The following is a 288358-nucleotide window of genomic DNA, read 5'->3' as shown; positions in this document are numbered from 1 at the left end:
CCTGGCAAGCAGCCAGAAACTGCACTGGGGCAGAGGGAAAAGAGCAGACTGTACCCAGGCAGTTTTATTACTGAGCAGTCTACTAACTAGCCCAGGATAAATAGGGCTTTGCCTAGGGGGCTGATGTGGTAAAGTGGACATGCCATACCTGTCCTCCATAGGCTCAGGGGACAAAAGATTCTCTGGGGGACAAACCACACCCTCTCTATATGATTATGCATAAGTCAATTGTTTTCTAAGCTGTCCCATCCTCTACCATCTTATTAGTTCTCTATCACACCACACACACAGACACACACAGACACACACAAACATCTGTCCCAGCAGTAGTTCCAGTAAGTTATGTCTCTGTTGTCAAACTCCTGTGCTTTGAGTCTTCCTAAAGTTGGATGAACCCCAAAGCCCAAAGCAGGGTATTTATTCACAGAAGCTCAGTACCTTCTACAGAGGGATACTTACTCTCCAAAGTTCCTTTAACTTACTCAGTCCATTTCCTCAGTTGTTAATGAGAGTGTTAGATTAGATATTCTCTGAGGGTCCCTTCAGTTTAGAATTTATGAGCCTATGAACTCGCAATTGAATTCTAGCTCTCCCACTTACTAGATGTATGCCCTTGGGCAAAGTCACTTTCCCTTATATGGGGTTCAGTTTCTAAATCTCTTAAATAAAGGGGGTTCAGCTGAATGATGTCAAAAACATTTGTTGACTCAGGAACTCTATGATATTATGATTTTCCAGGACAGAGAAGCAAGGTGTATGTTGAAGTTTCAATAAATCCCACAAAAAGCTTCAACGCTACTCATTCCCAGTTAACAGAGAGGACAATACTCCAGTAGATACTACTGCCACCAGAATACCAGACCTGAGCAGACTGACTAATTTACATAACAGGTGGATCAGGTGGTATTGATCAGCTAACTACTGACCATATCCCACAATGACATTCCAAAGTGCCTTGAGGCAGATTAAAATGTAATTGGAAATATTGAACAAAATAAAGAAATAAAGATACATAAACAAAGATAACATTACATTTTAAACCTAAGGCAATATGCCAACTTCAGGGATTCTTATGTATGGATTAGTGGCACTCATTTCAATTGACCTCTCAAGGATAGACAATAGAGTAGAAAGAAAAGACTGCTAGACTTAGAATCAAGAGACTTCACAGTGTGATCTTGGTCACATTACTTCCCCTCTCTCAGACTCCATTTATATAATAATATTTATCTAGAATATGTAAGAGATGGATAATCTCTGAAGTCCTTTGGGGTTCTTGCATTCTATTTTTAAATATTCTATATTATAATCTTCCTGTGCTAAAATTCTATATTCTAAAGTTCACTCTAGTGCTGCTATTCTGTGTTCTATTTTATTCAAGTCAACTTGGAAATTACTTAGCACATGTCCACATCTTACAGATGACGAAACTAAGTTACACAGAGAGGAAAACACTTGCCCAAAGTCATGTAAGCATTCCATGGTAGAGCTAGAACCAAAGTTTCTTGATCAACTCTGCGTTCATGACTTTTTTTAGATTGTATGTCTCTCTCTCTCTCACCCATGCTGATAATGCAGGGGCCATGTACTCTGAACCCACTGCTGATTGGCACAGGAGCTTTGGCCTACTCCTAATACAACTTGAGCTGGTTCCCTCCCCCTTAAATAGTCTAATACCCCAACCCCCAATTAGATTTAGTGCAGACATTCGATTAGTTTTAGCTTTATTTTCACTCAAAATACAAGAACTCAAGGGATCCACAACCTTAACCTCCCCTGAAGCAGGTGATATAAACTTTCATCATCATACCCAGGGACTCTCTTCACTGCATCATATTCCTTATTACTCTTTCCAAAGGTCACATTGAAGCTACTCTTTCCTCTCCAAGTCTTTGCTATGCCTTTGGCCAAAATAAGAAAAAGTAACATTCTAACCTATGGGCTGCTCAATAAATAATAGATTGATTGATCGCTACCTGGAAGAGGTCCATGTACAATGTCACTCCAGGAGAAAGGATGTAAGGCAGAGGGAGAGGGTGTGTTGGCAAATATTTCTGAGTAGGTTGCTAATGACTGATGGTAGATGATACCACTCATAGGGTCTCATTAGGGCTGGGTCTTCCACCTTCCCTATCTGTGAAGTCCTTGTCCATACTCTCCCACAATTCCTCCACTGAAAATCTTCCCCATGTATTGGAGGCAATCTTTTATGCCTTTAGTTCTTGTGCATTCTAAAGCATTCTCTGTCTACCCATTCATCACCCTCACTACAAGTCATTGATGCCGTCTTTTATATCACTTCTCAAATGCAAGTCATTAATTGGAATATACTGTAACCAACTGACACAAGTCATGCAACTGTCTTTTGGTTCACCTCCAATAAACCTTGGTGTTCCAGTTAGCAAAAATGGTATTGGCATTAGGGTTTTAATTTCAGTGGCAGGGCTCACTGAAAGCTGCTCTATTTCTTAAATGTGATCCATATATTCTCTGCTTCTAATCAATTCTTACTTTGATTCATAGTCCATCTTCATGGTTTATTTGAGATATGCATCCTGATGAATGGGTTGCTCAACCAACAGCTTTCCATAATCTGGATTGACCAAAGGCATCATATATACATTTGTTTCTTTTCCAAGTAAATAGTTAAACCAGCCTCTATGAGGTGACTAAAGTTCATTGATATGAATTAATTTGCTCAACAATCAAAAAACATTAAATACTAAAAAAAAAAAAATTATGCTGAAGAACATTGTGCTTGAGGGCTGGGAACTTTATAGCCTAGTGCTTGATCCAGAACAACATCACATGAATATGTAAACAATGACCCTTCTTCGGTATCTTTGCCAAGAAAACCCCAAAGGCGTTGTCTCTTCTAACACTTACTTCAATATATTAATGGGTCCATATACAGGCATTTTCTCCACCTGCAAATTGCAACCTTTCCATGCCTTCCCATCTAATTTTAATTTCCTTCCATGAATCCTTCATTAAGGATCGACAATGAAAGGGAAGGGAAGGAAAAAGAAAGGAAAGGAAAGGAAAGGAAGGGAATCAACACTTATAGTGTAACTATTATGTGTCAGGCATAGTGTTAATCACTATACATATATTATCTCATTTCATTCTCACAGCAACCCTGCAAGGTCAATCCTGTCATTATCTTCATTTTATAGTTGAGGAAACTGAGGCAGATTGAGATTAAGTGGTTTACCCAGGATCAAATAGTTTGTAAGAATCTGAGACTGGGGTTTTTTTTTAGGTTTTTTTGCAAGACAATGGGGTTAAGTGGCTTGCCCAAGGCCACACAGGTTATTATTAAGTATGTGAGGTCAAATTTGAACTCAGGTACTCTTGACTCCAGGGCCAGTGCTCTAACCACTGTGCCACCTAGCCAACCCCTGAGACTGGGTTTTAACTCTGTTTTAACTCCCTGACTCCAAACTCAGTCGTCTTGCTACTGTACCTCTAATCTGTAGAGACAGAGAAGACTGTCCTGTAAAAGATCTTACCTATGCTTTATAGTTTCTTAAGCTGACAAAGCTCTTTTCACCATTCTAGGTTGCCTTTGAATTTCTATAGTGCTGTCTGTCTATATTATTCTGGTGGGGGGGGGGAGGAATTTGTGTATGTGTATTTCTAGTTTTGCATGTGTGTGTGTGTGTGTGTGTGTGTGTGTGTTTGTGTGTGTAGGGGAGGGAGTTAGATACATGATATCTATGATTTCATGAAAATAAGGTGCTCTCACTGAAAAAAGTCCTCTACCAATCCAGATCCACCCTTCTCTGCAATTCTTAGTCTTTGTCTAAGCCCTAAGAGAGTTACATTTCCAAAGTCACACAAGCATGATTCATCAGACCTACATACATTGGTGTAATAGATAATGAGCCTCTCCAACCTTAATGAGTCTGATCCTTGGATGACAGGTAAAAGATCCATCACTAAGACCATATTCAAAGCTTTTCTGGCTTGATGGTACCTTCCAGAGTTTTCACTGTGATAGCAAAACTCTAAAGAATCCAGGTCTACCTCCACAATCTTTCAATTACACCCTATGCTTCTTCCCCAAATCGTTCAAGGAAAACTTTAGTGCATGCCATGCTATCAATATTCTATGACACCAATGGATCACACTAAATCATCTCTGAGGTCATTTCTAGTAGTGAAACTTGTGTTCCTATGATCCTATAGGAACCCCAACATTTCCCTCCTTCCCTTGCCCAGGATCAGTTGAGCTCTGATTCATTCCTACATGGACTGCTCAACTCTCAGGGGTCACTGGGGGTCCAGCTGTGCCTAGTCAGTCAAACTGCATATCACTAAATTCATTTTTGTCTCATTCTTTTTCCCTCTCCATTAAATAGATGGTTGAATATGTGAAGGGGTGGGAACTAAAGCCAGCTATAAAAAAGTCAGCAATTGTAAGGCTCAAGAGTACAGCAGATAGGGAAGATGATGACCCACTCCAAGCTAAGTCATATCTCGAGCTCCAGAAGGGTTTCTTGGTAATGGGGAAGCAATATGATATAATGCAATTTTGAACATTGGATTGATTGTCAAGAGACTAGGCTCTGTCAAGAATTTATTGTGTTACTCTTCTTTTCTGGTCCTTAGTAGTTGGGGGTGGGTTTCAGTTGTCAGATAGAAGTACCAGACTCCCAGCACTTTAGAACTGTGAAGAGCTTACTATAGCATCATTATCAGATAGCCTACCAGTCTTAGTTTAGATATACTGTGTGTTAGAGAACTCAGTACCCAATAAATTTGACTCCCCCCACCCAACAATCGTATGGCTGAAATTTATGGAATAAAAAAAATTAGAGCTGTAAAGGACCTTAGAGTTCATCTAGTTCAATGCCCTCACTTTATAGAGAAGGGATTCAAGATCGGGGTGGGAGGGAGGATTGGTCAAGGACACAAACTCAGGTCTCCAGACTCCCAGCCCAGGACTCTCCCCACTGGAAAGCACCAATGCTGAGATTACAGACTGTCTGCTGGCAGGTCAGCAAGAAGATACCTTCTTTCAGGAGAATAGAAGAAAAAATAAAACAAAATACTGGGCTCAGGGTGGGAGCACAAAACCTCATTAAAGAGGAATCCACCGCAGACGGGCTATAAAAGCTGAACATTGTAATGCTATAAAAATTAATGGCGACAGGCAAGAGGCTGCCTAGGGAAGAAGGGACTGTAACTGAGGGCAGCCAGACATGAGGTAGAGGAATAGAAATTAAAGATTCAAATCATACCAGTTCTGAGTTAGAATGGCCCTGAGAACTTAGCTAGAATGGATCTTGAAATACAGAACAGTGTCCAAGATGGAAAGGATCTTAGAATATAGCATGTTAGAACTAAGAAGGCAAACACCTTCACTATAAAGGCAAGGAAACTGAAGCCAAAAGAAAAGGACAGCTTGCTCGTGGCCATACTGAGAACTGAGACATATAACAATCCCATATTTCTATATTTTTATAGTGTTGTATGGTCTATAAAGTATCTTTTTGCAACAGTTCCATGATAGAGCTAAAATAAACTCTCATAGCTATATTTTACAGATGAGGAAACTGAGTCTCAGAGAGAGAGAAAATGGTTTACATAGATAGCCAGCAGCACAGTAAAGATTTAAATCTAGGTATTCTGATTTCAAATGCAGGGTTTCTATAGGATCTCATCTTGAGTGCCCTTTATAATCAATCTGATGCTTCATCAGCTCCACTACAGGAGAGAGAAAGAAGAATGATGGAATCCAAGTAGTCTGAGAAATAGAACTCATGCACCATTAAGAAAAACATGCCTCTTTTCAAGAGACCTTTCCTGATTCCCTCAGTTATTAATATTCATACACACTGAAATAAATTTTTGCATATTCTATGTTCCCTTATCTATGAACAGGTCTTACAGTATATGTCTCCCTGTAAAATGTAATTTTTGAAGGGCAGGGAATATTGTATTTCTGTGTGTATATGTCTAGTGTTTCCCAATGTCTGGCAAATAGTAGACTCTTAATAAACATTTCCTAATTAACTGATTGATTATATATTACTTATGATAATATTCTGTATTCTGTATTTAGCCTGTAAATCCTTGGAGAAAGGGCAAATCCATGAGGGTTGCAATCAAGTAGATTTGCCCACATTGTACAGGATGGTAGGAAAACCACTGGTCACAGATTCTAGAGTTGTTCAGTCATTTTTCAGTCATGTCCCTTTGGGACTTTCTTGGTAAAGATACTGGAGTGTTTTGCCTTTTCCTTTTCTAGTTCATTTTACAAATGAAAAAACAGCTAACAGAAGTGACTTGCCCAGGGTCACATAACTAGTATCTGAAACCAGATTTGAACTCAGGGAGATGAGTACCTTCTGAATCCAGATATAGTACTGTATCCACTATGCCACATAGCTGCCCTATGTTTCTAGGGATCTGGATGCCAATCTTTATTCCAGCATGCTAAGTGATCTTTGGCAAGTCACTCTAATCCTCTGGACTTCAGTATACTCATCTTTGAAATAAGATGATGCCTGAGATGTCTTTGAGCTCTAGTAGCCTGTAATTCTGCTCTTCTTAGTTCCTCCACTCCTCTGTTGCTTCATTAAGACATAGAGATGATACTGGGAACTGCAAAGTTGTTCAGGTACCAGCTGTGGCATGTCCTAGAAAAATAGAAAGATTTCAAATATAGACACAAGCCTAGCTGTAACTAGAGGAAAATGACTGGATCTTAGAACTTGGGAAGAAGCATTTGAACTCAAAGGGGCATGCTTCTTCCTTTCCAGTGCACTTGACCACCAGTTTCTGGGTCTTTTCCTTCTCTACCATATTCACATCATTGTTCCCTGCATTTCTAAAAGCCCAACCACACTGGTCCTTTGTCTTTTCTTCGAGTATTGTACCTCCTCCCTGTCTCATTGGCATAAATCTCCCAGGTCTCACTATAAAACCTGTTGACCCACTCACCTCAAATCACTATTGAGGTACTCTTGTCAATCTAGGATCAATGAAGACAGCCACCTTCCCTCACCACCATTCCCCTGAATGTTGCTTCTAGTCTTTTTCTTCATCCAGGGTCCAAGTGTAAAGTTGTGTTATTTAGACAAACCAAGGATTCCTGTAAAAACCTCTCCACTCTATCCATGGCATTGGCTAAGGTGTGATTTCAAGACTTTTTTCCATCCCCTATACAGCCTGCCCTCTGCTATGCTGGCCTCCCCAGTGCTTGCTTCATGTTGGCTTAGGCTCTGGCAGTTTTCCAAAACCTCATACTTTTATGATTCTTGCCCCAGTTATATGAATTGCTAGTTTTACCTCTAAGCCTGGGAAGTCTATCAACAAGTTGGTCACAGCGAGATGAAGCTCTCAGACACAGTAATTAACTCTTATATAGCCATGTAGATCAGCAGAAGTATGAGCCACCCTGACAAAAATCACAAATTCTACAAGTTTGTAGAATAAAGGCAATATAATAAGAGTCAGAATGCCCTCTTCTGGAACCTAGATCTTCATCAGAACCTCTGGATCTAGCAAAGTCCTTCCTAATGTACATTATTGCTCCCATTGTTCTAGAATTTCAAGAGCAATTTTATGACTAAAATTCTGACTCCAAGATTCTATGCTGCTATTATCTTATATCTATAATTGATCCCATGACTCTAATAGTCCAAGATTCTATAATTCTGTCATTTTCCATCTCTTAGATTTAATGTTTTTAAGGCTCTGTGGCTTTAACATTCAATGATTCTAAGATTCTATAATTTTCAGTTAATTCCAGAACAGTATTTGGGAAAATGCTGTTTCAGAGAATTGACAAAGTAAAGAGATTGTCATCTCCCTTTGGGGGCATCTTAGGCTTATTTATGTAGTCCTCAGCCCACAAGGACCCAAGAGCATCTCTGCAAAAGGACAGTCAATTAATTAGAAGGAGAGGGGGAGGATCAGATCACTAGGGAAAGCCAGGTGGAGAGGAGAGATTGGACTGGAGGGAGGGAGGGAAGAAGACACATTTCCTGGTTGATTCTCCTCATTTCTTTCCCTTTCATATTTGATTTCCGTCTCAATTTGAGTAATTATTCCCCACTCAGTGTCATTTCTTTCCTTCATTCAAGTGGGGGGGGGGAATACACCCGCATCCTTTTTTTCTTCTATTTTTTGTTCTTTTTTTCAGGATTGGCACAGCTGCTCCCTGCAGGGGGCAGAGAAGGCTGGAATGGGGGGGGGGGGAGAATCAAAAGACAGAGAACTCTTGAAAGTTCCACCAAGTTTATTCTCCACTAGCTTTTTTCCCCAACCCCCATCCCTAACTACTGTGAGTATTCTGAACTGACAAAGGTCCCCTTACATCCATTCCTCTTAATCCTTTTCTAGGGGCTTTCATATTCAGTCTCCTTAGAAACTCACCTCAGCCCTGAGAAGGAGGTAGATATGGCATTGCAAAAGTTATCAGTCTCATTAGAAAGATGAGACCACTAAAACCCAGAGAGGAAAAATAGAGTTCATGACAGAACTAATACTTGACCTCAGATCTTCTGATCACTTTTTCCCACTGCGGTGATTTCTCCCACTCCATTCAGATACAAGTGGAGGTCAATCAAAGGTGTTCCATAAGGTTCCCCCCATCAATTTGATGAACTTTCAGGATATGGACCTTTGCCCAAACACATATGACAGGGCATACCTTCACAATTTGTGAAACCAACTCAAAGCTGCTCATAATATACTTTCCTTGTCTTTTCTCTTTTCCCTTAGAGTAAAGCAAAGTTGGCAGAAGGGAAGTAGAAGAGAGGGAGAAGGATTTCTATCTTTTCCTTCTCCTTTCTCTGTCTATGAACAGCTGAAGCACTTGGCAGGGGCAGGCTCATTTGTGTTTACTCAATCTGACCATGATGTTCATGAATCTCAAAGCTTAGAATCTGAACTTCCCATCAGAAAAGAAAGATTTCCTAGGCAATAACATCTGGGCATCTTTGGAAATCATCCCCAAAACCACCCTCCATTAGAAAAGGCTTCTCAATAGAAGATTGAAGATTAAAACTGAAGGATTACTGCCATGATCTGGGAATAATCAGAAGAGGAAGTCAGCCTCAGGATTTTTCTAACCCCACTTTTCAAGCCCATGGTATGGGGAATGTTTGTTGGACTGCCCTTAAGGTGTGGTGAATTCATTGGGCTGCTGAATTATTTTATGTATTTCTGCATATACTTATGGATTCCTGTGAACCTTTGTCATCTTATGCATTTTCTGTAAGTCTTAAAATTAAGAGTATTCCACTATCTGATGCCCATAGTATAGACTGATATTGTACACTTCTGGGAATGGTGAGCATCTCAAGGACAGACACACTTTTGCCTTTCTCTCTATCCTAGCATGATGCCAGAACAAACAAGTGAATTGGATTTGAGTGAGGAGGGCTGTGCTAAGTCATCAACCTCAGTTTCTCTTCTAGAGTAATTTGGGTCCAGTGGCCAGATATGGACCAGGATAACTGGGGATGGCTCTGGATGCAAGGTAGTCAGGGGTAAGTGACTTACTCAGGATCACACAGCTAGAAATTAAAGGTCAAGTGTCTGAGGTCACACTTGAATTCAAGACCTCCTGACACCAGGGTTAATAAATGTTTAGTGACTGACAGTGCTGATTTGAGAGTTGGCTAGTATAAAAACTCAATTGTAAAAATATAGACTAAGAAGTTTCATGAGCATGGTGTATTTAGAGGTTTTCCTGGAGTACCCCAAGTAGGGGCAATGAGTCAAAAAGAGAAAATCACCATCTTTAGCCCCTGGATATAACTTCAGCCACAGCCCTTTTGAGCCTGGAATTTTGGAGGGTTCTGGGTAACACAATGAACATTACCACCTGCAACATTCCAGGCTTTGTCTTATCCATACTGGAAGCAAGGGAGCATGAACACCTTGGACAATCACCCAAGCATAAACTCTGAGAAAAAGAATGACCCTAAGGGTTCACTTCATCCAAGCTGCCCCTGAACAATCTTCCCCTTGACAATATCCCCTCTGCTTACTATTTCTCAAAGCATCCACTTGTACAAGCAGCTCTAACAGTTAGGCAGTTTTTCCTTTTATTAAGCTTGTCTGTCTCTTTCCTTGCCTGATGTTCCTAGCTCTGGCCTCTTAGGGCCACATGGAATGAGATGAAGTCTTCTGGCTCATGAAAACTGTTCAAATACTAGGGAATAATTATAATTCTCCCTAATGCCAGGTCCTCCCTTCTCAAGGCTAGATATTATCAATTTCTTGAACAATTCCTCATATGATCTGATCTCCAGTCTCGCTGATCCAGTCCATCAATATACTGCTAGCATGTAGAAATAGGGACTAAAGCTGATCTCATTAATAGAGGGAGCTCCCAGTTGAAGACATTCTTTCTACCACTTTTCACTAATCAGATAGTCTTACTTAGCTACCTAGAGCAATAAGAGATTAGTGTATTGGCCAAGGTCACATAGCCCATGTCAGAAATTGCATGTGAACACAAATCTTCCTGCAGGTATCCGAGAATGATTCCCTAGCCATGATACTTGTAGTCAGATCTAGACAGACTACAGTAAATTTGTTATTCATGAAAAAAGGCGTACTCCCTTCCCTCAGGGAGCTCCCAATCTAGGAGGGCAGAGAAGACATGGATTTATTTATTCCTTTAAGATCATAAAAGAAGCAAAGACTTAAGACTGGAGATTCAGAAAATAAGCATGAGACTGGGGGATGGGTGGGAAAGAAGAGATCAAAGAGGGTTGGCAAGGCTTCCTGGTACTCATGCTCTATTCTTAAGCCTAGAAATGACTTGAGTTATTTTGGTTTTTCTTGCAAAGTGCTGGTGAGCATATCCTTGATGAATGTCAACTTGGATTTTTAAACCTTCATGTAACTCCCCAGCACACAGTGCCTCTGACATTCCTAGTGGAATATCCAGTGCACTAGCTCATTACAAATGAGCCCAGAGCATAGGGGGATCTTGCTAGCAAAATTAACTTCAAAAGTTTATGTCTCTGGGACTCAGTTTCCTCCTCTGTCATATGAGAATAATAATAATAATAACACCTGCCTCTTAGGACTATTGAGAGAATCAAAAATAAGATTATGTACAGAGTTTTATAAACCTTTAAGCACTGAATAAATGAGTTATTGTTAAATATTATTTTTAGTTTTACAGAGTTTTGTACTGTCTCATTTAATCCTCAAAAAATCCCTGTGATATAGATTCTGTTTTTTATACTTATTTTAATTCTTCCCACATAGTTTGTGATCATTGACAATGGCTTCCTTGTTGTTCCTCACATAGGATTCTATTTCCTAACTCCCTTCATCTTCACTTGGTATCTCCCATACTTTCCTGTCTTCTTTTGCGTCATAGCTAAAATTTGACCCTATGCAAAGAAACTTTCCCAGGCCCCCTTAATGCTTGTGCCTTTACTCTTAGGTTACCTACCATTTCTCCTGTATATAATTGTCTATACATGGTTGTTTTCATGTTGCTTCACCCATTAAACTATGAGTTTCTTGAAAGTAAGTATACTTTTGTTTTGCTCACTTTTCTTTGCAGGCATTTAGTAACTTAATCCATATATTATATTAATATAATATAATATAGTTAAATAACTTCTCTACTAGTTCATTAGTTAGCTTTCATTTATTCAAGTAGTTAATGTCACTGATGGAATTTGAAACTGGGTCTTTACTAATTCCAATTTTCTGTTCACTCTGTCAATCTAGTTCTATAAGGACCTATGTATGACCTCACTGGTAGGACTCCTTCTATCAGTGCAGGTGCCAGGCCCTCTAATACATGTGTGATGGGCTGCTCTGGTTGGAAAAAGTCCACCCTCTACCCCTTTGGTAGTAGATTTCTCTGTACTTGGCTAGGTTAGTCCTTGAGTGACAGATACACAATTCATTGCCAGACCCAACTTAAATCTTTCCTACTGGATGGAACCTATAATGGTTTGTATTCAGCCGGCCTAGCTTTGAAGTGTCCAAGTCACTCATCACCACACCATAATAAGATATTGGTGGTCTGGTATCAATACATTTTCATCATCATCTTCTTCCTTATCATAAACTACCAAACTGTAACCCACAATCACTAAGAGAAAAGCATTTAAGAATGCCATACCTAATACATGTATCCTAAAGTGTGGAATGAAAAACTTTCACTTAAAAGAGCTAAGTGGAGGAAATAAAACACATCTGGGAATAAGATGAGGTCCATATCATCCTGTCTACTTCTGAAGTTGTGCCAACCATATTCAATTTAAAACTCAATACTTTTGTTTAATTACCAAAAAATGCTATTTTATCTATTCTTCAATAGTAGAGACAGGGACTGTACATGGATTTAATTGGAATAGGGAACTTACAACTGAGGAAAACATCTTTGTCAATATAGGTTAGTATCATCTCTGCCAATCATAGTCTTAGAGGGTTGCTGAGGGCATTTAGTTAAGTGACTTTACCAGGGTCATACAGCCAAGATATGTCAGCATGATACATCCCAGAACTATTTCTGTGTAAACTCCATCAAACAAAATAAGAATTAGATAAAAATGGCAAAAATAATTGATATTTATATAATCCTATATATTTACACTTTGTATAGCAATTTCATTTGAAAATACCAGTAATCCTATGAAGTAAGAGCTACTGTTTCCATCTCCATTTTTCAAATAAAGAAATAGAAGTTTAAATATAGGGGGAGTGAGATGTAGAGGCACAATGCAGACAAGCATCCCTAGCTAGGATTTTTAACCCAAGATTTCTTGACTCTAAGATCATGTTCTATCCAATTATTACAAGAAATGATTAAGTTTCCTTATGATTCTCTAATGAACTTATATATTAATTCATCCTATATTTAATTACCCATGTTTAAACCTCATCACTTTACCAAGTTGCAAGTTCAAGAAGACAGGGACTATATAAATCCCCCAACAACTTTGTATATAGTAAACATTCAATGAATGTTTGTTAAATTAAATTCAATTGAATTGACAGGCAGAACATATGAGGGAGGGGAATAAAGATCAGTGTGAAGATGTTCTGGGAAGAGAAATATGTCAACAGATGTTTCCTCCCTGAAATTTCAGAATAACAGTTAGAAATATTCAAGAAGGCAACAAGTTTGTGGGATCATAGATTTGGAGCTGAAATCTACCTTGCCCAATCTCTTCATTTTGCAGGTAAGTAAACTGTGCACCAGAAAGAGTGACTTACTCAAGGAAGAATTAGGATGACATGGAGAATATGAGATGAGATGTTAGAATCCAATCTTGAAAGTTTGAGATGACTTTAAGGTGGTCATGAAGTATCATCCATAGACCTCCTATAGTACCTCCTATATAAAATAGAAACCATACTATCCTGATTCTACCATAATAGAATCACAGAGAGCTAATGCTAGTTAGAACCTTCAAACACAATGTATCAGAATAAAGAACAGATAATATTAGAGCTAGAAAGGAGATCTAGTAATCATCTAATCCAGCCCCCTTTGCCTTTCACTGAATGGCACATTGCAGATCTACAATACAATACATTTCCATTGTCACCGAAGGAAAATTTGATCCATATAACCTCCTAATCACTTAGCTGACTGAAAGTTAATTAAAGGCAAATTCATTCAGACAGATGGTCTGGGCTCCATCAAGGACTGAGACAATTTGTGGTAGGTCCAAGTTCCTTGCCTCCCTGATCTTTTAATCCAAATTCTACCTTGTTTCTCAGATGTGGAAGCAAAGAAAACAATGTTGAAGCTAGGTAAGAACACAGAACATGTTAGACGTGAAAGAAATCTGAAAAGATAAAATACAAAATATCAGAGGTGGAAAGGAGTTCAGAAACCATTAGTCCTACTCCTTAATTATATTCTATTTTAATAATATATTATTTTTTCCAATTATATGTCAAGATAATTTTTAACATTCATTTTTTACAAGATTTTGAATTCCAAATGTTTCTCCCTCCCCTCTTTCAAAAATAGTAGACATTTTGATATAGGTTATACATGTGCTATTATGTAAAACATATTTCCATATTAGTCACAGTTGTAAAAAAGAAGAAATAGATCAAAAGGAAAAGAATCACAAAAAAGGAGTAAAGTAAGTGAAAAAATTTTACTTTGATCTGGATTCAGAGTTCATCAATTCTTATCTGGATGTGGATGGCATTTTCCTTCATAGGCCCTTTGTACTTGTCTTGGATCATTGTGTTGCTGAGAAAAGCTGTCATTTATAGTTGATCATCATACATTGTTGCTGATACTGTGTACAATGTTGTTCTATTTCTGCTCATTTCACTTTGAATCTGTTTATACAAGTTTTTCCAGGTGTTTTTGAATTCTGCCTATTTTTCATTTCTTATTGCCCAATAGTATTTCATCATATTCATATACCACAACTTGTTCAACCATTCCCCAATTGATAGTCATCCCCTCAGTTTCTAATATTTTGCCACCATGAAAAGACTTATTATAAATATTTTTGCACATATGATCTTTTTGGAATCAGACCTAATAGTATATTACTGGATCAAAAGATATTCACAATTTGTCTGTCCTTTGGGTATAGTTCAAGTTTATCCTTTAGAGTAGTTAGATCAGTTTCTAGTTTCTATAAGGCAATAGGGTTAAATGACTTGCCCAAGGTCACATAGCTAAGTAATTATTAAGTGTCTGAATTCAAATTTGAACTCAGGTCCTCCTGATTCCAGGGCCGGTGCTCTATCCACTGCCTATCCAATTTTCCCACATTTGCTCTAATATTTATCTTTCCTTTTTTGTTTTCTTAGCAAATCTGATATGTATGAGGTGGTGCTTTAGAGATTTTATTCTTTTTCCTCTAATCAAAAGTGATTTAAAGAACTCCTTCATCTCCCTATAGGTAGCTTTGATTTCTTCATTTAAAAAATGCCTGTCATATCCTTTGACCATTTATCAATTTGGGGAATTACTTCAATTCTTATTAATTTGACTGCTTTCTGAATATTTGAGAAATGAGGTCTTTATAGGAGATAGTTGCTGTAAGGATTTTTTCTGAGGACAATCAGGTGATGCACCAGCCCTGGAATCAGGAGGACCTGAGTTCAAATCTAGTCTCAGATTCTTAATAATTACCTAGCTGTTTGACCTTAGGCAAATATTTAACCCCATTGCCTTGCAAAAAAAAAGATTGTTTCTAATTTCCTTCTAATTTTGGTTGCATTGGTTTTGTTTTTATAAAACTTTTTAATTTAATATAATTAAAATTATCTATTTTGTATATCTCTACATCTTCTTTGGTCATGAATTCTTCCCTTCCCCATTAATGTATTTTGTTACTTTTTCCCCAGCTCTCCCATTCATGCCCTGGAAGGGTCTTTGTGAGGAAAGGTGATGGGAGTAGAAAAGAGAGGAAAATCTTGTAACAAATATATGTAGCCAAGCAAAACAAATTCCCACATTGGTCATGTTCAAAAAAACACATGACATTCTCCACATTTAGTCCTTCCCCATTCTGTGAATAGATGGATTGCATTTTTCATCATTTCATCTGAGATCATACTTGATCCTTTATCTTGAGGTTCTCCACATAGTTCCATTTTTAATGTTGTTATTTTTACATAGACTGTTTTCTTGGTTCTTCTCACTTTACTCTGTATCAGTTCATATAAGTCTCCCCAGGTTTCTTTGAAATCATTACCATCATAGTTTCTTATATCTCAATAATATTTCATCACATTTTTATCATAATTTGTTTATCTATACCCCAATTGATGCTAACCCTTCATTTTATAGATAAGGGCACCAAAGCCAGGAGATAAGAAATGACTTATCCAATAAGTTTTTTTTTATTTTTAAAATATTTAAATAAATTTATCTTCCAACCATATTCAAAGAGAGTTTTTAAAATTCAATTTTATCAGGTTTTGAGTTCCACATTTTCTCCATCTCTCCTTTCCTTCACACTCCCCTTGACAGCAGGTAATATGATATAGTTTTATATATGTTTAACTATGTTAAACATATTTCCATATTAGTCATATTGCGAAAGAGCAATCAAAACAAAAGAAAAAACATGAGAGGGAAAAAATTCAGAAAACAAAACAAATTTTTAAAATTGAAAATAATTTGCTTTGGTTTGCATTCAGATTCCGTAATTCCTTCTCTGGAAATGGATGGTATCTTCTATCATGAGTCCTTTAGAATTGTCTTAGATCATTGTACTGCTGAGAAGAACAAGTCCATCATAGTTAATCTGCTCACAATGTTGCTGTTCTTCAGGTTCTGTTCACTTCACTTAGCAACAGTTCAGACAAGTCCTTCCAGGCTTTTCTAAATTCTGGCCCCTCATAATTTCTTACAGAACAATAGAACTCCATCACATTCATATGCCATAATCTGCCATTCCCCAAATGATGAACATCCCCTCAATTTCCAATTCATTGACACTACAAAAAGAGCTACTACAAATATTTTGTACTTGAGGGTTTTTCCCCATTTCTTATGATCTCTGGAATACAGACCAAGCATTGTTGGGGGAAAAGGGTATGTATACTTGTATTGCCCTTTGGGCATAGTTCTAAAATGTTTTCCAGAATACTTGGATCTGTTCACAACTCCATGCATTAGTGCCCCAGTTTTCCCACATCCCCTCCAACATTGGACATATTTCTTTTTTTCCATATTGATCGATCTGATAGGTGTTAGGTGGTACCTCCGATTTGTTTTAATTTGTATTTCTCTAATCAGTAATCAAGAAGATATTGGCTTGGGACAGCTAGGTGGCGCAGCGAATAGAGCACCGGCCTTGGAGTCAGGAGTACCTGGGTTCAAATCTGACCTCAGACACTTAATAATTACCTAGCTGTGTGGCCTTGGCCAAGCCACTTAGCCCCATTGCCTTGAAAAAAATCTAAAAAAATAAAAAGAAGAAGATATTGGCTTGTGCACTTTTCTTGTTACTTCTTGAATTGTGCTGTATTTCTCAACTAGATTGTTGTCACTAGATCTCTCCTAGACTCTCTTTTCTATTAGAGATATATATGTACGTATATATGTATATATTTTTAATATATACATCTATATATACAGATACAGATCTTCCCTGATTTGAGCATCTCTTCAGTTACCAAGGATTCAGTTATCACTGCTATACAGATGGTTCCCAGATCCAAATATCTAGCCTCAGTCTCTATCCTGATTTCTGGTCTTAGAACTGCCTAGTAGATATTGATAACCAGGATGCTATATGGGTGACTCAAAAAAAAAAATCCCAAGAAAAGCTCATAGCTATTTTCCAAAAATTCACCCCATTCCATGACTTCCTTATTTCTAACAAAATCACAGCTTCCCTTCCAAATTCTAGTTCATAATCTCAATATTTTATTCAATTCTTATTTTTTCTCATTTCAAATATTCTGTGCTAAATCCCACACTTTGTACATAGACATCACTTAAATACAATCCATTCTCTACTCACTCAAGCACTGTTCAAAACTACATCACCTACTACTTCATTAGACTCCTAATTGATCATTCTACCTCAAGCCTCAATCTTCAGTCCATTTTTACTTTGTTGCCAAAGAATTTTCTGAAAGTGCAAATCTGACTTTATCACTTCCTTGTATAAAACACTCAAGTGTCTTCATATTGCCTCTTGGATAACATACAAGCTCCCTGTTTGGTATCAATGCCATTTACCTTTTCAATCATTACATGACTCCACTTTATACATTACACATTATACATTAGTTTAACTGACCTAGTTCATCAAAAACATTTCATCTTCCTCTCTCCAATTCTGTCTCCCAGCCCTGGAATTCTCTCTCTCCTCATCTCTACCTCTTAGAATCTCTGCCTTCCTTCAAAATTCAGCTCAAGAACCACTTCCTCATGGACAACCTTCCAAAGCTCACCCCCTCTAACCATTAGCAACTGACCTTTTGTAATTATTTTGTAACTACTCTTAAATACATTTTGTATTTACATTTCCTATTGTTGTACATGTCACTTCCCCTAATGAGTATGTAAGTTCTTTGAGGGAAGTCACTGTTTAGGTTAGTTATATTACACAATACACTACTTGATATGATGTCTGATATAAAATAGCTCAGCATTTGTCATCAGATACATTAATTGAAAATGCTTGGTTTGGAGTCAAAGGAGCTAGATTCAAATCATGGTTCTGCCATTTGTTCCCTGTGTGACCTAAAGGAAGCCATTTTTCTCTGTCTGTTTCTCCATCTCTAAAATGATTATATAGGATTAAATGCTATAGGTAAGAGAGGAGAAGGTAAAGGAAAGAGGAGTGGAGAGAGGAGGAGAAGGGGGGAGGAAAAGGAATGGAAAGGGAAGTAAAACTTAGATCAAAACTTTGCTGAATCCTAGACCAAGATTCTTTTTACTACACTTTGTTGTATGAAGTGGTGACTCAACAAAACTACCACAGCACCATAGAGGAATCCAAAGGAAAAGGTAACTAGAAGTCAATATAGAATATGATGTATTTATTAGCAATTCGGGAGATAACTGTTGTCACAGTGGATAGAGTGTTGTACACTGAGTTCAAATACTGTCTCAAATACTACCTGTGAGGCAGCTACATGGTGCAGTGGATAGAGCATCTGCCCCTGGAGTCAGGAGGACTTGAATTTCAATCTGGCCTCAGATACTTGATACTTACTAGCTCAGACACTTAAGTAATTTGGGCAAATTAATTAATCTAAGGTAATCTTCAGTCGTCCTGTTGCATATTGGGTCACTGTACCAAATGATTCTGGAAAAGAGAGCAAGGTTGGTGACTTAGAACAGTACTCTCCTCATTCAAATCCAATTCATCAGCTTGTCCTGGCATCACCTCCCTGATGTCATGGTCTTCAAGAAAGAAGCACAAAAATCATCTGAATTCTCCTCCTATTCCCCATGTCTTCCTTAAATTTCTCATGTTTCTTTCCCTGATCTCTGCACTGAATTTATCTTTGCTTAAAAATCATATCAACCTTTATAATTCTTAAAAAGATGCCTGAATTCAGAAGAATCTAGTGACTTGCCCAAGGTTACATAGCTAATAAGTAAGTCTTCTTGACTTCAAATCAAGCTAGGCAATGACTTTACCTTTTTTTGGAGAGGAGAAAGGATGAAGGATGATAATATAAAGTACACATCATTTTGTGAATGTCAATTGAATTTTTAAAGCTTTATATAACTCTCCAGCTTACTGTGCCTCTGACACTCCTGGTGGCTATTTGGCATGCTCCCAGGGGAAGGGAGTAGGAAGAAAAGAGGAATCCAACTAATAAGATTACTTCAAGGATATTAATACCAGTCTATGATTCTGTGCCTCAGTTTCCTCCTAGAGATATAGGAATAGCAATAGGTGCTATTTCACTGAGACCAAGCCAGGTGTCAGGCTAACCATTCTCGCAGATCATTATTAGTGTTTGCATGTGATATATTAACCTATCAACTTGTAAGTTCCTTGAAAGCAGGACATATTATAAATAACTTGCAAGCTTTTAACTTTTAATGGCACTTACAAGCATTGTCTCATTTGATTCTCATAAAAACCCTGCAAGGTAGTTGCTATACCCATTTTATAGATGAGAAAACTGAAACTTAGATAAAGTGACTTGCCCAGTAAGTATCTGAGATGAGATTTGAACTTAATTATCTCTGGCTAAAAGTCCAATTCTCTATCCCAACTGTTTTATAAGCCCCAATGCTAAACACAAAAGGCCTAGTATAAAATCAATATTTTACAAATATTAAATTTGTCGAATTAAAGATAAACCCAGTCTCTTCCCTAATAATCTAGAAGCAGAACATGCCATTAACACATTTAACTATAGATTACAATGTGCCTGGAACATAGTAGTAGCTTTTTAGTTAGAGTTGCTTTATTATTCCATGACAAGTTTGAGCAAGGAAGATCATAGAAACTCTCAGAAGAGTTCATATTTGAGTTTGACTTTTTGAAGCAGGTAGCAAAGGCATTCCAGGGAGAGGAATTAGAAGGAGCAAAGGTACCATAGTGGAAAAGCCAAGAGTGACTTGGGTGGATGGAGGTGATTATTCCAGTTTGGCCAGAACATAGTATATATAAAGGGGAGTTCTGAAAAATAAAGCTAAGACAGTGCCAGATTATGGAGTCAATAGGTCTGTGCACGTGTCTTTCCAAACCAATTTTTATTACTATTATTATCAAACAGATTCAGGTTGGCCAAGGGGAATGGGGAGGGGGTGGCAGGAACAGGCTCATTCACTCAAGCAGATGTGACTGACTGCTGGAGACTGACCCTCCAAAACCACCCCCATTCAAATGGAATTGGAAATACTTCGCCAGGCTCCCAAACTGCTAATTGCTTGGGGCAAAGCTGCCAAAAATGTACATTTCTAATTAAAAGAGAAATTAATCCTCACCCAATGACTACCTGCTATCTCCAGCCTGTGGAGCCCCAGTTTTCCGCTGCTAATTAATGTTATCGGCGATTAGTTCTATTTACATAAGCAGATATAATTCAGGCTTCTCTGCTTGGGTTGATGGGGAACTTTTCTTTTTTTTAAGTCAAAAAAAAAATAATTACCCTGATCCTGTCTCCTGTATTCTAATCACAAGCTTGCAGGGTTCCCATGACCATGTTTCCTAAGTCTGTTGAAGGTATTTCCTTTGATGAACAGGGTGCTTCTTTGAAAGGGGGGGGTGAGGAGAGAGAAAGTTGAAAATTGCTTTTGAGTATCTCAGAAGAAAAAGAATTTAATAGTTCTTACATGAAAGTCTTGATGGATTAGATAATTATTTACCATGCCTGGCTTTGAATGTTTTTGTTACCCAGTTAAAGAGACGATAAATGCCGCATTAAGACCCTGAAAAAGTTCCCGGTGGATTAATAAATCATATTAAGTGTGTTGGCATTCAGCAGCCCAACTTCAAGGGATGAATATGTATGGTGATGTGGGGCACCTGAAAGTTGCTGCTCCCTGGGAAAATGTGACATTTTATTATAAGGTGTGGGGTGTGTGAAAGAGGAGGAGGAGATTTACTAAAGGAAACTAGAACAAAAGAGATTAAACATTGACTCTGCAAAATGTATAAGAATCTTTGCATCAAGATGAGCACCCTATATAAGGCAAAGAACTAGATAGAGGAGGTATTTACAAAGGAAAAACCTTGCAGAAACAAAAGGTCTATTTATGTAAATAGGAACCCAGAGAGATGTGTCCCATCAGTACTATTTGGGGGGAAGAGGGAGAGGGAGGCAGTTGATCATAGGTCTTGCCATTTACCAAGGCAGATGTGCAGATCATAGAGTATTTATAATTAACACTTTTAGAGAGTTACCTCAAGCTCAGAGTATCTAAGCTATTTGCCCCTGATCATATATCACAGAGAAATTCAGAGGAAAAAGGTCTGAACCTACATCTTCCTGATGCCATCTGGCACTATTCTAACATACTGCCTCCCTTGGGAGAGCCATGGGAACCCAAGTTGAGGAGATGGAAGAAATGAATGAATATGGAACATAGAATGTTAGCAGTTAATCCAACCTTAAGACAGAATGTTAGAATATAGAACATTAAAAATGGCAGAGCCTTGGGACAGCTAGGTGTCTCAGTGGATAGAGCATCAAATCGAAACTCAGACACTTAATAATTACCTAGCTGTGTGGCCTTGGGCAAGCCACTTAACCCCATTGCCTTGAAAAAAAAACAAAAAAATGGCAGAACTTCTATAGTCCTTTTTCTCTTAAATGTCATCTAGTCAAATGTTCTCATTTGAAGTATGAGGAAACTGAGGTCCAAAGAGAGAGTAAATATCAGAGCTGGGACTTGTGAATCTCAGTCAATTTTTCTCCCCATGATAGTTCCCTTCCTCTAGGCAAGAAGCTGGGACAAGACTTTAGGCAAGTCGGGGTTTTGTATAGAAACCAAATGGACCTGGGGAAAAGGCAGCAGAATTCAGAGCATTCAATCTGAAGTTGGAAGGCCAAAATTTGAGTCATGACTGCCATATTCTGAGTGATCTTGGGCAAATCCACTCTGGCTTCCTCATCTGTTAGATGGCATTGTCCCACCATCCCAGAAGTGCTCAAATTTTCTAGTTTCAAGGACCATTTATACTTTTCAAATTGTTAAGGAATGACCCCCCAAAAAAATACTTTGGTTTATGTAGATTCTATCTACTAATATTTATCTTTTTTCAAAATCATAATATTAATATGATAAGTTTTGCTTTGTAGATCTCCTAAAAGGTCTGTTCTGGAAATACACTTTGAAAACCACAAGATTAGATGTTTTGAGTCTCTTCCAAATATGAATTCAATGAGCCTATTAAGGAAACTTGGTACACTAGCATCAGAACTGGGCCAAGAACCAAGAAGATCTGAGTTCAAATTTTGCCTAGCTTTGTGACCATGGAAAAGTCAATGAACTTCTATCTACCCCAGTTTCCTCATATGTAAAAATAGGAGGGGATAATAGTACCTACCTCCCAAGGTGGTTATAAAGTATCAAATGAGAAACTACAAGTCAATTGCTTTGTAAAGCTTAAAGAGCTATATTAATAATAGCTCTTTATTATTGTGTTGTTGCTATTGCTGTTATTGTTGCTGATTGAGTAAGAAGTGAGAGCCCTAAGAAAATATAAATGCTAAAGATCCAGATGAGTCAAGCCTCAGACCAGACTTAGGGAGAACACAGGAATAAGTTGATAAAATAGAAAAGATTGTGAGGAACCAAGCAAGCAGAATGAAGAGCAGCAGTCACAAGCAGAACTAGAAACGAATGAAAATTTTGTCTACATCAGGAAGTCTCTTGTATACTTACATAGGCTAGTGCAGGAGTCAATCTATACAGGAAAATTTAACCCAGTAAACCAGAATGGGAGAGGGATGGTGGAGAGGGAACATAAATAATAACTTCCATTTTATAGCATTTTAAGGTCTATAAAAGTTCTTTTCTCATGAAAATCCAAGGGGGAGAGTTGCAAATATTATCAGTCTCAAGGAATAATTATCAGAGTCATTATTGCTCAGTTGTGTCCAGTACTTTGTGATCCCATGACCATAGAAGATCAGACCCTTCTATACTTCACATGGACCATACCAGACCCTTCTATACTCCACAGTTCCCTAAAGTCTGTCCAAGTTCATTTTCATTATTTTTCACTACATTTTAGAGCTACAATTAAGGAAAAGTGATAGGGGCTTTAATCCCAGGCTGATGAGCTCAGAAGATACTGTATTTGAAGGATGCAGTCCTTCAGCATCATGGTTTTGTACTTGTCATCACCTCATTCCCCTTTCAATCAGTTACAGATCTTGCCATTTCTATCTCCATATCTTTTAAATTTATCCCCTTCTCTCTATCCACACCATCACCATTCTATTTCAGACCCTCATCAGCTTTTGCCTGGACTATTGCAATAGCTTCCTAATTAGTCTCTCTTGCTCAAGTCTTCCCCACTCCAATCTATCCTTCCTTCAATATCAAAGTGGTTTTCTCAAAGCACATCAGACTAAATCATTCCCGTACTCAACAGTTTCCAATGATTCCCTATTGACTGTAGGTTCAAATAGTGACATCTTTGCCTCATTTTCTTCATTTCTATTTTGTTTAAGGTTTATGATGTATGTAAGAAATAGGAAAGTGGCTGTTGTTCAGTCATTTCTATCTCTTCGTGACCCCATTTGGGGTTTTCTTGACAGGGACACTAGAGTGATTTTACCCTTTCCTTCTTCATCTCAGTTTGAAGATGAGAAAACTGAGGCAAAATGGTAGAATGACTTGCCCAGGGCCACATAGCTATTAAATATCTGAGTCCAGATTTGCACTCACAAAGTTCCTGACATCAAATCTGGTGCTAAATCTACCCTGCCACCTAACTGCCTCAGGATTGCAGTGCATGTGTATAATTTATAAATAAATATATACATGTTTGGAAATGTGTTTTCATAAATATTTTACAATAGTAGTATTTAGAAAAGTTTGGAGATCAACAATTATACAACACTATCCTTAAGCTGAACTGGGCTGCAGTAGAGTGGAAACAGAGATAAGAGCAGAGTTTCCATTTCAACAAAGGGAATCTATAGTGAATAGACATTTTTAAAAAATAAAGAAATTCAGAGAAAGGACACATTTACAAAGGGAAAAGAAGCATTTCCAGAGGAAGGAATCAATTAATCAATCAAAATGTATTTAAGTGCCTGTCATGCGCCAGGTACTCTCCTAGGTGTTCACAATAGAAAGACAAAAGTGAGTCAATTGCTGTCCTCAAGTCACTTCCTCCAGGAATCCAGGAATCCACATTTACAAAAATAAAAATCTAAGGGAGAAAATAAAAATTAACACAGGAAGGAACTCAGAAGGGGAAATGCATTTAAAATGGAAGAAAATTCCGTCTCTCTTCCAATTCTTAAAGCAATCATCATTTCATACAATCTAAACTAACCTTCAGTTACATACATTCTTGCAACATTAGTTTTCATTTTATTCAGTAAGGTAGCATGATGAAAAGAGCAATATACCTGAAGGACACTATTTCAAATCTGACTGCCCTTGCTAATTGTGTGACCCTGGGCATTGATCCTCTCTCAATACAGAATAAGTAATTGATAATTTAGTAAATTATATATAAATTCTCCATTCACATTTTTTGTGGGGAGATTCCTGGATTAGAATCAGAGAATTTGTGTAGTTTCCTCAATTGCAAAATGAGGATAATTACAGCATCTACCTTTCAGAACAATTGCTACGATAAAATGAGATGATATTTATAAAGCACTTTTGAAACCTTAAAACATTATATAAATGCCAGTTATCATCATCATCATCATCATCATCATCATCATCATCATCTCATATACCCCTGAAATATGAGTTCCTTCATGGCAGAGATCATGTTTAAGAGAATCATAAAATTAAATGATCCCAGAGATCACCTTACCCAATTCATACCTAAATCTGCTCAGCAGAATCTCATTGTCACAAATGGCCATTCAGAATTTGCTTAAACATCTTTATCAATGTGAAGCTTATTATCTTTTAAGTCCATTCCATTTTTAAGACTTGATTGTTAGGAAATTGTTCTTTAAAGTTAGCTAAAATCAGTTTCCTCCTAACTTTGACCTCATTGCACCTGATTCTTCCATGATCAAGCAGAATAAATCTATTCCTCCTTCTCTATGCCAGTCCTATGCATCTGAAGACCATAATCATGTCACCCCAAACTTGGTTTCACCAGGCTTAACAAGTTCTATTTCTTAGACTGCTATTTGTATGGCATTTGCTCTAGTCAATCAATAAATCAATCTGTAATGCAAGCATTTACTAATATTTACAAATATTAGGTACTGTGCTAGGTCCTGGAGATACCCTTAAGGAGCATACAATCTGCAACAATATGTATGTATTATATAGAAAATGATTAAGATAATTTTGGAGCAGAGGCAACAGAAAAGATGATTAAAGGTTACATCTAGAAAGTGGTGTTTGGGCTGTACTTTATAGAAAACTATGGATTCAAGAAGAAGGAGGGTGGAATAGATTCCAGGGATAAGAGACAGCCAATGTAAAGACACAAAGAAGGAATACTGAGGACTGCATTTGGCAGTACAAGACAAAAAAAGAGCCCAAAACAGAAAGGAATAATGTAAAATAAAGTGCATAAATAGAATGGGGCTAGTTTATAAAGGACCAGAGTTTACATTTGATCCTTGAAATAATGGGGAAACACTAGAGTTGATTAAGTAGGGGAGAGATTTGGTCTGCCTATACATTAGGAAAATCACTTCAGCAGTGATTTGGATGGATTGAAAATAGGGAAGTTAGCTAAAGATAGGGAAGTTAGCAGGTTTTTGGACTAATCCAGGAAAATAGTGATAGAAGGTGGTGATTGTGGAAGTAGAGAAAATCAAGAAATGTTGTGGAGATAGAAATTATAAGATTTGGCTTCTGATGTGCGAAATGAAAGGGAGGAATTGAGAATGACTCCAAAGTCATAAACCTGGGTGACAGGAAGCATAGTAGTCTTAACAGAGAAAGGAAAGTTTGAACAAATCAGTTAGTTTAGAGAAAAATTAGTGAGTTCTGTTTTAGACATGCTAAGTTTTAGATGCCTGTGGAATAGGAAATTTGAAGATCCCAACAGGTAGTTCATCATTCATGTCTGGATCTCAGGAGAGAAATGGGCTGAATGATTTTTAAAATCATCAGCATAGAATCGTGTTACCATCCCAGTCACCTTTCACTGGAAATGCTTTTATCTTTTTAATATTCATCTTTAAAATATGATACCCCAAGCAGAACATATTACAACATCTGTGTTTTTACCAGGTCAAAACAGAGAGGCATTTTCATTCTCCAAATCTGGCTGCAAAATTGCATCCTGTTTATTTTCTTGATCCAGTGCAAAGGTTGCCAATGAGAAAATACAATGAAAGTGAGCAGAAAGAAACTAATATGGAAAGTAGAATACCTGGATCCTACTCTTGGGTCTATCATTTATTAGTCATGAGACCTTGGGCAGTGATAGCCCTTCCCTAGGCCTCAGTTTCCTCCTCTGTAAAATGAAGGCAGTGTGTTCCCTAATCTCTGAGGTCCCTAATAGGTTGATGTTGATGACTCCAAGGCTCTGTTCTAGTTCCCCTTCTCATTTTGTGCCAGGTTATTTCACTTGATGAGCTTATCCACAACCATGGGTCCAATTATCATATCTAAGGAGATGATTCTTATTACAACCAGCTCTGGTTTCTCTCCTGAACAATAATCACATGTCTCCAATTGCCTCTGGAACATCCCCAATTATATGACTTGTAGCATTGTATCCAAGAGAAATCTCATTTCCTCAAACCCTCCTTACTTCTAAACTTTCTTATTATTATGGAGGGTTATCACTTTCATCCTAGTCAGGAAGGCCTCTGGGTGTCATCTCCATCTCATTTTCCCTCACCCCACCTGTCCAATATGTTGCCAAATATTGTTGCTAAATCTTGTCATTTTCATCTTTATATCTTTCCCATCCACTCTCTTCTCTCCACTTACTCAGTCACAACCCTCACTCTGGCCCTTAAAGTCAACTCTACTGGAATACTGAAATATTCTGTCAAATGGCCTCCTTTCTTCAGTTGTTTCCCCTCTACCTTCCACACTCCACTCACTTGCCAAGATCATTTTCTAAAGAGTAGTTCTTGCCCCGACTTGATCAATATAATTCCATATTACTTTCAGGAATGAAGATCAAGTATTCTGTTTGACATTTTGAGTTCTTCATAACCTGTCCCTTTCTTACCTTTTTGTTTTCTTAATGCTTACTTCCTTCCATAAGCTCTAAGCAACAGCAACACTGATCTATTCTCTATTCCTTGCACGTGGTCCTTGATATTCTACCTCCAAACTTTTGCTCTATACATCCCCATGTTCAGAATTCTCTATCTTCAAGGGGAGGCCAGGTGGCGTAGTGGATAAAGCACCGGCCCTGGAGTCAGGAGTACCTGAGTTTAAATCCGGTCTCAGATGCTTACTAATTAACTAGCTGTGTGGCCTTAGGCAAGCCACTTAACCCCATTTGCCTTGCAAAAAAACATTAAAAAAAGAATTCTCTATCTTCTCATCTTCATCTCTTAATTTTCTTAGCTTTTTTCAAGGTTCAACTCAAAGAACCCTTTCTACAGAAGGTGTTTTCCCAGCTGCTAATGTCTCATTTGTTGCTGTAGTTCAGTTATTTCAGTCATGTCTAATTAGTCACCTTTTACTGGAAATGCTTTTATATTTTAATATTTATCTTTAAAATATGACACATCAAGAAAAACAGAGTACCATATCTGTGTTCTTACCAGGGCAAAGCAGAGTGGTATTTTTCCATTTCCTTCTCCAGTTCATTTTTCAAATGAGGAAACTGAGGCAAATGGGATTAACTGATTTGCTCAGAGGCACACATCTAATAAGTGTCTGAAGACAAATTGGCATTTAGGAAAGAGTCTTCCTGACTTCAGGTCCAACATTCTATCCATTACACCACTTAGTTGTCCAATACCTCCATTAGCCTTTTTTGAAATTAGCTTCTATACTGTATATCGGTTGTATCTACCTGGTTGCTTCATGACATTTGATCCTTTAGAATGTTTGATCCTCAAGAGCAAAGACTTTTTATATCAGCAGCTATTAGTCAGCATTGATTGTCTGCCTGATGTTCTAAATTCTAAGGTCCCAGCTGCTTTTTATATTCAGTGTTCCAAAGTCTCTTCTACATCTAAAATTCTACTCTTCCTTGTGATTCTCTTTCCTGATTATAGTTAAATCATGGTCAAGTTTTTTGGTGCCAAAGTAAGGAGGAGGTTACTAAGGTTTTGCTTTTTTTTGTTAATTCTAAACACCAAAGAAAATGTCCTTTTTACATTTCCTCCCCTACAAGAAAATAACCTTCAAATGAAATTAAAAAAGAAAAAATTATTCTGTCACTCACCCCTCCTAATCCGCTCACAATAATAAAGGAACAAAAAATAAAAAACCTCCTCATAATTATGCAGATGAAAGTAACTGTCGGTGTTTCTGAAGACTTCAGCTCCTCTATTAGTTGGATTTGGCTGCTTCTCTGCCCACAGATGGACTGGCAGTGGGGGGGGGGCTTCCTGGCTAACTGTTTTCCCAGAGAGAAAATTGTCTCCCAGATGCTTGATAACAAATCTTTAGCTTCCTGTTCTGAACTATTTGACATCAGTACTCTCCTTCCTCCCAAACACTGCTTTTTTTGGTATCATGTCAAAGCAGATATAAGAGCAGAAAAAGGGGAATAAGCATTTATAAAACTCCTACTTTGTGCCAGATTAAGCATTTGACAAATACTATCTCATTTGATTCGCACAACAAACCTGTGATGCAGAAGCTGCTATCGTCTGTATTTTACAACTGAGGAAACTGTGGCAAAAAACAACTAAGTAACTTTTCCCAGGACCACACAGTTACAAAATATCTGAGACCAAATTTGAAAGACTAAGTGAAAAGCAGACTCTCCTTACCATGGAACTTAACTTTGCCCTGGACCACTTGGCTATTTACATTGTTCCTGAGAAAAAGTGAGCCTATGTGGTCCAAAACTGAGCAGATTTACCTTTGACCCTTGGTCACCAATTGAGCCTTATTGCTGAACATAGATTGAACATTAATCCTGACTGCAGTTATAACTGAAACTCTGGTTACAGACTCATTTCTGCCATGCTCTGAGTTCCTGCACTGAAACCTAACCCTAGTCACAATGTCATCTATCCATCTATATTCCCCATATCATCCTGAGCACTAGTCTTGTTCATAGACTTATTAGTTTTAGACCAAGAATCAACTCTGGTGACAGAGTATATTCTTGCCTTATCAATTACTGTTCAGCTATTGAGGCATTCCCAATTAACCATGATCCCTTGAGCCTTTCTTGACAAAAAATATGGGTGGTTTATCTTTTCTTTCTCCAGCAAATTAAAGCAAACAGGGTTAAGTGACTTGCCCAGGATTACACATTTAAGTATTGGGTCACATTTGAACTTGGTTCTTCCAAGCTCCAGGTCTAGTTCTCTATCTGTTGAGCACCTAAATGCCTCATAGATTTGTGTTATAGGTCAAAATGGTGTTCAGTAAAAAAAGAGTAGATGCCTCAGTGCAAATCATCCTCTTTCCTCTCCAAAAGAAACACAGAGCAAAGCAAAAGACAGAGGTTCTTAACCTTTCTTGCATCATGGACCTCCTTTGGCAGTTTCCTTCTCAGAATCATATTTTCAAATGCATAAAAGAAAAATACATCAGAGTACGAAGAAAACCAATTATCCTGACATACAGTTATCAAAATAGAAAGAAGTCATTTCACTGACCTAAAATCTATCCTCAACCCTACTAAAATTAACAAACCCTGAGCTTGGATGTAAGGAACCTTGCCAGAATGGTGACCTTCCTAGGATACCTAACTCCAGGCCCTCTTCCCTGGCATCAAGTTTGTTTTGTCCTCCTAACAGGGAAGGATTCTTCCCTGGCATCAATGTATACTTCTATAAATGTCAATGTGGGATTCTCAGGTCCTCTGGACCCTACGGTACACTGGATGGGAGGAGGAGGGCTAATTGCTCCCATGCTTTCTAAAGCCATCCCTAGTCCCAGGAAATGAAGGTCAGTCCTCTGGAACCTCCTTCCCAATTTGCCAGGAGGCAATTAAGTAACCTTTTCTGGGAAGTGCCCTGAGATCTGGGTGGGTGCAACATAAATAATAATCTACCAATAATAAACACTGACACATCATTCTGGATAACAGTGTAATGACTGCGGGTATTAGCACGATTGTTGTCTTTATTGTTGTAATCTGTCACTTTCACTCGGCTGCTGTAATGAAAGGAACGAATTAATGAAAACATTATGCTAATTATATATTTTAAATGTCATGTTTATTAGTTTTACCCAAAGCTGCAGTAATAAGCACTATTAACTCTTTAATAGGCATTTACATTTACCAAAAGTTCTGCTAATTCAGCAGTGAATATGATGGGTAATCCCAGACTGTTAATCTGATAGGTCTAGAATGTCCCAGCTGGGATGGAGTTTAGAACATGGAACATTAAATGTTAGAGCAGGAAAGGAACATAGAATCTCAATTCAAAAATGTTAAAATGGGAAAGGACCTTCAAACATAAAGGCGATGAAGTATAATAGAGCAATTGGAAAGCCTGGGCTCTAAATCTGACTCTGACATTTACCAATTCTCTGGATCCTGAGAAAATCATTTAATCTGCAACATTCCCTCTTGGCTCACTCTCCCAAGCCCAACTTGCACAGAGAATAGCTGATTATTTAACCCTTCAAAGCTCTAGACATAATTCTATGTTTAACTGAAGTTTCTGGTACTGTCTCTCATAAGCCCCCATCTGTTGAGGTCCCCATTACCAATCTTCATTAACTTTTAGAAGGGGATTTTGTAAGAAAATATATCAAGAAGAATAGGTACAAAAGTTTGAGCTTCTGATTCCTCATCTGTAAAATGGCAACTAAAATAATTAGATTCTTAACACTAGAAAGGATCTCAGAGAACAAATCCCTCATTTTACAGATAAGATGGTTAAGAAAAGTAAAATAACTTCTCCATGGTAACACAATTTGTAAGTATATGAGGTAAGATTTGAACCTCAGTCTTCTTGGTTCTGAGTCTAGCGCTCCATTTACTATACCATGTTTTCTCTACTTACCCTACAAAATTTTTGTAAGGAGAATGTTTTCTAAAACTTCAAATGAATCTGTTCTTATTATTAATACAAAGAATTTCAGAGATGGAAAGAACCTCATTAAAAAGATCATGGAACACTAGAAAATGGAAAACATAAATATAAAATGCCACCATAGATGGAACTTTGATCCTAAAGTCAAGAAGTTGTTACTCAATCATTCAGTCATGCCTTTATGACTATAATTCCATTTAGGATTTGGGGGGGGGGGCAAAGATACTAGAGTGGTTTATCATTTCCTTCTGTGGCTCATTTTACAGATAAGAAAACTTGGACAAATGGAATTAAGTGACTTGCCCAGACTTACACAGCTAGTCGGTGTCTGAGATCAGATTGAACTCAGAAAAATGAGTCTTCCTGATTCAAGACCCAGTGCTCCATTCATTATGTCACAAGACCTGAGTTTGAATTCAGATTCTGTGCATCTGGAAGCAAGTCAATTTATCTCTGCCTCAATTTCCTTAATTCTAAAATGAATGTGATAATACGAATTCCCAAAGTTGTTGTAGAGACCAAATAAGACATATTCATGAAACTTTTAGCACAGTGTACATCGTGGGCACTATAGAAATATGCTAATAGTATTAATAGTAGGAGGAAGAGAGGAGGAGGAGTGGCATTAGTAGAAGTAGTAGTGGTAGTGGTAGTGGTGGTACTATTGGTAATGGTAATGGTAATAATAGTGGTGATAGTAATAGTGGTCACAGTAGTGGTAGAGGTAGTGATGGTAGTAGTAGTAGTAATGGTAGTAGTAGTAGTTATAGTAGTGGTGGTAGTAGTAGTTATAGTAGTAGTCATGGTAGTAGTACTAGTAGCAGTAGTAGTAGTAATAGTAGTGATAGTAGTAGTGGTAGTAGTAGTAGAAGTAGTAGTAGTAGTAGTAGTAGTAGTAGTAGTAGTAGTAGTAGTAGTAGTAATGGTAGTGGTAGTGGTAGCAGTGGTGATAGTGCTAGTAGTAAGTAGTAGTATGGAAGTTGTAAGGTATTGGATTCTATTCAATATAAGGAAGAACTTTTAGAATCAGAGCAATGACCTAAGTAAGAAAAGTCATAGATGCTATACCAGGATTCTTCCTTGGGCTAAGTGATTTCTTTAGATGACTTCTCTGAAGTCATTTCTAGTTCTAACATTCTACCATCCTAGGAGTCTATAAGCAACTCATATTTATACAGAATTTTAAAGTTTAAAACACTCTCTTCACAGCCATTCTGTGAAGAAGGAGAATAATGACATACTATATTCCAGTATCCCATTGGAACCATGATGTCATTTCATTGAAAGCATTTTTAAAAAATACAGTCTAACTTTGCTAAATTGTTCTGTGAGACTCTCATCCATGTCTTCCTATAAAATGAGTACAGAGCATTCCAACACCATTCAAGGAGACCTCTCTCTCTCTCTCTCTCTCTCTCTCTCTCTAAATTGCAAAGATTATCAAAGGTGTGTACTGGTTGGATTAGTTATCCATGATGGGATCAGTCCATCTATTTTCTTTTACAATCATACCTTTCTTTTTTGGAGCAATTTTTTTACCATTTTTCCACTCAAACAAAATATTGTTTGTATTATGTTAGCACCTGTTTGAGCCATCTTGATGGCATGATGAATAGAGAACTGGTCATAGAGCCAAGAAAATCTAAATTCAAATTTGACCTCAGACATTTACCAGGTGTGTGATTTACAAATAAGTCACTTCATCCTGTTAATCTCAGTTTCTTTACCTGTAAAATGAGGGGAGAAAGACATGGCAAGACCTTTAAGTGTCTTTACCAAGAAAATCCCAAATTCAGTCACAAAGAGTCAGATATGACTGAACAACAGGAACAATCTCTTCATTGTCATTCATTTTGGGTAATACTTGTGTTGTTCTATGCATCATAGGTATGTATCAACAGAAGAATATCTGTGATCAAGTGAGATAATATATGTAGAGTACTTTTTCAGCTTTGGAGAACTATGTAAATGATATTATTATTGGTTCTTATTGGTACTAAAAGATAAGGATTTTTGTTTCAGGGAAGAATAAATAGACCTTAAAAGAATTTTGCATTTCCTAAAGACAATACAGTCTGTTCTCATCCTTCTTGTCAATTCTAGGACCATAACATTGCCAGTTGGCATTTTCTATCCAAATTATATACTGATGAACATATTCTATATATTATGCAGACAATTAGATTTCATATTTCTGGACATTAGGTATTTTTCATTCATTTGTGTTTTTCTAGGGAGATAGAATGATCATAGATCTCAACTAGGAGGTGCTTCAGTAAACTGGGACTTGATGCAATAATTATAAAGTCATGATAAGCAGGAGTATTTGGGAAAAAAATATATATATAGATACAGATACATATATACATATATATATATGAATGGGATCTCATCCAAAACAATGGTAAACACTTTTTATCCCATCTATACCTTTTCTTGATAATAATCAGAATCATGGGACAAAGATATTTCTCTTATTGTATCTCATGAGGAAATTTGTCCAGTTTTGACATATGCACAGGAGACATATAATTGGAACTGAATGATGGTAAAGATGTGGTTTACTGTGGAATATTACTTTCAAAAGCCTAACTTTTCCCTTCTAATATTCTCAACAATGATGCTCTCAATGCATATGCAGTTATTCTAACCTTTTTATAGATGATAAAGCAAGCATATGGATTAGTAGTTACTGACATTCTCTTAGTCACTCCTATTTTAGTAAAAATTAAATCCAAAGTTTTATTGTAGACTTTTCATTTTCCATGCCTTAATGTGTTTGAGAATTGTTCTTTCATTGCCTTCAAAATTATATCACCATATACATATATATGTATATATATATATGTATTTATATATGTATGAATGTATATATATATATATGAACCTCCACTGCTTATATATAGTCTTTTCTCACAAAGTTTCTGTTTCTATAACACCATTTTTACTTCTACAAAAAAGCATATCAAAGATGGTGATATTGGTGTTCAAATGTGATGGTTCTTGATGATGAAAAGAGCATTATAAAAATCTTCATAGATCTTTTCCATTTTTATCTGTATATAGCCCTCTTTACATTATTATCCATACATGCCTTTGAGATGACTTTGCCTAATTATATCAAGATTTCCTTACACCTATTTTTTCTTCTACTTCTTGTTTTATTCATCAATATTGCTCATCATCTTCAGTCATTTTCTCTTTAAGAGGCTGCAAATGGATTTAGATTCTAAGCCCACCCTGCTCTTGGTTGCCAGTAACCTTGCTTGTCAAGACGAATAAGCATTTGCTAACTTAAGTAGCTTTTAAGTTCATTTGGGCTCCTTCTTACAGCATCTGATTTACATCAGTTGAATTTCTTTATGAAAATGCTATCACACTGTCAACTTCTATTTCTCCAGTTATTTCTCAATCTTTAGCATTAATAACTTTTTAAATAGGTCAAACTAAAGTTTTCAGTGTTGCATGCCATATATTTTGCTCATTTGTATTCTCTCTTCCAGAACTGCATTAATTTTGACCTTTGCTCTAACTAGTCAGTGGTCTAATTGTTCACAGAGACAGGTGATTCAGGAATAACTCCCTCATCAGGAAAAAGTCATTTGCCATATGTGAAAATGAAATGAGTTCATTTTTATGAAGGCATTTGGTGTTCATCATGTCCAGGACTTACCAATTCAAATACTGTTATTGCTAAATTAAGTGATTTGTCCTGGGATACAAAAATTATTAGAATTAAGACCTCACCATATACTAACATAAGGTCAAAATGGGAACAGGATTTAGACATAAAGAGCAACACTGCAGATAAATTAATAGACCAAGAAATACTCTACCTATCAGATCTATGGAAATGGAATAAATCTATGACCAAACAAGAATTAAAGCACATTATAATGTGCAAAATACTATATTAAATTTAAAAGGTTTTGCACTAATAAAATCAATGCTACCAAAATTAGAAGAAAAGAAGAAATCTGGGAAATAACCTTCACAACTAGGAGTTCTGATAAAGGTCTCATTTCTAAAATATGTAGAGAATTGCATCAAATTTATAAGGTCATAAGTCATTCCCTAATTGATAAATAGTCAAAGGATATGAATGGACAGTTTTCCAATGAATAAATTAAAGCTTTATATAATCATATGAAAAAAAATGTTCCAAATCTTTTTTTTTGCAAGGCAAATGGGGTTAAGTGGCTTGCCCACAGCTAGGTCATTATTAAGTGTCTGAGACCGTATTCGAACCCAGGTACTCCTGACTCTAAGGCCAGTGCTTTATCCACTATGCCACCTAGCCACCCCACCAAATCATTTTTGAATAGAGAAATGCAAATTAAAACAACAATGAGGAATTACCTCACACCTATCAGATTGACCAAAAGGGAAAATGATAAATGTTGGAGAGATTATGGGAGGATTAAGACATTGATGCATTACTGATTGAGTTGTGAACAGATCCAGCCTTCCTGGGGAGCAATATGGAACTATGCCCAAAGAGCAATAAAACTATTCATAACCTTTAACCCAGCAATTCCAATTCTAAGTCTATATCCAGAAAAAAATATAAAAAGGGGGGAGGGGAAATCCTACATGTTCCAAAATATTCACAGCAGCTTTTTTTGTAGTGGCAAAGAACTGGAAATTGAGGGGATGCCCATCAATTGGGGAAATGGATAAACAAGTTATTGTATACAAATATTATGGAATACTATTGTTCTATGAGAAACCATAAATGGTCAGACTCTAGAGAAGCTTTGGAATGACCTGCGGGATCTGATGCTAAGTGAAGTGAGTAGAACCAAGAGAATAAAGTACACATCAACAACAACACTGTGAGAAAATCAGCCTTGATCAACAGTTCAGAGAGCTAGGACAACTGTATTAAACTGGTTATGGACAATGTTAGCTCTATCCAGAGGAAGAAAAACAAAACAAAACAAAAAAAAGACCCTTCAGAATCTGAATACTTTATAAAAATTCTTTTATGTATCCCTTTTCCTTAATCCTAATTCTTCATACTAAAAATAACTAATCTATAAACATGTTTATCATAATATGCATGCACAATGCTAACCTGACTAAAGGGAGAGAGGTAGGAAGGGAGGGTGAAAAGAAATTTTGTAACTTAAAAATATAGATGTGAATATGGATGAAAATAAACAAACAGATAAATGAATAAATGAATGAATGAATAAATAAATAAATAAATAAATAGATAGATAGATAGATAGATAGATAAATAAATAAATAAAAAGAATTAATGCCTTATACCCAGATTTCCTGATTACCCAGTCTGGAAGCACTATGCCTATCACTCAATGGCTGCCTTTCCCCTTTGCTTCAGTGAGTTCATTCCAAACTTTGGGACACTTGATATAAGAAGAATTCCTAATACCTATAGACAGGGTAGCCTATAAGTCTCTGGTTCTCTTTACAGGCCATTACTGGCACATGGCTCTCTAAGTCCAGATAATAGTCCTGTGTTCTCTACAGATGAGAAAGAAAGCTTATAGATTAGCAGTTACTGACATTCAGTTACTCTTATTTTAGTAAAAATTAAATCCAAAGTTTTATTCCAGTCTTTTGTATTTTTCATCCCTTTGTGTACTTGAGAATTGACTCCCTTGTTACCTTCAAAATTGTATCACTTCCTGTATAAATATGGACCTCCACTACCTATATGTTGTCTATTCCCACAAATCTTTCTTTCACTGTTTTCTGACACTATTCCTATTTCTACAAAAAATTCATTAAAAACAGCTCCCAATTCTAGAGATGTAAAGCTAAGAAAGCATTTTACCCACTATAGCCCAATGAGATAGACAGTGTCTTTCCATTTTGCAAAAATGGAGAGTAAGGGTCAAACAAGTTAAATAACTTATAAAGTCACACAGGTAGTCAGTGTCAGAGTCAGGTTTAAATACCAAAGTCAATCCATACTAAGAGAAGTCTGAATTAGCCTGAGGCTTCAAGACTCATCAGTGTGTGGTCCTTCTGGAGAATTGCCCCTCAAAGAAAGGAAAAGACCCCTTAATGATGAACTAGAGATGAGCTCTCTAAATAAATAAATGAGATTATTAATATTTTTGTGTTTAAATGTCCTAGAAGAACCTAATGAGCCATGCAAAAGATGAAGAGCTATGAATTTGCATTCATATTAGTATTATTAATATTATTATTAATAATGATAATCAGTCTCATTTCCACAGATTCTAAAGCATTTACAAAGTGCCCTTTTTTCTCACAATGAGTGAACAAAGAAGTCAATACAAGTAATATCAGTAGCCTCATTATACAGATGAGGAAACTGAGGCACTAAGAAGTTAAATGACTTGCTAAAGGTAACAAAATTAGTTGTATTGCCTGAAATTAATTCTTTCTTTTGTAAACCTATCTCCCTTACCACTTATATATCCTAGAACAAGCAACTTCCACACCAAGTCACACATTTCTCAATTTCATGATGTAAGCACTTCTGGCTACACAAATACCAATTGAATTCAATTCAATAAACATTTATTAAGTGCCTACTATGTACCAGAAACTGTGAAATACCAGCTACTCCTTGGAGATGTTCCACAAGGAACAGACCTGGTCCCACTCAATCTCCCCTGTCTCATACTCTGCTACAAAAGACCCCTGGACCATTTCTGCTTCCAAAACTGGCTGCATTTGTTCCTTTAAAAATATTACCTAACACATTCACCTCATTCTGAATCTTATACAAGAAAAGGTGGATGGATATATGGGGGTATGTGTGTGGAGGGCTCATGGTTACAAAGGAAAGTTCAAGTAATGAGTTCATTGTGGAAAGAACAAATGCATATCTGGTAAAGATATATTAGTCCCAAATAATAGCCACATTAGAAAATTGCATTGTGATATAGGAGAAAGCTTAACAAAGTAGGAAATAGATCTGCTTATGGACCTCCCGGACTTTAAGTCTTAACTAAAATTCAATCGTCTATAGGACTCCTTTCCTAATTGCTTTTAATTCTAGGGCCTTGTCGCTTTTAATTCTTTTTTTATAACATAACTAGCTTGCTTTGTGTATATTTATTTGCATGTTGAATCCTTCACTAAACTGAAAGCTCCTTGAGTGGAGGGACAGTCTTTTGCCTCTTTTTGTATCCCCCCCAGTTCTTAGCACAGTAATAGAAAGCACATGGTAGGTACTCAATATTGATTGATTGACTGATGTGCTACACAAGACTTTTCTTAGTTACTACCAACCACTACCATTCTTTCCCTCTTGAAATTAATTGTGTTATACATATTTATTCAAGTACATGTTTTATCCCCCAATAGCATGTAAGTTCTATGAAGACAGGAGTTTTGTGCCAAGCAGAATTCTCCAGTTTCTTAATTATATTGAGTTAATACATTTAATCAGTCAGCCTAGAAAAGTGTGCTAATGGTCATGGGCTAATGGTCAATATCCCCCAAAAAAATAGGCCTTTTTTAACCAAGATCTTCTGGAGATAATATCCCAAGTCTCTACTATTTCAAGGGAAAAGACTCTAATTTGACGATTTCAGAAAAGAGAGGGTAAACATAAAAGTGTGTTCAATTGGAGCTGGGAGGAGAAGTATTGGAGAAAATTAGAAAGAGAACAGAACAGATCCCATGGAGCAGATACATTATCTAGTGCCCATCATATTCATGAACCAACATTTACTTCCCATTCCAAGATCACAGATCAACATATTTTAGAATAGAAAGAGGTCATAGAGGTCATTGCATTCAATTCCTTCATTCTATGAACCCTGAACCTCAGCTTCCCAACCCTGAAGGTCTTTATCTAGCCCACAAAAATCCCATTTTTGCCTCATATACTTGTTGGTTTTTCATAAATATATTTTCCTTGGTTTTGGGTTTTCATTTATTTTATAGATAAGAAAGTGAAGCTCAGGAAGATGATGTGATTTGTTCCAGGTCACAAAGGTAATTCAACTTAATAAGGATTTAAATCGTTCCTTCTACATGACAGCCACTAAGCTAGATGTGGGGATCCAGAGACAAAAAATGAGACTCTAAGCAGAGCCAGAACCCATGTTCAAATCCAAAATTCAAATAACTCCAAATCCAGTGTTCTTTCCATGTTTCTCACTGTCCCCTCCCAAAAAATCATAGAACTAGGGTGTCTGGACACTTCCTTCATACTCTAAGTTCCCCAGGGACAAGATTTCATTGGGTTGAGTTTACAGTTACCCTCCCTCTCTCCTTTGCAAATGCTAATCTGTGTGACTTTTTTTTGAGTCGTCATGGGAATCTTTTTAACAAAGCCCACATGCACAGGATAGAAAGTGATGGCTAAAAGGTCAAAGACATCCAGGGAAAGCAAAGATGGAGGAGATTAGGGATTAAGGAAATAGTAAAGGAGAAACTGCTTTTTGAACAGACTGAAACATAATGCAGAGAGACAGAAAGAAAGCCTAGAGAAGTAGGAAGGACAGGATAGAGAGGAAAGGGTGGATAAGGAGCATAAATGATTATATTGATTAAAAGGAGTGCAGGGTAGATGGTGAGAGAAGGAAGGATGGATGGATATATGGAGGCATATACGTGGAGGGCTCATGGTTACCTTGGAAAGTTCATTGAGGAAAGGACAAATGCAAATCTGGTAAAGAAATAGTAGCCCCAAATAATAGGCACACTAGGAAATTGCATTGTGATACAGGAGAAAGCTTAACAAAGTAGGAAGTAGGAGATCTGGATTCTTGCAACTCTACCAGTGATTTCTTGTATGACCTTGGGAAAATCATTCAAATCTCTAGGACTCAGCTTCCTTCTTTGTAAAACATAAAGATAAAGAGAGAGAAAGAGTCAAACTAGATGATGTTTTAAGGTCCCTTAGATTTTATAATTATGTGATTCTTCTATCTGTGATTCATCTCTAAGATTCTATGATTCTGTCATTCTATGATCCTCCTCAGGCCTCTTTGAGGCTGACTGAGAGCAAAGCAGAGATACTCACAGCCAGCATCCTAATGAGGTTTTTGAGCCGGAAGTCATTTAGGCGTATACACTGGATTGAATGCACTCCAACTTGTACAAAATTAACTGCTATCAGGGCAGAGGAAAAAGAAAGAAAGACAGTTCCTGGGTGTCATATGAGGAAAGGTTTTTTCCACCAAAAATCATCACTGACTTGCATTCTTAAGGACACTCAGAAACTTCAGAGATTGGAAGAATCTTTGTTCTCCTTCTCTGAACTCTCCTCTCCTTTCTCCTTTCTTTTTTCTTTCCCTTTCTGTTGCTTCTCCTCCTCTTACTTAGAACCTGTCTCCAAGTCTGAAGGACACAAGTGTATAAAACACTCACCTACCTCCCCACTTCCAAGCCCCTATAGTATAACCATTCATCTTTTGGGGATTTTCAGACAAATAATCCAAATGGATCATAGAGTTACAGAATATCAAAACTAAAAGGGAACTAAGAGGTCTCTTTAGGAAAATAGAAAAAGACTGGGATGGGGAATTTGGAGATCTGGGTTTGAATTTCAGTATCCCATTGATTCTATTTCATGGGAAAAGCACTTTCCTTCTTTAAGGACTCAGTTTCCATAGACTCTTTCTAAGATACCTTTCAATTTCTATGTTCTTTGTTCTAAGGCTCTTCTAATGCAAACTTCTATATTTGAAGATCCCTTCTAGACTCCATCATTCTTGAAAACTAATTGATAATGTGAGAAAATACAGTGGGTTCTTCACCATAGTTCTTCCAGTAACTGGTAGAAATTTAAAAAAACAATCTATATGTAGGAATAGATCTTATCTTCTTGGCCATTTTATGACTCAGCAACAGAGTTCAAGAAAAGATAAAAAACACTTATGCCCCAAACACATCCTACCATTAAGGAAAACATGTTCAATCCAAATAGTAATTTTTAGATCATCTAATATATTCCAGACTTTCCAAATTTGCCAATTTGGTCTTAATGTAACTCCTTCTCTGGAGATATGGCCATGAAAATTTATTAGAATAGCATTGTTAGGACCATGGGCTTCCCTGAGAATTCCCCAAGAACCAGGGCTTTTAATTTTGGTAAGGAGCTTCCTTCTTGGAGAAATCATTCAGTTGACCCAAAGAGAGACGTAGAAGGAGGTCTGTGAGTTGTACTAGTTGCACCAAGTTTTTTCATACCAAACTGAATGAAGTTCTAGAGAAAATAAATGACTTTTCCCAAGTAACAGAGTTAAAAGGGGAGCTGAACTTCAAACACCAAGGAAAAGCAAGCAGGATTTTAATCTCTAGAATATATGAAGGCAGTATGTGATATGATTAGGCAGACTGGCACAAGCATAGCCCATGCATACTAGAGAGCTGACTAGGAACCTGTAATTGCAGCAATTGGTGAAATGACTAAAAGCCAGTCTTTAGCATCTATCTTCCACTGATTTCACCAGGAGTGCTATCCAGGGAAATGATCTTCTCTTTGTCAACTACTTGTCTTTCCATTTACCTTCTGACCATTTAAGGGAAGAGAAAGGAAGAAGTAAAGATGTTTGATTGCCTGGTTGGTTGTCTAGCCATTAGAGCCTACAAATGAAAGTCTGAAACCTTGTTACTTTAATTTCTCATTTGTTCTCTTATGCTATTTCAAATTTCTATTAAAATATTCAGACACAACAATAATTTTTGCCCAAGCATGTGCCTATGAAATTTGGGGACCGAGAGTGAGGAAACTAACAAAAAAAGAGAGATTTTCCTCAAGTTAGACTGAGTTTGGGGGTAAACTGATCAGAGAGAGAAATTGCTATAATAATAGTAATTGCTACCCCACACTACTCAGAGCAAAAAGAGAGATTAGTGAGGAATTGAGAAAGTAGCAGTGAGAAGTGAAAATTAGTTTGGTTGTTCAGGTAAACATATACTGCATATAGCACCCAGACACATTTCCTCTAGATACACTAATATTAACTCTAGGAGGGAAAGATGATGAGAATTATTAATCCCATTTTGCAGAGGAAGACATTGAGACCTAGGGGAAGTGATCAGTTCAATATCATAGTATATATCTACAAAATCAGGACTAGAAACTCTCCTAATTCCCAGTCTAAGAGTCTCTGCCCACTGCATCTCTCATAGCTTTTTGTGAGTTTATTATCATGTCCCAAATCACTTCATGGTAGGAAACAATACAAAGACTACCTCTCATTTTACAGTGCTTGAAACACCTAGCAACTACATAAGGCAAGTAAAGCAAGTGTTATTACAATCATTTTACAGACAGGGAAGTTAAGACTAAGGCATTGTTAAGTGACTCAGACATTATAGTTGAGACTGGAAATCAAATCTCTTGACTGTGGGCATCTTCCACTCTTTCCATTAAATCATAATGCATAGATTCAGAAGCAGATGATAGGAAACTTCTTAAAGTCTATATTCTATTTGTCTCCTAGCAAGTGATTTAACTTATATAGTCAGGTCAGTCAATATTTTCTCAGCACTTATAGAATATATAGTACAGTACTAACATAATACTAGACATCTAGTTGACACAAAATTGTGGAAAAAACATTCATGTTGAGAAAACAAGAAAAATCTCAAGTCTGTGTTCCCTTGAGCAAATCAATTCCCATTCAAGATTTAGATCCCTTATCTCTAAGCTGAGAAATTTCCACTAATAGATGATTTCTACTAGTACATGACTAGTAATTGGAAGATCCTTTCTCTAAATCTCTAAACTCTAAATCTATGCTCCTTCCTTGGAGATTCTTCTCCCTATCCTTTTTTTTTGTCTCTATCTCTCTTACTCTCCCTTTCTCTTCTTTTCTTTTCAATCAGTATCTTTTTCCCTACTGCTTAACAACATGCCCAGAACTCCTCAATCTCTAAAAAAAACCTTCCATTGATCCTTCCAAATCCTTTACAGAGCTCATACAATATCTCTTCCTTACTTCACTACTAAATCCCTAGAGAAAATATTCTGTACTCTCTTGTCTCCATCTCCTCACTACCCACTCACTTCTCAACCCCTTTGCAATCTGGCTTCTGACTTGACCATCCTACTCAAAATGTTCTCTACAAAATTGCTAGTGGTAGCTTAATTCCCAAATCTGATGGTCATTTCTCGCATTATATTCTTCATGAACATTCTGTTGAATTCAATACTATTGACCACTTCCTCCCCCTAATTATCTTCTCCTTCCTTGACCTTTATTTTGATTTTTCTCTCCTAGTTTCTTCTCCATCAATAAGCATTTTTTAAGTTCTTATTCTGTGCCAGGTACTGTCGTAAGTCCCAGGGATACAAATAAGAAAAAGAAAATCAGTCCCAGTCCTCAAAGAGCTTGCAATCTAATGGAGGAAGATAATATATAAAAGAAAGCTAAAAAAGGGAGGGGGGAAGAGGTACCAAGTGCAGCATGATGGAGAAACCAAAGAAGTCTGAAATGAGGGTAAACAAGTCATAACTGAAGAGAACTGTTTCATCAATCCTTCTCTGTTTCCACTGATTATTCATCATCTACTAAGCATGGATATAGTTATGACAACATTTATGTTCATGCACTATACATGTATTACTAAGTATGAACTACTGTACTAGGTTCTAGGAATACAAGAGATGAACAAAATGGCCCTACCCTCATGAAGTTTACATTCTACTAGGGATAAAATGTGTATACACATAAAGTAACATAACATCTATTGGTATTTACAACAGGAGTGGGGGAAACTTCTCCACATTCTCACTTGGTAACCCCATTTTCAGTAATAAATTTTATGTAAAGTGATTACAAAATCTATATACCTACTCTAATTTTCTCCCCTGTGTAGTTCCCTACATCTCTAAATTCCTGTTGGTCACTCCCTGCCAGATGTCTCATTGGCACTAGAAACTCAGCATGTCCAAAAACTGAATTTACCATCTCTTGAAAAACTTGCCCCATGAACACACTCCTATTTCTGTTGATGACAGAAATATTCTTCTAACCACCCACATTCAAAACATCATCCCTCACATAAAATTAGTTGCCAAGGTGTATGCATTCTGAACTTGGCATGTCATCTTCTACCTGTGTACCTTTGTTTCAGAACATTTCCTATACCAGGCATGCACTCTTTCCTTATCTTTACTTCTGAAAATCCTATCTTCCTTCAAGCCCCATACTGGAAGCCACCTTCTCTGTGAAGCCTTCTATGATGCCTACAAGTGAAAGATTTTTTTTCTTCCTTCCTCTAATTTCCCTATACTTTGACTGTCTACCTTGCTCTCATCACTTCCTACCACAGAAGAAAAAAAGGAATAGTCTCGTCAACAGTTCAAAAACTTTTGTCTCTGCTCTACTTTTTTTCTGCTCTGATTGTCCAAGCTTGGTCAGTGGCAGAACTCCCCCCACCCCCTTCCACTCTGGCCCTAGGTCATAAAGAAGATGGGGCCAGTATAGATTTTTTTAACATGGATTTCACTTTATTTTTTCCAATGTCATACAAAGATAGTTTTCAATATTCATCCCTTTGCAAGTTTTTGAGTTCCATATTTTTCTACCACCCTCCCCATGGCAGTAAACAATTTGACATGGTTCTCCATATACAATCATGTTTAACATACTTCTATATTAGTCATGTTGTGAAAGGATTAGAATTAAGGGGGATGGGGGACCTTGAGAGAGAAAGAAACAGCCAGTAAAAATTTTTCTAAAGAGCATATTCATAGAATCAAAGCTCCAGAACTAGAAGTGACCTTAGAAGTCATACAGCCCAATCTACTTTACAGTTGAGGAGAGGAAAAGACTTGCCCATGGGTCACAGAGGCAGTGAGCATTAAAGGGTTTAATCCAGGTCCTCAGACTCCAAAGTCAGTATTTCTGGTTTATGAGGGGTTTGGAGGTAGGTTTTTTCAATTAGTTTTTTTTAATAATATGTAGATTTAATTAAAGTTTCTTCAGTCTGCAAATGAAGAAAGTAAAGACCAGAGAGGTTAAGGAACTAGTCCAAGGTCACACAGTGGCAGAGCAGAGACTTGAGCCCAGATGTCTTGGTTTCCATTCCAAAGTTCTTTCTGTACAGAGCCATGCTGCCTCCCTCTGTCTTTTCTGGAGAAGTATGGGGAAGGAGCCCAATTTGTTTCACCTCCTCCAATTCTCCCTCTTTTCAAGGCCCCCACCAGGCAGCAGGAGAAGATGTAATTAACAATCAGGTTTGTTAACATGAACACTCCGGACGTAATATTTAAAACATCGGAGCCGATTTAATTCGATACCAACGTGTGTTTCCTCGTTAAGCAGGAAATTTTTTTTCTGGCAGCAACACTGCAAATAGCTCTTATGAAAATGTTCAAAACACCATCTGGTCCTTAGCCAAAGTTCTGCAAATTCTTGCCTCCCACGTCTCCCCCCCACCCTTGAGAAGGTGCTGGTGACTCACCAGCATCTCAGGGGATCGGAAACTCCCGGGGAGGTGGCAGGATCGGATTTCCCAGACTGTGCCCCGATTACCCCTGGGTAGGATTTCCCAGGGGTGTCAGAAAGCAGAGGGGATATGATTACAGGTGAGGGATCCTAGACTTTGCCATCACATACAGTAAAAGGCTTCCAGAGAGTATCCAAATAGAATGACCATAGCCAGGTCAAGCCCTGCCATAAGTGAGGCAGTGACTATATTAGGGAAAGAGATATGTAAGTATGTCATAGACCATAAGCCAATTGTGGACAGGAATTGCATCAACTATAGAATGAATCTGAAAACAGGAGAGTTGCATCTAAATTCTACCATTGACCATTACTCCCTTCATGATCTTGGACAAACCACTTCACCTTTCTTATGAGGACTCCATTTCCTCAACAAGGCAAACCCCATGTCTATAACCCCAAGCTCTGGACTAAATGGAGAGCTGGAAGCCACTCAAAAAACATTTTTTTTTGTCTGCCTTGTTATTCGCCCTTCCTCCCAAAGCTTGCCCTGATCCATCTCAGAATATAGCTTGTGCCAGTTTCCACAGATGGTAAAACAGGATTCTCCAGTCCTCTACAAGCATCAAGGTAACAATGCAAATATTAAGTACATAACAGCCTTTATTCTGCCCCACAGAAAATTGAAGCAAACACAAAGGACTCATAGGAATCCATAAACAAAAGTGAAAAATACACAAAGGATTCACAATAGCCCATATACAATCAATACAATTCTCCTTCCTCTCTAGTGAGTTCTGATTTCCAAAACAGTCCTAAAATCCTCCATTCTCAGGAACATCTCATACTTTGGATTCCATTTGGATTGGGAAAGAATATGGAGCTTCTAATTAATCAGTGCTTCAGCATCCCAGGGAGACCTTCTACTCTATAGAAACCCATAGAGGCACCCAAACTTATAGTACTGTACTGAGGGTTTGAACTCTACCAGAAGAGAAATGGATTTGTGACTGCTAGGCCGGCAAACCTTCTTTCTTTTTTTCCCTTTCCATTTGAAAAACTCACTGTAATCTCAGAGTGAAAAGTCCAGGTCTCTCTCACGTTTTGTTTTGCTTTGTTTTGTTTTGTTGCTGCTGTTCCTTCTTACTTTTTCTCCCATTTTCTAGAGCAAGGTACATGATCTTCTCTCAGCAAGAGATAAGCAGTTCAAAAACTTTTACTTTTTTTAGGTAGAAATCAAGATTCCTGAATCAGGAGGATAAAAGTTCAAATCCAGCCTCAGACACTTGCCATATACACTAGTTGTATGACCTTGGGCAAATGACTTAATCCTAAATGCCTCACATCCAAGGCCTTCTCCAGTTGTCCTGATCCATATCTTGCCCCTGGGACTCAGATGATTCTGGAGGAGAAAGTGAGGTTGGTGACTTAGCATAGCGCTTATATCCAACTCATGTGCTTGTCATGGCATCACCTCTCCTGATGTCATGGTCTTCTTCAAGAATGGAGTGGGGAGGGGCAGCTAAGTGGTACAGTGGATAGAATACTGGCCCTGGAGTCAGGAGGACCTGAGTTCAAGTCTTGTCTCAGGCACTTAATAATTTACCTAGCTGTGTCACCTTGAGCAAGTTACCATTGCCTTGCAAAACAAAACAAAAACTAACAAAAAAATGAAAGACAAATATCAGAGGGAGGGTTACCAGGAACTGTCCCCTATATGTTGAGGGAGCACATGTCTGTCTGCTTCTGTCATGTGTCCCTGAAAGAACTTACTACATATATTTGTTGAGCTCAGAAAAGAGAAAAATTCAAAAAAGGAGTCAGGAATGAGGAGTATAGAAGTTTTTCTCTTGGGGCATAGAGATGAGCACCAGCAGATTATATTGGAATTTGCTACCAAACAAAATGGGTAGACATATTTTCTTCTGGGAGATGCTTTAAAAGATCCAGCAAATACATCAAGATGATCAGAGAACTCCACCCCTTACGTGTAAAATGAGGATAATATTATTAACTACAACGCAAGATTCATTTCAGGGGAGGGGGGGTATTTTGTTCATCTTAAACTGCTACTAAACTAAGCTTGAGTCTCTTATTAGAGAAAGACAATGTGGTATGGTAGAAAAGAATGCTGGATCTAGAACCAGAGGCTGAGTTCAAATCCTACTTGTTTACTTTAAGCAAGTCCCTTAACTTCTCATCTACAAATCTAAGGGTTTTGACTGGATGGCCTTGGAGATAACGCCAATTCTATTCTTTTATTATCTAATATTCATGTCTCCCCAAAGTCTAGCACAGGACTTTGAAACTTTTAGATATTTAATATTTTTATTTCTATTTATTTCTTTTAATACCAATATTCAAGCTTCTACCTACCTCAATATGGTTAGATAGACTTTTAGACCATTTGGGTACTAAGTTTATAAATAGAAGGCCTCTTACCAAAGGAATTCTACAAATTCCAGAGTTTAGGCTTAATCAAACTACTCATTATTGGCATATTTTTTTTAGTTAAGGGAAGTTTGCCTACTCTAAATTGATGCATCTATTAAAAAAAAAAACTCCAGCTCCTTGAGATAACATATATGTATAAAGCCACATAGATCCAAAGTATAACAGGATCTCTGTGAGCAGGGCAGTATCTATATAGCACTCACACACCGCCCACCCCACCCCCGGGAGTAGTTGTAGATGTTCATGAATTTTCCTGAGTTATAGATGAAAATAGAGAATGGCAGCACCATGGATAGAGTGCCCTACCTGAAATCAGGCAGGATCTTCAAAAGTTCAATTCTGTACTCATGTACTTATTAGCTGGATAATCTTGAGCAAGTCACTTAACCTATTTACCTCAATTTCCTCATCTGTAAAATGAGTTGGAGAAGGAAATGGCAAACTACTCCAGCATCTTTACTGAGAAAACCCCAAAAGGGGAAAAAAAACTGTTAAATATGAGTGATAACTAACCACCTGCATAGATGAAAATATGCAGTAAGTGGTGATAAGGTAGAATCAACATTTTTTGTATCCTACTTATGGGATAAATACTATCATTATCCCCAAGAGGAAACAGAGGATAAATGACTTTCCCGTGATTGCACAGCTAATAAGTAAATACCAAGGGAGATGTGAACCCAAGTCTTTCTGACTTTAGATACTATCCATGGTTCATTGATCCTATATTTGGTAGTAGTTTGTGCACTAATGAGAAGTTCTGCAATTAGATTAACTGATTGTTAAATTTAATTCCTGCTTCTCAAAATTTGGAATCTGAGGAATGCAATAAAATATTCCTTCCTCTAGCCCAGGTCTCAAGGGTCACACATGCATATTTGAATTACTGTGAGCAGAAAAAAATAATAAGCCATCCCCTAATGATCAGTTTTCCAGATTGGTCCCCCAAAGCAAAACAGATTAAGCAGTCTGTCTGTAGGCCCCTCAATAGAGGTTTGTAGTTTGATAGGACCTGAGCAAGGTTGTCCTATTATGGCCTTTGAAACATTCTCTAAAGCAGAGGAAAAGAACTTTTTTTTCTGCCAACGGCTATTTGGATATTTATAACATCATTCATTGGACATACAAAATTATCAACTTAAAAATTAGCCTTCCATATTTGGTCAAACATTTAATTAATTCATCCCTAAAAAACCTCTTCCCTGTGGTTGCCATGGCAGCACCAGACCTAATAATTTCACAGGCTCTAAAGAGTCTTATGAGGTGGAGTGGATCAGGGATCATTGTCTCTATTTTACAGATGAGGAAAGAGAGATCTAAAGATTTGATGACATTGACTTGCCAAAAAGTTAAAAAGTGACAGAACCAGCACAGAATGATGTCTTCTGCCTCCAAATCCAAGGTTTTAGTCATTGTTCCACTGAAAATGGTTTCCTAGGGGCAGCTAGGTGGCGCAGTGGATAGAGCACTGGCCCTGGAGTCAGGAACACCTGAGTTCAAATCCAGTCTCAGACACTTAATAATTACCTAGCTGTGTGGCCTTGGCCAAGCCACTTAACCCCAATTGCTTTACCAAAACCTAAAAAAAAATGGTTTCAATAGGAAAGCTGTAGATGCCTAGACGGGAAGGGGAAGTAGCAGAAGTTGGCAAGAGTGTAGGACAGAGCAGGAGATGTATGTAAGAAGAAAGAGCAGAAAGCCAACGGAATCTAGCAGGCGAAAGGCCAGGTAAGCAAGTGGGTCATCACTGTAATGGGACAAAGTTAGTAAGATACTCCAGAAGCTATGGCTAGAAGGAGAACGCTCAGTCCCTTGTAGGACACAAGGAAAGACCTCAGTCCAAAAGACTCTGGGACACTAAGCAAGAATACATGACAGAGACTTAGATTTAGAGAGACAGAAGCAAATGTATTCAAGAATTTCAATGTATACTTGCTGTTTGGCTATAATCTATGTCACTAATAGATTTTACACAATTTCATATGTATAATTGATGTTATATTGCTTTCACTTGCACTGGTTTGGGGAAGAACTAAAGGGAAAGATAGAATTGGGAACTCACAGTGTTTTAAAATTAATATTAAAATATTTTAAAAGAATTTGAATAATAATACTCTCTATCCCTGGCACAGAAACATAAGATTTAGAGCTTGAAGAGAACTTAAGAGATCATTAAGCCCAGACATCTTATTCTTCAACTTCCTCAAGGGTTCACCAGTAAGCCATAGAATTGGGAGTCAAACCTAGTTTCTCTGATTTTGTATCCACTCTCTTTCTTTAGAGGTCATTGGATCATAAATTTAAAGATGAAAAGGGCCCCAGGGGTTATCTTGTCTAATCTTTTAAGGATGAAGAAGTAAGAAGCCTGAAGAGGTTAAAGAAAATGCATTGGCATCTATCTATTTTATTGTTGGGCAGTGGATAGAGTGCTGGGTCTGGAGTCAGTAAGCTTCATCTTCCTTCCATGGTAACCCTGAGCAAGTCACTTTACTCTGTTTACCTCACTTTCCTCATCTTTAAAATAAGCTAAGAAAGGAAATGACAAAACTGCTCCAATATCTTTTTTGATAAAATCCCAGTGGGGTTGGACTTACCTAAACAACAACAAAATCTGTTACAGTTTCTTAGAGACCACCAGGCCCACCTCACTTGTGGCTGAAATCTCCTAGATATGCATCATTTCTCCCTGTAATATATAAAGTGAGCTCCTGGAAAACCAATTTTTTTCTTTTTGTACACAAAGGGATCAACCCATAAGAAGACCCTAAAAATGCTTTATATCATTCATTCATTCATTAAATGGCTTTCTCTCTAGGTCACACAGTTAATAAACAGCATAGCTCTTTGTCACTGTACTGATGCTCCCCCAAGCCCTTTACAAAGTACAGAATTCATTCACTGGGTCAAACCCAGTGACTTCTGAACTTGTTTCCAGTCCTGAGATCCCATGTCTCCAAGACCCCCATCAGCCTCGCCCCATCTTCTCAAGCACCCAGGATTTGGTGCAGTCACAGAGGAGAGCCACCCACCCTGGAGTCTGCTTACAGAGGGATGCTAAGAAGGATAACCCCCCTAGCAGGAGAATCTGCCAGAGCAGCAGGGCCCCGTCTGTGCTGGGGAGCCGGGATGCAGGAGTCTTCCCTGAGTGACTCCCGCTGAGGGGACCCTGGAGGGCTGTCTGGAAGTAGGGATTACATACATGCATGTGCTTTTCTTACAGTCTCTCTTAGCTCCTGCTCCGGGGGCGGGCGATGTTGCCAGGATACTCGATGAAATCACAATTCCCACACAGCTCAGCTTTTGACACGAGGCCTCCCACGCTTTGAGAAATTCATGAGATGCTCAGCTAAAATCAGATCCCAAACACAGCCGGCTTCCAGGCTCCCAAGGGAGCAAGCCCTGGCCATCTTGTTGCTCTTCATTGATCTTTTCCCACCCATCTCAATCCTTCCCTTTTCCCCCTTCTCTACTTTGCTCTTTATGAGAAAAAAATCAAATGATAAATAGGGTATTATTAGCAATTTCTAATCCAGAACTCATTTCACAGGGGAGAAAATAAAGCCCAGAAAAAGTGATTTGCCCAACATCACACAGGTTATAACAAAAACAGAATTTGAACACACACACACACACACACACACACACACACACACACACACACCTTCAGACTCCAAATCCAGACCTTCCCACTGTGCTTACATTTGTGGAATAGAAAGAATGCTCAACTAGAATGCCCTACCTCAATCCCAGTTTCTTGTCAATCACTTAAACATCTAACATCTGTTAAGTGAGAAAGTTAGATTAGTTGACAGTCACAATCCTTTTTGGCTTCTACACTCAATGATTCTTCCTCTCTGTGAGAGATCTGGACCCAGGAAGACCTCTGTTTCTTAAGGAATTGCTCATCTCTGTCTCAAAGTTCATGGCCAATTGAAGCTATATATTCTGTGACACTCTGATCACTAGAGCTGAAGTTCAGTCCTCTGAGAGGCACCCAGGATAAAGACTGCCCAGGTCTTGGAGCCTTGTTATCTATGAAAGAATTAGAAGCATGATCACAATATCAATTGCTACTATAATTGCATCCTCTACCTCTTTTCCATCCCCCTTTTTTCCACACACTCTCCAGATCTAAAATGGTCATCTTCTAAACGTTGCTCACAGAAGAAAAAAGAATATCCCAAGTCTGAGTCAGCTCATGACTTCTGGGGCTCCCTTTTGTGAATCCCCTCCATCAGCAATTCATCATTCTGGCAAGGCCTTCACCTCTATCATCTCCTCCTCTGATTGGGAACTCCCTTGGAGTTAATGAAATCTAAACCTTCTAACCTAAACTTTAACTATTTTTCATAGGCCCAGGCTGGTCCTCATAGGATTTGTAATTGAATAGAACTTTAAAGTTTCTAATCCAATTTCCTCATTACACAGATAACAAAACTGAGGTTCACAAAGGAGTCTTTCCCGAGTTCACCAGCTTGGGATGCTGAGGGAGAAAAGGGAGATATGTGTACACTTCATGGGAGAGGACTCCTTCCCCATCTGTCATCATATGGGGGCAGCTATAAGAGATAACAAATCTTTACAATTACCTGTCAGTATTTAGAAGGGGGGGAAATAACCATGCAACTGTGAGTAGGGTGGCATGAAAAGAGTCAATTATTGCAGCGACAGGCTGTTCTGGGTATGCATCCAGGCAAAATTAAATAATAAATTCATGAAAGATTAGAGAAGGAGAGTTAGGATGGGTGGTTTCAGAGAATCATAAAAATTTATTTTTGACTTGGCTGAAAATCAGAAGCAGTGGCCTGGGAATGAGTGTGAAATAGAGATTGGCTACTAGATGAATGACCTGGTCACTAGCACCAACTGGTCTCTAAAAAAGCTCAGTATGACATTACAGACTGAGTTATTTCAACCATTTTCTAGTTATTTCTGACTCTTCATGACCCCACTTGAGGTTTTCTCAACAAAGACATTGGAGTAGTTTGTTGTTTCCTTTTCTAGTTTATTTTCCAGATGAGGAAACTGAGGCAAACAGGATTAAGTGACTTGCCCAGGGTCACACAACTAGAGGTCAGATTTGAACACAGGAAGAAAATAAGTCTTCTGACTTCAGGCCTGAGATGATATGAAAGTTTATATGATGAACTTTAATCAGTGCATATGAATCATAGGCTTCTGAGTCCCTCTGTTTCAGGTAGAGATTAGCCTGGTCATAAGGGCTTGGAGAATGGTGGGGAAAGATAGGTAATGATCTTCATATATTACTAACACTTAACCAAGGGTTTACAGGCATCTGCTTCGCCAATCTCTCTTCCTCCAGTAGAGGTGAAGGGGAAAGAAATAAAATTAATATTTCAATTACTAATTGGCACTAAAAGGCATTATCATGATCTGTTCAATAACTGGAATCCCAAATGGAGTTGTCTGATGCTTGGTTTGATGATTAGGCACATGTATCCTGTGGATTGAAAGTTCCAAGTAAATACCAAGTTCTCTATGGTTTAGGCAAGGAGAACTCTCAACTCTCAGCTCCATTTCTTTCTATGGGAAGGATGCCAAGTCACTATTTATTGGGCACAGATTATTGTTAGTCAACAAGCATTTCTTAATCACTTGTGCCAAGCATGGCTATATTCTGGGGAGACAAAAAAAAGGCAAAATATACTCCCCTCCCTGAAGGAGCTTACAGTCTAATGGGAGGAAGAAAATAGGTAAATAGATACCTACATGATGTATATACAGTGCAAAAGGAAGGTCATCTCAGAAGGAAAGCACTGCCCTGGTTGGGGTGAAGGCAGGACTGGAAAAGACTTCCTGCAGAAGGGGTGTATTTGACCCTGCTCTTGAAGGAAGCCAGAGAAACTAAGGGACAATAGTAAAAAAGGAAAGAGAATCCCAGGCATGCAAGATAGTCAATGAAAATGTATGGGGATGGGAATTAGAGGGAGCAGCAGTATTCCAGGACCAATGCAGTAGAGAAAGCATAGAAAGGAAGGTCAATGAGAAAGAGTTAGGTTGGGAAGGACTTTAAGCACCAAATAGAAGGTTTTATATTTACTTAATTGTGGATATCACTGGAAGCCACTATATAGGCTGATATGGATAGGGCTGTTCATTAGAAAAAATCATTTTGGTAAATGGTGGAAAATAGATCAATGGGAAGAGATGAATTAGAAGGCTATAGCAATAGCGTAGATGAGAGGTAAAGAAGGCTTGCTCCAGGGTGATGACTATATGAATGGAGAGAAGAGATGAAAGGAATGTTGTCCAAGGTCATTCAGCTAGTAAATGTAGAAGTTCAAACCCAAGGACTCTGACTAAATCCTGGCCTCTTTTGAGTATACTAAGCTTCCACCAAAAAAAACCCATCTTTTCCTTCACTTTATTCCCAGAAATAAATGATTCTTGAGATAAACAGTCCCCCCTACTGCTTCCTCCATTAGTGTGTGAATAGGAATAACAATACTTAGAGAAGAAATTGTGTTCAGACCCAAGCAGCCTATGTTAGAAAATTGAATTGACAAATTGGAATGTATGAAAAATAGAACAAGTAGATGGTTGCCTAAGTGGAGGTTGGGAGGTGGTGGTAAGTTCTCCAACCCTGGTGGTCCTCAAGCAAAGATCAAATGACCATTTGACAAATGTTACTTTTGGCATTCCTATTCAATGCTGTTTTTCCTTCATTCTCAAAGACTGTGACAAATTCATGAATTGAATTTGAGTGAAGGGGTTGCTATGCTGTCACCAGCCTCATTTTCTCCTCCTGAGCCATCTGGGTCCAGTGGTCAGATATGGATCAGGATGACTGGAAATGGACCTGGGAAAGGAATCTAGGATTAAGTGACTTAATCAAAGTCACACAGCTAGCAAGTATCAAGTGTCTGAGGCTGGATTTGAGCTGAAGTCCTCTTGTCTCCAGGCTGGTGCTCTCTCCACTGTGCCACCCAACTGCCCAATAACTGACTAGATGGCATATGAAGTCTCATACAAGGCTGCAGTTTGAGAAGTTTGTTGTTTCATGATTCTGTACAACAATCTGCTCCCAGAGTCAGTGGATCCTGATGACCAGGTTGGGGGGATCTGGTAGAGGGGAATCCTTGTTCAGATATTGATTGAATTAGGTAGCTTGTGACTATAGTTTCCCAAGATAAGGAAGGGAAGAAGTAACCACACACCTCTGGGGGAAAAGGCCTATACAATTACTTGTTCAAAAAGTCTACCCTACACCTCATTCTCCCATCAGAATCCAATCCCCTTTGACATGATTCTCTGTGATTCTCCTGTTTTTAACTAGTCATTATGGATAGAATGGATAGAATATAAACAATACTGTCAGTCCCTGAAAACAATGACAAAAAGACAGGTGACATGTGTATCATGTGGCCTATCATGTAGCAAACACTGTGTTTAGCTAGCAAGAGTAGTCTTTATTCTCTAAAACCTTACTCCTTGGGGAAGACAATATATAAAGGGGAGCAAAGGGGTAGGGAAGGAGGTAGGTGAGGGAGCAAGAAGAGGTGACCAAGGAACTCACAAAGCAGCCTGTGGAACATTGGTGCAAACCCCAGAGTAAGCCTAAGGTGACATGAGAAGCATTACTAGGCCTTCTTAGGATCTGACAATCCCAGATAGGGACTCTGGAATCAGTGAAGTGGCTGTTGGGTAAATGAAGCAAATGTCTCTTCCAAAACCAACATCCCAACCTTACAAAGTGAAATGAAGGATGGGTGAGATGGTCAACATGACAGAAAAAGCACTGTCCTCAAATCCATAAGTTCTCAACATAGAGAGAGGCTTTAGACATCTCCTGGCCTGACTCCTTCTTCCTAGGTGATGACCAAGCGAATAGAGTATTGGGGCTGAAGTCAGGAAATCCTGAGGTCAAATCCAACCTCAGATCCTTCCAAGCTAGGTGACCCTGGGCAAGTCACTTAATCTCTGTTTTCCTTAGTTTCTACAATTGTAAAATGGGGATAATCCTCTCAGGGTTGCGGTGAGGATAAAATAACATCATATTTGTAAAGACCCTAAGACTATGCTAGCCACATCATAGGTGCCATAGAGATGTTTGCTTCCTTTCTTCATAAAGGAGGAAACTGAAGTCCAGAGGACAAGCATCCTTTGTAATATCATGCAGCTACTAAGCAGAAGAGCTGAGACTAGAATCCAGGATCAAGGTTCTTTCTACTATGTCACAACTCCCATAACAGCCCATTTTAGAGGGAAAATAATTTTCCATTGTCAAGACCTTGTACTCTCTGGTTCAAATAAGGGTGCTAATATTTGGGGGTTTTTTTCTGTAATTAAGATATTACTTTCAATTATAGGATTTTAAAATGGAAGGGATTCTTGGAAATTATTTAATCCAAGTGTCACATTTTACAGAAGAAGAAACCAAAGCCCAGGGGAAAGTGAAGACTTGAGAGCATATTGCTTTACAAAATATTTAATAATAAATGTTTGTAGAAAGAAGGAACTTGATATTTGTCCAAGGTCAAAAAGCTGGTAAATGTCAGAGACAAGACTGGAACTCAAGGCCACTGACTCTAAATCCTGGCCTCTTTTGAACATACCAGACTGAAGCAAAAAATAATTAGTCTTTTCTCTTTATTCTCAGGAATAAATGATTTTTGAGATAGAGTCCCCCTTTAGTGATTAACTGTGATTAATGTGAAAACTGAATTCAGAAGTGGAAGATATTCTGTTCACAAGAGGCTTAGACACAAGAGCATTTTTAGTTATTCGAAAAAAATATGCCTCCCATGGAAGAAGGTCTCATTGTTGACTAGGTACCTTTTCGGCCTGTAAATTGGTTTCTTAACAGTCAGCAATGCCTTCCCTCAGCAGGAGCGTGCTAATCTCTGGTTGGATGAATATGAAGTTGGCTGGAGAGTCCTGCTAGTTATAAATGGCACAGATCCCTCCTGACCTCAATGTTCAAGGGGGATGGCTCTCTCAAATACATTGCTTCTCCAGGTGGAAATGTCTCAGCACTAATGGAGGAAGCAATATGGTGCATTAAAGAGAATATAGAACTAAGGGCAAGTAAGCTTGAATTGGAGTCTCAACGCTTCCATTAACTCACTCTGAGACCTTAGGCAGGTTACTTACTAATTCTGAGACTCAGTTTCTTCCTCTGTCCAGTAAAGAGTTTTAAATGAGATGATTTGGAAATTCCTTTCCAGCTCAATTTTAAAAATCCTCTCAGAGCTCTTATACTCAATGCTATAATGTCCCCTCTAGATATGATATTCAATGTTCTAAAGACCCTCCTGACTCTGAGAGTCTGAACTGTATATTCTAATTATTATATTATGAAATTATATTAAATATGCTATTAAATTGTGATATATTAGAGGTATTGTCTGTTCTAAAGACTTTTCTATATCAGATATTCAATAGTCTAAATCCCAAGTCCCCTCTCAGTTCTGGCATTCTATGTTCTAACATTTTGTCCTCTCTGGTCCTTTTATGTGCCAATTCTGCATCTGGAGTCTGGAAGATCTGAGTTCAAATCAGACCTTAGACACTGGCTTAATTTATATCTGCAAGTTTACTTAATTTCTATTTGCCTCAGTTTTCTCAATTGTAAAATTTTGAGAATAACAGCACCTAGCTCCAAGAATTGTTTGGAGAATCTAATGAGAAAAATGTTTTAAAATGAGTATCACAGTGTCTGGCAGATTGTAGGTACTGATTCCTTTTCTTTCCTTTTCCCTTTCCCTTCCTTTTCAGTCTCCAATATTTATGTTCTATATTCTAAATTTCCTCTCTAATATTATGTTCTCAACTCTTAAAAAAAAACAAGACAAATAGGTTTATTACTCTTTCTTACTTATCAGCTTATTTAACAATTTATTTTAATTTTAAAATTTAAAAGTATTTAAATATTTTATGGTGAGAATGGGGACAGTAGGAGTGATGCTATGTTCCCATTTCCCTAAGTTTTGAAAAGCACTTTTTCTGGCAATTCTGATGTGAATAAGGTAATACAAAAACTATTGTTTCCACTTGCTATTTCAAAGGAATATCCCTGTTTGCCCATCTCTACCCCTTGCCTATCATCTGGGCCTTATTAATATTAGTAATAGTGACTTTTCTTAGGCCTTTTGGCCCTTAAATCCAATTCATTTGTATTTCATGGCATCACCTCCCAGATGTCCTGGTCCTCTTCAAGAATGAAAGGCAAACAACAGCAAGGACAATAATTCCTTCTTCAATGACTGGGTGGACCTAGGTTTCTTGTAGGGTTGGTAAACAGACAAGAGAACAATAGCTCCTGCCTTCCTCAGTGACTCAGTAAATTTTTCATGCCTTAAAGGAAAAGAGAATGGGATGAATGCTTTTTTCCAGGGCCCAGCCCAGTCATAGCTATAGATTTATGGTAGGACAAAGTAGGATATCTCCATTCTGAGATTTGATCCAAGCATGAAATCCACCAGTCAAGGTCTATACCCCTAAGGATTAAGGCAAGGGAAGTAGTTTCTAGGAGGAATTTAACATGGGACCTTACAAAGTGCACACTGGGGCATTCTCTGGGCTATACCATAAACAGAAATATTTATGAAGTGCTGAGGTTGCCCCCCCCTAAAAGTGAAGGAAGAACTGAAGATATTGCTAATATTGACTTTTAAAATTGAGCTGGAAAGGAATTTCAAAATCATCTCATTTAATCCTCTTTACTTGACAGAGGAAGAAACTGAGTCTCAGAATTAGTAATTAGGTTTCTCTTTCTCAAGTTTCTCCCAGCTCCAAACCATCCTTCACTCAGCTGTCAAAGTAATATTCCTAAAGCAAAGTTCTGACCATCTCATAGTTACAGGATCAAGTATAAAATCCTCTGACTTTTAAAGTCTCCATAACCAAACTCCTTCCTATTTTTCCTATCTTCTTGTTCCTAACTTCTCCCCCCAAGCAGAATCTGAACCCAAGACTTCCTGGCTAAGAATCCAGTTCTCTATCCATTATGTGTAGACTAGCTCACATTACTGCTACTAAAACAACAATAATAATGCATCTTGGATGTTTTACTGTTTATTTAGCATGTTCTTTAAAGCAACCAAATGTGATAGTGTTAAGTCCATTTTTATAGATAAGGAAACAGAACCAGAAAATTTATATTAATTAGTAAAAGTTACACATCTATTTTTGCAGAGTTGGAACTCAAACCCAGAACTCAAAGTCTAGTGAACTCTGAGTCAAAGGTCATCTTTGTCTTGTCTCTTATTTGGTGAGATTTCTATTATCCCTACAATTTTGGGGAGGCATCAGTTTTTCAAGACTCAAATACAATGGTCAAAAATGCCTCAGATGTATTGATAGGTTCTTTTATACTGTATCTTTGAAAGCACCTGAGCCCATCATTTAATCTGTTGGATATAGACATACCTCAGAGATATTACAAGCTTGGTTCCAGACCATCTCAATAAAGCAAATATCATAATAAAACTAGTCACACAAATTTTTTGATTTCCTAGTTCCTTATATTTACACTATATTGTAGCCTATTAATTGTGTAATGATATTATTTCTAAAAACAGTATATTTATCTTAATTAAAAATACTTTATTGCTAAACTTTTAGGGACTCATAATCTTTTTGCTGATGGAAGGAATTTTCTTGATGCTGATGGCTGCCAACCCATCAAGATTCTGAAGGTTGGGGTGGCTGTAGCAATTTTTAAAATAAGATAACAATGAAGTTTGCCTCATTAATTGACTCTTCCTTTCATCTGAACACCTCGAGGTCATTGTAGAATTATTAATTGACCTAATTTCAATATTGTAGTAAATACAACTGAAATGAGTGAACAACAAAAAAAGGAGACAGAGAGAGAAATAAAGGAACAGCCTGTCAATGGAGCAGTAAGAACACAAAAAACATTGATTAAGTTCATTGTCTTATATGGGCTTAGTTTGTGGCAACTCAAAGCAATTACAATAGTAACTTCAAAGATCACTGATCACAGATCTCCATTATAAATATAATAATAATGAAAGTTTGAAATGTTGTGAGAATTACCAAAATATGATACAGACATGATGTGAGTACATGCTGTTAGAAAAATGCTGCCAATAGATTTGCTTGACAAAGAGTTGCCACAAACCTTTAATTTGTAAAGAAAAAAAATATCTTCAAAGAATAATAAAGCAAAGCGCAATAAAATTAAGTATGCCTGTAATATGATTTTGTAATAAAGGGGTGGTTTATTGATTTACTCAATCCAGTCACCCCACTACACTTACATTAATTGATAAGATGCCCTGGTACCTTGACAATGTGAAAATAATCTATTTCATTCCTAGGCCTTTATTTCAATTAATCATAGATTTCAGACTAAATATGAAAATAATAGACTGAGGAAACCCTGTCGCATCCTAGGAGTCACCTCTAAATTATCAAGATAGTTTGGATCAAAGACATTTGAAGGGTTGAAGTTATTCTTGCAAAACCCCTGAGAAGGAGCCAATTTAGGAAAAAGGAGAAGCCTCTGTCTTTGCCTGTCTCCTTTCCTCTCTTCTCTTTTTTCCAGAGGAACATCTTGAAGGCTTTGAAGGGTCTAGAGGACAATGGATTTCCCACCTTCCTATTCATTTCCTAGTAGTTAATGATAATGCATGTCAAGAACAAATTGGAAGTAGATCAACAAGTCATCAAGGAACCCAATAAAGAAAATATATCACCCATAAGGGGTTCTGCCAGCACAATGTTTGCTACATGTGTTCTTAAGTTCCCAGCACATTTTCTCCTAGTTCTCTTATGTGCTTGTGGACAAGTTTATCAAAGACTTTTAGTAGGTTTGTACCTACTGTTTTGTACTATTTTGTACCAACTGTTCTTACCATACCACCTTAGTGGTAAATACTCCTTTTCTAAAATCCAGTTAAGACAGGATGATTAAAATGATTCTCAACTAACAATCTTGGGGACACAAATGAATGGCTTTAGAGAATCCCTTCCAACTATTCCAAGGAATGCCTACAATACTCGGGGGAGGCATGTCCTTGCTATGGGACCTGAAACTTGTCTGTCAGAGTGTAAGCTGAATTAAGCTTATAAGGCCTACATCAGATAGAATATATTATATAGAATAAGAGAAAATCTTAGATTTTGAACTAAAAGATACTTTATTTTTTTTTTAGATTTTTCAAGGCAATGGGGTTAAGTGGCTTGCCCAAGGCCACACGGCTAGGTAATTATTAAGTGTCTGGGGTCAGATTTGAACCCAGGTACTCCTGACTACAAAGACTCTATTCACTGCACCACCTAGCTGCCCCTAAAAGATACTTTAAAGATCGGATTAGATAATCCAAACCCTTCCTTGAATAGAGGAGGGAAACTGAGAGTCATGGAGCTGAAGTAACTTATTTGAGGTCACATATCTAATGAATGAAAAAGCAAAAGCTTCCCCCCAGGCCCTTTGATTCCAAAGCCTGGTTTCTTCCAAATAAATGATGCTTTGTTTAGTTCCAATGGAGTCCAGTAAGGTATCATTTAGAAATGGAAGAGTACAAAAAGTGAAAGGGTTAAATAATATGTTAAGGGACTCTGAAATCTTTCCAGGGTATAGTATTGAGAAGTAGATCCATAAATGAGTTGACTAATGCCTTAACAATAGCCCACAAGTGAACTGGACCAAAGTATCTCAGGGAGATAGACCAAAAAGTTAACAAGATCAATGAAACCAGAAATGTAGGGGGCCGAGCAGAAAAGAATGAACAAAACAGATGATGGGACTGAAAACCACAGCCTGATGGATGGATGTCCCTCAGTCAAAATCTACCCTCTCTATGTACTGAAGTCACTGTAATAAGAAAAAATCAAGTGGACACAAACTAACTCTCAAACACTCCCAAAGGATGGACTTCAGTATTCAAATCTCTGATGGTTAGCCAGTTTACCTGTTTGTCTCTGTCCTCAGGCAGACCAGGTACCCTGGTCAGTTTTTGGTTTATTTCATTTATTTGAAGGGGAAGAAAAGAAAAAGGACAAGAGGAAGAAGAGGAGAAAGAGGAAGAAACATTTCTATAACACCTTAAACTTGGTAAAGTACTATACAGAGGTTATTTCATTCTCATAATAACCCTGTCAGGTAGGAACTATTGTTATTCCCATTTTACAGATGAGAAAACTGAGGCAGGCAGAGATTAAGTGATTTACCAAGGATTACACACATATCAAATATCTCAGGCAAGATTTGAACTTAGATCTTCCAGCCCAATCCAATCTCTATTTAGTATCCACTTAGTTGCCTATATTTGACATCATTTGTAAAATGAACAGATGGACTGAATAAACTCTTTAGTCCCTAAAAATTCACAATCCAGGGCAATTTGGTGGTATAATGCAAAGAGTACCAGGTCTGAAGGCGAGAAGACTCATCTTCCTCAGTTCAAATCTGGCTTCAGATACTTAGAGGCCATGTGATCCTGGACAAGTCACTTAACTCTGCCTCATCTGTAAAATGAACTAGAGAAGGAAATGATAAATGACTCTAGTATCTCTGCCAAAAAAAGAACCTTAAATGGGGCCATGGAGGGTCAGACACAACTTAAAAATTACTTAACAAAATTTCATAATTCTGTTACAGAGAAATGGATTTTTACTTTCCATAAGGAAACAATGTGCCAATATTTAGAGCTGCCTTTCAAATACAATGGGTTAGCCAATAAAGTGAATTCTTTCTCACTAAAACTGTGCAAAAAGATAACCCCTGAGTTTCCTTCTAACTCTGAGACTCTATTCTCTTTTAAAGCAAGAACTGTCTTAAATTTATGTATTCCTTACCAACTAGGCCAGTGCTACTGTGAATCAAAAATTTTCAAAAGTTTAAAATATAGTTAAGCTTTTTATGCCCAAGAATCAATACTGTCAGAATAAGAAAAGTTATTGATTGGAAAAAAAACCTTTCCATCAGACATCTCTGATGAAAGTCTGATATTCAAAATCCATAAATTATTGACCCAAATATATTACTGAGTCGTTTCCCAGTGAACCAATGGTCAAAGCATATGAATAGGCAGTTTAAAAAGAAAAAGAATAAAAATTGTCACCAACTACATAAAAAAATTCCATGTTACTTAAAAAGAGAAAAATATAAATTAAAAAAACACAAGTGTGTTCACCTCATTCAGACAAAGATATGACAAAGCAGAAATGGTTGATGCTAATGGAACTGTGAGAAGACAAGCACACCTATCCCTATGCAATTAAATACCCTCAATCCAGAGACCTTGGAGGATATAGCTCTTTTATCTCTGGAATTTTCTTTCTGGAGCATCTATCATCCTGATTTGTGAGTGATATATGTGGCTGCTCCAATCATGCTTAAGTCTTTACTCTGGCTAACTTCTGACCAACTTCCTAGCTGTTGTTACAGAATTAAAATTGTATATCCAAAAGAAAACTATACTTAATGACTACAGTGCTGAAAATCAATCGATAAACTTTTATGTAATGTTCTAAGCATATACTGTCATTGTACAAAGCAGCAGTCAAAAAGAGAGAAAAGACAGTCCCTGCCCTCAATGAGAACAATAATAGAGATGTCAGCAACCAAATAAATATGTACATACAAGCTATAAATGTTGCTTTAATAGAAGGAATAAATAGAAAATAAGATAGAGAAGAATTGAGAGGTTGAAAAAGGCTTCCTATAAAGACTAAAACAAAGACAGCAGTAAATGAATAAAATTCAGGTTGAATACAACATCCAGGGAAGTGGCCAGATAAATGCTTGTTCAAGAATAATTCCTTTCTATTAAGAAATGATCATCCAAATGTTTCATTTCCTTTCAGTACTAATCATTGTCATAGAATATGATGCTTGACTATTATGTAAGGGAGAGTATTGATGAGGATGGTTGATATTTATTGATGAGTAGTTGTGTCTTAACAAAATATAGTTTTTATTTAAATCAATACAAAAGTTTCCATTTCAAGAAAATTAAGAATATATGATACACTAAAAGTCATAACTATATAAAAGCCTTATAATTTCAGTAATTATATGTACTAATGTCTTTCTGTTTATACTTCATAATCATCTTTTCTTTTCCTCTTTCATATTTTAACAACCTTGAGTGTCAAAATAAATTTTAAAGATAATAACAAATCTATACTAAAAGTTAATAATTTAAGAAAGGAGAGAGCATTAGCAACTGAAGGAATTACAGAAGGCTTCATGGAGTTGGTGATATCTGACAAGAGACTTGAAAAGAGAGGAGAATTCTGGGAGGTGGAGGAGAGAGTACATTCCTGGTAGGATGGGAAGGGGGTGGAGAAAAGGGAAAGGGGTACCTATTTTTCACTGTAGCAGACAATATTGCTCCAATTCTTCAAAAACCAAGCTGGAGGACACATTCATTTAGGAAGTGGCACATATTCCTTACAGAGAGAAAGCAATATGTATATTATATCTATTATGTGCTAGTCAATGTGATAAATACAAATATTATCTCATTTGATCAAAATGTCTTATATACATTAAGGAACAGATGTTAAGATATCTGTTAGGTTCAGATTTTCCCATAGTGTACATCTTATGAAAAAATAAAAAAGGCATAAATAAAATAATAACATCATGAACATAAGAGTCACTTAGATGTTGCTTAGATTATACTGGTTTCATAGCTGAACACCTTCTTGCACACATCAACAGCTGGACAATACCTTTCTGAACCCAAGGGTGTTTAGATTGAGGTAAAGGAGGGAATTTGAGAGGAGTTGAAATACATACTGGTTTCAAGGCTCAAAAAAAAGGCAGTTTTAATATAGTCACCTAAGCCAAACTAGTTTCCACACTGTCTTGTGCAAATATACAAAAGGTCATAATGAGAATGTAACTTGTGATCCAAAACTGGAGTTCTAATTGTTTACATGATCTGGGGGTCAATCTTGGAGGGAATTCTCACAGTTGCCTTTCTTTGACTCATGCCTCCATATAGGTTTTTTCCACAGGAATATTAGAATCATATGGCTTATTTTATATTGACTAATGATAGAAATCTTAAAATTTCTAAACTGGCACCATACAGACTCTTAATACATAAATGTGAATTGGATTGAATTGTTCTATATCTCCCTTCAGTCCGAAGTCTATGTATTTTCCTCCCATCTCCCCAAATGTGAGATGAGACTAAACACACAGGCACACACACACACACACACACACACACACACACACACACACACACACACAAAAACACACCCCATACACACAAGAGTGGGAGGAATGAGAGAGGGTGAAAGTGCAATATGGTAGAGAGTATAACAAGACATCAAGGGTTCAAATTCCATTTGTCATGACTGCCAACTGTGTCATTTAACTACATTGAAGCTCAGTTTCCTTATCTGAAAAATGGAGATGTAATACCCATGGTACTTACCTCCCAGAGTTGTGTGAGTATCAGATGAGATTGTATATATAAAACATTGTTCAATCTTTAAATTATTACTTATCAGTGAATGGTTTGTTGGATTGGTGGTAGGGGCAGAGGCATTGCATAGAATTGGAGGGTTGAAGCCAGAAAGACAGACATGATATTTCTCTTCCATGACTACCTTCATTGTGCAAAGCAGCAGTCAAAAAAGAGGGAAAAGTCCCATGGCCGTGATCTCAGGACTGCCCATTCTCCTATCTTCCCATCAACATTCAGATTTTCAATATCTTTTCGAGAATCTCCAACAAAAGAAAGCTCATGCCTAGTATCAGTTCCACATTTTAATTTAATTTCAAGGTTCATTACAGATTAGTAATTAAAGACCCAGAAGCTATTCAGCCTCATGAACATCAGTTCAGGTTTTTGAGTCTGAAAGTCATCCTTTGGTCTTCTATTTCCTGGTTTCTGGCTGCCCCACAGGAAAACATCAAAGAACCATGGAATATTACAACTCGAATAAGCCTGAGGACCTAAAACGTCAAAACTAGAAGAAGCCCAAGAAAACAAAAAGTCAGAAAAGGAAAAGTCCTAAAACTCTGTCTACATTTCAGCACTCTCTCATTGTTTGTTGTTCAGTCATTTCAGTTTTGTGACTCTTCATGACCCCTTTTGGAGTTTTCTTTGCAGAGATAACTGAAGTGGTTTGCTATTTCCTTTTCCAAATCATTTTACAGATAAGGAACTGACACAGAGTGAAGTGACTTGTCCCAGGTCACACACATAGTAAGTATCAGAGGTTGGATTTGAACTCAGGTCTTTTAGACTCCAGTCCTGGAACTCTCTCCACTGTGCAGTCTATAATACTGAAAGAATTGCTTACAAACATTTTCAAGAATAAAGTAATACTAGATAAAAGTTTCAAATAGAAAGGCAAAGTCTAAGTAGAAGGGTCACTGTGCCCATTTTTTTTAATTTAAAAACTAAGTAGAGGAAGTGGAGGAGGGTATAACTAAAGGACCTTTCCCTAGCTGCTTTTAGAACCCCATTTCATTGTTATTCAGTCATTTCAGTCATATTAGACTCTCTGTGATCCCATTTGTGGCTTTCTTAGCTGAGATACTGGAGTAGTTTGCTTTTCTTTCTCCAACTCATTATAAAGATGAGAAAACTGAGGCAAATGGTTAAATGACTTGCCCAAAGACACACAGTTGTAAGTGTCTGAGGCCAGATTTGAACCCAGATCTTCCTGACTCCAGACTCAGTATCCTATCCTCTGCTCCACCTAGGCTATTTTATAACAAAACTTGGCAAAGATTAAAATAGGGATGAATTAGAGGCTTACAGTACAATCATCCAACTGTGAGTTACTTGAAGGAAGGAATGATCTTTTGTATTACTAGCACTTAACACAAGTGGCTGAACAAGTTGTGGTATATGAATATCATATAATGCTATTTTTCTGTAAGAAATGATGAGCAGGTAGATTTCAGAAAAACCTTGGAAGACTTACGTGAACTAATGCTGAGTTGAGAAGGCAAAGCCAGGAGAGCAATGTGCACATTGGCAGTGACATTGTGTTATGGTTGACTGTGATGGACTTGATTCTTCTCTGAAGATCCAGTGGTCAGGAACAATTCTAAAGGACTTGTGATGGGGGTTGCTGTTCTCATTCAGAGAAAGAACTAAAAGTCTGAATACAAAATCAAAACATACTATTTTTACTTTTTATTTGTTTTTTTTTAGTTTTTTCTTTCTTGCAGTTTTCCCTTTTGTTCTGATTCTTCTTTCACAGAATTTTGAAAAATGTTTAACTTGATTGTGCATATATAAATCTATATCAGATTGTTTGCTGTCATGGAGTGGGAGCAGGGAAGGGAGGGAGAGGGAAAATTTCACAAATATGAATGGTAAAGCTATCTTTACTTTGTAATTGGAAAATTTTTTAACAAACATGATAGGCAAAAGAAAAAAGAATTAACTATTAATATTAAGATCTATCAAAGCTAGGAAGTTCCCAGAGCTTTCTCCTACCCAACTTTAAATGAAGTCTCTAAATAAAGTTACAGATCCCACAAAAACAAGAATGAAACAAGTTATCAAGATATCATGGAGGAACTTTATTAAAAGTCTGTCTCACATATGTAAAGGGGGAAGTATAACCCAACATAAATAGGAGAGCTCAAAAGCCAGGCTATTAGTCACAGAGCAGTTCAGGTACAGGCTAAGCAAGTCAGTGGTGCAGCAGGCCAGCAGTGAGGGTCCAAACCCCAACTCAGAAAACAGAGTGTGAGCCCCAGGTGGGTAACAGGTGGGACTAGATTGGATTGCTCTAAAACAAGGAACAAACTGATAGTAACCAAAACATAGGCAATGTCCTAGGTAAGCAGTAAAACAGAGATCAGACCCTGACTCCCAGAACAAAAAGCTTTGTGTTTTACCCACTGTGTCCAGGAGCAGAGACCAACTATCAAAATGTGCAAAAACAAACAAACAAAAGTGCTCAACATAAAAACCTACTATTCTTACTGGGATGATAAAAAACACCATCTCAAAAGAAGAAAGCAGTGACAAAATGTCTACAAGTGAAGCTTCAAAGGGGTTTAGAAATTAGATTAAAATCCAAAAAAAATCTCTTGGAAGAGCTCAAAAAGGATTTTTAAAATCAAAGAAAAAAGAAGGAAGAAAAATTGAGAAAAGAAATTAGAGTCATGCAGGAGAATTATGAAAATTTGACTGAATAAAAAGAAATCAACTTCTTTAAACTTAAAAATGGCTAGCTAGAAAAAAGAATATAACTCATCAAAAAGTAAATTTGACCAAATAGAAAAAGCATACAACTCATCAAAAAAGTAAAATTAACCAACTAGAAAGGTTAGTTACAATGTTAACTGAAGAAAATTAAACCCCAAAAAGTAGAACTGGACAAATGGAAACTAATAACTCCATGAGACACCAAGACTCCATCAAACAAAACCAAAAGACTGAAAAAAAAAACAGAAGAAAATATAAAGTAACTCTTAGGAAAAATGATTGATCTGGAGAATAGATTCAGAAGAGATAATTTATGAAGTATTAGTCTACCTAAGAATCACAATCAAAAAAAGAGCCTGGACAATATCTTTCAGGAAATTGCCCTGATATCCTAGAACAAGAAAACAAAATAGTCATTAAAGGAATCCATCTATCACCCCCCCAAAAAAGAGATCCCCAAATAAAAACTCCAAGAATATTGTAGCCAAATTTCAGAATTCTCAGCTAAAGGAGAAAATATAGCAAGCAGGCAAAAAAGAGGATATTTAAATACCAGGAAGTCACAGTCAGGATTACTCAGGTCCTTTCAACTTCAACATTAAAGGATCAAAGGGCCTGGAATGTGATATTCCAGAGGACAAAGGAACTTGGATTACAAGCAAGAATCAGCTAACATGCAAAATTCAGCAGATTCTTTCAGGGGAAAAGATCAATTTTCAACAAAACAGAGAGCTTTCAAACTTATCTGATAGGACTAGAAATAAACAAAAAAAAATAATCTTCAAATACAAAACTCAAGAGATATGTAAAAAGATAAATGGAAAGGGAAAACATGTTAGTTAATAAGACTAAATTGTATACTTCCCTACATGGGAAGACAATACTTTTAACTCTTGAGAACAATATTTCTCTTAGGATAGTGGAAAGGAGCATAATTAGACAGAAGGTGTAAATAGAAATAGACTGTAAATATAATCAAACTTTTAACTCTTGACAATTGTATTTCTAATGGGACAGATAAAAGAAGAGTACAAAGGAAAACGGTGTAGTGAAATAATTCGATGATGCTTATGAGTCCTGAGAATCATATTTCTAATGGGATAGTTATGTGATGAAGCTTATAATCAATCAACCAGCCCTTGAAAATTGGACTTCTATCAAGACAGATAAAATATTTGACAGAGGGTGTGAGTACAAGAGAGGTATAAAACAATTAAGACATTAAAAAGAGGATTATACTGAGAGAAGAAGTCATTAAAGCTTGAATAACACCTCATGATGAGGTACAAAGGACCCATTATAGTAAAGGGAAAGAAGAACACTGAGTAAGATTTGGCTCAAAGAGGGAATTCTCAATTGAGTTTAGAAATTCATACTACTCTACAATGAAGTAGGAAGGGAAGAGGAAAAAGAGGAAGGTAAGGTTGATAAAAGGGAATAGGAAAATAAAAGAAGATAAAGTTAAAATAAAAGTTAAAAAGTAAAGTAAAAGGAGAAAGGGAGAAGAAAAGGGAAGATGATTAAGAGAAGGAAGGGCAGATTGAGAGAGGCAGCAGCTAAAAGTAAACTTTGGTGAGAAGAGTTAAGGGGGAAGGAGAGAGAGAAAAGTACAATAAGAGAGAAGATAGGATGGAGGGAAATACAGAATTTGTTTTCTTAAATGGGATAAATTTTCCCACAAAAGAAAAATGGTTAGTAAAGTGGATTAAAAAAACAGAATTCTACAATACAAAAAAACACATTTAAAGCATAAAGATATACATAGTGTAAAGGTAACAGGCTGGAGCAGAATATATTATGCTTCAGCTGAAGCATAAAAAAAGGTAGCATTCCTGATCTCACACAAAGCAAAAGCAAAAATAGATCCGATTAAAAGGGATAAGGAAGGAGAAAGACATTGTAAGGAAAGGCTCACTAATAGATGTATTTGTGAAATTTTGTGAAATACTCCTTATAATGACCATCTATTGGCAAATGGCTGAACACTCTATGGTATATGAATGTTATGAGTGCTCTTTTTCTGTAAGCAATCATAACCTACTTGTCTTCAGAAAAGCCTGGGAAGATTTGCATGAAATGATGCTGAGTGAAGTGATCAGAACCAAGAAAACATTGTACACATTAACAGCAACATTGTAAGATGATCAACTATAATGGAAACAACTTCTTTCAGCAGTTCAGTGATCAAGGTTCTATTAAGGTCCTAAGAGTCCTATTAAGAATGTCATTCACATAAAGAGAAGCAGCTATGGAGTCTCAATGCAGAACAAAGTATGCTATGTCACTTTTTAAAGCTTCTTTTATGCTTTTGACTTTTTTCTCATGGTTTTTTCCTTTAATTCTAATTCTTCTTTCACAGCATCACTAATATGGAAATATATTAAACATGACTGTGCATGTACAACCTATATCAAATTGTTTATTGTCATGGGGAGGAGGGAGGGAAGGGAAATATAAGAAAATATAAGAAAAATAAACTCAAAAATAAGAAACTCAAAAATTTGCATAAGGATGAATGTTGAAAACTATCTTTGCATGTAACTGAAAAATAAATTTTAAAAGTATTCAAAAAAGTAAAAGCCTTGATATTTTTAAAAAGAATATTTGTATGTGTCACTAATATAGAAATAGATTAAAAATGATTGTACATGTACAGTCTATATAAGATTGCTGCCTTGGGGAGGGTGTGGAAAGGAAGGGTGATAGAAAAAGGTGGAATTCAAAAACTTACAAAAGGATGAATGTAGAAAACTACACCAAATCATGAGAAGAAATTCAGAAACCAAAATGGGAGAGCATGGTGAAGGATATCTGAGGGAAAATTATTGAAGGCAAAAAATGGAAGCAATATTACCATTGGTACATATCTGGAAGGAAAGAATCTAGAAAGGAAATCATAAATCTGACACAGAGAAATAATATAGGGTGAGTAATAATAGGGAACTTCAATTATCTATATATATGCTAAAGTACTCTACCAAAATAAAAGAAGTGAATAATGAGCAAGAATGAGCTCCACAAATCTGACCATCATAGAGATTACAGTCATGCCCTTTGAAACTTCACAGAAGAATTATGACCTGAAACTTTCTACTTATCTGCCTTCATCACTAGCTCTGTACTTATCTATGGATATTACAGCTGGACTCATTATGCATGATTAGAAGTCTTATACTGGTAGAATACTCTATAAATGGTTCCAGAAGGAAAGCTGTAATTATCAGTCATGTCTGAGAAGGTCTGAGAGGAAAGGCCAAACTGAAGATTAGTCCATCGAGAGACAGGTTAGGATTCACTGGATACATTCTATTGACAAATATCACATGCTTGTGCTTGCCTGGCACTGATGAAGTACCATGGTATCTTACTGAAAAGGGAAGAAGCAAAACCTAAATTCAGGACCCAAAAGACTTACGCAGTAGCCAGACTATCTCCAATAGTCTTGTTTCCTAAAAATTAGGCTAAGGAGGGGAATGATTCTGGTAAAGGCAAGTGAGAAGGATGTCTTATGCAGCATACCACTCACTGTAATAAACATAATAGTGCAACTCATGCCAATCACTTGATTGGTTGGTGTGGCCCTATTTGATACTGAAGGACTAGTAGGATTATCTACTATTCCATAAGATATTCTACTCCTTTTATCAATGAGGTCAATTTCTAACTGCCTTCCTCTCCAACACAACTACTGCCCTTTTATTAGTGGTCACCAGCATATAGGGTGAAATGTCAAAGTTGCTAGGTTCCTCATTCTTCAATTCTCAATTCACATGGCCTACTTCTCCCTCTCTGAACTTTCTACAGGAAAAAGAATTCCTTTGATCTTGTCATCATGCACAATTGTTCCATTTCCATGCTCAAGAATTCTGAAATTCCTTTATTCAATCATAATCTTCAACCATTATATTATTCTTTCACAACCTTACTGCTTCTAACTCTATTGTTCAACTTCATTATACTTCTAACCCCTCCACCCCTTTGTACTTTCATAAAATTTTCTCTTTCCTCCTTTCCCAATCTCATCCTTTTAGTTACCTAATCCAAGTTTGCATTTCCCCTTGCCCTTAAACTCTGACCTAGAATTAATCTCATTCTTGTCTATCTCCACTATTACACACATGCTTTTTAAAAGAATTGGAGGAAGTCACATAGCTATGTAGATTAGATCGACTACAATGGAACATGAATATTAACTGGGCTTTCAATGCAGCAAGGCATTTATTATTTATCTTACCACAGCAGTCATTCTAAATCTTTTCTTCTCTCTTCAAGTATCCCATAGCATCCTTTTCTCCACCTTCTCAACTGAGGACTTCAAGTCAGTTTTATTGAAGAAAACCAAGACCATTCTGAGTACTTTTCTCCAACTTTCTCAAACCCTGTAACAACATTTTCAACTATTTCCTGCTTTGTCTTTGATGACAAGGTGGCCTTTCTCCTCACCAAGGTCAGCTCCTCTACATGAACCCTTTATCAATCCCCCTTACTTTTAAATCTTCAATCTTTCTTTATGTACTAACTTCCTCCCCACTACCTATAAATCATGCCTAAGTCTCTTCATCCTTAAAAAAAAATCCTATTTAAACCTTATCCCTTATTATTACTAGTTTATCCTGTAGCTCTCCCTCCTTTTTTTCAACCAAACTTGAAAAAAACTGCCTCCTTCATTGCCTCTCCTCTTATTTAAATCTTCTGCAGGCTGGCTTCCAAACTCATCATTCAACTTAAACTGCTCTCTAAAAAGCTACTCTCTTATTTGTCAAATCTACTAGCCTTTTTCTCAATCCTCATTTTACTTGACCTCTGTTTCATTTATTACTGTGAATTCTCCTTTCCTCCTGGACACACTTTTCCTTCTAATTTTTTATACTGCTCTCTTGGTTCTGCTTCTCCCTCTCTGACTACTCCATAATATGCTATATTGTAATACCATTCAGGTCACCTGCTAATAACTTATAGACCTAGGAACTCTCCTGGACTACCTTTTCTAGCCTTTCTCCCAAAATTCTGCATCATAACAAATGTATTGGAAATTTTGAACTGAATGTCACATGGACATTTTGAGCTCAAAACATCCAAAAAGAATTTATCATCTTTTTTTCCTCAAAACACAAATGAAATATTTGTAAAGCACTTTAAAACAACATTCAAATGATGTAAGACATAAAAATCACTTTTTTTTGCAGTGCTTGGCAAGAAAGGTATTTAAATAAATGTTATTTTCTCTTCCCTTCTTCCAAAACTTCTTATAAGGGTCTCCATGTTTCCTATCATTGCTATCGTCTTCATTGCCTCAATCTCAGTCACTCTACACATCTAAACAGTTGCCAAAACTTATTATTTCTACCTCTAAATCTTTTGTATATGTTCCCTCCTCTCAATTCACATAACTACCAACCTAGTTCACTTATTTCCTGCTCTACTGAAATAGCATACTAATTAATCTCCCTGCTTCAATCTTCTCCATTTCGTTTTCATCCTCCACATAGCTGCCAAAAGAATTTTTCTAAAACAGAGATTTTACTATATCACCTCTACTCAATAAACTCAAGGTGGTCCTATTACTTCTCAGGCCAAGCATAAACTGCATTATTAGCATTTCAAACTCTTCATAATCTGATCCCTTCCTATCAGTCCAATGTTATTGCAAGTTATTCCCTTGAACAAATTCTTACAATACAGTCAAATTAAACATCTTTCTTTTCATTACACATGATGTTGATGTTTCTTCTTCTTTATCTAAGCCTTTGTAGTAAATGTCTCCCAAGTCTGGTCAGAATCCTTGGTTTCCTTCAAGACTCAGATCAAATTATACAAAAATTCTTTCTTGTATTTCTCCTTCTCCTCATCAGCTACTAGTTCTTTCATCCAGTCAAGGCAACCATCTGCCTGTTTTCTAATGTTTTTGTAGTCTATATGTATATGTGTGTGCATATATATATATATATATGTGTGTGTGTGTGTGTGTGTGTGTGTGTGTGTGTGTGTGTGTGTGTGTGTATGTTTGTATACAACTTCCTGGCCCAAAATATGAGCTACCTGAGGACAGGAAAACTATTCCTTTTGTCTTTGTGCTCCCAATACCATGAAAAGTACCTAGCATATGGTAAGCATGCACTATATCATTGATTGATCTTCAAATTTGTTAATTGATATATTTCATTTATTGATTGATTGAATGACTTCTTAACTTGTTAATTTCATTCTTCAAAAGTAGAAGATTAACAAATGGAATTCAATTCTGCATTTGATTTTCACCAATAAACAGAAATTAGATGATGTGATAGAAACTTTGGGAAATTTGGAAGAAAGTGAAAACTCTATCTTGAGTTTTTTATAGAGGAAGCAGAAAAAGCCAAGAACAGTATGAGCTACATCCTATAATTTGGTGAATATATTTCAAAGGGTTTAGAAAAAGAATAGGAAAGAGCCTGTCAACCAAAATTCTATAAAATTAGATGGAAAATTCTGAAGAATGAAAGATGGGAGGAAAATATTCTAAAGAGGAGAAAAAGGGGATTTTTAAAACAGAGAGGTGTGGTTGCATAGGGAACTCACTTGAAAAGCTGATTTTAGGGAGCTTGTCATACTTCTTGGCAGAGTAGCATTTTGTGGGATTTTATCTCCAGTTGCTAAAATTGCTAGTTATAGCTCTATGAGCACCAAATCATTTTCTGATTCAGTCAAGCCTGTACAATTCACTGAATGCTCAAAAAGAATGCAAAGTGTTATGAGGTCAGAGGAAAGAAACATCATTTAAAACTGGGAGGATTAGAGAAAGGTTCAATGTTTTAAAACAGCCATTTGATTCATCCTTTAAGAATGGATAAGATATGTCAATTGGTGGCAATTAGGAAAACACGTATTCCAGATATCAGACATAGCATTTGACCATTGTATTATCCTCGGGGAATTCACATTCTTGCTCATAACTCAAGTCTCCCCATCTATAAAAAAAATAGGAGCTTGAGTTAGATGAGCCCTAAGGTCTCTTTCAGCTTGGAAATTCTAAACTTCTACAATTCTATTGAATTTTACCTGGGAAAGAATCCAAGTCTACCAGGCATGCTCTTGAGATCTTTATTAAAAAGTCCAGTTTTAGCTCTCTACCCTTCCCCCTAGCCTTCATTGTTATTCTAGCCCAAAAGGCTTTTTCCTTTTCTTTGTCCCTGAATGCTGCTCAACACTTAAAGGGAGGGAAATAAAGTCGAATCATACAGCAACTCAATTAATTCTTCATCTACTACTCTAATAAAATCAATTTGAAGCATGGGCATGCAATGATGCTGACATCATAACACAGTAATTAGAAACAACTTTCATCTTACCATTTCCTTTGAAGATTGTAATAGCAATTAATTAAACAATGCAGCACTGCTCTGAATTTTCCCATAGTTCATTGGGGAAATTGGATAAGACATTGGAGATAAGAGGCAGGGAGTAAAGAAAAAAGTGGGGCTTGACCTCCAGTTTAGATCCCTGCAGAAATCAGTTAGGGAGCATATTTTTGAGCAAGTCCTGGGCCAGGAACTTTATTTTCTTTGGGATATCACTGTATCCTTTTAAGATGTAAAGACAAAGTTTTCCAGTCTTAGGACCCTATAATGAGGTCCATTTGACCACTAGTGATCTGGGATTTGTGGATGCACTAAAAGGTTGACAAAGAGAGGAAAGATAGGGCCATCTGGGGAGTGCAATGGATAGAGCACTGACCCTGGAATCAGGAGGATCTAAGTTCAAATCCGGCCTCAGACATTTCATAATTGCCTAGCTTGTGATCTTGGGAAAGTCACTTAATCCCATGGCCTTATAAGAAAAAAAAAGAGAGGAAAGATGACAAGAACTAGCCCTTATCCTCAGTCCCACCTCATTTCACAATTACTGTAGAACAGGGCAAAACCAGTATAGTGAAATGAAAAGTACACTGATTCTGGAATCAAATGACCTGAGTTTAAATTCTACTCCTGCTATTATCTGTGTGACTTTGAGCGAGTCATTTAGCAATCCTGGGTCTTAGTTTCCTTATATGAAAAGAGCTTCTGTGGTCCCATAAAGATCTAGTCATCATTCACTTGATGTCTTGGTCTTCTTCAATTATGAAGGACAATAATGAGACTGATGAACCTATTGACTCTTTAGAGATATGTCAGAGATTTTGCAAATGATCACCAAGATTTCAGCTTCCAAACTTTCCTGAATATCCAAACTGAAGTCATGAGATCCATAACTTTCTTAGTCATTGATCTGCTTGGCATTCTGAGTTCAAAGACTCAATGGTCCCAGTATTTGGTTACTCACCCTCCACTTCTGCTGCCATCATTATGCCCTTTCTTAGCACCTGCTCATTTCCTTCCCATCTAACTAGAAGCAAAATGGGATTGACATGTCTAATCCACACTGAAACAAGAAAACTATACCCTTAACATCCAATTCCCTGTAAATTTGATTAGTTTCAAGAATATACTTTGTCAGCTTAGTGATCAATAATTTCAATTTGACTAATTTTATCAAATATGTTAAGCATGTAGTATGTGAATAAATGAGATACTGAGGTACTGAGGTACTGAAATGAAAGCCTCTATCATCAAGGACCCTGCATTCTCCAGGAGACTTATCTCTCTGGGAGATTTAAGTCTCCTGGAGACTTATTCTTATCTTTATTAAAAAGATAAGATATATAGCAAGATAATTTGAGGAATGAGAAAAGGCCCAGGGTCTGACAGCTCAGAGCATTAGGAACAAGATGGGCTATGGGACAGATAGTAAAAACTGTATCTTCTGAAAATGAGTGTGGGTCAGCAGCAAGGTGACCCAGTGGATAGAGTGCTGGGACTGGAATCAGGAAGACATGAGTTCAAATCTAGTCTCAGACATTTACTATTTGTGTGTTATTGAATAAGTCAAATAAATTTTGTTTGCCTCAGTTTTCTCATCTGTAAAATAAGGATAATCATAGTATCTATCTCCCATGCTATCATTAGCCTATCTACGGTCATTAAAGGGCTGACCCCTAGGTAGTTCATTGTTTATGAGCATGAGATACTATACCCCCAAACTTCACTACTTTCCCCCTTCCCATCAAGTCTGGAGGAAATGACACACCTTCAATAGGAATAAAGACAAGATATGAAGAGAACTTAAAGAATTTTTTTTAATCTGAAAAAACTACCATGAAATTTGTTGACACTTTATATTCTCTTATCTGTGTATGTGTTTCACAGTTTGTTATTTGATAAGTATAAAGAAGGGCCCAAGAAAAGAGCTCATCAAAGACACATGATCAAAAAAGAAGATAGACAAGAAGGGAGAATGGATGGAATATCCTGTTTGTGCCATTGGTCATCTCAGGATGTAACAAAAATCAAGAGTTCCATTCCAGTAAGCTTCCTTCATTAAATTTAGGGAAGAATATGTACAAGAGTTAAGAGACATATAGATGGCTCTGTGAACTGGGCACTGGTTCTGTAGTTAGGAAGACCTGAATTCAAATCCAATCTTAGACACTAGCTGTGTGACCCTAGGCCTGTCACTTAGCCTCTGTTTGCCTCAATACCCTGGAGAAGAAAATAATAAACAATGCTAGTATATTAACCAAGAAAACTCTATGAACTATATAATCCATGGGGTCATGAAGAGTTAGGCACAACTAAAGAATAACAATAAGAGAAAATAGTTGTGCAGAGCAGTCAGTTTGAAGGAATGGGTATCTGCATGAGTGATGAAATTACCCACCTCAGAGAACACACATGTATTTGAGGATTTGAGGATTTTAGTATACATTTTATATCCCCTCCAGAATGTAAATAGTCTAAAAAGACTTTTTCTTTTTATATTTTTAAAATATTTTTTCCCAACAACATGCAACAATAGTTTTTACCAATTTTTTTGCAAGATTTTGAGTTATACATTTTTCTCCCTTTCTCTCTTCTCCCCTTCCCAGACTAAAAGCAATCTAATATAGGCTCTACATGTGTAATTATGCTAAACATAGATTCACATTAATCTTACTGTGAGAGAAGAATCCAATCCCAAACAAGGAAAAAGTTAGAGAGAGAAAAAGATGACATAATACATAAGACAACTTTTAAAAACTGAAGATGGCAAGGTTCAGTCTATATTCAAACTCCACAGTCCCCTATCTGACTACGGATGGTATTTTTCATCACAAATCTTTTTGAATTTTCTTTGATTATTGTATTGCTGAGATTAACAAGTCCATCTAGTTGACCATCACGCAATGTTGTTGTTAGTATATATATAATTTTTCTGATTTTTCTCATTTCACTCAAAATCAATTCATGTTAAGTCCTTCAGGGATTTTCTGAAGTACCATCCCTCGTTATTTCTTATAGAACAATAATGATCCATCACATTCATATAACCATAATTTGTTCAGCCATTCCCCAATTAAAAGGCATCCCCTCAATTTCATATTGTTAGCACCAGGAAAAGAACTGCTATAATTATTTTTGTATATATAGAATTTTTACCCTTTTTCATAATCTCTTTAGGATACAGACCTTGTAGTGGTATTGCTGGATCAAAGGGTATGCATAGTTTTATTGCCCTTTGACATAATTCCACAACTCCACCAGCAATGCATTAGTCTCCTGGTTTTCCCACATCTCTTCCAACTTTGATGATTTTCCTTTTTGGTCATATTGATCAGTCAAATAGGTGTTAGGTGTTGTCTCAGAGTTGTTTTAATTTGCATTTCCCTAATCAAAATGATTTAGAACAATTTTTCATATGACTATAGATAACTAATTTCTTCATCAGAGAATTGACTCGCCATATCCTTTTACCATTTATCAGTTGGGGAATAACTTGTTTTCTCATACATATGACTCATTTCTCTATATATATTTTAGAAATAAGTCCTTTATCAGAAACACTGGTTGTAAAAATTGTTTCCCAATTTAATGTATGCTCCTTCATTTAGGATGCATTTGGCTTTGTTTGTGGAAATCCTTTTCAATTTAATGCAATCAAAATTATCCATTTAATCTTTTATAATGTTCTCTATATCTTCTTTTGTCATAATCTGTTCCCTTTTTCCATAGATCTGATAAACTATTCCTTGTTCTTTTAATTGGTTTATCTTTTTATGTCTAAATCCTGTACACATTTAGCATTTATCTTGCTATAGGGTGTGAGATGTACTATGCCTACATTCTGTCAGACTATCTTCCAGTCTTCGCTTCAGTTTTTTATTGAAGAGTGAGGACTTACCCCCAGAGTTGAAATCTTTGGGTTTACCAAACAGCAGGTTAATATAGTCATTTGCTACTTCTTCTTTTATACCTGGTATATTATTCTACTGATCCAAACTCTATTTCTAAGCCAGTACCAGTTTTGATGACTGATGCTTTAAAATTTCACATCTGGTATGGCTAGGTCTCCTTCCTTTTTCCATTATTTCCTTTATTCTGTAATTCCATTATTCTTGACCTTTTTTGTTTCTCCATATGAATTTAGTTACTATTTTTTCTAGCTCAATAAAGTAATTTTTTGGAAGTTTGATTGGTAGGGCACTGAATAATTAATTTAGGTAGAATTGTCATTTTTATTATATTAGCTCAGCCTATCCATGAGCAATTGGTATTTGTTCAGTTGGGTCTATCCCTCCCTTAGATCTGAAAAGTGTTTTATAGTTGTTTTCATATGATTTCTGAGTGTGCCTTGGCAGATAGATTCATAACTATTTTATGTTGTCTACTATTAATTTGAATGGAATTTCTCTTTATATCTCTTGCTGCTATGTCTTGATAGTAATATATAGAAATGCTAAGGATTTGGGGGATTTATTTTATATCCTGCAACTCTGCTAAAGTTGCTAATTATTTCAAGTAATTATTAGATGATTTCATAAGGTTCTCTAAGTATGCCATCACATCATCTGCAAAGAGTGAGAGTTTTATTTCATTACCTATTCTAATTCTTTCATTATTTTCTTCTCTTATTGCTAAAGCTAACATTTCTAATACAATATTGAATAATAGTGGTGATAACAGGCATCCTTGTTTCATCCCTAGTCTTAATGGAAATAGTTCTAGCTACTCCCCATTATACATAACACTTGCTGATGGTTTTAAAGATACTGCTTATTGTTTTAAGGAATATTCCATTTATTTCAATGCTCTTTAGTGTTTTTAATATGAATGGGTGCTATATTTTGTCAAAAGCTTTTGCAGAACTTATTGAAATAATCATATGCTTTATGTTAGATTTGTTATTGATATGGTCAACTATGCTGATAGTTTTCCTAATGTTGAACCAGCCCTGCATTCCTGGCATAAATCCTACTTGATTATAGTGTATTATCCTAGTGATAACTTGTTGTAGTCGCTTTGCTGAAATTTTATTTAAAATTTTTGCATCCATATTCATTAGAGAAATTGGTCTATAATTGGTGTTACAGATGGTGTTATAGATGGAATTTTTGGTGCTATATTGGTGTTATAGATGGAATTTGGTGTTATAGATAGAATTTTGGTGTTATATTGGTGTTATAGATGGAATTTGATAGAACTCCATTTTCACCTGGTTTTTTTTTTCAAATAGGTTATATATAATTGGAACTAATTGTTCCTTGAATGTTTGGTAGAATTCACTTGTAAATCCATCTGGACCTGGAGACTTTTTTAGGAAGTTTATTAGAGAGTACATTGACAGCTTATTCAATTATTATTTCAGAGATGGGGCTATCTGAATATATAATTTCCTCTTCTTTTAACCTAGGAAGCTTTGCAAATATTGATCCATTTCACTTAGATCGTCAAATTTATTGGCATACAGTTAGACAAAAATTGCACCAAATTATTATTTTGATTTACTCATTGTTAGTGAATTCACCTTTTTCATTTTTGATACTGGTAATTTGTTAGTCTTCTTTCTATTTTTTAAATCAAATTAACCTAAGCTTATCTATTTTACTAATTTTTTCATAAAACCAACTCAGTCTTATTAATTCAATATTTTTCTTATTTTCTAATTTATTAATTTCTCTTTTGATTTGCAGAATGTCTAATTTGTATTGAATTGAAAATTTTTAATTTATTCTTTATATTTTTTAATTGTAAGTCTAATTTATTGATCCCTTCTTTCTCTATTTTATTCAAGTTTGCATTTAGAGATATAATATTTCCCCTAATGTTGTATCCCAAATGTTTTGGCATGTTGTCTCCTTATTGTCATCATCTTGGATGATGTTATTATTTCTATGATTTGTTGCTTGATTCACTCATTCTTTAAAATTGGATTATTTAGGGGCGGCTAGGTGGTGTCGTGGATAAAAGCACCAGCCTTGAAGTCAGGAATACCTGGGTTCAAATCCAGTCTCAGACACTAAATAATTACCTAGCTGTGTGGCCTTGGGCAAGCCATTTAACCCCATTTGCCTTGCAAAAACCTAAAAAAAATTGGATTATTTAATTTCCAATTAATTTTAGGTCTATCCCTCCTTTTATTGAATGTGATTTTTATTGCATCATGATCTGAAAAGAATGCACTTTCTGCCTTTCTGCTTTTGATTATGAGATTTTTATGCCCTAGTACATGGTTAATTTTTGTGCAGTTGCCATGTATTGCAGGAAAAAAAGATAAATATCTTTCTATTCCTATTCGATTTTCTCCAGAGGTTTATCATGTCTAAGTTTTCTTACATTCTATTCACTTCTTTAAGTTCTTTCTTGTTTATTTTATGATTAGATTTATCCATTTCTGAGGGAGGCAGGTTGAGGACAACCACCAGTATAGTTTCGCTCTCTATTATCTTCCTGTAACTCATTTAGTTTCTCCTCTAAGAATTCAGATGCTATACCCCATGGTGCAAACATTTGTACTAAGACAAATACTCCATTGTCTGGCATATTTTAGAAGATGTAGTTTCCTTCCTTAACCATTTTAATGAGATCAGTTTTTGCTATTGCTTTGTCTGAGATAAGGATTGCTACCCCTGCTTTTTTCACTTCAGTCCTTCTCAAGTCTTTTACCTTAACTCCGTGTGTGTGTGTGTGAGTGAGTGTGTGTGTGTGTGTGTGTGTGTATGCTTCAGATGTGTTTCTTATAAGTAGCATATTGCAGGAGTCTGGTTTTTAATTTACTCTGCTATCCACTTCTGTTTTATGGGCATGTTCATCCCATTCAAATTCACAATTAAAATTACTAAAACGTTATTGTCCTCCATGTTATCTCCCCTCTATTTGTACTTTTTTCCCTCCCTTCACCAAATCCCTCTTCACCAGTGTTTTGCTTCTGAATACCATGTCCCTCAATCTGTCCCCCCTTCTAGCAACCCCCCTTCCCTTTTCTTCTCTCTTTTCTTTTTCCCCTTATTCCTTCCCTCCTTTCTATTAGTCCCTCCTTCCCTTCTCCCACCCTTTACCCCTCCTAACATTTGAAGGGTACAATAAATTTCTAAACCCATTTGAGTGTGTTATTCCCTCTTAAGTCAAATTTGATGAAAGATTCAAGCAGTTCTCTCTCCATTCTTTCCCTCTGCTGCAATAGATCCTTTGTGTCTCTTCATGTGATGTAATTTACCTCTTTCTGCCTTCCCCTTCTTCAGTCTTATTAATGTCTTAATTTTAATGTCTCAATTTTCCTTAAATTTCATCAAAATCAACTCATGACCATACCTTTAGTCTAAGTATATTCCCTCTAATTGAGTTACAATTCTCAAGAATTTAGAGAATTTTTCTCCTAGATAGGAATGCCCCCAGTTTTATCTTATTAAATAGCAGTCCCTCTCTTTTCCCATTTACCTTTTCACATAACTCAAGTCTCCTATTTGAAGATCAAATTTTCTGTTCACCTCCGAACTTTTCATCAGGAAAGTTTGAAAGTAACCTATTTCATTAAATAGCTATCTTTTCCCCTGAAAGAGTATGCTAAATTTTGCTGTGTAGTTGATTCCTGGTTGTAATACAAGCTCCCTTGACTTCTGGAATATCATATTCTAGGCCTTGATCTTTTAACATTGATACAGTCAGGTCCTATGTAATCCTGATTGTGGTTCCTCAGTATTTGAATTGTTTCTTTCCAGATGCTTGCAGGATTTTCTCCTTGATCTGATAATCCTAAAGGTTGGCTACAAAATTCATTGGCATTTTCATTTTGAGATTCCTTTCAGGAAGTGTTCAGTGGATTCTTTTGATGACCATTTTGCCCTCTGGTTCCAGGATATCAGGGCAATTCTCCTGGATAATTTCTTGAAGAATGATATTCAGGCTCTTTTTTTTAATCATGGTTTTCAGGTAACCCAATTATTTTTAAATTTTCTCTTCTTGATCTATTCTCTAGGTCAGTTATTTTACCAATGAGGTATTTTACATTTTCTTCTCATCTCTTCATTTTTTTATTTCATTTAACAAATTCTTGATTTATCATGAAATCATTGTCTTCTAGTGCTCCCATTCTATTTCTCAGGGAGGTATTTTCTTCTTTAGCTTTTGTGTCTCCATTTCCATTTGATCAATTTGATTTTTTTAAAAGCTGGGTTTTTTTCCAATTATCCAATTGTATTTTTAAAGGATTTGGCTTAATCTGTCACTTTTTGTTGCAAGATATTTTCTTTTGTATTTCTTTTCCCAATTTTTCCATTTGATTTTAAAAATCCTTTCTGCTCTTCTAAGAAATTTTTCTGGGCTGGAGACCAATTCATATTCTCCTCCATAGCTTCACATGTAGCACCCCTTCTCCCCTCCTTTTCTGAGCTTGTGTTTTGCTCATTCTTATATCCAAGGTTACTTTTTTTTAGGTTTTTGCAAGGTTAAGTGGCTTGCCCAATGCCACACAGCTAGGTAATTATTAAGTGTCTGAGACCAGATTTGAACCCAGGTACTCCTGACTCCAGGGCCAGTGCTTTATCCACTGCACCACATAGCTGTCCCCCAAGGTTACTTTCAATGGATCCTGTTCTTTTCTGGCCTTTCTTCATTTTGAATCGTATTACCTATCCCAAGATTCTTGTGATGCGGAGGAACTTGCTTGCAGACTTACTTCATTGAAAGCCTTAAAGTTAGGAACTCCTAGAGGTTTGGTGTACTGACTAGTAAGAATACCCTGAGGCTCTCTCTTTTTGGACCATCTGTGCTGGGGATGTCACTACTTCCCACAGTGGAATCACCTGGGGCTATCTCTGGGTTGGCCACAGGCAGCCCAGTCCCTGAGCTTGGCAGAAAGCATCAGAGGCTCTCACAACTGGGAAGTCAGTTGCCCACTCCCTCTTGTGTGGGGGGGGGGGCGGGGGCAGGAGGAGGGTAGGATGGGGCTAAGTCTGAACTGTTTACACAGGAACACCTGGGGCACTCTCTCTGAACTGCCTGTCAGTGCTGGGGAACTCAGCCACTCTGGGCTATTAGGAAAGGTAGAACACTTGGGGTCATCTGTTTATGGCAAAACCTTCAACCCAGATTGGTATGTCATTGGGGAGGGCTCTCTATAACAGCAGTCACAGGCTTTCCCCACATGATATAGTTGGGAGATTAGTTAAGAGGCTTGATTAATGTCAGTTTTGTGGGAAACTCAGGAGTGCTTAACGTAAGTCCTGGTTTCTCTCCACTGTTTTGACCAGAAGTCTTTCCTTTTAACTGTATCACCAGAACTTAACACAAGAACTAGCATAGAGCAGATCAGCAGTGGGGAGCCTTTTTGTCTGCCAAGGACCATTTGGATATTTATGACATCACTCGTAGAATATGCTGTATTTGACTAAATATTTAACTAATTCATCTGTAAAATATTCCTAGATCTAGTGAGTTTTGAGTCCCATCTGCAGTTACCATGGTAAAGCCAGACCAAATGATTTCTAGATCTGCAGACTGGATGTTTCCTGACCATGGAGTAGATGCTTAATTAATTAATATTAATTATTTTCTGTATTCAATAAAATTAATTAGTTTTCTCTATTATGTTTTACTATTTATGTTTTTATGTATATTATTAAATTATATGTTAATTATCATTGATTAATTAGTACTTGTTTATTTTTTTAATAGAAGCATTCCCAGGGCAATGTGCACAAAGTGTCCCTTAAAAGGTTGGGCAGGGTAAGGATGGGGAGGAGCAAGATACAGCCCCATGTGAGCAAAAAAAGGACTCCAGTCTAAGGCCAAAGGGTATAGCAAAATCAGGTTGGAGTTGGGATGAAATACCTCTAACCTGTTATCTGATAGCTTTCTCTTTTTAACTAATTAGTCTTGCCATCCATCTTATTACTGAGGCCTGGTGTTAAACTGCCAGAGGACTAGAGATGCTGTCACTGCCTTCTAAATCCAGAACTGTCTTTATGTGGTACCCTGGAATAACACCCTGCTCTCAAAATTCCCATAATTGCTTAAGCCCTCCCACCCAAACTACCCAGTTTTTAAACTGTTTTGTGCTTATTAACTTTATATAGATAGATAAATACATAGATACATAGATACATAGATACATAGATAAACTTATTGTCTTCCCCCTTAGAATGTAAACTCCTCGATAATAACAAATAACTAGCTAGTTAAAAGAATTTAAGACATTTATTGTGTCCTGTTAAGCATTGGCAATATAAATACAAAAGTAAATTCAAAATTAGATTAAGATTAGATTAGATTAAGAAAAGTCTTATCCTAAAATTAAAAATAAAACTTACATGCTATTGGGGAAGATAGCACATATAGGGGAGCATTGACCAAGGGGAAGGGAGTATGTCTGGTGAGTAAAATTATATTGGGCTATGAAATATACTGATAGATATTCCAGAGGTAATAGTAGCAATTTGTTTATAGTTCAGGGAGAGAGGAGAAGGAGAAGCAGGTGGTGGTAAAGAAGGAAGAAAAAGAGGAAGAGGAAGGGGTTAAGGGGAGGAGAAGGAGGAAAAGGAAGATGAGGGGAAAGGACACATGGATGGACAGCAGAAATACATAAAAATGCCAAGAGGAAGGTCACATTGTCCCAGAGAAACCTAACCCACATTCCCCAGAAGTTTGTTTAATTTGTTTCTGCAACTCAGATGTCACCCAGAACTCTACTTCAGGAAATTGGGCAAAGGAGAAAACTATCAAAGAAACAAATGTCTTAGTTGTTGACCTAAGGACATGAAAGAAGATCCTTGGAAAACATCATCCAATTCAGTTATAATCCCTGGACAAGTAGCTGAAGAATCTGACTCATGACAATTGATGCCAATTACTTCTAATAGGTCAGTTCAAGTGGATGCTTTTCTTTCCTCCTGCAATCACTGTAATATTGTGAAAGAGCACCAAGAGACCATGGTTCAAGGTTTACTTCTGAAATTGTGATCCTGGGCAAGTCATTTCATCCCTCTGAAGTTCGATTTCCTCATCTGTAAAATGAGAACAATCATCTACCATATCACCTATCTCACAAAGTTATGAAGCTGAAATGAGATATTGTATAAAATACAAAATACATGATATAAAAATGCATTGCATAACTATCTAATGCTTAGCTCAGTGTCTGTCATAGTATGAACACCCATTGAAAGCTTGTGGGTGATTTCAGTTTCCTGTGCATTCATTTTTTCAATAAATGAACACTTATTAAATTCCTACCATGTACTGGGGACACTTAGATTACACTATGGATAAAGGGCCAGGCCTGGAATCGGGAAGATTCATCTAGCTATGTTCAAATCCACATTCAGCTCCAGCCCAGGTTAAGTGGGCAGGTAACTTAACCCTGTTTTCCTCAGTTTCTTCATCTGTAAAATAAGCTGGAGGACATGGTAGACCACTTTCATGTCTTTGCCAAGAAAACCCTAGATGGGGTCATGAGGAGTTGGCCATGAAAAATATCCAATATATGCTAGAAACTTTGCTGACTCCTGGGGTTATAAAGACAAAATCCAAACTTTTCCTACCCTCAAGAAACTCTCCTACTATTGAGAGAATCCAAGAGGATGTAGATAAATACAAAAAAACACACAAAGTATTTGGAAAGGAAGTACATAACTATTGAACAATTCAAGAAAGCCTTCACCTTAAAAGGGGGCCCTTGAACTGAGTCCATCATAGAAGGAGCCTTGAGGATTCCTAGAAGGGGACATAAAGAGAGAGAGCATTAAAGGCATGGGTGAAGGGGGACTGTGCCAAAGCAAGGACAATATTACAGGTCTAGGGCAGAATAGATGTTTGGAAACATTTGAAATGTACTGCCATTTTCTTAATCAATCAGCACACATTTATTAAGTGCCAACTCACCAATATTTATGCCTGAGAAGTGTCATTCAGACTATACTCAAAGGCCTCTAATGAAAGAAAACTCATTACCTTAAGAGGCAGCCCACTCCCATATTTGGATCCTTTCAGGTTTAAGAAGTTCCTCAGGGGAGTGGCTAAGTTGCACAGTGGCTAGAGCACTGGCCGTAGAGTCAGGAGTACCTGAGTTCAAATCTGACCTCAGACACTTTATAATTAGCTAGCTGTGTGACCTTGAGCAAGCCACTTAACCCCATTGCCTTGCAAAAACCTAAAAATAAAGGAAAAAAAGGTTCTTCCAGACTTTGCATCCTAATTGCTCCTGGATCAAAGAATGGTAGATACTATATCCTTTTCCCTCTTCTTTTTTTGGGGGAGGGGTTTGCTGACTTCAGGGCTAGTGCTCTAGCCACTGTCCCACCTAGCTGCCCCCCCTTTGCCCTCTTCTACTCAAAACACATTACCACCAGATTTGGAGTCTGTCCAATTGGCCTCTCTAAGACAACTGTATTAAACTCTTTTTTTTCACACACAGCTCATGCCTAGCCAATAAGGCAGCTGGGTTTGTTGAGACATCCCTGACTAACTAGAGGTTTCACTAAATTGCCTCCAACCATCAGACAAATAAAAAAAATTCAACCAATAAATCTGATATTTTCCATCACCTCACAATTAGAACCCTTCCCTTAGTCACCTCCAAAGTTCATAAAAAGAACTCATTTTTCACAAAGAACAATAATCTTTTCTAGCTATGTAGGACTATAATTTTCAGAGGACTTTAACAACAATTCTCTCACTTGAGTCTCATAAAATCCCCTGTGAGAGAGACAAGACAGGGATTATTACATCAGTTTGACAGATGAGGAAATAGAGGTCCCTGACAGTTGGCATAGATGTCCCACATGAGCCATGAAGGATTCAGGAAACCTAGCCCACTTCACTTAGAGTACAGGATGAGAAAGAAAGCCCTATAAATGTACAAAGGAGAGGAAATATACAGTCCTGAAATTATTCTACTTTCTATTTAATTTCAACCTCCAAAAATCTTAGAAACTGAGTGTCAGAACTTAGAGATCATCTAGTTTCTTGTTCAGTCCCTTGTTACCTCTCTTCTAGTGTATGTAATGCAGTTCTCCTAATTAGACTCCAAGCCTCCAATTACTGCCCTCTCCTATTACCTACAAAGTAGACAAACTAACCAGAGACATATAAAACAAAATTTTTGCAGCTAAGATGAATTCAGTGTAGGGTTAGAAGATACAAAAGAGGACTATTATTGTGTGTGATTGAAGTAGAGACAGAGGTCATGGAAATTGAGGAAGTTGAGAACCTGGGATGCTCAAGTCATTCAAAAGGGGCAGGAGCTGGAACCAGGTATGAAACATTAATTAGAGAGAATGTGAAGTATATGGAAGTCCATAGATGAGCAAATCAAAGATCTGAGCTGGATAAAGCAGACATTAAAGAAGTGTGGTGATTTATGGGTGATAGTTGTAGAATGAAAGTTTGCCAGTTTTAATGGTCAACAAGGAGTGAGAATCAACTCCTCTTGACTTTGAATGTTAGAGAATGTTAAGAGGAGCAGTTAACCTAGTCCTCAAAAAGGCATCTTTAGGTTTTAATCAAGATCCATAAGATGTAAACACATATAAGAAAGATGGTTAAGATCAAAGATTTAGAGCCTAAAATTACCTTAGAATCAATCAAATCCAACATCCAACCTCCTTGTTTCATTTGGTTTGGCATTGCCATGGCAACTGCAGACGAGACTCAAAATTCAATAAATCTAGTAGTTGGTGGGGGGGATAAATTAATCAAATATTTGATAAAAATGGCAGATGAACAATGTTATAAATATCCAAATGGCCCTTGGCAGAAAAAAAAGTTCCCCACTCTGTTTTAGAGTCAGGTCTTTCCCATATCACCAAGGCCCTTCGGTGGGGAAGAGCCTGGCCAACCCATACCAAATTCAGTTCTATCTTAAAACCAAATCTCTTCATGTCTCTCCCCTGTTCAACAGCCTGCAAAGGTATCTTATCATCTGTAGTATAAAATATAAATTCATCTTCTTGGAACTTAAATTTTCTCACAGTCGGACTCCAGTCTATCATTTTAGGTATATAATACACTATATACCTTCAAGTATTTTACATTCAAACCAAAATGATTTATTCGCCACACTCCAAACTTAGCAAGACATTTCCAATCTCCATACCTTTTCAAAGATTGCCCACATACACATGGCAAGCAATCCTTCCTCAGATCTGTTTAAAATCCTTTCAAGCCTCAACTCATTTGCTTTCTCCTATGAAAAGCCTTTCCTCATCCAGCAGTAATTTCTGGTGCTTTTTTTTAAGTTTTGGGGGTTTTTTTGGCAAGGCAGTGGGATTAAGTGATTTGTCCAAGGTCACATAACTAGTTAATTAGTAAGTGTCTAAGGCTGGATTTGAACTCTATTCACTGTGCCACCTAGCTGCCCTTGGTGCTTTCTTTTCAAATTATCAAATACATTCTTATGTCTTTGCCCCCATCCATAGAATGGCAGATTCTTGAGAACAGAGAGTGGGTTTGAATTTTTTTTAATCTCCAGCACCAACAAGAGTATTTGCACAAAATAAGTGCTTTGGGTTGAATTGAATAATAAATCTAACCCTCCCTTACAAATTCATAGAATGACAGCTAGGCAGATGGGAGCAAAGGAGCTATGAACTGTTCTCTAATTATTTCACGAACCACTTGTCTCTAAACCAATCTTCTCTCTGTTCCTCTGTGGTCAGTTTACCCATGTTGACTCTTGGTTCCATCCATCAACACTTCATATCTACTCCTGGTCTCATAGCTTCCACTACTTCTTGCCTTTGGTGGTGAGAGAGTCATTTACCCATCTCAAATTAGTACTTCATAGTAAAAGCACAGAATTAGACATGGCTCCCACTTCTTTCACTTTCCTTGGATTCTCTCCAAGACTTCTAGATGTTTCCACAAGATAAAAATCCCTAGGAAACATGGGGCAACAAGACACACTTAAATGCATACATTCCCCATCCCACCACATCTCTATGGCAATGTCTAGGAGTAAAGGATGAGAAGGGAAGCAGTCTAAATTTGGACCACACTAAGACTTAGGCATGGGTATAGCCTGAGGATCAAATCTGCAACCCTCTCTTTCATAATGACTGAATTTGGGTTCCTGTCAATCAGATCTATGGTTTCTGATTCCCTCTGTTAACAGTAACCCTCTTGGCTGGGCATCAGAGATTCTAGGATGGGGCTTTAATTCATTTCCCTAGTAGCAAACATCCATTGGGATAATGGCCTAGCCTTTGAAGTAAGGAGATGTCATTGCCATTTGAATTACCTAATATTGGAAGGGATTATGAGAGACCTTTTGGGTTTGCACAAACCAGGGATGGAAAGTGTTTGCCTTAATAAATTTTTTTAAAGGTCATTGGCTTTCCTAGGGAATCTCCCTGGCTCAATAGTGAATTATTTTATGGATGAGAGTTGAGAATCAAATGAAGAAACTGAGGCCCATGGAGAGGAGTGACAGCCATAATCACATAACTAAAAAGCAACTGAACAAAAGCTCAGACTCGGGTCACTTGACATCCAAATCCAGTGTTCCATCTATTATGATATACTCCCTCTTGTTAGTCCAAAGATATTCATTTATCTTTTTCTGTATCTATCTGCATGTGTATGTTTATACAGGTATATATGTGTGCTCATCTAAGGCTGAAGAAATGGATTGTTTTAACCCCTAAGATCCTTTTCAACATTAAATGTTGTAGGATTCTATGATCCCCTTAGATTTCACCTCTTCACAACCTGCTCTCAAAACAACCCAGTGTCTGATGTGCATCATTTCCCGAAAGCCCCAGCCAGGAATACTCCTAGTCAGGTCCAGTCCTCCAAAGAGGCAGCATACAAGGCACTTTCTTGTGGAAGATATCAGGGCTTGAAAGACTCCCACAGGTACAAAAGGCCTAATCCTTTTCTTAGGAACCTTAGAATCATCAATTCACCCACAAGTATTTACTAAGCACTGGACACTAGGGATACAAATATAAGCAAAAAGAAAAGCAATGACTGCCCATAGGGAACTACCATTCTAATAGGGAAGCCAATACATAACAAGGGAGCTGAAAGGGGAAAGGAGAGTGGATCAAAAGAAGGAGCACTGAGGTCATGATGGAAAAGTCTGGAGCAGTATATGCTAGTGGGAAAATACACATTTAGAACTAGAAGCCACCTTAGAAATCTAATCCAAATCCCTCCGTTTACAAATTAGAAAAACAAAGCCAGAGAGTTTGTAACTTGCCCAAGGTCACTTTTATAAATTATTCAGTTGAAAATACCTAACACCTCAGGAAGGGCAACACATATAGTAGATATCAATTACCACCACCAGGATGAATGAATTTGTTCTCAGCCTTGATCACCCAGCATGTCCCCATTCAGAATGGGTAGAAAGGAGAGGAAGATGTATGGACCTGAGATTCTTTACTTATAAAGACAACTGGATGTACTGTCTCCCAATAGAGCTGCAGGCAACCAAGGAATAAACACTAAATAGTGGTAAGACTTCTGATCTACAAGTCCAAGAGACTAGGCATCAAGAGATTTGAATTTTCTCCTGGCTCTGCTATTCACTCAGTTTGCTTCCTTGATTAAGTCATTTCCATTCTCTTGGTCTTGCTTTCCTCTTTTGTAAAATGAAGGATTTAGAGATCAGTTGTTCTCTAAGGTCCTTTCCAACTCTTAATATTTTATATTCCAAGGTTCTTTTCATCACTACCATTCTATAGTCTCTATTGTCACATTCTATACTCTTAGGTACCCTACAATTCTGACCTTCTACAAATCTATGAATTTTTATAAGCATAGGGCAGGGAGTACATATTGGGAGCATGAAGAAGGCCATGTAGGGATTACCAGGCAGCCTGAAGGAAGAAAAAATTGAAGGCTAAATAAGTCTTTGGTGATCCCCAGCAGCAAAATATTCTGTAACACTTATCACTGTTATCATAGGCATTCAAATCTACAGAGATACCAAATAGGAGGTAGAAGAGACTTGTCTCTCTACAACTTTAAATAATTCTGGAATAAACCCCAGAAACTCTACACAGTTGAATAAGATCTCAACAGCTCACTCTCTGAATGTGGTTAATACCTACCCCCCCACACCCAAGGAGAAAAAGATTTAGAAAATTTCTTTTAAGGAAGCTTCTTTTCTTAGGCCCTAAGTTTTCTAGATTTTCTTGAATTGTGATTCCAGGTAGGTCAAATCCCAAAGAGAAAGAAACAACCAGTGAATTGATGTCAATGTAGCAACAAGGATGGACAATTTTATATGACCATGCAATTCACCTAGGGTATACAAAGGAAGGGAGCCTTCCAGGAAAGCTGCTCCATTTCAAAGTGAAGAGAACAATTGCCTGTCCCACAGTCATGACAGTAATTACACTTTAATGTTGCTTTACACATATCATCTTCTTATTTGATCCTCATAACAACCCTATACATTTTTGTTTTTGCTATTCAATCATTATTTAGTCTTGTCCAACTCTTCATGACCCCATTTAGGATTTTATTGACAAAGATCATTTCCTTTTCCAATTCATTTATCAGGTGAGGAAACTGAAGGAAACAGCATTAAATGACTTGTCCAGGGTCAAATAGTTAGTAAATATCTGAGGCTGGATTTGAATTCAGGTCTTTTGGACTCCAGCAACTATACCAACTAGCTGCTCTAACACTATAGATTAGCTTCTATTATTATCCTCATTTAACAGATGAAAAAATTGAAGCTGAGAGAGCTTTGATGATTCGCTTAAGGTAAAACTGCTAATGTTCAAATAAGATATGTACTCATTTTCCTGACTCTAGGTTTAGCATTTTATTCATTATACAATCTACCTGTCACAACTAACAAAGTATCCCAGTTCTGATAACTTTATCAGGTAGAAAAATATCTGGTTGGTTTTGTGGTTGAAAAAATGATATCACTATATCAGGGTCAAAGTACAGTGTATTCAACTGTGATTGATCAGACTAGTATGAGCTCAACATGTTATACTACAGATCAGGCTCAAATATAAACATTTGGAGTGGAGATGTCTCTAAATTTGCATCTCTCAAGTTTTTTCTGAGTCATTATAATTCTGTTTTGCTCATAGAGCCCAATGCCTTTGATAAAGGCATGCCATGGTGGGTCATCCTGTACCAAAATCATCCATGTCTCCTAATCAATTTCAAAGTTCTTCAGAAAGACCTTAGAGAGGCCTTATATTGCTTCTTCTAACCTCCATGTGGTTTCCTTTTATGAGGTTTTCTATTAAATAAACAGAACTTTTAGACAAATGTACATTGGCATTTGAGTTACATCACCAATTCATCAGAGTTGCACTCTCTACAGCAGAGTCTGAGTGCTTAATAGTTCAACTCAAGAAAGGATCTCAGCGTCCAGTACTTTATCTTGCCAGCTGATCTTCAAGATCTTCCTATGACACTTCAGATGAAGGAGAATCTGTTTCCTGGCATAACACAGATTTACTGTCCAGCTTTCACAGGCATACAACAATGATGTCAGCATAAGAACTCTGCAGTTTGGTAGGCAGCCTAATAACTCTTCTCTCCCATACTTTCCATGGACCCCCCCAAGCACTGAGCTGGTTCTTGCAATGTGTGCCTCAAGCTCATCATCTATGTGGACATAAGTGAACGTATCCATGGCATTCAAAATTTCTCCATGTGTTGTAATAAATGGTTCCACATATGGATGGTGTGGTACTGACTGGTACAGAACTGCCATTTTCTTATTAATTGTTTGGCCATCATTGGTACAAACAACAGAGATCAATCCATACTCTGTTTCAGTTTAGCCTCAGAGTCTTCACTGATCATCTGTGGACAGAAAGTTGTACCTAAACTCTTCCACTTTCATCTTGGCTTGTAGCCTTCTCAAGTTAAATAATATTCCATTTTCAGCATCATTGAAGACATCTAACAAAGTCATGATAAAAAGTATAGTCATGCTTCATTCCATTGATGACTGGAAAAGTATAAGAAAATTGTCTATTATCCAAAATCTATGCAACCATGCCATCATGCAACTGATATGCAATATTAATGAACTTCTCCAGGCAACCAAATATTGCCATGATTTTCCAGAAGCTCTCATTATTGACAGTAACAAATGTCTTTGATCAGATTGATAACTTTTGCCTGAAGACCTCTGTTCTGCCCCTCATATTTCTCCTGGAATTGTTATCTCAGCTCTTTCTGAAGTCACACTGGCTCTTGAGTAGATGACCATCTTACAAATGGAAAATCAGCCTATTGAGGAAGATACTAACAAGGATCTTGCCAGCATTGCCTAAAAGTGAGCCCTCACTGTGATGATTATCACAGGACAAGCTATTTCCTTTTCCTTTTTAAACATAGATAATGGAGTCATCCTTGAACTCCTGGGGATTAACCTTCATATAACCCAAAAGATTTCAGTTAGCTTTTGTTTTTAGCAGTGCCTTGTCAAATCTCAGTTGGAATAAAGTCAAACACCAGTCACTTTGATACACAAAAGAAACCTAAAGTCATTCAAAAACCTCTTCTACAGTTGAAAGTTCCATTAAAGAAAGCATGACTAGCTAAGGTATATGGTTAATGATTTCAGCATTGGTTGATGATGTTCTGTTGAGAATGTTTTGAAAGTAACAGCTATCTCTCCAGAATCATCTCCTTATAATTAATCAATGTAGTTCCATCGGCATTGAGTGATTGGTCTTGGCCCACAAATAGCCTTAAGAGTATTTAAAGTGGGGGGGGGGGGCAGCTAGGTGGTGTAGTGGATAGAGCACCAGCCCTGGAGTCAGGAGTACCTGAGTTCAAATCCGACCTCAGACACTTAATAATTACCTAACTGTGTGGCCTTGGGCAAGCCACTTAACCCCATTTGCCTCGCAAAATCCTTAAAAAGAGTATTTAAAAAGTGCTTTAAATTGTCACTCCCAATGTTAAAACTGAATTTCATCTGCCTTTTGAGTCAAGAACCCTGTATCTCTCAAGCTTCACTTGCATTTTACTTTTGATGGAATTGAATGCTGCCTTATTAAGAGACAAAAGAAATATCCTGCTGGTAAATCCTGTGGAGTTCTCATTTTTCTTTTAGTAGATTCTGAATTTCCCCATCTGCCTTCATGGTCGTTACAACAAATTGTTCTCATCTGCCCCTTCCAATAGGAGAAATCTTCACATGCTTGGGGTACCCCACTAATTCAATGATGGGTTTGAAACCCCTTAGTTATTTCAACCTGGCTTATCCCATGTTTCAGAATGGTTTGCCAAGGTGTGGCTGTTATTCATGCTACAGTTTCTTAGAATCTGACTAGGGAAGGACATCTTGGGTTCTGTGGGAAGATGTAGTCAGTGCTTGCTAGTGGTCAGTCAAAAGTTATTATTAAACACAAGGAACCAGATTATGGAGCCAAGGAGAAGAATGGTTTTAGTTCTTCCCTACACAGACTAAGTCAAATTTCTTGTCAACATATTGGCTTGTCCATTGGCTTATTGGGCACTGACCTCCAGCACCTAAAGATTAGAACACTACCAGACAATAGGGAAGTAGAGAGAAAATGTTTTCCTTTGCATTAATACTAGAATCCTTGGCAAGAGATATGACTTAATCTGGGTGGGAGAGTGCTAATAGCACTCTTCCCCTTGGCCCCATATGATTTTCTAGCTAAGCCACTGACCCATGCCCTCCACCAAACCTGATTCACTAGATCATGTGTACATTTCCATTCTACATTTAGGTATATTAAACCCACATTGCCACATTTGCTTCACAATTCCAGTCACTCCTGGAAAATTGCCCACCTTCATACCTCTATATACTCTGCTTGGTTTTGTCTTAAGGACCTTATTAAGATCTCTCAGTCCTGGGAACTAGAAGGTTCCAAAGTAAAAGTGAGATTGGTGGGAATGGGAAGGGAAATGAATTCTTATTTCCTAAGTTAAACAATATAATGTTGGGGTAGGAAGAGAGCCAACCAAATATTAGCTGAGAGGGAATAGTAGAAGGGGGTAGTGGGACAAAAGCAAGGTCCCCTTAGGCAAAATTGCCTTCTTGATTTCTCTAACACAATTTTTTTTTGAATCTACCCTTTCATCATCTTTCACTCTTGTCAGAGACTCTGCATTTCCCTGTTTTTAGGTCTTGTTGAGTCCTTGTTCCATCTCTGGAATAAAGGTGATGAACACAAAAAAATAAACAAATAACTTTTACATTGAATATCAATACAACCAACTAAACCTGTGAAAAAAACTATTTGCATTTTAATTAATTTCAATGCACAAATTATAATAAAAAATTTTCAAGTCACTCCCTTTATGTCCTCACTAAGAATCTTTGTCCAGTCATCCCTTTTTTGATGTGCACTTATTTTTTAATTGTTATAGAAATGCATTTTATTCCATAAATTAAAAATAATATAAACAAGTAGATATATTTGTATTATAATATATACATATAATGCTCCCTATATATATATATGTATATATATATATATATACACACACATATATTTTGGGTTATACATGTATTTATTTTAGCATATTTCTATTTTTAAACTTAATTTTAAATTTAAGTGTAAATTTAAATTTATATTATTTAAATTTAGCATATTTCCATATTAGAGAAACTGTGAAAGAAAAACTAGAACTAAGGGGGGGAACATGAGAAACAAAGAAAAAGCTATGAAAGGGGTTTTTTTAAATGAACATAGTGATTTTTTGCTCTGCATTCAGAATCCATATGTTTATTCCCTCTGGATGTTTCCTTAAAAGATCTCTTCAGATTTTCCTTGAACACTGAATTGCTAAGAGGATTTGAGAAGATCATAGTTGATCACCTCACAGTGTTACTATTAGTGTATATAATGTTCTCCTGGTTCTTCTCACTTCACTCAGCATCAGTTCAAGCAAGTCTTTCCCTTCTTTTCTGAAGTTAAGCAGCTAATGATTTCTTACAAAACAATAGTATCCCATAACATTCACATACCATAGCTTGTTCAGCCATTCCTCAATTGCTGGGCAATATCACCTCACTTTCCACTTCTTTGCAACAACATAAAGAGCTGCTATAAATATTTTTGTGCATGTAGTTCCTTTTCCCCTTTTTAATGATCTCTTTGGAAAACAGATATAGTAGTGGTATTTTTGGATCAAAGGGTATGCAGAATTTTATTGCCCTTTGGACATAGTTCCAAATTGCTCTCCAGAATGGTAGGATCAGTTCACAACTTCTCCAACAGTGTATTAGTATCCCAGCTTTCTCACATTCTAATATTGTTTTCCTTTTTTTGTCATTTTAGCCAATCTGATAAGTGTGAGGTGATACCTCAGAGTTGTTTTAATTTGCATTTCTTCAGTCAATAATTTGGAGCATTTTTTCATATGACTATAGATAGTTTTAATTTTTTAGCTGAAAATTGCCTGCTTATATCCTTTGAGTATTTATCAATTGAAGAATGACTTGTAGTTTTATAAATTTAACTCAGTTCTCTGTATATTTTAGTAATGAGACCTTTATCAGAAACAGTAGCTGTAAAAAATATTTCCCATCTTTCTACATTCCTTCTAATCTTGGTTGCATTGGTTTTATTTGTGCAAAACCATTTTAGTGTAGTTGAAATTATCTGTTTTGCAAATTTATTATGTTTTCTATCTTTTCTTTGATCATAAACTGCACCCTTTTCCATCTGACAGATAGTCTATTCCTTGTTCTCCTAAATGGCTTATGGTATCTTCCTTTATGTCTAAATACTGTATCCATTTCACCCAGTCATTCTTATTCATTTAATCACTTTTATTTTAATAGTTGCTAACAACTACATCCTTCCTTTTACACTTACCTTTATTTCACAAATATCTTTCCAGATTTGTTTTCCTCATACTTGTCTATCTTTGTGGCAATAGTCCATTTCCTTAATGGACCACAATGTATTCAACCATCCTCCAAATGTGTGACATTTAAGTTGTTTTCCAGGGGTTATACTTGTAATTACTTGTGATGCTGCTAAGAAAATCTTTACACAAATAGCTTATTTTCTGTTGTCATTAACAAAACCATAGCATACTCATTTCTCTAAGTCTCTCTCTCTCTCTCTCTCTCTCTCTCTCTCCATATTATTACCACATTACTTTCTCTTCCTTTTCCTCACTCTCTCCATGTCTCAATCTTTATGTTTTTGTGTGACTTTATCAGTAACCTAGATAAAGACTCAGATGGCAATGTCTATGAGTTTTCAGATGGTACAAAGCCAGGGAGAGTAGTTGACATATTAGTTGACAATCAAACTCCAAAAAGATCTTAGCAGATTTGAACTTTGGGACAAATCAAACAAGCTAAAATATAATAGACATATAATGAATATCTTCTGACAGTAAAAGCTCACCTCTTATAAACTGGCTGTGTGATTCTGAGCAAATCATTTGACCTCTCAGCCCTCTAGGCTACCTATCTAAAATTATAAGTTAGAGAGAAAATGCTAACCAGTATTAGTAAAAGTGAGTTTCCTATAGCATAAAGTCTATGCCAATGAAATAACTAGCATAGCCTTTATTCACACAATAAAATCTTATATTTTGATAATAAAAAAAATTCAAAAACACACTATGGAGAAGGCATGACTAGAAAGGCATTGATCTGAAAAAATATCTGGGAAAGTTAAAAGAATACAAGCTTAATATGAACTAACAATGTGATGTGACAACCAAGAAGACCTATGTGATCTTAGATTACATAAGTCCTAGATAGATGAGGGTGATCCTGAATGTTGCCCTCACTAGGTCAAAATTATAGTATGTTGCATAGTCTCAGTTTCCATATTTAAGAAAGCTGCAGAGTGTCCAACAGGGAGCTACCAAGAAAGCATGCTCTGCAAAGAACAGTTGAAAGTCCTGAAGATCTGTTAGCTTAGAGAAGAGGTAAAAATCATCTTCAGGTGTTGATTTTATTTTTTAAATTTATTTATTTTCTTTTATTAATTTACTTTTTTATTTATTTACATATTACTAAAATAGTCTTGTTGTAAGAGTAAACATAGTCCCCCCCACAAAAATAAAAAAAATCTCAAGAAATAAAGTGAAAAAGAAAAAAAACTGTACTTCAGTCTGTGTTCTGTCTCATAGTGGATTGCATACTTTATCATAAGTTCATCAAAGAAGTTACTTTTACAGTTGATGCTGCTGATTGTAATTCCCTCCATCCATTTCTCCCCACTACCAATTATTGTATTTTTCTCTCTCCTTTCACTCTGTCCCTCATCAAAAGTGTACCATGGGACAGCTGAATGGCACAGTGGGCAAAACACCAATCCTGGGGCCAAGAGGCCTCAAGCCAACACCCACCCATCCCCATGGTAGGGGACAGGACATCCAATTCCACCAACTTGCAAAAGGTAAAAAAGAAAATGCGTTATATCTGACTATCCTCTCCTATGATCTACCCTCTCCTCTATCCCCTACCTCCCCCTGCCTTTCCCCTGTCCCCTTTCTCCCATCCCCTTTCTCTCCTTTTTGTTCTAGATTTCTATGCCCTATTAAGTATATATGTTATTTCCTTTCTGAGTCATTCCCAATGAGAATGAAGGCTCTTTCATTTCCCCTCATCTTCCCCCCTTCCATACATTGCAAAAACTATTTCTTGATTCTTTTATATGAAATTATCTTAGTCTATTCTAGCTCTCCTTTCCTTTCTCCCACATTTCCTTTTCATCCATGGACTCCATTTTAAAAATATATTATAACTTCAAATTTAACTCTTTCCTGTGTCTCAATTATAAAAACTCCTTCTAACTGCTCTAATAAATGAGAAGGTTCATATGAGTATTATCAGTATCATTTTTCCATGCAAGAATACACACAGTTCATCATCATTAAGTCCCTCATAATTTACCCTCCTCATGAATTCTCTCCATGCTTCACCTGAGTCCTGTCCTTGAAGATCAAACTTTCTGTTCATCTCTGGTCATTTCAAGAGGAACATTTGAAAGTCCCCTGTTTCACTGAAAGTCCATCTTTTTTCCTGGAAGAGGATGTTCAGGTTTTCTGAGTAGTTGATTATTGGCTGAAATACAAGCATTTTTGCCTTCCAGAATATTATATTCCAAGCCCTACAAGCCCTTAATGTGTATGCTGCTAAATCCTATATGATCCTGATTTCCTTCTGGCTGCTTGTAATATTTTCTCTTTAACTTGAGAGTTCTGGAACTTGGCTATAATATTCCTGGGGGCTATTTTTTAAATCTCTTTCTGGAGGAGATCAGTGGATTCTCTCAATTTCTATTTTACCCTCTGCTTCTAGGATATCAGGACAATTTTCCTGTAGAAATTCTTTAAAAATGAAGTGAAGGCTCTTTCCCTGATCATGACTTTAAGGTAGCCCAATAATTTTTAAATTGTCTCTTCTAGATCTGTTTTCCAGCTCTGTTGTTTTTCTCAATGAGATATTTCACATTTTCTTCTAGTTTTTCATTCTTTTGATGTTGAATTATTGTGTCTTGATTCCTCGCAAAATCATCAGCTTTAGCTCCATTCTACATTTGAAGGATTTGTTTTCTTCAGAGAGCTTTCTTATCCCCTTTTCCATCTGGTCAATTCTACTTTTTAAGGTATTTTTTTCCTCATTAACTTGGAAAATGGCTTTTCCATTTCCAAACTAGTTTTTAGTATGTTATTTTAGTATTTAATCTATTATCTTCTTCTTTAATCTATTATTTTTGGATATCCTTGACTAAGCTGCTGACTTGATTTCCATGCTTTTCCTGCATCCCCCTCATTTTCCAATTTTTCCTCTACCTCCTTTACTTGATTTTCAAAAATCTTTTTTGAGCTCTGTCATAGCCTGAGCCCAACTTCTATATTTCTTGGAGGATTTAGATGCAGAAGCTGGAACTTTCTCATCTTCTGTTTGTGTGTTTTGATTCTCCATGGAACCAAAGTAATTGTCTATGGTCAGGTTCCTTTTTTTCTGTTTACTACTTTCCCCAGCCTGCACCTGGTTTGGGGGGCTTCCTAACTTTTGAGTATTATTGGGACACCCCCACATGGACCTCATTATGTGAGGCTTCTGTCTGTGCTCTGGTCAGTGGGTGGCAATAGGGGGCTTCCAGACTGAGACCAGGGTCTGAACATGGACAAAGCACAATAATCCTGTCCCAAGGTCAGAGTAGAGACCTCAACAAGTCTCCCTCCACCCCCTTACCTTCCGTGGACTAAGCACTCTGGTTGCAGTTGCCAGGAGGCTCTCCATTTTCAGGTATTGAAAGTTATGTTGTGTAGAAGGATTAGTTGTTCAGTTCAATGTAAAAAAATTTTAAAAAATCTTCCTAACAAATCAGTGACCTAATTGAAAGTGATTTCTTCTTTATCGGTTCTTTTTTTTTTTTTTTTTTTGGTTTTTCCAAGGCAATGGGGTTAAAGTGACTTGCCCAAGGTCTCATACAGCTAGGTAATTATTAAATGTCTAAGGCCAGATTTGAACTCAGGTACTTTGACTCCAGGACTGGTGCTGCTCTATCCACTGTGCCACCTAGCTGTTCCTTCATCAATTCTTAATATTACCTTTTCTTTATTTCTAAACTACTTGTTTCATGGCACGAGGAATGTATATATATTCCTCCTAGAACCTAGCATAGGGATCTGCTTACAGAAAGCCCTTACTCCATGTTTTATATTTTTTGATGTATTATAGGCATATTATACATTGAGAGAGACCTGGGTTGAAATCTTACCTCTTAATCATAGTCTTAATTAATCATAATTAACTAACTCACACTATTAATTAATCAGATTTAGTCCTAATATCAGTTTCTTCATCTGTAAAGCAGAGGTTGTATGCAATAATACTAAGTTTTAAATATTCAAAATACTTAATGTCATTATTGTAGTGGCTAAAATGAACAACTGTATTGTCAAGGACTTTGCAAACTTTAAGTCCTTTATAATGTAAGCTACATAAACATCCAATCTGTTATTATTCTCACTTTCATCCTTGTTGACAGTTAATTTATTCCCATCTTTCCCCCTCATCTGAGTATAAATTCCCTGAGGACCAGGGACTGTGTTTCTTTTATCTTTTTAATCCTCTCTCCCACCAATACTGAGCCTGAGCCCTTGAACATAGTAGGCCCTTTAAGGACTGACTAGAATAAAGAATGCAAAGTGCTTTGTAAAATGTAAAATTACCAGCAAAATGTCAACTGTTTCAGCACTATTGTAATAGTGAGTTATAGGAGTCAAATCAGAAACTGTGTTAAAATTGATTTGTTGGCAATGGATCAAGATTATCTTCTGTCAGATGACCCATTTTGATTAATAATAGCTGACTTTTATAGATTAACCAGACATTGTGTTAAGTACTTTACAATTATCTTACATGATCCTCACAACAACCCTGGGAGATAAGAGCTATTATTCCTTTAGTGTATTTCTTCATGCATAAGATGCACCTTAAATTGGGGGCCCAAAATTGGGGGAAAATGTATTACATAAAGTTATTGAACTTAAGTTGTATTTATCATAAAATTCATACGACTCCTCATCACTGTCAAAACTCCCATCCATGAGCTCATTCTCATCTATGTCTGATGACAAATCACAATCTTAGGAGAGGCTCTGCCTGTTCTCTGATCTGTGGTTGACCACAAGCACTCCCTGGGCAAGTCTGGTGCGGGGACGTACTTAATCCATGAACCTGAAGCACCAATTGCATCCTTTGAAAATCAATCACTTCTTTTTCATCAGCAATTTCTTTTGCCTCATGCTGAACCATCTTTGTGGACACAGGAATTCCAGATGTCCTTTGCTCAGTTGGAGGAGAACCAAACTGAAGTTCATGATTTACATTCCCTTTTGCAAACTGGATTACTTTGAACTTGAATTCAGCACTTTATGAAAACCTTTTCTGACCCATTTCTGGGCAGAACATGGCAAAATGTCATCTAATATACTGGTAACAAATGTGAAACAATGAGTACAAAGACAAAAAACATGAAAAAGCAAGAAATGTAAGTAAAAAAATTTACAACCTGTATAAGACACTCCCAGTTTTTAGACCCCAAATTTTTCAGAAAAGTATGCATCTTATAAATGGAGAAATATAGTATTTTACAGATGAGGAAATTGAGACAAGTAGAGATAAAGTTGTTTGCCTAGGGTTACATAACTAGTTTAGTGTCTGAGGTCATATTTGAACCCAGGTCCTCCTTACTCATACCCAGTGCTTCATCCTCTGAGACACTCACCTGTCCTTTATTTCACCAGAATCTCCAGCCCAATCTCACAATTATCTTTAACCCTGTTGCCCAACCTTCTAGCTCTGCTCCTATCCCAGAACCATCTTTCTTCCCTCACACCGTTCCATCCAGAGGAAGCATGGAAAAGTCAGCAGATAATAGGATATCAGAAAGATATTTGGTGGAATCTCGCCTCAGATATTTACTAGCTGTATGACCCTGGCCAAGTCACCAAACCTTGATCTGTAGCATGTATTACCCTGGACAAGGCAGGGTCATTGTTATTGTGGGGAAAAACATGGTTATTGTGAAAAATAAATGAGATAATTTTTATAAAGTGATATATCAATAACAATTAGTAATATTCTGCTTATTCTATTCCCTTCCTCATAACATTCACCACTACCATGTTATTCTCCCCCTTTCAATTTTTAAATTAGTACTCTATAACTATTAACTTTGATTTATTTCTAAGCTTCAACCCTGATATTGGTAATAAGCCAATCCCCTAGATCATTCACCAATTAGCTCTTATCCTGACCCTAGATGGACAGTCCTATCCCTGGACCCACTGTGAGCCATAGCCTTAGACACTCTGAACCCTGACCTAGGTCACAGATTAAAACCTGGCCATAAAGCAAGCCTTAATCAATCTCAAATTTATGAACTCTAATCTTATGGATTAACTGGCTTACAAACATGTATTATGAGTCTCATGAAGGACCAGGTTGGAAAAATGTGGATAACTCTAATCAGCATTAGCCCAGAGCCTATTCCTAATCTAAGAACACTAAATACCCTCTTGAAAGGATAACAGGTATGGTCTCATAAAGTCTGAGCAACAGTTACCCTTGTTTTAAAAAAAAGGAAAAAATATTCCCCAAGTCACTTGAACAAAATTCTGACAGCCCTTCCCCAATCTGAAAGCTGTATGCATCCCTGTGTTTACTGGTTTCAAACCTGGCTATGGAGGCGTGGGTTGGATCACCTCTAGCAAAACCTAGCTCTCTGTTGCTAAGAAAAGCTATTGTGAGCTCCAGAGCAGTTATGACTCATAGAAATTATTGATAGAAATTATTTTGTTCATGGCAGGTCACCCAGGCTCCTAATAGAAATGGAAAGAATTATTCTCTTTCCTAGAAGGGTTCAGAGCTCCAGAGGAGAAGGGTCCATGGGCCCAAGCTTCTGGGAAAGGAAGATTTTCCATCAGTCTTATAGTTTTCCCCAGTGGGGGCAACTACTCATCTGTGCTCTTTCAGGAAATGGCAGTGATGGATCTCCATTGCATCATCTAGTTGCCGTACTCTAAGAGGATGAAAGGACCTGAACAAAACCTGGGGGAGCCTAAATGTCAGAACACTTCTGGGAGGAGCTAAGAAGAGTTGACCATTAGAAATGTTAGAGATGGGATTTTAGGGAGAAGAGTTACCTGGGAAATGGGAGAGAGTAGATTAGGCCTGGACTTGGAAAAAAGGCTAGTCAGAATCTGATCTCCTCTGATGCCTCTTTGTGAAATGGAGCTTACCCTGAATTCTTAGATATCAGCAGAATGCTAGTTCTGGTTGGTCCTACAAAGCTGCAAAGTTTTCAAGTATGGCAAAAGAATTGGGATCCATTGCTTAGGCACCAGCAGAGCTAAGCTTGGGGTGACATCTCTACAGGGCTGGCTAGCAGGTAATACTCTTTGCTCTTTAGTCACATTGGACAATCTACTGATGTTTGGAGGAAGCTGAGATATGGGTCAGTGAAGGGAATTCCCACACTCATGAAATCATAAATCCCCATAGTATTATGATGAAAAACCAAAGATCCTAGAATCACAAATCTAGAAGGGACTTTAAGATCTACTGTGTCCTAAAGCAGGAATACAATAAACTTTTATTTTGCACAATATTGAGCAAAATGATACAAAAACAAAATGTATATTCTAAAAAAAAGGCTTATCCTCAGGGAGCTTATGTTCTAGTAGATATTTCACAATTGTTTTTTCCTTGGCTTTAAAGCATTCCTGCAATGAAGAACAAACAACCTCTGAGACACCACTGATTGTTCCGTGGAAGAAGGGCTCTGAGCTCTCCTGTATGAAGGGCTAAAATCAGTCTCCCTGTATTTTCCCCCACCCCCATTAGTCTGGTCTTTGGGACCACTCAAAAACTCATCTAATAACTCAACCCCAAGACAGCCCTTCAGAGTTTTATGATCCTGCAATTTCTTTCCTTTTGAGTCTCCACTTCTCCAGGTTAGATTCTTCCTTGGATGGAGCAAGACATCCAGACCCCTTTTTCTCTCTGAACACACTCCAGATTCATTGTATTTGTCAAAATGTGCTGAAAATAATGCTCTAGATGTGGTGAGACAAAAATAAAGGATTCCAGGACCATCTCCTCCCTTACTCTGAGCACGATGTTTATATCTGTCTCTCTCCATCTGTGTCTCTGTGTCTCTATCTCTCTGTCTCTGTCTCTGCTTCTCTCTCTCTCTCTCTCTCTCTCTCTCTCTCTCTCTCACACACACACACACACACACACACACACACACACACACACACGCTTTATACCCCAGAGATGAAAAAAATCTAATGCCTTCCAAAGGGTGAAAGGAAGCTTACCTCCACTTTTTTTTTAGGTTTGTTTTTTTTTGCAAGGCAAATGGGGTTAAGTGGCTTGCCCAAGGCCACACAGCTAGGTAATTATTAAGTGTCTGAGACAGGATTTGAACCCAGGTACTCCTGACTCCAGGGCCTGTGCTTATCCACTGTGCCACCTAGCTGCCCCTTACCTCCACTTCTTAAAAATTTTGTTAATCCTTCCTTTTGACTTTATCCTTTTTGACAAATGTGGTTAACCATTGCAATGCTAATCCATGTGTTTCATTACTCAAATGCATCTGAGAGGGACCAAAAGGGGAATTTCTGGTGGAGGAGAAAGATTTTAATAACTGCAGTATTTTGACAGAGCATGATTTTTTGCTATCTGGAGGCTTGGAATTGAAGAAAAGTGAATCATTTATTCATTTTTTTTTACAATCTTCCCAGGCAGAAGCGACACATACCATGATTTCTACCTTGACAATGAGTTAGGGGTCTGGCTGAGATGAGAGATGGGGAGACCTATGGCCGGTAATGGGAGATGGAACCTTTGTCACTTACCTTCCCATTGTTTTCCTCAAAGGAAAACCCATCTCTAGGCTGAGAAGAAGCCAAGGAAGTTTCTGAAAAGAAAGTCAAGCCTGGGTCCAAAGAAGCAGACAGGAGGAGTAGCTTGGCCCACACAAGATGACAACAAGCTTCAAAAGGAGCAAAAATTCTGTTTCTTAGTACACGTATCACAGCACCTCACCACTGCTAGCCGAACCCAGGATAACCGCTTTGGTCCCAGCAGGACTGAGGGCACATCTCTAGGGAGGTCTTCCCTCCTGTTTAACATCCATCTACTGATCCTGGGTATATTTGCTCAATTCCACGTGCACTTAGCTATACTGTCATCAATTCCACAAAATTTAGCCTACATTTTTCAAAATCCCCATAACTCTTGGACACTGGAGATACACTAGGGTTCATTTCCCCATTCTGTCCATAAAAGTAGCATAAGCAATTTTGTCCGATGTGTGCTGACATTCAGTTATGCCATGTCTGGCCTACTCCTGTGATCTACCAGTCTTGCAGCCTTTTGGATCCCCAGCCAAGGTTTTAATTTGGTGCTTTTATGGGCCAGGAAAAAACACTATAGTATTCCTTTGGTACACATGCCAATCATTGATGACCCCAACACAATCAATCAGTGCCTTCCTGGACCAAGTTAAGTATAGCCTGTCCAACGCTTTGTTTTCACTAAATCCTCTTAAATCATCCAAAGATCAATATACTGCTCCATTATCAATGTCATCAAAAGAAGAATCCTATTTCATCATCAGAAGTGCTTGTATTCTATCAACATATAACACAGACCTTCATCATTCTCTTCTAAGAGAAAAGAATGAACAAATATATATAGCTTTTTTCCTTCTAAATCTGAAGCCATCTCCCCTGTGAAAATAAAATACAATCTGAAGGTCTATCCAAAGCTGGTCAAAGATCCCAGGTGTCTTGAAAATCCCCAATAATAGAGAGTTCATTACCTTTTGAAACAATTCATTCCTCTATAGAATAGCTCTTGATTATTAGAGTTCTTGATATTGAGCCAAAACCTCTCTCCTTGTAACTTCCTTCAGCTAGACCTTTTTAGGAACCACATATATCAACTTCCCCTACCCAATGCTAGCCTTTCATATATTTGAAGACTGCAATCAAGGGTCTTCACCAGTTCAATACCCCATGCTCCCTCCATTAACCCTCACAGGACACAGTTTTGAATCCTCTTCCCCATCCTTCTCAACCATCCCAGTATCCCTAAAATATTCCTTCTCTGCTCAGGAAATAGTCCAGTAGACCTCACTCATGGGTCATTGGTTAAATGCTGCTTTCTCTTGTGGGTTGATGGTACCCCCGAAGAACTCCATGGAGAATTGAAATACACAGATAATTGAATAACAATTTAATCTTGTTTAGTCTCTAACTCCTCTCCCATTATCTCCAATTAGTGCATTCAAGTGAACTAATGGGTATGCTGTGGCCTAACTGCTTCCCAGGTTACTCAGCATACTTATATTTTTGTCTTTGGGCAGTAGAGTTGGTATTTGAAGCTGATTTCCTTTCACTTTAATTTGTGTGAATCAAAGGCAAAACTAGAGAGGATGACTACAGTCTCACCCTAGGCCACAGGAATCTAAAGGGCCTTGCCAATAGGTAAAAATAACAGCTTGCTAACAAAACAATAATAAATTAAGAATCAATTGGATCATCTCCCTCTCACCCTCCTTTGCCCCAGCAACCCCACCCCAGGTTAACTCCTCCTCAGAGTGACTCCTCTCCACTCTCTCTCCAAGGTGGAACCCCCCAAATAGTGGCTTCCTGGGGTCTCAGGGTCCTCCTCTCCTCACTTCCTCTGTAGTCAGAATCCTGAAGTCCTTACTCTTGAGTCTGGATGATTTTCTCCTACCCTAATGAATATCATTAGAATTTGATTTGAGATTTACTTAAGCACATTGAGTAGCACTTACCCCAAGTACCAGAACTGTTAGTTCTGGGATTCATCCTAGTTCTCCATCAAACCCCAAAAAGGCAAGTGTTCCCTCAGAGCAAGGATTATGTATGGGGAGAGGCTTTGTCTCCATGGTTCCAGAATTTCCTAAGACCAAGTCATATACTTCAGATCCCAAAATGCCCAAGGGTAAGGGAAGTGGTCTCCCCTTCAGACCAACAGATCCTTGAGTGGGACTTAGGCCTCTGTCTCCCTCTATATCTCCTTATCTGATCATGTCTGTTGGGAAATGAACAGTTTTAAAAGCTATAATGATTGAGCTATTTTCCAATCATTTCCCTTGTGGTCCAACAGATATAAAAAAACAAGGGACAGCCACTTCTCTATATAATTTCCTTATCTGTAAAAATAGGCATAATATTTGCTCTTCAGGGCTCACTGTGAAGAGACAGTGACATAGAAATGGGACTTAACAGAATTAAATTGGGAGAAAAAACAGAGACAGTGTGGGCTCTTAGGAGAAAATGAGAAATCAGAGGAATCTGAGCAGAAAAGGAACCAAACTGATGATGTGCTAAACCTTGATGATAAAAGGCCAAGTAGAATTAAAGAGCTATTTTTAACCTTTACAAGGCTGATTCTGGGAGACGGTAGTGCAAATATTGTTTCTATTTTGTAGACTGAGGCTCAGTGAGGTGATGGATTGATTAATGATCACAGAACTAGACTCCCAGTTCTACTACTAAACTACCTGTGAGATATTTGACAAGTCAATTCACTGTCTTTCCCAGTATAAGGAAATCTTATTAGTATTGTGCTTGGAGGACTATCATATGAAGGGCAAAGCCAAGAACAGTGGTTTGATGCTGTAAAAAGGTAAATTTAAGTTTGATCTCAAGGGGAAACTTGTAATTAGAGCTTCCTCTAGGAGGTTGGGGCTTCCCCTCCTTGGAGGTCTTCAGGCAGAAGCACAGTGACTACTTATTTTAGTAGGAATTCCCTCACTAGAAGTTGAACTAGATAATTTCCAAGATCCTTCCATCTCTCAAAAAAATCCTAAAAGGATATGGACTGGGACTTGAATTCAGGTCTCTATTTCAAATTTAGTATACTTTCCACTACCTCAAGAGTCTCACAATATGGGACAAGAAAGTCTTAAATCTAAATTGATGCTAAGGATCTCATTCCCAAGGGCAGAACTATTTCTTGGAGGTTGGAGGTGGGGAAATGGAGGGAAGAGATAGAGTTCAAGAAAATAAATTTTGGTCCATCATTAAGGAAAAAATTGTGAAATTCAGAGCAGTTCTTCAATCAAATGGGCTGCCTCAGATGATAATGAACTCCCTGTCACTGGAAGTGATCAAGCAGAAGCTGGAGAAACTGTAGATACTATCTAGGGATTTCCTTTAACTGTGATGGAAGGTGATGAGGAGAAGGGGGACTGGAATATAAGATTTCTAGAATCTTTACTAGCTATGCCCCATGAACTGTCTAGACTGCTATGGAATAATTCAGATTATCTGCTCAAATAGATATAGCAGTCAGTCAGATCAGAAATGGCAAATGACCCTTTAAGAGGCAGCATGATGAAGGTTTTAGAGTCTGGTAACCTGGCTCTGCCACTGGCTACCTGGGTGAAGGTGGGCAAGGATTTTTGCTTCTCCTCAGTTTCCTTATGTGAAAAGACGAAATTAGCCTAGCTGGTTCAGTTCTAACATGCTATGCTACCAATTCCCTGCCACCTAAGATATTACAAGTTCTAGGTTTCCCTATTTTCCAAGGTCCCATCTACCTCCAATAATCTATATTCTCAGTGTTTATAATGTTCTGAAATCTAAGAACAACTCTAGACACAATAGGGAGCAAAAATATTTATTCATTTTCCAGAAGACATGAGTGATAGAGGCAAAGCCTCTCTGACAAGGTGCTCTGGCTCAGACCATCGGTGGCCCCATCCTGGCCCCTTTCCCATCTGGGAGTCCTGGAGTAGGAAATTTATTGGTCCCTGGAGCTGGGGCTGGGGCCAGGAGGACCACCCCAGGGTGTGGGGCAGCACCGTTGCCTGAATTGGCATAGCTCAAGGCCAGCTGTTCCAGTCGACGCTTTCGGAGGAAGGCTTGTGCTGTTGCATGGAGAGGACGGAGCAAGGCAGGTGGGGGTGCCCCAGGTCGTAGAAGGAAGTCAAAGCCCATCCTGTCTTGGGGGTCATAGAAGAGGGGACCCCGGGCAGGGTCAGGTCCAGGTGGCCAGGCGTAAGGGAAAGGGAGTGTAAAGTCCTCAGTCAGAACCCGGATGGCGAAGTCATCCTCCTTGCCCAGGGCCCGGTAGGCCCGACCAATGCCACGGAAGTGAGCCTCCCAGAGCTGGGCATCACCACCATAAATGTCCGGGAACGGGGGTTCTTGGGGGGCAGCAGGACCTGAGGGAAGCATGGGTGAAGAGTGGAGGGTCGACCAGGAAGGGAAAAACTTCTGATTCCGTAAACTCATGCCCATTATACAATGTTAGACTTTCCTAGATTCAGAGCTGGAAGGGACCTTTAGAGATCATCATGCCCAATCCTCTCATTTTACAGAAAAGGAAACCAAGACCAAAAAGGGGTAAGTGACTTATCCAAAGTCACACAGTTAGTAGCAGAGTCAAAATTCACACCTGGGTCCTCTGACTCCAAATCCAGGGCTCTTTTACTACCTCATCTACTCCCATCCAGGACTTCAATCCTTGTTGCAAAGACTGCAGGATAGAGATGGTTATCCCCTTCTTACAGATGGGGAAACTGAAGTGGTAGACTGAAGTGGGAGAAGATCTGGAGAGGCAGCGTGGTACAGGGGGGAAAAGCAATGAATGAGCAGCTGGGAGACCTGGGTTCATATCCAGACTCTGCCATGAGCTGTATGACCTTAGACCATCTCTTCACCCTTTTTCTTCATCTGCAAAATGACAGTTGCCCTTCTCACTTCAAGAAAATGTTGCCCAGATGAAATTGGGTTAAAGTAAAGTTCCACATTTCTATAATTTATTTTTAAAATACTTTTCTCAGAACAATCTAAAAAGTAAGAAGGCTAAGTGGTATTGCCATCCTTACTTTACAGATGAGGAAACTGAGGCTTAAAAAGGCAAAATGACTTTCCTATGGCTTCCCAGGTAGGAAGTGTAAGAACTTAAACAGAGATCCTCTGACTGTAAGACTAGGGCTCCAAATATTGTTACACTCCCATTTAATAGCTGCAAGAGTTATGCAGACTCTCCCAGGACCCCTCTCTTCTCTGCCCCCCTCCTTATCCCAAGCCCTTCTGAATCTACTCTCCCAGGTCATTTCTCAGATACATCTAGCCAGAGCTAGTTCCAATACAGGGTGGTGAAGATCCTCTACAATATGATGTGAGGTCCTTCCTACTCAGTTTCAACATTTGTCCCCCGCTTCCCTGTCCCAGCCACTCCCACCCCAGTGCTATCCCTGACCTGACACTACCACCACCAAGCCTGGGATCAGAAAAAAATCAGGAAGAGGTCACCTAATCCAACCCCTTCATTTTTAAAATGAGGAAACTGAATCCCAGAGAGGTGGAGTTACTTACTACACATGTAATAAGAATTCAGAGCCAAGCCCCAAACCCCTTTCTTCTAATTCCAAATCTAATGCTCTTTTCACTATACCACAAGGATGTTGTCTCCAGAAGGCCCTTGAAAATGTAGACATGTTCCTTGGAAAGGGAGGGAGGGCCTGAACTGGGAGAGAAGTCTAAAGAAGCCACTCTAGTCCTCTCCCATTAACACATCAGTTATGTCTGGGGAGGGCAAGTTGGAAGGCACAGGGAGCCTCATCTTTAGGAAATAAGATACTAGCTTTGCTGTCTGTACAAGTTTGTCCAGAGTTGGTCCTGTTTCTCAGCTTCCTTTTTTCCTGTCCTCCTCTCTCCTTCCTCTATTTCCCCTTCCACTAACTGACTGAATAATTTTCAGTGAGGCACTTACCCTCCCTGGTCCTCTAAAGATAAGCCATTTGGGCCAGGTGGTCTCTAAAATCCCTTCCCAATTAAATGTTCTGTGACTCCATATTCTATCCCTCCACACCCACTCCCAAAGTGCCACATGCCCACCCTTCCTAAGGACCTGTCACACCCGGAGTGGCGGGAGGTGGGGGCAGCCGGCCAGGGCCAGGGTCTCCAGAACAGGGAGAGGCCATGTAGACAGGCAGAAGCCTCTTGGGGGTGGGCTGCTTGGGGGAAACCCCGTTTACCTGGGTACCCTGGAGACGAGAAGAAGGGAATTCTAAGCCAAAGCTAAAAGAGAATTTCTTCTCTTAAAGAGATAGTAACAAACTAAAAACCAAATCTGCTTCTCTTCCCCCTCACTACTTCTCCAATTCTCCTATCCTTTAAGGCTCAACTTTCTAGGAAGGCTTTTCTGACCTCTCATTCCATCCTCTTCCCCAAGCCCATGAATTTAAACAAGAATCAGATCTAGAAACTAGGTCAGACCTCTGAAGCCAAGAAGTCTAAAACCTTCATTTTACAGATGAGGAAACTAAGGTCCAGGTGTCACAGAACCAGTAAGTATCTGAGACAGGATTTAATGCTTTGTCCTTTGACTCCAGATCTAGCTCTAGGAGTCTAGAGTATTCATTTGACCTTGATTGATATTCTGCCCTATAAAATAACACAAACCATCATTAGGTCTAGACCTGACTCTGTTTCAGCTTGATAGGACCTGCTAGGTTTTATGTTCTACTGACATGATCTTCAAGGGTCCCAGGTTCTCCTCCAAGGTGGATCGGTAGGTCATTTCTACTAAAAAGAACTCTGCTTTAGGAATAAGTGCAGTCAGTTGGGTTCCAACCCCAACTCTGCTACTTAATACATATGTGACCTTAAGTGAGTCCCTTCCCCTCTCTCCCTAGGTCTACAATGAAGGATTGGGCTAGAGGACTTTTAAGATCTCGTCTAGTTCCAATTCAATAATCCTGAGATCCTATGGTCTCAGAGGGTTATCTTGAACATTGAAAGGTTAAGAGACTTGGTCAAGGCCATATGGTCAGTAGGTATCAGAGGGAGGACTGAACATCAAGTCATCTGTCTTTCTCCCATTCAACTAACATTACAAAAACAAAATCTTCACATTTCTCTAAATCTTTATAGTTTAGAAAGGTCTCTTTCCATAGAACTGTTATGAAGAAATGGAAGTCTAATGAAGTGATTTGTTCAAGATCAGTCTCGAACCCAGGTCTTCTGATTCCAAATCCAGAGTCCTTTCCAGCACCACACAACCTCAAATTGTGCTAATTGTTCCATACTTCCCCAGCTACACTGCAATTTTCTCACTTCATAATCCCTTGTCTTGCCTGCTGACCGCCTTTGGGTTATTTTTAAAGTCTCATTTCCAGAGAGAGGAAGAGAAAAGCCTTGTATTATTATTTTTTGGCGGTGAAAAATTACGAAAACAACATTGGGAAAGGGATGGAGGAATCTCAGAGCTTTTCAGAGAAACCAATCTCTCTCAGGTATATCAGACTATTAGTCATGCCAGGATTATACATCCTGCCCCTTCCTGACCCCCACCAAACAGAAAAAGGAGTCAACAGACCTTTATAAGTATTTCTAAAGACATTTCTTATTTGCCTGACTGGTTGCTCCTTATTTGGGCAGATGGAAACAGAGCTAGGAAGAAAATCAAGAGAATTTCAGGGATAAGAGGGACCTATGAGACTAAGTACAATCTCCCCCTTTTATAGAGGCCCTAACTCATACACACTTTAGCTACAAAGGCTGGACCTAAACCCAGGTCACCTGACTCAATTTAAATCAATAAATGTTATTTGGGGGTCCACTATGTACAGAGCCCAGTTTCCAGAATAGTACACAAATACAAAGTAGAGAGGAGGTATGACCACTAAATGAAGGAAGCTAATGTTCTTATAGAGGACGAAGACTGAGGAAAAACTCCAATGGATTTTCTGGTTTTGGGAAACTAGGAAACTGCAATTTTCTAGCCTGGGTCCCTTTTTTCCTGATTTTGAAAAAAAAAGAAACACAACACAAGGGGTGGTTTCATAGACAGTATAAAGGAGAAGGGTTTGATTCCTATGTTATGGCTTTTAATATCAGAAAGATGCACTCTACAAGGGAGGGAGGACAACTCACAAGGATGGAGAAGAAACACAATGGGCAAGAAGTTCAATGACTAATCATATCAGGAGGGCTTTTCAGAGAATGAGATTGGCTTTCTTTAATCTAAGGACCAAGACACAGGAATATTAGCCTCTTGGCCAGACTGGAGTACAGCAAATGAGGTTCAGGAAGAATGTGTTTACTTGCATATTGGATAATCTGATTAAAAGAACTTTCAGCTGCAAGATGAAAAAGATAAGAGTCCCTAGACACAGCTTCCAAACATAATACCCATAGAAAGAAACCATAAAGACAGGAAAAGTAAGAGAACAGTAAATATATTCACTAATACCCAGGAGACAATCAGTAATAAAGACGATAAACAGAACTTTGATATTTAGTGGTTTGGGCATCATTTAGGGTCTTCATTTGTCTGGTGGCATGGAGGGAACTCCTGTTCAGGACTAGACAACTTCTTAGGTCCCTTCTATCTCTAGGAACCTAAGATTGTGTGATTGTAGTTGATTCAGTAACCTTGGAGAGAGACAAGAAGGAGGGACAGGAGTTGGATTATAAGGGGCCAAAGAACTGAGAGAGTGATTAAGAGATTAGAAACGATATAAACATATAAACTATAGAAAATGTTTATACATCAGATATATATTTACATATAAAGACCAATTTATATGTAAAATATATAAAGCATAAATAATATAAATACAAGGCAATCTGAGGGATGAAAGCAATAGTATCTGGGAACATCTGGAAGTCTTCCTACAAAAACTGGTATTTAAGCTGATCTTTGAAGGAAACCTAGGATTCCACAAAGCAGAGGCAAAAAAAAGGCATAAACTCCAGATGGGAGACAGAGAGCATTGAAGGTATTTTAAAAAACGATGGAAGGATAGTTCATGGAGTACATGAAGGAGAAACAAATATAATAAGCCCAGAAAGGAAGGTGAGAACCATATTGTGAAGATTCTGGATGGGGTTTATTAAGCAAGGGAGTAACATGGCCAGATCTATAGTTTTGGAAAATCATTTTGATGGCTCTTTGGAAGCTGAATTGGAGAAAGGCAAGACAAACCTAGGAAATCAAATAGACCACCTCAATAGTCCAAATGAAAAGGATTGTGGATCTGAAGCAGAGTAATAGCTGGAGAAGTGAAGAGTAAAGGATGAATGAAAAATAGTGGAATTTGGACCTATAATGGATTCAAATGCTCTGGTACCCTTAGAATAATGATCCTCCATCTTTGGGACTTTGCATTAACTGTCCCCCACATCTTAGATATTCACCTTCCTCATTTCTACTTCTTGGCATCCCTGACTTCCTTCAAGAGTCAAATCAAATCCAACCTCAAGAGGCCTTTCTTACCCCTCAAGTGCCAGTGCCTTTTCTTCTGACCTGACCTCCTATATAATCTATATGGGCAGTCAGGAGGCTCAGTGGATAGAGCACTGGACTTGGAATCAGGAAGACTCCTCTTCATGAATTTACATCTAGCCTTGGGCACTTATTAGCTATATGAACATGTCACTTAATCCCATTTGCCTCAGTTTCGTCATCTGTAAAATGAACTGGAGAAGGAAACAGCAAACCATTTCAGTATCTTGATCAAGAAAATCCCAAATGAAGTCAGACATTATTGAACAACAAGGAAATATATGCCCCATTTCATTTACATGTTGTATCTCTCATTTAAGTATAATCTTCTGAAGAGCAGAGAGACTGATTTTTAACTTTTCTTATATCCCCAAAACTCGACAATTGATGCTTATTATGATATCAGGGAGGGGATGTCATGACATGCATATGAACTGAATTTGAGTGAGGGTGGGCTGTACTAAGTCACCAGTCTCACTTTCTCCTCCAGAGTCATCTGGGTCCAGCGGCCAGATATGAATCAGCATGACTGGAGATGACCCTGGCTGTGAAGGAAATCAGGATTAAGTGATTTACCTAATGTCACAGAGCTAAGTGTCAAGTGACTCAGATGGGATTTGAACCCAGGTCCTCCTGATTCCAAGACCAGTTCTCTATCCTCTGTACCTATATACTTTGCACAATTTTCCCATGGTTAAGTGCTTAATAGATACTTATTGATGATTTGTTGAATGAGATATCAGAACTAAGAAGGACCCTGTCATCTAGCCGTGAGTAAGACTCCCCTTCTCAAGGTCCCTGATGAGATATTGGTGGGCTCCAAACTTCTGTTATGAACTCACTACCTTCTGAGGCAGCCATCCCAACAGGACAGCTCTGATTGTTAAGATATTTTTCAATTCCCTTAAACAAACATTAGATGGCCAGTTGGAACCAAAGCACAGAACTCCAGGCTGGGGATTCAAAGATAGATATGACCCAAGTCAAAGGGATCTCTCCCTCCTCAGCATTCTCCGAAGAGTTTGCCTGGATCCTCCTTTGCTTTTATCTCACTCTCCCTTCTATCATAGTTAACAAGTGTATTAGAGGGTAAACTCCTTGACCCCAAGGTCTAGGCATCAATCAACCACTCAGCACGCATTTACTCTGATCCCGGCTTCTATACTCAGCCTCCAAATCCAGACGTGGGGGAGGAAAGGAAAGAAGATGAACGAAAATAGGAGAAGACCTAATCCTTGATCTCTGAAAACTCAAAATCTGGAGAGGGAGATTGGACCACAAGAATGATGAAGCTAAAAATCATGGTATTTAAAGTCAAGAGACCTAGGTTTCAATTCTGACTGGGGTATTCACTTGCTTTGTGATCCCAAACAAGACACTGCTCTAAACCTCAGTTTCTTCATCTGTTAAAAAAAAACGTATAATACCTTCTCTAATTCCATCAGAGAATGATGTTTATACTTGGTACAGGGATCACTTTTTTAACTGATTAACACTTTTAGTGAACCATCATTTGTAAATTGATATAGGAGGAAACTGCTTGGGAAAATTTAGTTTGTATTATAAGGAAATAAGACTTTAAAGCATGATCCAAAGGCAAGCTATTGGTATATTATTTCAAAAGAAGAATAAGTTGTTATTTCAGAGACCTCTATATGGCCTCTGTGAACTAAGTGCCAGCCCTGGAGTCAGGAAGACCTGAGTTCAAATTTGACCTCAAACACTTACTAACTGGGTGACACTGGACAAATCACTTAAACTCTATCTACCTGGTTCCCACTACCTCCCTAGGTTGCTATGATCATCAAATAAGAAAATATTTGGCAAACACCTAGCACAGTTTCAGAATATACAGTAGATACTTAATGTTTGTTCCCTTCCCCTACCACCCCAAGATGGTGGGTTGTAATCCTATCTCTATAATTTATCGGTGTGGGACCTAGGAAAAACCTTCTTGGCCTCCCTGTACTTCAATTTCCTCTTCTATAAAATGATATACTTTGGACTAAATGACCTTTAGTGTCCCTTCTCTATATCCCAAGATCCTAACTCTTCTTCTTCACTATTGATTATCCCCTTGAGACTCTCTTCTTGCTAGGTTTTTGGGGCACCCTCTTTTCTGGGTCTTCTACCTATCCAACTGCTTCTTCTCAGTCTCCCTTGCCAGATCCTCAACCATATAACAATTTCTGACCATTACTGCCCTACAGGGCTCTGTCCTGGGCCCTCTATGTCCCCCCCATCAACGAGTCCTGCTGAGAACCTCCTTTCCACTCCTTTTCACATCTCTGCCTTCTTCCTCACATTCAAGTTTCTAAAAGAATAAAAGAACCACTTTGAATTGGACCCCTGTCTCCTCTTCCTATTTTGTACTGGGATCAAAAGGCAGAAAGAATAGTGAAGAAAAGAACCTAGACAATCCATATAATAAGCACCATCAGCAATAACAAGTGAAATGAAAAAGATCTTAGAAATCCAAAAAGCCAATCCATGGGGAAATTGAGGTCTAAAGGTTATTTGACTTTGCCCAAGGTCACACAGCAAGTTAATGGCAGAATGGAAATAACCTGCAGTCCCATACACCTTACCACCTGAACCCTGTTTTATCCCATCCCCTGTTGGGTTTGGTGAGAGGGCTGCATGAGGGATTCATTTAGGGGCAAGGACTTTCCTTTAAGACACTCATATATTTTCACATTTGGTGGCCCCAGCCCACTCCTCATCCTGTACCCTCCCCCTGCCAACCTTTCACTCTGTCTTTTCTGAGGAAAGTGAAATGCACTCAAATCCTGCACATGGGTAGAGAGAAGACTAGACCAGTGGTGTTTGATCCCTAGCTTCTGCAACCACCACCATTCCACCCACTCCAGGATTTCTCATCTCTTGTGAATCTGCTCAGTGAATCACTATGAAGTCTGCCAGTGACATCTACTGGAAGCTGGGGAGATGAGCCTGGCTGATATCCCCCTAGGCTGCCTCCTTCACAAGTGGAGCTGTCAGCCATCATTGAATGTCAGACCTGGAAAGAGACATTAAAACAAACAAGATAGAGTGACAGGGTCTGAATAGGGTCTTAGAACATTGAACCTAGCATGTCATAGTTGGAGGAAAAATGTTAAAATACACACCTGGAAAGGACCTGGAACCTAGACAATCAACCTTAAACATCTTCTAATATAACCCTCCTAATTTAAGAACCAGAGCCCAGAGATGGGCATTAACTTTCTTAAGGTCACAGTAAACCAATGACCAATTCAAGATCAGAATGGAGGGCCTTAATGCAAGGGTAGGCTTAAAAGCCATCCATGGTTTGAAAGAAAATAAGAAGGTGCATCTGCCACTAAAATAGCTTGCCCACAGATCTGTCAGGGCACCTGAAGTTCCATCCCTTTGAGTTTATATCTTTCATTAAAAATTCAAGTACAAGAAAAGGGGTTAGAGATGCAAGTTTAGAATCTGACTGTATCCACTGTAAATCTGTTAGGTTAGGGGTTAGAGCTAAGTCTGGTTTCACAGTTAGGCATCTGTCTAGGACTAGACCCTCAGGTTGGGTCCAAGATTAGGGCTCCATCTGGGGCGAGGGTTAGGTTTTGACCTCTTACCAGAATCAGGGATCATTTTGAACTCAGGGTCAAGATTTAGGCAGGATCCTGGATCAACTGAGACTCCATCTAGAGTCACAGACCAGTTTCAGTCTGAGACCAGACTCAAGGCCATGGGCTCAATATGGGACCAGAGTAAAGAGTTTTAGTGGAGTTCATTATAAAAGATCGGATATGATACCACTGTCACCCCCCCCAAACACACACATACACACACACACACACACACACACACACACACACACACACACACCACCCAAGCCTCTTCATCTGCCTCAGTAATCCTCAGGACAGTGCATAGCCCTAGCTGACAGAAGCTCAGATTGGAGGATGGGGCCCCAGATCTCTTTGAGAGATTTGCATGCTTTGAGGATGTCCCATCACCATAGCAACAGTGAGATTTCCCCTCAGGTTTCTTAGAGCCCACTGCAAAGCTTTCTATGTCTTCTCCTGCCTTAGTAAAGAGATCCAACTCCTGTCAGATCCCATGGGATTCCCCCAGAGACTGAGACTGATGCTTGTTTTCCCTTATTGCCCTTACCTCTTCAGGGAGGAGTACCGAGACATATGGCAGAAGTCCTTGGAGAGAAGGAGGCTTGGGAAAAGCTTCCAACAAACATCCCTAGCATCTGCATATCACTTGATACTTTAAATATTTTCAGACATCTCCTTAGACCCTTGGAAAAGAGGCAGGACTAGGTTCATTGTTTCCCTTTGACAGGTAGGGAAACTGAGGCCAAAAGAGGAAACGAGATCATCATATCAAAATTGAGCCTAAAATTCAGGCATCCCAACTCACCTTTTTCATTATATTCTTTTACATAAACCTTTGCAGTTTCTCTCCTTTTTTGCCATATTGGGCACCCCCCCCCCTTGCTTTTCCAAGTTCCTCATTTGACCTGCCTATTAAGATCCTCAGGAAGCAGCCTGACAAAGGAGTTAGAGGATTAGTCCTTGAGTCAGGAAGACCTGAGTTCAGGTCTTAGCTAGGATACATATTGATTATGAGATCCTAAACAAATCATTTCTCTGTGCCCTACTCAACTCTCTAAGATTATAACTTGCAGGTCTGCAATATCTCACACCATATTAGGTCAAAATGGATAAATGATTTAGACATAAAAGGTGATAGAAGTAAATCAGGGGAGCATAGGAAAATGCACCTACCACATCTATGGATAAGGGAAGAATTGATAACCAAACAAGAGATAGAAATTACAGGAAGTAAAATGAATGATTGATTACATAAAATTAAAAGACTTTTGCACACACAAAATGATTTCAGGCAAAATTAGAAGAAAAATAGAAAACTGGAGGAAGAGGGATTTGTAGCAAATTTCTCTGATAAAGTTAAATTTCTCAAATATATAAGGAACTGAGTCAAATTTCTAAGGAGACAAATAAACAGTTTTTAGAAGTAATCAGAACTATTAACAGGCACATTAAAAAGCTGCTCTAAATCACTACTGTTTAGAAAAATTTAACTCTGAGATATATCATTGGCTAATATGACAGAAAATAAAAATGAAAAATATTGGAGGTGATATGGAAAAATTAATGCACTGTTACTAGAATTATGAATTAATCAGACCATTCTAGAGAGCAACGTGGAGCTATGCCCAAAGGGTTATAAAAACTGTAAAAAAACCTTTGATCCAGCAATACCACTATTGGGTCTATATCCTAAAGACAAAAGAAAAGGGAAAGAACTTATTTGTACAATTTTTTCAGCAACTCATTTTAGGTTGAAAAAGAATGGCAAATCGAGAATAGATACCCATCAGAGAGTGGCTGAACAAGTTGTGACAAATGATTATGATATTCATTGTTGTGCTATAAGAAATAACAAGAGAAATGTTTTCAGAAAAAGCTGGAAAGATTATAGGAATTCAAACAAAGTGAAGTGAGCAGAACCAAGACTACATTTTACATAATTACAGTAATATTGAAATGATGATCAATTAAGAAAGACTTACCTGCTCTGTTCAAGACAATGATCCAAGGCAATTCCAAAGGACTCATGATGAAAAATGCTCTCCATCTGCAAAGAGAAAACTGATGAATTCTGAATACAGATTAAAGCGTACTTTTTATTTTTCTTCATATTCTCTATTTATATTTTCTTCTGTAGCATGGCTAATATTGAAATGTTTTACATGATTTCACATATTCAATGTATTGCTTGTTTTCTCAAAAAAGAGAAAAGTGACAAGAGGGAAAATTAAATTGAAAAATTAAAATTAAAAAATTTCTTCACATAATTGGGAAATATTTAATGAAATAAATATATAAAAAGGGATGCGGGAATTGCAAATCTTCATTAGTACAGTACCAGAGAAATCACAAGTCTGTTTTCTAAAAAAGTTCTTGTGAGCACGAACTGACTCCTTTGCACCAAATAGGCACACACACAAACACTTTCAAGTGAGCGGTACACAAACATAGTAAGTTTAGGATGAAGGCTGTGAGGATGGGACAACACAATCAACATGTAAAATACATGCATTTAGGGCCCAAGCCATGAACCTACAATTTATAGCTATAAGAGACTTAAGCTAACTAAGCTAACCCTTTCCCCATATTACAAGTGATAAGTGATTTGTACAGGGTCATTCTAATAAAAGTAGCATATCTGAGGTTTGAACCCAGGCTTTCTGACTCTGAATCCTATGTGGTTGCTGTAATTGAAAGAGAATTTGAAGATCACAGCGATAAACCTTCTTATATCACAGATAATAATCATAGCACTATTAATAATAATGGCATTTCTACATTATATATAGAATTTTAAGATTTGCAAATCATTTTACAAGTGTTTTTTTCATGTTAGCCTCATAACAATTCTGGGAGGTAGGTGTTATTAGTTTAGTAATATTATCCCCATTTTGCAGATGAAGAAACTGAGGCAGACAGAGGTGAAGTGACTTTCCTAGGGTCACACACTGAGCTCTTCCTGACTCCAGGTCTATCCACTGGGACATCTAGTTTCCTTTAAATGAAGACCTCAAACTTTAAAAAAGGAATGGAAAAGGACAAGGAAAAGAGGAGGTAGAAAGAAATTTTACATCTCAACACATCTCCTCCAGAAAGCTTTCTCAGATAAATCCCACTCTTCTTGCTGAAATTACCGGCAGCACTTAGAAGCACATGCTGAATTGCACAATCCTGTTCCTGTAAACACATTTCCTTAGCATTCACATCATAGATCCATAGACCATCCAAGCTGAAAGTCCTTATAATGATTCCTCCTACTGTCCCATTCTGTTGATGAGAAAATTGAGGCCCCTAGAGAGAAAGGACCATCCCCTAAATTAGAATGCAAAATGGTACAAGAACCTGGAAAGACTCTGTATCCTAATTCCCATTCTAATGTCCTTATTCTCAAAGTTGCTTTTATGAGTTTTATTTCGTTTGTCCCGGAGTCAGAAAGATCTGAGTTCAAATCCTGCCTTAGATACTTGCTAGCTATGTGAACCTGGCAAGCCATTTAACCTCTGTCTGTCTCAGTTTCCTAATTTGTAAAATGGGAATAATAACAGCACCTACCTCCTAAGGTTATTGTGAGGACCAAATGAAATATGTTTAACATGCTATATAAATACTAATTATTATCCTTATAACTATTATTGTTAACATGATTATTATAATTATTATTTTATCACCTCAGCCAGACTGGGAGCAATTTGAGAGCAGGGGGTTTGTCTATGCCTTCTGTAACCTCCAGGACACCTATCAGCAACCTAGGCAAATAAGTGATTAATCAATGTTTATTAAGAAGTACAGAAGAAAATAGAATCAATCCATCAATATGCATTTATTAAATACTTTCTACAAAATTACCTGACAATAGGAAAGGTAATGAATAATAGGCAGACTCTGAATGAGCTTCCATCAGGAAAGTTATGAAATATGCACATTAAATAGTTCACATTTCTTGTGATGCTTGAGGACTTGTCCCGGGTTACATATCTATAAATTGTCAAAACTAATATTGGAATTTAAAGATCTCTTCACTCTGGGGCTTTTTCTTCCTAAGCTACTATGTTAACTGACTTTCAATGATCATCTGGGTTTTACAGATTAAGTATTCCATATCACAGAAAGGTCACTGGTCTAGAAATTAGGATTCTTGAATTTATGCTCTGATCTTAAGTACAGGAGTATTGGAAATCCTGGACTGTGATCTTGCTAACTTCTAAAAGTCAAGGAGTCCAGAAACAGTCTGTTCTATGAGATGACTAAACTCAATGAGGAAAGAAACCCCAAATGACATCCCTGACCCAGAGATGTCCCCTAGCTCTGTTGTATTCTAGAATGAACTTGGAGAAAAAAAAATAAAGTGAACTTGGTAGCGGAAATTCTTTATCGGAAGCATTTTAAGTTTTAGTCAGCTTCCTGGGAATTAAAGTGACATAAAGACTGAAGGCAGGAATGGGATTGGGGGGAGAGGGGATGCTTCTGTTCTCTTGCTTTGTATTCTCAGTAAATAATCCTTTGTAAAAGTGAATGATATTAATTGGCTAAAATATATTGTTCTAATTACTAGTGATTAGTAATGGTAAGAACTGTCATAATGGGGGCTAAAGCTGATACTATTAGAAAGTTACCCACAACTTCTCAGGGGTACTCCTAGCATTCTGAGGGAAAAAAAAGGTATAGCCTTGCTCTGGGGACCCAATTTGCCAATGAGGATGAGAGTTGAGATAGACCCCTCTGGTTTATAAAGATTACAATAAGATCATATAATCCTAGGGTTGGAAGAACTTCAGAGACTGATTCAAATCCCACTAGAAATATGTGAATGTGTTTTATGGCCCAGAAAGTTAATGGCCTCTCTGTTTAAACCTGAAAATACCTGTAGAAGTTTTTTTTTTCATTGTAGGACAGTTCTGAGCCAGTCAATTCAGTGCCACAAATAGTGTCAATTTTAACTTCATATTTATACTTTTCCTTTCCATCTATGCAGCTGACAAACGTAATGCATTGACCTTAACACCTAAACTACTGCAGAAATCTTCTAAATGTTCTTCCTGGTTTCAGTCTCTTCCCTCTCCAATCTTCCGCTACACAGAAGCCAAATAATCTTTCTAAAGCATAAGTACTTCCCTCACAACTCTATTCAAAAACCTTCAGTTGCTCCCTGTTGCCTCTAGACAGAGATGTGTCCTGTAAACATTTAATAAACAGCTCTTTTGGTGGGGAAAATATGCATATGCTTTTTCCCCAAGTTTTATCTGTGTTAACATTTTCTTCATCATTTTCTTAAGCCTAAGATGATCAGCAAAGCAACAAATCATCTTGCCTTTAGCAGCTGCTAATTTTCAAAGTGTAAATGCTCACATTGGAAATTAAACAATTAGCCCTCTAGTCAGTTGAAGGTGTCTCGGGCACAACTGTACTTCAAGAATAAAACATATTCCTCAGCCTTACACAGATGGATCTACATAGTCTGTTTGAGACCTACCTTCCACATTATTTCCCTTCATGTACACAATGTTCCAGGCAAACAGGATTATAAGCTATTCTTGAACTTTACAATCTTCCTGCCACTGTAATTTATGCAAACTGTCCCCATGACAAGAACAAACTGTCTCTTTATAACTGCCTCTTAGAATGTTTCTCTTCAAGACTCACTTCAAATACCAACTCTTCCATGAAGCCTTCCCTGATCCTCACAGTGATTAATGGCCTCTTTCCTCCTCAAAGAATTACAAACATTATTTAAGAGATGGACTCAATCAATCAATCCTGAGTATTTATTAAGTATCTGTGGCAACAAACAACAGCTATAAACCAGATGCTGTACCAGAAGTTGAGGATAAGAACAAAGAATGAAATGATCCCTACTCAATTAAATTCTAATTTTACAAACTAATTGTGTTAAAATATAGATAATATATAAATTATATATGTAGTATAAATATATGTGTATTTAATTATATTTATATAATAGGTTATATAAATTATATAAATATCAGTTATATAACTATATTTAACAAATTCAAAACTGATATAGTAATTAAATACTAGTGGTTATCCTTTGTTTTCAAAGAGGATCAATGACAACATGGGGTGATACACACATAAATTAGATTTAAGACTGGCAGGGTTGGGCAAAGTTGTCAGCCTCACTCTCCCTTCCAGAGTTATTAAAATCCAGTGGCAGGACAAAAGTTGGGAAGACCTTCAATGGTCAAGGATCAATGAATGATATTGACATCTTGCCTCTAAGATGTTCAACAGTGCCTACACTTCCATCATCTTTATGGTCCCCAGAGAAAAAATGTTCTCATTCACCCCACCCATTCCACCAGGAATAATGTTCATATGCTTGGGGTTTACATCCCCTTAACTCATCAACAGATTTGAGGCATGTTGGTTCCCCTCAACTTGTCTTATCTGTTGAGATGGTTTATCAGGGTATGACCTCTGAGCATGCTACAGCTTCTTGGAGCCACAAGTGAGAGTTGAGTGACAGGTGGATACCAAAAGTAAATGAGCAGCCCTGAAAAGGGCTCAGCAAGCCCTCATACCAGAGATGCTGATCCTCCTCTAACACCTTATACACCTGGAGTTTGGGAGAAAAGAGAAAATCAGTAGATGAATCAATAATTTTCATGCAGAAGATGGTGCTTGAACTGTATCTTAAAGGAAGAAAGACAGACTCTATGAAGCAGAAGTAAAGAAGAAGAGTGTTCCAAGCATGTAAGACCAGCAATACAAAGTCACAGAGATGAAATAGTGAAAAATAGTGAGAAGGATAATGCGGCTAGACACCAGGGTGTTAGAGAGGGAGCAATGTCCACTGAACTTGAAAAGAGGTTTGGGACAGATTGCATAAGATTTCAGAAGCTAGCCAAGGAAATTTATATTTCATTCTAAGGACAATAGGAAGTCACTGGAGTTTTTTGAATAGGGGAACCATGTGGTCAGATCTGCACTTAAGGAAAATTACTTTGGCACCACAATATAGGATGGATAGGAGTGATGAGAGACTTGAGGCAGGGAGACCAATTAAAAAGTGATAAGAATCTGAAATGAGGTGATCGCTATGTAAGTGGAGAAGGGGTCAAATGCTAGAAAGGTAAAAATGACAAGATTTGGAACTATTTGATATATTGGATGAGGGAAAAGGAGGAGCCTAGGAAAATGCTGAGGTTATAAATTTGGGAAACTGGAAAGATGGTGATGATTTCAATAGAAAAAGGAGTTTGGAAGAGGGGAGGGATCAAGATAAAGAAAATGAGTTTAGTTTTGTGCATAGTGAGTTTAAGATTTCTTTGGAATGTCAAATTTGAATTTTCCAATAAATAATTGGTGATAAGCTCAAGGGAGAGATTTGTTTGTGTTTTGTGTGTTTGTGTGTGTGTGTGTCTGTGTGTGTGTGTGTGTGTCTGTGTGTTTATTTACCCAGGTAATGTCTTTTAACTGAAACAGAGGGAGAGTTGGTGGCTGATTTTTATTCACAGATGATTGTGCACTCAATGCAGCCTCTGAGACCAAGATTCAACAAAATGTGGATCAATTCTCTGCTGCTCGTGCTAATTTTGTTCTCACAATTAAAAGCAGGAAAACACAGGTTCTGCACCAGCCAGCACTACACCATCCATATGTAAAACCATCCGTTACAGCAAATAGAGAAGTTTTGAATACTAGTCTATGTTCATTTACCTCGGCAGCATACTTTCCAGAAATGTCCACATAGATAATGAGGTTGACACATGAATTGGCAGAGCTAGATCAGTGTTTGGGAGATTCCAAAGCAAAGTGTGGGGGAAAAGAGGTATTAAATTGACTACCAAACTGAAAGTCAACAAAGCTAACTGATCTCATTGTGAAACCTGGACAGTCTACCATCACCAGTCTGGGAAACTGAATCATCTCCATTTCAATTGTCTTAGGAATACTGTGAAGATCACCTGGCAAGATATCTGTTCTTGAGGTGAATTGCCAAGCATTCAAACTCTGCTACAGAAAGTGCAGTTCCAATGGGCTGGCCATGTTGTTTGAATGCCAAATGTTTATTTGCCTAAAATACTATTTTATAGAGAACACTCCCAAGGCAAGCAGTCACATGGAAATCAGAAGAAGTAAAAATACAAGGACACTTTCAAGTCACTTGGAAGGATTTTTGAATCAATTATGAGATACGCTGACAAAGGATACCACCAAGGTGTGCTTCCATCAAAGAAAAGACTATGCTCTATAAGCAAAGCAGAACCGCAATAGCTCAAAGGAAATGTGAAATGCACAGATTTAGAGACATTCTCAATCCAAATGTTTATGTAGACTACTTGTGCCCAAGCTCTGGAAGAGTCTTCCAAGTTTGTTTTGGTCTAATCAGTCACAGTCAGATATACTCTAGCTTTACTCTAATGTGGTGGTATCAAGCACAAAGAATAACAACCAACAAATTTATCTAGCAATCTTTTTTTAGGCTTTTTTTGCAAGACAATGGGGTTAAGTGACTTGCCCAAGGCCACACAGCTGGGTAATTATTAAGTGCTCTATCCACTGCACCATCTAGCTGTCCTCAGGAGACCATAATGTTCTCTAGAATGTCCCTGACACTAGCCATGTAAAGCCTTTACCTGAGTATTTCCAGCTGGGAATTTATCTCTTCATCGCAAGGCATCCCATGCATGATTGAATAGTTCTTCTAGTCTGTTTGACTGAAAGCTGTATGACCTTGGGGTTTTTTGTTTGTTTGTTTTTTAGGTTTTTGCAAGACAGTGGGGTTAAGTGGCCTGCCCAAGGCCACACAGCTAGGTAATTATTAAGTGTCTGAGGTCAGATTTGAACTCGGGCCCTGACTCCAGAGTCAGTGCTCTATACACTGCACCACCTAGACGCCCCCTCTAGGAATCATCTTGATAAAGATGATAGTTAAACCCATAAGAACTGATGAGTTTACCAGGAGTATAGAGAATGAAGAGAGCCTAAGACAGAACCTTGAGGAACAGTCATAGTTTAGGGGCCATGAGAAAAATCAATCTGAAAAGCAGGGGACAAAACAGGAGAGAGTAGTTAACCAAAATCCCAGAAATGAGATATTAGCAGAAGAGATGTGTCAATGTGGTCAAAAGCAGATGACAAATGAAGAAGGATGAAGACTGAGAAAAGACCAGCTGTGTGCTAATTAACTGCCAAAGAACCAATTTGTCCCTCCCCCCAAAAAAGTACATATAATACACTCTCTATAAACATTTTCTCTAATGCTTCCTTAAGTCTAGATAATCAACAAAAATTCCCAATTTATGTTTGCTGATTTCTGAGGTGTAATTACATGCATTGAAAATTTAACAATCAGCTCTCTGGTACACCAATGGAAAAGAGTACAACATTCCTTTTCAAACAACTTCAGAACAATGCTTCAAATTCAATTCTGGAGCAACAGAGCCAAGAAGATTGGGAAGATACATTTTTCAGACTTAAGAAAGGAAATTAGGAAGGAACAAGAAGCTAGGAAGTTAACAGGAGAGGTAAGTGCTATGAAGGGGGCTATCTTGGCCACAGCACTAACAGCAGACCTTGAAGTGGCAGCAATAATAGCAGCAGTAGCTTTGGGAAATATGGGCTCAGAAAGAGAAATGACTCCAACAACTGGTCAGAAAGAGATTACAGGGAACACCAAGCTGTCAGTGAGTTCAGAAACAGCAACTCTATTGCTGCATACAGTTCTGGATCCCACTTCCAGGGCAGAAAAGAGTGGTTATTATGAGTCACGAGGAACAGAGACACCCTGGTCACAGTTCTAGGGCCAAGAAGAGCATTAGTAGCTGCAAGGGAACAAGACCCTTCCTGGGTAAATACCAGAGCAAAACTAGGGGAGCAGTGACTATACCCCCCACCCCCCAGATCATATCATCTTAGAGGGACAATAAACTTTCATTTTCCAAGAGCTAGCTCTGAAAATAGAACCAAAAAACCTGAAGTTTAGTCTCCCTACCCTCAGGTAAGTAGAGATGAACCTTAATGTAAGAGAAAGAAGGTTGAGAAATAGGTTGGAAAATGAACAAAGAACTACAAAGAGTCTGACCATTAAAATCTACGATTGAGGAGCAGCTAGGTGGTGCAGTGGATAGAGTACTGGCCCTGGAGTCAGGAGGACCTGGGTTCAAATCTGACCTCAGACACTTAATAATTACCTAGCTGTGTGGTCTTGGGCAAGCCACTTAACCCTATTTGCCTTGCAAAAACCTAAAAAAAAAAATAATCTACAATTGGAGCAGGAAAAAACAAGATAGAAACTTAGAAAAAAAATAATGTGAAAAGAGCACCAAGCACAGCCTCAAATTCTATATAAGCCCAAAAGAATTCCTGGAAGAGTTAACTAAAGAGATAAAAGTAGGAGAGAAAAATTTAGGAAAGCAAACGAGAGTGAAGCAAGAAAATTTGAAAAGAGAATTAACAGGTTAGTAAAAGAAATCCCCAAAATACTGAAGAAATAATAATACATTAAAAGCAGAATTAGCCAAATGGTAAATGAGTCACAAAAAAATCACTAAAGGAAAGAAATACTTATGAGCAGAATTGATCAAATAGAAAAAAAAAAATACAAAAGCTCCATGAAGAAAATAATTCCATAAAATTTTAAATTGAGTAAGCTAATGACTCTAAAAGAAAAACATCAAGAAACAAACAAAGTCAAAAGTATAAAAAGAGAAAAGAAAATGTGATCTACCTCAACTCACCTGGAAATCAGATCAATGAGAGAAATTTTTGTTCTGTTTTATTTGGGGGTTGTTTTTGGAAGGTAATTTGGAGTTAAGAGACTTGATCAAGGACACAAAACTTATTAAAGTTTATGAGGTTAGATTTAAACTCAGGTCCTTCTGATTGCACTGCACCACCTAATTGTCCTAAGGAGAGATGATTTAAGAATTTTTGAACTGCCTAAAAGATATGATCAAAGAAAGAGTCTAGACATTATATTTTTAAGTAATTATAAAGGAAAAATTCTCTGATTTCTAAAAACAGAGGATAAAATAAAAATTGAAAGGATTGCCTCCTGAGAGAAATCCCAAAATAAAAGCTCCCAGGGATACCAATAGTCAAATTCCTGAGCTCCCAGATCAAGGAGAAAAGATTGCAAGCACCCAGAAAGAAATAATTCAAATGTTATGGAATCAGAGTCAGAGGATCATACATAATTTAACAACTTCCAAATTAAAGGAGCATAGAGTTTGGAATGTGATATTCTGCAAGACAAAGGAGCAAGAATTATCAATGAGGAATATCCTCCAGATATTCCTCCAGATATGGGTGTTTAATGAAAGAAAGGATTTTTGAGAATTTCTGATAAAGAAGGAAGAAAAAAGTTTGTAGGCAGAAGGGAAGGGAGAGGAGGAGAGACGAGGGGAAGGGAAGGGAAAGAAGACCTATATATATAAAAAAAAGATCTGTAGCAGCTCTTTTAGTGGTGGCAAAGAAATGGAAATTGAGGCAGTACCATATTTGCGCCCTATGAAATGATGAGGTGAATGGTTTCAGGAAGTCCTATGTGAACTGACACAGAGTAAAATGAGAAAGTGGATATAACCAGGAGATATTGTTCAGAGTAACTGCAATAATGTAATAATGATAAACTATGAAAAGTTTAGCTACTCTGAACAATACAAGAAATTCCAAAGGATTCATGATGAAAAATATGATCCACCTCCAGAAAGAGAACAATGAACTAAGTGCAAAGTGAAATATACTTTTTTACTTTTTCTTGCTTTTACAATGTGGTTAATATGGAAATGTGCTTTATATAATTTCATATATGAAATTTATATCATATCATTTGCCTTCTCAGTGGGTGGGGGAAGGGTGGAAGGAAGAGAGAATTTAATACAATATTTTTAAGTTAAAAATAAATAAATTTGAAAAAGAGAAAATATAATTAAGAATATAAACAAGTTCCTAGAGGAAATAACCTAGTTATTTAAGATAAGTTTTCAGGCATTTTCAAATATATTAAAAGTATTTATTTATTTATAAAAGAATTAATATGCTATATACAAATCATTCTTATCTATTTGTTAAATCAATTACCCAAAGGACCTCATTTGCTATACTTTGTAAGTCTAGTTCTAACTACTATGTTTGAAAGTAATGTGTTTGAAGGTAATAAAATGCTGTATATTTTAAGATTAAAATAATTTTTAAAGAGAGAGCAAGGATGATTATGAGGCAATCTGCTGGAGATTTTGTTTGTAAGTAATAAATGCTATATATTTTAAGATTTAAAAAATTTTAAGAAAGGGAAGATGATTATAAATGCAAAATGTTAGAGAAGACAGGAGTGAAGATAATCACATATACTTGTATAGAGGAATAACCTAATAGATTAAGGAGGGATAATAGCCATCTCTTTTTCAGAGACTTAAAGAAGGGAGGAAAAGTGGAAATAATGTCAAAGGCTTTTGAGGGGAAGAGGGGGAGCTCATATCAAATGGTTTCAATTTCCTGAGTAAAGAAGCAAGGTCCTTTATTGAGAGGATCAGGGAAGAGGACTTGGCAAGTAGAAGTTTGAGGAGGGAAAAGAGAGTTTGGAATAACTTCTGCAAGGAGTAAGATACAGAGGAATAAAAGAGTGGCCTTGCTACAATGAGAGTCCATCTGAGTTTGGATAACATGAATTTGTAATATACCCAGTTAGCAGAGTTGTGAAACTTCCTTCTGGTATGTTCAGTAACTATTGGGTAGGAGAGGTGGAAGTAAATAGCGGTTAATGTTTACATAGAATTGAGAAGAGTATAGAATTGAAATGGCTAACTATGGGATTATTAAAAAAAAAAACTTGGAGGAAGGTGAAATCAGCAGATATAATGGTCTGAGAAAATCCTGAGAGTCAGAGGGATTAGAGGTTTGAATGAGGCAAAAAAACATGAGTTTAAAAGAGGTAGAATGATGGGAGACTATGCTCAGACTGGGGAATGGCAAAGTTTCTCATTAGGGAAGCAGAACATTTATGGATGGATAATGGTGAAATCTGGGGTGTAACTATCCCTATTCATGACTGAGATGGAATAAAGGCAGTCATAGGATTTAAGGAAGTTGAAAAATTAAGAGACTAAAAAGTTTGAAGGAGTAGCTATGTCAAAGATTCTTAAATCTTTTTGTACCATGAATACCTTTATACCAATCTAGTGAAGCATATAGCCCCTCCTCAGAGTAATATTTTAAATATAAAAAAACACATTAAATTACAAAGGAAATAAAAAGTTAGTGAAAATAAAGATATATATTTTTTCCATCCAAGGTCATGAACCCTCTGAAATCTATTTCTAAATAAAGAACTCTGATCTAAGTAGATATTAAAGTTCTCTAGCTGAAGGGCAGGAACTGAGTAAAGGAAGATGGTGACCTGAGACTGGTTTATCTCAGCCACCATCATTCACAATCAGTGGGAAATTTTTTAATGTACTTCAGAAGAGGAAAGGTTGGTGAGTACAGAAGATAAAGTGAGAGTTTTGAAATGATGATGGGGAGCAAGGAATATTCTAACTCCTCCTGAAGGTCTTGCATGGAAAGAGCAGGTGAAAGCTGAGGAGAGGGGCAGTTAGGTGGCACAGTGACTAGAGCATCAGGTCTAGAATCAGCAGGACCTGAGTTCAAATGTGACCTCAGACACCTAACAATTACCTAGCTGTGTGACCTTGGGCAAGTCACTTAACCCCATTGCCTTAAATTAATAAAATTTAAAAAAAAAAGAAAGCTAAGGAGGCAGCCGTGTCAAAAAGAAGTCAGGGGAAAATATTAATGGAAAATGTATGAGAAAAAGAATACAATATGAGAGGGAGTTTGTTTATTATGAACAGAGAATTGTTAATTATGGAATCCCAAAAGGGGTGGGATGGATAGGAGTGGGACTTGAGTGGGGTAAAGTTAAGGGAGATGGAGATAAGAAAACCAAAGGGGCAGGACAATTTTCTACTAAATGGACAGTGATAGATAAGTGCAACTAAGCTCTGAGGTCCCTTTGAGCTCTACATATGTGATCGTATTATCATCAACAATAATTGAGAATAATAATATCTGTAATAGTAATGTGCCATGGTCTGGGGGAGTATCAGATTAGAGTGAAACAGGAAACAAATTAGAGAGAGAAACAAGACAAGCTATAAGAGCAGATTATTATCCAAGGTACCACCTTCTTCCCAGTTACCTAAGCTGGCAACTCAGACATTATCCTCCATTCCTCACTCTCACTCCCCATAGCTAATGTGTTGCCAAGACCTGTCATTTCTACCTTAGCAGCATCACTCTTACATTTCCCCCTTCTTTATCCCAGCTCCCGAACTGGTACAGACCCTCAATACTGCATGCTTGGACTATTAAAATAGCTCTTTAGTTGTTCTATCTGCCTCAGTTGATAAAATATTCTTCCTAAAGCTAAGGTCTGACCATCACACACACACACACACACACACACATCCCTCACTCAACAACTCTAATGGCTCCTTATTATCTCTCTGCTTTAAATGTTCTATTTGACTTTTAAAATCCTTTGCAACATGGTCCTTTCTAATTTTTTCTAGTCTTTACTCCCATATATGTATTCCACAGCCCAGTGACACTGGTCTTCTTGCTCCTCCTTCACCTCCTAACAGGATGTCCCCCAAGCCTGGAACATCATATCCAATTTCTAGCTTCCTTCAAGACAGTACAAATCCTACTATCTAGAAGGTCTTTCCAACTCACTTCCCCCTAGTGCCTTCTCTCTGATGTCAAATCTAATTTCTCCTGCATATATCATGTATGTAGGGAGGTATTTACATGTTGCCCCTACCCCAAACCTCACCATTAATGGGGTAGGGGCAACATGTACATATAAATACAGCCTTTCAGATAGCACCTACAATGTTGTAAACACTTTATTCTTGTTAACTTGACTAGCAAGATGATTGCCCAGATTTCTTCAGAGATGGAGTGATGCAGAGTGGTGAGTAGATATCCCCCTGGCTAGCAGAGGCTGCTGGTGGGGAGCTGGGTCTGGGTCTGATTTTTCACTAAGATCTGTTGGCTGCTCCTGTTGTCCCTCTAAAATAGCTGATGGAGGGTGGAGAGGGATAGAGGTGGTAGAGTGAGCCCTCCAACCCATAAAGGATGCTAGTCACAGAAGTACAATCATATTAAAGCAATGAAAGGGACTATAGCAACCACTTTTTCCAACCCCTACCTCAAAGTGGTTTTTCAACCTCTATAAGGCATGAATCATCTTGTGTTGACTTTTAAGTTCCCATGCTGATATGCACTACTCCCCTACTCTGAGTAGAAAGTAAGCTCATTGAGGTATTATTCTGGTTTGGTTTATTTTTTAAATCTGTATCCCCAGGACTTAGTATAGGAGTTCCTAAAAGGGGAGAACATGACCACTTCTGGCTAAAAATCTAAATAGGACTAAGGCATGAACACAAGGTTAAATATGATGGGGCTAAAGGAGAGACCCCAACAAAGAACTCTCAAAAAAACATAAGGTTGAGATTCCCTTTAACTAAAGGTGATCAATGAAGGCTCCCATGCTCAAGAAGCACCTAAACTGAGTTCTTAAATAGACAGATAATATGTGAAAGGAAAGTTCTGTTTTGTTTTGGTTTTTGTGGGACAATGGGGTTAAGTGCCTGACTAAAGGTGACACAGCTAGTAAGTATCAAGTGTCTGAGGCCAAATTTGAACTTGGGTCCTTCTGACTCCAAGGCTAGTATTCTATCCATTGTGCCACCCAATCGCCCCTGAAAGTTCTCTCATATCAAACTGAAATCGTCTTCTCTCTGACTTCTACTTACTATCAATTTCAAAACAAGAAATCCCACTTAGACTGGAGTATCCTGCTAGATTCTAGAGGGGTCAGAACTGACTTTGATTTTTATCTTGATTTTTATCAGTTTTTGACTAAGGAGAAAGGGAGCATAGTGAACAGGGAGTAAGTCATGGAACCAAGAAAACCTGAGTTCAAATCCTCTCCCTACATGCTTCCTGTATAACCCTAGGCAAGCCACTCTTTTGTTTTGGAGGCAATCAGGGTTGAGTGATTTGTCCAAGGTCCCATAGCTAGAAAGTATTTGAGGGCAGATTTGGACTCAGGTCCTCCTAACTCTAGAGCTGGTGCTCTATTTAATGTGCCACTTTGCTGTCCCAGTCTCTAACACTCTTAAGTTAATAAGAAGGTGCCAATCTGTTTGGTAGAGGGAGATCCTCTATCCATCAGTTCTCAATGTCAATGAAATCCAAGATTCAGTGCCAGTTCCTATATCTCTCCCTGAACCAGAGTTAAAGACTAAGTTAGAATAAGCAATTCATTTCTCAAAACCTCTTTCACCCTGTGATTTCTTGAAGGAGGTCTTGCATTTCTGTCTGTGATGAGAGAATTTGGGCATCTCCAACCTCCATTCCCTTCTGCTGGATCCTGCTGCTTCTCTGATTCCTTTTTCCCAGACCTTGCCTCCCTCCTATGTCTGGACTGAGACAACTTCAAACTGATTTCTCCCCAGCCTGGCTAGACTTCAGGGAGTAAATGGCCATGTCATTCAGAGAGCATTCATCTGCAGTCCTGTACGTCTGGAATGCAGCCCTCTGAGTTCAACATTCTATTAAATATTAAGGAAGCCAAATGTGAGACATCAACTACAATCTTTGCATGGGGAGGGGAGGGAGGAGGGGAGGGGAATCATCAGTTTTGTTTCCCAAAAGTCTAGTCATTCCTGGTTCTTTCATAGGAATGTCATGATTGGCAATTACAAGGTGACCTCAAGGGCGTTGTGTGGTATAATTGACTTTTTCTCATTATGGATCCAAACAGGAGCCCATCAGTAGAGAAATACATGTACACCAGCAGAATATGTGAATATAACTCACTCTTCTAACACCCCTGGATCAACTCAGGTCCAGAGTTCAGTCTTCATCTCTAAGGAGTAAGAAGTATTTCACTAGGAATTCTTTTCTCAATTGAGGATTATTAGAGAGTGCTTTGATGTCTCCCCTCCTTCCTTTTTCCTTCTATACAGATTCTTTCTGTATCACCCAATTTGTCTTTTACTTTGAGGCATAGTGGTTAGACCTCTGGGACAGCAGAGAGGAAGTTGAGTTCACATCTAACTGCAGATCCTTACCTAGCATTAGGTCCCTGAGCAAGTAATATAGCCTCAGGTTCCTGAGGATAATAATAGCACCTACCTCTCAGGTTAAGTGAAGATCAAGTAAGATTATATTGGTAAAACATTTAGCATCTGTGTTTAGCACATTCTAGGTGATTAAAAAATGCTTGATTCTCTCCTTCCTTCTTTATTTCTGAAATCATTCCCAAAGAAGCCCCCCCCAAAAAAAGAAATCATTATTGTTCAGCAGATTCAATGCCAATCATAGTTATAAATAAAAGCTTACATTTATGTTCATAGGATCATAGATATGGTGAAGCTGAAAAGATCATTGAATCTAATTCCCTTAGAGTCAGGTCTTTTGGTAGATCATTGAATCTAACTCCTTCATTTTCAAAGAAGAGAACTGAGAGAAGAAAAATTAAGTAACTTGCCCATAATTGCACATTTGTAAAAATTTGAATCAGGATTTGAACTCAAGGCTTCATGACTCCAAGTCCTGTCATTGTTAAGTGGCAAAGAGGATAGAGCACTGGCCCTAGAGTCAGGAGGAAAGGAGTTTGAATCCAGATTCAGACACTATCTTTGTGACCTTGGGTCAGTCACTTAACCTTAATTGCCTCTCACTCAGGGCCGTTTCCAATCATCCTGATTCATATCTGGTCACTGGACCCAAATGGCTCTGGAGGAGAAGGTGAGACTGGTAGCTTAGCACAGCCCCCACTCACTCAAATCCAATTCACATGTTTATCATGGCATCACCTTCCTAATATCATGCTCTTCTTCCAGAATGAAGGACAATCAAAAACCTTTGTATACAAAATACTATTCAAGGTACTAAAAGACAACCAAAGTTTAGATAAGACACAATCCTTAACTTTCTTGTATTCTTATGGAGAATATGACTTGTATACTGCATTACACAATTACACAGTATTGCATTTTAGATACATCAAAATAGGGTAAACAGTATTATGCAAGATCCTGGAGATCATGACCAACAGAAGGAAGTCAAGAAAGGCTTTCTGGAGGGAACAGCATTTTAGCTGGGCTTTAAAGTAAGAATTCACTAAGTGAAGAGGGAAAGAGAAGATATTCCTAGTTGTTATATGGTACTCTGCAAACTTTATTCACAGACAGAAAAGTCACTATTATTCCCATTTTGCATATGAATAACTGAGGTTGACATGCCATGAGACCTTGGTCAACAAGGTCATATAGGGGCAGCTAGGTGGCATAGTGGATAGAGCACTGGCCCTGGAGTCAGGAGTATCTGAGTTCAAATCCAACCTCAGACTCTTAATAATTACCTAGCTGTGTGGCCTTGGGCAAGCCACTTAACCCCACTGCCTTGCAAAAAAACTTAAAAAAAAAAAACACAAGGTCATATAGCTTTCAGTCAAACAGACTAGAAGAACTATTCAACCATGCATGGGATGCCTTGTGAAAAAGAGATAAATTCCCAGCTGGAAATACTCAGGTAAAGGCTTTAAATGGCTAGTGTCAGGGACATTCTAGAGAACATTATGGTCTCCTGAGGACAGCTAGTTGGTGCAGTGGATAGAGCACTGGTCTTGGAGTCAGAACAGCAGGAGTTTGAATCCAGCCTCAGACACTTGACTCTCACTAGCTGTGTGACTTGGACAAGTCACATGATTGCCTCACATCCAGGGCCATTTCCAGCCATCCTGTATCATATCTGGTCACTGGACCCAGATGGTTCTGGAGGAGAAAGTGAGGCTGGCAATTTAGCACAGCATCCCCTCACTCAAATCCAATTCCTGTGCTTGTCATGGCATCACCTCTCTGATATCATGGTCGTCTTTGAAAAATGAAAGATAAACATTATTATTATTATTATTATTATTATTATTATTATTGCCTCCTGATGAGTAGGATTGAATGACACAAGACAGGATAGGGTCTTGGGAAAGGTGCTTATCTTGAAGCAATGAAACTGAGTTCAAATCCCAACTCTGTCCCTTAATACCAATGAGATTGTGAAGAAGTCACTTAGTGTTGTTTCCTGATCCATAGACTTAAGGGACTGGACAGATAGCTCCATAGTTAGTGCCCAACTTTTAAGAGGTCCTTCTTGCTCAGAGAGCAGGGAAAAAAGGAAGGATGGGAGACTTCAAAGCACTGCCTAATAATCATCTATCCTTAACTGAGAAAAGAATTCCTAGTGAACTACATCTTACTCTCTAGAGATGAAGACTGAACTCTGGGCTTGAGTTGATCCAGGGGTGATAGGGGTCACAAATTCTACCAGCATATACATATTTCTTGAGCTGATGGAATTCTTATGGAACCAAAGCCTGACAGAGCTGAAAGGGACCTTCAGTTCTACTAGAAATCAAAAGACCCAACTCCAAAGTTGCTGTGTGACTTTGGGCAAATCATTTCCTCTCTCATTTTTTAAAAATAACAAGTTCAGACTTAATGATCTCTATGGTCTCTTTCAGGTTTAATAGCCCAATGTTCTCTCATGCTGCCTGTATTCCCATATCCCAGCCTGCCTGCCTTCAGAGCTGCCTGAATGATGTGTTCTCAGTTTCCTGATTTCCCTGGCCACCTCTATCCCATTCCCAATCAATGTTCAAGCATTTGGTTTCCTATCATTTCCATCCCAAGGTCCCAAAAGGATGCAATTCATTATCCATTTATTAATTCCACAAACATTCGTTGGAACGGGAAGCAATGTGGTTTGGTTCAAAAGATGCACAATCAGAGGATCTAGCTTTTTCTTTACTATGTGACCTTAAATAAGGAACTTCTCTGAGGGTTTCAATTTCTTCATCAGTAAAATAGTCGGGTAAGCAGATTTCTGAGGTTTTGTTCCCAGTGCTAACTCCTATAATCCATTAGGGTTCTTTTCTGCATTCTAACCATTCCAAGGACTTCCAATCATTCTTCATATTGGAAGATTCCTACAACACCAGAAGCTCCTTCAGAATTAACCCTTCCTAAGAAAGAAATGGAAATTAAGTGGGGAAAGTGTCTGATTTTCAGAATCAATGTCTGCAGTAAGACTTTCAAAATAATGATGAGGAATCATAGTATCTCCAGACCTAAAAAACCACAGGAATTACATTACTGTGTCAGGATCCATTGATGCCATAAAGAAATAATGATAAAGGTTCTCTGAGAAAGAAAGAAAGAAAGAAAGAAAGAAAGAAAGAAAGAAAGAAAGAAAGAAAGAAAGAAAGAAAGAAAGAAAGAAAGAAAGAAAGAAATTCTTGGAAATAGCCTGAAAAAAAATCTCTTAGAAAGAGATCCAGTCTGTTCACGCTACAAGCTATCTCTGCTCTGGATAACTCTCACTACCTATCTCTGGACCCACTCCCCCCTTTCCCATGTCTGGAATCTTCCTTGCTGGAACCTTCTATCTTCCAAGCAAGTTCATTTATTGGTGTGTGCCTGCCTATGACCTCAGAGATAGTAAGCCAATCACATAGTCTTGAATGAGAGTTCCCCAGTCCTCTCCTATAAAACACCTAGACTTAGCTTCCCTATTTCAGTGTGACCGTACTGTGTGGGACTGCCTAGATGTCCCCACAAAAGAACTTGGAGGAGCAACCAGGAAAAGAAACCCTGAACAACCTGGGTGATGTATTTTTGGCGCCACTTCCCTTCTTCCCTTTCCAATCATTCTTGCCCCTGGAGTTTATCCCTATGCTGTGGATGATAAAAATACACCCCTAAACAAGGTCATTATCACTTCTGGTATCGTCTGGTCAATTCACTTCTTTAAGACTCCCCAAAGCAATCACAGACACTGGGCGGGGGGAGGAATGAAAGCAATTAGAAGGAAGATTAAATAGGATTGTTAGGGACCTCAGAAGTCAATTTAGAAACTATCTAATGCAACTACCTTATTTTAAAAATAAGGAAACTGAGGCTCAGAGAATTTGTGACCCATATTCAGGTTCATACTGCAAATAACTAGGCAAGATTTACCCAGTTCTTTGACATTAATTCAAGCATTCTATCAGCTACATGCTGCTCACATCTACAGATGGGGGAAACTGAGGACACATCAGTAGTAAATGGTAGAGATAGGTTTTGAATCCATACCCCATGACCCTACATCCAATAACTTTTACCCTTATACTCCAATGACTCCCTGCAAACAAAATATTTTCTTTGCCTTAGAAAAATTAAAATAAAAAAGTGGGTTGGATTAGATGAGAATTTAAGCCCATTATCTGCATCTAACATTCCAGACATTGTGATGGTGCAATAATGTGGCCTGTCACTGAGATACCAAGTAGTTGAACCAGCTCTAGGGTAGTCACTGTGGGTCTATGTGACCATCTAATGCTATTCCTGTGTTTCTACTGCTCTCTGCTGGCTATCCTTGAAATTTGCTCTTCCAAAAAGATTTTTGATCTCCATTGGATTTATGAATCATTCATTTAAATTTAACTTTTATTCAGCAACATCTGAGAACCTAGCCTTGTGTCAGTTATGTTGAAGAAGGAGAACATAAGGGAAAAGAATAAGACACAGATTTTACTTCACTTATGAGAGTTCACGCAATTCAGCCAGCAAATTTTTAATGTAGCTCTCAGATGTCATGAATAGATAAAAGTGCTCAAAAAGATCCACGTTTGAATCCCACCAAATAAACTAAACTAGGTGACCCTGGGCAAGTAATTCAACCTCTATGCACCTCAATTTCCTCAAAGCAAAACTGGAGTTTAGACCCAGTGATCGCTAAAGTCCCTTTAAGTCTATGATCTGTGAACTAGGAAAAGGATGTGATTTTAGATAAGCTCTCTTGTCCACATGAAGAGCTCCCAGTTAGTTTGGACAATGGTAATAAAGGGTAATGAACAAAGCTCTGAACTTTGTATGCTTTCCAGATCTGTATTCAATTTTTAGCCATGAACTACCTGTTTGTGACACTAGATAACACAATAATGTTCCAATATCCATCTGGGAATCCAGAACATTCCTGCCTTAAGCTCTCAAGAAAGGATTCTTGCAGGAGGTGATGTTTGAGTTGAACTTTGGAGCATGGAGTCTGAGGAGTTCAATTTAACTAGACCAGCCTGAACAAAGGAGTCATTATCATAGAAGATGGCAAATTTTGTGTTTTTAGTGAAAGCAGTTAGTCCAGTTTGTCTAGAATGTAGAAGGGCAGGAGGGGTCCACAAATTAAAAGGAGACAGGGATCTCTTCTGTAGCTAGAACTGAGTGTGATTTAGCAAAAACATCAATGAATTTGAAATCAAAAGCTCAGGAATCAAATTACAGCTCAACTATTTTATTCCCTTTGGAATCAGAGGCAGAATCCTCTAAATTTCAGTTTCCTCATTAGTTTCTTCATATTAACTTTGAATCCTCACCATTATTCAATCTTCAAGGCTCAGATGGTCTTTATCACTTACTCATTCCCAAGCATGGTTGTTCTCCAGTCATTTCAGTCATGTCCAATTCTTTGTAGACTGCCCTTTGGGATTTTCTTGGCCAAGATGTTGTAGTGATTTGCTATTTCCTTTTCCAACTCATTTTATAGAAGAAACTGAGGTAAATAGAGTTTAATAATTTTATCAGGATCACACAGATAATATATATATATATACATATATATGTGTGTATATATATATATATATATATATATATATCTGATATAAAATTTGAACTCAGGCCTTCCTGATTTCAGCCCTAGTGCTCTATCCACTATACCACCTAAGTGTCCTCCTATTTGACTCAAATCTGGACTTTTTGCAATAATCTCCCCAATCTTTCTTTGCTCTCTTCAATCTCTGTTCTCCAAACAGTGCCAAATTTTTATCTATAAATTACAAAAATATGTATATGTATATATATATATATATATATATATGTATATAATTAGCATCCTAGTATGTTTACCCTAGAAACTTCTGTTGTTCCCAATTTGTTTTTCTGTAGGATCAAAATTCTTTTGTCTGGTATATAAAATCCCTCACAATCTAGCTTCAACTTGTTTTTCCAAACTGATAAATTGTATGTTCTTTCCCCTTAAATGCTCTGTCACAGCTAAACTTATAACTGTTCTCCATATGTGATATCCAGGTTTTGTACAACCAGTTGTCTTCCAGGCTCTCCCTTCAACTTCTTTCAAATTATGGCTTAGATGACACCATACTACAATGAACGTATTTCTTGGTTCCTGTAGTGGAAAGGTTTTTAAACTTTTTGATGTTTTGGATCCCTCCCCACTTAGACTGACTGGTGAAACTTGCAAACCTCTTCTCAGAATAATGTGCTGCCTCTGTTCATAATGGAAGGAAATCCAACATTTCATTTAGAAGCTAGTGAAAAGAAAAATTTCCCCCATCCAAGTTAACAGAAATCTGCCCATAGTCCCCAAGTTTAGAAACCCTAAGTTTTACTGCTCTCTTCCCATTGAATTTTTGAATTATTTGTATTCACTTGTCTAGCTATACATGGTTGTTCCTTCCCAAAAGAATACTAGCTCTTTTAAAGACTATAGAGACTTTTCTTTTTATTTTTTGTCTAAGGGTAACAGTGCCTGGAGGGAGCCAGGTGTCACAGTGAATAGAATATTGGACCTGAATTCAGTACACCTAAATTCTAATCTTGCCTCAGATACTTACTGTGTGATCCTGGACAAGCCATTTAAACTGTTTGCTTCAGTTTCTTTACTTAAAATTATCTGGAAAAGGAAAGGGCAACATCACTAAAGTATTTTGTCAAGAAAACCCAAATGGGGTTGTGAAGAGTTGGAAACATCTGAAAGGAATCAACACAACAATAGGTCTGAAAGAAAAAATGAGCACTGTTCTAGATATTAGCATTTTTATTTAGCACTTTTAAAACACTTTACATATTAGCAATGGATCTCCACAAAACAATTGTATAAGAGAGATAGGTTATTATAATTGTCCTTTTACAGACAGGGAAACTGAGGCTGAGATATGGAGTAACATTATAAATAAAATTTAGGTCCCATTGATTTCAAGTTTATTATTCAGATATGATTCGATCTAGCTGGGATGTGTTGAGTTTGAGATCACCTAAGAAAAACGCACTTGCAAATTATCCAATAAACCTAGCTACTTTTGCAAATGTCCTATCTCCTTGCTGGTAATATAGGATGATCAAGAAAGTATGGAAAGAAAAGGGTCTAGGGAAAATTACTTGGGCTGCTCAACTGCAATAGGAGGTCATTCCTCCCCTCCCAACAGGAGAGAATAAGGACTGACATCTCAAAGCAATGCTATAAGAAAGAAAGAGTATGAATATTCAAAGAAGGGAGAGAGAGAGAGAGAGAGAGAGAGAGACCAAGATAGTCAATAGGATCAGATGTATTAGAAGGAAGTAGGATATGAAAAGTGCTGTAGATGTTGGTTAGCCTTCCCCAGATGTTCTCTCTGTTCTCAAATATTTCATAGCTCTTTTGGACATAGTTATTCATTTATGTTATGTTTTCTAACCCAAGTCATTTTTCATGATTATGTCTCAGGGTTAAGCAAAGTATATATATATATATATATGTATATATATATAGCTAGCTCTCGCTCTCTCCATATATATGTGTGTATGTATATATATATGTATATATACACATACATGTAAAGGACAAGATATATATATATAAAGATCTAGTTATGTAGATATATACACATATGTATGTGTATCATTTATTTTTCTATGTGGGGCATATTGGTCTATGAAAAATGCACCTAACTTGATATCTCATCCACCCAGATCAACAGTACTGCCATTTATGTTTTAAGAAAGACCTTTGACTGGTCAATATGACCAGAAAGGATAATGATCATTGTTAGAAGGGTTGTGGGTAATCTGAGGCACTATTAGATTGTTGGTGGAGCTGTGAACTCATCCAACCTTTCTGGAGAGAAATTTGGAACTATGCCCAAAGGGCAACAAAAATATGCATACCCTTTGATCCAGCAATACCACTACTGGGTCTATACCCTGAAGAGATGATGAAAAAGGGTAAAAACATCACTTGTGCAAAAATATTCATAATAGCCCTGTTTGCGGGGCTACTATATTTCCAAAGAATTGGAAATCAAGTAAATGTACTTCATTTGGGGAATGGCTTAACAAACTATGGTGTATGTATGTATGTCATGGAACAATATTGTTCTATTAGAAACCAGGAGGGATGGGAATTCAGGGAAGCCTGGAGGGATTTGCATGAACTAATGCTGAGTGAGATGAGCAGAACAAGAAAAACACTGTACACCCACCAGCAACATGGGGGCAATGATCAACCTTGATGGACTCACTCTTCCATCAGTGCAACAACCAGGGACAATTTGGGGCTATCTGCAATGGAGAATACCATCTGTATCCAGAGAAAGATCTGTGGAGTTTGAACAAAGACCAAGGACTGTTAAATTTAATTTAGAAAAAAACAACTGTATCTTATTGTCTGATCTTGCTATCTTTTATACTTTATGTTTCTTCCTTAAGGATATGATTTCTCTCTCATCACATTCAATTTGACCATAGAAACAATGTAAAGACTGGCAAATTGCCTTCTGTTGGGGGTGGGGGCAGGGAGTAAGATTAAGGGAAAAATTGTAAAACTCAAAATAAATAAAATCTTTAAAAAAAGACCTTTAGATAGGGAGTTATCACCTCTGTTTCCTAATCCAAAAGAGTAGAAACTTCAGGTCAGGGAGAAAAAGACAGATAAAATACTCTGGGATCTGATTGCTGGAGGAAAATGAGTTCAGGATTTTTGGTCACAAGGAGCTTCAAAACCTATACCACAGATGCTCCCACATACTTTTTCATAGACCATTAAACTCAAAGTGATCATGAAAGTTAGATAAATTATTTGTTATTTTCCTCATTTTAAAAGCAAGGTACCCAAAACTATATAGGTGATAACCTGAGCAAAATCTGTTTTTCAAGTCTAGGTACTCTGATTCTACAACTCATGAAATTACTACCTGCACCCTTACTTAATAGTAATAATAGAAAAAAAAATTGAGGAGAGTGACCCTTACACATGAGTGGGCCAAGAAGGTCCTCACACAACCTAACACACAGTAGGAGATATTATATGATTGAATGAAACCAATATTCCCTTCAGTCATTGTGACCTCATTAGTAATGTCATAAGTCAAGTTTAGGGGGAAGGGGAGGGCTCTTCAACCCTTCTTTCACAAATTCTGAGTGAACCAGTGTTATTAAATAGGACCAGCTTATCTGGTTGACCCTATATGTTGGGCTTTTCAATGCCCTCTCATATATCTTCTTGAGCATTGACAAGACTGCATCCCCAAAAGAGTGCTATTCTCTCTTGACTCCTGCTGTGTGGACTGAGTTTCCCCCTCCCCCAGGCATGTCTAAGGACAAAAGGTAAATCCTCCAATTGATATGTTCATCTTTCAACTGATAACAGTCCCTCCTTCACTCCATCCTACTGAGAACCCAAAATAAACATAATAGACTGCAAGATTATGAAGTAAAGGTTAGAGACTACAATGTTGGTGTTGTCCAACCTTTACTGACTTGCAGAACCTTCCTCCAACAACCTTCTCATTGATTCTCTTTGACCCTAGAACATCCAAACTACTCTTTGAAAAGTATGTTCCTTATAGAAACTTATTAGCTATCAGTGTAAATCAATGTCTGAAGTGAAAAGTTGATGAAATCATAGGACTTAGAACTGCACTGGAGGAAGCTCTGGAAAACCATAGTGGCTGAAGAACCATTGGATGCCTTGGACTCAGACATTTTTCCCAAGTCTCATCTAACAGATGTGACTCTGACCTTGATAAATCATTTAGCTTCTCAACATTCCAAGCAGCTCTCAAAACTAGAAAGGTGCAGGGAAAGTACCAACTTGAATAGGTTAAAAAAAAAAAAAGAAATGTATCTTCACCTGGAAATTCTTTATACTAAAGGAATCCCAAGGTCAGTACATTATCCCTATAGATTTATAGATGTGGCTATGATAGCATGTTGTATATTTTAGTTGGAAGGAATAGAATATATTAAAAAGGACAGTGAACATGGTCATTTTTAGGAAGATAAACACATAGAAATCAGGACAAGATGGAGAAATGAATGTGTGTTAAGTTGATAATGTAACTGAAGCTATACTTGTATCATTGTTCAAAATACAGGGTTTTTTTCCCCTTCTAGAGGAAAATCAAGGGGTTCCTAGAACACCCCTCCACTGTTGAGATAAATGTTTGCTGAAGGGGAAATGAATTAAATGGGGCTTCTTCAAAGAGAAAAAAATAGAAGATCTTGAGGTGGGGCACAGAATGGAATCTTTATTTGTTAGCAGGGTGGAAAGAAGAATACTACTGAAGAAAATTGGGAAAAAAAATTCCTGTATGTTTAGATGTAGGTAGCAAATAGGACCATCTTAGCTAAAGGAAGATTTTCAGAGGAGAAAGAAATTGAATGATATTCCAAGAAATGATAATCCAGTTCAAGAGAGCTGATCATTCTGTAAGAATCAGAGAAAAAAAGAAAAATCACTGTCAGCCTTAAATAACAAGCATTTATTAGGCTAAAAATGTGTGAAGGTCTAAGTTAAGTGCCAGGGGGAAATAGGAAAGAATGGCAAAAACAGCCCCTGTAAAGATACTAGGAAAACAACTACATACTACCAAGACATATGCCAGAAATTTGGAGATGATCAGCAAAAGAAAGTCACTAGAACTAAGAGAATCATGAAAGGCTTCTTATAGAAGGTGGGATTTTATCTGGGACTTGAAGGTCAAGAATGGCAGAAGATTGGTGAGAAAGGAGAAAATTCTATGCAAAGGGGATATCCAGTCTCAACAGCCAGTGGGGTTGAGAGATAAGAGTGCCTTTGTACAAGAAAATAACCAAGAGGTCAATGGCACTGATTCACAGAACATGTGGGAGAGGAAGTTGTAAGAAGAGTTTCCACTCATTTTAGGAACATAGGAGGGAGGCAAGTTATGAGAGGACTTTGAATGCTATTTTTATTATATTTATTTGATCTTGGAATCAAATCCAGGATCCAGTTACTGGACTTTATTGAATAAGGGAAATACAGAAAGGATGGTGACATGATCAAATCTGTACTCTACAAACAAGAATTTTACAGCTGAGTGGAATATGGACTTTAATAGGATACGACTTGAAACAGGAATATCTAACTAGTAGACAACAGTAGTTCAAGCATGTTGCAACAGGGTAGAGGCAATTTCAGAAAAGGGGGAATGAAAGATGTTATGAAAGTAAAATCAACAGAACTCTGTACATGGATATGTGGTGAGCATGAAAAGTCAAGGATGCCTCATAAGTTGCAATCCAGAGAGACTAAAATGGCATTGCCCTCAATAATAACACAAAAAATAAGAAAAGGGGGAGATTTTTATGGGGGAATATATGAGATCAGTTTTGCATGTATTTTTAATTATTATTTTACTTTTACTCAATTATATGTAAAAACCATTTTTAACATTCATTTTTTAAAATGTTGAGTTCCAAATTATCTTCCTCCCCCCCTCATTGAGAAGCAAGCAATTTTATATAGGTTATATCTGTGCACTCAGGCAAAAAATATTTTCATATTAGTCATGCTGAGAAAGAAAACAAGCCAAAAAAAGAAAAAGTTTTTAAAAATATGCTTCAATCTGCATTTAGACCCCATCAATTATTTCTTTGGAGATGGGCAGTATTTTTTTTATCATAAGCCTTTGAGATTGTCTTGGATCACTGTATTGCTGAGAATAGCCAAGTCATTCACAGTTGATCATCACAAAATATTGATGCTAGTGTGCACAATGTTCTCCTGGTCCTGCTCATTTCATATACATCAGTTCATAAGTTAACCAGATTTCTTCTGAAAGCCTGATGCTCATCATTTCTTATAGCACAATAATATTCCATCACAATTCCCCAATTGATAGGTATTCTCTTAATTTCCAATTATTTTTCATCACAAAAAAGAGCTACTACAAATGTTTGTTTATATGGGTCCTTTTCCTTTCTGTTTATCTCTTTGGGATACAAACCTAGTAGTGGTATTTCTGGGTCAAAGTATACATAGTTTTAAGTCATTTAAGAATAGTTCCAAATTGTTCTACAGAGTGGTTGAATCAGTTTATCAACTCACTAACAGTAGTGCAACTACTGTTAGCACAATGAAATAGAGCTCTGACCTTGGAAGCAGGAGGAAAAGAGTTCAAATCCAACATCAAAAACATGACACTAGCTGTGTGACCTTGAGCAAGTAACTTAACCCTGATTGTCTCACATTCAGAGCTATCTCCAGTCATTCTGATTCATGTATGGTTATGACTCTGGACGAGAAAGTGAGGCTAGTGATGGCTTAGCATAGCACTCCCTCACTCAGATCCAATTCATGGATTTGCCATAGCATCACCTCCCTTGATGACATAGTCTTTGAGAATGAAGGACAAAAACAGCATCAACATTACTAACAATGCATTAGGATCTCAAATTTTCCTACAGCACCGCCAACATTTGTTATTTCACTTTTTTTGATTAGCCAATCCAATAGGGAGGAGTATCACATCTATCAGAATTGTTTAATTTGCATTTCTCTAATCAATAATGATTTGGAGCATTTTTTCATGACTATAAATACTATAGAAAGCTTTCATTACTTTGAAAACTGCCTGTTCATATTCTTTGACCTTTTCTCAATGGGAATGGCTCTTATTTTTATAAAATTGACTCAGTTTTCTACATATTTGTGAATTGTGCCTTTGTTAGAGAAACTTGCTGTAAAAATTTTTCACAATTGTAATTACTATATTTCCCTCCATCCCATTTTTCCCCTTGTTTATCCTCTTTTCTCTCCCTTCACCCTGTCCATTCTCAAAAATAGTTTGCTTCTGACTACACTTTCTTTCATCTGACCTCCCTTCTATCAGTCCTGCCACTTTCTTTTATCCTTTTTCTCTTTTTTCCTATAGGGTAAGGTAGATTTCAATATCCCTTTTGGAACCAATTTCCTGAGAGTAAAGTTCAAAGGTTCTTTCATTTTCTCCTCCTCTATAAAAACTCTTTCGTATCTCTCTTTTTCCCCCTTCTTCTAGTGCAGTCTTCTTTTTCATCCTTAAATTTTATTTTTTAATCCTCCCATGATTTTCAACAGGGTACCCATGCCCTCTGTCTCTGTATGTTCCTTCTAACTTCCTGAGTAATCAGAAAATTTTGAAGTGTTAAAAGCATCATTTTTCATGAAAGAATGTAAACAGTTTAACCTTATTTAATCCCTTATAATTTCCCATTCATGTTTACTTTTTTATGTTTCTCTTTAGTCTTGTACAGACATTTCCTATTCAGTTCTAGTCTTTTTATCAGGAATGCTTGAAGGTCCTCTATTTCATTGGATATCTATTTTCCCCCTAAAGGATTATACTGTTTTATTAGATAGGTGATTCTTGGTTGTAATCCTAGTTCCTTTGTCCTGAAACCATGACCAAAGTTGCCATTTTCCTGGGGTCACAAACTCTGATGTGCTACTTCACCTCTTGCCTCTGGAATTATAACCCAGAACTGTTACCCAGAGCCAGGTGTAGGCAATGCAATATCATCCTGCAACTAGCACCAGCAAAAGGACTGCTGCAGTCTTCTTCTGGCCCCTTTATCATCTGTGGACTAAGTTCTTAAAGCATCAGCTGTTGTTGAATTAGTCAGTCTGCTGGACCTGCTGATCATTTTCTGGAGTATGACCTGCCCTGGAGCACCCTGTGCTCCACTCTCATCTTGGTGTGACATACTTTACCTGCCTAAGTTTTCTTGGGCTAGAAAACTGATTTACTCAATCCTTTGGGGTTCTACCAATCCAGAATTTGTTTTGAGGTGTTATTCAAAATTGCCTGGAGAAAAATTTGGAAGAGCTCAGGTGAATCATTGCCTTTTCTCCACCCTCTTGGCTTAGTTCACTTCACCACCCACTCCCAATTTTAAACACGTTGAGTTTAACAAGTCTATGAAACATCCAGTTCAATATGTTCATTGAGCCATAAAGAGAGAAGTTATGGTGAATAAAATAACTCTAAGAATCAACATAGAGATGATTATTAAATCCATCAGAGCTAGTAAAATGACCCAGAGATACTATATAAAAAAGAGAATAAGAGGGTTCAAGGACCCTTGAGGACATGCAAGGTTATCAAGTGTGCCTTTTTTTTTTAAGATTTTTGCAAAGCAAATGGGGTTAAGTGCAGCTAAGTAATTATTAAGTGTCTGAGGCCAGATTTGAACTCAGGTACTCCTGACTCCAGGGTCGGTGCTCTATCATTGTGCCACCTAGCTGTCCCTCAAGTGTCTCTTGGATAAAAATTCATCAATGACTGAAGAGTAATCATTCTGGTAGGAGAACCAGAAGAGAGAGTGACAGAGTCACAAAACCTTAGAAAAGAGTAGCAAGGAGAAGAGGATCGTTAATGGTGGCAAAGGCTACAAAGAAGTCAAAAAGTTAAGAAATTATTGATAAAGTGCTTAGAAGGACAAGATAGATGAAAGGATAAGTAGTCAAGGAACTTGAGAGAAAGACCATGTAAAGTTGATCTGGGTTCACTAATTGGTGAAGAAAGGGAAGGAAAAAGAATGAAAGTCAAAGCAGTGATGGTCTAGGAAAAAATTGAAGGGTGGAAGAATAGATTTGGAATCTCAGTGAGGATGAAGAAACAGGGTTGGAATTTTCAAGGGAGAGGTGGAATGACAAGAGATATGATAAAGGGATTGTGATTTCATAATGCAGTGGTATCACATTTAGAAATTGGGACTATCTAAATCATTCCTGTGAGCCAAATATTCATTTAGAAATTCACATGTTAATGTTACCCATAAATTATATTTTTATTTGCTTTTTTAAAATATCTCCCAATTACATTTTAATCTAGATCAGCACTATACTCGAGAATGTTGTAGGTCACATATGTAATACCTCTAATATAAAATATGGTAGTAGGCAACTCTTCTAAGAATCAAGGAGCAATTTTTAGAGTCATTTTTTATTGTTATTGCTTTATTGATGCTTTCCAATTCAAAAAGTATAAATAGTAGCAATGATAGCATTTATAAGTTTGCTAAGTACTTTACAAATATTATATCACTGGATCCTCACACTAATTCTGAGAAGTACTGATTTATTAAATATCTAGTGTGTTCCACTTTTCCATTCCTATCTCAAAGTCCTGTGGTGACAGCCATGTGATAAAGCAGCAAATGCAGATACACAGAGAGCACTAGTCACAGCCCTGCACCATAGGTAGCCCAGGTCATAGGTTGTCTCCTTATTGAGAAATGGGATTCAGCAGCCCCCTGGGTTGAGAATTGCATTGCAAAAAAAAAAAGAATTGCATTGCTCATCTCCTGGTGTGAGAAAGGGGCCAGAAAAGGTGCTCTAAAAATTGTCTGATTATCCAACCCTGTCCTGATCATTGCTGCAGATGGGGATGTCACTTTATGGTCAAAACAGACACGGACACACACACAAAAAAAAAAATACAAAACTTTCTTCAAAGAAGAATTTCTTCAAAATTTTCAAAGATTTCACTCACCATCAATGCATAGAATATGTGCATACTCACAAACAATACAAGATCCAAAAGACCTGAAAGACTAACAGCTCTTGTTGCAAGAGAACTCAGCAGGTACCACATCCAAATAATACCCCAGAGTGAAACAAGGCTGGCATATGAAGCATCTTTTTCTGCAGTGTCTGCAGTGAAGGAGAGAACTGTGAAATGGGATAGGTTTTACAATCAAACTAATCTAGTCAACAAGCTTGTATGCCTAACAAAAGGACTGAATGCAGGCTCATGTCAATGAGATTGCCACTTAAAGGAAAATACCATACCACTATCATCAGTGCCCATGCTCCTGCCATGATGAACCATGATGAACTGAAAAAAAAAATTTTATGAAGACCTGGAGATCCTTATCAATGTACCAAAAGAAGACAAGCTTATAATTCCTGGTTACTTTAATGCTAGAGTAGGCTCAGACTACCAGGCATAGCAGGGAGTCCTTGGAAGGAATAGAACTGGAAATAGCAACCACAGTGGTCACTTAATACTTAAGATATATATATATATATACATATATATATATCATAACATCATCATAAATATTGTCTTCCATTTACCTTAATGCAATAAAGTTTCCTGGATGCACCCTCACAGCAAATATTAGCATCTAATAAACTATGTGATTGCAAAAGAGATAGACAAAATGTGAGAGCGATGATGAAGGCAACATATGGTACAGAGTGCTGAACTGATCACAGACTCATCCTCTTCAAACTAGGTAATTACATTCAGCCAAAGAGGTACTCCCAAGGTAAAATGATTACCATAAGAATTATTGTCAAGAGTTTAGAGTGCTTCCCTGAACAGGAGAGGGAAGGCTGAACCACACACAGCTGGCTACAATAGAGCAGGAAAAAACTGGGCATCTTTCAGAGTTCTTGGTGTATAGAACTGCATTTGCTCATCTGTATCAGAACATCAAGACTGGTTTGATGAAAATGATAGGGAAATACAGAAGTTGTTAAATGAAAATCTAGAACTCCACAGGGTTTACCAGTAGGATAGATAGTCCATCCATTTCTAAGAAGACAGCATTTAATTCCATCAGAAGTAAAGTACAAGTGAAGTATTAAGAGGAGTAGGACTCTTGGTGCAGTAACAAAGAAGAAAAAATTCAGTCTAATGCAGATAATAACAATCCTTTGGATGTGTACTTTTATGGTGCCCTGAAGGCTATTTATGGGGCAATGACATATGGTACATCTCAATTATTCAGTGCTAATGGAGCTACTTTGATTAGTGATAGGGACATGGTCCTACAGATATGGGCTGACTTCCATATTGTTCTTTACAGACCAACATCAATCAGTGCAGAAGCCACTGACTGTTTACCTCAAGTTGAAGTCAATCCATTCAAACTGAACTTCTGTAGAAGAGGTTTTGAAAACTGTTAGGCTCTTTTCAGGTGACAAAGCACCTGGCGAGATCTACAAGTGGGAGTGAGGGGGATGGTTCATTGCTCATATAAAACCTGACAAATTTTCCAGCTTATATGGCATGAAGAAATTTATCACCCAGGAATTCAAATATGCCTTCATCCTTCTTCTCTATAGAGGCAAAGAGAATAGATTGTCCTGTGACAATTATAGGGGTATTTCTCTTTTAGTTATTACTGGTATAATTCTTGCCCAAGTTGTCCTCAATAGGGTTAATCCTTTATCTGGAAGGTGGTCACCTCCCTGAGAGTCACTGTGGCTTCAGAAAGAGTCAAGGAATAGTTAATAGTGTTTGCTGCCCAACAACTCCAGTAAAAATGCCAAGAGAGGAACACACGGCTGTATACAATGTTTGTAGATCTGACCAAGGCCTTTGGTACCATCAATAATGAGGATTTATGGAAAATTACATAAAAATTAGTTGTCCAGAGAAGTACATTAATTTTGTATATAAGTTTCACAATGGTATGTTTGCTCAGGTTCTACATAATGGATGATGCTCATCTGATCACCAATGGAGTGAAACAAGCATGTGTCTTTGCTCCCATGCTTTTCCTGATGTTTTCAGCCATGTTTAACAAAGCCTTCACTGAGGATGAGCATGTACTCAAGGTCATCTCCCACACTGATGGCAATTCTTCAAAAGGCTACATACCAAGATCAAAGTGAAGGGAGTATTGATGAATGATCTTTTATTTCTAGATTGTGCACTCAATACAGTTTCTGAAGCTGAGATACAACAAAGTATGGACGGATTCTCTGCTGCTGGTGCTAACAACTTTGGCCTAAAAATTGACACCAAGAAAACACGGGTGTTCCATCAGCCAGCATCATACCATCCATATGTGGAACCATCGATTACATCAAATGGAGAACTTCTGAGTACTGTGGACAAGCTCACTTACTTTGTCAGTGTCCTTTCCAGGGAAGCACACATTGATAATGAGGAAAACACACACATTGCCAGAACTAGCTCAATATTTGGGAGGATCCAAAAGAAAGTGTGGGAAAGAAGAAGGATTAGACTGACTAGCAAACTGAAGGTCTATAGAGCCATTGCACTGATTGCACTGTTGTATGCCTGTGAAACCTGGACTATTGGTAGTCTACTAGCCAGTCTGCAGTCTACTAGTCAAGAAATTGAATCATTTCCATTTAAATTGCCTTAGAAAGATACTAAAGATAAACTGGCAGGAGAAGATATACTGAAGTCCTTTCTAGTGCTAAACTGTCTAGTATTCAAATGTTATAGAAAGTGAATCTCAGGGGCGGCTAGGTGGCATAGTGGATAAAGCACCAGTCTTGGAGTCAGGAGTGCTTGTGTTCAAATCTGGTCTCAGACACTTAATAATTACCTAGCTGTGTGGCCTTGGGCAAGCCACTTAACCCCATTTGCCTGGCAAAAAAACCCTTAAAAAAAAGGAAAAAAAAAGAAAGTGAATCTCCAATGGGCTGGCCACATTATTCAAATGCCAAACATAATGCTTCCAAAAAGACTATTTTATAGAGAACTCACATAGAGCAAGCATTCACAAGGGGATCATAAGAAACAATACAGAGGCACCCTGAAGATCTCTTAAGAACTTTGGCATTGATTGAAGAGCATGGGAAATACTGGCTCAGGATCTCCCAGCATGATGTGCTCTCATCAGAGAGGGTGCTGTGCTCTATGAATAAGGAAGAATGTAGGCAGTTCAAAGGAAACGAGATACATAAGTTTTGAGTACCCAATCCAAGTGTTCACAAGCTTGTGCCCAACCTGTACTAGAGCATTCCGAACTTCAATTGAGCTGATCAACCACAGTTGAACAAACTAATTTGTGTCTAACACAGGAATGTAATATTTTAATCTTCTTAATAATAAAGGATAATAATTGGCCAATCAACATACATCGTCAATCATTAAGAATTATAACAATAGCATTTAAACAGCACTTTAAAGGATTTCTAAGTCATTTTTATTATTTCCTTTTTAAATTTTTACTATTTTTTTCCAATAACATGAAAAACATTTTTTTCATTTTGAGTTCCAAATTCTCTCCCCTCCCTCCCTTCCTCTCTTACCAAGAGTACAAGTAACTTGATATAGATTATAAATGTTCAATAATGTAAACGTATTTTCATGTTTATCTTGTTGTGAAAGACAACACAGTCAAAAAAATACAAAAAAGGTGAAAATTTGTATTACTTTCATCTGCATTCAGTTCTTCCTCTTGAGGTGGCTAGTATTTTTTCCATTATGAATCCTTTGGGATTGGCTTGGATCATTGTATTACTAAGAATGATGGCTGATCACCATCCAATACTGTTATTACTGTATACAATTGTTTTCTTGGTTCTGCTCATTTTACTTTGCATTACTACACATAACTCTTTCTAGAATTTCTTTCTAAAAGCATTCTGTCATTTCTTATAGCATGATAGTATTCAGTTAAAATCATATACCACAACACTACTGTTCTATTAGAAACCAGGAGGTATGGGAATTCAGGGAAGCCTGGAGGGATTTGCATGAACTGATGCTGAGCGAGATGAGCAGAACCAGAAAAACACTGTACACCTTGACGGGCGACATGGGGGTGATGATCAACCTTGATGGACTTGCTCATTCCACCAGTGCAACACTCAGGGACAATTTGGGTCTGTCTACAATGGAGAATACCATCTGTATCCAGATAAAGAACTGTGGAGTTTGAACAAAGTTCAAAGACTATTCCCTTTAATTTAGAAAAAAACTGATATCTTATTGCCTGATCTTGTTATCTCTTATATTTTTTGTTTCTTCCTTAAGGATATGATTTCTCTCCCATCACACTCCATTTGGATCAGTGTACAACATGGAAACAATATAAAGACTAACAAATTGCTTTCTGTGGTGGGGGAAGTAAGATTGGGGGAAAAATTGTAAGACTCAAAATAAATAAAATCTTTAATTGAAAAAAAATCATATACCACAATTTGTTCAGCCATTGCCCAATTGATGGGTATCCTTCAATTTCCAATGCTTTTCTATTTAAGGAAAAATATCTTTGGGATATAGAACTAGTGGTATTGCTTTGTCAAAATATATGCATGGATATATAGCCCTCTGGGTATAATTGCAAATTTTCTTCCAGAATAGTCAGATTAGTTCACATTTCTGCCAATAGTCATTAGTGACCTAATTTTCCCACATCCTTTAGAACATTTATCATTTTGATTTTCTCAAAGTTGTTTTAATCTACATTTTCTCTAATCAAGAGTGATGTAGAGTATTTTTTCTCTTTTTTGTTTAGATTGGGGGGGAAATAAGGGTCATAGAACACTTTTTTTTCATACAACTATAGATAATTTCTTTTTCTTCATCTGAAAACTGTGTTCACATCATTTGATAATTTATCAATTAAGGAATGACTTGTATACTTGAAAATTTGACTTAGTTCTCATATATTTGAATAATTAGGCCTTTATCAGAGAGCCTTGCTATTTAAAAAAATTCTAGCCTTATGTATTCCTTCTAATCTTATGCACTGTGTTTGTACAAAAATGTTTTTGTTTAATATAGTCAAAATTTTTCATTTTACATCTAATGATGCTATCTCTTGTTTGATCATAAATTCTTCCCTTATCCAAGAGTAAATTCTTCCATGCTTCCCTAATTTGCTTATGGTATGTCTCACCCTTTATGTCTAAATCATGTACCCATTTTGACTTTATTTTGATGTATGGTGTGAGATATGTTGGATTACACCTAGTTTCTGCCAAACTACATTCCAGTTTTTCTAGTAGTTTTTGTTAAATAATGAGATCTTAACTCAAAAGCTGAGATCTTTGGATTTATCAGACATTAGATTATAATTGTTAATTTACCACTTAATCTATTCTACTAATCCACCATTCTGTTTCTAAATACCAGATTATTTTGATGATTAATGGTCTGTAATAGTTTGAGATCTGGTTTGTCTAAGCCAAATTCCTTCACATTTTTTTCATGGATTGCCTTTGATATTCTTGGTCTTCTCTTTTTCCAGACAAATTTTGTTACTATTTTTTTCTAGCTCTATAAATAATTTTTGGTAGCTTGATTAGTATGGCATGAATAAGTAAACTAATTTAGGAAGAAATGTCATTTTTATTATACTGACTTGGCCTACTCACTAGCAATTAATATTTTTTCATTTGTTCAGATATGACTTTATTTGGATGAAAAATGTTTGTAATTATGTTCATATGGTTTCTGGGTTTGTCTTGGCAGATAGACTCTGAAGCAGTTTATATTCTCTGCAATTATTTTATATAGAATTTCTTTTGCTATCTCTTGCTGTGAGACTTTGTGGGTTTTATATATATATATATATATATATATATATATATATATATATATATATATGTTGATGATTTATGTGCATTTATTTTATATCCTGAAATTCTGCCACAATTGTTAATTATTTCAACTAGATTTTCAATTAATGCTCTAAGGTTCACTAAATATATCACCATATCTTCTGCAAAGTGTAACAGTTTTGTTTCCTCATTCATTGCTTATTCTAATTCTTTCATTTTCTTTTTCTTATTTCTATAGCTAGCATTTCTATACAATAAATGTGGAGATAATGGATATCTTTACTACACTCTTAATTTTAGTGGGAAGGTTTCTAGTTTATCCCCATTAAAGATAATGCTTGTTGATAGTTTTAGATAGATACTATTTAGCATTTTAAGAAAAGTTCCATTTATTTCTACACTTTCTAGAATTTTTAATCGGAGTGAGAGTTGTATTTTGTCAAAAGTCTTTTCCTCCATCTATTGAGATAATCATGTAATTTCATTGGTTTTTCTCCTTATGGTCAGTTCTGCTGATGGTTTTCCTAATATTGAACCAGCCTTGAATTCCTAGTATAAATCCCTTCTGATGTCATAATGCATGTTCTTTGTAATCTAATACTATTAATCATCTTGTTAAATTTTATTTAAAATTTTTGCTTCTATATCCATTGGGAAAACTGGTCTATAGCTTTCTTTATCCATGTTCTACTTTTCCTGGTTTAGGTATCAGAACTATAATAGGTTCACAAAAAGAATTTGAAAGGATTCCTTTGTCTATTTTTCCAAATAGTTTATATAACATTGTAATTAATTGTTTGTTAAATGTTTGGGGGAGGGGGCGGCTAGGTGGCACAATGGATGGAGTACCAGCCTTGGAGTCAGGAGTACCTGAGTTCAAATCCGGCCTCAGACACTTAATAATTACCTAGCTGTGTGGCCTTGGGCAAGCCACTTAACCCCATTAGCCTTGCAAAAACCTAAAATATAAATAAATAGATAGAGAAATAAATAGATAGATAAATAGATAAATAAATAATGAATGAATGAATACATAAATAATGATTAATAAATGATCAATGAATGAATAAATAAATAAATAGATGAATGAATGAATGAATAAGTAAATAAATAAATAGATAAATAAATGGGGGGAATTAACTTCTTAAAATTCATCTGATCCTGGGGGTTTTTTCTTAGGGAAATCACTGATGTTTTCTTCAATTCATCTGTCTAAGATAGTTATTTAAGTATTCTATTTGCTCTTCTGCTAATGTGAGCAGTTATTAAATATTCATCTATTTCACTAAGATTGTTAGTTCTATTGGCATATGATTGATCAAAACAGTTACTAACAGTTGTTTTAATTTCCTCTTTATTTTTTTTTTAGGTTTTTGCTAGGCAAAAAGTGGCTTGCCCAAGGCCACACAGCTAGGTAATTATTAAGTGTCTGAGACCAGATTTGAACCCAGGTACTCTTGACTCCAGGGCCGGTGCTTTATCCACTACGCCACCTAGCCACCCCATAATTTCCTCTTTATTGATGGTGAATCCATCCTCTTCATTTTTGATAGTAGTAATTTGGTTTTCTTCTTTCTTTTATTTAATCAAATTAATCATTGGTTTATCTATTTTGTTAGCTTTTTTAAGTAAAACCATTAACTCCTAGTTTTATTAGTTCATTGGTTTTCTTTCTATTTTATTGATCTCTCCTTTGATTTTTAGGATTTCCAATTTGGTGTTTAACTGAGGATTTGAGTTTGCTCTTTTTCTCATTTTTTTAGTTGCATGATCTATTCCTTGATCTGCTCTTTTTCTTGTTTACTGAAGAAAATGTGTAGATTTATAAAATTTTCCCTTAGTGTTGCTTTGTCTTCATTCCATAAATTCTGATATGTTTCTTTTATGAAATTATTCATTTTTTTCTATGATTTGTCTTTCATTCACTCATTCTTTAGGATTAGATTATTTAATTTCCAATTAATTTATAATCTTTGTTTCCATGGTCCTTTATTGAATGTAATTTTTATTGCATTATGATCTGAAAAAAAGATGCTTTTAATGTTTCTGCTCTTCTGCATTTGGTTGTAAAGGGGTTTTTTGTACAAATATATAAGCAGGTTTTGTGTAGGCTCCATGTACTGCTGAGGAAAAAAGCAACATTTCCTTTCTATCTAATCCCAATAAATTTTCCTCTAAAATTCCATTACATCTAACTTTATTAAAATTATATTTATTTCCTTAACTATTTTTTCTTTTTTGGGGTGGTTAGATTATCTAGTTATGAAAGGGGCAAGTTGATGTTCCCCCATTACTATGATTTTACTATTTTCTCCTGTAATTCATTTAACTTTTTCTGTAAGATTTAGATGTTATTCCTATGGATATTTTCTCATTTGTCCTTCACAACAACCCTGGAAAGTAGATATCATCATCATCATCATTATTATCTGCACTTTATAAATAAGGAAATTTGGTCAAGGGTCAAGGAGCTAGTAATTATCTGAGACTAGTCTCAAATTCAGGTCTTCCTGACTCCAGGTCCATTGTTTCATATTCAAGAGAAAGCAACATCACATTAACCCTAAGAAAACAGTATCCACAATTTCTTTAGCTATTATTACCCAAATTTTGGACTCCTATTTTTAGTTCAGTTCCTTGCTACTACAAAAAAGATTGCTACAATATTTAGGTATATATATAAGACCTTCCCTTCTCCTTAGAAGACATACAGTACTGGTAACATTAAGTCTCAGAGAATATGAAAAGCTTAATAACTTTTCTAGCATAATGCCAAATTTTTTGCAAGAACCATTAGACTTTGTATTCCATTACAGTGTATTAATAATGAGTAACACCTACCTTATGACAGGCACTGTGCTAAACTCTGTAAAATATTGGATCATTTCATCCTCACAACAACCTTGGGAAGTAAGTGCTATTATTTGCCCATTTTACAGATGAGGAAACTAATGTGAAGTGACTTGCCCATTGCCACAAAGTTATTGCTGAAAGCAGAATTTGAACTTGGGTCTCTGATTACAGACCTAGGACTCTATCCACTAGGCTACCTGGCTACTCTATTAGTAAACTTAGCTTCCTATATCTCCTCCAACATTGACTGTTTCCATACTTTTTAATATTTGTCAGTTTTATGACTGGAAGATAAAACTTCAAAGATGTCATAAATGTATATTTCTCTTATATTTATATTTCACTTATTAGTAATCATGTTTTGATAGAGTTGATGACAATTTTCAGTTATTTTGAAAAACTATATAAGTAGTCTCTCTTGCAAAATGTCTCTTGATCTTTCATGCATTTATAGCTTCACTTTCATCTTTGATATCAGACTTTAAGCAAAAATATTAGCTGCAAAATTATCACTTGTAGTGACCTATTATTGTTCAGTCATTCAATCATGTTCAATTCTTTGTGATCCTATGGACCATAGCAAGTCAATACTGTCCATGGGGTTTTTTTGGCAAAAAGAATGGAATTTTTTGCCATTCCCTTCTTCAGTGTCTGTATGCAAATGATCCTGCAGAGGTAACTTAAAATGTGTTCTTAGAGATTTCATGAACCAAAAGATGTTTGATCTGCAGGTGGTATATTCATCACTAGGTTAGCCTGATAAAGATTAAAAATAAAGGCCACTTAATGACTCCTTCAAGTACTTGAAGAGTTGTCATGTGAAATAAACATGTTAGATGATTTTATTTTCAGCCTCAGGAGGCAGAAGGAAAAGAAATAGAGGTAGAAGTGGAAGAGGGTCTGATTGAGGCTTGTTGTATGAAAAAACTCCTTACCCATCAGAACAATCCCAAAGTGAAGTCAGTTGTTCAAGAAGCATACCCTCTCTTTCTCTCTCTCTCTCTCTCTCTCTCTCTCTCTCTCTCTCTCTCTCTCAGGTAAGACTGGATGATGGGAATGTCATAAAGGAAAGCATTCTCAGACTGGGGAAATTTTACTAAATAGCTTCTGAGGTTTCATTCAAATTGAGTTTTGGTTAATGTTTCTGTGATTTTAACTTGCAAGCATAGACAATACGAAAACTTGGAATGGTAGTTAAAAAGTTGGATGAGGAAGGCATTCTCAGACTGGGGGAATTTTACTAAATAGCTTCTGAGGTTTCATTCAAATTGAGTTTTGGTTAATGTTTCTGTGATTTTAACTTGCAAGCATAGACAATATGAAAACTTGGAATGGTAGTTAAAAAGTTGGATGACAGTCAAGATAATTAAGATAATAGCTGACTAGAATGGTGAACTGAAGGTTCAGAGATGAAATTTAATAATGATAAATGAAAATTCTTACACTTGGTTGTGAGGAAGCAATTCTAAAAGAACAGGATGGAAGGAGAAGGCTAGACATTTCTTTCCATGAAAAACCATCTGAAGTCTTCACAATTGGTGTCAATAGTGGAAGTCAAAAAAATGAATGCAATCTTAGGATCTGTTAAGAGGGCTAGCATCAAAAACAGTTTCTGTGCTTCTCCCTTGTCCTGGTCTAACCCCATTTTGGAGTATTATGTCTATTTCTGGATGCCATATTTTAAGGAGTGTTTGGAACAACCCAGAAGAGATAAAGGATGTTAACATGACCAAAGATATGCCCTATGAGGATCAACTGAGGGACCTATGGAGATATATCCTGGAGAAGAGTAGGTCTGAAAAAGGTCAAATATATATGATCCATATCAAAAGATATCAAAAGTTGTTAAGTCATATCCAAATCTTTGTGACCCTATCAATCATACTTTGTATGAGACTTTCTTGACAAAGATATTAGAGTGGTTTACCATTTCTTCAGTGGATGAAGCAAAAATTAAGTGGCTTACCTAGGGTGTCTTAAATTTTTATAATTTAGAATCATTGAATCTTAGAGCTAGAAAGGAACAAAGCAACACATTAAGGTCAATCTCTCTCTCCTCTCCTGTCACCAAAGGGTATCCTTTATGACATAGTCATTTGGTGTCTAATATACTAAACTACTTAAACATAAGCAGTTGGGTGGCCCATTAAATAGAGGTAAACTTGGAGTCAGAAAGATTGTCATGGGCATTTCCTAGCTATGTGACTTTTGGATAAGTCACTTAAACCTCTTCCAGACTCAGTTTCTTCTTCTGAAAAATAAGGATAATAAAAGCACCTACCTCACTTTGTTGTAAAGATCAAGTGAGAGATCATCTTTGTAAACATTATAAAGCTATGTAATTGCTCACTATCATTATTATTAAAACCATCATCACTATCTCTAGTATCAAGAAATCAACTTTATCTCAAGGCCATTAAATGAATAGCAAGTGTGTTTCATTAATGATTTATTAAGTTTGGGGGCTGCCAACTTTCCATGTCTGGCTATAAATTTCTTCAGAGCAGTTTCTGAAATTAGAACTTGTGGGAATTCCTTCAAAGAGTAAGCCAACTTCTCATCCAACATAGTACTACATAAACGTCATTGGACTTAGCATCAGAATATCTCAGTTCAAATTTCAGCTTTGGCACCTGACATAATTGTATGATTTTAACAAATCATTTCACTTCTCTGAAACTCAGGTTTCCTCTCTGTTAAATGAATAATAATTGAATTGTTTGTGTCTATATACTCAGGGATGAAAAGGACCTTAGATTTTAGGGTCAAGGAAACTGAGGCCCAGAGAGGGTTAAGTGACTTGTCTAAGGTTGAATAGTTGGTAAATGTCAGTGGTAGGAGTCAAATCCACATCATCCTCACTCCAGGTACAGCATTTCATGTGCTACACCAAGCTATATCTCTTAATATCACACTTGGCACTCCTCACAATAATGTTGTTTTTCTTTATTTTTTCCAATTGCATGCAAAGCTAGTTTTCAACATTCATTCTTTTGAGTTTCACATATTTCTGCCACCTTCCCTTCTATCCCCACTCACCATGACAGCAAATAATTTGATATAGTTTGTACACATACAATTGATTTTAACATATTTCCATATTAGTCATGTTGTGAAAGAAGAATTAAAACTAAGGGGAAAAAGTCATGAGAAAGAAAGGAATAACATAAAAGAAATTTTAAAAGGGGATCATAGAAAGCTTTGCTCTGCATTCAGAATCCATAGTTTCCCCCCTCTGAATTTGCAAGGGACTCTTTAACAGCTTTCTCAGGATTGTCCTTGATCACTGAACTGGTGAAAGAAGTTGCTTCCATCTCAGTTGATCATCTCATAATGTTGCTATTAATATGTATAATGTTCTCCTGATTCTGCTCACTTCATTCAGCATCAATTCATGTAAGTTTCTTTCTGGGCTTTTCTGAGATCAGGTCATCCATGCTTTCTTATAGAACAATAGTATTCCATAACATTTATATACCATAGCTTGTTCGGCTGTTCCCCAATTGACAGGCATAAATAAGTATTTCACAAAACTTCATAAATACATCAATTTGTTAGCCTTAACTTTACAATGTAGCCCTTTTAATTACATCTTTTTTTTGCTTTTCTTTTGTCTGAGATAAGGATTGCTACCCCAGCTTTTTTTTTTTACTTCAGCTAAAGCACAATATATTCTGCTCTAGTCTTTTACCTTTACCCTGTGTGTATCTCTCTGCTTCATGTGTTTCTTGCAAATAATATTCTATAGGTTCTGTTTTTAGTCCACTCTGCTATCCACTTATGTTTTATGGGAGAGTTCATCCCATTCACATTCAGAGTTAAGATTACTAATTCTGTATTTCCCAACATTCATCTTCCCCCTCTTTGTGGAGCATAAGGTATGTTTAAAGAAGACTAGTACCTCTGGTATGAAAACTTCTGAGAGTTGGGCTGCTTTCTACCTTTGATGTCCACCTAAGCCACCTTACCCTCCTGTCACCTCAAAAAGCTGTAGCATGCACAGTGACCACATCCTGGCATACCATTTCATCAGATGAGCAAACCAGGTTGAGGAAAACAGAGGATATTGAAAAACCGTTGGTGAGTTAGGGGAGCATCTACTCCAAGCATGTGAAGTCATCCACTGGTAAAATGGGCAGATAAGAACAATTTCTTCCAATAGCCATGAAGGCAGCTGAAGCAGGCTATGCTTTGGAGCACTTAGAACTTGGTTAGAAGTTGAAGATGCTAAGGTCATACACTGCATCTAAAACCATCACCTGTAGTCTTGATTGTGTCTTGCCACTGAACTGTGATGATGTTGGAAGAAAGAGTGAGAATGATGACTTCATGCAACTCTAACTCACTTAAATCCAATTATGAATGAATCAAAAGACATACATAGAGCATTCCTATTTCAAAGTCCTATAGTGATAGATAAGTGATAGAACAACAAGTGTGGATACACTGGGAGCAATAGTCATGACCCACCATAGATAGCCCAGGTCATAAGGTCATTGATTCCCCTGAAACAGTAGTGTAATTTGGCAGCCCCAAGGTGTCTGAACAACCTTTTAAGGATCACACTGGAGGAAGGAGCTAGAAAAGACACCCTAAAAATTGCCTGCTTACCCAACCCTGCCCTGATTACTGCATCAGGCAAAAAACCCATTCTAAGATCAAAATGCACACACACACAAACAAAAAAAATGTACAAACATTTTTTCAAAGAAGATTCCATTCACCATCAGTGCATGGAATGTGCACACCCTCATAGACAACACAAGATGTATTAAACCTGAAAGAGAAACAGCTCTGGTTGCGAGAGAACTCAACTTGTTTCACAACCAAATAGCAGCCTTGCATGAAACAAAAAATGATAAAGGAAATCCCACTTATTGAAGTTGGAATTATATACACATTTTTTTTCTGGAGTAGGAACAGTGAAGAGAAACACTGTGAAGTTGGAGTAGGTTTTTCAATAAAAACTAATCTAGTCAGGCTTTCCAGCATCTATTGAAATAATATGATTTTCTCTTGGTTTTGTTATTGATATGTTCAATTATGTTGAGTATTTTCCTAATATTGAACCATCCCTGCCTATCTGGTATCAGTCCTACCTGATAATGATGTTACCCTAGTAACAACTTGCTGTAATCTCTTTATTAAAATTTAATTAAGATTTTTACATCAATGTTCCTTAGGGAAATCAGTCTATAATTTTCTTTGTCTGTTTGGACTCTTCCTAGTTTAAGTATCAGCACCATCTTGGTGTCATAAAAGGATTTGGTAGAACTTCTCCTCCTTCTGCTTTTAAAATAGTTTATGTAGAATTGGAATTAATTGTTCCTTAAATGTTTGGTAGAATTCACTTGTAAATTCATCTGGACCTGGTAACTTTTTTAGGAAGTTTGATGGTTTCTTTATTTTTCTGAAAGGTTATTTGAGTATCTTATTTCCTCTTCTGTATATCTGGGTAGTTTGTATTTTTGTAAATATTCATCCATTTCAGTCAGGTTATCAAATTTATAGCCTACAGTTGGGCAAAATAGCTTTGAATTATTCTTTAATTTCCTCCACATTGGTGGTGAGTTCATCTTTTTCATTTTTGAATCTGTCAATTTGGTGGTATTCTTTCTTCATTTTAAATCAGATTAACCAAAGGTTTATCTATTTTATTGGCTTTTTCATAACAACAACTCTTTGTCTTATTAATTAGATCAATGGTTTTCTTGCTTTCAATGGTGGAATTGTGAACTAATCCAACCATTCTGGAGAGCAATATGGAATTATGCTCAAAAAGCAATAAAACTGACCATAACCCTTTGACCCAGCAATACCAATACTAGACCTATATCCAGAAGAAACCATAAAAAGTAGGAAAAAGTCTCACATGTTCTTAAACAGCCTTAGCAACTCTTTTTTGTAGTGGCAAAGAATTGAAAATTGAGGGGATGCCCATCAATTGGAAATGACTGAATAAGTTATGATATATAAATGTTACAGAGTACTACTGTTCTATAAGAAACCATGAATGGTCAGACTCTAGACAAGTATGAACCAATGCTGAGCAAAGTGAGCAAAAACAAGAGAACATTGTACAGATTAGCAACATTGTGAGTTAACTTTGATGGATGTGTCTTCTCTCAGCAGTTCAGAAAGCTAGGACAACCCTGGGAGACCCGTCATAGACACCATCTACAATCAGATGAAGGAAAAAAAAAACCCAAAGCAAAACAAATAAAAAATCACTTCACAATCTGAATGAACTCTATGTTCACTTTTTTAAAGTTTCTGGTTTTTTCCTTCCTATTATTTCTTTTCCCTTACTCCTAATTCCTCATAAAGAAAATGACTAATATGTAAATATGTTAAACACAAATGCAGGGGCAGCTAGGAGGTGCAATGAATAGAACACTGGATCTGGAGTCAGGAGAACCTGAGTTCAAATCCAGCCTCAGATACTGAAAAATCACTTAGCTGTGTGACCTTGGGCAAGTCACTTTATCTGTCTTAAAAAAAATTCAAAAAGCATGAATGCGCAATGTACAATGTTCACTAGACAACTCACTGCTATAGGAAGGAGGAGGGGAAGGGAAAATGGAAGAAAATTGTATAACTTATAAAAATGCATGTAGATTTTCATAACATGTAATTGGAAAATAAAATAAACTACCAATTAAAAAACTAATCTAGTCAACAAGCTTATCTCTCCTGGATCTATTTTCCAGGTCAGTTGTTTTTCTTGAAAGGTTACTTAACATTTTATTTTTACTTTTTCAGGCTTTTGGTTTTGTTTGATTGAATCCTGGTATCTCACATTCATTTCTATTTGTCCAGTACTAGATTTTAAGGTTTTATTTTCTTCAGTTAGCTTTTTTGTTTCCTTTTCCAGTTGGAGAATTTCATTTTCCAGCTGGTCAACTTTAACTTTTAAAATTTGTTTTCTTCAGTTAATTTTCATAATACTACTGCATGACCCTCATTTCTTTTCTCCATTTTTCTTCTTCCCCTTTTCTTTAATTTTTAAAATTCTTTTTGAGATCTTCTAAGAGGTCTTTTTGGAATTAAGACCAATTGGTCTTAATCAACTCCTTAGAGGCTTCATATGGAGGCATTTTGTCTGTTTTTATCTTCTGACATAGTAAAAATAATGTAAATGGTTAGAGCTTTTTTTTTCTGCTTTTTGGTCATGTTGTTTCTGTTCTTGTGATATAGCTTATATAGTCCCAAGTTGTTTTTGTCTTTGTTTTTGTTTTTGCTTTGCTGGGAGCCAGGTTTCTCATCCCTGGCTTTCCACTCTGGCTTTTCTGGAGTTCCCTGGTTGCTCCCTGTACTAGAGTAGCCCAATACACACCAACTTCCTAGGGCTCCAAACTTTGCTCTCAGAGGTGAGCTGATCTCCCATCTCTCTGGTCTACATTGTGCTATACTCCTCTTTTACCCACATGGCAGACCTTTTTCTAAAGTTCCTCCAAGATAATCTTGCCAAAAAGTTTATTCATTTTTTTTGTTTTAGTATCTCTTTAGGGGTTTCATTCAAAGTTATTTTAGGAAAAGCTCCAGGAGTTTTCAGTTTTGTACCACCATCTTGACTTTTCCTAGGAAGCATTCATAATAGGTCTGTAAGGAAAAGAGATTTGTAAATCTTCAAAGTCCTACCAAAATTCAAGTAATTATTACCATCATTACACAAAGATTAAAGGAGATTTTCCCCAAAGCTTTAGCCTATGAGTAGTTCATGTGTTGTCTTCTTCTTTTGTCTATTCCTACTCACTTAAAGACTCCAACCTCTGGACAATTCTAACTACAATGGGTGAAGCTCAGTCATAGAGGTCCCATTAATGATTCCCTGGCCCAAGCTATAGGATACATTATGGTGTATGTACTAGTGGCACAGTAGATCTAATACTAGAACTACAGACAGGAAGACCTGAATTTAAATCTAATTTCAGATACTGACTGTTTGGCTGGGCAAGCCACTTATCCTCAGTTTCCTCCTTTGCAAAATGGAAACAATAATGGCACCTACTTCTCAGGATTATTTTATCAAATGTGATAATATTTGTAAAGTACTCAGTGTCACACCTGGCAAATAATAGATACTTAATAAAGATCTGTTTTCTCCCCCTCCTCCAGCCTCTCAGAATCCATCTTAGAAATATTAGCCCTTCAAGAGAAAGATTTTGTGGTAAAATGGGAGGGGAGGGCATTGAGGAGGAATGAATGAACCTTACTCTCATCAGAATTGGCTCACAGAGGAAATGATATGCACACTCAATTAGGCATAGAAATCTATCTTACCCTTCCTGAAAGTAGGAGGTGAAGGCAATGGGAGGGAAGAAAAGATAGGAGATGATAGAAGGGAGGGCATATTGTTGGAGGGGGTAGTCAGAAGCAAAACACTTTTGAGGAAGGACAAAGAGAAAAGAGAATAGAACAAGCAGGGGTGGGAGGGATTAGGTGGGAGGGATTAGGATAGAGGGGACATACAGATAGGAATGGTAAATGTGGGGGGGGGGGGAATGAATGTTAAAAAAAAGGTTTCTCTGATAAAGGCCTCATTTCTCAAACAGAGAATTGAATCAAATTTATAAAAAATAAGAACCATTCCCCAATTGGTGAATGATCAAAAGAAATGAACAGTTTTCAGATGAGGTTATCAATGCTATCTATGGCCATTTTTAAATGTTTTAACTCACTACTGATTGGAGAAATGCAAATTGGAACAATTCTGAGGTACTGTATTATACCTATTAGCTAATAGGACAGAAAAGGAAAAAAACAAATATTGGGGGGATCTAAGGAAAATGAGATATTAATACACTGTTGGGGAGTTGTGAAATGATTTGACCATTCTGTTGAGCAATTTGCAACTATGCCCAAAGTACTATAAAATCATTCATACCCTTAGACCTAACAATGCCAAAACTAGGTCTGTATTCCCAAAGAGATAAAAACATGGGTAGAAAAGGATTTATAAGTATAAGAATACTTAGAAGCAGCTCTTTTCTGATGAAAAGGAATTGGAAATTAAGGGGGTAATCATCAGTTGGGGAATGGCTGAACAAGTTGTGATATATTATAGTGATAGAATGCTATTCTTCTAAATAAAATGATGAGGATGCTCTCAGTAAAACCTGGAAATACTTAGATGAGTAGATGTAATATAAAACATACTATATAGAAAGTAGCAGCAATATTGTAAAGATGATCAGCTTTTCTCAGCAGTTCTATAACCCAAAACAATTCTGAAAGAGTGATAATAAAGAATGCTTTTCAATTCCAGAGAAAGAGTTTATTGAGGTGTCTGAAAATACAGATTGAAGCAATTTTTTTTAAATTATAAAATGGCAATATTGGATGATGATCAATGATGATGGACTTAGTTCCTCTCAATTATTAAGTGATTAAGGACAATTGGAAAAGACTTGTGATGGAAAATGCCACCCTCATCCAGAGGAAAAAACTGTGGAGTCTTAATGTAGACCAAAGCATACTATTTTCTTTTTTAAAAGCTTGTTTTATTTTCTTTTATTTTTTTCTCATTTTTTCCACTTTAATTCTGATTCTTCTTTCACAACTTGACTAAAATGGAAATATGTTAAACATGATTGTACATGTATAACCTTTATCATATCACTCATTGATAAAGGGGGGGAGAGGGAAGGGAGTGAAGTAGAAAGATGTGGAAATCAAAAATTAACAGAAATATGAATGTTGATAACTATCATTACTTGTAATTGAAAAAAATAAAATAACTTTCCAAAAAAAAGAAAAAGGGTGCAATCAATAGAGCGCTGGCCTGGAGTCAGGAGGACCTGAGTTCAAATCCTACCTCAGACACTCAATACATACTGTGTGACCTTGGGCCAGTCACTTAGCTCCATTGCTAGAAAGAGAAAGAAAAGAAAGAAAGAAAGAAAGAAAGAAAGAAAGAAAGAAAGAAAGAAAGAAAGAAAGAAAGAAAGAAAGAAAGAAAGAAAGAAAGAAAAGGAAGGAAGGAAGGAAGGAAGGAAGGAAGGAAGGAAGGAAGGAAGGAAGGAAGGAAGGAAGGAAGGAAGAGAAAGAAAAGAAAAGAAAAGAGAAGAGAAGAGAAGAGAAAAGAAAAGAAAAGAAAAGAAAAGAAAAGAAAAGAAAAGAGAGAAATACTAGCCCTTGAGCTATTATCCAGAATCCCCACCCTCAAGCCCCCTGAGATATATGCAGCAGCCAAAGACACACACAACCCCAAGTTCCAGAGAATAGGAAAAAACCCAAATCACCCCATCCCCACCATCCAAGACAGGATAAGTTTTTAGGATCTTTCCCACACGATCTCACCAGTGAAAGGGAACTCAAAAAAGGATTACAAGATCACAGGTTAGGTACTTAGATGGACTCAAAGGCTGTTTTTACAGATGAGAGACCTGAAGAGTCTCACAAGGGAAAGCACTTTTTCCAGAATCCTAAAGGGGAGTGAGAGAAAGCTAAAGTTTGAACCCAGGTCTTCTGACCATATATCCTGTTCTCTTTCTACCATGACAAGTGTCAAGTCTAACTCATACCTGAACAGAAAAATATCTATAGCATAAGCAAGGAGTCATTTTATATCAACCTAAAGACTCCCAGTGATAAGAAACTCACTATCTCCCAAAAAAATTGCCTTTTTGAACACCTCTACCATTAAGAAGGTTTTCCACTTAGTTGAAATATGTTCCTCTGCCACCATCATAGATCTTATTTTTGCTCTCTGACAGGGACAAGTGGGACAAGTTAAATACCTTTTCTCTATTAGTGTTTTTCCAATGATTGAAGACTGCTCCAGAAGCTGTCTTAAGTCTTTTCTTCTCAAGGCTAAACAATAGACTTCCCTTGTCAATCCCCCGCCTAAAAATCTGTTGCTCAGAACTGTAAGAATAGTGTGTTCTATGCTGGATATGAGCATGGCAGGTTCACCATGCCTTCTTTGTGTGTCAGATACTGAGCTAGTAGAATTTGACCAAGTTTGAGTCAGTGTCACCATAAATATATAGTACACCAGCACTGAATGCCAGTGCTATGATGAAGTTTTGCAGTGTTTTCCTCATAATAAATCCTATGAAGTGGGCAAGACAAATATTGTCCTCATATTACAGATTAGTGAACTCAGTTACAAAAAGTTCAGTGACTTGCCCAGAGTTCCCACAATTACTAAGGCTCAGAGTTAGGATTTATATCCAAGACTTAGTTTCTTTTCAAATAAAGTTATATTGGTGGCTTTTTATCTATCTTTCTCCTCTTGTTCTATCACAAAGAGTCATCCCAGATAATAATTGTATGAAGAAAGAAATAATAGGTGTTGGGGAAGAGGGAGAGAAGTTATATAAACAAAACCATGGGGCGGCTAGGTGGCACAGTGGATAAAGCACTAGCCCTGGAGTCAGGAGTACCTGGGTTCAAATCGGGTCTCAGACACTAAAATAATTACCTAGCTGTGTGGCCTTGGGCAAGCCACTTAACCCCGTTTGCCTTGCAAAAACCTAAAAAAATAAAATAAAATAAACAAAACCATGTACTGTTGCTTTTTTTTAAAAGTGTGGTATTATTTGCATTATCCCACACCCATCATTGCTCACTTCTGCAAAAGAGTAGAGGGAGATGCTTTCCCATTAACTCTTCTTTGGGGACAAACTCAGTCATTATAATTTTTCTGCATTTCATTTTGACTGTCTATGTTGTTCCCAATTTTTTTGCAAATGGTCATTATCTATATAATTTTCCCGGGTTTGCTTATTTCACTTTGTATCAGTTCTTATAAGTATCTCTTTGCTTCTTGGTATTTGTCATATTCATTGTTTCTTTGTGTAGTAATTATTTATCTATTTTGTTTCCAGTTCTTTACCACAACTAAAAGCATTGTTATAAATATTTTGGTGGGGGGGTGGATAGAGTGAGAGAGGATGGGTCTTTTTATCAGTGACTTTCTTGAGATATTTGCTTAACTGTGGGATCTCTGGAGTACCCTGGCCTTCTAACTCCCAGAGTAATAATGCTTCTGCTATTATGTTGCTTCTTCTCAAGCATGCTTTTGCCTAAAACAGAAACAAATGGAGATCCTGATAGACTATCAGTAATTCCAGTCTAGATGTATTGTCACCCCTGTTCATGATGCTAACATACCCAATGGTGTACTTTCTACTTTAGATTATTATCCTTCTTCCCTTCAAAGTGGAAAACATCCAACAGCAAACCCAATAAGCCCCACCATCAAGATTTCATCTGTGAGGAAGGTATGGTCAAACCCACCTGCATCTTACTGAAAAGACCCAAGATTGTTCAGACATCCTTATTTCCACAAAAACACAAAATATTCATGGAGGAAGCATACAATGCAGGTAAGTCTGCTGTCTTCTATCACTCCCCACATACACACACACACACATCCGTTATCTAAGATTCTGAAGATAAATGGGACACAGTAACAGAGTGGGAGAGACTATACCAATCTCTCAGTGCTAAGTCATTCTCAGGGAGTGAGGGACCTCAAGGATATGAGGGTATGGGGACAAATTAACAATTTGAAAACTTGGGGCAAGTAATGTAAAATGGCAGCAACGGGCAAACATAAGAGTCTTAATATCAACCCTGGTGAAGGGAAGACCCATACATAAGAGATCTAGTATATTACTTCATGACAGAAGATCTCATAGAAAGGGTTGGAGGAAGTTGGAGAAGGCAGGACCTCAGCACACCATGAGGCTGCTACTAGTGAGGCTGTCACCTGAGAAGAAAAAGGGAGTTATTGGAAATTTACCTATAATAGTTATTCTCTCTAAATTTCAGTGCTTTTCAAAGATACTGTCACCCCACTCTAGTTACAACTTTAGTAAAGGGTCTCAGTTCATCCGGGAGGGCTGAGCACTTCCTGTAGATCCAAAAGTATTAAGGGGGCCTCTGGTTAAGCTCACAATTTGGAAGAGTAAAAGAGAGAGACAACTCCATCTGTTTAGTTCTAAAACTGGAGTGGGGCTGAGAAATCATGAAAGTGGAGTTTAAAGAACCCTGAGTTCTAGGAGTCAGAAGACCTGGGTTCTAGTCTCAGCACTGGCTCATGATGTGACTTCAAGCAAGTCATTTTTCTGTATATCAGTTTCCTAAACCATAAAAACATTTAAAAATTGGTCCTTTCCAGGTCTGGGAATCTAACCCATAAAACAGGATACAATAATATTCTATTATGTGAATAGTCTATAATGTATTTAGTCATTCCCAAATTGAGAGACACTCCCTTATTTTTCAGTTCTTTGTCACCAGAAAAAGAACTCATACAATATTTTTGTACATTTGGGTTCTTTTGCTTTCTTTGAGAGGTATAAATCTAGTAATGGCTTAGCTCGGTCAGATGAGTAGACTTAAGATCTCCAAACAATACATGGATTCAGGATGCAGAATAAGATGGATTTTTGTACTTGACCAATGTGGAAATTTGTTTTGCTTTCCTATGTATATTGTTGAGGAGGATTTTTATTTTTTTTCTTAATTTTTGGAAAGGGGAAGGGAGAGTGGATAGAAATAAACACGTAAATTTTTTAAAAAACAAAATTCAATTTAAAAATGGCAGGGTTAGAAAGGGACTTGCCTAGAGAGAGGGACAAACTTAGTTCTCAGAGTGAAAGGAAGATCATCTAAGTGAGCATCAATGCTGTGTCAGTTATCAACCTCTACAAATGCTGCATCATAACCCTGTTCCTTTTCATACTGTCTTGTCCACTTCAGCCATCTGTTTTAAGCTTCTCCGAGAACTGGGGACTTCTGACATCCCCCAAGTGAAAATAATAACCAAGAAACTCAACTACATGGCTAAGATGGATCAGAACATGGTATTGGAGACCATCAGTGATTACTTTGTGGACAATGTAGAGGTAGGAACATTGAAATGGAGTCATTTTAAGAGAAGCAACTTGGCTCAAAAGAAAGACCTCTGGGCATGGAAAATTAGAAGAAACCTAGAAAGTGCTCCTAGTTTTACCATAGACTTACTGTGTGGCTTTGGGAAAATTTCTTCCTCTCTCAGGGACTGGAGTTATGTTTCTGCAAAATGAGGAAGTAACCCACCACTTAATCTTTAAACTCTTTTACAACTGTATTCAGTAATGTCATTTCATGATAATATTTGCATATTGAAAATAAAGCTGTGTGCATAGTACTATGTGGGATATGGCAAAAGCAAGCACAACCTCTATTCTCACATGATTTATCATCAAGATGAGGGACCTCTAGATGGTGACTCATAGGATGAGCACTAGTCTTTAAGTCAAGAGATATGGACCAAGCCCTGCTTCCTCACACAAGCAATTTACTTCAGTTCTCTTAAATCTCAGGGTTTTTCTTCTTTTTTAGTGGGCTCCTCTTCCCATGTTCTTTAATGTTGGTACCATCCATGGTTCTGCTATAAGTTCCACAGCTTTCATTATCTACTCTATGCACATGATTCACAACTCTACTGTCTCAATACCTTCACACTGGATATACTTCATGCTTGGGGAGCATACCTTCACCACCATTTCATTGAATTCCTCATTTCCTTCAAGACTTAGCACACAAATCTCCTTCTAAAGTTTTTTTTGACTTCTACTGAAGTCTTTTCTGTTCCACCTCCTCTACCTATGTCTGCTTTCCACCCAAAACTACTATCTTGTAAATATTTTGCAATTGCCTAGTATATATGTGAGGTGGTTGGGTATTTGCATATAAATACACATATACATATATATGAAGATATTTCCTAATCCTAGATTGCAAATTATTTGGTCTCTAATGCATATCTGTTATTCTCCTTCCACTTGGTATATCTGAACCTACACTATTGTTTGCCTACCAAAAAACATCTCCAGCTGTTTATCACACTATTGCCCTGAATTTAACCTGTCTCTACTACATTCCTGGTTCAAACTGAAAAATGTTTCCTTCTCACTCATTCTTTAAATTATATCTCAAAGGTTGCCATCTCCAGGAAGATTTCCCTGATCCCCTCCTTAGGTAATAATCTTCTCTCTCAGATATCTCCCTGTTTTGTAACTTTTTGTAACTATTCAATACACTCTGGAATAGTTCATTTTTGAATTCAAAGAATCAAATATATACATATATATATATATATTATATATAGATATATAATATATATATATATATATATATGGCTTATTCTTAGAAAATTGACCTAACAAGTCTAGCATTGATATCCAACAAAGGATGCACATTTCTGTGACTTAGGTGATCTGAGTTCTAGTCTACTATCTTGACCTTGGTCTATATTCTCAGACACTTACTAGCTGTGATATCCTGGGCAAGCCATTTAACTTCTGTCTGTCTCAGTCTCCTCAGATGTGAAATGAAGGTAATAATAGCACCCAGATTTGTTTGGAGGATCAAAGCAATAATATTTGTAAAGCAACTTAGCCCAGTGCCTGGCAAATAGATATTTAATAAGTAGATACTTAATAAATTCCTCCTTATATCATGGCATATGTGAACTCAAATCAGAAAACAGACCTGTTAGAATGTCTGATTGTGAGCTGTCTACTACTTCTCTCATGCCTGAGGTGCATTTCTTTATACTTAAAAGCAAACATTATATTCAGATGCACTATATAAATGCATCACTTATAAGGCAACCAGACATGAAAAGCTACCCAAAATAATACAATTTATTTGATGCCTTTGATTACTCCTTAATGAATTGTCCATTCACTTTGACTCATTCTGTTGACTTGTTACCACTTTCTCTCTTCTCTCTCTCTCTCTCTCTCTCTCTCTCTCTCTCTCTCTCTCTCTCTCTTTTGATGTGGCCATCAAATACAATCAGCCTGTGTCATGTGTAACCTATAGTCCCCATGCCCCAAGCTATAGACTTATACATATCTTTTTCTTGTCTTGGAAGTTCCTTAAAATGCATTCTTTGGCTCTTTGGTCCTCACCCAAACTAGCACACAAAAATCTGTAACTCATGAGTAGTTCTCAAAAAATGAGTGAAAGTCATTCAGGGTCTTTTATAAGCATTCAGTTAAAACTAAATTTTGGCCAGAGAATAATTTTTAATTCCTATTATAGAAAATGTAAGCAAACTAAGAACTCATAATAACCCATAGACAGTCATTATAATTCTCCTTCTCTCACCATTATCCTAAGAGTTTGGAAACTCCCCAACAAAAATTTAATGCTTGGATTTACTAGAGAAGACAGACTATAAGTTGTAGTGAAATTGCACTCATAGAAAGATTTTCCTTCCTATAACAATGAAACCACAGGTCCAGACCACTAACAACAGCAACAAATTATTCCATGTCATCTTAAACTAATTACAGATGAAGTTTACAGTGTACAAACGAAGAAACTTAGATCTCAATCACAAGTATCAGAAGTAGATTTCAAATTCTTGTCTCATGACGAAATTCAGCATTGATTAATAAATTACAATAGTGGGTATGTGTAATTAGTGGGAGAGAAGTTTGAGACATTAGGAGCCTTCCCCGGAGCCTTTCATATCTTACCCAGAAGGTAGTCATTGATGTTTAGGATCATTTCCAGTCTTCCCCCTTAATAAGCCACATGTCTTTTCCTTAGTGACTCTTCTCTGTTACCTACAGCTATCTGCAAAGCACAAGTATCGATTATTCCAGGTCATTGAGAGCATCATCATCAAAGCTCCACAAATTCAGGATAATTGGGGAGAAAGATTTATTGGGCTTGCTTTGGAAAATATGACCATAACCACGGTAAGTATCTTTTCTCTAAGAGGTCTAACCTGGAACCTTTGAAGGCAGAAAGCCTCCTCTCCATCAAAAATATTCTAACACAATAATTTACACCCACATACACTCATGCTCTCAAATACACAAACATACACATATAATTGGACTTATAATCACTAGACCTTGGTTCAAATTCATTTACTAAGCATGTTAAACATGTCTCTTGGTATATGGAGTTTAAATAAAAAGCAGTCTGTATTCTCTGGCAATCTACAATCTATGATACTCATCATTACATGAGAAATATATTCCAAGTAAAGTCTCAAGAGGAAAGCTGTTGCTATGTGCAAGGATAAAAGATATCCAACTTCTTGACTTATAAATGACTGAAAAATTAATTTCATCCCTCTTAAGTCTCAGTTTCCAGAACTGGTAAAATGAGATCATGGGATCTGAACTATGGACACAACTTGGTTACTTGAGGAAGTGGGTCTGTAAACATTAAAGCACAATAGAAATATGAAGTAATATAGTCAGAGAATGGATGGATTATTGTAATGAATGATTCAGGAGTGAAAGGTAATTTTCTCTCTTTTCCTGTCCCCTACATTGGTAATGAAGTCTTGGCAACAAAAGCCTATGACTACATACACCCCATTATAAATAATGGCCACTCTAATTACACTTTAACTCATATTGTTAGAAAGTTCTTTCTCTTATTGAACTTCCTGCACTTCCATCCTTAGAACCCTAGACTTGCTTCCTTCGGTAGCCAAAAAAGAACAAATCTAATCCTCTTTCCACATTATAGTCCTTCAGATATTCAAAATAAGAGCTTTTGCCAAATTAAATTTCTTGTTTATATGCCCCCAGAGCTTGTCTACCCCACTTCTCTATTTCTGTCAATGACATCACTGTTCATTCAGAGACTACTATAGTGGAAATTCTAAAAATCTTATCACTGGGCCCTAGTTCCCTCCCTACTTGTTTAAAGTCATATGACTTTAAATCAGCAACAACAAGAATAATAACGGTATTAATACTTATAATAATACATTGTAAGGAAGCTTGATTGTGCAGTGGGGATAGAGTCCCAAACATGGAGTCAGGAAGACTGCTCTTACTGAGTTCAAATCCAGCCTCAGATATTTGACTATGTGACACCAGGCAAATCATTTAACCCTTTTTGCCTGTTTCCTCATCTACAAACTGAGCTAGAGAAGGAATGGCAAAGCACTCCAGTATCTTTGCCACAAAAACCCCAAATGGATTCATGAAAAGTTAAACACAACTGAAAGGAATATACAAGAAATAGGAGTAGCAATAGTAATTAGTAATAATAGTATTATCTAATAATAGTATTAATAGTAATAATAACAACCATTCACATTTCTGGATACTTTTAAGGTTTACAAAGACATTATCCAATACCACAACTCTAAAAGAGATATGTGTTAATACTCCTATTTTACAGAGGAGGAGACTGAATTTCAAAGAAATAGAATGACTCCAACATCATTCTATGACCAACAAATATGTCAGAATCAAGACACAAATGTTCTCTGATTCCAGGGCACTATATGGTCCTTCCCACTAAATGTAGCTATCCCAAAAGTAATTCCAGATCCAGTCTTAGGCAAGAAACTTTTTCCTGATTCTCTTCCCACAATGCTACCCTAGCTCTCTCTGACTGAGAAATTTCTTGACTTTGAATCAAATTAAGATGATGAAGCTTCTCACCAAGGTCAACTAGCTACTTCACTGGTAGCAATAATGTACCATAGGAAGCATTCCCTTAATTTCATTTTCATGGGTCTTAGATTTCCCATCTGTACAATAGTAATAAAAGTATAATATATGTATTGTATATATGTATACATTGTCCAGACCTTTGCATTATCATTGGAAACCTCTGACAAGGAAATTCACTCCAGAAGACTGAATTCTCTGTCTATTCTGCAACTTGTGTCAGAGAGATAGCCGTGACACTAAAATTCTAATTAACATGTCCATGGTAATACAGTATATGTTAGAGAAGTAAGATGCAAAACTGGGTCCTCTGACTCCAAGTCTATGCCACTGTGTCTCTTTGGATGAGGATTAAATACATTGTGATAATATAACATTTCTATGTCACAGAATTCCTCTCTTTTTGAATAATCATAATAACAGTAACTAACATAACTATGTAACAGGCATTGGTAAGTACTTTACTAATATTATCTCATTTGTTCCTCCCAACAACCTACATCTGGGAGGTACATCCTGTTATTATCCTTATTTTATAGATGAGGAAACTGAGGCAGTCAGAAGTTAAGTGACTTGTTCAAGGTCACATAACTAGTAAGTACTTAAAGCTGAATCTAACTTCAGGTTTTCCTAACTCCATCCCTGGTGTTCTGCCTACTGTGTCCCCTAGTTGTCTTTACAGTATCCTTAAGGGGGCTCATATCCTCATTATCTTATCAAAGTTTTTGCTACTTTCCCCCAGCTGCCAATGATGCTCTCCTTCCCCAATAACATCTTTATATTTAATTACTTTATTTTTTTTTGGCATTAGTTCTGTATAAGTTTCCATATATGCATGTTGTCTCTTTAGAATGCAAATGTCCCATGGACAAATTTTTGTCTTTGTGTCTCCAGAGTCAGGCACAGTGGCCTGATACATAGTAGGTGCTTGATAAATATTTGTTGATTGATTACAAAGATATATATACTATACAGATAGTACATATAAAATACTGTGTATGCTGTTCGATGCTCCATAAACTTATCATTTAACTCATCAGACTTCTGCCCCACATTTGTCTTAATCAAGTTTTCCCCCTCCCCTTCTGCTGCCCTAGGAACTAGAAGATATTTATCAGGATGCTGCCAGCAACATGCTCTTGGCCATGTGCAAACACTCTTGGGATCTAGTGCTCAGCAAGCTCGAGGAAGATTTGCTAACTGGTGTCTTCCCCCATCGCAGCCTTCTCTATGCAATGGGCGTCATTTCCACCAATGGTTTGGTTCTTCCTAATGTAATTTTAGCAATCTCCAATTCACTGAGTTAAATGTTCAGTACACATGGTGGCAAGTCCAAAATCCAGGGCCAAAAACACTTTGATTTGATGTTCATATTGTCAACCACACTCTGCAGAATTATAGTCAATTATATATAGTAGCTAGGTGGTTCACTTAGAATGCCAGGAATGGAGTCAGGAAAACCTGAGTTCAAATTTGAGCTCACTTGTCCTCAACTATAAAATGGGAATAATAATACCTACTTCCCACGGTTGTTTTGAGGATCAGGTGAGATCAAATGGGAAATGTTTATCATAGTGTCTAACACAAAGTAAGTGCCACATAAATGGGTAGCTTTTAATGGAATAAATAGAGAAGGAATGATAAACAGAAAAGAGACAAAAATGAACTTGCATCAGTGGGAGGATAAAGAAAATAAAGAAATTTGGAAGAGGGTATTGGTTAAGAGGAGAAGTTAACTAATTACATTTTTGGACATGTTAAGTTTGAGATGTTGATTAAAAAGCAATTAGGAGATGTCCATCTGGAAGCAAACAATGAAAGACTTAAGTTAAGGAGGTATACATAGATTTAGGCAAAAAGTGTGAGCATTTCTTCATAGTAATCTGACAGTAAAAGGAAGAAGGGAGATCTAGAGTGGTAAGTTGAGATAATGACAGGATCAAGTGAAAGGTATTTTTAAGAATGGAATAGACCTAAGAATATTCATAGGCAGTAAGGAAGGAGTCAATTGGGAAAATGGAGAAGGGGTGAAGAAGATGAGAAGAAAAGGAGAGGAAAGGAGAGGAGAAAAGAAGATTGCTTGGCACTGTGCTAAGTGTTTTACAAATATCTCATGTCTCAGAAGATTTGAGTGTATACAAGTATAGAAAGGTTAGCCTTGGAAAAGGGGACCACTTCTTCCTTTAAAAAGGATAAGGAAGAAAAGTATAGAAGAGAATATTGAGACGTTTGGAGATGGAAAGTAGAGATGAGGAAATTCAAGTGAGAAGCCAAGGTCATCTGCTGAGAGGTAAAGAAGTAATATTGGAAATTTTAGGAGAAAAGAGGAGATTTGGCACATCTATTGAGAGAAGTAGGGTAAACAAGCATAAATGGTTTTCCTTATAGCAGTGAGGGTCCCACTGGGTTTAATAATAATTTATAGTGGATATAAACAATAAAAGCACAGGTGTGGCAGCAACTACTGGATGAGCAGACAAGGCAGATAGTGACTGAGGTGATTAAACGTTCAAGTCCAAGAGGAGGGGGATGAATGGTGGGGAGGACAGGAGAAAAATAAAAGTCAAAATTGCAGAACAATGAGAAGCTGAACTGGTCAACTCTAGAGTCAAAATTTCAAAGAGAATAATTGAAGTCAGAAACAGATGTAATAAAGTAGAGGAATGAAGGATGTGGCAACAAAGGATAGATTCAGTTAGGAGAGAATAAGAACTCTAAAATGAAGGGAGTCAAGATGGCCTAGTATTAGAAGAAGGGATTTGGAATCAGAAAACTATGGGTTTGCTTCCCTTCTTAGATGCATACCAACCATGTGACAGTGGACAAAGCACAGGTTCAGGAACTTTTGTAAGGATACAACCTAGTAGTATGACCCTGAGCAATTAACTTAACCTTGCTCAGCCTCCTTTCCTTCCTTTGTAAAATGGCATTAAAAATGGTAGCATTGGGGTGCCTAGGTGGCACAGTGGATAGAGCACTGGCCCTGGAGTCAGGAGTACCTTAGTTCAAATCTGGCCTCAGACACTTAATAATTACCTAACTGTGTGGCCTTGAGCAAGCTACTTAACCCCATTTGCCTTGCAAAAACCTAAAAAAAAATGGTAGCATTTACTCACATAATTTATGGAAACTTAAAACACTATGTAAATGATAGCTATTGCTATAGGGTTAATGATCACACTCACATTTCAAGGAATACTTTGCAATGGGAGGGACTACATTGTAGAATGATCTTAGGTCTTAGTTGATATCAAGATGTTGAGGAAGGTAGGAATCAAGGAAAGTCACCTTTGAAGATAAACTCTGATGGCTAGAGATTTAGAAGGGAGCAAAATGCAGAAATGTGATAACCCTAACTGGAGAAATAGCAACCAATGGAGTTCTCTAATATCCTTTGAAGCAAGAGGATAGCATTGGTACAAGTGTTTTCCTCTCTAAACATGGGAATTTAGGATTGAGAAGACAGTTGGTGCCAAAGGGTTAGGTCCCCACACTGGGCTTACATTCTAGATATATCTCAGCTTGCTAGGAGGAACATCCAAAAGAAATCTTCCATGTAGAGCATGTTCTTTGGTCTCTGAAAACCCTGGTATTTGACATGATATCTAAAGACACAGTTGAGACAGTATTAAGCTTTTGGCTGAGATCTCAGTCTTACCAGTTCCAGGTTGTCTCTGCTAAAATATGACAGAAAATAAACCCAGAACTCAGAACAAATATATAATTCTCTTTTAGTTCATAGAAAGTAGTTCAAGGGGTGGCTAGGTGGCACAGTGGATAAAGCACCGGCCCTGGAGTCAGGAGTACCTGGGTTCAAATCTGGTCTCAAGCACTTAATAATTACCTAGCTGTGTGGCCTTGAGCAAGCCACTTAACCCCATTTGCCTTTCAAAAACCTAAAAAGAAAAAAGTAGTTCAACCCCTAGCTAAAGCATGGACACCCTAAACTAGATGTTTATTTGAATATTTCCAGTCTCCAGGAATGCACTCTTTTGGAATATCTCCCAATACTTCCTTGGGAGTAGATAATCCTTGGGTGAATTTTTGCTACTGAAGCACCACGTCAACTGTCAAAGTCAAATTGGAAGAAGAAAATAGATTCTCAAGCCTGTGGAGGAGACTGGAATGGTGGCTGAGGGAAATGGCATTGTTGCCTCACCAAGCACATGATCTAATTTCTCTACTAGACTGAAACCAATATGAGGGCAGAAAACTTTATCTTCTTTATTTTGATTATCTCTTTCCAGTGTCAATCACAGTATACTAGGTAGTTAGATGACATTGTGGACAGAATCTAAACTTGGACTCAAGAACATCTGAATTCAAGTCTTGCCTAGGACATTTAACAGCTATATGACCCTGGGAAAATCATTTAATCTGTCTTAACTTCAATGTCCTCATCTGTAAAATGGGTATGATAATAGCACCTACCTCTGAGGATCATTGTGAGGATAAAATGAAATAATATCTAAAGTATTTTGCCAGACTTTAAGGTGTTGTATGAAAACTAGTTATCACCATGATTGCATACAGTATAGAAGGTATTTAACAAATACTTACTGTCTGGATAGAGGAAGGGAAAGAGGGATGGAGGGATGAATATCAGGGAAATAGGGATCAATATACAGTATATCTAATTCCTGACTCAGTGTTCACTGCATCTTTTTTATGTCTCTGCAACAGATAAACTACTTACTTCCCCACAGAGAGATCACTGGCAAGAACATCTAATTCAGGTAGGAAAAGGTCAAAAAAATTGACCATAAAACAATCTGTGTCTAATAATGTCAATAACAATAATAATAATTGATACTTCATTAGCATTATACTTGTGTTTCAAACTATTTTCTCACAATACCCTGTGAGAGTGTTGCAAGCATTATACCACTTTACAGAGGAGGAAACTGAAGTTCAGAGTTAAGATATGCTCACAGAGATCATAATAATAAAAATGAGCATTTGTATAGTGCCTAAGGTTTGCAAAGCATTTTATAATATTTTCTCAATTGATCCTCAAAATAATTCCCATTTTATTGATGTGGAAATTAAACCTGAGGAAGATTTAATAATTTGCCCAGAATCTCACAGTTATCAAGGATTTTTCCTCAAGTCTTCCTGACTACAGGAGTTGTACTCTATCCACTGAACCACCAAACAGTCTCAGAGACGAAACCTGGTCTCTCTGACACCAAATCTAGAGTATCTCTTGACATTTCATGATGAAAATAGTCTCCTAAAAAAAACCCTCATCATCCATAACTCTATGGGTCAAAGATGAATGGCAATTGGACATTGGCCTTGAGGAGCTAGGGAAGTAAAGGATGATTTTCTGATCTTCAGAAGCCAAGGACCTAGAAAATACCCACTGTGAAGTGTGAAATATTTTTAAATCTCTGCCCTTGTTAAACTGGTCAGTGCAAAAGTCTGCCTTAAAAATATGAGACACTTAGATACCACTGTGGATAGAACATTGAATGTGGAATCCCAAAGATCTGAGTTTCAATTGCATTCAGAAATTTGTTAGCTATGTAATTTTGGGCAAATCACTGAAATTCCATGTACTTCAGTTTCCAAAAGAGGGAATAATAATAACAGCTACCTCTAAGACTGGTTGTGGGAATCAAATAAATTAATATGTAAAGCATTTTTCAAATCTTCAAGATTGGTACATGAAGACATGAGAGTAGAGGATAAAATTTGAAAGAGGTAGTGATTGAATCAAAGACTAAGAGTTCAAGGGGACACCTGAACAGTTTTGAAAGTTGAATGGAAAGGATGATGAATTTGAGACCAGAAGAGTCAAGTTCAAATTTTGACTAGGGAGCTTTCTCCCTATATGAGCTTCTGCTCTGTGAACTCTCTCTGATTGCTACATTTGTAAAATGATGATGTTGGTCTAGATAACTTAAGTTTTCTTTCAGCTTTTTTATCCTTTAAACACATGAAAGCCTATGAAGACTGATGTGAGATTTGGTAGAGGATAAAGAGGAAAGGAAACATTCCTGGCAGAGTGGGAAGTAGGTAAAGGAGTTTTGGAGCCAATGAAGGTGAAGTCATGTATAGAAGTGACAAATAGGACCAAAGATTTTGACCAAACTCCAAAAAGTGATGGATTGGATGGGCCTGATGAATCACCAAGATGCTAAATCATCTTAATCCTCTCAAATCTGCTTTCCTCCCAGATCTCCTCCTTTCTCATTTCTTTTGGGTTTGAGAAGCAATTACTGAGTGGTACAACCTCACAACTGGAAAGGATCTTAGAGATTACCCAACCCAACTTCCCATTCCAAATAGGCATCTCTTTTACAGCCCCTTCCCTATCCTTTTTTAAATCTAATCTCTTATGGAATATTTCCAATAGGAAGTTTCCCATCATTGGGTTTGTGTTAACAAGTCTTATTTAAGGGAGGAATTCCCTTAAAAAAATTTTACTAGCTGTTATTGAGTCTGCTATGCCCCAAATTTATAAAGACTTGGAATCTTAAGACTTAAACACAGAGCATCAGGAAACTAAAATTCCACAAAATAAATGGGAACATTAAAGCATAGATGATTTATCTCACAAGCAAGCAAGCATTCTATAAAAATGATTCCTTTTTAATGTAAATAGAATCATTAATAATAATCCTAGAAATATGTCACAATTAGTCCTGGGAAAAAAGATGCCAATGGATTTATAATGATATCTATTCTTGAAACAGTGGAATTTGTCTAAATATGAGATCATGCAGATTTCTCAACACCTATGAGACTAATGGGCAGAAACAGACAAGGATTGATAGAAAGAAAGAGGAAAAAAATGTGGGGAGGAAGAAATGAAGGAAGGAGGAAGAGAGGAAGGAAGAGAAAAAAATTAAACTAAGCCTGTTCTCCTCAATTTAACTCCAGATCTAAACATTTCTAAGATAGCAAGATTGGGTCACACTTCTCCCTCATGGCCATGCAGAAGGAAAAATATTAAAAACACATTCCCAAGGCTGCTTCCTAGTTCACCAGTAAAAAAGGGAAAGATTAAGCAAAATCAAGAGAAAATACCCCTTAACATCTAATTGATGTCTCACCCAATACCTACCTTGGTCAAACTCAGTCATGGGCCTTCTTATCAATTATTTCCAAACTAACTCTTTTACTTCTCTCTCAAAGAATAAGATAATTCCTATCTGAATTAGAGGAGCTAGTTTGGAACAAGGTAGTCTGATCCCATTATGTGAAGAGAAATTAACCCACCTCTATCCAGTCTACTGGATTCCTTGGAGTTACACATCTGGATGAAGAGAATCCTACCTATGTTTCAAATCTTTATACCAACATAGTCTACATTTACTTTAACATTTATCACAAAAGAGAGCATGTGATACTGTGGAATTATTAACTTCCTCCACGATAGGGAAAAACTTTTATAAATATTGATTAATAACCTTCTCTAGTCACTACTCTAAATCCTAAGAAATGTTTAGCCTCCATGTATGCCTAAGGTTAGCTGTCCAAGAAAATGTATTGATGTAGATTTCTGACATTCATTTGAAACCCAGCTTTTAAAAGCTGTTTTACACCTAGAGATAAATCTAATGAAAACCTGCTTCCAGCAGCCATTTCCCATGCTTGCTCGGTTCTGGGGAGGGAGTCCAAGAGTGCATTCCTCTTGATGGACAGAAAACACTAACTGTTTCTGAACAGAACAGAATGATTTGGTAGGCAACCCTGCTGGGAGGTTCATGGTATTGCTCAGTGTCTGGGCCCTATGAAGGTGGTAGTGAGCATCTTCACTGTGGATGCAAAGGTGGCCCCAAATACACCAAGAGATGAAAGCTCCACATTGATCCAGAAGGGAGTCTCTCCCCAAGGCCTCATTGATTAGAACTGGATGAATGAGAACCCCATCTAATGGTCAGGCTTGTTTTCAGCCTTTTCACATGTCTAACATCTCAGCTGTGAATATTTGCCCAAACCTCGGCAGATACATACCTGGGTAAAGACTACCAGAACTTGTTTGAACATTTACTAAAGTGTTAAAATAGAACCATTTTGGCCTTGATTTTTCAGAGAAAAACTTGGACTTCCCTGCTTGAGAAAGTAGGGGGGTCCATATTATTTTACTAACCAAAGGGTCCTCTTTTAATCATGTAGTAACATCCCCATCTGATGGAACTTATACGTTCTGCCCAAAGCACAGGCATTTGCAGGGGGGAGGGTTTATGTTTTCCTAACTATGGGCATGAATGGGGAAGCAAACTTACCCATGTTATGTAGTCTTCTATACTCTTGATGTGCATGTTTTCCCTTCTTTATCCCAATTTATCCCTTCAACATGTAGGACCAGCCTTTTGAGTATTGGGTCACTTGACTCCTTAGGAGTCAGGCAAAAAAAAAAAAAATCTTTGTAGTCATTGGAATGTTATACAACTGTTATATTGTTTACTTTATTGTAAATACTGGTGAACAGTAGTCAATAAATAGTTTTATATTCTTCCTTTCAAAAAATTATATAGAAATATTATACCTCTCTAGAAGATATGTGACAGTGACTGAAATGTGAAGAAATTGTCCCATGTGTCAAATTAGAAAAACTCAAATTTAAAAGATATAAGGATAGAATTGTGGTATGAATTTTCAAGGCATTGAAAACCTGACCTGGGGAGATGTTTTGGTGTCAGTTGAAGCAGAACAAAAAAAAGGAAACTTTCATTCCTTCTCATTCAGCTCAGAAAAGGGAGGAATTCAAATTTGCCCTCTCAATGACCTTTTAATATCTATTCACAGATAGGAGCCAAGTCTGTTCAGTTCTTAACAGAAGATAGATGGGCACAATCACTAATGCTTGCTGTCACCAAACCTGACCGCACTTACAAAGAACATAATCCAGAAAAGGTTTGTTTCATAGATTTCTGCTTCTTCATCTGACCATTCACTGCCTTTTCTACTCCCCTCCCTGAGGACAAATATCTCTGTTCATCTAATGCCACAGGGAAGAAAAGTAAATTGGACTACCCTCCTACTTAATCTCCTCCAGTGGGACGACAATTACTTTGTATCATTTTAGTTCATAATTATATAGCATTTGAGATTTTACAAAATACTTTGCTCATAATTTCCTTGTAGGTGATATATAAATGGTTCCTCACTTTACTCTCTGTATGGGCAGATAGGTGGCACAGTAGATGGAGCTCTGGATCTGGAATTAGGAAGATCTGAGTTCAAATGTGATCTTAGTCACTTAACAGCTGTGTGAGCTTGGGCAAGTCATTCAACCCTCTTTCTTTACCACAGTTTCTTCATCTGTTAAATAAGCTGGAGAAAGAAAGTGGTAAACCACTATGCCAAGTTGGCCCTGACTCCAGGGTCAATACTCAATCCACTTGCTCCCTAGCTGCTCTTAGATTTTACAAATTTGTCTATATGTATGTGTATATTTCTTCTGTTTATATGTATGTACACATATATATGCTTTGCCATATATTTTTTTTCACATATACCTGTTATCTCTTCCACTAGAATGTATATTCATTGAAACTAGGGATATTTCATTTTGGGTATTTGTGTCCCCAGCACCTAACTCAGTGTCTGGCACATGATAGGTTCATAATAAAGACATGTTGATTATCACTCATTCATTTATTTTTTTATTTACTCTCTTAGTGTCTCCTTCTGTCTCTCTTCTCCGGCCTCCCTCCTTTTTCTCACTGGCCTGAAAGTACGTCTTGCCCTACATGGACACACTCTGTTTATCTCTTAGCTTCAACAATCTGGAAACTAAGTGAATGGGATTAAAGAATCTCTAAGGTTTCTCCCCTCCAATAGTATGCTGGAGTCAGTTGAGAAGGGCTTAATAGAGCCAATTATTAAAGGTGCATTCACACCTCAAAAGTGGGCAAATGCTACAAATTAGGAATTGATTTATTATTTTATTGATTGTCTCCAGACTTAAAGGTTGGGAGAAAAGTTTAACAATGCAAGTTAATGAGTCCTCATATATTTTGTTCCAGAGAGCTGGTTTCTAGATATTTAATAGCATACCCCTATTTGCATCTCTAAATTCTAAACTCCTGTGTGTCTGTGCCTGTGTCTTCTAAATCTTTCTATCTTTAATGTTTTTGACAGCAAAATTAGAGATTGGAAGGTCTACTCCAATCTATGTTTTATTTACAATATAAGCAAAATTTTACTTCAGCTTACTATGAATCAGGCATGTTGCTAAGCACTGGGGATATAATTAATTCAAAGAAAGACAGACCCTACCTTTGAGGAGTTTACAATCTAGAGAAGGGAAACTATATAAAAAAGAACAGGAAAAGGAGAAGAGGCTACCAGGAGGAAACCAGAATGAGGGTTCCAGGCAGAGCAACAGAGGCAAAGTAGAGTGAACTGAGTTCACTTTCTAGTTTTTATAAAGGAAGGCACTGGGTGGAGTTTGGTACTCTTCCTTGAAGCCCTCCAACCAGAGGGAAGAACTAAACCCTACCTCATACCATCAAGCTCCATATAAAGGGGACTTGTTTATTGTCATTGTAAAATCATACCATCTACTCTCTAGATGATGGTGGGAGTCAAATGAAAAAGGCATGTTGAGAGGTTTCTAAATTTTAAAGCATGATTTGAATGTTAGCTACCATTATTTAATAGGATTGCATGGAAGGCTTTACTGGAAGGGACTCTAACCTACCTTTCCAGGCAGTTAAGTGGTACAGTAAATAGAGTAACTAGGTATAGAATCAGGAAGACCTGAGTTCAAATCCAGCCTTGGACAATGGCTAACGATATAATCCCAAGCAATTCACTTAAACCTTTTTTCTGCCTCAGTTTCCTCAGCTGTAAGAAATAATAAATACCTATTTTCCAGGATTTAAGTGCATTCATGGAACTCTTTATTCTAGCCACACTGGGTTACTAGCTATTCCCCAAACTTCATATTTCTTTATATATTTGTATAGACTATTTTCCATATTTGGAAGGCCCTGCCTCCGCATCTCCAATTTTCTTTCAAGGATTAGTCCAGTTATAACCTCCCCACAATGCCATCTCTAGCCCTAGCCCCTAAAGCTATTAGTGCTCTCCATTTCTTCAGTTTACCTTATCTATTTGAATTTTATATCCCTCAAGAGAATGTAAGCCCCTTAAAGGTAGAGGCAACTTCATTCTTTTGAATTTCTAATACCTAGCGCACTGTCTTGTTTATAGTAGGTACCTAATAAATGTTTGAATTGACTTGAAAGAGCATCTAGGACTTTTCCTTACTCTGGACCAGATATCAGGAGGTGCTTCCCTGTATAACTCTAACCTTATATCTTTTTCAGACTTTCCTATTCATCTACTATGGAATGATTCTACGAGCACTCAATAATAGCTCCATGGTTAAGAAACACCTAAGGTCACTCCTGGAAACATCCCATCAGACTCTGCAACAGAGAGAGGTGACCAACTCAGTAGCTATGCCAGACTTTTCTAGTTAATTGTAATCCTGTAAGGTCCATGAAGAGCCCATGCATTCTCAAAATATACCTGATAATCTTGGTCATAAATTGAACACTGATGTATTCACAGGCTGGACCCTAAGCCTGACTTAAGATATCTTACACAAACTCTCATCACAGTCTGAGCCCTAAACTCAAACATAGATTAATCCCTAATACCCACTCCAGATGGACTGCTGACCCAATCTTGACCATCATCACAGGCTAAGATATAACCCTAGTCCTAGACTGAAATTTAACTCTAACCCCAAACTAAAAACTCCCCACAGTCCCTGTCCTGAACTGATCTAAATGTAGAAGTTAAGCATTGATTCCAAGCATAAATTGTCATCTAATTTTATCTCCATCATCTCATATCTGCTATCCATAGATTCAGACAATTTCCTTAGATGTAAGGTATCAGATGGGGTCATGTGGTAGTGATGTGCTGGAGCCAGCTCTTACCCAGTTCATAAGAACAAATCATTAAGTTTTCAGTGTATTTACACCTCAGAAATAGGTAAAGCAAAAATCAGAGACTTGATTTTTTTTTATTTTACTGATTATGTAGACCAGCATTGGGGAATTTTTTTCCTACCAAGGGCCATTTGGATATTTATAATTCATTTGTAGGTCATACAAATTATCAACTTTAAAATTAGTCTGGTGGAGAGCTGTTATCAAAGGAGAATGATGTCCCCTCCCTTCTCTGGGTCTCAGTTTCCCCATAGAGTGGGTAAGCTCTTTTTCCTCTAAGATCGCATGAATGATGGACCAATCTGCTTTATCCCATGAACCTTCAGTTTATCAGCATCCCTACTTTTCTTGTCCCCTTATAGGGAATTGCCCTCACCATAGGCTTAACAGCAGAAAAACATCTGGATGATGCTTGGGCAGTCCTAGACCAGTTTGGCAGGACAGGACCTTTAAAACGGACTCTTAACAACTTTAACATTAAGGTATTTGTACCCTTTGGCTACAAAGGAACTCTGCCTCTCTTCTTCATAAGAATATTAAACAATAAGGGTTCTATGACACATAATCTGCCTAATTATCAGCTTCATTCTCTCCTTCTCTGAGCCAGTTTCTCTAACTGAAAAATGGGGGACTAGTATTATTTCTTCTTCCAAGTCCTTTTGATCTCTAAAGTCTATGGTCTATGATCTCTTGTATCATAGAATCTCAACTTAAGGATTTGCTTCAATGCCCACCTCCCCCTTCCAAATAAGATTATCTTCAAATGACAATTATGAGTCATTGTTCCCTAGAACAGTATAGAAAAAGAAGATGAGTAGAAAGGAGAAGAGGAAGGGTGGTAGGGATTCCAAGGGGTAGAGGAAAAGATTTGGAAACTTGAAGAAATTATAAGGATAAAGAAACTTTGCCTTGAATAAACAGGCAGAGTGAGGCACAGGAAGAGGAATATCAATATGGTAAAGAAAAATGGAAGAAATTAAAAAGGAAAGACGTGTTTATGTGAATGTACGAGTCACCAAATCAATTCTCCTCTTAATTGATTGACTAAATTATATGAAGACATTGCTTATCTCCCCCAACATGGAGCTCAGGGTCCTAAATTTAGGAGGTGCTTAATAAATATTTATTGAATCAGTTAGTCAATAAATGGATCAATGAATTAGATTTGTTGAGGGTTCACCAGGCAAGAAGGGCTTAGATTCTCACTATGATGCACTGTCCTTCCCTAAAATATAACTTTCCCCAAGCCTTGAAACTACCCAAATGAGAGACCATTTTCAATTTTACAAATTGAAGAAAACAAGGACCTCAGCATGAACTGCCACTTCTTAATGACCTCTCCTTCCCTCTCCTGGAAGAATTAGAGAACTGAATCCAAGCTCTTTACCAGAGAGGCATATTATCTAACAGAAAGTGATTAATTTGAAGGAAGAGAAGTTGGATTCAATTCTGCCTCTGCCATTTACCATTCATGGTGTTGGGTAAGATATTTAACCTCTCCTGGTCTTATTTTCCTAATCTGTAAAATGATGGGATTATTCTCACTGTCTTTTAAAGCTGCTCCCTATTAGTTCCAAATATGATCCTATGATAACTGGTCCTTAGAGTTCCACTGTCCAAATACAATGATTCCTGTTGTCAAACTCAATGTTAAAGGTTCTCATTGAGTGTTTTTTCCTTCTCCCATCTCCCTAGGATGAAGAGGACCCAAAGTGGAGGTGGGCCAGCAGTACTATCCTTCTCTCCTATGGGCAGATGGCAGCCAAGGCCAAAGAGAATATACTCCCTTGGGTAGACAACATCTCCTCAAGAATGGTCTTCTACTTCCGCAATAGCTTCTGGGTATGAAAAATGCTACCTGCTCACAGAGAACCAGAAATTAGGATCAGAGTATCTTGGAATCTCAAATTCAAAAATCTTAGAATTACATCTAAACTATTAAAATCATAAAATCATAGATCTTTGGAAAAATGGAATTCCAGAATTATAAAAACTTCCTTGTAGCATGAAAAGACTGGGGAGGAAGTCTGTACTCTCAAAAATCTAAATCAAGAGAACAAGTTTTTGAGGGTCCTATGAAAATGAAAAGTCTTTTGAATTTAGACCTAGTGATAAATATCTTTGTTTATTGAAGGCCTGCTTGACTAAGGGGACAAAGGCTCATTTGATGTTTAATCACAGGTGTTTATGAAATCATTTATAAGTAGTGGAGGGACTGTGATATGAATCAATGAAGGGCAGCACCCACATGGGTAAAATTAATGTTGTGAGAGATATCTTTTGTGTTGGCTTCATAGTCCTCCATCTTGAGCTATTACTAATGAATTAGTGACATGAGAAAGTTAGTTCTAGTCTCGGAGGCTTGTAACTCCAGGCTAAACTTTCTGCTATCACCTCCTCCAACTTCCTAGTCTTCAGAAAAATATGGGCCCTAAACAACTGATACCTATGACTAATAAAGTGACAGTTCCTCTTCCATTAATCTCACTCATTCAGTTACTCTTTGTCAAAGAGAAATATCCCTTCCCATATTGTCCTTTCTCTGTCATCTTGCCTAATGAATCCTATCACTTTTCAATTCCTTACATCCTCAAGCTTCATTTTCCATGAGAGCTCTGGAACTTCAAATCGTTAGAAAACTTCCTTTCATTTTTCTTCTCTTCACATTCTATTTTGACACTCTCCAGAAGACAATGGATCCCTGACCAACTTCTCCAAACTGATTTCTATTTCTGATTCAGTAGACCATAAGGAAGAACTGGCATATTCTTTGTCTTCTACTGCTATCATCTCTTAGCCATCTCTCTTCCTTTGAGGTTAATCCAATCTTTATCTTCCCCAATTGTAATGATCTGCTGGTCTCCCTGTCATTCACCCTCCTTTCTCTAGGACAGGGGTGGGGAATCTTTTTGCTGCCAAAGGACATGAAATATTTATAAGATCAGTCATGGGCTACATTTGGTCAAACATTTAATTCATCTCTAAGAAGTGCCTAGATTTATTGTATTTTGAGTCCCTTCTCTGGTTTCTTTGGCAATGCCAGACCAATGCAACCTGGACCTGAAGGTTCCCCACCCCTGCTTTAGGTGACCAGTACTTAGAGCACAGTCTGTCTCTTCAAGTATACCTTTCATACTTGGCTTCCTAATTTATAGATTTCTTAAAATACCATACCTTAGAATTCTCTATCACTTCCATGATGCTAAACTGAAATTCCCTTAATTGGAAGTCAGAATTTGAGTATTAGAATCAGCTAGATGGAACAGTGGATAGACCAGGAGAAGAGGGATATGAAGTTTCACTGAGATTAAATAATAGCTTTAGGTATTTGGGAGGCTTAGAGAACTAGGCCTTGTGGCAGAAAAACCTTGAATTCAAATCTGGCCTCAGAAACTTGCAAGCTTTATCTGTAAAATGAAGCTAACATCACCTACCTCTCAGGGTTGTTGTGAGGATAAAAGAGAAAACATTCTTCAATCACTTAACACAATATATGTATATAGCAGGTGCTTAATCAATGATTGTTTCTTTCCTTACTTCTTCCAAGGTTTAACAATACCTCATCTATAAACTGAAGGAAATGGACTAGATAACCTTTGTAATCCCTTCAAAATCTAGATCTATGATTCTAGGGATCTCTCTATTATCATAATCTCCTACTCTTCCATCTCTTCTGCTCCTTTGCCTCCCATATGCCTAAACATATTTCATCTCAATATAGCCTCATATGCCCCCATTTCTTCCTTTTCTTTCAGACCATTCCTGCTTCTCCACCCTATTCATTTCATCAAACATGCAGTTGCCATGAACATCATTCACCCTTCAACTTGTTTGCTCACAGTCTTCCCATAATTCATCGCTTGCCTGGATCACTTCTTCCTTCTCTATAATCCCACATACTTCTGGAGGAAGCAACTCTAATGTTACTATTGAATCTACTTCAAATCCAAGTTATTTAGTCTCAACTGGACCCTCTTTTTCATCAAACCTCTAACAATATCATCTGCTCTCTTACCCCATCCCCACAGATGTCACTGTCTCCTTTTCCAAGAAAACAGAGTACATCCATCATGAACTCCCTCCTTGCCTCCTATACTATGCCTAAAAATCTGTATATTTACCCAGATATATCTCCTTTACTCTAAGACTTGAGAGGTAATTTTTTTGGGTTTTGAGGCAATCTCTCAATCTTAATCCTTGATCCTTTTCCCTCCCATCTATTCTAGGAGCTTGCTATGCTGAATACCTTCTTTCCCTCATAATTTCTTATCTTTTTATTGACTCTTTTCCTGTCTCCATACAAAGAGAACTTGAAAAAAGCCCTCACTTGGACTCTACCATCTCCTCATGCTGCCATTATGTAGATCTCCTCCGTTGCATAACCATAACACAAGAAAAAGTTGTACATATTTGCTCTATTCCTTCATTACCCACCCCACTTCTCAGCTTCTTGTAATTTGGCCTTGAACACCATTACTTGACTAGTACTATTCTTTCTAAGGTTACCAATGATTATAATTTCTCTTTCTTCAACCTCCTTGACCTCTCTGCAATTTTTGATACTCATGAGCATTCCCCTTCCTGATGGAGATGTTAACTCATTTCTCAACTTCCCTATCTATAATCTTTTCAAATCCTCTTGAGTGGATAATTATTCATCATTTTCCCTATTAACATGATATTCTTTATCACTTACTACTACTAACCCCTCTACCTTTCTCAACTTTCTCTCTTAGGAATGTCATCACCTCCTATAGATTCAAATACCCATATTTGTGCATGTATCCCAGATCTAATCCATCTTCTGAATTCTAGGCACACATATGTGACTAGAAATAGCAGTATCATTAACTGCTGATGAATTTCTCTTCCTGGATGCCCCATAGACATTTCAAACTCAACTTGCCAAAAAGGAAAATTGCTGTTTTCCTCAACTAAAGTCTCCAATTCTTGAAACTTTCCTATTTCTGTTGCAGATGAAACTTAGTCCTATTGGACTACCCCCTCCCCCTTACCTCCCACATCCAATCACTTGAGGAATCTTGTTGGTTTTGTGGAGTCTAGCTCAAAACATCTCCTTTTATCTATCCCCTTTTTGCTACTCACCCAAACAATTTAGGATCTTATCTTTCACATGGATTGTAGTGAAATACTCCTAATTGACCTTCTTGCTTCTCAGAATTGGGAGGACCCTCTGCCTGACCTCTCACTGAGTAAGAAATCCCTTCTCCAGCATCCCTATACATTGTAACCCAGGCTTCTCCTTAAAAGCTTGAAATGACAAGTAAACTCACTACTTCTAAAACATACCATTTCACTTTTGGTTAGTTCTAATTTTCAAGGAAGATTTTCCTCCCTTCAGGCCAAAATCTGTTTGCAACTTCCTTCCCACTGGTCCTAGAATAAGCAGGATAAATATAATCCTTCTTTCATGTGACAGTCATTCAAAAAGTTGTTGATGGAGCTGGCATGTTAAGTCTTCACCATTCCCTCAGTTTCTTCAGTTTTAACAGCTTTAAACTTCACTAAGACTTCTGATAGACCCTGTATATGATATTTTATACATCCCTCATTATTCTCATCAGCCTACTCGAACCCTTCTCTAGCTTTGTCTTTCCTCAAATGTATACTCATATTATGATCCTCATCTTAGAGATAATGAAAGTGAGACCCTTAAGGTTGAGTGATTTGCTCAGTGTCATATGACACTATAAATGACAGAGCAAGGAGCTGGACTCAGGTGCCTTCTGCCTCCAAATCTCAAATTCTTTCCACAGTCTTTTGCTACTGTCCTTAAATACATTCAAAATAAAAGATCCACATGAATGTGTGGTTGTGATTGCTGAGTCTGTATTATAAACTTGCAAAGGCTTATGAAGAACAGAAGCATCATCATCATATACATGGAGACAGATAAAAGTTGTCCCAGTTTGCAAAAAGAGAAAAAATGGATTCTGCAAAATAGTCATCATTGATTTTGATGCCTTGCTTCCCCAAATTCTCAAAGTATTATAAAACAGATGAATTTTGAATACTTTGAAAGGGAAGTGATCTTCACTTAAAACTAGAAAAGAGTTTTGAAGACTTTTTTTCCCAGATCAACATCATTTCCTTTTTGAAAGAGTTGTTGAGTAAGCAGAATATTTTAGACTTTATAGACCTGGAAACAAGCAAGTCTTTTGGCAGAACTTCCCTCAATATTCTCATGAACAAGCTAGAAAAATATGGCATAGATGATAATAGAGTTTGGGGGATTCAGAAGTGGTAGAATGAGCAGACCCAGACTGATGATTAATGAATGTTTGACAACCTTAATGGAGATCTTTAATGAAATGCCAAATGGTTTCAGATGGAGTCTGTTCAATATTTTAATATTTATGTCTTTATCTATCCTATGAATATGTACTTATTTGTTTATAAAGCCAGAAAGATCCGAGTTAAATTCAGTTTTGTCCACTGCCTAAATGTGACAGTAGTTGCTGATTTTCAATTATATCATCAGATGCCCAATTCCAAGACAAATGAGAGCATCCAGAATGATATTTTCAGGTCTGAGCATATGTTTAGAAGGACAACAACAGATGATATAGGAAGGTATAGTACAAAAGTAATGCATGTGTTGCAGGGACTTGAAATCAAATCAGTAGTTATAGAAAACTTGAATTAAGCTTAAAAGAACCATCATATCTTCAGTATTTAAAGGGCTAGCATGTGAGAGAATAAATTTATTCTGCTTGTCTAAGAAGAATTAAGAACAATGAGTGGAAATTGTAAGGATTCGTTTAGACTTGATGTAAGGAGAAATTTAATAATCAAATCTGAACAAAAGGTCAATGGGCTTGCAAGAGCATGTTTCTCATCCCTGGAGGTCTTCAGGAAATGACTAAATGATCTCTTGAAAGAGACAACATGGTATAGTAGAAAGAGCACTGGATTTAGAAGGCCAGATTTCAAATTCTAATTCAGTCAATAACTACCTATGTGACTTTGGATAAGTCACTTCATCTCTTTTGACTTCAAGTTTTTCTTTGGACAATGAAGGCACTGGATGATTTAGGGGAGGCACTTAGCCTCTTGGTGACTTGGTTTCCTTATCAGGAAAATGAGAGGTTTAGACAACAGGAGATCTAAGTTCTCTTATAATTCTGAGACTACTGTCCTTATTAGGAATGCTGCTCAGAGATTCATGACTTGGGCAAGAGAATAAAAAGACACCCTATAAGGTCTTTTCTAGTTTTACAAATCTGCTTTCATGAATGAAAAGATCATGTCAGAGACAGAGAGTGAACCAGACTGTCTAGAGAGGAATGAGAGAGAGAGAGAGAGAGAGAGAGAATAGACCAGTTTGACTAATCAGGGGATGCATGTTAAAGAAGGAGAAAAATGACTCAGTCTAGTTCAAGGGAAAGTGCATTTCAAAATGGGGGCAAGGGGAATAATGTAGCTATAAGGATAGTACAAGCCAGAAACTGTGAGTGAGTCAGTCTCTGATTGGAGAAAGTTAAATCAGAGAAAGTGAATGGTGCCATCTTCTAGAAAAAGCCTTTTCTGACTCTCCATAATCCTAGTGCCTTTCCTCTATTGATTATCTCCAATTTATACTGTATTTAGTTTGTTTGTATATGGCTTCTTACATGTTGTTTCTCTCATTGGACTGTGAGCTCCTTGAAAGCAGGGACTAGCTTTTGCCCTTTTCTATATATTCCCACACATAAAATCCATAGAAGATACTTCAAAAGTTCTTTTCGAATGAAAGAATGATTGAATACATGAAGCATTCTACTTAGAGAAAAGTGCTCAAGTGCTCTCTTTGGCAGCACATATACTAAAATTGGAACAATAGAAAGATTAACATGGCCCCTGCGTAAGGATGACATGCAAATTCATGCAGAGAAAAGTGTTCAATGGGACAGTGTGTGGAAGAATATAATTGGAAAAGATCAGTGATTTTTAGGGAATTCTCATAAGAAACTTTCATTAACAATGCAAATAGATCCACAATGTCTGTCTTAGGAGATTATCTGAAGCACTAGGTCACACAGCCAGGTCTGAGGCAAGATTATAACCATTGAGTTCTTCTGGACTCTTAAGACCAACCTTCTATCCACCACACCATGATATTGGCAATAATAATAATGACAACCATGATAAAAATGCTGACTATAACTGTCTTTTATAAAATCCTAGATAAGCTTTGCAAATTGTTTTCCATACATGAACTTATTTAAGACTTGAAACCTAAAAGGAAGGCACAACAGATAACATTATACCTCTTTTACACATGATAAAACTGAGGCTGAGTGAAGTTAAGTGATCTTGCCCAGTGTCAAACAGTAAAAATAAGGAACAAGATTGGAGCCCCAGACAAAGAACTGTGGACTTGAGAAGGAGGTATGGTGCTGGGGAACTATATAGTGTTAATTAACCTTAACAACTGAAGAGGAATAAGAATACCAAGGACAGCAAGGTTTCATTTCATTTTCATTTTAGAAGCAGCCTCTCTTTAGAAGAGAACATGATGTTAAAGGACCATCAATGGAATAGTCTATCAAAGGCAGAGGTGAATCTGTTAAGAGGAATCTGGCTAAAGAGGTCAAGGTCAAGGATAACTAGTAATCCAATGAAGCTGTAAAAGGTGAACGCATAGAAGGGATAATGAAAGAATTAGAGAGGAAGATGCATTTTGGGTTCAGAGTCTGACTGGAGGGGGAAGATGAGTGCTTGGGTAAAGTGAATGGTCCAATCTGAATGGAAAAGAGTGCTCTAATGAGTTTGAGGTAAAAAGTCAAGTTGAAGATGATGGCATAGGTTTGGATGGCTATGAGGGGATCAATTCAGATTGAAATTGAGTGTTCATAATTCTGGACAGTAAGAGGACAAACATGTCTGGAGAGAGTCTATGTATGAACTAGTATGGACAGAGGTTTCATGTTAGGAGATTGATTTTCTCAGTCTCAGAAGAGAAGATGCATTCAGGAAAAATGAATGAGATGATCAGTATGGCTAGACAGAGCAAATCTCTGTGCTTGGGACTTTTAAGTGAATTCAGGTTAGCTGTGAACAAAATGAGTACCTGTGGTTATACCTCAAGTAGACGGGGGGGGGGGGGGGGGGGGGGGGGGGGGGTAATGTGTCAAAGATAGTAATGGAAGTGCATATATTTGCCTTAAAGAGGTGGCATTCAGGGAAAGTAAGAAAGAGAATGAACTTGTTTATTGGGCAGAGGGAAATAATGAATAACTGAGAGTGGACCAATCTGGCTAGAGAGGCACACTACATTATGGAGCACAGGAAATGAACCAAAATGACTACTGAGGGGAATCCATATTGGACCTAATGAGTAGACCAATTTGACTAGAGAGATGAGTACAATGTTGGAGGAGAATGAATTGACTAGACTCCCTGGAGAGGAAGAGGTTTTAGGGACACTCACTACATTAGGAAAAAAAAAATGAGTGAACCAGTACTACTGTTAAGGAATATACACATTGGCCTAGACAGAGTAAATAGATCAATTTGGCAAAAAAAAAAAAAAACCAAATATGCATATTGGAAAAACATGAGTAGATCTTTCTGGTTGAATGCTAGATCACAGTAAATGACCTATGTGGCTAAAAATAATTATGTGTTTTGAGAGACAATAAGTAGAAATAGCTGACTGGAGAAAAGAAAACATGATTGATGAGAGTGAATGAGTAGGCCAGGCTGGAGACATGGTATATTAATTAGATAAGTATATCAATTAGACTATAGGGGAAAGATAGGAAAAAACAAGTATTTAAATAGCACCTACTATTTTCCAGACATATTCTAAATTCTTTTTGCAAATAGTATCTCATTTGATCCTTAAAATAATGCTAAAAGATATGCCCACTTTACATTTGAGGAAACTGAGCTTGCACAGGATTCACACAGCTAGAAAAATGTCTGTGGCCAGATTTGAATGTTAGTCTTCCTGAATCCAGGCCCAGGACCCGCTCTCTTATCTACTGCACCACCAGCTGCTTCTGGGAAGACAGAAGAGAGTTAAGTATGGGCAAACAGTAAAGAACAGGAGGTAAAAATGTTGCTGAAGAGAAAGTGATCTACTCTGTTTAAAAAGAGGGATAAGCTGCATTTTAGGGTACACTGAGAGTGCCAGTCGGCCCTGGAAGATTAGATACATGTGACAGACCATGAGTTTTCCTGGGAAAGAAATGCATGGTAGTAGACAGGGAATGGAAGAGTCTGACAAGAAAGACAGACATGTTTAAGGGGGACAGAGTGAACTATTTTTGCTAAATAAGAAACTTTAGAGGAATGAGTGAACCAGTTAGTCTGAATAGAAGGGAGAGACTATGTGAACCAATGTGAACCAATAAGCCTAGAGAAGAAGGTAAGTGCATGTTGGAAGTCAATGAGTGGAACAGTTTGCCTAGAGAAGAGAAAGAAAATGCATATGGGGAAATCCATAATTTGGTCAATTTAACTGTCAAGAGATGGGGTCTAGGATCACAGATTAGAGATAGAAGGAATTATTTTTGTTAAATGAAAGGTAGGTGCATGTTGGGGAATTGTTACTGGTCCATTCAGAATGACTAGAGAAAAGGATGCCTGTGCCTGGGGCACTGTGGATGGACTGTAGTATGACTGGAGAGGGAGTGTACATATTGGAGGATGGTGACTGGATTCATTGTTTTGACTCAGAACATTCATTTGAAAAGACAATGAATTAGGAGCCAGTTTACCCAGACTGGGCATTGCCTTAGGGAGAACATTGAGTGGACCTCTTTAGTAATACTGATATAAATGTGAGAAAATGGGAAAAGAGAGGTCTCATCTGGTGTGATGTAAGAGTATACAGGGGAAAGTAATTAGACTAATGTGGCTGAAGAAGAAGGTAAATGTTAGGGACAGTAAATAGGCAAGCCTTTTGTAAGAATGATGCATATCGGGAGAGAGTATCTATATTTATCTGGTTAGTGATAAGGATACTTGTCTTGGATAGTGAATGAGTTATAGAGTTTGAAAGGAAAAAAATGTAAATTGGGGCACAGTAATTGAATGACAAAGTCAGACCACAGGGGCAGCTAGATGGTGCAGCACATAGAACACCAGCCATAGAGTCAGAAGGACCTGAGTTCAAATCTGACCTCAGACACTTAATAATTGTCTAACTCTGTGACTCTGGGCAAGTCACTTAACCCTATTGCCTTTAATAAATAAAATTTTTTAAAAATCAGACTACCAAAGATGGTAGACTAGCTAGGAATAAGGATTCATTGGGGGCAACCTTGAATAGAACAGTTTGATTAGAGTGAAAAGTGTGCTTGTTTGAGGAATCTGAAAAAAGGATCCCTCTGGTTATTTTAAATAAGAAAAGCAAATGAACCAGTCTTCCTAGAGACTCAGGGGTATATATTGGTAGACAATAAATGCATCAGCCTGGCTGCTGATTAGGATGTGGGTTTAGGGCAATTCATTAGGGGTAAAGATAATATATTATGAAAGAAGTAGACTAGCAAGTGGACCCAGAAGAAGTGGACTCTTTGGGAGATAGCAACAGGTTTGACAAACCTGTCAGAACAATAAATCCTAGTGGACACTAAGTGAATCTCTTGCTGGAAAGGATTGTACCTCTCAGAAACAGTGAGTGGACCCATTTGGTTTAAGGAGAAAATGAATTGTCCAGAAGTAGTGAGTGGACTTTACTGCCCCAAGAGGAGGATAAATGTTAGAAGAATATTGTGCCAGCCTTGCTACAGAAAGAAAGGTGTGGAAATACATCATTTTATCTGAAGAGGGAATGGGGTTACACTTGGTGGAACATTCTGGAGAGAATGGAATTTATGCTGTGGGAGAACTGATTGGAGACTGACTAGAGAGGAAGATGATGGTAGGGTATAGTTAGCAACGGCTCTCTGGCCAAAGAAAAATTTTTGTGTTGAGAGATGACAAACTACTTTAATGAGAAAGGAGGGTATACACTGGTAGACAGTGAGTGTAACATTACAGATGAAGAGGAGAATACACTGGGAACAGTGAATGAACCAGTTTGGCTGAAGAAGATACATTTTGTGAACCATGAATCAACCAGGCTACTAGAAAAATGGGTACACTCTAGAGAGACAGAGAGGGCAACAGTTGGCTGGAGAGGATGCATAAAGGGAAATTTGATTGGAACTAGCATGACTATAGAAGAGATGATTACAAATTGGGACCAATGAGTAGATAAATAAGGAAGGAGAAGGATAAATGTTGAGGAAGAAAAACTGAATTATCCTGAAACAAAGCAAAAATACATTTTAGAAGGACACAACTAAACTATGTTGTCCTCAGAAGAGGATTCAAGTTGGGAGGTCTTTCTTGCTAGATGTCTTTATTTAGCAATAGTTAATAGGCTATAAAGGAAGAAGAATATTGGGGCACAGTAAGTTCACCAAAGTAATCAGAGTTAGGTGCTTATTAGTAGACTCAAGTGGAGACCAATCAAAATGATGAAGGGGGAGGACTGTGGTACATGTTAGACAACAGTGAGTACACATGCCTTACTGGAAAAGTGGGCACATCTAGATGGGAGTGAATCGTTCAGGAAAAGAGCACATGTCCAGGACAGTTCATAAAGGAAGATGCCTTCAAGAGACAATGAGTAAGTAATTGTCAGATGCACGTTAAGGTAGGTGAATGGGCCATTATAACAGGAGATGGATGTTGTTAAAGGAAAGAGAAATTATGTGTTAGTAAGCAATGAGTGAATCAATCAGACTGATGAGCATTTACTTTAGGAAGATGGCGGCTAGTAAATCAACTTAGCTGAAGAAAGGGTGAGTACGTAACAATAGGAATACTGTCTGAAGAGAAAGGTGCATTTTGAGAAACAATAAGCAGACCTATCAGGTAAGAGAAGAGTGTTAAAGCCAGGGGACAATGAGTGGATGTGTCTTATTGGAGAGGATGAATCTGGGGAGAAATTGAATGAACCATCTTAGCTCTGGGGGCAGAGCATATTTGGGGAGAGTTTCTGAGACCAGTTTGTCTAAAGAGAAACCTTTTTGTTGGAGGATAAACCAATCTGACAGGAAAGAACTATTGAGAGTTGAGACAGTGAATGCATTGTGCTGTCTAGATAGGACATTATTATTAGGGGACAATGAATAGCCTAGCCTGGCTTAAACAAAAAGGATTTGTTGAGACACAATGCATGAACCAGTCTAATTGGATAAGAAGGTTGGATTTGGGGGGACACTGGATAGAAGATTTTGAATTCAGAGATGATGCATATTTAGGGATAAGTGAATAGAAGGGTGTGACTAAGAGAAGGTGCCTGGAGGGGACAGTTAGTGAGTGAGTGAGTCATTTTGTCTAGAGAGGAAGGTTCAAATTAAAAGAATAAATGATTTGATGTGATGGGTCTAGAGGACTTGCTTTTGGCTTTGAAGAGGCAGTAAGTCTCTTCTGCCTTTCCCTCACCATTTAATAGCAAATGCCTTCTAAATGGATGGTTATCTAGATTATTCATTTGCCATCACACAAAAAAACATCCTCCTGAGATTTATTGAAGGCTATTTTTTAAAGCTAGCTGAGACCACAAAGGCCTTTGATTCAAGATACTACAATTTTTGTAGGCATTTCTAGGAAGTTTACATCTCACTGTGAGGTCTATAAATCAAGTCTCATATCAACTATCTGTGTCACAGTGTCAGATCAGTTTGTGAGAAGCTGTAACAAGAAGGAACTTCCATCTTTCCCCATAATAAGTCTCATCTCTGATGAGGGCTAGTGATGTTTCAAAAGTTTTATTGCTTTCCAGGGATTCTTAAGGGAATGATTGGTGGGGAAACAGGGTATAGTCTGTTGCTTCTGCTCTCAGATCTATTCTTTGGGATCTTCAAGAATTAGAATTAATTGAAGGGGAAGGAGGGAGAAAGGGAAAGTGGGAAAAGTCTGACTCCCCCCATTGTTAGCTTAGTAAATATATTGGACCTGCTTTGGGGATATGGGTTGCAGTCTGCGACACTTCTTGTCTATGAATTTTCCACAATCCATGAACCCAAGTTTTTACACAGAAGGGCATGGTCTATACAACTAAGTTCCTTGGAAGTTTAGATTAGAAATTTCTCAAAGCTCAGGAGATTGTTGCAAGCTTAGCATATAGCAAATAAACTATAGAGCCATTAAATGTGCTATTGGCCTGAATTTTTTTTGCTTAATTTTAATTTCCTGAAGACAACCTCAAGACTTTGAAGCATGTTAGTTCCATATACAGTAAGAGGGTTCTAAAAAAAGACTCCTAGTATAATAGACAAGTTTAGATATAAAAAGAATGTGTATAGGAGGTTCTTGAGTAATTCGATCAATCTGGTCTTCCCCCCCCCTTCATCTATCCCAACTGCTAGTGTCTTCCTCTTAGAGAATCCTTCAAGTACACTGTATCTTTTATGTTCCCACTTTATTTTCATGGTGTCTTCCCCATTTAGAATATGAGATTTTTGTGATGGAAAGGGAAGATAAGCATTGTTTTTACCTTTCTTTATATTCTTAGTCATATTAATATTGAATATATATTATTTGATTGATTGGGGAACAGAAGGATTATATAGTTGGGATACAGAGAATAGACAAGTCTGACTAGATAGTAAAATATACTGTAGGGGGCAGTAAGTGTAATTCTTGGGTCAGAGAAGATGTAGGGGGATACCATTAATTTACCCAACTGGCTATAAAGTAGGTTGTATTTCAGGATACAACAAGTAGACCAGTCAATCTAAAGAGTTACGTTATTGATGAAAAAAACAGGACAGAACAGTCAAACTGATTGGTGATGAAGTTACATATTGCAGGGCTGTGAGTAGAATAATCTGACTGATGGGTTTGGTGAAGGTTGAGAAACAATAAATAGACCTATCTTGACTGAGGGGATCCATAGAAGTGACAGTGAGTGAGTAGACAATCCGGTTTGACAGAAAGGAACATGTTCAGGGACTGGAAAAGGATCGATCTGATTGGAAAAGGATTGTTGGGGACCAGTGAGTTAGTACACTTGGACTGGAAAAGAGGGTATGTATGGGAAGACAATGACAGAATCAGTCTCACAACAGAAGAGGGTTCATGATGGAGACCAAGTAAATCAATCTGGACCAGAAAGGAAGCTGTTGGAAGATTTTGAGGGTACAATGTGGTGGTAACTATGTATATATTTTAGGGAACATTCAATTGGACTATTCTGACTAGAGATGATGATTGCCAGAAAGGGACAGAAAGATCAAATTTGGTCAAGTGTGAAGAATGCTATAGTTAAGAATTCCTGGATTTTTTTTATAAAAGAAGATAGAGATGGAGAGAAGAGAGAGATCCTATGGACATGTGAACATAATGCAACAATATAATGAAGATGAGTAGTGGACATGACCCTTCCCAAGGTCTAGTCTGGCTCATCTCCAGAAAACAAATTAAGATACACATTATAGAGGGCCCAGGTCACCTTCTTAGGATTGAGACCCCCTCCTACTAACTAGAAAATGGCTGTGAGCTCACATACCCTGGTATTCCAAGCCTTTCCACCTCCCATAGACAGTCCCCTTTCCCCTAGTACATACCAAGCATGACTCTGAGAGGGCACAAATGGATACTTTTTCATACTCATAGACTCTTTGATTTCATTTTCCATGTCTTCTTCCCTCTGGGGATTACCAGGATGACGTCCTCAAGCAAAGCTTCCTAGAGGCCACCCTGTCGTTAGTGGGGGCCGTCAGCAGAAATGAAGGAGCCCACAGTTATGAGTTCACCCAGGTGCCTGAGCTCATCGACAGCCTACTGGTAAGTGAAAGGGTGTGGAGAAAGAGGGAAGATCAACATTAAAACTAGGGAGACTAGGGCAAAGTTTCCCTGGAGTGGAAACAGAATTGGCCCACTGAACCTGCATAAATGTGGACAGTGTCAAAGGATCTAGAAGAGCTAGAAGAGATCAAAGAACACAATTAGTCCTCAGGGCTGCTAAGGAGAAAGCTCCGGAGCCTTGCTGTAAAGTCTCTTTGAGTGAGTCTTCTACCTAAACAATAATTTTCCCTAGAGTGTCTCTTATTTCCTCATCTGTAAAATGAGAGGTTGGACCAGATAGTCTTGAAGGATTATTCCAGGAGCTATGATTCTATATCCTGATTCCTGACAAGTATACCTCATGAGGTCAAGAACTATGTCTTAGCTAAACATGGACAGACTAGGTACTTCATAATTGTCTGTAGGATAAGAATTTGAATTCCCCTATCTTCCACCTAATTGAACCCTGACTTTTTCAGCTTGGTGACCCCTGGCTGTGTTTATTTCACTGGGGATTGCTCTGAAGAGGACTGGGAAGAACAGATCTCAAGAATAGAGAACAGCAATGAGGAATAGGCATGCCCACCTGTCCAGGAAAAAACCTTCCTCAAAGATAGGAAAAGTTCAGAGCTTCCTAGGCAGGTTCTTTGGAAGAAAATTGGGTGAGAAGGAGTGGGAAAGGAAATCTGTGCTTGAGTCTAGGTGAGGGCTTGACTCAGTGGAGGACACACCAGTTTCTCTGGGCAGGAGATCTAGAGATCTTACCCCTTTTACTAACCCTTCATTTTGGGAACTTGCAGGTGCTGATGAAGAAAGAACCCCAGGATACTCTCTGTACCACAACTCGACAACAGGTCATGTGCACTGTGTCAGGTCTTTGGTAGGTTCTTTCAGTCCTCCTAGGGACCACCAAACTGAAAAAAGCCAGGGCTCAGTTAGGAGGAGGATGGAAGAGAGGGGAGAATTCAAATTTCATATCCCACAAATATTTATGAAGTACCTACTGTGTGCAACATTTATCCAAGGCACAGTTCCCAAACTCATGGAGCAGGAAGACTAGAATTGTGACTACAAACAGGAATAAGAATAACAAACTATGTGAGGAGTGGGGGAGCAATGCATTTTAGAGAAGCAAGTGTGAAAGGATAACCCATACTCCCTTCTAATTTAAGAAACCTCTATTGAATGATTTGTTTGTGTTCCAAGTTTCTAATTGAATTTTCTTCCTCTTGAAATCTTTATGCACCCCCACACTTTCTAACTCTTCTTTCTATGGTTGGTATGATGGCATAGTAAAACACATCAGACTTGGCACTAATTCTTTTGTCTTTTTCTTCTCTATTTGGTCTAAATTTGTATTTTTTTCCAACTGTAACTCAAGTTGCTCTCACACTCTTTTGTTTTTCTGATAACCTCACAGCAAACTGAGGCCACTATTGGACTCTAAAAGGAAATCCAAAATTCTCTTCACTTGTTTCCAAAGTGTGTTTAAACTGCCCCTGGTGGAGGCTCTGGAGAAGCACACCTGTCTCCTGGCAGACCCTCCTGATATACAGGTGATCTAGTCAGAAGTTTTCTATTACCTGAGAGAGGTGTCCTACCCTTCCCTCTTTCCAGCCCTTCCCTTAGATAAGTCTCCATTGATGATTAGAGGGTGGTAAGGGAAGATATAGAAAAAGGGATCTTAAACCATATCTGTCTTGGCAGTCAAACCACCGCAAGATTGGTCTGTTGAGAGTTACAGCCAGGGCCCATCTGGAAATGTACTCACAGTTATTTACAAGGTAGTGAGAAAGTACTGCCAAATAGCAATCATGTCTATTGATGGTCTAGCCTTTTCAAACCACCATTGACTGTTCTCCATTTTCAGACTGCTTCCCAGACCCACTTTCTTGTGTTAAATCAATGGAAGATATGGAGAAAAAGAAGACCATGAGCATTGTCCCTAATCATTGCTATTTCTCTTGGTATTATAGCTAATGAGAATGGTTATTGTCTGACAAAGCTGATGTTCAGTCAGCCAGTAACATTGGTACAAAGAGGGAAAGGGGAGAAGTCTCTTTCTCTTATATGTTTATGAGTCCCCAAACTCTATCTCCCAATTTATATAAAATACATGCTCAGAGTTCTGCTGAGCTTTGTATTTTGTGTATATGAGACAGAAAAGTTGAAACTTGGAGATAAATTTGTATTTGGAGACAATTTATGAATGAATAAGTCTGTGAAACTGTGAAAACATACCATAAAAATTCCAAGATGATTTTTATATGAACCAGTTTCAGATGTTGAAAAACCTGGCCCTATTCTTCAGCCCTCCATTAGAAGGTTTGTATTCACCTCCCTTCATCGGGATCTAAACTCTTTTGGAATTAAAGCATCCTATGAAAGAGGGGAAATTGAGGATGTTTTCTCAAGAACAAACTCATAACTGAACCTATGACATAAAACTAAAATTATAAAATAACAGAACTAAATGATTTCTAGCAATGATTTCTTCCAATTAGCCTCGTTGTATATTCTGAAAATTACCCTTAAGTGAAGGCCAGAAAGGGTGATGCACAATGGAAAACATTAGACCCTAAATATATGGCCAAAACATGAAGCAGCAAAATAGAAGGGAATGCCTATATCTGACTCAAGTCAACCCTGACCCTCTAGTCCTTGTCCAACTGAAACCCCAATCAAGGTTTCATTTGGAAGAACCCAGGACTCCTTCATTTCTTTGACTTCAGTTTCTCTCCTTCTAGAAACTCTACATGGACACCATAATTGCCTTAGATGAACTTCTCCAGAGCTTAATCTCACAGAACCCCAAGCCAGAAGAACTTCATTATTTGCTAGGGGTAATTCAGGTTTTGGTGGGAGGCAGAGGGAATAGATTTGTGTGTGATACCATTCACTGAACTCATGAAGTGGAGATTGCATTTGATCTTTTTGATCATCTGTTCTCAGGACATATTAAATGCTTAATAAATATTTTTTCAATAATTTGTGAGATGAGGGTATGACTGAAGATCAAAGTACAAAGTTTAATGCAAGCTTCATTACCAATGTGATTTGAAAAAGGATGTAAAGTCAGAGAAAAATAGATGCTCTGGCATTTTTAAGTTCCTTAGAACATACCAGGGGATATCAGAGCTGAAAGGAATAATAGAATACAGAATATATTTAGTAAAAGCCAAAATGAACTTAAAATAAAAGACATAAAATTAGCTCTAATAGGAATCTTAGAACATAGAATATAAGTACTAAAAGGATTTTAGAACATAGAATGTCAAAGAAAGATCTTAAAATACAGAATCCTCATGTGCATTCTGGAAAGTACCATATATTCCATTTAATTCAATACCTCATTTTCAGAGAAGGAAACAAGTCTAAATAGGGGAAAATGGTTTGGTGTGACCATGGTCACATGGTAGAACCTGGACTTTTACTGAGGTCCTAAGGTCAGGAAGATGATCAGATTTAAGTAGTAAAGGGATGTATTCTGTTTCATAGTTGATGAGTTTGATGGGCCAGTAGCAAATGCATATATAAATTTCTAGCACACAATCAATCATGAGTATGGAATTTAGGATTGAGGGCGTGATTGGAGACATGCATTTGGTTGTCTATATATAAAGATAATCATTGAAGTAATCATCTTTAGTAGATTCCAAAGACCAATGGAACTAGAGAAAAGGGTTGAGATATCCATAGTCTCTAAGTAGTCAAATTTTAGGATAAGGAAAAAAAAGGTGTCAGGAGATGAAAAAAGAAACTAGCATATTATAATTCCAGTACAAGTTGGAAACATCCAAAAGGAATTGTAACTAAATGTTAGAGAGATCAAAATGATAAAGACTAAGAAATTTAAGTGGGGGTATATAAGTATGATGAAACTAACATTATGGAAGTATACTGGAAATTCTGAATTATCACCACTATCATCACCCCTATCAACAATTGCCTATCTATGATCATTGTAATTCTTTTCATTCATATCACCCTCAAATGAACATTAATATTGTCACCTATTAACTATCACTGTTAACCATCAGCAGCACCACTGTCATTGCCATTCTCAGGATCATCATCAGTATTACCACCACCATCATCACTTTCATCAGCTTCATTTTTGCCATGACCCTTTATTCCCATCACCGACATCAGCATCACTGTCATCACTTTATTCTCATCACTACCATCAATATCACTATTATCACTGTATTTCCATCGTCAGCATCAGCATCACTGTAATCATTGTGTTCCCATCACCATCATCATCATCACTTTCACCATCACTTTTGCTATTGTATTCACATCATCACCACCAGTATCACCATCACCATCATTGTATTCCCATCAACTTCATTGCTTCATTTTCATAATCATTAGCATCATCCACATGACTTCATTCATCATTACTGTCATCATCATTACCATCATCAAAATCACAATTCTATTCCTCATCATTATTATCATCACTTACATAAGACTATATTTATTAACCCTTAATTAAATATAGTTTGGATTTGTTGCTATAATGAATGATAGGATAGAACTGAGAAGAAAATTGCTGTAACTAAGAACTAAGCTTGAAGGACTCTTGCTCTATGGACTCTATCTAGCAATTCTCCCAATACTGTTCTCATGAGGTCCAGACTCAGCCCACACAGGAGTGAAAGGTACTCCTTTAGAAGCCAATCTAGGGTTCAGTAGCCCCAATGCACCAATGATTTCCACTGATAAAACTTGTTAAATGACCCTCTTCTCCATTTACCAAGATATTACCCATCTTTCAAGGTCTAACACTAATCCTATCTTTGGCAGGAAGCTTTCTTTGATTCCTCCTAGGGAAAGGAATCACTCTTTTCCCTTTATAGGATAGAACTCTTTCAGTCTAAATTATGTGATCTTTCCCTTGATTACACTCTGTCTTGTGTTGATCTCTAAGGTCTCAAAACTCCAATTTCTAGGACTAAGGACATGGATAAAATAGGATTGGGAAAAAGAAAATCCCTTATATCTATACAAAAAGCACTTAACACTACATTAGATCCATGTAGGCTACATTTTTTCCCATATAAAACCCAAATGTAGCCCATAGTTTGTATTCTTACACCATGTGTCTATTTTTTTCTTTCACATAGATCCAAAATCATGTGAGTATAGTGATGGGAAAGAGCCCTGGAGTTTACTTTTTAAAAAACCTGACTCCCAATCTCAATTCTGGCTCTTAACCCTTACATGACTTTGGGCAAGTCACTCCTTTCTCTGAATTTCAGTTTTCTCATCAATAAATTTACAAAGCTAGAAAGGTCCCTTCAAGGTCCTTTTATTTTAGGAGTTGATATCTATATTTGACCCAATATGTTGCTTTTCTATCTATTTTCTCATTTGAGTGCTCTCAGAAGCAAGGCAAGGGGTTAATATCTCTACATTACAGATGAGGTTACTGAGGCTCTAAGAAGTAAAGGGATTTTCCTCACATCTCTATGGCACTTTAAAAGTTTACAAAGTGCTCCCTATGAGGCAGATGCTATTACCTCCATTTCACAGAGGAAGAGATTGAGGCTTGAATAAGTTAAGTTATTTGTCCAGGGTCTCACAAAAAGTAGCTATTAGAGGTAGGAAATTGTCCCAGGTCTTCTGATGCACAGCTAGTGCATTTTAATCATACTGCAACACATGAAATTCCCTCAGTATCAGGAAATCATTTAGTCAGAATCCCTATGGAAGTGTTCATTGCATTCCATATTTATTAAACACCTACTGTTTGCCTCATTCTGTGCCCCAACTAATGTAAGAACATATGAAATTTCCCTGTCCTCTCACATAGTTTTACATTTTACTCCAGGAGCAAGAGACTCATAAAACAATTGAAAATACAAAACAAGCTATGTGGTACGGGGGTGATAGTTAATACAGAGAAAAGCAGAGAAAAGGAGACATCCCTGGCCCTTAGAGGAGCCAAGAAGAGCTTCCTAAAGAAGTCAATGCTTGATCTGGGGTCTGATGGAGGATATAATGTGGATAAGGAGAGAGAGAGAGAGAGAGAGAGAGAGAGAGAGAGAGAGAGAGAAGGAGTCATCTCCCAAAGGGAGTGATATGAAAAGTAGATGCTAGTGTCCATTGGCCCAGGGGCTCCATTCTATCTTCCCTTTTGTTCTCCCCAGCACCTGTTCACCTGGCTAGTCTCAGAGAAGGTTCACGAGCGTCATCGGGCAGTTAGATGCTGTATGGTTCTCCTCAAGTTTGTGGCCCAGAAATCTCTCCTGGATGTGAGTTATCATAATCACCTGCCCTTTCCCCCAACCTCAGCTTATTGCATCCCTCTCTAGTGCTCATAGTGATGAAGAAGTGAGCTCTTTCTCATTATAGACCATTGATTTAAGAAGGGCTCCAGAAAATAAGCCAGTCCAAATCTCCATCTCCTGTCAGGACTACATTTGAAGGGAGGGAATTGATTTACCCATAATTATCCCAAAGGAGGAAGATTTCATGCCCACACATGGACTGCATAGATATCATAGCTTCATGACTATGCTGGAGTGGGCATAGGAGAACTAGCAGATGTAGGCTTAAAACCCTAGGTTCTCTTAACTCCATAAAATAGAAAAATTTATTTTATGTGGAACAGGCTAGCTGGAAAGTTTACATGATTCCAGTTTCATTGGTAACATCCTAAGCTTCACAGTAAGAATTAGGTCTCTCCATCAGGCCAGATGATTTTATTGACCTTGAGTAAAATGATTTCATTCTTTTTCTTGGGACACTTGGTAAGTGGGAACCAATTCCTTCTCTGTTATTGGACACCATCTTGGAGGAAAGGATATATAACATTATCTCTTGGCTAAACTCAAATTTGAGCATAGAGTTTACTACAATAGATCTCTTATCATTTTATCAGATTTTGATCCATATGCCTGCCCCCAACCTGGGTGATTGATAAATATGTCCTAAAAAAATTCACCCCTGAAGTTTCACCAGAAATCTTGGAAGGCTCTCTTACTTTTCCATAACATCAGTAGAATAGCAAGGGAGCATTCAGATTGTCCATGTGAGTTTTGATCTTGCCACATGGCTTTTTTTTACAGTAAACATTTTTAAATGACATCTTTTACTCTGTTCTTAATAACTTCTTTGTATTATTTTGTAGACTGCTTACACTAGCCATAGTCCTGTCTATTGGTCTCTTAATGATAATCACATTTAATTGTTTGGAGATTGTTGTATTCCATGACTCATAATACTAAGAGAACTTTGGTATTAAAGAGAGAGGTCTTTGTTTCAAAGAGAAATTTAGAGTCATTAAAAGAATATGGCAATTTCCCACAGGTATTTCAGCCTAGTCTCAGCTCCTGTTTAATTCTCCAGTGAAGTGTCCATGTACATTATTCATACATATATATATATGCATATACATTGGTGTCTATGTATAAATATGTGTATGGTATGTATGCATAATTATGTGTGTATGATGTGTATCCATGTTTTTGTATGCATGTGTCCATATAGACACATCTATACCCAGGCTTTATAGCTTGTCCATCTCATTTTAAACATACGTTGGGCAATGAGCATTTTTTATTCACTTGGTTTTTCTAGTTTGAATAATTGGACCAAATTCTTGACTAGTTATGAGCCTCATTCAGAAGACTCTGTAATAGACTCAGATATTAATGTAACCAGCATAATATCATCCTTAAGCAGGAGCCAACTAAAGGACAGCACCATCTATTTATAAGACATCCCTTTTCCCTTTGGACTTTACATCATAATCAATGAGTTAAATTTCCCTGTTTTATGCTGCAATTGATATCTTCCCATTTGTTAATATGTTCCCTCACTCCCTTAAATTACTCTGTATTTACTACATAATCATGTGTATATATATATATATGTATGTATATATGTATGTATGTATATGTATATATACACACACAAATAGTCTTATATCATATGTGTAGACACTTATCTATTAACATGCCATAAAATGTAAGTTTTCACTTGCTCTCACTGCAGAATGTTAAAAGTAAATTCCTTGAGGAAAAAGATTACCTATTTTTACTTTCTATCCCCAGTATCTACCATATATGGAGGGGTTTAATAATGGCTCATTGAATTAAAATTACTTGAATATTCATAATCATAATCATTAAACAGTTTTTTTCTGGTTTGCTTCTCTCAAGGATCTTTATCTGATTTTAATATCTACAAGGGAGACACTTCATTAGAGGAGAGTTTGGTTTTAAAACTGCATTTTGTTCTATCTATATAAGCAAATCATTTCCTTTCCATTTTTTGGTAATCAATAAACATAGAGCTTGTTATGACCATTCAGTAAATTGTGTGACATTAAAACACAGGATTCTGGAGAAATTCAACTTGTGGGTATTCAGGAATATTCCTCTCTCCATAAGCCACCATCTCCTACTGCGGACCTCTGTCTTCAGGGCCCAGGCCCGGCATCCTCCATTTCTTTCCTGGCTCTAATTACTTTCTGGGCTTCTCCACCATGCCTCAGCTGCCCTCTCACTACTACATCCCTCCACCCTTTTGCTCCCTTCTCCAATTGATGAGTTCCTCTTAGGACTTCCATTTTAAGGAAGGATTCAAGCCAGCATCTTCCTTTCCTCTCCCAGATCTGCTTCTACCTCCATGTCCTTGCTCAGGTACTTCCCCAGCCTCACTGCTTTTCACTTCTCTTTTATGAGTTGTCTTCCCTCATTAGAATAAAAACTACTAGGGGATAAGCATTGTCTCTTTACTTGTATTTGTATCTCCAGTGTGTTGATTTGTCTTGTGCTTAGTTGCATTTTAGGAATGGAAAATCAAAACAAAGAAATAGCTCTAGGCATTATCTGTCCAATAAGAAATAGATCAGTTGTGGAAAGAACAATAATTTAGATTTTAAATTCTGAACCTCAGTTTCCTCATCTATAAATGAAAGGAATGTGTTAGATGAACTCTTAAATCCCTTGCCATTTGAAATTACACAGTTGTGTTTCTCTTCTTTATTTTCTCTTTCCAGAAAACAGAGGAGTTTAAAAGAATTGGACACATTGTGGGCATGCTGAGCATGTTATGTCAGGATCCAGACAAAGACATACAACAACTGGTGCTCGAAGCAATTAATCATCTATACCACATCTTCCTAAATCAGAAAGGTGATCCTTAGGAGGAAACTTTGACTCACTTTTCTATGCATCCTCCTAGAGAATTCCCATAAATTTTAAGCTCACCTCCCAACATTTACCACATCCTGAGCAATGACCTTATTCTAGCCATCATAGTAATCTCTGCAACATTACCATAACCTCACCCCAGAAATGACCACATTTCCTTCACTAATACCTCCCAACCCTAACTTCACCCCAAGTCTAAATACATTTCTATCACTGAGCCACTTCAACAACCCTAACCTCACCATAACTTTGTTTCACATTATTCCTGACCTCATCCTCCATACCTTCCATGTCTCTCACCCTTGACAAAACTAATTTTACTATGCTATCTCATACCCTGACCTCATGCCAGTCTTGACTATACTTTAGCCCTACCCAATAACCAACCTCGAATTCACAACAGTCCTGACCATAATCCAGGTCTAACTTTAATTCATTCCTGAGCATGTCTCCTGCCCTTGACTAGAACCTTGAGCTTGACCACATTCAGTCTTTGAACACTTCTCCATCCTGATCCAACCAGACCCAAACCTAATCTCAACTCTGACCTCATATCTAACCTAGTACATACCCTGCCCCAACCCTATCCTAATACCAACTAATCTCCAAATCTGGCTCCTCATTGACTATGCCCAACCTTGACTTATGCTTACTCTACTTCCAACTCTGAAGTAGAAACAATCAGCTAGCATTGAGTTTTAGGAAATAGCAGCCATTTACAACCATCTCTCTTCACCAGACTTGCAGGGACCTGTCCTTTTCAGAAACATGGGACAGAGTGAAGAAAACCAGTGGGTGTCAAAGCAGGAACCAATACCCATGCCTGAAGCTCCTCTCAATCCCAGCTCCCACATTATTAAGGTAAAAAGCTCTCAGGGAACTAGCAGGGCAGAGTGGGAGGGGTGGGCTTACACTCACATTTTTCCTAAGTCAGCTAGAGTCTTATCATCTGGCCTACACTGAAGAAACATGGGTAAGGGGTAACATGGAAAGAATATTGACTTTAAAATCAGAAGTAGGGGTTGTTCAGTCCTTTCAGTTATCTCCAACCCTTCATGACTCCATTTGTGATATTCATAGCAGAAATACTGGAGGAGTTTTACCATTTCCTTCTTCAGTTCAATTTAAAGATTAGAAAACTAAAGTAACCAGGGTTAAGTGACCTGTACAGGGTCACACAGCTAGTAAATGTCTGAGACCAAATTTGAACTCAAAAAGATGAGTCTTCCTGACAGGATTTGGGTTCAAATCTCAATTACGACCTATGTGACCTTAGAGAAATCACTTAACTTCCCTAGGATTGTTTCCTTATCTGTAAAATGCTATCAATTCTTTGATGAGTACAGATATACTATGCTTTATTTTTTTTAAAAAATCATTTCCTAAATTTAACCTATTATAAATCATGGGGTTACTAATCTGGTAAAAGAATGCAATTCTATAAACATAATATTGTATGCCTAGATATTCAGCAAAGTATTTAAAAATCACATTATCCCTAAGGACAAGAATAGTATAACAATGTAGGTTGGGTGGTCAACAGCCAGGTAGGCTTTAAAAATTGTTTTATGACAGGACCTCGAAAATAGTCATTAATGGAGAGATGACAACTTTGACAGGAAGTTTGAGTGGAGAACATGAGATCTGATCTGATTAACTTTTTCTCAGTGATTTGGATTAAGATTTAAGGTTCATGGACATGAATGGCTTGGTAGCACAGTAGATAAAGTGCCTTACCTAGAGTCAAAAAGACTCATCTTTATGTATTCAAATCTGTCCTCGGTTACTCACCAGCTAGCTATGTGACCCTGAGCAAGTCACTTAACCTTGTTTGCCTCAGTTTTCTCATCTATAAAATGAGCTGGAGAGGGAAATGGCAAACCACTCTAGTAGCTTCACCAAGAAAATCCCAAATAGTTTCACAAAGAGGTGGACATGACAGATGACTGAACAAGAAAATAATAAAAAAAAAAAAGGTACAATTTGTGGATGACACAAAACTGGAAAGGCAGGGATAGATCAGGGGATTTAGAGTGAGAAGGAAGAGCAATTCAAATGTTCATCAAGTCTAATGATCTCATTTTACAGATAAAGAAACTGAAACCTTGAACAGGGTAACAATTTTCCCTGCTCACATAGATCAAAAGTTATAGTCTGACATCTCAGAACCTCTTTGCATAACATATTGAATTCCAGAGTCAGAATACAAAAAGATTTTACAAATTTGAACAATGGGCCAAATCTAATTAAGTACATTTTTATTAGGAATCACTGTAAAGTCCTACACTTAAGGTAAGAAAGACCAAACAGGTTTAGTGGTTTGATAAATCTAAAATTCAGATCTACTGAGGGAAGAGAAAAAGCTTGGTTATATTGGTCTTAAATCCAGTTTCAGGTCTAATTGGTCTCAAGTTCAATTTCAGGTCTGTCTCCTTTCCTACTTAGAGTTATTATTAATGGCATTATTTATCATCATTGTGATTTTATGTCATATATTTTAGTGGAAAGAGCACTGGATTTTTTTTGGAGTCAAGGGAACTGACTTCAAATCTCAGTTCTCTCTACCTGAATGACCTTGGGAAAGTGGTTCAGTCCCTCTGGGTCTTCAAACTTTCATTTGACCAAATGGGGATCACAAAGAGTGGGTTGAAAAATAACTCAATAAAAATGTGACAGGTACATCCTACTGGATCCTCACAACAATCCTGAGAGGAAGGTGCAAAATTCCCATTTTGCATTTGGGGAAACTGAAGAGAGAGAAAATTAGTGACTCACCTTGAATCACACAATTAGTAAGTGTCTGCAGTCAGATTTGAATTCAAGTCTTCTTGATTCCAGGTCCAACCCACTCTCCATGGTGTTACTTAGCTTTGGGACACCTAGTTGGGTCCAGACTTCAAGCCTCTTGCCATTTGACCAACCTGACATGCCCTTAATATTAATTGATCATAAGTCATAGCTCAGTAAAACAATCCTTGCACTGAGTTAAGGTTGCTGGTTTATTACTTCAGCTCTGACATCAAATTGTTATGCAACCTTCAATTCATTCACCAAGAGTTTCTTAGGAGCACCTCCAAGGATTTCCAGTGATTGAACTGGTCACTGGAGATGCAAAAATAAAAGATTAAACAATCCCTGTCTCTCTGAGAACTTACATTCAACTGGAGGAAAGTAAAATCCACTCTGAAAAGTAAAGATAAAATATAGTCAAAGCAAATTCACAGTAATTTGTTGGGAAGAAATAACCCACAACTGGGAGAATCATGAATGCCTCTCTATAAAAGGTGGTGCTTGAACCAAACCTTGATGGATAGTGGGAATTCTATGATGTGCAGGTGAAGAAAGGGAGCAATCCAAGCAGAGGAAACAGTCTGTACAAATGAACAAAAACAGGAAATGGAAAAATATTACAGAAAGTGACAAGCAAGCCAATCTGGCTAGAAGACAGATTGTGTGAAAGGGAATAATGTGAGATCAGTCTGAAAATATAAAGTGAAGCCAGATTATAAAGTCCTTTCATTTCCAATCAGAGGAGCTTATATTTTCTCTTAGAAGCAATAGGGAATTACTGAAAGCTATGAGGAGAGGAATGACATGGTCAGATTATCAGTTTGGCAATTGCATGGAGAAGAAGAAAGAAGAGATTAGACTTTAGTTATCATATACAAGGAGACTAATTAAGATTCTCTTTAGGGGTCACTAGGTGATGCAGTGGATAGAGCACTGACCCTGGAGTCAGGAGTACCTGAGTTCAAATCCAGCCTCAAACACTTAATAATTACCTAGCTGTGTGGCCTTGGGCAAGCCACTTAACCCCATTGCCTTGCAAAAACTAAAAAAAAAAAAAAAAAAAAAAAAAAAAAAACCCCACCAAGATTCTCTTTAAGGATTCCATTTTAATAGTCCAGATAAAAAATAATGAGAGGGACTAAACCATTGATGTCAAATGCTATACGAAGTCCCAAAAAGATAAGGATTGAGTAGGGGTCATTAGATTTAATCATTAATAAGTCATTAGTGTTGGAGCAGCTAGGTGGAGCAGTGAACAGAGCACTGGCCTTGAAGTCAGCAGGACCTGAGTTCAACCTCAGAAACTTGCTAGCTGCTTGACCCTGGACAAGTCACAAACCCCAATTGCCTTTTAAAAAAGAAGTCATTAGTGAACTTTGAAAGAGCATTTTCAATGAAGCAGTGGGATCAGAAGCAAAGGATTGAGAAGAGGTGAGGAATTGGAAACCTCAAATACAAATGGAGACAGAGGCAGCTTCATAGCACTGAATATAATACTGTACTAGAGTCAATCCTCAGACAGTGGTCCTGAGCAAGTCACTTCACCTCTCTAAATCTCAATCTCCTCATCTATAAAAAGGAGACAATAGTACCTGCCTCCAGAGTTGTTGAGAGGATAAACAGAGATAATATTTGTAAGTCATTTTGTAAAGCTTAGAACACTATGTCAATATATCATTGCTTTTATTTTTAGATAACTTCTTCTAGATTTTAAAATGTCCTGCAAATTAAAACATGATCATTTTCCAATCAATCCAGGAAACTGTCCTGAAAAAGGAGAATTTAAGGGACAATATATAGGTGAATAAGGGAATTAGTGAAAAAAAGGCAAAAAGAAGCCAAAGGAAAAGATATTAGACTTTAGAGCAGGGACAGGGAAAGTACAGCCTGCAAGCATATAAGATCAGAGAAATCATTTGGTCTGGTGCTGCCATGGCAACTAGAAATTCATTAAATTTAGGAGTTTTTAAGGGATAAATTAATTAAATGTTTATTCAAATATATAGTAGGCTAATTTTTAAGTTAATAATTTTGTATGGTCCATAAATAATGTTATCAAAATCCAAATGGTTCTTGGAAGAATAAAAGTTCCCCACCCCTGCTTTAGAGAGATTAAGCATGGGTATTCCTAGGGCAAGAGGATTTACTGACCCCAGTGTGGCTTTTCTCTGCTTGTCTGATGTAGGAATTTGCGAAGCATCTCTCTTTGTCTCAGATGAAAGATCTTTTCTGGACAGTGATGGATGGTCTGAGTAGTAACCTGGATTTCCGAATGGAAACTGCAGCAGATATGCTCACTGTCATCCTAGACGACTTGGAACCTCGGGTGGAGAAGGTATGAATGTTTGAAGGAACAGGAATTGAATGAGAGTGCTGAGACACAGAGCCTAGAGTTTCCTCCTCCAGGAAAGGGAGAACAGTTTATGTTCTAAATAATCAAGTACCCAAATGAAGAGGGGATGGGTTGGATTAGAGGAGGTGGTACCCTAAGAAGCCCTGAGATTTGGATTTAGAGCCAAGAGGACCTGGGTTCAAATCAAAGCTCTGTCACTTGTTGTCTGTGTGACCTTGGGCAAGTCATTTTCCATCTCTGTGTTCCCTCTGTAAAACAAGGAAGTTGCTCAGAGGTACCAATCCTATCTTCCTTGAGGATCTCCGGGGTGGAAGGATTCCACCCAAATAAGCCTCTCAGGATACTAGATTGACTCTTACAAGAGACTCATGTCCATTGTTGTTATCCCAATGGAAAGTGTAATTTATCAAACCAGTAAGTATTGACTTTGGATCTGGTATCAATCAATAAATAAGCATTTTATAAACACCTACAATGTACTAAGCACAGGGAACCCAAAGACTAAAATTAGTGTCTGCCCTCAAGTAGCTTACATGTATGTGTTCAGTCCCACACTCAGCTATGGTGAAGGGGAGGCAGGAGGTAGAACAGAATGTCCTGCTGGGGAAAATGGTGGGGGGAGGAGAAGGTTCTGGTCCAACTGGAGAAAATAGCTCAGATATCAAAAGCTATGAGAGAATAGTCAACTACATTTATCAAGGGCCTTCTATGTTCCAAGCCAAGTGCTGTGAAACAATGGAAGAAAACAGATTCAGGTGTTGGACTGAGCTCTAGAGTTTGTCAAAGAACAGAGTACTCAGTCTGGACTGGAGTGATCAAATAAAATGTGGGAAAACCAGGCCCCTGAATGGAAGGACATGAGCCAATAATAATAGTTAACTTTTATATTAAACTTTCAGATTTACAGAACTCTTTATGTATGTTCACTCATTTAATCTTATAACAATCCTACAAGGTAAAGTAGGTGCTATTGTTAATCTTATTTTGTTAATGAGGAAACAGACAAAGAGAGGTTAAGTGACTTGCCTAGAATCATCTAGCTTTTAAGAAACTAGATTTGAACTCACTTCTTCCTAAATCCAGATCCCGAGTGCTATTCACTAAGCCACCTGGCTATTTAAATTCAATCCTTCTTTCCCTCTGCTTTTTAACAGCTATGCCCAGGTTTTCTTCATTTTCTTTAAATTAAAATTATGATAAAATACCTATCCTTTGAAATTAAATTTAATACTCTTATGTTTATTAGTTCATTTGAGTATAATTACTTCTCTAATTACAGATGTGAGGAAACCAGACCCCTGGCAGGAAGGACACCAGCCAGAAAATAATAATAATACCTAGCACGTTAAAGGTTTGCAAATACCTGTGTTCTGAAATTCAATTTAAAACTCTCTTTATTAGCTCTTGTGGAGCATAGGGAGCACTAGATTTGAATCAAGAGGGACTCAATTTACTCCCAAGCTGAGTTCTAATTACATTGGTGACCTTGAGCAAGTCATTTTCATTCTCCAGTCCTCAGTTTTTAACTCTTAATCCATGAGTCAGGATCCCTTTAGTCCTTTAAAAAATCCATTATAAATTCAGTTCAACTTAAGTGAAAAAAAAAATTTGCTAAACTCCTACTAAGTTGAGAACTCTACATTCTAAGAAGAAGCAAGACACAGGAAAAGGTATAAGGCAACAGAGAGGAATCTCCAAGCTAGAAGGGACTTTCAAAAGGGGGTCCCGTCCCCTCTTGCTGGCATATGGTCATCCTGCCTCTGCTGAAAACCCCACAACTCTTCCAGCACTAGACCCCCTTCCCTTTTGGACAACTAGAATCATTGGAAAGTACTTCTGGAGTGAAACCAAAGTCTACTTCTCTGTCAATTGGCCCCATTGCTGCTAGTACTTTCTGGGGCCAAGGAGAATGGATGGAGTTCCTCTTCCACAAGGCAGCCCTTCAAATAAATGTCTGAAAACAGTGAGCAGGCTTCTCTAAGTCTTCTCCACGTTAAACAACCCTATATCCTTTACCTGTGCTCACAAAGACAGATTGCAAGCCTCCTCAATTTAATTAATCCAATATCCATTAAGTAACTATTTGTGGATACAGAGTTGATCAAGAAGTCAGGAAGAACTGGGTTCAAGTGCCACTGAGTAAGTCTCTTAATCTCTCAGTTTTCTAGACAATTCACGCAGAAATTCTCATTATCAATAAGATCATAGGTTCAGCCCCGGATCTTATATATTAAGAGAATAAGCATTTATGAATTGTCTACTGTGTGCTAAAAAGCACTTCAATTTTAAAACAACATCCCTAACCTCAAGGAGTTTATACTGGTAGATGCTAGTGTTCTTGCAGATCTTTCCTAAAATGGCACAACTGTCAGCCTGTTTGCCCACTTCCAGATCCATTCTATCTTGCCCCCAATGTGATGATGTGGGCAAAACTGAGTATAATAATCCAGATGTGTGGTCAATATTCCAAATGTGTTCCAATCCAGGGACAAAGGATGTAGAAGCACCATGCCTCTAAATGCAACCCTTCTCTCTTTGCTTTCTACACAACTGTGACTCTTTGGCAGAATAACATTTCCCCAAGATCCCAAAACATTTGGAAATGCTTAAGTAAAATATGATGTACCTGCACACAGACATTCCCACTCCACCAAATCTCTATGGCAATGTCCTTGAGGGGAAGGGTTATGTTTATATCAAACCTAAATTCACCACCTTGTAGCTTCTACTTTTACTTTTAAGTCTGCCCTCTGAACCCATGAAGCACAAATCACCCCTCTTCCACCTGATAAAATCTCTTAAATTCCCTTCCCACTCTAAGCTATGACCCTAAGGTTCCAAAAAATATTTAAAGTTAGCTATAAAGTCTCCCCTAAGTCTTCTTCTCTCCTTGGTAATCATCCTCAGTTCTTTTCATCCATCCCCATCTTTGTCTTGGCTCCTCCACCATGTTTTCTCAGTCAGAGAATACAAAAGAATACAAAGAGAATAATGGGAGGGGGAGCAAAAGATCTATCTCTGAATATTTTATATTCAAAAGAGAATCACATAGAATTGAAAAAGTTGGGGATCCAGTGTTCTAGCTCATAATATTGGTGGTCCTAAAATACCTTTCCCTCTCCTGGAATGTTCTCTCTTCTCACCTCCATGTTTTTGGAATCTTTAACTTCCTTGGAATACTACCTCTTTTAAGACTTTTCCTGATTCATCCCTACCTCCATCTAGAATTGATAGAACCTGGAAGTTGTTTCATATTTATTTTGTAGATATTTTCTATTAGCCTATAGATATGTATGAATAGTTCCCCACCCTTCACTCCTAATAGAATGGAAGTTCTCTGAGGGCAAAGACTATTTACATTTTCATGTATATAACTCCATAGCCTAGCTAGCATGAATTCTGACACATACTAGGTTCTAGATAAACCAGGACGCTGAAAGGCCTTTAGTTCATGTCTAAGGATTATCTGAAGGAATTAGAGGTATTTATTTTGGAAAGAGAAGACTTGGAGATGACATGCTAGTAATTGTCTTTAAGTATCTGAAGGGCCATCATGTGAAAGGAGGGTTTGATTGGTTCTGTTTGACCCAAAGAGCAGAACCAAAGAAGCAAATTTTTAGGCTCAAGGTAAGGAAAAATTTCCTAATAATTGTTAGAGTTACCCAAAAATGGAACTGTCCCAGGGACTGGTGGGTTCTTTCTCTTAGGAGGCTGGATGAGACCTCAACTAGTTTGTTAGAATCCAAATTTCTTTAATATTTGGATTGAATTAAATGGCAGCTAAAGTCTCTTCCAATTATTAAATTCTGTAATTTTGTGAAAATACTTGTTGAATTGAATTTCCTATTTTTGCTAAGGGTGCTACCATAGAGGCAGCTAGGGAATATCATTAAATAATTATTAGCTGTGTGACTCTGGACAAGTCACTTGACCTGTTCTGCCTTAGTTTTCTCATCTGTAAAATTAAGATAAGAATAGTACCTACTATCACCATTGTACATTATAAATTTGAAGTTTCATGTGCAATCTTTTTATTATTCTGTTATAAAAATGCTTATTTTATTACATATGTTAAAAATTATTTTTTTAAAAAGATAGTATCTATCTCCCAGGGTTGCAATGAGGATCAAATGAGATACTATTTATTAAGCACTGAACATACTGTCTGACATATAGTAAGCATTTATTAATAAGTACAGCTAGGCTGCTCAGTGGATAGAGTGCTGGACCTACATCAGGAAGACCTGAGTTCAAATCCAGCCTCAGACATTTTGCTAGTTGTATAACCCTGGGCAAGTCATTTAACCCAGCTTGCCTTGATTTTCTCCTCTGTTAAAATGAACTGGAGAAGGAAATGACAATCCACTTTAGGTATCTTTGCCAAGAAAATCCTAAATGGGATCACAAAGAGTCAGAACAACTGAAAACAACTGAACAACAATAAAACCTATCTCCCCTTCCCCAACCATTTCTTTCAGTTTCCATCAGCCACCAATGTTTAAAATTTCCTGTTGTCTTTGATGCTTCAACCCACTACACCCAACCAGTCACCAAGTCTTTTCAATTCTGTCTCTGCCATGTCTCTCCTGCATTTTTCCTCTGTTTGTCTTTCCCTTCTCCCAGGTTTCAGACATCGGCCGGATCCTCTATGGCCATCTCACCACCATTGATTCAATGAATGTCAAGAAAAAAGTCCTAAACATCATCACCTTGCTGTCTAGATACCACAGCCAGGAATTAGTGAACTCCTTTCTGGAGCATTCTCTCCCACTGGACCGGTACAATGGGGCATCTCCAGGATCCCAGATCTCATCAGGGCTGTGGAGTTGGCTAAGTTTGCATGGTAGTAGGATACAGAAATATGAAGTGAGATCCCATCAGGATGCCTGGCTGTCCTTTGGGTCAATTGTATGACCTAGCAAGGCACTTCCCCTCTCGTCCCTCAGTTTCCCCATCTGCAAAATGGGAATGAATCCTTGTACTACCTGCTTCCCTGTTGTTGAAAGTGCTTTGTAAACCTTAAAAATTCTAGAAAGAAGAGTTTTTTTAATATAATGAATGGCAATCCAGTCTCAGACACTTAATACTTACCTAGCTGTGTGGCCTTGGGCAAGCCACTTAACCCCATTTGCCTTGCAAAAACCTAAAAAAAAAAAAAAAATGTAACGAATGGCAAAGCAGTTACTTACGTTTTAGTGCTCTTAACTACAACCTCCCCAGTCCTATGATATCCTTTCCACCCCACTTTGTGATTTCCTTTGGTAGAGGTTAAGGAAATTTGCAGAAAAAATGTAACGCAGAATCCCTAGCCACAAGGAGCTTTCAGTCTACTGAGAAAGGCAAAATTCACTCAATTAAAGCAGGATAGTCCAAAAATAACATAACATGAGGCCTTTTCAGGTGCACTCTAATAATAATGTTAATTATTTTTAAAGTAACATAATAATAATCACCATCATCCCTTCCATTTTTAGAGACCTATTTTCAAAATGCTTTCTTCACAATAGTTCTGTGAAGGTAGGGAGTGTAGGTAAAGCTGGCCATATTTAAAGGATATGGAAAATTGATACTAGAGGTCCCAGGGCTCCTCGATCTTGATATGGAAGGAATCTCAAAAGTTCAAGGTCATCACCTTTATTTACAGATGAGTAAATAGAGTCTCAGAGAGGGAAAATGACTTGTCCAAAGTCAAACAGCCAGTGTTAGACCTGAGATTTGAAGTTAGTTAGTATGTAAAGACCAGACCATGGCAGGACAAGAGTTAAAGGGAGAAGAAGGGGAAAATAAAAGACTCATTAGTCAGAGAAGATGGCCTGAAGGAGGAAGCACTCGATTTGAATCTGGAATTATGGGGTAGGGTCTGTCTAGGTCTTTAGGACAACCTAAGTTAAATTGCATATGTTCAAGAGACAATAAGGATATCAGGTCTAATTGGAACCACGGGTGGTAATGGAAAGTAGCAGCTGCTAAAATGGGAAGGGTAGAGTGTGACAAGTTCTAGAGGCCCTGGAATACCAAGCTGAAGAGTTCAGACATTATCCTGTAAGATAGGGTAGATAGGATTCCTCACTCATATGATGGGAAAATATAATAACAAATGTATGACAATATAAATGTGTTTATATATATATTTATATATATAAATATAAATATAAATATAAATATATATATATATATATATATATATATATATATATATATATATATGAATGTGATATATATCATATTGGAACCTTGATGTTCCTGGACCCTGGAGAGGATAACTGGGAGAATAGCCCCTAAATTCCCAGGTTGAGCATCTTGCTTTTGAACAACAAACCTCTCAGGTCATTGCTTGGGGGAGCCATACCATAGGCACATGGGGAAATCTTTGAAAGTTATAGTGTATCTTAAACGAAGTAGGAACAGTTAGTCCCAAGGTTAGAGACCCATTGTAGACCCAGAATTTAACAGAGCAAGATTATAAAACTAAGACCACATACCTTAAAAGCAATATAGTGAAGTAAAAAGAGTATATTGAATTTAAAATCAAAGGATCTGAGTTCAAATACCATTTTTAAGCTGAATGACCTTGGACAAGTCACATAATTTCTCTGAACTTCAGTTCCATTATCTATAAAATGAGAGGGTTGGCTAAATGGACTTCCATGATCACTTACACTTTTCTACTTTTGATTTTTGAGTCATGAATCAGACTGGCCAAAGAAAAGAAATGCTCTGGTCCCAAACTAGCTCTGGAGCTCCTCATCTCTCAAAGGAGGAAACTGGATTAGATGCTGTCAAAGTTCCTTCTGGCTTGAAATCCTGTGAGCCAGTGATTTAGTAGAGCAGTGGAAAGAACAGACTTGGAATAAAAAAAAATCTGAGTTCAAAGCTTTGGACTGAATGTAGGAAAAAGTTGTCCCCTTCAAAGACCATTCCCTTAGTGCTTGATGAAGAGGGAAGGATTCAAAGTTTAGAAAAAAATAGTGTTAGAATAAGTTTCTGCCTAAAGCCCCATTGAGGGAAGTGGATTTACGAAGATGTATCAAGAGCCAAGTCAACTCAAATAATTTATTGCCATCTTTCCTGATTCTTGCATTTTTGGCAGTGAGGCCATCAACCTTTGGCGGGCCATGGGGTCAGAGAGGCTGGTTGCCCCCAAAGTGCTCCATGTGCTGCTCAACAAGTTACAAGAGCGGCCAATTCCTGAGGAAACCACCAAAGTCAAGAAGACCAAGAGTTATCTGGATTCACTAGCTGTGAGTTGTAGTCAAGGGATTTTCATGGCCCCTTTAGCCTCTTGCTATGATAGACACTAATCAATAAATTAATAAACTTTTATTAAGTGCCTCCTAGTGATAGGCCCCCAAAGAGTTTACAATCTAATGAGATTCATGGCAAACATAATCAAAGCAAGGCACCACTTGGAATTTCTCTCCCTCATATCATCTTTACAAAGTAAAAACATGGCCTGTAATTACACTGTTGATAACCCAGGATTGACTGGTTTGGGGGAAAGAAATGTGGTCATAAGAACAAAATGGCAGAACCAAAGAATTTTGGTTCAACAACTACTTCTGACACTACCTGAATGTCCTTGTCAACTTTCTTGGGTCTCAGTTTTATCATTCATAAAATGAGGGGGATTGGACCAGATGACCTCCTGATTTAGGAAGAAGGTCACCAGACTAAGAAGTTAATGACCCAGGTCTGTGTTTCCAACATAGTCACCCCAGTCTTAAGGCCTGGCAAATAGTATGATGCATTGGAAAGAACTGTTCTTGGAGTAAAGAGTCAGGGTTTAATCCCAGTTCTTCCATTTATTAGCTCTGAGTAAATTAATGGATGAATATCTTAACTTCTCTAAGATTTTGTTTCTTCAACTATAAAAGGGAATTAATAATATGTATGCTATCTACTTTAGTAGACTTTTGTTAGAAAAGAGCTTCAGAAACATTACAAGTGCTATAGAAGTATTCATTATTGTTCTATCTCTATCCCTCTGACAAGAGGCTTTTAGTATTATGGACTCTGAATCTAATGACGTCTAATAAACTTTTTCTCAGAATAATGTTTTTAAGTAAAATATAAAGGAAATCAATTTTGTTGAAATAAAGTTCTCAAAATATTCAAAACACAACTTGATGGACTTCATGTTAATCCTGTACCCAGTGACACAGTGTAGGGTCTCTGAACAAAGATTGGGACAAGAGACCAGGAAAAGACAAACCTAGAAGAGTTGAAGGAGAGTTCTGCCTTCTCTTCTGGGAAATCTTTACCCTTTGATCCACTCTCCCTTGTTGTCTTCCTGGCAGGCCATGAATACACTCTATGAAATTCAGTATTGCCATGAATACAAAGAGGCTGTACAGAACTGGTACCCACAGCTCCTTCTGGGTCTCCTTACCCAGCTGCACTATATTTTTGAGGTTGACTTGCTTGAATCACCCCAGAAGAATGAGACATCACAGGAAGCTGAGCCAGTGTCTAGCCCTCAGAGGTAAGGACCACAGCAGTCAGTCTGATGGAAAGTCATGAGCTCTGAGAATCAGGACTACTGGCTCTCCATTAACTATCATGGGAATCCCTTCCTCTGAGACTTAATCTCCTCCATCATAAAATCATAAGTGGGTTATATGATTTCTATTCTGATATTCTATTTTCCAAGTTCTAAATCCCTTTAGATTTCTGATATTCCATGATTTATAGATTAAGATTTCTTTCACCTAGAATATGATAGTTCTAAAGCTCCAATTTCATGATGAACAGGGAGAGAAGCTGGAGATAGATGGAAATTTTGAAAGAGTCCAGGACTTGGAAACAAAGGACTCAAATTCGAAATTTATTTTTGTTACTTGCCATTTTGTGAATTTGGGTAAGTCATTTCCTCATATGAGCCTCAGTTTCCTCATCAGTTAAATGAGGGAATTGAGCTCTGTTGGTTAACCTGAAGAGTAAGCTAATCAGTGGGAAGTTATTCACTGAACACATACACACACACACAAACACACACACACACAAACACACACAGAGTGTGTGTATCTGTGTGTCTTTGTCTCCCTCCCTCTCCCACCCTGTGTCTCTGTTTCTTTCTCTCTCTTCCCCCCCTTCTTCCCCCTCTCCCTCCTTCCCTCTCTACTCTTCTTCCTTTACCCCTTCTCTCCCTCCCTCTCCCCCTCTCTCTGTCTCTGTCTCTGTCTCTATATATGATATGGATCATAAATTTTAAAGCTGAAGGGACTTGAGATCATTTTGTCCAACTTTCTAATTTTTCAGATGAGGAAATTGAGCCCCAAAGAGCTGCTATGATTGTCCAAGGCTGAGGGCCAAACTCTTGGCCAATAGACCACTTCTTGAAAAACCCCTGAGTATGCCTCAGACTAGATTAAAATGAACTTGGGAGATGTTAAATGAAATAAACAAAAATACAATACAGCATGATGTGAATTTGTAATTTTCTAAGTCAACATGACAGGAATGGGTCTCTATTTTAATTTGGCACTATTGGTCCAAGGTCATACAAAAGAAATAAGTAGCAGAGGCAAGATTCAAAACCCAAGACTTCTAATGCTGGAATCCATTTTCTGCTATTTGCCACACCCCACACTGTTTGTCTCAAGACTTCATTAGCCTTCACCTCTTTTGTCTTCCTCAAGGCTTGACCAGTGTAGCTCCATAGGGCAGAAATGGGACAAGTCAGGGGAAGGTTAGTGAGAGGCATATTTTGGCTCATTACAAAGATGTCCAAATGATCATAACCGATATCTCAATTAAATGAGTTGCTTCCGGAGCAATACAAGTTCCACATCACTAGAAATGATCATGAGGGAGCCAGAGGACCCCTTCTTGTTAAAAGATAGCGTGTCATCAGTTCTGGCATCAGCATATTGGGAAAGACATTAACCAAAATGTGTCCAGAGAAAGTAGACAACCAGGATAATAAGAACAGTCAGCATGACATAGATGAAAGAGTTATGGTTCTGGAACAAGAAAGAGGTGGTGGTTGTTTAATCATTTTTCAGTCACTTTTGAGTCTTCATGTGACCCCTTTGAGGGTTTTCTTGGCAAAGAAACTAAAGTGGTTTTCTATTTTCTTTCCTAGTTCATTTTATAGATGTAAAAACTGAGGCAAATGGGGTTCAGTACCTTGCCCAGACAGCTAGTATCTGAGGTCAGATTTAAATTCGGGAAGATGAATTCCAGACTTGGAGCTCTATCCACTGCACCACCTAGCTGCCCAAGAAAAGCAGATCCTGGAATCAGAGAATTTGGGTTCAAATACCACCTCTGACTTTTAAGAACATTCTGTAACCTTGAGTAAAGTGACTAACTTCCTTGGTTATATGTGCATATATTATTGAGAGTAGTTGTACTGTTGGAAGAATACTGGAGGAGTTAGTGGGAAAGTTTCACAAGGAAAAGTTCAAGAAAGGAGTCAGGAATGAAATCCATGACCTCAAATGTCTATACCAAATACATGAAGTATAAGTAACAAGGAAAATAAATAGAGCACTGGCAAATTTGACCTCCTATGTATTACTCAAGTTTGAGGAAATGAGACCTATTATTAGAATATGGCTATGAAAGATTGTATTTTATTTAGAAACTAGGACAGAGAAACAAGATGGAGAGCTTTTAGGTAAAGAATATTAGTGGGAGAAACAGGAGTGATATCATCATTGGAATATACTACAGGTCACCTAGACAGAAAGAAGAAATAGATAAGGTGTTGAGGAAACATCACATTTCTGGAACGGAAGTATAATGTAATAGTGATGGTAGATTTAATTATCCAAAAATCTTCAAGATTTTCTTATCTGCCAAAAGCAGAGCAAGTTTTTCATTCCTCAATTTGTCCTCATTTTAATTTCATCTTTTAAAATATGATAAAAGCAGAAATGAAGGAAAGGTTATTATTCTGCACTTGATTCTCATCAAGGAATCATTGATTGATGGATAGAAGAAATAAGGTCCTTGGAATAGCAAAGTAATAAGGACCTTGAGATAGCAAGGAGAAATAACCATTTCTTCTTAGAGTATGGAAAGGTTTTTCCAGGCATAATGTCACAATTTTGAGTAGGTTTCTTTTTTCAAAAAGTTCAAAGAAGGGGTGGCTAGGTGGTGTAGTGGATAAAGCACCGGCCCTGGAGTCAGGAGTATCTAGGTTCAAATCCGGTCTCAGACACTTAATAATTACCTAGCTGTGTGGCCTTGGGCAAGCCACTTAACCCCGTTTGCCTTGCAAAAAAACCTGAAAAAAAAAAGGAACAAAAAGTTCAAAGAAATGACAAGCAAGAACTTGTGAGCTACAATTGTCCTAAAAATCAGTTCAGGAAAGATGAGAAACTCTCAAGAATACAATTCTGAAGATATAAATTTAATTCAGAAAATAAAAGGAGAATGTAGCATTTAAAGAGATCAGTATGGATATACTGGCAACTTATTAATTACATTATGATGATGATGTTGATGATGTCTTTGTACTTCATTCTCAAAGAAGAGCATGACATCAGGGAGGTAATGCCTTGACAAGCATGTGAATTGGATTTGAGTAAGAGAGTGCTATATTGTTACCAGCCTCACTTTCTCCTCCAGAGACACCTAGATCTAATGGCCAGATATGTATCAGGACAACTGGAAATGGCCCTGAATGTGAGTTAATCAAGGTTAAGTTAAGCCCAGGGTCACATAGCTAATGTCAAGTGTCTGAGTTTGGATTCAAACTCAGTTCTCCTAACTCCAAGGCCAGTGCTCTATCCACTGTGTCATCTAGCTGAGACTTAATCACACACATCTTGGAAACAAGGGCAGAAAGCAGAGGTTGAAAACTAAACTACAACTTTCTCACTCAGCAATAGCTCTTCAACATGGTGGCTGCTTTTCCTATTGATGAGTTCCTTTGGGGACAGGTCCAGGAATGAACATTGTTCATTGCCCTCCTGGCTGTCCTTCTGACCTTAAGGACTTTGCCCATAATCCCTTTTATGAGACAGATACAGAGACACACATTCCTATTATAATGTAAGTTCCTTGAGGGTAGGGATTATTTTACTTGTATTTGTATCCTTATTGCTTAGCACAGGGATACTTGGCACATTTGTTAATGCTGAGTCATTTCAGTCATCTCCAATTCTTTGGGACTCCATTTGGAATACTGGGATGACTTTTAGGCACTTAATAAATGTTTGTTTGTCTACCTGCATGTTCCTATAATAGTGTCAGATGTCCAGAATGCACTAAGGTTGGCAAAAAAAAGTAAGGATCTCTTTTAAAGATTTTGTGTTTCTTTAAGCTATACTAAGGAATGAAAGAGAGAATGAAGAGATAAGAACAAACAACAGAAAAAGCAGAGCTCAATAATTATTTGGGGTAGAGTTTTTGTTTTGTTTTTTGGTTTAGTTTGTTTTTGCTTCTTTTTTTTTTTTACCAAGAATAACCTTTGAACTGGAAAGAGCTAAACAACAAATGGGTATTAATAAGGAGGGTAAATAGTAAAAATGATGCCATGTGAGGACTGGGGGTTGCTGACCCTAGACAAAAAATGAGGGAATAGGGAGGTTGAAGAGAGAGGGTGTTCATGATCTTTAAATATTTGAACTATTATGCGGGCAAGGGATTAAACTTGTTCTGCCTCAAGCCAAGAAGTTGCATTTGGCTACAATGGGTAGAAGTTATGAAACTACAGTATTATTCTTGACAAATAAGGAAAATGAAGCAATTGTCTTTGTTCAGTCATTTTTCAGTCATATCTGACTCTCTGCCACCCTGTTTGGGGTTTTCTTAGCAAAGAAACTGAGTGGCTTGCCTTTCCCTTCTCTGTTAATTTTATAGATGAGTAAACTGAGATAAGCCTTGATTAAATGACTTGCCCAGGGTAACACAGCTTGAGGCCATATTTAAATTCAAGAAAGTATATCTTCCTGATTCCAAGCCCAGTGATCTATCTACCTTGCCACCTACCTGAAATTAGAGCTATCCAAAAGAGGAATTGTCTTGGAAAATATAAATTCTTCCTTATTAGAAGTCATCAAGGGAAGGTATTTTGCAAGAACTGATGCAAAGTGAAGTAAACAGAACCAAGAAAGCAATTCATATAATAGCAACATTATTAATACAAACTTTGAAAGATAATGCAATGACACAGTTCCTGAACTTCAATAATGAAATTTGCCACCTACCTCATGACTAAGAGGTGATGACTTTTCATGATCTTTGAAAAATTCAGAAACATAACTTTTAGACAACTGGAGCAGTCTTTTTGACCTCACTATACATATTTGTCACAAGAATCTTTTTAGTTTTGTTTTGTTTTTTCCTAGTGCAGGGATCCAAGTAGAAGGAACAGAAAATTGTTGGGGTTTTTGTTAATTGGAATTGTTTTTTAAAAGACAAAGCAAGTGAGGGCATTTTATAGAGCTGGTTTTTGACTAGGTAGCATTTGAACCAGAAGGTCCCCAGAAGTCCTTCTAAATCTGAAATTTTGTGTATAATGAGAATTGTCCAAAAATATAATGGGCTGTTTGCCTATGAGAGGTACTGAGTTCTCCTTTTATGGAGATCTTATAGGAGATGTCTATGAGTACTAATTGGGGATTTTTTACAAAGGTCTCCTTACCCCTTCCAATGCTGACATCTGGTGACCCCAGATTGCTAGAGCAATTGAGATGTTGCTTTCTTTAAAGGTGGAGTGGTATGGAAGTGATCTTTTAGTTGTTTATAAATGTTGTAAAATCTTATAAGTAAAGATCTATGACAAAATAAAGTGGTCACCATCCCTTCTCTGAAGAAACATCTGAGTAAAATTGGAATTAGACATAAGGGAGATCTCTTATTTTGGCACTGAAGTGGAGGCAGGTAGAAGTCCTCCTTAGGGAAATTGTATCACTTGAAGCAGCCTAATATTGGTTGGAGAGTGAAGTTCCTAACCTTAGACAAAAAAAAAAATGGTCTGTATACCTCAACACATATCCTTCCAAAGCCCTGAGAGCCAGAACTGATAGAAAAATCCTAAGGAAGCAGCAAATATATAGTAGATTGAGACTTGGATTACGAATCAAAAAACCTAGATTCAAATCCAGACATTTCATGACCTGTAGCAAGTTATGTAATTTTTCTAGACGTCAGTTGCTTCATCCGTAAAATGAGAAAACTGAATGAGATGACTCTTAAGGTACCTTCCAGTTTTAAATCTAAGATCCTATGACACATTGTGTAATATATCTTGGCCAAGTTTTTTCTACTTTCTGCATCAATTTCTGCATTGGTCAAATGAAGGGTTTATACCGGGTAATCTTTCATTTGGGCAGTGGAGAAAATCCCATGGCTTGGAATGGAAATCTCCATTAGAATGGAATGGAATGGAAATTGGAATGGACTTGGAATTGGAATGGAAATCTCCATTGAAATGGAATGGAATGGAAATCTGATCTCAGCTCTAGCTCTTGTTATATGCAGGATTTCTGCATTACTGTTTGAAGGTACTACCATCCTCCAAGTCTCCCCAGCTCCAGGAACCTAAGTGTCATCCTTGACTTCCCACTCTCTCATTTCCCTATAGCTAATCCTTTGCCAAGGACTTACCTGTTCTAGGACCTCTTCTCTCCTCTGACACTACCACCACTGGTGCTAGCCCTCACCATCTCAAGTCTGAACTATTGCAACAGCCTGCTTGTTGGTCTCCCTATCATAGGTCCATCACCACTGCAACCCACCCTCCAAACTGTTGTCAAAGTGATTTACCTAAAGCACATATCTGACCATGTCACTCCCCTACCCCCTACTCTAGACTCCAGTGGTTCCCTATTACCTCCAAAATCAAATATAAAAATCTTCTTTTTGATGTTTAAAGTCCTTCATTACCTTCCCCCACTCACCTTTCCTTTGTGATTCCTTTGCCAATCTCACAAATTCTATCCAGAAATACTGGCCTCCATCCTGCTCCTTGAACTAGTTATAACTCCATCTCTAACTCAAAGCTTTTTCACCAACTTTCCTACAGGTCTAGAATTCTCTCCTTCCTCATCTCTACCTCTTGATCTTCCTTGAGGTTCCAGCTAAAATCTCAGCTTCTACAAGAAGCCTTTCCCAATTGCCCTTCATATTAATGCCTTCCCTCTGTTGATTATGTCCCATTGCAATGCATACATCTTGTCTCCCTCACTAGACCATGAGCTTCCTGAGACAATCCCTGGACCATCTTTTTGCCTTTCATTGGATCACTAGCATTTAGCACAGAACCTGGATATAGTAGTAGACACTTAATGAGTTGACCAACTAGGAAGCTAAGTAGGAAATTTAATGTTTCTGAGTTTCTATTTAAGATGAGAGTAAGACTAAATAATTTCCAAAATGTCTGCCTGCTCTAACCCTTGGTGACTTTAACATCCATTCCAGGTTCAAAATTCTAGAATTCTTTAACTGACTCTGGTTCCTCTTGGCCATAGAACCTCTCTGGATTCTGTGAAGAGTCTTCTGTGCACTAGTGGACACTGGAAGGACTTTGCACAGTTAGAGCTACAAGGTGCCTGGGATTGCTTCTCCAGCTTTGATACCTTCCATCAAGGGGTGACCCTCATTGCCAGGTACTGGATTGGGAAAAGCTATGCAAATGGGACAGGGAAAGGAGAGGGGGAACAAAATTCAATTCAACAATACAGAATGAAAGATTTGAATCAGATCATTCCTACAGTACCTTCCAGCTCTGACACTTTATGTTCTATGTTCCACAGCTTTGACATTCCAGTTCAATGTTCCAGGATCCTTTCCACTCCAACCTTCTGTGTTCTATCTCCTGGGGTTCCACCCATTCTGAAGTTCCACAAAGTTCTACCTAGTTCCAACACTCTTATGTTCCATCTTTTGGGTCTCCACCCAGTTCTGACATTCTATGTTCTATCTCCTAAAATTCCACCTAGTCCTAACATTCTGTGTTCTATCTTCTGAGGTTTAAACCCAATTCTGACATTCTGTTATTTCAAGGCCCCACACAGTTCAGTGGAAAGATCACCCAGTCTGGAGGTTCTAATCTTTGTTCAGTCACTGACTCCCTTGGCATCTTTGGCAAAGTCATTGCCCCTATCTGATTTTCTTTCAGAATATGAGGACACATACGTTCAGTGCTTGGCAACACAGTACCTGCTAATATTAAATGTTCCTTGTCTAATTGTAATGCTGAATAATAATCTTTAGAGTTGAAAGGAGCCTCCTGGAAAATAAGAGCCCAGGTCTTGTAGTCAGGTATGGTTGAACTAAAAATGACCTTTTTTAAAAAAAATTATATTTTACTTTTCTCCAAATACATGTTAAAACAATTTTTAACATATTTTTGTTTCAAGTTTTAATTTCTATCCCTTTCTCCTTTCCCTCCCTCCCTTCTCTGCTCTCTGAGATAGTAAACAATCTGAAATAGATTGTACATATAAAATCATGTAAAATATTTCCATATTATTCACTTTGTACAAGAAGATTCAAAAAGAAATAAAGAAAAAATAGCATGCTTCAGTGAATATTCATAAACATCAGTTCTTTCTCTGGAAGCAGATAGCATTGTTTTATCATGAGCCCTTTGGGATTATCTTGAATTCATTGTATTGCTGAGAATACTAAATCATTAACAATTCTTCATTGTGCAATGTTGCTGTTACTGCATCTGATGTTCTGGTTCTGCTCACTTCGCTTTGCATCAATTCATGTCTTTCTAGGTTTTTCTGAAATCATCCTGCTTATATAATGTTCCATCACAACCACGTACCACAACTTGTTCAGTTACTCCCTAATTAATGGACATTCCCTCAACTTCCAGTTCTTAGCCAGCACAAAAAGAACATCTATAAATATTTAAAATGGTATTTTTTTAAAAGTTCCTTCTTACTTAGAGATATAGTAAGTAAGAGCCTGAATTCAAATCCTTTGTTTCAAGAGCTAGTGATCTTTCTACTAGATCAAGTCACCCTCTAGATTGGATGGATGGGTAGATAGGCTTCAAAAAAGTTAAAAAAGAACCTCAGACATAGAATAGTTACCCACCATGAGTTGATCTATTATAGAATTCCTTCAGGGCCTCACTCTTCTAAGACGTACATCCATCAAGAAGACTTGACTGTTCTGATGCCAATATTTCTACTTGGTTCCTGATATGACTTGACAATTTGACACAATTATATTAATAACAATATATAACATTTATATAGTATTTTAAGGTTTGCAAATATTGACTCATTTTATCTTCATAACATCTATGGGAAGGTAGGTACTATTATTAGACTCATTTTACAGAAGAGGAAACAGAAACTGAGACTTGCCTAAGGGGACACAGCTAGTGAAATCCTAACTCCAGGTCCAATGCCTTATTCATTACACCACCAAGTTGTCTCATTCTAACATCTGATTCAACCTTATTTTGTATTTTTACATACCTATCCCATAATGCTCTCTCCATCCTTTCAGCCTATTTGAATCCTGAACTTCCTAAAGGGATATTCTCAAATTTTTTCTCCCTCCAGAAAGACTTCCACAAACATTCCAGTTTCAGAATCTCCTCTTCTGTGTTTCTTTTGTCCTTATAATCTTTATCATGTAGGTCCTGCTTTATAAGCTCCCAACACATGGGGTCTCCCTATAGATCTCCTGACAATGGACATATGTCCATGCATGAAGACTCTTGGATACACATTTTAACTCTTATTTATACAGAAGTCTGCGACATCATCTTCATAGTAATAACTCTGTAAGATAGGCATTGCAAATCTAATGATCTCCATCCTATGCATAACTTTTAAAACTTAAGCAACAGGCTCATAGAGCTACCAAACTAGTGAGCATGTAAGGTGACATTTGAAACCAGGTATCCTGACCCCAAGTCACCATCCTGCCTCTCCCACTCTAATGGATCTGTGATCTCATGCTGTGGGCATTCCTTCCAATGGTACAGATTGCCATTCATCCATATCTCCCCACTCTGGGCAGCCCTTGTCTATGACTCCCACAGGTCCTCCCCAGGAGATCTGCCCGACACTCTAGGGAGGGCTTTTCTTTAGAAAACCTTTACATTGTGTGGTAGCCAATGAAGCATATAGGCCACTCATCAATTACATCTCATTTTTCCTTCATGACCCACCCACCTTCCTTTCCAGTCCTATAATTTTTCTGACATTTTTCTTTTAGGCCATTTCCTCTGCACATTTCGTTTTTGGCAATGTATGCTACAGCCTACTCTCACCTACCATGTGTCATCCTTGCAACATACTGATAATAATTATCATAAAAATAGCTCTGCCAACATCTTCCTCCAATGCTTTGTCACGCCTAAAGAGTCAGCAATATCAGCTTCTCCAAGGCCATGCCAGTAGCCCAAGCTGTGTCTGCCTTACCAAACTGGGAGGGAGATCGGTGCAGGTCCTCAAAGGACTACATGCATATAAATGACTAGCTAAACACTAAGGAGATAATCAGCAGAAAATGTGAATTTTGCTGTTTTATGACCACAAAAGTACTTTGAGATCATCTATCAAAGCATAGAATGGCTATGAAGTGTGTTGTTGTTTTATAGTTAGACTTTTGGGAAAAAATCATCTGAAATCATCATTTCACCTTTCCTCTACATTTCACCTTCCTCCCCTCTCATGCACTCCTTACTGTGTGATTTTGAGTACCACCACTCAACTGATAGGTCTTCCAAGGGTATCAATAATACCTTAACTTCTGTAACTAATGACTTTGTCTCAGTCTTGGCCCTAAAAGTAATTTGCATTTTATAGTGTCTTAAGGTTAACAAAACATTCTCATCACAATAGCTCTATAAGATATAAAAAGCAAATGCTTCTAATCCCATTTTCAGGTGAGAAAACCAAAACCCATAGAGTTAGTGTGACTTTCACATATCTCACATATCACTGCTATGGTTTAAGTGATCCACTCAGGTATCATGAATAGAGCTTGAGAGTTTAAATGACCTGCCCAGGATAACACAACTAGCAAGTTTCATGAACAGGAGGAAGATTTTTAAGCAACTTGCCCAGGATAACTAGAAAGACAGTGACCAGAAATCAAGGCTTTCCTAAATATAATGTATTCAATATTTGTATATACAATAGTCCCAAAGAAACAAATAAAAAAAACAAATACTGCTACAGGATAACCTTGGTTAGAAGTGTGTCTCATATTCTCCTGTCCCATTGCAGAGCCATGGTGCAGAATTCCTGCAGCCAAATCAAAGGAGTCATTTACCAGACCATTTCCAATATGGAGGCCAAACCAGAACGTGACAAGAAGGTGGCCAGTCTCTTTTTCACAGAGGTAGGATATCCTTGCTGAGGGCAGGGGGGAATTCTCCTATTCCTATTCCATTACTAAGACCTGAAATAGGAAAGAGAATTCCAAAATCTCAGAGTTAAAATGGACCTCAAAGACCAGATCTAATCCAACCCATATATAAATAATATGCTTGACAAGTGGTCACCCTACTTCCACCATAAGGGGAGGCCATTGCACATAAAGATTGAACTTAATAGATCCTTACATGATTCTAAGACTTTCTCTCTACAACTTTTACTTCTTCTAGTTTTGCCTTTTGGATATAAGCACAATAAAACTAATCTATTCCCTATATGACAGCCCTTGAAACACTTGCAGTCAGCTGTCATACCCTTTTTGACCAAAAAAAAAAAAATACTAAAATATTCCCAGTATGTAAGTCAAATGCTCTAGCCCTAGAAGTTTGAGAAAGTTTAGGCCATCCTTCTAACACAGAGATGGAGCTAATTCCCCTTGAACATCCCTCTTTGCCTCATGAGACAGCCTTTCTCCAAAGGATATCAATCATTATAAATTTTCCCCATTCTTTATAGCGCCTATCCAACCTGGGACCCACAGGGCCTTTTGCTACCAGATGGAAAGCAGTCTGTAGCTATACCTCAGACTCCCTCCTTGACCCAAGAAGTAGACCACCAGGACATCATCTGCATGGGGATTTTGCCACTGGAATGAAAAATTATCCCCAGGATAGTAGGCTTAACTAACAAATGACTGTACTTCTCTAGTTCCTTTTTTTTTATTTTGCAAGGCAAATGGGGTTAAGTGGCTTGCCCAAGGCCACAGAGCTAGGTCATTACTAAGTGTCTGAGACCGGATTTGAACCCAGGTACTCTTGACTCCAAGGCTGGTGATTTATCCACTACGCCACCTAGCCACCCCTTGACTGTACTTCTCTAGGGAAGAAAACAGGGATAGAAACTCTAGGGACAGAAGGGGATGAATGTGGATATAAATATGAAACCAGTGGCTATATGGGAAGAGTCAGTCAATTAATCAACAAATATTTTTTAATCATCTGCTATGTGCCAGGAAATCTAATGGGGGTGATAATATGACAAACAACTATATACAAACAAGCTTTATACAAGAAAAAAATGGAAAATTAAAACCAGGAAAGTGTCTTTTTTTCAAAATGTAAGGGGAAATTGTATTAAACTCATTTTACATGACTAAAAACCCCTAACATTTAACAAATGCAGAAAACCTGGCATAATTATTTATATAATGCTATGAGATATTTTAATACTAAAAGGTATAAAGAAAGCTTTTAAAAAGAGCCCCCATCTAATAGAAGTATTGTAAAAATAAAGTACTTGTACCATAATTATATAAATGAATCTTAAAGGTACAGGACAATATAATTCTTTTAGAGACACATAGACTCAATATACAAAATTACATGGATACCCTTGAAAAAGAAGGCAGGATTTTAGCTGAAAACAGAAGGAAACTGGGGAAAACAAGAGGCAGAGCTAAGGAAGAAGACCATTCCAAGCATTTTCAATAGCCTAATGTAAGAGAGAGGGAGGCACATTAGGGAGATGACATCAGGACCTTCTGTGAGGATATCCTGCTTCCCTCATCCTAGATGCATTCTCTTTCCCCTAAAGTATTGTTCTCCTTGGCTTCTCGAACTTTGCTGAAGCCCAGGACCCTGGGGGTAGGCAGGATTGGAAAATATTTATAAAACTCAAAAGGAGGAAAACAGAAAGGCCTCAGTGAAAGAAAAAAATATAGTTATGCCTAAAGTCAGATGAGAAAAAAAAACTAAAAAGCTTTAGTCTTTCCAAAGAATTTGGTGGTGATGGGAAGACAAATGGGGAAAAGCAATGTGGTATGGTAGAAAGAACACTTGACTTGGATTTATATGGACCGAGTTCTAATCATAGGTACCTGTGTGACCTTGGTTAAATCACTTTATTTCTTTGTGACTCCACTGCTTCGTTTTAGAAATGAAGACTGCCCTGGGAAAGGGAGGTGGGGGCCCAGAAATAAAGCTGAAATATGGTCATCATATCAGACCCCTGTCCTAGAAATATCCATGTCCCACATTGCCTATAGGATCAAGGTTCTTTATTAGCTTCTCCATTCCAACCCCAGCCTTCTGCCATTAAAACTGTTTGGTTTGCATACTTTATCTCAGGTCTTCAAAATCAAAACAAAAAATCAATCCTTCCAAATGGAATAATTCTGCCACCAAATTGTTATGTGACAAGTGACAAGTCCCTTTCCCATCACTTGACCCTCATCTTCCTTCCCTAAAAAATGAGGTTGAAATAGATGGTCTCTTCTTTCTTTCTTCCACCTCTGAAGTGCTATATTTTAATTTCTGACTCTGTTCTTGACTATACCCTTGAACCCCAGAAGAAGAGACTATACTATTCTCTTGCCATATTGCTGCTGCTCGTACCTCAACAGTCCAAGAGAAATCATTCCCTGAAATAATAGCTCCAGAAAAGTCAGCCCTGACCACTCCTAAGCCATCCTTATTCAAAGTATGCAGCACCCCATCTCTAGATATCTCATCAGAGAAATATTCCCATAAGGGGAGAGGGGGGACTGAAGGTGAAAGTGCTCCTTCCCCCATTTCAGTTTCTTAACAGCAATGTGATACTGGAGGAGCTACCTAAACAGGCAGTACTGTCACACCTCCATCAAGGGCTGGCAGACCCCAAACCTTCCATCAGAGTGATCAGCCTGCAAGGCCTCAAGAATGTCATCTTTGACACAGAGAAGGTAAAAAGGGTCAATGAGATTGAGATTGATTTATTCATTCATTGACTCAGGTCTCACTCATTGATCCATGAATGGTCACATGGGTGCTTAAGAAGACCCTGATCAGAAAGGAGCAAGTGTGATGGGAATTTATAGCTGATGTATGAGAGAAGTGAGCATGGTTGGGGTGGGTGGCGAAGGAATAGCAACCTCTTGACTTTGAATACTAGGCAGACATTCGACAAGGCAGACAAATGTGGAGCCATCTTCTGTTCTGAGAATAAGATCATAGGATTCAAGACTGAAAAAAGAGAAAACTAAGAAAGTCAGAGTTCACAAATAAGTCAGTAGCAGATTGAGGATTCTAATCTAAGTGTCCTTACCAAGAGTAGAAGAGAATTTCAAATTCAGAGCCTTTCCCACTAACTCCCGCTGAGGAGTGACATGATGAAAGTAGCATTTGGGGAGATTAGTGTGGGCAAAATTTCTAAAAGTAGAACAGACAACCACAGAAGGTAGTGGGCTCCATATTTCTGAAGGGTCTCTTAGGGGGCACCTGTTCACTTACAGGGACCTGGTTGCCTTCCAAGGTCTCTTCCAGGATGGAGGGTATGAAATTTTACATGGGAAGAGGTTAAAAATGCCAGCACAGACTATCAACAACTGCAAATAGAAAAAGATCCCATATTGACTTAGAAAACTACAAATTTACATACAATCTATGTCATATTTTTTCAATATTCCCCAATTACATTTTGATTCTGTTGGCCCTTGGTAGTTTCTCAGGGTTAGGGCCAGGCTTCCAATTTGACTCTTCTACCAAGGCTGTTTTCCTCTTCCCCCAGGGTAACCTTCTCCGGGCCCAGCTGCCAGCCTTCCTGCAGGGCTTCTATGATGAAAATGAGCAGGTGGTCATCAGGGTAATGAGCACAGTGGCTGATGTCCTGTACTGTCTGGGTCAGCAAGGGACTGGCCAACAGTGCCAGGAGATTGCCCTCAACCTTCGCAACTTCTTTGATGATGTGAGTATGACTGTGAATGTACCTCCCCTGGCTATGTATACATTTCCAAGATTCCTGGGGTATTCCAGCTAAGACTTTAAAGGTTGTGAAACTTTGCTCACTTCTGTCCTTTCTCAAACTTTCTCATTTTTAGAAGAAAAAGCTGAAGCCCAAGAAGAGGAAGAAGAAACTTACCCAAAGGGCATACAGCTAGCCAAGGGCAGAGTCAGGATCTCCTGACCCCAAATCTAAAGCTTCTTCCATATTAACTCTCATTAGTGTGGTGAGATGGAAGGTGTTCTGCCTATGTTGGTTTGAATTTTGAGTCTACTCCCTATATGACCTTGAGCAAGTCACTTCTCTCCAGACTTCAGGTTCCCCACTTTTAAAATAAAGAGCTTGGATTATATGATTCTAAGGTTCCTTCTAGGTCTGGGTCTTTGGATTTATACGTACATATATGTTCCTGCAACACATTTAATTTGAATGCAGCATTTGCTGCTAATAATTCCAAAATGGGCACCTTGCCTCTCTCCTTATCTGCAGTTGTCAAGAGGTGATGGATAAGATCAGACAGAGCCAGAACCCAAGGTGAAGAGCTCTAAAATTGATGTCCTTTACTTTGTATATGGACAGGAAAGGAAGCAAGGGAGTCCTTATGGCAGAGCCGGGTAGTTCTTGACGGTTGTATATTACGTGTGGAGAAATATTAGGTGCCAGGCTTTGCTGTGGTTTGGCATCCTTTGGGCACTCAAGGCCAGAGACCTATAGGATGATTACTGAGTTACAAAGTCAGAGTCAGCTGTATTTTTACAGTATCCTCTGAGCCTTCCCTCTTGCTCAGGTTTCCTGGTTCAGAAAACACATGATGCTGACAACAAGATTACCAAAGTGAAATTATGTGTTCATTTATTTGTTTGTTTATTCAATTACTGGCTTTTGAGTTTTGGTTTTTGCAGGGCAATAGGGTTAAGTGACCTGCTCAAGGTCATACAGCTAGGTAGTTATTAAATGTCTGAGACCATATTTGACCTTGGGTCCTCCTGATTCCAGGGTCGGTGCTCTGCAACACCTAGCCACTACTGGGAGTCATTTACTGAGAAATAGAATGGGTACAAGTGTGTGAGAAGGATTGTGGGTATATGTGAGTAATCCCTTGAATGAGACCTTTCATGTGTCTGTTTTGTATGCATACATGTACATGAATGTATGCATAACACTGGAAGGAAAGAAATCCTTTCCTTCCAAAATTTTTGCCTAAAAGAATTTGAGGGGCCACTAGGTGGTGCAGTGGATAGAGCACTGGCCCTGGAGTCAGGAGTACTTAAGTTTAAATCCAGCCTCAGACACTTAATAATTACCTAGCTGTGTGGCCTTGGGCAAGCCACTTAACCTCATTGCCTTGCAAAAACCTAAAAAAAATAAAATAAAATAAAATTAAATTAAATTAAAAAAAAGGAATTTGAGTTAATAGACCCAGCCCTTATGGAGACCTTGTTTTGAGGTAAAGACATAGTGCCAATATTGCCAATAATTCTAAGGATTTATCCTCAAAGCTAATAGGCAGTGGTAAAATGTAGCAAAAAGCTGCTTGAGGAAGGAACTATTTCATTTTTTTGCCTTTGTAGTCCCAGAATATAGCACAACTCTAGCATATAGTAAGCACTAAATAAGTGCTCTTTGATTCACAGTAAGTACTTAATAAGTGCTTTCTGATTGAATCATTGGGGGGTTTCTCTGGGTATGTCATCCTCAGGATCGAGATGAAGTCCGAGCCTCGGCCATTTCCCTGTTTGGAGATTTAGTGATTTCTATGGATGGAAAGGACTACTACACCTTGAAACCCCAGGTGGACCAGAGCCTGATCCCACTTCTCATGCACCTGAAGGACAAGTGTCCAGCAGTTATAATGGTCAGTCAATCTGATGATCAAGCAGAGAGACTGAGAGATAATCAAATAATTATGACAAGTAGTCACTCAGGTCCAATAGTCAATCCAACAAGCATTCAGACAGAGGAGTGACGATTTGGGGTCAGTCAAGAACTGGTGTTAGCCAGGCCATGCTTCGGGTTATTATTGAATATACTCTGTGGGAATTAACCCTTCTCTAGGAAAAGGGACTCTACCTTTACCCTTAGCAAAAAATGATATTAAATCTTGCCCTTGGGGAAGTGGGAAGGTGGAAGAGGAGGATGGGGGGTGGGGATGGCAGCAGGGCTAGGGGAAAAATTCTCTCTAAAACTCTGGTTAGCCATGGGATGACTCAGCCAATGCACATTCACACTGACTGCCATCTCCCCCATCTGGCTAAGGACTGGTCATACTTTCATTATAAATCCATTGACTGATTTTGTTTAGAACCACAACCTTACCGCATTTCCATTCAATCTAACGCCCTATTTTCATACAAACCAATTCAAGAATTTTCATTTGGGCTCAGTGCCCAGTTTTCATGAGGATAGATGCTTTATGAAACTCATCATTATTAATTATTCCCCTTTACACACTACAATCCAGTCAAACTGAGCTGTTTCTTGTTCCTCAGAGATATCCTATCTCCTGTCTCCTGGTCATTGACTGATTGTGTCCACATCTAGAGTGTACTCTCTCCTCGCTTCTGTCCTTGCTCAGACCTGGCTTCCTCCAGACAACACTACATCTCTTTTTATCCTTTCCAGAAGTGATAATACTCACACCCTACTACATAGATTCACTGGTTTAAGAGAAGAAATTGGAAAAATCCCTTGCTTGCCACTAACATTTACAGACTTTACCTTTGATGTCATCTCCAGAACTTTGTAGGTCATGGTATCACAATATTCCAACCTATTCAAGTCATGGTGACTATTGTCTACCAATGCCTAGGCATCTCCCTCAAATTTCAAGGAGTTTGCTGATTGGCTCACTATCTTTCTCTCCTCCCTAACTTTTGTTCTTTTAACATGGGATTTCAATACTCATGGTAATGCTCCTTCAATCTCCCTAATTTATCATTTCCTTAAATCTTTCAATAGCTTCCTTTACTTCCCCTCAGCTGCATACAGAGAAGGATCTCACCATTACATCTTCACTTCCTTAATCAAAACTTCTGACATTCTTCTTATTGAACATAATCTCCCATCAATCCTTCTCATCCCACACCTCAGGATTCCTGAATTCATTCAGGTTCAAGGCTTCATCTTGACCTATGATCCTTTAATTCCTCGGTATTTTTTCAGACTATTACCTCTGCCTCCACATTATTATCCCCTCTGAATCTTTCACCCCATCCTAGCTTATTCCTTATCAACCCTCAACTCTAGATTACTTCATCATTCACCTCTTCTGTTTCTACTCTAATACAACTGTATATTCGGAGCCAGAGGAAGTCATGCAGCCATCCAGACCACATTCATGTTAGCCTATTTCAACTAGACCATCACTGGAGCAAAGCAGGTCCTCTATTCCTCCCTAACCAATTCCCTATCTTAATTCCTCAGAAGCTATTCTAACCCTTCTGTCTCCTTGAGCTTTCCACAATTTCCTTTTCTCCCACTCTCTGAGATGAGAAACTCACCTCTTACTTTAATGGAAAAATTAAGACCACTTGCCTCAAATTCCCTCTTTTCACTTTGTCAACTGTTAATAAGGACCTACTATGTTTCAGTACTATGCAAAATATTGGATCCCTTGATTTAATCTCCCACTTTCTCCTCCTTTCCCATAATGTCTGATAATGAGTCTGCCCTAGAGATCTTGGCCAAAGTTAGCCCCTCTATATGATCTCATGAGATTGCATTGGGGATTTTGGTAAAGATTAACCATTTAAAAGGACTCACAAGGTTGCTCTGGGCTTCTTGGCCAAGGCTAACCCCTCTATATGAGTTCAACTACCTTCAACTACCTTCTCCAGCATATTGTTCTCTCAATCTACTGCTTCTTGATTAATCACTAATGTCAACCCTTTTAGTTCTTTCCTGCTGTCTTCAAACATACCAATCCTTCCCTTATTCTTTTAGAAACTTCACTGGACCCATCCCTTAAATTAATCATCTCTTCCTTTTTCATTGCTCTTCCTTCTCTGGGCCAAATCCCTTAAAAAAAAGTTCTCTAGATTTACCGTCTATTTCCATTTCTCAGCCCTTTGCAATCTGGCATCTAACCTGTTCACTCACCTGAAACTGTTTTCCCCAAATTACTAATGATTTCAATTGACAAACCTTTTCTTAGTCTTCAGCCTACTTGACCTCTCAGCTGCATTTGACTCCATGGACTATCTTCCCTCTTCAATAACCTCTCATCTCTGGGACTCCATACTACTTACTATTCTGGTTCACCCCTTACCTGCTGCTGGGTCATCATTCAGGAGATTCACCATCCAGTTATAATCCAAAAAAAATCAATAAAATCAATTTCAGCTGCAAATTTACAACACCAGTTTTAAAAATGTAAGCTATATGTAACTCAGAAAATACTTGTAATATTTTATAATAACAAATTGCATCTTTACAACTGTGAGTATTTCCTCAAACTCTATCCTAGGTCCTGTTTTTTATTCTCTCCATGGATTTAATTAACATCTCCATGCTGATGAATCACCAATCAATACAATATATTTAGTCCTAGCCACTACCCTTCAACCCCATATCACCATCTTTTAATTATTTCAAACTTTGCCCTAGAGACATCTTGTATGTTCAAAAGAGAACTTACTTTCTTTCCCTTCAACCCAACCCCCCCTTCCTAACTTTTCTAAATCTAATGAAGTTTTCTTTCTAAATCTATTGAACTTTTCTAAATTTGTTAAAGGCACACTATTTTTCTAATCTCAGACTAATAGCATCAAAGTCATCTTCAATTCCTCAACTTTACTTGCCCCACATATCCCATCACTTACCAAATTTTGCCATTTCTATGTCCTTATCATCCCTCCATTCAAAAAGCCACCACCTTAGTTTCTGACCTTGATACTTCTGATCCAAATTGTTGGAATAGCTTCCTAATTGGGCTCCCAATCTTAATTCTCTTTTCATTCCAGTCTATCCTCCAAACACTTATCAAAGTATTTTTCCTTAAGAGGAGACCTAACCATTTCATTCCCTTACTCTCGAGTTGCTCCCTATTCTAGGATCAAAGAAAAATTCCTTTTAGCTTTTAAAACTCTTCACAATTTGGCATTAAATGCTTTCCAGTTTTCATTGTAAACAGTTCATCCTTTTGTAACTATAGTTCTGGATGGTTTGAGGTGTTTAGAGTTCTATGGGTCATCTCTGGTATGGGGACTGACCAAGTCCTTTTTTGGGAATGCTCATTCACTTTTGGTGTCTGACACCCAGTGCTTACTTGTGGCTCCAAGAAGCTTTGCATACTCAAAGGCAACACCCTAACACAATATCTTGGCAGGAAGGCAGGAAAGGTAACCAATAGACTCTGGGATGCCAGTTGTCTTGATTTTTGTCTTGCTACTGGACTTTTGGTGACTCTGGAAGAGAAACTGAGGCTAACGATTTTGTACAATTCTGGGTGATTTAACTCCAATTCACTTTGTGATGTCATTGGTCTTCATCAAGGACAAACAACAGTTCTGCCAACCTGGTCTTCTCTCTATTCTTCACACAGACTCATCCATTTTCTGTCTCTTTGCATTGGCCAGTTCTCAAGCTTGCATTATTCTCTCTTCACTTCTGCCTCCTAGAATCTCCCTCTTCCTCCAAGATCCAATTCAAACATCACCTTCTTTAAATGTATTCCTCTTGGATCCTCTCGACTACTAGCTTCCTTCTCCAACTACTTTGTATTTATCTATATCATTTTGATATTTATTATCTTTATGCTTACATATGTATTTTTGTTTCTTCATTCTTGATTCATTTTTTATATTTATATTCCTAGTACTTAGTTTAGTGTGTGGTAAACAACAGGCACTTAATAAATGCTTATTGATGGAAAGAATACTTAATTTCCTTCAAAACTTAGATCATGTGCCATCTTCTTCTTTACATGAGGCCATTCATGATCCTCTCCCAGTCAAAATATTAGTACCACCTTTCAACAAAATATTAGTTTGTATTTACATATATTTATATATATATATATATATAATATTAATTATATTGATATCTACTTTGCTTCCCCCAACAGAATATAAGCATTTTGAGGGCTGTTTCAGTTTTGTCTTTTTATGATCAGGTGCTATACAGTGGATAGTACTCAGAAGACACTAAAAAAAGTTTGTTGATTGATTCAGATCCCTGGTGGAGGTAGAGTGATATAGAAGAATGAAACTTGTCTTTAAAGCCTGACTTCAATACTTATTAGAGGTGCTATCATCAGTAAATTACTTAATCTCTCAGAGCCTCAGTTTCCATCTGTTCACAATTACTCATGCTAGTACTTCTGCTTTTGAGGCTGCTGTAAGAAAAGTACTTCATAAATCTGTAGCATTGAGAGATATCATGATTATTATAATTTCTTCCGGTGGGCCCTGGGTCAATGGTTCTATTCACAACTAGACATGATGAGTTTCCTCAAGGTCCTTCCAACTCTTGAAGGCCAGTTTTCTTTATGCAAGGGAGGAGGAGAGAGAGATCTGGAGCACCCTGGGGGGCTTAAGGAGAGTAAGATCCACCAGCTCTCTCTCTACCTTACAGAAAAGCAAGTTCACTTTATACCGCTGTGCTGTGTTTTTGAACTGGAAGCTCCGTCACACATTGTTCTGTACACTGGCCTGGGAAAAAGGCCTCAGTGCCCGCCATTTTCTCTGGTCCTCTCTGGTGAGTGCATCAAGGATGAGGTGAGAAGGGAGAGACAAAAATAACTTTAAAGATTAAGCTTTTATTTGGTATTGGCTAAGAGTAGTCAATCAGTGAAAGAGACTTGATATATAACTGACAAAAATCAAACACAGTATCATCATGTTCGATAAACCCAAAGACTTCAACCACTGGGGCAAAACCTCAATATCTGATGAAAAAGATCTGGGAAAACTGGAAAGCAGCCTGGAAAAATTAGATTTAGATTAAGAAATCATTACTCACTTTATTTATATTTATATACTTACTGCCATATGTATTTATATATACACATATGTGTATTACAATACATATCTAATCTATACACACACATACACACACACACATATATATGTGTATAGTTCTCAATATATACATCACTTAGATTTAAAGGTCATATCATAAACCAAGTAGAAGATCAAGAAAGGAAATAGCTAATACAGAGAGGAGAAAATCACAGAAAATAAAAAATAATTTTGATTATACAAAACTATAAAGTTTTTGCACAAAGTAGTCAAAACTAGAAGGCAAACAGTTTACTGAAGGGAAGAGGATCTTTGAAGCACATTTCTCCTATAAAAATCTGATATCCATGATACATAAGGAACTGACTCAATTATATAAAAACAAGAGATAGGTAAGTTAGGTAAGTACAGTCAAAAAAATAAAACATGCAGTCCTCAGAGGAAGAAATCTAAGCCATTAATATACAAAATGAGAAATTTAAAATAACTGAAATGATAACTAATATAACAAAAAAGGAAAACCCATTGTTAGAGAAGCAGTAGGAAAACAGTCATTTTAATACATTTTTTGTAAAGCTAAGACATTGGTTCTGGAAACCATTCTGGAAAGCGATTTAGAATTAAAACCCCAAAAAACACTAAACATTCATTTTTTTTACCCAATGATACACTACTACAAATATATACCAAAAGAGGCCAAAGAAAAAGAAAAAAGACCCATGTGTACAAAAACATTTAAAGCAGTTCTTTTTGTTGTAGCATATAACTATAAACAAAAGGTATGCCCATCAATTGAGGAATAATTGAACAAGTGATGGTATATGAATAAACTGATAAAAAGTGAAGTGAGCAGAGGCTAGAAAACAATTTATACAATAATATTGTAAAGAAAAATAATTGAAAAACCTAAAGAAGCAACTAATCAAAATTCCCCAAGAGGCAGCTAGGTGACTCAAGAGGTAAAACTGGACCAGGAGTCCCGAAGACTCATCTTGAGTTCAAATCCAGCCTCAGACATTACCCAGCTAAGTGACCCTGAGCAAATCACTTCACCTTGTTAGTCTCAGTTTCCTCATCTGTAAAATGAGCTGGAGAAGAAAATGACAAAACTACTTAAGTATCTCTGCCAAGAAAATCCCAAATGGGGTCATGGAGAGTCAGAAATAACTAAAAAAAATTTTGTTATATTTTGAGCTAATTAAACATCAAATAAGATGGATATTTCCTCTAGTAAAGCATGATAGGAACAGAGGAACACATGCACTGCTGTGAATCTGCATCACAAACAGCTGGCTTCACCATCCAAACAAATTCAAAGGGTTGAATTTTGTTTTCAAAACTGTCCTGTGTGTCTGTTTCCCACTGACCATCCTTCTGTTCTCTTTTTCTCAATGACCTTTTTTTCTTATATTTCTTTTTTTTTCTAGTTTTTGCAAGGCAATGGGGTTAAGTGGCTTGCCCAAGGCTACACAGTTAGGTAATTATTAAATGTCTGAGGCAGGATTTAAACTCAGGTACTCCTGACTCCAGGGCTGGTGTTCTATCCACTGCACCACTTAGCCGCCCCCTTTTTCTTATATTTCTAATTTTTTTCATTTTGCTAACTAGAATTAACTCCCATTTCTCCAACTACCCCAAATTGAAGAGAACTCACCCACCACCAAATTGAAAGAAAGAAAAAGAAATCCCATTATCATATGCAAAGTCAAGCAAAATCAAATCCTCACCATAGGTCTCTTTCTGCATCTCCTCTCATGAGGTGAGGAGTATGTTTTATCAGTGGTCCTCTGGAATTGCCCAGATTCCAGGTCTAGCACTCTATTTACTGCACCATCGAACTGCCCAAAAAATAAAATTACAAACAAATAAATTATATGATTCCTCTAATGGGAAAAATAACTAATCCCCTTTCTTTAAGATAACTACAATTGTATTCATTAAGGATCTGACCATAGTAAATAAAAAGAAAGTTTTTTCTAGAGAGAAATGAAGTTTATGTAATAAGAGCAATAACAATAATTAAAGAATTCATATTTGCATAGCACTTTAAGGTTGATGATGCACTTTCTTCACACTCATCCTGTACCAACCCCTCAGGGTACCAACCCTGAGGAATTTATTGTGTAATAGGAGGCTAAGACATAACCCAAGTAGCTATAATACAAATTGCTAAATGATAAAGGTAAGTGGGGGGGAGGTGTCAAGAAGGTACTATGCAAGGTCTGAGAGTAAATGCCTTTTTGACTGAGGGATTAGGAAGACTTCCTGGAGGAGCAGAGTAAATCAGATAAACTTTTATTCTAATAGGTAAGAACTAGCTAAGAAAAGAGAGATCAAGGGCATCCAAGGTAGAACCTAGGGTAGACAAAAGCAAAAAGGCTACAGTTATAGAAGAAGAGAATATGTGTAGACTAGATCATCTGGTGCAATAGAATTCTTTGGAACTCCTTAAAGGGAAGAGATTAATAATAGGAAAGAAAGTTGAAAATGTAGATTGACACCAGATTATAGAGATATTGAATGTCCACATGAAAGGTTTGAACTTCTTACAGACAGCAATGGAAATCCTCCTATTGGAGCAAAAATGGCACATGACCTTTATAGAAAGGAAGAGCCTTTGTGCTGCAAATTCCATTCATTCAGCAAAAATTTCTTGCCAAACTCTGTACTTGGTTCTGGGAGAAATATAAAAGAGATTCAGGAAAGCATCTCTACCCTCATGGATCTCCCAACCTAGCAAGGAGTGTCAGACAGGCAAAGACAAAGAGAAAGAGGAAAGAATAAAAAAAATATATTCAAAAGATGCTGGGAGGAATAAAGGGAGGGAGGGAGAAGGTAACAATTCAGAAGAAGAAAAACATTTTTGACCTGGAGATATCCAGGAAGGTTTCAGGGAGCAAGTCACTCTAGAATGGGGAGAGAGCATCAATAGGTGAAGATAATGTAGAGAGTGTGGGTACCAGCATGAGTAATGTAAGAAGCTAGAAAATATTAAACAGATGAGTTTAACAGTTCACTTTGGCCTGAGTATAAGATATGTAGAGGGGAATGGGAACATTATATAAGAGGAAAAGTGCATATACATTTAAGTGTAACCATTGGCTATGAGAGAGAGAGAGAGAGAGAGAGAGAGAGAGAGAGAGAGAGAGAGAGATTGAGAGATAGATGGAGAGAGACAGAGAGAGAGAGAGAGAGAGAGAGAGAGAGAGAGAGAGAGAGAGAGAGAGAGAGAACAGTCAAGCAGTGTTGGCTGGGTCATGGTCAGAGAAGACTGTGGCCTTGAGCTGGAGTCCAAGCCAGGTTTTTAGGTCTTGCCTCTCATCCAGAGGGCAAAAGGTGAACTCCCTCTCTCTTACTAGACCAGGAATTAGGTAGAGGATAAAACCTAAGGAGATCAGGATACGAATTTTACATTAAACAATGAATCAATGGTAATGGGGATCTTCACCCAATTTGAGGAGATTACAAATTATTTGTTACAATCATAATTCTCTTACTTCTAAGTCAATTTACATCTCAAGAGTAGGTGGTAGTCAATTTACATCTCCACCCAATTTCTACATTCACAATTCTCTTCATCTTTCCCCTGCATCATAAGTAGGAGTCTTGGGTTTGATTCCTGTCTCAGTCACTAACTTTAAATTTAACTGTGAACAAGAAATATCTCTCTGGTTCTCAATTTTTCTATTTAAAAACAAATTTTGGGGCAGCTAGGTGGTGTAGTGGATAGAACACCAACTCTGGAGTCAGGAGGACCTGAGTTCAAATGTGGTCTCAGACACTTAATAATTACCTAGCTGTATGACCTTGAACAAGTCACTTAACCCCCTATTGCCTTGCAAAAAACAAAAAATAATTAAAAATAAAAACAAATTTTACTAATGTGTGCAACTTTTACAACCCAATTCTAGTTTATCTCCATTCCTCAAAAGTTATCTTAGTAAAAGTAATGATATAATGACCACAAATGGCCACATCTATTCCAATTTGCATTTTTAAATTTACATAAAATATGGTCACTGGTTCACTTGAAAATATTCAATCTGAATTTGAACATTGCCACCATTGGAGGAATTCATTTGTACCAATAGCAGTCTAATTTTATTATTAAGTAGAAAACATAAACTGAGATCAAACTGTTGGTAAGAGAATTAGATGGCTTTTCAGGTTCCTTCCACCTCTTAATATTTTCTTTTCTAAGGTTCCTTCCTGCTCTGCCTTCAGTATTATAGAATCTGAGGTCCTTTCCATCCATAAAAATCTAGACCATGGGTCTAGCCAATTTCAAGTAGAAATGGTCACTAAACCATACATAAAAATCCCTGCCTGCATACTGACTTTGAAAAACACATTAACATTATCTATAACATTTTATATTTTATTTATTTTTATTTATTGTATTTGTTTATTGATTTATTTATTAAATATTTTCCAATTACATTTTAATCTTGTGAAGCTTAATTTAATTAATTCAATCTTAGAAGTGTTAGGGGTGGCTAGGTGGCACAGTGGACAGGGGCAGCTAGGTGAAGCAGTGGATAAAGCACCAGCTCTGGAGTCAGGAGTACCTGAGTTCAAATCCAGTCTCAGACACTTAATAATTACCTAGCTGTGTGGCTTGGGCAAGCCACTTGACCCCATTTGCCTTGCAAAAAAAAAAAAATCTTAGAGGTGCTGTCACCATACACATTTGACACCTCTGATCTAGGATTCCATGATTATTATTAATGGCAGACTGGGGTCAGATCTCAGAAGGAAGGATTATTGAATCCATTTAATTCAACAAAAGCTACTTGCTATGACCTGGCACAACACTCTATATTGTAAAAGGTCATTTCCTTTTCTCTCTCTCCCTCTCTCTCTCTCTCTCTCTCTGTCTGTCTCTCTCTCTCTCTCTCTCTTTAAGATTTTTGCAAGGCAAATGGGGTTAAGTGACTTACCCAAGGTCATACAGCTAGGCAATTAAGTGTCTGAGGTCAGATTTGAACTCAGGTACTCCTGATTCCAGAGCTGGTGCTCTATCCACTGCGCAACCTAGCCCCCACCCCAAGAGGTCATTTCCAAGATGACAATTTAGTGCTGTTTTAATTTAGGAACTAACATATTGAATAAGCAATGAAAAGAGCATCTGATTAGAAACCTGAGTTCAAATTTTGTTCAAACCTATCACTGGTTATATGACCTTGAGCAAGACCCTTCCCTTCTCCATGTTTTAGTCCTCTGTTAATGAGGGTGGGAGAGATATCCTGGAAGCTCCCTTCCAGCTCTGACAATCTCATATCTGCAAATCTACCACATTCTTTATTTACCAAGTCTGTCTTTCACACCCACACCTGCATTCTCAACATCTTTTTTTAAAAAATAGTAAGTAGTAGAGCAAATGTTTCCATGTTCTCAATTCACACCCACGTTCCCACTAAAAATTTTCCACTCAAGAGAAGTAGCAATTTGGGTTTAGTTTTTGGTTTTCTTTTTTCCCCTGAACCCAATTTAAAATGAAGGTGACTTGGAATGTACTGAATTCTTGTTTCTCTAAGAATTTCTAAATAGGAAGGCTTCCCATCACTCAAGCAATGGCAGCAGTGAACTCTGCCAAGGCTCCAGTGTCTCAAAGACTTTTACCCAAGCTTAGTAAAACCTTTAGAGCCTCCTGTTATATGGAGAGCTCCACCAGCCAAGCCATCAAGTCAGTTCACTTGAATTTTAGGTTCAAATCCTTAGAGAAGCAAGTGATCTTAGAGAAATAGAGGAAGGAATGTCCTTTACCAGACTAGGACTGGAGAAACTGAGTTGAACTAGCTCTACTATTAGCTAGCTGGGCAACCTTCATTGGGTAAGTTATCTTCTCTCTAGGTCTATTTTCTCATCTGTAAAATGGGAGGATTAGGTCCTTAAGGACAGGTCCTTAACCTTTTTATATCAAGTTCCCTTCTCACACACACTTCAAGCCCTTTGACAATCTGATGAAACCTAAGGACTGTTTCTTAGAATAATGTTTTTAAATGAAGAAAGTACATAGGGATACAAAGAAAACAAAAACGATTTCATAGATTCTCCATTAGGAAATCCTGGATTAGATATTCTCTGAGGATATGAGTCTCACTAATAAGGAGGAGATGGTTTTACCAGAGTAGAAATTCTGGGACCTTCAGGGAGAAAGAACTATTTTATCCCAAGGAGGGCAACTACATGACAAGCTGGTTGTACTGGACCTGGAATCAGAAAGACTCAAGTTCAAATCCAGCTTCAAAGCCGAATTCTGTGACCCTAGGTAATAACTTCTTTCTGCCTCAGTTTCTTCATCCATAAAATATGGATAATAGTAACATCTTTTCCTGGAGTGGTTGTGAAGGTCAGATGAGACTATTTGTAAATTATTTGGCAAATTTTAAAGTGCTATATAAATATACAAATGCCAGTTATCATCATCATCATCACCACCACTATTCTTGATTTTATAATAGAGAAAAGTTAGGCATATTCTGAGAAGCACTTTAGATTTTGGAAAAGTAGATTTAAAAAGGGAAAACAGATTTCATGGGAAGGACAGATAGAATCCTATAAAGATTCTACAAAAGGATATCAGTTCAGAATGGATGGAAGGTGCCCAAGAATAAAATGCTGAAGATACAATAATTCCAATGAGAAGGCAAAAACAGAAACCGTAGAGATTAATATGGACACATAATGAACTCAAGGACAATTTTTTAGAGATATGTATGAACAATGAAAACAAGGGCACAGAACAGGATAATTCAAAGGCATAGTCCTATAAGAACTGCCAGAAGGCAAAAATTCATTTTGAATAGAGAATGGCAAGGAAAGCTAAGGAAGACAGAAGAGGAAGAAGGAATATGATCACTTCTCAGGATAAAAGGAACAATGATGATTACAACAGAGAAAAGACAGGATTACTCAATTTTCTCTTTTCATTTCCTCAGAAAACTTTGGCATTGAAAATGAACTAAAAATGGCTAATTAAGAGAGTTGTTACTAAGATAAAGTAATGAGATAGGGAAAAAATCCCCAGCTGCCCTTAACAAATTCAACTCACCTGAACCAGAAAAACTACATTCTTGACTACTAAAAGAACTGGAAAATGAAATTGTTGATTAGTGCACTGATACTTCCTGAAAGATTTTAGAGAATGGGAGAAATAACACAGATCTGAAGAATGGAAAATGTCTCCATTTTTTTAAGGGGTAGGCAATGGAAAAGAATAGTATCAGCAAACTATCAGCCAATGTGGTTTGGTTATCATTTCCTTAGATTTTCTAATTCGAATCCTCAAATTAAAGAAATATTTAGTGAGCATCTACAAAAGGAAACAGTAGTTACAAAGACCTTAATATGTCTTCAATAAGAAGAAATGCTACCAGACTAACCAGATCAAATATAGATAACATTATGTTTCAAAACAGTCAATGCACCTGGCTGGGATCCTTATCAAAGGTTTAGTGGCCTCTGTTTCCATTTCAACACCACTGACTTACACCATATATACCACAATAAATTAAATATAATTTATGAACTTTAATTTTTAAAGTCATGTCATTAAAATAAAAAATAGAAAATGAGAAAGCAAATATCTTTGAGAACTCTGGTTACGGGAAGAATTATTTTTTAAGCAGTGAGGGGGAAGGGGGAAAGTGATAGATACCTTCAACTAAAAGGCAACTGAGTGATTCCTAGAATCAGGAAGACGTACAGTCAAATCCAATCTCAGACATTTATTTGCAAGCTATGTAACACCGGACAAGCTACTAAACCCTGTTTGTCTCAGTTTTTTCATCTAGAAAATTAATTGAAGAAAATGGCAAACTATTCTGATACCTTTGCCAAGAAAAAAAGGGCATCACAGAGGGTCAAATATGACTGAAATGAAACAGCAACTCTCAATTACATGAAATTAAAAACTTTTGCAAATAAAATTAATGAAGTCAGGATTAAAAGAGAAATAGTATGAGTAGAAAAAAATGTGTTCCAAATATCAACAACAAAAGTCTGACACCTAAGATATAGGGACTTCTTGTTGATGATGTTTATCCTTCATCTTGAAGTCTATGGTATCAGGAAATGAGAATATTGCGCAAAGTCAACATCACTTTCTGAGGAGAAATAAATGGGTCCAGTGGCTAGATATGGACCAGGACAACTGGAGATGGCTCGTCCAGTTGGATTGTTTTTAGCTAGGCCAAAGTGGTCATTCCTTGCCTCTTTGCTTCATCTCTTTCTTACCTAACTTTAATCATTGAATAAGTAGCACCCCAATCAAACAGATCTACAGATTTTAGCTCAAAAAGGTCAAGGTCTCCCACTACATCAGGGGCCATCTCCAGTTGTCTATCCTTTCCTAAGGATTTTCATGTAAAGGAGGAAAAAAGATTTTAATGGAACTGTAGAGAAAATATGACTAAATTTACTATTTTAAGCTTATTTTAGAACCAGGATTTGACTTCTATTATGTTAATCAACTTTTGTCATAGATAAAAATCAATTCTTTTGGGGATAAAAAAAAAGAATACCATATAGTTTGAAAGAAAAACTTTATTCATTGTGGCATTATGTAGCAAAGAAAACACCTTCCTTTCCTTCTCTCCAGGCTCATTTCTAACTAGTGAATCTATCACACCCTTTAGGGCCAAAAGCTCCAATACCACCTGTCTTTTCCAAAAAGCTTTCCCTACTCCCATAGCTCTTTGTGTCTCTCTCATGTCACATTTTAGGATTAATCATATTCAAACATATTCAATATTTTAAATTAAAATGTTAGAGCATAAAATACCAAGAGAAACCAGTCTACAGTATATGAGAGGTCAAAGTTTTCAAAAGAAGAATTTGACATTATAAATGACCTTTTGAATATATGTCAGTAAAAGTAAAATAAATATAAATGAAAACAACACTTTACACTCTGAAAATAGGCATGCTCTCTCTCTCTCTCTCTCTCTCTCTCTCTCTCTCTCTCTCTCACACACACACACACACACACACACACACACAAACAGACACACACACAAATTATTCCAGATGGAATAATCAAGCACATTTGGAGTGAACCAGAAATGTGATTTGACCATCAAAAAAGTAATGTGAATTTGGGTTACATTCAGAGAAATGTGGCTTCTGGAGATGAAGATGTCACCATCTTTCTAACCTTTGCCCTGGTCAAACCTCTTCTGGAGTTTTATGTTCATTCCTGCACAAGACATTTTAGGAAGGATAATGATCATTAGGGGAGCATCCAGAGGAAAGCAACCAGGATGATAAAGGGCCTTATGCTGAAGGGGAATTGGGTGTCCTGGTAAATATTTAACAACAAGTTATTCAGGGACAAAAAAATGTACAGTCATGCTTTTAAGTTTAATCTACATTAACATTTTCTCCCATCATTTCTAAAATAGACAATAAAACAATAAATCAAGCCCTAATTTGTCCAAGGTATAAGTAATCACACTGAAAATTAACACTCAATTCTTAAGAGTTGACTCCAGCACACCCCTGGTTCTAATTCTAATGTCCAATTCTCTATATTCAAGTGTTTTTTTCTTCTAACTTCAACAGTCCCCATTCTATATACTAAGGGTCTATGTTCCAACTTTCATATTCTTTACTTCCTGCCATTGAGAGCTTTATCATTCAAGTTGTGTCTCATTATTAGCAGTCATTTTTTAAATCGATATTAAAAAAACTGTTGCTGTGTTCATGCTATGTTCCTCTCTTGAACCATGTGTAGAGTAACTTAGTGAAAAAGAGGTGGAATTGTTAAGAGGGTAAAACCTTTGCCCTTAAGAAAGTTCCAGATCTCAGGGCATGATCCCTGGCCCCCTCTACCCTGTATTACAGTATTACAAGGAATCTTATCTTACCTTCTCCTTTCCCTCCCAAAGAACCAAAACAGGACTGAGAATACAGTGGGTGTTCAGTAAATGTCTGATTTTCACTGTTAAAACAGTGGAAAGGAGGACTGAATTTCAGAACATTGGTGTAAGACCCATTTCTGATACCACCTACTTGTGTGATAACCATGAACAAATTCATTTTATGGCATTTAAGCCTCAGTTTACACACCTGAAAAATGGAGTTAACAATTCTTGCACTATCTCTCTTACAAGATTAATATAAGAAAGTACTTTGTAAACTTTTAAACCCTTTAGAATTGAAAGCTATTATTATGAATGTGCATTATTAATGATTGAGAAAATATACAGTAAACACTCAAGATACCTGGGGAGGACAGGTTACAGGTTAAGGGCCCAGGTCCCAGGTCATAGTTGATCTTTCTTTCCCTTGAGAAGGAACCCAAAGAGCAAAGGGCACAATTATCCCTGGCATATAAGACCATAACCCTTGGAGAAAAGGTGGTCAAACCTATAAAATGAAGGCCTCCTCAATATCATCTTTCTAATACAGGTGGAGAATTGTGATGGAGAATTTCCTATCCATCTCTCACAAGCCATGAGATATCTCCAAAGTCCCCATCGAAACCTCAAAATTTCAGCTATCACGTTTATAGGTAAGGGGGGAAACTGAAATATGCTGAGCCTTCTCCCTTTTTTCTTTTCTTCTATCCTACATCTTTCCTTTCTTATTTTCTCTCTTATCCCTCCTCCAGCAGCTCTCTCTCTCTCTCTCTCTCTCTCTCTCTCTCTCCCTATCCCTCCTCCTCTCCTCTTTGTCTCTCCTTTTACTTCCTCCTTCTCCCTTTCTGTTCTCTATTCTCTCTCTCAATTTTCCTCTTATTTATCTCTTTCCTCTCTTCTACTTTATTACTCCTCCTTTTCTCCTCTCAGCTTTCATGTCTCTCACTCTTTCATGGGTCTCCTCTCTTCTGCTCTACTCTCTTCCATTCCTTTCGTCCACTCCTACTTTGTCTCATTTCTCTTCTTTGCTATCTACCCAATTCCTCTCTTGTCCTTTACTTTACTCCTCTACTCCCCTTTTGTCTCCCTTTCTTGCAGCACAACCTCCGTTCTGGCTATGGATGAAAGAGAAAGTTAGTCGCTGAAACGCCAGTCATCTGGCAAGCACCCAACCACCCAAGTGCCTATAATGCCAGTGCTGACCAAACTCCCAACCTAGATCCCGTTTCAGCCCTCTCCTAGTCCCACTCCTGACCACACCCCAACCTAATTTTATCTATTTCCTGATTTCAAGCCACCCTGAAAGGAGAATAAAGAGGAATTGCTAGAGAACCAAAGATGACTTAGGGCTATCTCCCACGTCTAATATCACCATCCCCTTCTAGGGAGGGTGCAATGAAACCCTTTTGTTTGTTTGTCCATTCAGGCTACACCATCTGTTATTATCCTAATACTATATGGCAGAAAGCAAGTGAAGTTGACTTGATCTCCCTCTGTTCCAGTAAGTCCCAGATTGGGATCAGCCCCTTCCTTTCCTGACTACCCACATTGCCACCCCATCCCATCTTTCTCTCCCTGCTCCTCTCCTTCTACCATTTGGGCTTCCACTAGTCCTGGGGATCTAAAACTGTGGAATATAAAATGTCAGATCTGGAAGGGTCTCAATGGTCATCTAGGCCAGATTCCCTCATTTTACAGAGGAGGGAACTGAGACCCAGAAAAGGAAAACCAGGCCAGCACTGGACTCCCAATCCAAATGGCTCTCAGGTTCCTTTAATCACAAACTCAGCTTTCAGGAGAGGACCTCAGCAGCAAAAGATAAAAAGATAGGACCAGTTATACACAACCCAAGGCATCAGCCTTGGAAGGAAGGAAGATGATAGAAATGGTAGACAGGACCAGAAGAAACCAGCTCTTAAGAAAAAAATTCAGGGCAGCTAGGTGGCACAGTGGATAGAGCACCAACCCTGGAGTCAGGAGTACCTGAGTTCAAATCTGGCCTCAGACATTTAATAATTACTTAGCTGTGTGGCCTTGGGCAAGCCACTTAACCCCATTGCCTTGCAAAAAACTAAAAAAAAACTTCTTGCAAAGGATTTCAAGGCCAATGAAGGAGACCGTTCTCTCCTCCCAACCACCTTGTTCTCACTCTTCTGCCAGAGTCTTGCCATCTTAGAATCAGAAAAACTTGAGGTTTATACCCAGCTTTGCCACTCAAAAGCTGTGCAACATCAGATGAGATATCTTCTCCCTCTTGAAGCCCCCACTTATCTAATTTATACAGTTTATAATCCCTGCCCTAGTTCTCAGGTGAGGTGGATATTCTGATAGGGTAATAGAAATATAAAGACTTTAAAAGGTACAAAGCAACTCAGAATGAGTTCTAGCCATGACACTGGCACTAAATCTCTCTAAGAGACCTTGGAGAAATGTTTTTCTCCTCTCTTAAGTCAAATGTCTGTCTTTGTAAAAACTACAGAGTTGAACTAGATGAATACAAAGAAATATGCTAGCTTTTAACATTCTTCATTCTGCGCTCTACAGTTCCTTCCAGTTCTAACATTCTATATTCTAACAGTCTTAAGTTCTAAGTTCTCTTTCATCTCTAACGTTCTAAGTCCCAACATCCTATGTTCTAATATCCCTGTCAGCTCAAGCATTGTGTGATCTACTTTTCTAAGTTCTAATGTCTCTTCTATCTCTAGTGTTCTATGATCTAAGGTCACTGCTGACTCAAACATTCTATGTTCCAGCTTAAGTTCAAAGGATTCTTTCATCTCTACTGTTCTATGTTCTGATATCCTAAGTTCTAAGCTTTCTATCATCTCTAGTGTTCTCTGCTTTAACATTCTGTGATCTAACTAGAACATTCTGTATTCTAACTTTCTAAAGTCTAAAGTCTCTTTCAACTCTAGCATTCTATGTTCTAACACCCTAACTTCTAAAGTCCCTACCAACTCAAACCTTCTGTTCTAACTTTATAAATTCCAAGTTCTTTTTCACCTCTGCTATTCTATGTTCTAACATTCTAAGTTCTAAGATTTCTTCCATCTCTCTCTCCAGTGTTGTGTCCTGACATTCTATGTTCTAAGGTCCCTACCAACTCAAATCTTGTGTTCTAACTTTCTAAATTCTAAGGTTTCCTCCATCTCTACTCTTCTATGTTCTAATAGCCTATGCTCTAAGGTCCCTGTCAGTTCAAACATTCTATGTTCTAACTTCCAAAGTTTTAAGGTTTCTTCTATTTCTAGTATTCTATGTTCTTACATACTATGTTCTAAGGTCCCCAGAATCTCATATATTCTGTGTTCTGATATGCTATATTCTAGGGTCCCATACTCTTCCTAATGTTCTGAATTTGGAGTTGAGTCACCTGGGTTCAAATCTTGCTAAGTTATGCAACTGTGGTTAGTTATTTTATCACTACAAGTCTTAAGTTTTCTCAACCAGAAAATTGGAGTAATTATGCATCAACCACCTCATGAGATCATTGTGAAGGCAGTACTTTATAAACATGCCATAGAAACATGAATACAGTGCTATATATTCCATTCAACTAAACAAATATTTGCTAAGCATTTCCTATGTGACTAATCTCTAAAATGGGAAAAGTAACAGTTTTACTGGCTATCCCCCTTACTTTGTGAGAAAAGTAAGGTGTAAGAAAGCTCTATAGTTACACCAGTGACATCTTTCAGCTCTTACTTCTGTGATTGAATTACAGCCTCACCCAATTATTAAAGTTTGACTTTATTCCTATTCCCTCTCCCTCCTGCCCTTTAACCCTGCTTCAGTCTACCAATAGCCCTGAGGCTAAGCTAAGGGTGGAGGGGAAAAACATACACACCACACACACACACACATACACACACATGCATATATAGGAGTGTGTGTGTGTGTGTGTATGAATTTCACTTTGGGGGATGAGGAGACAAGGGCTCTTTCTTTTTTTTTGAATGCCAACTGCAGCCCATCCCCACCCTGTGCCTTGGGGAGCAATAGATCCAGGACGCAGACCATGGGAATGTTTTGGGTAGTCCCTGGGTAGAGGCATATACTGTCAGACTTGATTGATGAATTGTTTGGTTTTGTCTCACTGGGCTTTCTTCTCTTTGAGCTTTGGAAGAACTCAAGCAAGACCCAGACCAGGCCATCAGGGATTTCGCCACAAGGCATTCCATCTTCCTGGAGGAAGGTCAACTATAATACCCTGACTTCGTACCTTGTCTATCCCATATCACCCTCCTCTTTCCTCTATGTCTGATGTCTCCTATTCCTTTTGGGCACCCTCCTTATTCCCCAATTGTTTTTGTTTGATTGCTCTTTTTTTGATTTAAAAGAAAAAAATAGGTTCAAAGGAGCCTCTGACCTCTTGCTTGTCCCTCACTCTGTTCCTATTCCATTCCAAAAGCTCCTTTCCCTCCTATGAAGGACTTCTTGGACTTGTAAGCAAGGTGCCCTGGAGACCAAGTCAAACCAAGAGCTCCAATCTGCTTCCTCCTCATGGATTCTGAAATGCTCTTACAAGGGACTCTGAATGACCAAGCTTAAATTGAGTTGTAGAGGTGTTCATTCATGAAATCATTCTTGGTGCCTTATGGTTCTCCTACAAATTAAGAGTCCAGGATGCCCTTCTAGGCTGGTATAGGAAGGGTGCCTACCTCCAAACTCTTGGTTCCACCACTTCATAGCAAAGAAGATGGTTCTCTTTGGAAAGGAATCACCTAGTATACTTCCTTGTCCTCAGAGGGTTTGAGTTTGGTTTAAGCTAATCCTAGGGCTTCTTTCATCCTCCCCTTTTCTCCTTAGCCTCCCCCAACCCCAGCCTCAATTACTTAATTGCTCAACAAACACTTATTAATCACCTACTCTGGGCTAGGCCCAGTGCTAAGTGCTAGATTCAAAGATAAAAGATGAAACAGTCGCTGACCCCAAAGAGTTTAAATTCTACTGGGGGTGGAAGGAGGGGAGGGGCACATTTGACAGGTAAAACTAGAAATCAATAGAGAGAGAGAGAGAGAGAGAGAGAGAGAGAGAGAGAGAGAGAGAGAGAGACCATAAACAGGAAGGATCAGAAAAGGTTTCATGAAGGAAGTGGCACCTAAATTGAGCATTTAAGGAAGCTCAGGTTTTTAAAACAATGATCTACAAACATTTTTTTGACTGTGCCTTCCTGTACTTGCAGCATATTCTAGAGCACGCACTCCCTCAGTATATGTATGTATATTTATCTCTAAAGTCCAGTTTATTTCATTTTTGATTTTAATTATTGTCACACCTGAAAAAGATACTTTACAAAGATACTTAAATCCAAATGGAAAAAAAAAATGTGTGGTTGGCTTCGCTAAGTCATGAATACTCATTTTTCAATCTTATTTCATCAGTAACACAAAAGATTGTTGTTGAAATTTGGCCAGCAAATTTCCATCTTCTCTGATGTCAATCAACACTAATTGGAAAGTGTTATATTTTTAGATTTTCAACAAATGAATTCAGAACTCACTGAAAAAAAAATCTTCATTTGAAGAAAAACAGACTAGAAAATTCCATTTCCAAATTGTTTAAGTGTACAGATAGATTTTAAATGTAATACATATCATTTTGAGCAACAAAATCACATAACAATAGAAATATTTCTAAACATCCATTTTCAAAATGTTCTTTCCCTTAGGATGAACTTCTTTCAAAAAGCAGTTACTTTCTTATTCACTGTTAAAATATCACATTTGTCTGATATACAAAGATATGCAGCAAGCCAACCCAAATATTTAAAACCCAAAGCCAGTCCTCAGTGGATAAGTGGTCAAAGGATATGAAACAACAATCTCAAAAGAATTGCAAACTTATTACTCATAAGTGAAATTGCTCCAAATCATACAAAATAAGAGAAAAACAAAGTAAAACAACTCTGAGATTTCGTGAGTCATCAAAATGAAAAAAATACGAGTAGTCAATGTTGAATGAATTGTAGAGAGACAACCATGCTAATTAGTGGAGTCATGAATTGATAATCATGCTAAAAGAAATTGGAAATTATGATAAAACAATGAGTAAAATATTCATATCCTTTGATCCAGAGACCATACAGTTAGTCATATATCCCAAAGAGATCAAAGAAAGTATTCTTAGCAATAGAAAAGAGTTGAGGGAAAAAAAGTAGGTGATTATCATTTGGGGAATGGTTCAATAGATGGTGGCAATGAAGACCACAGGGAGACATGGGAAGATTTATATGAACTAAAACAAAATGAAGTAAGCACAACCAGGATACAAACAATGGCTACAATAATGGAATTGTTGGAATGGAATATTCCAATAAATGGAAAGAATAATAAAACTGAAATTGAATATGTCAAGCACTGAATATACTGTTAGATTTGATTGATGAATTGTTTGGTTTTGTTATACTGTCTTTTTTCTCCTTTGTAATAGAAGATGGTTCTTTGGGTGAGGGAAAGTATCTGGCTGTATTGGGAAATGATGTAAAAACTTTTTTTAATATCAACTTTCCTTAAAGGATAGTTTGAGAATGTTGTGGAGTTTTTTTTAATATGTTAGATATCATACTACTGATAGACATTATAGATATCATACTACTGATAGACATTTGTCAGCACATATAAAAAGATTGTCAAATTTTTCTTGTTGGAGAAAAAAACTCATAGCATTAAATTCAATAATGTTTAAGTATTTTTTCAGAAAATAAAGATAACCAATGAATATTTTTGTAGTGATAATGTTGGTTTTCATAATGGAGGAAGGAAAAGAAATTTTGGGGAATTTTTTTTTTGGCTTTGTCTTGACAGCATCATACTCTTAGTCTAGAGATTTAGCTAAGTTTGTAAGATTTAAATCAAACATGTGAAGCATGTGGATTACACACACAAAACTGATCTGTGATTCCATCACTTTAGATAATGATCAATCAACAAGTACTACATTTCAAAAAAGAAACTACAGCGTTGGCATTGGATATGTGGTTGAAATATGGAGGCTAAGGATGATATCAAAGCTACAAATCTGGATGACCAAAAGGATAGTAATAACCTTGACAAAAATAGAAATTTGCATGATGAATGAGCTTGATGGGAAAGATAATTGAGACTATGCTTATCCAATCTTATGATTCCTCTTACTATAAAAACAAAAGGACCAGTCAAAGAGTACCTGATGAAACCACAAGATGATGTAAGGAATGTGGAATGTATAAATTATGTGGAATGTGTAAATTCAGAAGGGAAAGGATTTTGCTAATTCCATTTGTGTAGATCCAGAGAGTAACTGGATAGTAGCTGGATTAAAACAGTTTAGTACAAAAGAAGTTGGAAGCTTACACATCAGTGGAAAAAGACAGACTAGAGGAGTATTTGGGGAATAAATAAAAGGTCATGTGTTGGAGATAAGATCCAATATCAGCTATCATGGGGAGGGTAGAATATGACCCAGATTCCCACTTTATGATCAGTTGGCCTTGGATCACCAGCAGTCATGTTATAAACCCTGGAGGATACATGGTCCCTGATTTGGAGACTACTAGTCTAAGAGACTTAATTTGAGGAAAGAGTACAATTCAGATATGTGGGGTTAGTTTATGTAAAGTCCCAGAGACAGAGAATGGGATGCCAAGTTTCAGGAGCAGCTACTAGACCAAGTTGGCTAGAAGACTTAGTACATGAAAGGAAAATGAACTAAAACAGGAAAGACTGTCAATTTGGGGGATAAGAAGAATGGGTGATATTAAATGCCAAACTGATTTGTCTTTTTCCTAAAAGCAAAAGGGAACCACTAGTAGTGGTATTAGCAGGGATTTGTCGTGGTCAGATGTGTTTTAGAAATGATTTTAGCAGATATGTAGAGGAGTGTTTGGGGGTTTTTTGTTTGTTTTGCAAGGCAAATGGGGTTAAGTGACTTGCCTAAGGTCACATAGCTAGATAATTATTAAGTGTCTGAAGTCACATTTGAATTCAAGTCCTCCTGAATCCAGGGTCAATGCTCTATCCACTGTGCCACCTAGCCACCCCAAGAGGACAGTTTGGAAAGGAGAGACAATAGAAGTGACACAAGTTAAGAGACTACAAATGATAGTTTAGGATAGTGGTGGTGTGAATGGAGAGAAGTTGTATGCAAGAGTGATTGTAAAGTTAAATTGAGCATATTAGCAAATGATTGCAATTGTACCAAGAAGGCAAGATGACTCAGGTTATAAATCTAAATGACAAGGATTGTAGTACTCTTGACAGAATTGGGTAAGTTTGGAGGAATTTCAGATTTAAGTGAATAAGATACTAAGTTATGTTGTTTATATATTTAGTTTGAAATAATGAAACACCCAAATATCTAGCAGACAATTGACCGTGAGGGATTTGTTCCTTGGTTCTCCAAGACAACCAGTTACTTCAGGAGGGTGATAACTTGACCTTCAAATGGATTGGATTTAAGTGAAGCAGAGTTGTGCAAAATCTTCAGCCTCTTTCTCCTCCAGAATCATCAGAGTCCAATGGCAAGATGTAAGTCAAGCAATTTGCAATGGTCCAGAATATAGTGAGAGACCTTGGCATTTTTAAGCCAAGTTCTTTCCCAGGTCTCAGTTTATCTGAGGAAATACCCATTTAATGATTTAAGGCTAGGTAAGAAGTGAGACAAGTGAAACAAAAGATGACCCAGTTTGCCTCAATGAAAAACTAGAAAAACCAACCAACCAACAAGCATCCAGAAAATGTTTTTGAAGTGCCAAGAGCTCTGCTAGGTACTGGAGATACTAGACAAAAATGAACTAGTCCTTGCTCTCAAAGTGTTTGCATCCTGTGGGGGTAGGAGAAGAAATAACAATTTTATCTGAATAGAATTTAGAGCCCATGGGAGTTGATGAAATAACCAAGAGAGGTTATAAAGAAGTAAAACTTGAGGACAGAGCTTTGAGGAATACCAATACTTAAATAGGTAGAAGATAGTTGTCAATCCACCGAAAGAAACTGAAAAGGCGAAGTCAGATATGTAAATGAGCATCAGATAAGCAAGATTCTACAAAAACAAGTGGTCAACATCAAAATTTTCAGAGACCACAAGGAAAATGAAAAGCTATCAGATGGAGCAACTAAGATGTAATGATCAGAAGCTGGATTGTAAGAGTTTGATAAATGAATATGAGATGAGAGGACAAATATTCTAAGAATTTGTATAAGGGAAAAATTTTAATAAGGGAATATGGTCAAGTAAAAGGATTTGAGTTTAGGGAAGGCAGGAAGAGACTTGGTTATATTTGTAAACAAAAAAGGTGCCAACATATTGGAAGAGATTTGGGGAAAAAGAGGAAAGAAGGCAAGCCCTCAGAGGTTAATCAGAAATGTGTTACTATAACATTGAGAGAATAAGAAGAAAAAGTGAACCAAATGTCTATAGTCCTTTCTGATATTCTGCTACCTAAGATCCTTCTAGCATTATTCTATATTTTTTAAAGTTTCTTCAGTCCTAATATTTTGTATACTATATTTTAAGGGTCTTCCAAATATATGTTCTAATGTCACTTTCAAATTATGACAAAGGGAAAAAAACTCAGAAAAGGCAGGATACAAAAAGTACCAAATATGTGACCCAAACACTAAGTTTCTGTAGGAATTAGGAATTTATACATAAAATTATGAAGACCAAGATGAGAGAAGAGTGGGGGAGTTGGTATGTGAAGAAACTTTTCATATGAGTGAAATATCCTATAACAACCCTCCACAAAAGTTTTTCAAACTGTAAAACAGCCTCTCCCACTCACCATTATTCCCTCCTGTGGCTCTTTATTAGATTTTTAGAAGAAGCTTAGTCTCAATTTTTTGATCAGGCATATTATAAATCTGTCCTCCAGTCTTTGCCTTCAATGATTTTAGAATGGCTCAAAGCACTTTGCCTAATTCAGCTGGTCAAGATGTCTCCAAAAGGGGGATTCCACTATCCCCTCCCCCTACTCCCTATCTATTTGTAAACCTTAAATAAAATAAAATATAGCTTAGAATTTTTGCTGGCTAACAGGTTTTCTAGCAAGGTTAATAGTTTAAAAATAGTGGTCAACTGGTGATGGCCCAGGATGCAGTGGTGACCTTGGTCTTTCCTAGGTCTCAGTTTGTCTGAGGCAATGCCCATTCAATGACTAAAGTCTGAGTAAGAATTGGGACAAAAGATGAGTTCCTGGACGGAACCAAGATCATGGTGAAAAGCTAGAAAGCTCTGAGAACTCTTGCCAAAACAACTTTTAATAAAGCCTCTAAACAGACCCTAAAGCAACAAAACTCACAGAAAAAACAAGAGTGAAACAAATTCTCAATTCAAGATATCATGGAGGAACTTCAGAAAAGATCAAGTCTTTAGAGTCCAACATAAGTAGGAAATGTGAAAAACCAGGAGGTTCTTAACTACAGCAAATCCTGAGACCTAGCTCAGCAAACCAACATACAATGGATCAGAAGTGAGGGTCTCAACCCCAATTTGGAAGGCTAATGAAACAGGTGGACCTGGGTTGGGCAACTCTAATGCAGGAATCAAACCCCTAGTATCTGAAACACCATAGGCAGGGAGAAAGGCAAGCATAAGCCACTGAAAAGACCCCCAGATCTAGCATAAAAAGCTTGAAACAATACCTCTGGGAGCAGAGTTCAACTATCAAAATTAGCAAAAAAAGGGGGGGACACTAACCATAGTTATTATTCTGGTAGAGACTATAAAAATACCATCTCAGAAGAGAAAAGCAGTGACAAAACATCTACTTGTGAAACCACTAGAAAAAACTATCTCATCAAAAAGTAAAATTAACCAACTGAAAAACAACTCTTCTAAAAGTAAATTTAACCAACTGAAAAGGAAACACAAAATTGGACAAAATGGAAACTAATGACTGTGAGAAATCAAAATTCCATCAAAAACAAAACCAAAAGGCTAAAAAAAATTTTTTAAACTGTAAAGTACCTCTTAGAAAAAAGGATCAACCTGAAAAATAGGTAATTTATGATATTTATAGATAAATAATTTATGAATTGTAGTCTGTTAGGAAAAAGTTATCTGAAAGCCTTGATCAAAAAAAAGATCATGGACAATGTTTTCCAGGAAATTATCATGGAAAACAGCCCTAATGTCCTAGAGCAAGAAGACAAAATAGTCCCTGAAGAAATCTATCACCCCCAGAAAAAGATCCCAGAATAAAAACTTCAAGGAACCCAGTCAAGATTATGTAGGATTTATCAGTTTCAACATTAAAGGATCTAAGGGCCTTTCTGAGAGGCAAAAGAGCTTGGATTACACCAAGAATCAACCAGCCTGCAGGGGAAAAGATGGATCTTCACTGAAACAGAGGACTTTGATCTTCAAATAAAAGATTCAAGCAATGCATAAAAAGCTAAATGGAAAGGGGGGAAAATTTTAGTCAATATTAAACTGTGTAAATCCCTATTGAGAAGATAATACTTCTTGAGAACTATTTTTCTCTTAGAATAGTTAAAAGAGGCAGAGGGTGTGAGTACAGATTGATCATAAAAATGATAATGCTTTAGCTAATACCTAAGCTCTTGAGAGTCATTTCTATTGGAGAACTGGAATGAATGTACTTAGAAGGTATAAGTATAAATGGATCATGAAGTGATTTTGCTTTGCATGATATTTTAACTCATGAAGGTTGCATTTCTATTGGGACAATTAAAGAGAACATACCTGGAAAGAGGTTATGGGTATAAACTGATTATAGTTTGATGATGCTTATGGCTCCTGAGAATTGTAATTTCTAATGGGATGGTTAAGGGGAGTGTATTTGGACTAAGGGGTTGAATAGGAAGTGATTATGAGGCAACAATGCTCATAAATCAATCAATAAATCAGCCCTTGAGAAAAGGATAAAGTATAAAAGGAGTTTACCTTGACAAAGACTGTGGGTACAAGAAAAGTATAAAAAAATTTTAAATGGGTGGCTGGGTGGCACCAGCCCTGGAGTCAAGAGTACTTGAGTTCAAATTCGGCCTCAGACACTTAATAATTACCTAGCAGTGTGGCCTTGAGCAAGCCACTTAACCCCATTGCCTAGCAAAAACCTAAAAAAAAAAAAAAAAAAGACATGAAAAGAAGGATTATACTGAGAGAAGGCAATCATTAGAGGATAAATAACATCACTTAAAGAGGCACAAAGGACCTATTACAGGAAAGAGAAAGAAGGGGGAGGGCATGAGCTCTGGGCAAATCTTGCTTTCAACAAACTTGGCCCAAAATATGTTCCCAATTGGGCTTAGAAATTTATCCTACCCTACAAGAAAATGGGGAGGGGAAGGGAGAAAAAAGAGGAAGAAGGAGCTGATAAAAGGGAGTAGGAAAGTAAAGGCAAAATTAAAATTAAAGTCTTACAAAAATAAAAGGGGAAAGGGAAGAGAGCTGATCGAAGGGAGGGCTGATCAAGAGGAAGTCAGAAGCAAAACACTGGTGAGAGGATAAAGATAAAGGAACAAGAAAAGTACAAACAGGAAGAGAGGATGGAGAAAGATACAGCTAGTAATTATAACTAAGTGTGAATAGAATGAACTCTCCCATAAAATAGAAATAGCAGAGTGAATTAAAAACCAGAATCCTACAATACATCTTTCACAAAAAAAACACACACATTTTAAGCAGAGAGATACACAAAAAGTAGAGGTAAAAATTTGGAGCATAATATATTATGCTTCAGCTAAGCAAAAGAAAAAAAAAACATGGGTAGCAATCCTGATCTGCAAAAGAAATAGTATATAGTATAGACTGTAGTAATCTACTGTTTTATAAACTCAAAGATTCTTCCTTTTGAGATAAGGACTCAGTATTTGACAACTGCTAGGGAAACTGGAAAATAGTATAGCAAAAAAAGTAGGCATTGACCGATATCTCACAACCTTATCAAAATAAGGTTGAAATGGGTATGGTAATTTGACATAAGGGGTTATATCACAGACCAGTTAAAGGAGCAAGAAATAGTCAATCTGTTGAATCTAAGGAGAGGGGAGAGGTTTTATGACCAAGCAAGAGATTGAGAACATTATAAAAAGCAAAATGGATGATTTTGACTACATTAAATTTAAAATGTTTTTTGTATAAACAAAAACCAATGCAACCAAGATTAGAAGGAATGCAGAAAGTTGGGAAATAATTTTTCACAACTAATGTTTCTGATAAAGGACTCCTTTCTAAAACATAGAGAACTGAGTCAAATTATAATACAAGTCATCCCTCAATTGATAAATGATCAAAGGATATGAACAGGAAGTTTTCAGATGAAGAAATTAGAGATATTTACAGTCATATGAAAAAAATGCTCCAAATCATTATTGATTAGAGAAATGCAAATTAAAACAACTCTGAGGCACTACCTCACACCTATCAGATTGGTTAAGATGACAGAAAAGGAAATGCTCAATGTTGGAGAGGAAGTGGTATTGGGTTCCTGCCAGACTAGCTTATCCTTTCCCAAGCCAAAGTTGAAGAGGCGGGAGACAAGGATGGAAAGTTCTCCAAGTTCTCCGTTTATTTACCAGAACACAAGTGCTTAAATATCCTCACCAGTCCCTGGTCCACTCCCACTCCTGTGGCACTCATTCTCCAATCAATCAGGACACCAGGTGATGGAAGTTTACAATACTCCCACACACAACAGTCCCTTACAAAGTGGGAAAACTGGGACACTAATACACTATTGGTGGAATTGTGAACTGATCTGGAGAGTAATTTGGAACTGTGGTCAAAGGGCAGTAAAACTGTGCTTACCCTTTGATCTAACTAGGTCTATATCCCATAGAGATCATAAAAAGGGGAGAAAGACCCACACGTACAAAAATGTAGCAGCTTTTTTGAAAGAATTAGAAATTGGGGTGGCTAGGTGGCGCAATAGATAGAGCACCAGCCCTGGAGTCAGGAGTACCTGAGTTCAAATCCAGCCTCAGACACTAATAATTACCTAGCTGTGTGACCTTGGGCAAGCCACTTAACCCTACTGCCTTGCAAAAACTTAAAAAAAAAAAGAAAGAAAAAGAAAAAGAATTAGAAATTGAGGGAATGCCCATCAACTGCAGAACGACTGAACAAGTTACGGCATATAAATGTTATGGAGTACTATTGTTCTGGAAGAAATCATGACTTTAGAAAGTCTGTAAAGATTTGCATAAACTGATGCTGACTGGCATGAGAAGAATCAAGAGAGCATTTTACACTTTAGTGGCAACATTGTGGGATCAATCAGTTTATGATGGATGCAGCTCCTTTCAATGGTTGGTGACCAAATCAACCCAGAGAGATCCATTATGCAAAATGACATCCACATCCAGAAAAAATGCAAAAAACAAAAACAACATTGTGGAATCTGAATACAGAGAAAAACATACTATGTTTACTTTTTTAAGAATTTCTTTTATGTTTCTTCATTCTCATGGTTTTTCCCCCTAATTCCTCTTTAACAACATGACTAATATGGAAATATTAAACATAACTGTCCATGTGCAGCTTGTTCACTGCCATGTAGAGGAAGAGGGAAGGAAGGTGGTAGAAAAATATCGAACTCATAAACTTGCAAATGGATGAATATTGAAAACTAACTTTGAATGTAGCTGGGAAAAAAAAAAGAATTAAGACAAAAGTTATTAAATACCATGGGACCATTTAGCTCCTTTCTAGAAGAGAGAGGGAAGAGATAGGGAATGACTTTGTCCCTCATCTCTCATCCCAGTCAGCCTAAATCAATAGTGTAGATTTCACCCGAAACAATCATTCTTGAATCATTCTCACCTTTCAGCAGTCCACCACAGCCCCACCCAGAACTCATAACTATTCATATTGGCTAGAAACTCACCTTTTTCTCTCTGAGGTCCCATACTTGAGCCTGCTACTTGTGATGGCTTTCTCTCTCCCATGTGCCTGGCTTCAGGATGATTCTATAAACCGGCAGAGAGGGCTTTGAACTGGGCTCAGGAGTGCGGGTATTGCCTATCCTATATGTTATATCTCTTCTAATTTTCCCACCATTATCAAGTATAATAAAATTGGGACTAGAGGGCGGCTAGGTGGTGCATTGGATAAAGCACTGGCCCTGGAGTCAGGAGTACCTGGGTTCAAATCCGGTCTCAGACACTTAATAATGACCTAGCTGTGTGGCCTTGGGCAAGCCACTTAACCCCATTTGCCTTGCAAAAAGTCCTAAAAAAATAAAATAAAATAAAATTGAGACTACATTGGAAGAGATGAAGCAAAAAGAGCTAAAAGTGACTTGCAAGATAGTGGAAAGAGTATTAGGTCTGGAGTCAGGAAGACCTGAGTTCAATTCCTTTCTCAGATACTTAACCAGTTGTTTGACCCTTCCAAATTCCTTTATCCCTATTGGTCCCATCAATGAAATAAATGAAGGGACTAAGCTCAAGAATGTCTAAGGTCCCTTTCAGTTATAAAACAATGATTCTAAAAGCTGGAACCCCAAAATAAGAGAATACCTCATTGTCCTTGATGAATTCATCATCACTGGCCTAAATGAGCTATATCCTTAACTATCAAAAGGAATGATGGATAGGAATGCTGAATTATTAATAGTCTTATGTGAAAGATTGTGGTACCTAATCTGGGACTTTTTTAAGGCAATAGAAGACTTGCAAACTAATGAATTTGACTTCAATAACAGGTAGAATTCTAGAAAATATTTAAGAAATTAATGATCATCTAGAAAATTAGTGATCATCCAGAATAAGGAGACAGTTTTATTGGATCTCATCAAACTGAAGCAAATGCAATGGGTAGAAATTGTCAAAGAAGCAAATTTAGGTTTGGGATCAGGGGAAAACTTCTTAACAGTTTTGAGAGACCCATCAGTGAAGTGTACAGCCTTAGGAAGCAGGGGATTGTCTCTCACAGGAGGTCTTCAAGCAAAGACTAGATGACCATCTAATTAGATAGATTGTTTTTCCCAGTATGAGTTAGATTACAGAGCCATTGGGGTTGCTTTCAAGTCTGAAATTCTATGACTGGTCAGGAAGAGCTTCCCTGAGGAGAGAGTGCTTCATTAGGATGTAAACTCTGATGGATAAAGCTCTGCATCTGAGCAGAAATAGTGCCTTCTCTATTTCACATCTGGGAGAACAGCATGATGCATGTCTTGGAGTGGGCTTGGCCTGAATGAGTGTCAACAGTGTCAAGAAAATCCAGGTCAAGGTAGAGAATGGATATATATGTTGGGGAGGAAGCTCAAAGTCATAAAATTCCTGAATATTTCCTTTGCTCTCTTCTGATCCCCAGATCAGGTAAGTAGGGGTTGAGATTCAGTTAATACATGGTCTCTCATACAGATGGGTTTTACAGTGAAAGCAATCTCAGAGCTGAAAAGGATCTCATGTTCTCTAGCCCATACTCTGTCCTTCCCTTATAGTATCCCATCAGTTTCTGCTTAAATCTCATTAATGATAGGAAACTCATTATCTGTCAAGGAAACCTATATTACACCCTGAGACAGTTTTTCATGCTGGTTCCTTCTGGTGTACCTAGTGACTAAGGAAGAGAATAAAAGAAACTTGTTGGAAAACGACATACCATTTATTTCATTGGTTATTGCTAAGAGACAACTTGAGTCTTCACACAGGTGCAAACAATCTCTTCTCTAATTTGTGGAATGGTCTTCTAAGCTGTCATAATATGTACTTGAAGCCCTGCCAAGAGATTTGAACAGCAACCACCAGTAGGTGGTGGTTTCTAGGATGCAAGGCATTCTCCCTTCACCTAAAATATCTAGCCATAGAGAAGAACTAGGTTCTTGAATCTGAATATTAATTTTGCTGATGACATATACTATGATCCTGAACAAAGTCTTCCCTTGTAGAGTCTCAGTTTTCTTCCTCTCTAAAATAAGGGGTTTAGACTAAATGTTGTACCAAGATTCTATGAATGGGATCTTGGACACCACTCTAATTTAGACCATCACAACTCTTCTAAATTACTACAATCGACCCTTATTTAGCCTTCCTACCTCATGTACTCCCCACACCAATCCATCCTCCATATAGATACAAAAGTAATTTCCTAAAGCAAAACTGCACTCTATTAGCATATAAAACAGGAATTGTTTCTTTTTAGTATATGTATCCCCAGGACCAATATGCCATCTCTCCAACTCAATAAACCCCAGTGGCTCCCTATCACCTCTGAAAATGAATGTAAAATAGGGTGGCTAGGTGGCACAGTGGATAGAGCAGCAGCCCTGGAGTCAGGAGGACCTGAGTTCAAATCCAGCTTCAGACACTTAGTAATTACCTAGCTGTGTGGCCTTGGGTAAGCCATTTAACCCTACTGCCTTGAAAAAAACCTAAAATAAATAAATAAATGTAAAATCCTTTGTTTGGCATTCATAACTCTTCTTACTTTTCTTATCTTCTTAAATAATCCTCCCCTCTAAGCACTCTATAGTCCACTTACTGCTTCCCACACATAATACTTTATCTTCCATCTGTTTTTCCACTGACTATCACCCATGTTTGTAAAGCTCTCCCTCCCTACCTCTATTTCTGAAATACCTTGGTTTCCTTTGAAACACATTTCAAATGCCACCTTCAACTAATTACTCAGTAGATAGGGTGCTGGAACTGAACTTAAATCCAGTCTTAAAGAATCACATACTTGCTAGCTTACTAGCTGGGAGACCCTAGGCAAGTAATTTCAGCTCTATTTGCCTCAGTTTCTTCATAAAAGCACCTACCTCTCAGGGTGATTTATACATATAAAAATATAAAGATTTTTAAAAGCACTTTGCAAGCTTTGAAATGCTATATAAATGGCAGGTATGATTATTATTTTACTGGAAGCCTTTCTTGTCATCTTGTAATTCATACCTACTAAGGTCTTGTCTCCTAAGGTTTACCTTATACATTTAAACTTGGTCTCCCCCAATTCAGAAAAAAAAAGGATAATGGATTTAGAATTAGAACTTATATCAGAGGTCATCTGATCCTCCCCCCTCATTTGACTGATGAGGAATTTGAGATTTGAGAAAAGTTAAGTGACTTACCCAGGATCATATATCAGTCAGAATTTGAACTCAGGACTTCCCGACTCCTAACTTCAGCATGCTATTCACATTACTACTCCTAACCCCACAAGAATTAGAATGTAAGCATCCTTAAAACAAAGCTGTTGTATTTATGGTTTTGAATCTCTGATGCTAAACCTGTAATTTAACATTTAATAAATGTTAATGGATTGAGTCCCCTACATCCAGTTACGTGTTCTGAAATTCTGACATAACAGATTCAACCATTTAATTTAAAGTATTGTCCCGACCCTTCTCTCTGCCTCACTTTGCAAATATACAGTAGTAGTATATAAACACAGTCAGTGAAACCTAGGTGACTTTCACCTGGGTAATGTTCAGTATTTTCTTTCTGATTATGCTGAAGAGTTGTGCTTGAGGTTACTCTTTTGTTTCCAACGTGAATTTGCTTTTTAAATAGCTCCTAGACAGAGCTAACTCTACCTAAGTGGATGATCCACCTTCCTCTTCCTGAGTTCCCCCAGCATGTCTGCAGTGTATGTCTCTGCTCCCTCATGAATTCATTGTCTCCGATTAATCCAGTAATTCCCAGTAGCTGTCTTGGGATGGGGTAGGGAAAGGAGAGGGAAATTTGGTCCCCCTTGACTACAGGAATCTTATACACAAGCAGCTCCCATCTTCAGACTCTCACACTCTCAAACAGCACATATTCACCCGGGGTTTAGCAATTTAACAGGAAGGGGAAGGGTGAAGAAAGGGGTGGCTAATTTGTTTGCTCACTCAATCTCAATCTTTTCTTGATTTATCAGACAGGCATTCCCACTCATAAAAAGAAACACAAGAAGTTACACTTCATTAACACATTCAGACCTCATCATGGTACAATCTCAACTGAGCAGGAGAGGAAACCACATCCTCCTTTCCCTCCCAAGTGAGGGAGGGAAGTGGAGGAAAGTGTAATGTGTAAAGTTTAGCAAACAATCAGTTCCTAGTTCAGTTTGGTTAGAAAGTAAGAGTATATAAAAGGAATTCATGTGAAATAAGGCTGAAAATGTAACTTGGAAACAGATTATGGCATGCTGTAATCCCAGACTATATAAATATCTTTCTACTAAATCTACTCATATCTATAAATCCATATGTAAACAGTATTTGCATATATACATAGATCTCTCTCATCATATTATATACACACACACACACACACACACACACATATATATATAGTCTATATCAATTTATCTCTAACTCTATAAAAATATGGAAGTATGATGCAATGAGGAGTAACCCTGAAATCAGGAAGGAATAGATTCAAATCTTGTCTCAAACACAGGCAAGCTTTGAAGCCAGGAGTAAATCACTTAACCTATCAATGCCTCAGGTAATTCTTTTAGACTATAACAGACAGGTAAGTCAATGATCTGTGAAAGGAGAAGGCACTTTACACACCCAAATTTTCCCACTAAGGATAAAAATCACAGGTCTGTATTAAAAAAATGAAATACATTTCTTTGACTTCCATTGTCACCTCTTGAAGATGGTTCCTATGGTCCCAACTTTTCCATGGAGTATCTGTGCCCAACTCTTCAAATGCCTGTTGGACAACTCCACCTATATGCCTGAAGAACAGCTACAATTCACCACATCATTGACTTCTACCCAAAACTTCTTCCCCCCAAATTCCCTCCTTTAGTTGATGATACATCATCTTTCCCAAAGCCCAGTCTCAAACCCTCATGTCCTCTTTGGCTCTTTTCTCTTCCCACCCTCTACATTCAGTTCAAATCCTAACCTCTCCTTCATTCACAATATCTTTAATAATTGTCCCCTTCTTTTCACTAGCAGTCACCACTATAGTTAAGGCTACTAATCACACATCATTGTTGAAGCCACAGAACAGATCTCCGTGACTCCATTCTTTGTTCTCCAATGCATCCTGCCATATTAATCTCTCAAAAGCACACCTGATCATGTCACTCTGCTATTGAAATAGCTCCCTATTGCCTACAGAATAAAGTCTAAACTCCTGATCTCCATGCTCAAAACAATCTAGAATCTAACACTAACTTACCTTTAGAGTCTTACTTCACATTGGTCTCCTTCATGCATCTTTTATTTCCCCAGGCAAACTGAACATCTTAATTTTTCTGGAATCCTGTGGATCAAATCCTCTCACTTCTGTGATGTACATATTATAGACCAGCCCCTGTGCCTCTATTCTCTTCATCCAGTCTCTTTTCCTTCAAGTCCCAGCCCAGGTGCCATTTCTTCAATGATGCTTTTTTTAACTACCTCCCCCACCAAATAGAATTACCAGTTGGAAAGTTCTTTTAGGCATCCTGGTGCAATGGAAAGAACACTAACTCTAATAAGCTCAGAAGACCAAGGTTCAAATCTTACCTCCAACATCTGCACAATGAGGGTTGGACTGGATGACCTCCAGGATCCTACTCTAACATGTGTCTGAAAAAGGCTTCTTTCAAAAAACACATCTGAGAATCAGTCATCCAGTCTTTGACCCTCCACTGAGAGGCTTCCAACAATTAAGTGTCTGAAGCTAAATTTGAACTCAGGTCTTTCTGATCCTAGCCCCAGCTCTATCTCCTGGACTGCATAATTACTTCTCTAATCTTAGGAAGATTTCTCCCTTATTTCAAGCCTAAACTTTTCTCTTTGCAGTTTTCCTTCTGTATCCCATCTATAAATCCAAGTTCTGTATGAATTTGGCCATATCACTTCTTGAGCAGTTTCTTCAGATGAGAAAAGAAGATGGCAGATGTGCTGTCTTCTGAGGTCTCTTCCAGCTCTAAATGGATCTTATGATCCATTTGGTAACTCCTATGCATGTAATAATCACCTAACTTTTATCATATTTATTGTATTGGCCATACTCTATGGATTTCATAAGTGGACTCAAAGCTCTTTAAAGGTAAAGACTGTGTTGTTGTTTTTTATTTCTGCATCTCCAGGACTGAACATGGGACCCTAGACACAGAAGGGACTTAATAAGTGCTTATTGAATTGTATATTGAAATGTTATTTGGAAGGTTAATGTTCCCCAGGAAGGGGTGGAGAGTGGAAAATAGAATTCAAACATGCTCTGCTTTAAAGAAAGCATGACATACAAACATCCACAGTGCTTTGCATATAGTAGACATTTAATAAGTGTTTGTTTAATTGAAATGAATTGAAAAATCACTCTGATATGCAAAGAGCCCTAAAGGGAACAGCTGCCCTCAATTAATGACTAGAATCATATAATCAGAGAATGTGAAAGAACTCTAGAGGTGAACTAAGCTCTTTCTTTATGTCTCCCACCATACCCACCCAGGGTTTGCACAGTATAGGCATGCACTAATAATAATGATGATGATAATAGCCTCATACTTAGAGTGCTTTTAGGTTTACAAAGTATTTCTTCAAAGAAACCATCATAATAATCAATTATACTTCTGAACTATCCTTTTGCTAATTTTCCCTGTCCTTGGGGTTTAATATCTTTGTTCCCAAGGATAAGTGGAGATTGTTATCTTTTTAAATAAAAATCTTTGTTATATGCTAAGAGACTTCTTGGGGGACAAAAAGCACCAATGAATCATTCATTTTATAGCATCCCATAACATCAAACCTAGAAAGGGGATTGTGGGGTGTCAGTGAATCCAGAGCCCAGAGTCCTATCCATAGCCACAGGCCAGCATTCTCTGCCACCCACTCTACACCTCCTGAGTAGTTGTCCCTGGAAACCATACCAATGTTCCAACAGCAACAAAGACCTTGGCTTGCCTCAGAAAAGAGCTGTCCTGTTCCTGTCAACAATAATTTTTTTTTCTCTTCCCAGCTCAGTGAGATGAATGCACAGGGGAGCCCTGCACTGGAATGAATGAGATTAATAGCCTTTATCTGTTCATTCAGCCATTGTAAAGTGGTGTCATTGCCAGGGCAAAGAGGCAGAAAGAGCAAAAATTGTTCCTTTTTCAAAGACACAATCCTATTCTTTTTCCCACCCCATCCCCCCCCCCAAATCTTCTCTTCACTTGATTTACAGTCTACTTCCTTATAATGAATCCAAAAACATGGGTTGTAGTCCAGTATATGACCTTGAGTCAAAGTGTGACCTTGAATAAACTTTCCCTCTATGAACTTCAATTTCCTCAAAGAAAGAGGGAATTAGCTTGTATCAAGCAAGCCCTCTTAACCAACTTTGTGTCACTGACCCCTTTGGCAGTCTAGTGAAGTCTCTGAACCCCTTCTGAGAATACTGTTTTAAAATGCATAAAATAAAATAAAGCATTATACCAATTATATTGAAATATAGTTATCAAAAATTTTTTTCTTTAAATTAAATTCATAGATCTCAGAATAAGAACCCCAGGAATGATCTCTAAGGCTACTTTCAGCTTTAAAATTCCATGCTTTCTATACTAAGTGCCCTTTTAGTTTTAATATTATTTATTCTATGTTATTACAACCCTTCTGACTTTGATATTCTGTGTTCTATTTTCTAAGGTCCATTCAAGCTCTGACATTCTGTTTTCTAAGTATCACCAAAATGCAGGAAATTGCTGACTTTTTATTTTTCTAAATGGGGAGAAGGGAAAAGGTTCTCATGTCTCAGGATGGAAGTAGGGTAAATGCTCAGATTTTCAAAAAAGGACAGAATGGAGTCTGCTAACAATAGGTAATTGAGTTTCACTTCAATTCCTGACAAATTTTAGACTGTATTGTGAAAGAAATTGGGGGGAGGAGCATTGATAAAAAGAATTATGGATCACAAAGAGTCAGCCAGGATGACTTCTTGAAGGACAGATTATGCCAGATTTTTTGTCAGTGTTATTAGGCTAAATCAAGTCAAGGAAACATTGTAGATATTTTCAGCTGAATTTTAGCAAATTATTAGATAAAGTCTCTCATGTTTTCTTGTGAACAAGATAAAAAGATGTATGCTAGGTAATAATACAACTAGGTGAAATCTGAATTGGTTGAATAATCAAAGTATATTCATTAATAGCTAATTTCTATCAATGTGGAATGAATTAATTAAAAAACATTTATTGAACACTTTGTGTTACAGCAAGCATTGGCCACTAAACTCTGAGGATATAAACAGAAAAATCAAGGCAGTCCCTACTTGAAAGCTCACACTCTAACTGTGAAAGAAAAAAACACATAAATGAAAATTTTATTTGCAAAGAAGATGGAAATACCAGGAAGATTTAAGGGTGCAGATCCAGAGAAGACTCGTGAAAGACTCCTCCCAAAATATCTCTATATAACAGCTCTTCCAGCTTAGATATTGTATTTTCTAAGGTTCATTTTACTTCTAAAATCTTATGCTCTAGGTACCACAAAAATGCAAGGAGTTGCTGACTTTTGATTTTGCTGATTTTGCTACCAGCTACCAGCATGATTTCATATTTTCTCCAGTTCTTGTCCTTTTCCCCAGTCTTACCTCTAATATTCTCTTTTGATTTTTAAAATCATTTTTTTAGCTTCTTCTTAAATTCTTGAATTAGTTCTTCTAGGAATTCTTGGTTGACTGGTGCCCAAGCTGCATTTTTCTTAGAGGCATTGCATATATATGTTTTTGAGTCATTCTCTTCTTTGTGGATTAATATTTCTTTATGGTTGGGTTCTTATGTTTGCTCCTTCTTCCAAACTACTTCTGGACTTTAGACTTTGTTAGTTCTGTGTGTTGCATATTTGGGGGAGGTAAGGGGGAGGGGAGAGAATGCTTAGCCTCATGTCTATCATCACATTTTTCTGCTGCTTTCAAAGGTCTGGCTAGGAACTGGTAAACTTTCAGTGCCCCCAAGTGCCAATATTCAGAGGAAGACCTTCCTGGTCTGAGTTCTGAAAGTTCTTGAAACAAATTTGGGTCTACTGACTTGCTTTTGGTGAATAGTTTCAGTATACTATTACTTGATTCGGTCACTATAGGCCCAATGGGAGAATTTGCAGGTTCAGAATGACCCCATTTTGGTCTAGACTCTGTACTCTGTTCCTGGGCTCAGAGACACAAAACTACCTACCAAATGCTTCCTAAAACTTGTTCAGTGCTTTACCTCAGCTACAGTCAATAGTCTCAACTTATATCTGTGACCCAGCACTGGTAAGTGGGCAGTGGATCTGCTAGATGGTACCGTCTCCTGCATCAACTGTTCACTCAATGATCTCCTGGGATTTCTGTACTCCTTCCCTCTGAGACCAGGCTAACTCTCATGGCCAAATCTCCTCCTCAGAGTCCACTGACATTTCTTTCCACCACTGTAAGATAGCCTGGGCTGGAAAAAAATTCATTGACTTCTTTTTTAACTTTTCCTAATCAGAATTCAGTCTTGTATGTTCTCTAGATCTTTGCTATGGAATATATATCTTTGCTATGGACATAACTAGACTGTAATGCTTCTTCTGACACCCTTTGTTTGATTGAGTCTACTATCAATATCATCATTATCATCATGCCCACGTACCAGGTACCCTGTGGCATCCCCCCTTTTCAGCTTCCTTTTGTGTATTGTTTTTGAATATTAGATTATAAGCTCCTTGAGGGCAGGGACTATCTTTGTTTTTCCTTATTTTTGTCCTTAACACTTAGTAGGTATTCAGTAAGTGTTTATTGTATTGTATTGTATATGGCAATATATACCTCATGAAGAGGAATAGACCTGGTGATTTCTCTCTTCCTTAATGGGTCCTAAGTGAGCAGAGACTAGGAGAGAGGTCAAAGGAAAGGTAAAGGAGAAAAATTAGAAGAAAGTTCAAGTGGAGTGCCTAAAGGATTTGCAATTTAATGTTTTTATCAATGACTTGGATAAGAGTAGAGATTCCACAGATATCAAGTTTGCCAAATAAAAGGATAGTTAGATGGGTTAACAAATCAGAAAACATAATCAGGATCATTTAGGATCATTTTTGACAGACTAGAAGAACGAGCTAAATCTAGTAAAACTAGGTGACTCAGTATAGTTTGGGGTCTAGAGTTATAGAGACTCATTTTCCTGACTTCAGGCACTTACTAGCTGTGTGACCCTGGGCAAGTCACTTAACTTTCTTTGTCTCAGTTTCTTCATCTATTAAATGAACTGGGGGTGGCTAGGTGGTGAAGTAGATAAAGCACTGGCTGGTTTCAGACACTTAATAATTACCTAGCTGTGTGGCCTTGGGCAAGCCACTTAGCCCTATTTGCCTTGCAAAAAAAAAAAACCCTAAAAAAATGAACTAGAGAAGGAAATAACATATCACTCTAGCATCTTTGTCCAAAATAAAACCCAAATGAGATCACAAAGAGTTGGACAAAACTTAACAACAAAGCTCATATTCCCAAAATCAACTTCAAGTGTAATATAGGACTAAAAGTATCTTGGAGTTTTAAAAGATTACCTGTTCAATATGAGTCAAAAATGCACATATCTATCAATGTTTGGTTGGGTCTATAATCTCATTGATATTGTATATTCCTTTCACCCATCCATGCCTTTTATCCTATGCTTTTCTCAATGCCATCTCATAAATACTTCATAGGGAGTGTATGCAACACCTTGAGACATTCCCCTAGATCTCTCAACCTTTAAGGGCTACCAACAGGGCAATTTGGATTATCAATACATGTATCTTAAATAGAGGCTGAAAACTGACAATCAACCAGGTCCAGGATTAGGCTAAATTAAGACAGATTCACTGTCTAGTACTTAACAGATGATATCCTCCATCTGACTCAGACCACAATTGGAGGATCATGTTCAATTCTAGGTTTTGGGAAGGACATTGATAAACTGGAAAACATCCAGAAAGAGGGGACTGGTATGAAGAAGGGTCCTATTCAGACCATAACTGGAGAATTTTACCTATTTCTGGGCAATGCATTTTAGCAAGACCATTGACAGGATGGAAACATTCCCATAAGGATCATCTGAAGGGACCTAGAAGTGCCCAAAGAAGAGAAAACTTAAGGGGAATTTGATGGTTTTCTTCAAATGTCTTCAATACTATCTTATGGTTCTTTTTGACCCCAGAGGGAGAAATAAGGAGATGCAGAGAAGTTGCAATTGAATTGAGGTTGCATATAATGAGATTTTTTCTTATAATTAAGATGAAGAAATTACATCAGAAAAAAAGTTCCCCATCCTTGAAAGTCTTCAAGCAAAGACTAGATGATCGCTTGTTAGACATGCTGTGGGGGAAAAAAAAATCTTGTTCCAAACCAGATTGCATTTTTGAGATTTCTAAAGTCCCTTCTGACTCTATGATTGTCTAAGCTTCAGCTCAGCTTTCTGGAGTCCAGCTTGGTCCACCTGGGGAAACAATGCGCTGGCCAGGGCCCAGACATTAGACACCCCCAGAGGAAAGCCTCCCATGACATCCCAACTAGAAAAAATCTCTAAATAGCAGGTTCACTAGGTGTTTGGGCTATGGACCACAAGCGCCACCAAGCGGACAGAGAGGAAAACAAGCCTCGGTTCATTCCACCAGGAAGACACACACACACACACACACACACACACACACACACACACACACACACACACACACCCCACACACCACAAACACACAAACACACACACACACACACACACACACATATGCTCAGTCCTCTGAAGAGTCATAGAATGTCAGAGCAAAAAAAAGGAAAAAAGGACATTGAATGTCAGGGCTGGAAAAAGCTTTTGAACATAGAACATAAATTTTCAGAACTTGGCAATATCTTGGCAGTCTTTGAGTCCAACCCCTTCATTTTTACAACTTTGGAAACTGAGGCTCAGAGGCAGTAAGAGTCAGCGCTTGAAGGTGCCCCAGATCAAAAGAAGCCCAATTCCTTACTTCTTGTATGCCTTCTTAAGTCTTTTTCATTTTTTCATCTCTACGATGACTTACTTTATGCTGTTTATCCTGCACAATTCTAAGTT

General features: G+C 37.6%; 2 protein-coding genes, 2 long non-coding RNA genes and 1 other non-coding gene across 8 annotated transcripts; 2 read left to right on the top strand and 3 right to left on the bottom strand.

Annotated features, from left to right (window-relative positions):
• Positions 1–6416: 6416 nt before the first annotated feature.
• LOC141499970 (uncharacterized) lies at positions 6417–51215 on the bottom strand. The gene is made up of 2 exons (XR_012471806.1): positions 51078–51215; positions 6417–6647 (listed from the first exon to the last, which is right to left on the bottom strand). It is a non-coding gene; the product is annotated as an uncharacterized LOC141499970 (long non-coding RNA).
• A 34528-nt stretch (positions 51216–85743) lies between these two features.
• On the bottom strand, positions 85744–125427 carry LOC141499969 (uncharacterized). Of its 2 annotated transcripts, XR_012471804.1 has the most exons (5): positions 125306–125427; positions 123504–123581; positions 121818–121882; positions 87152–87204; positions 85744–86495 (listed from the first exon to the last, which is right to left on the bottom strand). It is a non-coding gene; the product is annotated as an uncharacterized LOC141499969 (long non-coding RNA). The 2 variants fall into 2 exon arrangements; XR_012471805.1 differs by lacking the exons at positions 85744–86495; positions 87152–87204 and adding an exon at positions 118029–119258.
• Positions 110602–117696, bottom strand: CXH8orf90 (chromosome X C8orf90 homolog). 2 transcript variants are annotated; one of them, XM_074202801.1, is made up of 2 exons: positions 112859–117696; positions 110602–111164 (listed from the first exon to the last, which is right to left on the bottom strand). In XM_074202801.1, the coding sequence occupies exons 1-2, from the start codon at positions 112929–112931 to the stop codon at positions 110680–110682; spliced, it is 558 nt and encodes a 185-aa protein (XP_074058902.1). In that variant the 5' UTR covers positions 112932–117696; the 3' UTR covers positions 110602–110679. The 2 variants fall into 2 exon arrangements, with proteins under 2 accessions (XP_074058902.1, XP_074058903.1); XM_074202802.1 differs by lacking the exon at positions 112859–117696 and adding an exon at positions 112403–112854.
• Positions 125428–140433: 15006 nt separating the features above from the next.
• Positions 140434–265814, top strand: LOC141499967 (maestro heat-like repeat family member 5). Of its 2 annotated transcripts, none has more exons than XM_074202799.1 (30): positions 140434–140532; positions 173239–173429; positions 174811–174956; positions 177681–177809; positions 180632–180791; positions 184218–184270; positions 188295–188402; positions 190826–190942; positions 191821–191940; positions 193154–193300; positions 207131–207253; positions 208054–208133; positions 208674–208809; positions 210001–210096; positions 213412–213516; positions 216270–216405; positions 217163–217284; positions 221399–221548; positions 226190–226344; positions 228657–228807; positions 229864–230048; positions 236992–237129; positions 240727–240841; positions 243452–243595; positions 244420–244596; positions 246332–246487; positions 251206–251328; positions 262005–262107; positions 262881–262955; positions 265572–265814. In XM_074202799.1, exons 2-30 carry the CDS (start codon positions 173327–173329, stop codon positions 265658–265660), a joined length of 3642 nt encoding a protein of 1213 aa, XP_074058900.1. In that variant the 5' UTR covers positions 140434–140532; positions 173239–173326; the 3' UTR covers positions 265661–265814. The 2 variants fall into 2 exon arrangements, with proteins under 2 accessions (XP_074058900.1, XP_074058899.1); XM_074202798.1 differs by lacking the exon at positions 140434–140532 and adding an exon at positions 140542–140635.
• Positions 199260–199363, top strand: LOC141503715 (U6 spliceosomal RNA). The gene has a single exon (XR_012473042.1). It is a non-coding gene; the product is annotated as a U6 spliceosomal RNA (small nuclear RNA).
• Positions 265815–288358: the final 22544 nt, after the last annotated feature.

The sequence above is a fragment of the Macrotis lagotis genome, chromosome X, assembly GCF_037893015.1.
Source record: "Macrotis lagotis isolate mMagLag1 chromosome X, bilby.v1.9.chrom.fasta, whole genome shotgun sequence".
In the NCBI taxonomy this organism is placed as follows: Eukaryota; Metazoa; Chordata; class Mammalia; order Peramelemorphia; family Peramelidae; genus Macrotis; species Macrotis lagotis.
Note: the sequence above shows the minus strand (reverse complement) of the source record. Positions and strands in the feature narration are given on the sequence as shown.

Bases quoted from the DNA above. Each gene is read 5' to 3' on its own strand.
- CXH8orf90 (XM_074202801.1), bottom strand. From the start codon at position 112,931: ATGGCCTCTCCCTGTTCTGGAGACCCTGGCCCTGGCCGGCTGCCCCCA. The intron at 111,165-112,858 runs GTCCTTAGGAAG...TGCTTCCCTCAG, and splicing joins CGCCACTCCGGGTGTGACAG to GTCCTGCTGCCCCCCAAGAA.
- LOC141499967 (XM_074202799.1), top strand. From the start codon at position 173,327: ATGGTCAAACCCACCTGCATCTTACTGAAAAGACCCAAGATTGTTCAG. The intron at 173,430-174,810 runs GTAAGTCTGCTG...TGTCCACTTCAG, and splicing joins GGAGGAAGCATACAATGCAG to CCATCTGTTTTAAGCTTCTC. The intron at 177,810-180,631 runs GTAAGTATCTTT...CTGCTGCCCTAG, and splicing joins AAAATATGACCATAACCACG to GAACTAGAAGATATTTATCA.